At 36.6% G+C, this 288,358-nt stretch overlaps 1 protein-coding gene across 4 annotated transcripts; it reads left to right on the plus strand.

Annotated features, from left to right (window-relative positions):
• Window positions 1-74,464: 74,464 nt before the first annotated feature.
• SPOCK3 (SPARC (osteonectin), cwcv and kazal like domains proteoglycan 3) lies at window positions 74,465-236,223 on the plus strand (the record flags this gene model as incomplete). Of its 4 annotated transcripts, none has more annotated exons than XM_084204345.1 (8): window positions 74,465-74,533; window positions 74,696-74,872; window positions 190,687-190,801; window positions 217,531-217,650; window positions 227,021-227,242; window positions 233,694-233,756; window positions 234,902-235,039; window positions 236,054-236,223. In XM_084204345.1, the coding sequence occupies exons 2-8, from the start codon at window positions 74,696-74,698 to the stop codon at window positions 236,221-236,223; spliced, it is 1,005 nt and encodes a 334-aa protein (XP_084060471.1). In that variant the 5' UTR covers window positions 74,465-74,533. The 4 variants fall into 4 exon arrangements, with proteins under 4 accessions (XP_084060471.1, XP_084060472.1, XP_084060469.1 ...); XM_084204346.1 differs by lacking the exon at window positions 74,465-74,533 and adding an exon at window positions 172,827-172,953 and having other exon boundaries at window positions 74,811-74,872; XM_084204343.1 differs by lacking the exons at window positions 74,465-74,533; window positions 74,696-74,872 and adding exons at window positions 147,382-147,479; window positions 172,827-172,953.
• Window positions 236,224-288,358: the final 52,135 nt, after the last annotated feature.

Below are 288,358 nucleotides of genomic sequence, written 5' to 3' on the forward strand. Positions count from 1 at the left end.
TTTTCAAGTAGGCGTTTGATACAGGACAAGTAGCTGTATTACAGACAAGGGTAGAAAGCAAAAAAACAATCATATCTCTCAAGAGAGATAAAATTATATTAGTCTCTGTGATAAACAGGTAATTCTTAGAAATCAGCTATTGAAGTTACATCTGCTCTTGGGAAACCTGATCAGCAGGTATTGTACACAGCAGGTAGGGCATGTTCTCACAGCACTGAGCGAAATTACAACAGCCATCCTTACACCTGTAAAACACATAGCATGCCTGACTTATTTTTAAACTTATGATTTGCTTTTCTTTAAATGTCAGACACTGTGTGCTTCTGTGCTAACATACAGTCTGTACCAGCAAACTATTTTAGGGGCAAGTACTACTTGCCTCACATGAACTATCACACTGATAGTCCTGAACAATTGTTCACTTAGAAAAGAAGATTTGCTGCCTCTCCTTGTCTGTTCTTTTAACTTCATAATTGCTTGACTGTAAGAGAAAAGGAGAAAGGAAAGCAATGTCTCTTCAATAGAAACACATTTGTTTGCTTGCTTGATGGAAAACCAGTGTGTATAACTGGTAATTAAAAAAAGATTGTATACTGAAATTGACAGAGTAATATCTCCCTTTTGGGCTTTGATTTTCAGTTTCTTGTCCTTTCATTTGCTGTTTGGGATAATGAAGCAGTCACTAACTGAAGACAGAGACATCCATTTTAAGGCACTGGAAGCATTTCACAATTCAGCTTGAGTGAGGTAACTGTCTGATGCTGAGGCTTAGGGATGGTTTAATGTATGTGCAGAATTTGAAGCTCACTGCTTTCTTCCGTCAACATTAGCATTCTCAAAACTTGATTGAGTTGGGAAATGTATGGGAACTGGTTTGGTAGGGGTTTTGGGGTGGGTTTTGTTTTTGTTTGTTTGGTTGGTTGGTTGTTTTCTCTCATAAAAATATTACCTTTACCTTTCTCACTTAGGTCAGAATAATATGCGTCCATCTGAAATTATCATGTGGATGAGTTGGAGTATTTGAGTTCATAAAATACTTGCATTTTTAAGTGATAGAACCAATTTTCCTGTTTAACCATGGTGTACAGAGCTTGTGAAAAAATAATTCTTTACACTGAGAACACTGACATTGAAATTTATGTGAGAAAGGGGCCTGGGTAATCTGCATGCCCAGACAGCACCTGCAGACCAGGAGTCACAGGTTTGCCTGCATAGCAGGGAGGTGTCTGTCTCCCAGCAGCTCTGGGAAAGACTCACCTTTTTAGCTGGGAGCATGGGTGGAGCAGGGCACTGTTTGCCAGCTGGGTGACACCAGTAAGGGGCTCTGGATGTGTCTCTGCCCTCACAGGGTTGTGCATGTGCCACAGCAGCCCCAGCATGAGCTCTTTGCCAGGACTTGGCAGTGAATCTCCTTGACTTGCAAAGAATAGTGGTAAACCTGAGCAGCAGTGTAGTGCTAAATAACTTCATCAAAATCAGAGTGCCCAGCTGGTCATGCTCACTAAGTACCTGAAGTTGTGAAGTTTTAGTGGGATGCTTAATTAATGCCTATGCTACTTCTGAAAACAACAGGTAAACAGGTACTATGTACTGTGTATATCTGAAAATGACCATTAATCAGTGGCCAGTTTACCTTCCTCTTATGAACAAGTAGGGATTCACAGCCTTGTTTGGGAGTGTGTGCCCTCATTCCCTGCAGAGCAAAGTCCCTTCTCCTGCAGCTCTGCTTGTATCTGCTCCTCAAAGGTCCGCTGGGCTGATGGGGGACCCCTTTAAACACTACAGAGCTGGTACTTAAATAATATTCAAATGAACCCCATTCCACCTCCACACTACTGTTGTAGCAGGTCTGCTTTCCAAAGCAGTGCAGGCTTTCATGTCTTTCTCTGAAGGAATAAATCTGAGGCTTCATTCACATGAAAAAATCTCAGTATGATTTATTTACAGGTTAAGGGCCCAAGCACATCCCTATAAATAATGCTTCAGCTTTTTTTTTTCCTGTGTGAACTTTCCATTTTTGTGTCTCCTAAGGCCTTTGGGTTATTATCACAGTGAATATCGCTGCATTTTATGTACCATGTAGGAAATGACAAGTTGTTTTCCTTCAACCTAAAGAGCTAGCACCTAAATCTAGTCTGTGTAGTACTGATATTTGAAATCCTTTCTTCTATTAATTCCTACCATGATTCTATTTCTTTCCAAAGTAGATACCACTCATCCATCTGCTTTGATATGTATTTCAAGATGCTGCAAGTAGTCCAAATAAAAACTGTTAGGTTAGACAGGTTTGTTTCCAATATGATTATGGTCATATAAAATAAAGAGAAATTGAACAGTTTTTAAATTACAAGTATTAGTGTGGTTTACTAAAAGTCTAGCTTTGACACATTGTACTCCCTGCTACAAAATATTATTAATCTTCACACAGATTATGCATTAATCTTCATTAGCTACTAACTATAACTAAATAATTATTTTAACTGAAATAAGAGCTACAAGTCTGAAACCAGAACATTAACAAAATTGCAGAACAAAACCAGAGTCATGTAAAACTTTCAATTTATTTGAAAATGGGCTTCCATAAGGAGATCATACTTTGGCATTGATTTTATTGTTGAAATCAGTAAAAGTATGTATTTTAAAATGTCTTTCTGATATTTTAATATCTGACGCTTTTAGCCTAGTGTGTGAGAATAAAATACAATTACAAATTTCTTACTGGGCTACCAGATGATCTCTTGGTGAAATGACCCCAAGGTCAAAGATATAACAGGCTACTTGCTGCTTTTTATGATGTTTTTACTGGAACTGTTTTTATTAGAGTTATAGTGGATGCTGTTATGTGTCTAGTGAGTCAGGGCCTTGGGACATTTATGCCACCTGTCATCCCCTTGTAACAGCTTTGATCTTGCATGCACTGGTTGAAAAAATTATTGTGCCATTTTTCAGTTTCAGCCTGCAGTGGTTTAACACAGCTACTGACACTTTTTCACAATATGAGTTGATACAGACAAGCATTTTTGAAGAAAGCCCCAAGGCTAACAATAATATTTATATCTTCTGCCATTCATGGAAAAGCAGAGCCAATAAAGCAGGCAAAGGAACTGGTATGTGTTCCCTTTTGCTCATTAATGTTTCAGCTGATTCTGTGGGTGTTCTGTGGAAGAGTGGTTGCTTTCATTTTCTCATGAAAAGAAAATGCTATATTTCTTATTCAAGTCTATTGCCTTTAAGATTCCTCTTTAAGATTTTTCTTGAAGGATGTTGTTCATCTCCTTTGCACAGAGAGATGCAAAACACAGAAATATATGTGTATTGAACAATGCTGGATTGGTCTTGAAAAAACAGATGCACTGCAGAAACAGAGTGTGACAAATGCAGATGGAGAAACAGAGCGCCTGGCACAACAGGAAGTGCCTACAGCCTTCCAGGCTGCATATCTGTTTGAAGGAGGAGGGGAAGGGTTTTCAGAAAGGCAAATCTCTCCTTTCTGTGGTTGCATGTAAAAGTTATACTTCTCATCCTGAAGGTCTGTCTTTGACTCCCCTGATACAATGAATATCCAGCTCCCACTGCTCTTTTCGCTGGCTGATTTGTAACGTGCTTCTGATCTCTCCCAGTGCCCCATCACTGTGAGGTGCTGTGTATCCCTCTCACATTACCAGAAATTTTAAGAGTGCATTTCTTCTGAGTTCTTCCTCAGGTGCTTAAGCCTCACATCACTTTCCCTTCTTTAATTATTACTCAATCTCAGAAAGCTTATAAAAGGACTTACGATCCTAAAGTAGAATGTAGAACAGAAATAGAATTTGGGTTGCAATATTCCATGTTGAACCTGTTGGTATCTGTTTGGGTGGTTTAACAAAATAAACCCTTTTCTGCCTCTTTTAGTCTTTACTACAGTCAAAATATAACTTCAGAACCACAATTTTGCAGCACGGTGGTAGCAAAAAACTGTGACATAGAGATGGGGCTGATGTTTCACTCTAGCATCTGCTAGAGAAACAGAAAGATTTATGGTCCTGAAATAAAATTATCCTTTCTGCCACTGAAGAATTGAGAGCAGCAGTCAGGGATGTCTGTGCAGGTGCATGGGAGCAGAGCCATGGCACTTTTCTGTTCAGCCCATTTGGATTTGTAATAACCAATCCAATAAGGTCCTGTATTGAATGATGCAAGTTGCTGGGGTTTTTTTTGTTTAGTTGGTTTGGGTTTTTTTTAAGGTAATTAATTTAAAAAGAGCCAAGGAAGATCATTCTGTTCACCCACTCACATTTGTTTATAAAAATATCACACATGCCTTTAGACCCAAAGCAATCAAGAAGATTTTAAATGAAAAATGTCCTTGACAGAATAGGTAATAAATAAATTATCCTTTTAAGAGAGAAAACATGGGTTTGTAGAAAAAATTGGACTGATTAGGACTGATTTGGAAAATATTTCTTAATTGAATCCAAGAGAGAATCTAATCTGCGTCTGGGATGGAATTTGTATGTAAATTACCTTGATATAGGCCAATATAAAGAAAATTAATTTTTATCAGTTTACAGTACCAAAGTATGTAAAGTAGCAAAATAAATGTCATTGTTTGTATTGTGAGTACAAAATGCACATAGGGGATTTGTATGTATTGTTTGACATGCATCATACACATGCTCACATATGTGGTACTTATATTTTAATACTGGTTTTATGGATGTTCAATTTCAAATTATGAGGACCAAATCTGCTAGAAAGAAGTCCATAGAATAATCCATAAGAAAAAATTCCAAAGTGTTGATGAATACATTTAAATTATTTTTTTCATTTTCATCTTTTAAAGTGCCATTGTGTGAAGAAAAGTTTGGATTAGGTTGATTACCATTTCTTAGAAACTAGTCACAAAATCCAGGATAATTCCATGACAGTGTGGGCACCTGGCTGTCATACTTAAATAGGATTCTGCATTAGAAAGTTGAGTTCTAATGGTGAGTTAGATATTCAGCGGGCTGAATAATGTTTGAAAGTGATTTTACTTGAAAATCATTGATAGTATAAGAAATAATAATGGATTTCATTAAAATGCTAAAAATGTATTGATGTGAATCTGGAGCCCATATGGAGCAGCAGCATTCCAGCTGTTTTCCTTTGTGCCTAATTTCGTGTTGGTCAGTGAAGCCAGTGTTTCTCACCAGCTCCATACATTGCACCCACCTGTTCTTTGCCACTGTTTCTCTGTCATCCAAATCATCCTAAATGATGTGAAACAATAAAGTACTACTGAAATGTCAGGGGCCAGATAGAAAAATCGGGTAATCAGTCAAAGTTGAGACACACTGAAAATTCACAGGAAGATGAGAATAATACATAGGAAGATCAGGGTGACCTTAAAACAGCATTAATAGAAATGGAATGAAATGTTCTAGTACAAGGTCAGGTGCTTAAGAGCTGCTAATAAAAAATCTACTGTAAATTAAAAATGAGTGATAAAGACAGAGATGCAGTTAATAATAGAATCTCTATGTAATAGAGCTTTGAGAAAGACAAAAGCCCTCCTAGAATGTGTAAGTTCAGAGACAGAGGAAGTATTTGTGCTTTTGTAAAAGGTTTTGGTGAAATCGTGGCCATATTCCAAAACTACTAGCATACTTTCATGGGTATAATTCAATAACTTTCTGGTTAAAGAAAAAACAAAAAACCCAGCAAAAACAAATCCCTTTGTCCTAATTCAAAAGAGCAATGTATTACATGTTTGTTTTTATAAGGGAAAATTAAATGACAGCCTGATGACTTCATAGTCTTCTTTCTTTATGGCAGGTGCCTCTCCTAACATTTTTATAGCCACAGCCCTCCTACCATTTTTATTGCCACAGCTACAGACTACAATTCCTCATCCAGTCCCATCTGATTCAAGTCATTTGCTATGTTAAATATGTACTTGAAAATAGTCACACATTATGGATTATAAAATAGTGAGCTTTTAAAGTGAAAATTTCACGAAAGAGCCTGTGGGATGATGGGGACAACAGAGGACATACCTTTGGGGCAGGACTGAAAGATCTTTTATCAGTTTATGCTAAAGAAACTTTCCAGTCTGACCATTCATGAGACCCTCTGGCAGTCACACAGGACAGTGCTTTCCCTCAAAGTCCTGTTGGTGCCTTCAGCTGGGTAAGCAGATTAACACAGAAAGCTACTACTTAAGATAAAAGGTAAAGAAAACTTTAACAATAACAGTAATGGGCCTGAGTAAACATACTTTCTATTCTAAGAAAAAAGAAGTATAAATACTGTAGGAGTTATATTCTGGAACAGCCTTGAAACAGGAGCAATGGAGAAGGAAGCCCTCAAAACTAACTGGTCTTCTTTGATTAGTTTAAAATGGGATTAATTATGTATTTTTTTTATCATAGCAGGAGACTGGGCTTGATGGCCCTTGAGGGAGTTTCCAGTTTTTAGCCTTTTAGTTTTTTTTGGATTACAAAATCCATTTTTTTTCTTTGCCAGACACCAACTTTTCAGTTTTTATTTACCTTTTCCTAGTTTCAGTTTGGAAAGCAACACTCAGTTCTCTTAGCACTGACACAGACTTTCTTGTGAGTTAATAAAGGACCAGTTGTTTTTAATATAGCAAAACCTACTTGATTAAATTGGGTACTATGTGTTATTTGTATGTCAGCCCCAGTGCGAGTTAACCCAAGCACTTAGAACGTTATATAGACTTTTTCTGTTCAGAAACTGCTAAGTGTTTTACCAGGAGTAATTAAACTCACAGGAGTTCAGTGACCTATTGACCTCATGCAATGATAGCTATCAAGTCAATGACAGTGCTCCAGTTCTCTAATTCTACAAGTTAGTAAATTTGTTTCCACTCACTAGAAGATAACAACATAGGCCTATTTTTATTGTCTTGTATTGTATGTAATACTATTGTATACAGTAAGTTTCTGTGAAGAAAAATATAAATACAGCTTTACTTCATAATATTGGAGAAATACTGTCTCATGATGCAAGAATGAGAAGTTTACACAGACTTAATTTGTAAAAAAGTTCATTCCCTGTATCTTTATCTCAGTTTTAGAGTTATTGATTATCCTTAGAATATACTACTTGGCTGAAAAAAAGTTATAAATAAAAATAGAGACTTTTAAAATGCTGGCAGTAATGAAAGAGCAATGTTGCATCATTTGTCTCTTTGCATCATTGGATGTTGACACAGCCTCATTAATTTTTCCTCAGCTGACATTTCCAGAACTAAACACTTGATTAATTACAGTTCATGTCCCAGAAATATTGGTGGTACACGTATCTCTCATACATCCCAGTATCTAGACAGATAAGTACAAAAAATGGTACAAGTGCAAATGTGGTGGATTGCCTAGAGAAATATGTGGTGTCTGCTTTCTTTGTCAATCCTTTGAACAATGGAGTGTTAAAGAAGTTGTATGAGAACTGTGTTCACCTGAGTTGTACTGAAATTCTGGAGAGTTGTGAATGATGAATAAATAATTTTTTTCTTGTAGAGGCATGTGCCCTTACTATAGGGTGTCATGCTGAGTGGCTGAAAGTGAGATAGCGGGGACATGATGTCATAGTGATACACTTTGGGATTGAAAAAAAACAACCAAGCCCAAAGAAAACACAGAAATTTGAGATCAAAAACATGACTTGTGAAAGTGAGTCTTTTTCTAGTGTGCAGGTGTTGTGCTAGGCCATTTCAAATGAAGTCATAATTAAACCAACCATTGAAAAAGGTACTTTGGGAAGCACTAGCAAGGAGGGAGACTTACATTGCAGACTTGTGCTGAAAATGCCTGCGCTACAGGGGGCATCTGCCACCTGCACTGACCCATCTGGGTAGTTGCAAGTAATCAAACTTCCAGTGGGTTAAATAAGAAGTAGGCATCATTCTTGATACCATTTTCAAAAGTACAAGTGTTTTTTTCAAATGTCAATGCAAATAGAATCTTGCTTTCAATTGTGCTTAAAGTTGTGTTATGTACAGCATGAAATAGTGTAAGCCAGGGAAATGTGATTAAAAAATATGTGAAATATGTGTTCTCTTAGGTGATAAAACCATGTCATCTCTGCCTTGCCTTCTTCCACCATCCAGGAAGGATGTTATAGTAAAATTTCATGCAGATTATTTTTGATATAGTCAGATATTATGTCTATCCATCGAGGGAATTGGAAAAAGATGCTTGTATCACTAATTTGTTATGTCCCATATATTCCTTACAGTTCAGTACCTAAAGAGGATAGCCTAGCACTAAGCACAAAAAGATCCAAAAATCTTTTCTATTTCTAACCCATTCTATATCTATTATTCATCTAACTCCGAAAGTTTCCCAGTATTTCTGTACAACAAAAGAGCTTGATTATTGTCAATCAAATATCTTAGGTCAGGTACAGGAAGAAATCTAGCCATTAAGTACAGTGCAAGCTGCAAAATTCATCTAGGAAGCAAGAAAATTTATTTTTTACTGCTGTATTTTTTCTAAGTTTGGGCTTATTTGAAATGAAATCCATAAATTCTCTTTCACTCAGGATAAAATCGTGACTTCTGTGTTGATATAATAATTGTTTAGGAAGTTTGTCACATCATTTCAGACGTGATAAGGAATGAGAACAATAATGATAGGTGTTTACATATATTGAACAAGTATAACTGAAGCAGTAAAGAAGACTGTTGCCTCGTTATGGAATGAATATATCTTGATGGCTCTCTTTGAGAAAACTGAAGAATGCAGTTGTAATTTGTCATGAAAGCTGCATCTGTTAGAAAGCAGCAAATTTATTGCCAGAAAGTGATAGTACAGTAAAACGCATAGAGCAACCTTTTCTCCCAGTAAAATACCTGTTCAAGGCCTGAAGCTGTGGCTTCTGTCAAACTCAACCAGTCTGCCCTGTAGCTATCTGTAACATTCCCAGGGAAGATTGAGTTTCAAGTTGTAATTCAAGTGGCATTCAAATTCTCATGAATCTGTGTATTAAACTCTCTTGTCTGGCTTTTGTGTGTGTGCTGTCTTGCAAAGAAAACCATGGCTCCATTTTTAATTGTCTGCCTTCCCAAAATGCTGTCAGGCTAAGGCATATTATCTTATATATCATCCATGAAGAGTTCAAGATTAATTAGCCTTTCACCCATTTTAAAGGTATCATCTATATCCTGGAGGCAGAGTATGGTGTTTGGCAGCCTCTTCAATCACTTCAAATTCCTTTCTGTGTACTGTATAAATAATCTGTGGAAAAATTACCCTGTTCTGTGAATAGAATAGCTAGAGGAGGCATATTCTGTGCAACTCCACACTCTGAATCTATACAGATTACCTCTTTAAACGTTATATGAAGGATTATGAATATTTTTCATGTGTTCTATAATCCTACAGCAAATCTGACGTATAAGAATTCATTCTGTGATTTTAGAGCCTCATGCATTTTTTATTTCCCTAGTAAATGTTATTAAGTGCACACAGAAAAAATGGGAGAGCAGATGATAATCAGTTTCAGTGACGATATTTGTATGCCTTACCTATATGAAGATTATTAGCTACTGTCATAAGCAGATTTAATAACCTGCTCGTTTACTTCCTGAGATTCCTGCTTATTAGTCCAATTTCTTGTGAATTTAAATATCTGCCCAATATCCATGAGTATGAAAATATGCTGTCTGCCGTAATGGCTGTGTCTGCAGTCTGAAGGTACACAGAACACTTTTTCTAATGACTGCAGTTTTGTCTATAGCTTGTTTGTGATGTTGGGATTTTACCTCCCTTAACAGCCAACAATGAACAGGGAGCAAAATGGAGACATGCTCTTTTCCTGTGTAATGCACTGTGAACTGGCATCTTATTATCTCTCTGCACACTGGAGTAAGTGCTATTATTGGGCTTGGCTGTTTACATTAAATATTGGTGACCACTGCCTGAGGGCAAAATCCCCAGTAAAAGGCTCAAAGATTAGAAAAAATCTGGAGCAAAATGCTGAAAGGAAGAAAACTGTGACTATCTACAGAAGTGTTTTAAGTCCAGTGATTCTGGGAGAAGTCTTTACCAAAAAGATGCATTTTACAGCCCCATCTGACACCATTAAGGGTTGGATTTAACCTCATTCCTGTCATGGCCATTATGTGGGCAGATTTTCAGCCAGGACATGCTCTGGTCCCAGCGTCTGTGAGTCAGCTGGTTGTTGCTGCCTGACAATACTGCAGCTGATAGAATCTAAGCTGTCACTTATAAATAAATAAGCAGGCTTCCTACGTTACAAAACCAGCATTCATAATGTGAGCTGATGTACCACTTTCTCAATAAACTGCCCTTGTGCAAAATTCTTGAGAGCCAAACAGTAGAATAATTTTAAGTACGAGATTAATTACCCTATCTTCCAATATTGCTCTTACTTCAAAGTTATTTAAACAAGCTATACTCTTATGCACAAAAAATGTGATTTTTTTCTAAATGACTTGTACATTAGCCAAAATGTCTTGGCCCAGTAAGGGCATGGAATACATGACCTAGTGCATATTCTCTATTCTTAATGGCTAAGAACTACCTTTGTTGGAATCACTAGGAAGAACAGAACTTACTTCTTTGTTACTTTGCTTCCATATTTTTGGTTAAACCATACGTAGATTCTTCTCTGAGGTCAATATAAAACCAGCCAAAATCCAATATTTTTCTGTCATTCTCTAATATAAATTGTTTTACTTAATTTCCATTATATTTGGACTTCTTTTCTCCTGTGATTCAATCAATACAATTTTTGTTGAAGTGAGATCAGAAGGCAGTGTCTGAATATTTTTTTACATGTAAATGAGTTTTGAGCCCCCCTGCCTTTTTTAATATCCATTTTAAAGATGAGATTGTGAAATATCTTGGAACTTTATATAATGACATTGATATATTCAAGACAATACTTTTCTTTGCATTGATGCAAATATTATAAAGCTGTCTTAAAGTTGTGGGTGAGAGAAAAGCTTGAAACCTTTTGAGAATATACCAAGAAATAAAGGAGACACTTAGATTAATAAGTGTCAGGTATACAAGGATACATACCTTCCATCCTGGATTGGATTATCTTTAGAACTCCTGATGAAAACTCACTGAGGGGAAAACATGAAATTTACCTACATCCACTGTGGAGATTGCAGCCTTTGACTTAGTGGGTCCATGCATTTCCACTGTGTCTCTTATGCTCCCAGCAAGCTGAGATAACAGGTACCTCTGGTAGGATTACTCAACCTGCAGTTTGTAGCTCTCAGTTTTCCTGAATATTTCTGCTGTAAGTGTGAGAATGTCAGTGTACCAGGGCGAGAGCAGCAGAAGGTCATCTCATTGCACAGTGCACACCTCTCACCTCAGGGGAATATAAAATGCAGTCACTGTGTGGATTTTGGATGTTTTCCACAAAACTGCCAGAAGAAGGCCATGGCCTTTAATGATCACCAGCATCTATGCTCAATTGAGTGTGACTAGATGAAACAAGAATTCAAACTGAGTCTATTCAGTAAATTGTCTGCTGATTAAGATGTAGCTCAGTGAGAGTAAAATGGTCCCATGAGAACAAACTTCTCTTGAAAAAGCAAGTGGAAAACCTGATTTGAGGTTAGGAAGTGTTTTCTGGACAGGCTATGATGCAGAATTCTCATAAAGATGGAAGGGAGAGTGATAACAAAATGCTTCCTTACTGTTATTATTTTTGAGAAAGAAAAACTCACATCACTTGATAATACAAAAATAAAACCCCAACTCTTAGTTTCTTGCTCTTTCTGTGCAAACATATTCTGTATAATCTGCACATAGAACTCATGAAAATTCCCATGACTCATGTTGCTCAGACTTTCAATATTCCTTTTGTGAGATATTTCAGATTAGCAACTGGCACCTTGAGTTGAATTAAAGAGCAGCCTTCAAGTCACACACTCAGCATTGCTAACTTTGCTAGGCACCTTATTGGGTGAGAATTGGCAGAATTTCCCTTAATTTCTACCTTTCTGTTGTTCTTATTCTATGTTGGATAGTAAAATATTAGAAAACATAGCAGGGAATAAAAGAAAAAAGAGCCACAGGAGGAGAGTTTATTATATAGCACAGGAAAATTCCCCTAAGATACAATCTCTTTTTACGCAGAGAGAAAAATGATGTCTGCCTAAAACAGAATAGTGCATTCAAGCCTTTGCAAACCACTCTGCTTCCTCACAGACTGGGAAAGGGCCTCAGAAAAGGATGAGCTTTTGGGGTGATGATGATCTACTCTGCAGTTCCTTCCACACAGAGAAAATTCTTAGACCCAGTCATTTCCCTCATCTTCACCCCAAATTAGAGGTGTTTAGGAGAGACCCTGTTTGACATGAACAATGTCATAAAAATACCAATGGTATTTTTACTTTTCTAGCCAAAATATTGCCAGCAGTATTGTAGATTAACTTAATGTAAATTTTTATCTGACCATTCCAATTCTTATTTGAGTATGGATGATTCTGTGTAAAAATTAGAATTCTATCTGCCTTTTTTTTTTTTTTTTTTGTAGTGAGCATATTGTAAATGTGTAACTGTCTGCCCTGAAGTATGCAATAGACAAATGCAGACAGAGCATAGGTAATGAGGATGGTTTGTCATAGCCTTATAGTCTTCAGGGGCCCAGTATAAATCAAGGCTTAACTCATCCCAGGGGGCTCGTAATTTTTAGAGTTTAGTTTTATTTTCCATTTGTATTCTGATAACAAGTCATATTTATTATGATCTTACTAATGGCGTGTCTTCACTCAAGTATTAAAGAATATATAATTCACAGGTGACTAGAATGGAAAATAAATAGGCCCTGAAGAATATCATCCCTATATCATTACTCAAACCATTTTAATGAAAAAATGTGCATTTTGATGAGACAAATAAAAAGAATGCAAATTAAGACAGGGAAATTGAAAATTTACAGTACACAAACAATATTTGCATACAGGCTACCAACTTATAGGTGATTTACATTTCTTTCAGAAATTAAACTACAGCAGAAAAATTGCTCAGTTTTTTTCATACAGTTAATTACCTAGCCATACAGCAAGTGTTTTTTATTATTATATTAAGTCATATAAAGGTTGTCTGCTACACAAGTGACATATCATATATTCGGATTCAACCCAGTTTTAAATCATGGTTAAACTGCACAGTGGATGCCAGTTGAAACTGTATCAAGAGCTTTAATTTAGAAAATGTACTTTTGGAAGACTAAATACCTGAACTGGAAAGAGATGACCAACTAGTTGCCTAGCCAGCACTAGAGCTTCAGAGGAAAGGAATAGGACTTTGTACATAAAGTCAATTATCCTTCCATATTTGGTTTATAATAGCCTAAGTCCCAAAGCAGCAGATTCCGTACTGCTCTGCAAAGTTCAGCAATAATCTTGGCAATGCTGGAATGTCCTGTAAAAATTACTGTGGAGCCATTAAGTTACAATACTCAGATGGTGCACAGCCAGTTTTTCTTTCAGTTGCACTCTGCTCCAATTGATTATGTACACTCTAGGGTTGGATCAAGTTTAAACCTGCAAACTTTAAAAATTTGATTATAAAAGCTGTATTATTCCCATGCTTCACTCAAATTTCTGAAAATGGCAGTTCCAATTTTTTGGGTTCCAGGGCTGAGACTCTGAGATGTTTCACCCTAAGCTAATGTTAGTAGGAGAAAGAAAGTTGTGAAACTACTACTACAACTACTAATATTACAACTACTACTACTACTGCTGCTTTTACTATTACTTACAAAATGGAGTGCATTTTTTTACATTATATAACTCAAAACTTTTCTAGAAATGTTTATCTGTCTGTAACCTGTTCATACTGCCAGGTTTTTTTTTCCTAGTGGAAGAGATCATTGCCATGGTATGAAACTTTTTAATACAAATTCCTTCTAAAATAAAACATGCAATATTGGATGAGAAGCATTTCTAATTACTCAGCAGCTCCTATCAACTTTCTATGAAGAGTGCTGAATGTTACTCTTTCTTCATGCCAGTAGGCTGAAGTGTCTTTCTAAACAAAAATAATGATTTTTGGATTAAAAAAAAAGTTTTTCTGAGATTCAGGCATATTTATATCCATAATATAATTAGTCTAATGGGCTGTCATTTATGTTGCTAACATTCTTAATATATGTTTGAAAGAGCTGGAATTTCCTCAGCAGTGCAAATATTTCTTTTATCATGGTGAGAGTTTACATGAAAAGCAAATTATATGAAGTCAGTAAATTTCATCCATTCTAAAAATTCAGAAAAGGCTTTCTGATTCACAACTCAATTTGTACTTTTATATGGTGAAATAAATGCATAAGATTGAACATGGAGATATATTTTTTAAAGTACACTTTTTGTAGTTTTTCACAGTTCTTCTTGTTTTTGCAGGCAGAGTTAAATGGCCTTTCTTGTAGGCAGGACACACAGAGTATATTTTAAATCTCATAATATATAATTCCCAGGGGCATAAAAGGCATTCAGTTGTAATACACTATCCCGGTTATCATCTGCTTTAAAGGACTATCAAAACCTGATATAACTGCATCTTGGAAATATTTGTTCATATTTTTCTAGATATTCTTGTCTACCATGCTCACACACATTTCTTGCTCACTTTGACCAAATATTTATTCAACTGAATCTCTTAAATTTACAGAACACATTCATTGAATCAGTTTATCTGGCAGTGCTCTTGGCAAACCTGAGGCCTTACCATGAGCATTGTGTTAGACCAAAACTGGGCAGGAGTTGAGTGAATAGCCATGAGATATATGTAGAACTGTCAGGTTACAGGAATTTACATTCATTTGTCCTCACTCATAAAATTCTGTTATTTGTTCCTGTAGTTTTCTTTTTCTTTTGCCCATTCTGCTCATTTTTCTTGATTTTTTAATGGTGAAATTATCCTTACCACTGTAATGTTTTTTAAAAGTTTATATTTTATACTATTACAGTGAAGTTTCTGAGTTTACCAAGTAGAATGTTATACAAATACAAAAACAAATACCCAAAGTAATTTTTAGGTACGTTAAACCAAGAAAAACTCACCCGTACCAAAAAAATAAGGGTCTTTTGCCATTAATGACTCATGGAGTTATTTATTATAATTAAGCAGAATCAGTGTATTGATTTTTATGCTAATTAGTTCCGCTGGATAAGATCCTTTCTGTCAGGTGATTGTCATGCTCTTAGTGGAGGCGCCATATCTATTGGAAGCACTACACAGGAAGGTCATGGCAGAAGAAATTGCAGCTAAATTACCAGGGTTAGAGATAAGCTTCCGCTTTTCAGTTTTAGTCTTTTTGCATATCTAAATCAGAGACTCCCCTAATTGAATGTCTTAACCTTGCTAGCCAAGGTTTGCTGTTACTGAGGCTCTTCATGCTTTAAATCTGTGAATCACTCGCAGTGACGGAGCACCGTGCCACCCTCTAGGAATATTTCAAGTGGAAGACACCAAAATGTCACAGCTGAACTCCAGAAGACTGAGACATGACTTTAGTGTCTCTTCAGCTCCTCTTTATCATGTTGACTGCATGGGTTAGGTGACTAGGATGGCTGGGGGGAAGTAGGACATGCACCTTTGTGGGTGACCTGTCTTTGCTCCAAAGTGAGAGGCTTTTGCCTGCCCTGCCAGGGGGAAGCCCCTGTTACCTCACCTGAGCGTGGCTCCAGTGAGCCTTACACTGGTGGAGCACATCAGCAATGGAATGGTATGGAGTGTGTTTTGTTTGCTTTCCTTCCCTGGCTCTTACCCTCTGAAGAGTAACATCTCCATATGTACACCCCATGGAGCTTAATAACTGAGCAAAACTCGAGACAGCTTAAACATAGGGTGAAAAGGAATCATGTTTTTAATGGTGTATGGGGTTGGAAAAAGTCTGATTGTGGATATTCTTGTATGTAACACAGTGAGTAGGGATCAGAAAAGATCTTCTGGGTTGGGAGGTCTCTGTTCTTCTAGTGAAGGATTGTTCTTCATAAAACATTTTTAAAAATACATTCTTGCTTTGTTTGGTCAGGAGTCTCAAGCAGTAGGAATCAAAGAGAAATAGCATTTGAAAGGCTATTTGGCAACTTGTTTTTTATGAGTCAGAAAGCTTTTTTTAATATTGTTTTTAACTTTCTCCTCTCTTAATATTATTTGGTGCATCATACAAAATTTTTTTCATACTGTGTTATACATGACCACATCCTCCTGTAGATACTCCACAGGATCTTTCCTCCTAAGCATCAGCTATTGTCAGAGATTCACAGCCAAGGGTTCTCTTTGCCATAGCAGGGACTCAATACTCTGTCTTCCTTAACCTCATTTGGAAAAGATCATTTTAAAAGGTGAGTGGCTAGGTCAGGTTCCTTTATTCTTCCATCTTTACTTTCATTTCTAAAGGTGAAATTTGGTTTCCCATACACATTAGTGTCTAGTGACATTTTAGATATATTGAAGCATCCTGCCTGCCTTCCAGTCACCACTGCAAAGTAGTGTGGGTATCCCCTGCCCTATTTACTTACTCTGTATGGGTCATTGTCCCCCAGGGATGTATCAGAGAAGAATAGGTAGCTAAATAGCAACCAAAATGTCTGCACTAGACATGGACAAGCAAATTTAGACCATGATGCAGCACATTTCAAATTTACTCCTGAAATAGTGTTAAGGACAATGATTCAGAAGTATCCTTTTAGAGCAATAGCTGATGATAACCCATAAACACTGAGTAAGTATGTTAATTCAGCTGTCAAACTGGCTGGGAAAAAGGAAAAAGCACTAAATGTGGGCATGTAGACTAAGCATGCCCTGCCCCCCTGCTCCCCCTCTTCCGCTCTCCCCACCCCAATTCCTATGGGTCAGTTTTGAGTCTCCTTTCAAGTGCAAAATTTAGTGATTTCTGTTATCCATCTATGGATTATAATTCACTTCATAATTACTATTAATGACAAGTGTTAGCATTCATTTGAGTAAGTTCAGGTAAAGACAGTATTTGAAGAAGTAGCATGACAATTGATAATAGCATTAAAACCTAAATTAAAAAAAAATTCTGAAATTAACCTGTATCTTGTAGGAAATCATGTAAGACAACTGGAATGACCAAAATAGTACTCTTTAGTTCAATATGGAATTAAAAGCATGAGTTCCAGTAAAAGCGTTCATGCTAAATTATATTAATATATCAATTTTACCCCCTGTGGTAATTCTTTTGTTGTTCTGCAACTCATACCAAATCATTAATTTGATATAAAATACTGCTGATGGGGAAAAATAAGAAAAGATGTCCCTGCACTATTGAATAGTAGGATCAACACTTTTTCCATTTTTGCTGTAAATTTGACAGCTATGTCTTTGCAAAAGCCAAACTAATAAGGTCAAAGTAAAACACCTGTAAAAAGAAAACTGCTGGTCCAGCGATGTTTCATGGTGCTGACACAAAATATGAGGTACCTCTTCAGCTTGCTTAGTGCACATATAATTTTCTATTGATACTGATATTAGTTTGTTACCCTTTTTTTAGTGATACTGCACTTCTCATATTTTAGCTGCATTTAGTTTTGATGGTAACCAACAATATGCTTTATATATGTAGGATTTTATAAGGATCTATTTTTCTGTTCAAAACCATTGTCTATTTTTAAACTTTTCACTGAAGCAACTTATTTCTTCTAATATTTTTTCTACTAATATTTTTAACAGTTGGCATAGTAAGACCTATCTATCCATTGAGAAATGCCAGCAATAATCTACAATAATACAAATATTTTTTATTATTTGCTCTAGGATCTATTAGTGTCTCCCTCAAAACATAAAAGGCTAAAAATTCCCTGTACTGAACGAGTTGAATAAATTGATTTCTGGCAATAACAACTTTGTAATAAAAGGACTTATCACTTCAGAACATGGTAAGTAAACAAACTATTGAAATACTCTTGTACAATATTTTTATTGTATTAAAGTATCATTGAATTAAAACATCCACTGCTTTCTTCAAGATTTGAACTTTAGTCTCTTGGTTTTTTGTTTTTGTTTTTTGGTTTGGTTTGGTTGGGTGGGATTGTTTTGTTTTGGTTTGGTTTTTTTCTCAAATTAATAGTCTTTTTAATTTTCTTGATGGTATACTGAGAAGGTTATTGAAAGCCTATTAAAAAATGATGTTCATAATGCTGTTGAACAGCTAAAATAGCCCTGATCTTGTGACAGACACATGCAGTACAAAACATAAGTAAAATATTGCTGCCAGTGTTTAAGGAAATGGGAAATACGTCAGCCAAACATATATAAAGCACGGACAAAGGTTATGCAGTAATTCTACACTGTTCCTTGAAAGACAAATTCAATGACAGCTGAAAAATCCGTGTGATTCACTTGTTTCCACTGCAGCTGTAGTCCCAGGGACAGCACTTTTCAGACCCTTGTGGGCAACTTCATTAGCAAAGGAGCAAGCAGCTGGTTAGAGTGTCTGGGGTCCAGAGTGGTGCCTGTTAACAAGAAGAGCTTAAATGGGTACGGGAGCGGTCCCTGGCTGCGCTTCTGTTCCCATCTCGGGGCATTAACCGGTGATGCTGGCAGAGCAAAGGGAGCTGTGGTTAAAGCACAGCTTCCCAATGTCCAGGTTTTACTTACTGTGCACCTGTCTCATTGCAGTGTGTGGGTAACTTTGGGAATGGGTCACAGACCTCTTTTCTGGAGGTGGGTTGAACCATAGGACTTTGTGAAGTTAGTCAATACTTTTCTTCTTTCAAGATCATGCAGAAAAGGTTAAGTGGTGTACTGAAACCATGGTGAAAGTTAGTTGCTTAAAAAAAACAGGTGCATGTTTTGTAATTTCTCAAACATATCCTTTTGCCTGAAAGACAAATCAATCTACTGCAATAAAAGCACTGGGGAATGGCAATAATACAGTTATTTTAAAGGGAAAAGGATTGTGAAAATTGGCTCAGATGGATAAAAAACGTATTTCAAGACATGAACTTATCTAATTAGTCATATGTTCTCTTTTTATAATTATTTGAATGGCTGTCTTTTGTGGATCCGTTGAAGCTTAAACTCTGCTGGAAAAAGTTACATCCTGAAAAATTTTGGATGACTAGTCCACATAATAAATGCCTGGATAATCCAAAAGAGAGATGTGTTCCTCTACAGCGCTCCACAGAAACCTGCTTCTGAACTATTACAATGTAAATTGCCTGCCGGATTTCTAGCTTAATATGTGACGTCTTTATTGAGCACACAAAAACATAAGAATTAGACTCCAAGAAGTGAGTACTCTTTTTTAAATTGAAATCCCCCAAATAATTACAATATAACTTCCACTCCAATTAATATTTTTCTCTTCTATTCCAATTAAGTAAAATCAAACTCAGTTTTTTTCACTTTGCAGTCTGTGCACTTCCCCAGGGAAGCATCGTCTTTACAGCAACTGAAAACAACTGTTATGATTAAATGTGTCTGTCATTCTACCTTTCAAGGATGAAGCCTTAGATTATTCTCTCCAAGCTCATAATTACCTTAAATTTTCTCATTAACATCATATCTGGGCCCAGTACTAAAGCATGTACCAGAGTACTAGACTGTGCTCTGGTGAAAAATTCTACTCATCATCAAAATGGGCTAAGAATCTGCTCAGTGCTTTGCCAAACACCAGCACATTGCTTTCTGAACAAAATGGTCAATCTGATGATGTTTGTACTGAGAAAGGGCAAAAAATGAGAAGAGTTGACTTCAAGGTCCTAACTTCAAGGTTGAATTCATGGTCCTAACATTCTCTATAAAATGCACACATGGAATGCTGGATATGTTTTGCAATGCACTCTTGTTCTATATGTCTGAATGCCTGAAGTTTGTCAGCTGGAGCTGACAAACTGAAAAATGTAGTCTGGTCTTCTTTCCTGTCAAGCACCTGCTTCCATAAGTATTTGGTACTTTATTTTTATGAAACTCAAAATATACAGAAATATTTTGCCTTAGACTCTTGTACGTCAGAAAAGATGTACAATGATTCTAGCAGAGTAAGATTAGCTTGTCTTTAAAGGACTTCATCTCACTGATTGTTGCAACCTTCAAACTGTGTTTTGGAAGGCTTGTTGATCTTGGCTTAAGACTCAGCTTGCATTCCTGATTTGCCACACAGGCCAAGAAGGCAAGGATCTGGTGGCTGCTCTGAACATGTAGACTCATTGGTGGGAAGCAAAGGTTTTTACTAAGATAGGGGTTCAATGAAAGGCAGACACCCTACTGACCTGATTTTAGTATGTATGCACCCTTTATCATGCTTGTATTTTGAAAATGATCATTATATAAAAAATATTATAGATTTGAAGTAAATGCGTAGACTATTTTCAAAAAGTCTGTTAGATGTAGGTTCTTTTTCCACAATATTATTCTCCCATGCAATACTCTGATCTGTCTGTTTGTTTTCTGTTCAGCTGATAGAACATTCCCCATGTTCCAGAAACATAACAAATACTTCATATTGATAGTCACACTTTTATTGCTTGTACATGAGGTTTTATAGCTTTTGGCCAAATTATCCCCTTGCTTACACTGAAGACAAACTTTAGTCTTTAAATTTGTATGAACTAGATATGAAAACCCGTAAATGCTTCTTAGTGATTTTTTTTTCCCCTAATAGCAGAGTAAGAGTTCATTTTTTTTTCTATCATGTTTGTGGGAGATACCATAGCCATTAGCATGTTTTGGAAGAGCATACAGTGATATTCAATAAAGTAATACAGAAGGCGTATCTCCAAATTTGTCTTCCAGAGTTCTGAAACGGCTGTGCCTCAGCCACTCCCCTTGCACAATTCATTGAAACAACATGGCACTCGTATTTTTGACTTTTGAAAAAGCATTATTTATGGTGAATTATATTTATCACTAAGTCAATGTATTTTTCAATACATTTTCAGCTTTTCAATATCTTTTCCTGTTCTGAGATAATTCTCTTTACACTTGAATGTATGTAGTTCACATTGGTAGTAAGTTCTTTGCCATGGGCCACATGCTTAGCTGAAAGATGATATTCTTAAAATAGAGAGAGATGTAAAATCCACATCAACTCTGTAATAATTTCTTTAAGCTTAGTGATGGCACAAGGAGAGAAATACTGACAAATAAAGCATGTAAATAGAAAGTGTTTGTATTTTTATTGTAACTGGAAAAACTTACATCAGGAGTGAAACATGAGGAGTGAGCTGTCTGTAATGGCTGGAGTTTTTACCACCACTAGCTTCAAGTAGTCAGGAAGCCAGGAGCTAATGGATTAAAAGCATCATGTGCTCTGAACAGAGTCACTTCCAAAGATGCTTTTGAAAGTCCTGCTCTACTTCATGATGTCAGTTGTATAACAGCAATGCACTCAAGCATATTTTTCATTAAAAAATAACTATTCTGAACTCCTTAATTTGCCATGTGTTCATTAAAAAAGAATAAACTGTACAACTGTACAAAATATTGTACAAGACATTCTTGAATGAAAAAATAAATGTTTTTTAAAGTGAGCTGAAACTGTCTGTAACTGCAGCCAAAGGACACGATTGTCACCTGCCAATTCACACTTGCCACAGGTGAAGTTTAGGGACCCTGAATGTAGTTGACAAGACATATGAGCTAAAAGCAAACTGTGCGTGATGCAGGGTTCAAACCCATGGCAGATCTCAGCCATGGTAGATCTGCTGCCTGACAAGATCTTGCTTGTCTCATTTGGGCTACAGGAACAGGCAGCATAAATCTTCTTCACCTGTCCCAGTGCCAGAGCGAAGCAAGCTGTCTGAAATTCAGGTTAAGGAAGTCTGAGCCTTGGAGCTTGACAGCTAAGGGAGAAACTCAGGGCACGTACTCAGCTTGGGGGACACTGTTTCTCATGATAGTGGACCTTTCTGGCAGTCTGCTGTGAACATTAAAGAACAATGTTGGAAAATACTCTTTTGTTCCAACTCTACTTCCTCAGATTCGTTCACAAGAGAACCCCAGTCTTCCTAGTCAAATAACTAAAGCAGTAGATCAGAGAAATTTGCCTGTTACGCTTAAAAAACCTAAACATAGTGAAATGAGTTGGTTTCTTCCTAAGCTGGTTATAGGTGTTATGTAGAATCTTGGTTGTATTTTTATGTAATTATCTCATAGAGGCCTGCCTGGGAACAAAAGGGGAATTCAGAAAAGATGTTTGCTTTTCATTTCCTGATTTTTCACATCAGAGGACTCAGTTTTAAAATTAATTTAAAATTTTAAAAAGACTACAACTTTGTTCAAAATATATTATCATTTCATTATGACAGCTGATGGACTTAGTGCCCTTTGATGACAGTTATTAAAAATTATTTTATACAACACCTGCAAAAAATACCACTGTGTTTCTGAACACTTACTCAGTGCCTTGTTTACTGTCCCTTCCCTTGAGTACTACAAACCATAATGACAGATTTTCCTCTTAGAAATCATTCATCATTGCCCTGAGCTTATCAAGATGAGTTAGGCTATGCCCTGCTCTTCTATAATGGCATTCATATTTTTAAAGCCAAAGATTCCACAAAGATAAGTCTCTTGCAGGTAGAGAAGTTTGATCAGGTTCTTTGAAATATTTAAAATCATTCCTTAATTAATATATAAACTCTAGAAAGACCAATTTTATAATTTCTAAGGGCTACTAAAGAAAACAAGAGTTTAATGTTTCTTGTTACTTTCTTTTAGAATGGCATAGTAAGTAAATCTCAATTATCCATACTATGTAATGACAATAGGTAAAATATGCCCTTTTAGCTGCTTTTTGGTCTTTGAATTTTATACCAAATTGATTTTCATATTTATGTTGAATCTAGAGATAACACGACAAATCAAAATTCTGTGGAAGAGATGACCATAGATGATAAAGTGTACTAAAAATAATGTAATTGTTCATTGAGGATGTTTGGGCATGGAGGCAGTGTATAGGCAGCCCCTATAACAGTGATGGCCATGCAGGGCTCCATCTTATTGCTGAGCGTTCAGCTGGGGGGACACCAGAATCCACTTCACCCGAGGCCTCTCCCGTGACAAATCTGTCCACATCCTGGATGTGAATGGGGTGGGCAGCTTTGCCCTGTTCGTGTGAGGTCTCAGACCCACAGACTGAAGTTTTGGTTCTCTGAGTGAAACAAAACAGGCTGGCTGGGATTTCCAGTGGGTATCAGCATTAATAAACAGCATGCATCTTGCTTCTTATATAACCTGTATTAGGCAATTAGGCTGGAAATCAGAAAATCAGGTAAACTTATTTGGTAAAGAAAAATATCTAAGAACCTGAAACAGTTACTCCTGGGTTTCAAAAACATAAATAGCTTGATGGGAACAGCAGCAGCTGTTGTGCCTGGGGTCATTCCAAGCAAGAGGAGCCATTCCTGGGGAAGGGACAACACGTCAACAGCCAATAGGTTACTCTCAGGTCTAGACTGGGCCTTACTTTCTATCTCCACCAGAAAATAAAATAATCCCAGATTACTGTGAGCACACTAGATAAGGCTCTCCAATTATAGTTTTAATTGCATCTGGGTGCCATGTTGCATTCCATTGCGTGAAAATCTTCCTGCTTCTCTGACAGATGTGAATTCATTCAGCTTGAAAACCCTTCAGAGTCTGGGGTATGTAAGTTCATGGCAGGCATTGCTCTTGCTCCAGATGGCTGCAGCTTCAGGTTTGTAGCATTTTTTAGGAGTTCTTTTTTGAGTTCTTCAGATATGCCTCCACATTTTTGAGAACATATGGTAATACAGAACAATGACGTCAGCCAGAAGGCAGAACCCCTCAGTACCCCCGACCCCAAAACACTTCATTTTCCATTATTTATTTAAACATAAAATAATGGAACTGAAGAACCTGACAGGATGATTTTGAAAGAGTGCAAATAGAATGAATGGAATTTGAAAATATAGCATGTGAAGCAGACAGGAGAGAATTGAGAGTGTTACAGAAAAAGTAGTATATTAATCTATTTTCTAGTAGTTTTTTCTGCAGATGCCATTTTTCCTATGGGAATAAAGTAAATGAATGATCAAAACCACCATGGTCTTTTAAAAGTGGAATTTAAAGATAATTCTATGATTATCTCCATTAAGGTGTTTATAAATACAGATGATAGAACTAATAATCTGTACAGTCTACATCATATCCAAACCCTTTAGCCTTTAACATACTGTAGCACTAATATTCCTGTCCTGTCAAGTTTGAAAATGTGATTTTGCCATGTAACATGTGAGAAACTGAGGCAGAGAAAGGGGGAACCCTGCAGAAGGACAAAAATGTTGTCAGTTACAGGTACAACACTGAAGCTGGTAGAGATGGATTAAGTATACTCTTACAAGGCTGAGATTAAAAAGTAAAGGAATATTTCTTTTAAAGAGTGTCTGGAGGCAGCAGGGCTTATATATTTTCAGTGCAAGATTTTGAGAAAGAAATTACTCAGCTAGGTGTCTCAAAAATGCATTCCGACTAATGGGAATGTGTCCCATTTATCCAATGTAAATTCCTCCTATTTTCATCTTTCCCTTTCTGAGCTACAATAGGATAAACCCCACTAGTGACCCTGCATTTACTGGCTCCAGGGAGTTTTGGTGCTCTGCATAAAGTTTTTCACCATTTAATGATATAATTTGGCTTACATTTATACCTTACCCTTTTCCTCTTTACCTACAGGAATTGTATTAGCTCTTTTGTACATATCCACAAAAACAGACTTTAGGTGGTTTCAGGTAAGGCAGGAGACCCTTAGCTAATCAGAATTATTTTTGCCATGCTGATTCTTTCTTCCTGCTCAGCTTCATCTATCTAACTAGGGAGTTTTTAAGGTTTTTACTCCTGAATTTGGTCTGGAGATATATGCTTTACTTAAGATCTTCAGGTTAAAAAAATAAAAATACATGCAATATTAATACTTTGTTCATAGAAGCACAGAATCACAAAATGGTAAGTCCAGAAGGGACCACTGGATGTCTTCTAGTCCAATCTCCCTGCACAGGGAGTCTGGCTCCTCCTCAAAATTTTTTCTCATTGGGTGCTTGTTGGACTCACACAAACAAGTCCATGTCTTACTTCTACTCAGAAGCCCAGAACTGGACTCAGCACTTGAGATGTGGACTCATATTTACCAAGAAGAGAGGAAGAATCATCTGACAGGAAGGATCCTTATACAGCTGGGGACTCTTTTTGCTTCAAGATTGTACTGCCATCTTCTACTGCTCTTCCCCTGGACACTGAGGCCCTTCTTAGGAAAGCTGCTTTCCAGCTGGTGAGCCGCCAGGATGTACAGATGCTTCAGGATATTGCCCTCTGTGTGCAGAGCCCTGCATTTCTTCTTGAACTGCATGGTGTTCCCCTCAGCCACCCTCTGGCTTGTCCAGGCCCTCTGAAAGATGGCACAACTATCTGGTGTACCAGCTATTCCTTCCTGTTTTGTGTCCTCTGTGAAAGTGCTAAGGCTGCTCCTGTCCCACTGTCCAAGTCATCAGTGAGGATATTTAACAGCTTTGGGCCCATTAGTGAGCCCTGAGATGCAGCACTCAGGACTTGCCTTCATCTGGACCAAGGCCCCAGTAAAATTGTGGTAAGCAACATCCACAGCTCTCCTCTCATCCACCATCCATCCATTAGGTTGGTCAAGTGTGATTTCCCCTTCCTGAGTTGACTATTCTACTAAAGGGTGACTATTCTTGTATCAAAACTTGACAGACAATAATAATTAATTTTTCCAGGGTTCTGTATTTTGTTGAAGATATTACCAGACAATAGCTACAACAATATGGGCAAGAAGAAGGAACAGAAGAATACAGATACTTTTCAATCAGGGCCTCAGTATTCATTTTGAAATGTCATTACCAAAATTAAACAACACAATTATCTCAAATAGCTGTGCTCTGTAGAGCCATCACTTTGGACATATTTTAGTTTGGGGGCAATCTGTCAGGCATGACCACGGTTCTCTCAGCAAATGTTATGGTTATAGTTCATAACAACTTGAAAAGCAAAGAGGAAAATTGATGTGGTTGATTGTTGCAGAGGTAATGTTAAGCACTTGGCTGGGCTGCCTAAATTAGGAGTCGCTCTATCCTTTGTGTCTAGAGAGAAAAGAGAAAAATAAGCATCTTCAGAAGGTATTTTTGATCCTAGGCAAACTGTGTTGCTTCCTTTGAAGCCTTTCTGTCAGCAGATGATAAGAGGCATGAATGATCTCCACATGGAGGTGAAGTTCTCAAAAGCCTAGAGGCAGCAAGGAGAAAATAAAGCCTCTGTTCAAATGAGAGACATGAGTGTTAAAAGTGTTTTACATGCAGCTTTAGCCACTTCATTGCCACATCCCACTGCCTCATGGGCCCACAGACATCCTCATGTGCTCAGTAAGGCTTTACTGTGCTGTGTGCTGGGATGGCTGTGTGAAACCTCAGTGACCCCAGAGTGTCTCTGTACAAGCCTGCAGCAGAGCTGGCTGCAGAACTAGAGGGGAGGGGGACTCAAAGCTTGCAGGGGGAAAGCAGCATCAGTTAGGGCCCCCCAGAAAAAACTCCTGCTTCTCTAGGAGTGCTGAATTGGGAAAGAGCATGTTCATTAAGGGTGGGAAAAATGGAACCACTTTAAAGAAATAGAACGCACGAGAGAGTCTGTAACAGAAGATTTACTTTCTACCTATTGAGCTGTCCATTGGATATCCATTTGAATCCAAAGAAAATTTGCATTCAGTGTCTTCTACTTTGCCACTCTTCTACTTTCTCTGCCTTATAATTGACTAATTAGCAGCTCCAAGATTTTAACAGTATATAGCAGGTGGAACCAATACAACCTCAAGACCTCAAACACCACACTTCTCCTTGGAATATACAGAATACTTTAATTTCTTTATCAATAACTGGGGAATTTATTCTAACTTGAAATTTAGACAACAAGTTTTTATAGGTTTAATGTTTTTTATAAACTCTCAAACAGATATAGATTGTGGTGATGTCCTTTCCTGTTCACATGGAGAACAGATATTTGTTTTTAGAATGTCTGGGTTATATAATATACAGTACATGACTGGCAAGTGCTGTACAAAAATAAGTCAATGAAAGATTTATGTCATAGACATAGATACTAGGTCATTCACTAGTTTTCATGAGATGGATGAATAAATTAATTTTTTGTTATGGAAATCCACTTAGACCACATTCCTCAGAAAGGGACCCATCTCGGTCTCCTATACAGGCACATTTCTCTAAGATATGAGACAAATTGTGGTTTAGGCTTAGCCAACCCAGTAAAACCTTTCTTTTTGCCTATGCCTACAGATTCTATAGCTCAGCTTCATCCTTATGAATTTTAAAATTTTAACCAAGATGATTAAGTTGAGAAAGAGAGTGTTCTCTGTTCCTTCTGTACACTTTGGTGAGGCAGCAAGAGGCCCTCAGGGAGTGACTGACTCCCACAGAGGCAGGTGATGTTGGTGCTCCTTTGATGACAGAGTCTGGATAGCTACACTCAGCTCAAGGCACTTAATTAGGTGTGGGTTGGAAATTATTAGCTAAGTGCTAATTGATTAATAGGGATTACTAATGTAAATTTACAGGCTGTATACTCCTTCCTGTGTCATATCATGATTTCAGTGGGAGTATCCTTGGGCTAGGATAACTCATGGTTTGGGCTGAGGACCCTGGCAGCAGCTTTCAGTTCTTCTGGCTCAGGTATTATTTCTTGCCTTCGTTGGTTTTTGTTTGTTTGTTTGTGGGTTCTTCATTTGTTTTTTATTTTTCTGAGAATTCTTTGACTACTGAAGACAAAATGGTGAGGTAGGTGAATAGGCCTACTTGTGACTAAAGCTATTATTTTTTCTTGTTTTCTTCAATTGTTTCTATAACTCAAAAGATGTGTGCTGACAAGCCTGTTCACACAGAGGGACTCTCTCTACATCCTATAAATCAATGTCTAAACTTGGGAAAGGGTAACATTTCAGGTACATTCTTCTTTCTAGCTTCCTTCACTGGCCCCTTCAGACAACTTCCTAGTAAAATTTTATAGGATGTAGGAAATGAACCATAAACTTAATTTTGAGTAAAAAAGAAGGAAAAATAATTGAAATTACACAGAGCTCTTGCCCAGGGCTGTAGTGTCCCTTTTGGCAATGTGGCAATGATGGAAGAGCAGTACTGAGCTGCCTTACTCTCCCACCTCTCAGTTTCTTTGAGCAGCTGTGGACATGGGCAAAAGGACAGATGTGGCAGGTCATACATATCCTGTGTGTCACCAGAACACGGTCTCAGTTTTAAATCAATGAAGTAATCTGAGGTCCTTATTCCCTTCCTACAGGACTGAAAGAGCCAAAGTAAGGGGTTTGGTCATGCCAGATGTATTGCTTGATACCACACCAAAGAGAAACACTAGTGCAAATAATTTGTTGCTGGTTTAATGGTACAGAATACTGAGTTCTTGCTTCTAAGATAAAAAACCCAAAAGGGCTTGGTTGTGTCCAAATCTTGACTCCTGCTCTTTAAATCATTGAGCTGTTCAAGTCACTGCCTCTTTGCTATTTCTTGTAATTATCTAGGTTTATGTTGGGTAAGATTTCTGGAAACAAGCTCACTTTGAATCTGTGGATTTTTTAGTCAAATTTTGCAGCTTTTACAGTGCCTAAAGTTACTGTTTCTAAGAGCAACCTATTCTCTCCTCACTTTTTTTCAAAAATCCGTCTTTCCCCAGTTGTTTAACCATAAATGTGGGTGGTGGGAGAATCTCATTTCAGCTTGCTTTGCCAATGCATTGCTTTGAATTTTTAATGATGGCAGCTAAATAATAAACACTCCCCAAAGGTAACAAAATCGCAGTAACATTCTAATGACTTCTCTGTAGTCTGCTTTGGAAACAAACATCTGTGAAAGATGATTTCCTTTAATGCTGCCTGATGGAGATGACCTTTTGAGTTATCACAAAAACAATGCTTTAACCACCTGCAGAGGAAGAAAAGGCAGATATCTACATGGTAAATATTTTAACTACTGCAGGGAAAAATATTTTAAAAAATAGGTAAATCATCAAATTACATAATAGTTGGAAATCAGGCACTAGGAATTTCTCCAAAGTTATATTGTTACAGTTTCTGTTCATGCTTAGTAGGTTATAACAACACAAAGGAATAACTCAAAAAGTACCAAATACGTATGTTTTTGAATAGGCACACACAGTATTTCACCTGCAAATTGGGAGAGAAAAACTTTAAAATATTATATTAAATATTAAATATAAAGTTACCAAGACACTGGTAAGATGTGCAGAGTAATGAATGCAGTACAGACTAAAGGAATCTGTGCCAGAGTAGCTCCAGGGTAGCAGCTGGAAGTACACTCAGTGGTGGTGATATGGGCTGATGCAAACTAGCAAATGCCTTCTGAAAAATTTCCTAAGTTGAAATGGGAAGCAGAGTTTACAGGAAACTTCTATAAAACCAATTGGAGTTTGAGAACAGTGGCCCATTAAACTTTGAGTATATGAGAGTGTCATTTTTTTAAGGGGAAAAAAATTCAAAAGATTTCATTTTATGTCTGTATATATTTTTAATAAAATCCAGTTATATTTGCATGTAGGCAACATTATGCTGACATATCAATATAATTCTACATCATATTCATAGAACTCTAGGCAGTTTGAAGGGACCTCTAAGATCACCTAGTCCCAACTCCCTCTCCAATGGGCAGTGACACCTCTTACCATCCGAGGTTGCTCAGGGCCTTACCCAATCTGGCCTTGAAAAATATATTTACGCAAAATGCCAGGGGAAGAAACACTAATTATTCACTTTATTTTGAAATTTAATTTTAATTTTCTATTAAATTATAGTTATAATTGTCTATCTTTGATGTTTGGTTTGGTTTTTTGGTCTTTTTTTGGTTTTTTTTTGTTCAGTGAAAAAGTTTGTACCCCCAGAAATGTGTTTCTTCCAACATTAGTTGGGGACATTGGTTAATTTGGCCTTGAAAACAGGATGAGCCATAAGTAAAGCCTCAAAACACATTGAGGTACCAGAATTTTTTGGGAAATCTCTCCATTCTTGGCCTTGCTGATGCTGTCAGAAGGGACTGAGTCACAGAATGTGGCTCAATGTATATCTTTGCCTCTTGGGTTTTTTTGTTTGTTTTGGGTTGTGGCGTTTTTTTTTGTGTTGTGTGTTTGGGTTTTTCCTCCTCTTTATTTCCCATTCAGATGGGACTGGTTCTTAGTGAAGAGATGTAACAATCTTTAAAGTGTCAGTGATGTTTTCTTGTTTGGTTAGGTTTTTCCCTATTAGCATATAGATTTGACTTTGACAAAGTCATCTTTAATACTTAAGGGACTATATTCTTAATACTTAAGGGACTATATTCTCAACACAACAAAATGTGGAGAGAATACCTGTGATTATCAAGAATAAAAATAAATAAGTAATTTAAAGGGTTGAAAAAGTATCTTTATTTTTCCCAGACATTGATTTAATGACTGGAAAAGAGGTAAAATTGATTTTTTTTTCAGAGAAAAGCAATTATCAAAGTTGGTTAACTGTTAACTGCTGGATTTAATAAACCTTAAATGATCCAGACAGAAGATAAATCATTAAAGTCAACATTTAATTATAGAGGCTGGGCATTTCTGGTAGGACTTCATGCAAAATATCCTCTCAGTACAAATAGTGTAAATCCATTTCTTTCTATGCTGCAAGATTTTGACAATGGTTTCCTTAGACTCAGTGTAGGTAGATTAATGTTAGTGGATTTTTTGTAAGTATTTTCTTGAGATCTTTTTTCCTATCTCATCATTCAATCTGAGATTAAATAATCTTGTCTACAGTTTTCCTGGCATGAGATTTTACCAGTTTACAGTTCCTTGAGAACTGTTTTTTCAGCTGAGTTCACGGATACGTTTTTTCTGATACTCATGCAGCCCATTTAGATCTTGGCTCTGCAGGGAATGCATGCTACAAGCTCAGCCATCTTCTCACATAAACTGTTCTAAGTTTTGAGAGATTATTTCTGGAATTTCGTGGACCTGTTCTCAGAAAAGAAATAACCCTCTTTTTCCCAAGTTTTGAGGAATGAATACTTTATGCTTCTTGAATTTCAGCTTGAGTTTCCTTGGAAGTGTTCTGGGTGGGTAAATAAGAGAAGTTTCCTTTCAAGAGCCTAAAATGAAATAATTTAAGATCACTGGTATCTGTAGGTACTTGTTAATCCTGGACTAGAGACATTCCTTGCTTATGGGTAGCTTATGTTTGTGAGAAGACTTTGAGGTTAAGATGAAATGTATTACTTTGAGCTGCCAGAAATGAAGAGTTGCAGCTAATGTCAGAGGAATTTTAGAAAATAAAAATTTAAAGTGCACCACATTATGTGGCAAATAATTGAAGCATGCTCTCAGCTTCTACCTTAATCATAAGACTAATAAAATTCAATTATCAGTTATCAGAGGCAAGAATGTGTGAAGTATCTTCTTTAGGGATCAATCTAAATTTTAATGAAGGATTACATTTGGGACTTTGAAAACAATATAAAGCTCTGTCTGTTGGTCTACAGTGAGAAAAATCATGAGGGCTGAAATATTGATGATTCAAGGATTTGGGTGTTTAAGCAGTTTGTCTATGCTGAGATTGTTTTATAAGACCTTCATTAAAATTCTGTTTGAGCAGCTGAAGGAGAGAAATAGCATTGTTAAATCCATTTTCTTGTAGTAGGACTATTATATTATGATCCACCTAAATTCTAATTAAAGCATTTAACCTGTTTATGTCTGGGACATAGGCCCATATCCACAAAGCTATTTGAGAACCTAATTCTTATTTGACCACCTAATTGTTACTGATTTTGGGGGACTGGACTTGCCAGAATGAAAGTTAAGTGCCAAAATACCTTGGAATAGCTGATCAGGAATGCTTTTCTCCAGAGCTGTAGCTTAGGTTTTGCAGGTACCTATTTCTAATTTTTTGTCAAACTAGGCAATACCTTTCTAACCTTTTCAATTCAAACAACACGTACCCGCAAATTACAGTCTGACACAGTTAAACAGGAAGGCTTTTATCACTTATTCTTGTCTACATTGCTGCAGAAATATAAAAGCTAGACATTTATGTAAGCAAAGAATGCCTTGCCAGTGCATTTCTTCAATATGCTTTGACTTTGTAGTTGTTAATGCTCTCTCTCTCAAATGTTGATGCCAACAGCTAAATGAAGATGTTGTGAATAAGCAGGGGATTTTTCTTAACTGGAAGTGCAATATTCATCCAGCAGAGCCACCTGATTTCTTCATATCTTTATGTTTATGTAGCTATACTCACTTTCGTGTAATTGGGCTGCTACTATTAGAAGAAACCATTCAGACTTTATTAAACATATTTGTAAACCTAATTTTTATTAAATATGTGACATCTGCATTTTTGTCTGCTGGGTTCTGCCTTCCTACCTGAAACAGTCAAAACCAGACACATTATCCATCTGTCATTTTTCATAATCTAGACTGCCTCAAAAAGGAACAATGCATTTATATTTTCTAATGAAAAGAAAGCCTCTGAATTCCTACTAGTAGACACAAATGATTATCTTTCTATTTGCCAGGCTTGGATTGTCAGACATTAAATTTTTTAACAGCCACTTCCACTGAATTATTGATGCTCTCGCTATTTAGAAAATGGATCACATCACTAGAGTAATTAGCACCCTGCCACTTCTGGCTATCGTATTTAATGTGTCACAAGAGAAGGCTGTGTTGAACTATTTCTTTTTGAGTGCATGACTAGCATTGTTTCTCATCCATTGCCCTGTTGCATATCATCCAACTGGTGTAGACAGATGGTCTTCCATAGGGTAAGGATCCAACATGCATATGTGGCTCCCATCTTGTATAAGTATACGTGCTTCCTGTTGGAATTTAATGACACAGATTTTTCCTCAGGAATAATTTTTACATGCAAAACAGAATGGATGCCTTCTGAAATTGCTGAAGTTGCAATGAAGACAGTAATTGAGGTGTGTGCAAATTCATACAACAGAGTGTTATCCCTTATATATAGGATAACTCACTTCAGGGCAACTAAATATTTAGAAATAATGATGATTAGTAGATTTTAAATCTTTCAAATGAATTTAAAAAAATGCTGATTTGAACATTATATTCAACAAATATTCACTTTGTGAAGAAGTATCTACAGATTCAGAAGAAGAAAAAATCTCAAGGCCATCAACATAAGTACAGGCTATTGAAATCTCATCAGAGTAAAAGTTCCTTGCCATCATTTTCTATCCTTTTGCAAAATTAAGATGCAGCATTCGTGGTTTTGCTTTCTTCTTGATTTATACACATCTATGCACTTTGGAATTTGTTATGTTAGTCATCTGTTTCTTCCCAAGAGCCTGCTAGAAATGACTGAAAACAGAACTAAATGTGTATCAGCAAAGTAATTTTTATCAGGCCAGTAATTTAAAAACATACTGCCTGTTACTTAGAAATATAAATTTTAGAGCATATATGGAACTGCATATTTGCCTGGGTTATTGTGTACTTAACTGAGCACTCAATTATTCTCTGAATTCAATGTATATCAATACCTGATCCTTGAGAAAGCAGTAATAATAATGGAGGTACTTAAGAAAATAAGAAGGTGGAAAAAAAAAATCTCATAGAACTCATGCTTATCCGAGTTTTTTTAAAAATCAGTATGTACCTAAACAAGAGACTGCAGAAAGAGAAACTGGCCTCATTCAGGTATCTAAATGGACAAGGGCACTGATCAGCATAATTAGATGCTTAACTGGACATGCTAGTCTATGGACTTGAATGTGTAACTATGATACACAGTATTGAAAGGTAAGTACTGAAAGTGTTCTGTTTCAAAGGGCTTTGTTTTCTGGTTTCAGGCTATTTATATTGCTGAAGAATGTAGATTGTGTAACAAGGACAATAGGGGCAAGAAAACCCAGATGCAAACAAGAATCTTCCACAGAATAAATAAAACAAAAGCTGAAACATTAAAATGAAAACTAAGCAATTATAAACAGAATAAATATAATGACCTCCTGGCACTTAAGATAATTTATTCTCAGTGATAGACATGCATTTAAATTGTGTCCTGCAATTGGAAAGTGAAATTGTGTCCTTATTTCCAAGTTTAAGTGGATTTTTCTTGACGAAATTATAGAAGCTGAAGAAATGGAAGTTTTCCCTCTTGACATCTAGCACATTTGGGGTGGAAGAACTGCCAGGCAATTTCTGTGATCACCTGGCAGGAGTCTCTAATTTGAGTGCATTAAGCCTTAGGATGCATTTCATGCATTAATGGAGGATAGAATCATAGAATCACTTAGGTTGGAAAGGACCTCTAAGAATATCAAGTCCAACCATTAACCCAGCCCTGCCATGCCCACCCCAAACCATGGCTTTAAGTGCCTTGTCTCCCTGTCTTCTAGACACAGACAGGGACGGTGACTCTACCACGTGGCAGCCTGTTCCAGTACTTGATTGCCCTTTCAATGAAAAAAATCTTTCCTAATATCTGATCTAAACCTCTGGAACAGCTTGAGGCCCTTTCCTCTTCTGTCACTTCTTGTCTGGGAGAAGAAACTGAGCCCCACCTGGCCACACCTTTCTTTCAGGCAGTGTTGAGAGCAATGAGGTCTCCCCAGAGCCTCCTTTAATCCAGGCTAAACATCCCCAGCTCCCTCAGCTGCTCCTCATGGAACTTGTGCTCCAGACCCTCCACCAGCTCCTTTGTCACTCCAGCAGCTCAATGTGTTTCCTGTAGTGCACTGGCCCCAGTACTCGAGGTGCAGCCTCACCAGTGCTGAGTGAAAAAAACAGGGAAAAGCCCTGCCCAGGTCCTGCGGGCCGCACTGCTGCTGACATGGCCAGGGTGCTGCTGGCTTCCTTTGCCACCTGGGCACAGCTGGCTCATGTTCAGCCACTGCCAACCAGCACCCCAGGCCCTTTTCCTCTGGGCAGCTTCCCAGTCACTGTCCCAGCCTGTAGGGCTGCATAGGGTTGTTGGGATCCAAGGGCATGGCCCAGCCTTTTCTTCATTCACCAAATGGGTCACTTTATCATAAAGGAGATGAGATTAGTCAAGGATTTACCGCTCTTCATCTCAGCTTCCTGAGTCTATTTTGCTGTTGAGCTGTCTCTATGTTGGAAGGGAAGCTGATGCTGTGCCACAAGCAAAGGCACACAGAAAAGTGGCAGAGGTTGTTGTCCCTTCCCTGCCTGCTGCTGCAGTGGAATGGTGACAGCTTTGTTTCTTCAGTGCAGCACTGGGATTTGCTTCAATATGTGAAGGGTCTGCCAGATTTTCTGTATGCCCAAGCGATCATGATTTCCTATAAACACCTATATCTCTGCAGAGCTCTTTACCAGTGTTGGATGTTGTATAGCCTCCTTTTCAGTGCTGTAGAAATACATTGTATATCGTTACCTCTACCTGAAAGTATAGTAATTTGTGATTTGCTCTTATTTTCACTGGGAACAGGGCAAAGGGAGGTACTGGTACCAGTAATACAAGCTACAAAAAAGCCAGCAAAGAACATGTGTTAGTGACTAAGGCAGTGCTGAAATGAGAGCACACCACTCACCTATGGGCTTTGCTGCTGGCAGGCTGAGCTGCTTGCTGTGCATTGGAGAGCTGATGCACTGCTCTAGAAAGGAGATGTGAGTCCTTGCCAGACTGCTCAGCTTACTTTAATGCTGATGAAGGAGGCTTTGATGTCAGGCTGGATTTCAAGGCCTGAGAACAAGGTAGCAGATGTGTTGGACTGGTGAGCTTGATGAGCCTATGCAAGCTTGTGTGTTTTCAGTAGAAGGTTGCTCCTGGGGATGTGAAAAGCTCCTCCAAGGAGGCTGCTTCCATATAGGTGTCCTAAATTAGGGTGGTGTCATTGCCCCAGGGGGAATTGTATTCTGATGCAAGTGAGTTTATGGGCTGTGAAGCACTTATAGTAGAAAAGCAGAATATTTGATTTCTATGCAGAATGGAAAACAAGTGGTAAACTGTACATACACTGGCTGGTATCAGAGAGACAGAGAGCCTGAGATATTTGAATTGGACAAGTCACTTGGCTATTTCGTCTTTCTCCCTTTCCTATTGTTCTTGCACATACACTCTTTCATTTTTACTAAATTGTCCTCAGCAGACCAAATTCTGTTTCTACACCATGCTAAAAGACTCACTGTGTTGGATCCCTTGTGCTTCCTGATTCTGCAGCTGAACCTCTTGCTTGCTGACTCTCTTCTCTCTGCTGACTGCAGAGAAAAGCTTGCATTTTGTTGTGGACTCAATTTCTGGATTAGGATCTGAAAGTTTTCCTTTTGTTCCAGAAGTTATCGTCTTGGCTACAAAACTAGAAAATGTTTGATCCTTCCCACAAGGTGTGTTTTACTTTTCACCTTTGTTTCAGAGTTCACAATTCAAAGCTGAAGTTCTTCTCCAGTAGCAAACTTCAGTAAGAAAGAAAAAAGGAGTTGAAATGTAATGTCTCTAAACTTAATGGCCTGCACCCCTGCAGTTAGCACTGGCAGGCTGATAGCACTGCAGTGGAATCTCTGATCAGTGGAGATTGCAGGACAGGAGTGGCTCTCTGAGTTGTCAGTTGCTACGTGCATATCTTGGCTTGCATTCCAAATTGTGTACTACCAGTACTTGCATACCTTTTAAAATTAAGTCTGTAGCAGAAAAGAACTGCTATTATGGTCTCAGAATACAAATTGGGAAGTTCTATCAGCAAAAAAGGAGCATGTGCGGGTGCTAAAAATTGCTTGAATTATGTTGAGTTTATATTGTTTTTTGTGTAATTAACTTGGATGTACTTCAAAGAACAATTGTGGTTTACAAATCCTTTTTTCCTAAGTACAGCCAAATAATCATGAACAAAAGATGTGTAGGAAAAAATAATTAAAAAATCACTCTGTCGCTTTCAAAAGTAATTATGTACACTGAGAAAAAAACAAAAGATGTTGCAGACTAATAATTGCATTTAATATTTTCATTGATCTTAGATAGCTGCAATTGTCCAGAAGACTACTTAACATCTCTTTCTATTAGGATTATAAAATTCATGTAACATTGTGGTTTTACTCACCTAATGTCAATAGAGATACAAGAGTCTTGTATCTCTCTGCTGTAGAAATCTTGCTGTAGTATTTGACCTAAATAATTACATTGCACTGTCTCATGGAAATAACAATAAAGAAAAAAGTACTTTGGTGACTCAGGACTTCCTTCTCATTGACTTTCAAAAATACACAGGCGTCTACGAGTCTTTCTGAGTCATACAGAAAGTTGAACATCAAGACAGAATTTAGACAGACTTCAAGCCCATACTTCTGTTTAAAAAGTCCAATTTAGCAGTCATCTTCTCCTAAAACTCAGTACCTCCTACTTATCTGATCTGGCATTTGCACAGCCTCTTGCTTGATACAGCCATGCAGTTGCCCCAGTCTGACCATGTGACACTTTGCCAAGCTTTGCAGAGATCTAGAAATTAGGACAAGAGATGCTTTAGTCCTTTGGAAGACTTTTCTGGCACTTCTGCTCTAGGGATGCCCTATAACTAGGCCTGAAACACTGGCTGGGCATGGCAGCCTTTTTATTTAATTTTCTTTTCACTGTCAGACAGCTAAGCTGCCTCTGGGAGAGCACCTCAGGGTAGAAGCTTCAGATGCCTTCTGTGGTTTCTAATGGTGAAGGAGCAATGGGAAGGTGCTAAAATAGTGGCTTCCAATCTGCAAATCCATGTAGTAAATTTAGCCTATTATTTGGAGTCAGTTCACAATGTAGAACTATTCCTCAGAAAACAAAACAAAGAAAAAACAAAAAAAACCCAAAAAAACAAAAAACAAAACAAAAAAAAAAAAAAAAACAAAAAAACCAAACAAAACAAAATATCAAAACCTGAAAAACAATTTATTTGCCTGAATGTCTCTGCTCTATAGACTTGATCCTGAATTTAGATTTTTGGTTAGTTTTAAGTGCCTCATCTCTTTTACATTGCAGTGAGATATAAAGTATTTAGGGATAAATAGAGGCTCTCTAACAGGACATCTAAATCCTACATGTAAGGAATCAAACCAGTATATTGGGGTTCTGAGAAACTCTTTATTTGTTAAAGCATCATTCTGAGCTTGTAAATAGAGGACTAGAAAGACTATGAACAGCCTGCAACATTAAAAGATGGCTTCCATGTGTACCTGCAGTCATGCTTAGGAGTCTAACCTGCAGCTTTGCCTGTGTTCTCTCAGACTGCAGACACAAACCTATGAAGATTTCATACCCTGAAATAATGTTTAGTAGGTAATACAGACTCCCTGCAAAACAAAATGAAAATAATGATTTTGTTTTTCTCTTTGGTAAACTTCCTGTGAAATAATGAGGGTAAAATGTGTGTTTTCTGTGGTAGGCTGCCAGGAAGGTAATGAAAAGATCTGACTATATAAAGCTGCTCAATTATTTCTGGATTTTGTGCACTGTACTTCTGCACCCATATGTTTATTGTTTTACATGGCTTATGTTCAAATGAAAACTATGTACGTGTGTGCTAATATGCTCTACCTGGGGAATTCCAGTACAGAAACTAATTATTTCTTCAAACTGACACCATGCACAATTGATGCTGATGGGTGATGAGATTATAATTTTCTTGTAGTTAAACTGATTGAAAAAGTAGTGTTGTCTGTTAGTGGGTAAGGGCAGCTTGACACCGTAATTGAGTGATGGCCATAAACTCATTGTCATGTGGAGTTGTGTTGTTACCTGTTCACAATAAGAACCTATTGGACTTGAAGTTCATAGCAACTGGTTTTGCTTTTTAAGGTGCTGCCAAGAAGATGGATACAAATTCTGGTTGTACTAACATGACCATTTCCAGGCAATCATGGTAAAACTGTTTCAGGGCTTGTCCATGTGGAAGCCAGGTCTGACATAGCACCAGAGCTTCTTCCTTTATGGCTTTGATTACAAGTGGGGCCCCAATAGCAGTGGTGTGAGGGACAGAGAGTAGAGTATTTAGGATATGTTATCACCATGAACAGTCATAGATTTATTTCTTTTTGCATTGAGAATGGATGGGGACAAGGGAAAAAAGAGACCCTGAAAAAAGACCATCTGGACATCTATTTTATCCTGATATAAGATTCATTTTTCCTTCCTGTCCTCCATAGATCTGCTACTGTACTGGCTCTGTGACACATTTTTTTAGACCTTTGTATGTCTGGAAGATAATAGTGTTGCATTTGGTTTATTTACATATTTTGGATTCAAGGGGAAATCTCTGCCCCTTGGGAAAATGCAAGGATAGAGGATGAGGAGAAGATCATCAAAAAAATGTATTAGGAGGCAGACTGGCTTCTCTGAATTAGTTATGGCCTAACTTGAAGCCTTTTTAGAGAATTTAACTTTATTTCTAGAATTGTTAATGTCAAATACTTCAAAACGGTTACTGCCAGGATCATTTCAGGACCATTGTCATTTTGAGCATATGAGTGGCAATGACCTTAATGTGGTCACATACTGCTCCCTTAACCCCTCTAGGTCCCTAGACTTATTCAATGTGCAGAATGGGCTTTGGAATTAAAAGGTAGGAACCTTTTAACCTTACTGCTCAGTATATAGCACTCAAGTTTATCTAGTTTGTTATTCTAACCTTCTGAGAGATACAAAATTATTTTACTCATCTGCTTTTCTGTAAATCTTCACTATCTTATGCAAATGCATGAGCTAATTTTCATGAAACTGAGAAAATTGATATTATTCCATTAGTCCCATTTCCCAGATAGAAGACCTGGGACATAAAGTAGCATCAATATTGGAACAGAGTCAGGCTTTCTTCTTTGGAAAAGTTTGCATTGCAAACTTCATGCCTTGAAAGCACAGTTCTGATCAGCTTTAGACACAGTTGTGACTATTCAGTGGTGAATTCCAGTGTCTCAAGATGCATGTACATAAGTAGAAAATATATTGGTATCCAGCTGTGAAGCTTACTATCAATGGCTGTGGAAGCATGATATCGGCTTGAATCAGCAGTAGTGTGGCCAGCAGGATCAGGGCAGTGATTGTCCGCCTGAGCTCAGCCCTGGTGGGGCCACACCTCGAGTACTCTGTCCAGTTCTGGGCCCCTCACTGCAGGAAACACATTGAGGTGCTGGAGACTGTCCAGAAAAGGGCAACGGAGCTGGTGAAGGATCTGGAGCACAAGTCCTGTGAGGAGCAGCTGAGGCAGCTGGGGTTGTTTAGCCCAGAAAAAATGAGGTTTGGGGGAGATTTTATCGCTCTCTACAGCTGTCTGAAAGGAGGGATATTGTAGAGGAGTTGGTCTCTTCTCACAGCTAACAAGCGGCAGGACAAGAGTAAAGGGCCTCAAAGGAGGTTTAGATTGGATATTAGGAAACATTTCCTCACTGAAAGCATTGGAACAGACCAAGTGGTACAGTCACCATCCCTGGAGGTATTTAAGAGATGCATAGATATGGCACTTAGGGACATGCTTTTGTGGTGGCCTTGGGAGTTCTGGGTTAATGGTCAGACTTGATCTTAGAGGTATTTTTCAACCTAAAGACTCCTATGATTCTGTGACTCTATCCCAGCTCACATTAATGTGCTGCTGCACAGTTATATCTCTCTGCTTACAGGCAGAGCTCAGCAGATCTGCATTAGCATGGCATTCCCACGTTGTCTGCTTTGGTTAGCCTCAGTGGAGCCAGCACAGCGCTGTGCTGTGGACACAGGTCCTGTCAGATGTAGCAGTAGCATCCAGCTTAGCACTGTGCTATTTGTGTCCTTGTTCACAGGAGCAGCTTCTGCCTCTGAAACAGCCCTTGTATTTATTCACCATACATGTTCTGAATCCCCAAAACAATGTAATATCTGGTAGAAAACAGGTCCACCTGTTTATTTAAAGCTGGGTGGGGAAAACTAGTGCAAAATAAGGTCTTGGAAGATTTTACTTTTATGCATTTGTGCAAGGTACTTGGTTTGAAAAGCTTTACTTTATTCAGTGGGGTTTTTAGGAAAAAGCACTCCCAGGGAATTCTGATACCACTTGCCTGATTTATTCCATATTCTTATCTTCTTCTTCTTCTTCTTCTTGCAAAAATGTATTTACTCTGTTGCTTACTGTGGCAATGCCATCTTGCCCACGTTTTTTTTGCATGCATCATATGTGATCCTTCCTCTTGCCAAGCAGTTGCCCCCACTTCCTAACAAGCTATAGCAAATCAATTTCTCTAAATGGATGCAAAATGGCAGACCTTTCCAATGCATTTTAAAATAACCAATTTCTCTACTTTGACAATAATTTTAATTAAAGTGCCATACTTTTAAAAAAATATAGCACAAGCAGCGAGGTGTGTTTTGGTTTTGTGTTTGGTGGTTGGGTTAATTTATTATTCTTTGTTTGGTTTTGTTTTCATTCCAATTCATTTATTTGATCCTATAAACCCAGCTTTGGCAATTCAGGTGCAGCTCTGTTCATGGCTCTGACAACTCATCAGACACTAGGAGGACAGTGTACAGTCCTGGCAAACAACAGGGGTCAGATGAGGACTGAATCACTACTCACTCATTGCTTAACATCAGAAGGGAAGTAAATTCTCTCATTCTTACTCATGGGGTAGCTTGCATCTCACTTCCCCTAAATTTGTGTCAGCTTCACCTCTCCATCTGGGCTCAAAAATTATACTCTGTCTCTTGCAGAAGTCCCTTGCTTCACCTACAAAGTGCCTGGCATTCCCTCCCAGAGGAGTTCAGGACTCAGCAGGACACCTCCTTTGCTTCCTCATGAGGACGTGTGGCCTGGCCTGCAAACCAGTCACCAGCTTCTGTTTGCTTCAGCACTGCTCTTACCCTACAAGACAGTGCTGGGATCTTTTGTTATGCCTCCTTCTTGCCTTATTTTTTGTTAGGTGATATTCAGGCTTTGCTCTTATGAGATGCTTCTGAAAAACTAAAGTATGCAGTATTTCCACATGTCTGCTGTAATGTAAGGTCTTAAAAAATTTCCACAAATCACTTATGACATTTATCTCTCATATTCATGTTTGGTCTCTGTCAGAGCATGTTTTTCATTCAATGTGGAATATATTCTTTATACTAAATCTGATGTTAATATGTGCATAACTCTGTTCATCCTCCTTCGGTAGTGCTCAGCTACTTTATAAATACACGGAACCTCTTTTTGCACTGCAACTATGGCATTATCCTTCTAAGAATACTTTCTTAAAACTCTATCTTCTGTCATTTATGGGAGGGTGGATTTATGTTTTATACAAGGAGAATCTTAACATATGGGATGTGAGCTTGTGCTATTAAATGCCTCAAACCTCCATTTACTTCTCTGCCAAAGTAATAGTATGGAGAAATCAATACTGAAGGCTCAAGGCAACTGAGCTTTTCTCCCTCTGCGTTTTCTTCAAGCCAGACTGTGGTTTGTACATATCTGCTCTGCAGTCATTGAACTTCCAGAAGTCAGAAGTTTTGTTGCCCTAATCTACAGATCAGTGGATGCAGCAAAACCTTCTGGAATACCAGGGTAAGTAAGCTTATGCCATGACAGCACAGGACTTCTGGTTTTGCACTCTGCAAAAGATTACAAATCTTAGGGAGATTACAAATGCACATCTGTGGTGGTATTTCAGGTAGTGCTGGAAGGCTCATTCTCCAGAAAGTTTTTCCTGGTTGTGAATTACGAGGGTATCATGACACTTTTGTTTCAGATGGGGTAAAGCCACCAGAGTCTCTTCTATGGCTATTTTCTGAGTAGCTGTAATGTTCTAATATTTTTCAGGCTTTTGATTAGTGTGACAAAAAAACTTTCTTCATTTCCATCTTCATTTCCTTCCAGTCTCTCAGCGATGTATCGCTAGACAGAGTACTTTGTCTACTTTAATACATGACTAATCTTTTCAGACCCATTTCCATTGCTATCTGTGCACTACAATTGCTAACTGCATTATGCCATTCAATATGGTGTGCAGCAGTCCATCAATCCTCTTTCTTCATCTAAAGGCAGAAAATATATAGTAATTGCTTAATAAATCTGCCATTCCTTTATCTCAGTCTCCCAATTCCCCATTTGCATTTTTAGTACTTTTATCTTTAGGGCTTGCTGGTCATCTAACCAAGACAGGACGATAGCTAACTTTTATAGTACAGAAAGCAATAGGATTCTATGGTGAATTAATATTTTTTTTAATTAATAACAGATACTAAATCTTGATGGTATAGTTAATGTCATGCATAGTTCCAACCCCTGCAGAACCTGACTTGGGTACCTGGGATGAATAGTATTCTCTTCATTTGCCTCAGACTTGTAATGCAAAGAAGTTTCCTGCATTCTGGCACAAATAATTTGACAACAAATTCAGGGCTGAATTCCAGCAAGGTCAGCTTTTCCTCTATTCTTAGCAACTATTCTTTTCAAGAGGATTATTACTTTTTAAATTAAAATAGTGGCATATTATTGTTACAAGGAATTCTTTTTTGTTTCTTTCTGAGCAATGATAGGTGTGATCGTATTACTCTGCTATAGTATCAGAGATAACATGTTAGATGAAACTATTAATGATTTCAGGTTTTTATGCATAGGGTTATTTATGAATTGACAAGAATTGTTTGCCATTAAGAAATCTAAAATTTCTAGCTAAGAAAAGCAAAGGAAAAGCACCAAGGCTTTCAGTTAGTATGTTAACCACACTCATGTTTTTTACCTCATTCTGTGCTGCGCTGAAGCTTAAGAACACCCCATGCTTTAACTGAAGTTTAATTTTCTAATTGTTTCTCTTCTGAACTTTGGGCTGTGAGATAGGATGTGCAAGGAGGCACTTGTCACTGATCTTGCTTATATATGTACTTCTTGCCGTTTCTGAACAGGATCTACTGTTGTGCAAATATTCTGATTTGATAGTGAAAATTTTCAGCATTTAGAAAGCATGAACCTCTGCACACTCATAAAGCACTTCTCACCAGCAAAACAGCTTTTTGTAAACATCTTTGGCCCATCCCATCCCCTCTATTTTTCAGGCTTAGATCAGAAAGTGAAAGCAAGTTCAAGATCTTCGTCTTTATCTTGAGAGAACTCCATAAGTCTTCAGATATCTAAAAGATATTATGAAATATAGTTATGAAACTTAAAAAATTATGGCATAAAAGCTGCTTTGGAAAACTGGCATGATGCACCATCCTACCTAGGATTAAATCTCATTTCTGATGACAGTGAAACTCTTAAAGGCTCTGTTTGAGACAATGGACTAAACGGAATTTTGACAAATACAAGTCTCATGTCTCCTCTCTTTAAACTATGTTCTTGCTAGAATAAATACATAGCAATAGACAGAAATGAAGAAAAAATCCCCAAACCAAACATTTTTAAAAGCAAATTGGAGAAGTCACTAAGTCAAGACATTGATTGCCTGTGCTCTTGAGGGACTGCTAATAAATGGAAACACATGGCTGGTATTTAGTTATTTTGCCTAAATAAATACCCGGGAAATATTAAACGCAACCTTTGGAGGATTTCCATAGAACTGCCAAAATGTATTGCTGCTTGCTGCTATTACAACCTACATCAACATTCAGGAGCAATATAAAATCACTCATTTATTTTGAATTGAGTGCCAAAGCAAGAGGAATAAGCAATTTTGAAATAAGTAAGTACAATAATATGACACACAGCTCCGGCCTTACGCTTCAGGGAACCAAGGAGATTTTATTTCTGGGGGAGTAGAGGTACATAAGGGAGTATAAAGTGGAAGAATTACTGCTTTAATGTTTACATTTTCAACATAATGGGAAAAATAAAAAGAGAAAAACTTTTGTCGTTAAGCTGAACAAATATTTCTTCATGGAATCTTTCTACTGTAATTTTTTTCAGATGTAGAACGGACCAAATAGTGAGTATGGGACATGAATCAGGCTTCCTGTGGCACATGGTCCAGCACAAGTGGGGAGACTATCTCAAATTTTAAAAGAATATATTTTAATGCTGACAAATGAGCACAGCAAGAGACAGAACTGTGTTTTATATGGAAAAAAGACATAGTCTAAGACTGTAGATCTTAAAAAGTAGTTACAAGAGCACTTAACCTGGACTCACAATAGAATTCTTGTTTAAAGGTAGGATAGCCACATCCAGTTAATTTTCTGACTTTTAAAGAGCTACACATGTGTACTATAATCAGAGATCTTCCTGCAGGGAGATTCCTCTCTGTGTGTGAATATCTCTCTTTTCTCCCTCTTATAATGGAGAGAAAACCTCTCTCTTGTTCTTCAGTCTGCTTCTGATTCACCTAGGAATTTTCAATTCCTTTCAATTTTTCAAAGTATTCCATATTTAAAACTATTCTCATTGCTTCTATTGTTCTTGATTATTCAATTATACTTGAAATAATTGGTCTTTGTTGCCCTATTTTCTTTTAATTTCACCTTGGGTGAATTTCAGTTATCTTCTTTTCTTGTTCTCCTTGCAAGTTTTGATCCTATTTTCTTAGAATATTTTACATTTTTAAAAGATACTTATATTAAAAAAATAACTTCTTTTTTTGTTTGGTTTTTTTTGGTAGTGCTTTCCTTCTTGGATGTTTATATTGAGTGAAAGTGCTTTATTAAAGTATTCTCTAATATTAAATTCACCTGCTTTACTTTTTCCCATTTAGCATATAAGTTTATGGACAGCCTTTTTCCACATTGCCTTGTCAGGACACCAAAAGGATCAATCTCACTCCCTTTTAAAGTGGCAGAAATCCTTCTGATTTATCTAAGGGTGAGATTGAGGCTTCTTGCAAATATCCCTAGAAATGTCTTCCAAGTTCCTCATGTGCAGTTCTTCTCCCAAACTCTACCCCTACATTTTTCACAGGTCTCATGAAACATTTCTACAGACATTCAGCAGGATACATCATTCATCTAACAGGCAAAATGAACAGGGTAACTTCCCTGTATTTCTTATCCTCTATCATTCTTTACCTTTACAACTGACCTGCTTCCTGCCCTGCTTTACTCTACATATTTGATAAAATGTGCATTCTTGTATTTTTTGTTCCATTGGTTTGTACTTCAGTCAATCTTTGATATATTAGAGTGAGTAGGATGTGTGGAAAAAAGGGCATGTGTGGGGTTTTTGCCTTTTTTCTTTTAAATAATCAGTGTTTTCTAAATGTCTTCATGTAGGTAAAAAAGGAAGCCAGCCCTTGCTATCTGTGTAACACTTGAATATCAAGGCTTATACCTGTAGTTAAAGCCCAGATGACTTCACTAACTGAAATCTGTGAAGTCTGTTTTAAATGGCTATGCTTCTGCAATGATAATGTCAGTAAAAGCCTGGAACTGAGATAAATAAAACAAAAAATAAAGCTGAATAATTTCTTTTTCTGTCCTGTAACAATAAGATATTTCTGGGAAAAGAAAATTGTTTTGTGTCAGCAATGTATATGAAGTTGGCTTCTCTGTTCAGGAGAAAAAAAGACTGGAAGGCAGAAGGCAAAAGAATAAAGTAGTGTTTTGAATTATTTTTCTACATGACATGTCTCTGAGCCACTTAATTCTATATCTAAGTGGGGTTTTAAAAAAAAGAGACCCTCATAACAGAAACAAAACAATGAGCCAACTTGAGACTTGGATCATAAATGAATTCAGGGATTTCTACAGAAATTACCAGTATATATACTTAGAAAATCCATTGTGCAGGATGTATCTTCCTCTAGCTTGCTTTGGCTGATCAGCTACATGAATGCAAAATCTTTCAAGTGGAAGCTCAGTGGGGACTGAAGAGTGATGATCCTAGGGAAGTGCTAAACTTTAGCAGATCTCAGCAGAGCTCAGGTTTCAGCTGAGGAGTCAGGAGTTGTGGTGGTTGCAGGCTTGGAGCTGAGAGTGGGGGAAATTGATGTGAACTGTACTAAGCCACTGCAGATAATGACACACAGTGATCACAGCAAACTTTCAAGGAATTAATTTACTGGGTGGGAAGGGAATGCAGCAGTGAATGCATTCTCACTCTCTCTCTACCCTGCACCACACCCCTCTCTTTCTCCCCAGGCTCTCTTTCGTAGTGACCATAGGGGTACTATCATTATAAATAAACTTAAATTCTAATTTTGAAAAGAACTGTTTCTCCTGTGGCCTCAGAAAGGTTATTCCATGTTCACAATCTTATTGCTGGAACAGTAAGTTAATTTCTAAGGCATCAGGAAAAATGATATTTGGTATGGAGGTTCTCTGAAGGTCTGGGAACACCATTTCTCCAAGAGGGAATGATCCACTTGCCAACTAACTTCTCAGTGTCACCCTTGTAAAGTTTTTGCTTCTTGACAATGAACAGCAGCAGAAGGGTTCAGATCAGAAATGAAAAACCAACATCAATAAAATAGTCTAGCCTATAATGATGCAGAATAAATAAATATATATATAAATAGAATATATTATTTATATTTATTTAAGATATTAATTTTGAAACAAAACATCCATCTAGAATATCTTTGTTTTGTTTAGGCTGTTTTCAGTTTGGACAAATGGGAATCTGGAAATCACTTTACTGTTGCCAGTATGTATTACTATCTGTTTCTGGGTTTTATTATATTTCTTTTACAGCTGTGATTTGTGACCATTTGCATTTTTGCTGACAGGTACTAAGGGTAAGTCAATATTTATAAAGCACTTTTTCCTATGCCTTCCTTTTACTAGAGACTTTCCCAGTTGTAATGAGCTCTTTTTTTAGAAAGTGAAATACAATTTGGGTGCACATGCCAACAATAATTGTACTTGTCCAAAGAAACAGATAACATTATAACTGCCTGAAATTTAATCACAAGAAATGCGATAATTCATATGGGAAATAATGTTTTATCATTTCTTTCTTTCCATGTGGTTTAGAAAAGTTAAGGGGGAAAAAATTATTCTGTTTAGGCCAAGCATGCAGAATGGCATAGAAAGGCAATTTAATGCAAAGCTTTTCAGATGTGTTGGGGTTTCCTGCCAACAGAAATGTACCTGAGACTACAACAATAAAAACACCATATGAGAAGTTGGAAAAAAGTAATTATGTTTAATAGCTGTATAATATACTTTGTTTGATTTAATTTCAAGTTTTAAGGTTTCTCTTTTAAATTTTTGGCATTGCTGCTGGGAGCAAGTATAATGTAACATATATAATAACATTTCAGCTGTGAAATGTGAGATCTAGTTCTGTCATTCATGTAGCTGGGATAATTTATTACATCAGATTTGTTCCGTATCTGGGCCCAATTTTTTATACGAAAATCCACTGTTCTGCTTTACAATAACAACAATCAAATTACTTTCTAACACCATCAGCCCATTGCTCTAAAAGTGAAGAACAAAAAACCCCAGATTACAAACTCAACAAAACCAATCAAACAGTAAAACCCAGCTGATCAATCAAAAAGTTATTAACAAAAGATTTTCTCATTTTTGCATTTTTAATTATGTTTTCATACCAACCAAGATGTGTTCTTACCATATCGCTTGGAGAACCTCATAACCAGCATGAAGGTACATCTTTAAAGACAGACTTTAGATGTGTGAGCCTGGCTGGAGGGAAGAGCAGAGAGCTCGTGTGCTTGGTTACCCTACAGAAAGCCTAGACAGAGCTCCAGCAAGGGTCAGGCACATTGGCTGAGCTGTGAGTGAGCCTTGATTTGCATGGCAGCTCTTTCCAGCCAACATCTTTGTCATCTGTCATCTTCTGGTGGTATTTGGATAACTTTCAGGATCCCTGTTTACTGGAGGCATCTTGGTTAGCAGTACGGAGTGGCTGATTCACTTGAGATGTGTCTAAAAGCTTGGAAAGAATGGGTATTAGTACATTCATGACTCAAGTATGTATCTAGCCTTTGCAAGAATAGTCAGGATGAGGATTTTTACTCATTTGGACGTATATGTGTGTCTGTGTTTTTTGTTTGGTTTGTTTTTTGCCAGTGTTCTGCAAAGCAATAATCCCATTGCACAATCCAAATTAAATATAGAAGAAGAGCCAGTAAGTTGTTTATCATAGTGTTCCTCTCAGAGAAACAAAGAAAATGAATATGTTGTTTTGTCCTGGAATGATTTGCTTGAATTTGGTCAATGAGCAATAGGGGTAGTCCATGTGGGTTGAAACTGAGACTGCCTATTTTGCTTTATACATATTGAGTTGTCCTGCAAATGGGGAAACTTAGCAATTCAACAGTCCCTTGAAGTTTTTGTGATTGTGATGTTCCCTGCCTAGAATTGTAGTTCTGGAATGGAGTGTGGAAATGAATAGCAACAGGAGGTTTTAGTGAAAACAGGCCATGGCAAAGAAAAGCAGGAAGTTTAAAACGAAGATGATTATAAGTGCAGTTCAGACTAATGATTATATTTTCATCAAGGCTGACAGAGATTTCTTTGCCCTGCTAGGAAATTATCAACAGTTCAATGGCAGGAGATTCTTTGTACTCAGTACTTACTAATGTGTAAAGAAAATAAAATAGCCTGTAGGCTAAATCTTGGCATACTCTGCTATAAATTCTTGGTTGTTAAACACTAAAAAAACACAGAAAATTCAGAAAGAGATTTTTAAATTTTTTTTTATTGTTATATAAAAAATATGAACAGTTGTATATGAAAACAGTTTTACAAATTGATGAATTTGAGAATTGGTATGACCATACCACCATAGTTTATATTTCAAGAGAACTTTTTTAAGAGCAAATTTTCCTGCTTCAGAAAGAAGGTCACAAGTAGTATACAGTGACTTAGAGATGATATGATAATATATCCCAAAAGAATCCAGCAAATAATTCTGAAGAAACCAGCTATTTATATTGCAATCTCATGAAGCAAGACCTCTGGAGATGTAATCTACAAGTTTTGAGCTCTGTACAAGTACTAATCATCAGAAGAGCTCAACAGCTCTGTAATTTTTCTCTCTGTGGATTCCCATGGTATATTAGTAAGGTGATTCATGAAACAAGTCAGCTACAGATTTAGGATTTTAAATATGTAAGCTAAGAGAAAATATTTTAATAATTTTCCTCTGTATTTATATGTGGCTGTATTTACTATTAAATTTGAGGAGCATACACCGGGAGAACAGTATCTCCTATAAAATGCAGGCAATATGATTTATCACCAATAAATTTCACATTGTTGCAGAAGTTATATTACAATGTAGTTTTATGTAAAGCCAAAGTGAAACCTCCTTCAATCAAGCAAAAGTGCATAAAAAGTGAGTATAAAGATTAAGCTTTTGCCATTTTATCACACTTTGGATTCTATGACCTCATTTTTTAAAGAGGTGTCCACAGCGCTCTGTGATCTATTTTTATCATTATATCCAGTATTTAAGATACCACTAACTTTTACTTTGTCACATGGTTATTACTTTTTCCTTCATAATTTTTGCTTCTGGTGACTTCTGAAGTTTAGTTGCAAGTGATGCTTCTGATGTTATCACGCCGTTGGCAGTGTTGAACTTCTGTCGTGTTGGGTGTAGACACCAAGGGTGTAATAACACTTTATGAGAAAAAGAAGTTGAGGAATGTGTGTGTGTGATTTTTAAATGCATCACTTGCACCCTGAACTATGCCCTGTGCATTTTAAATAATGACACATTTCTAGCCAGCTGCTACAGAATATAAAGAAATTCACAAATGAAAGGATTGTTATTAGAAATTTCTCCTTCCATACCGAGATGAGAAAAAGCTTGCTGTTCCACCTGTTTCCCAGATGGTTTGGGAGAGCAAATAGGAACTGCTAGAGCTTAGGGAGGTATCAAAATTGATTTTTAAGCTATCTCGACAGTTTTAAAATACATCTAACTGGATCACTAGGAAACGAAATTAATTTGGGACATCAGTAAGTCCATTAAAATTTCTCTATCTATTACATAAAGCAACAGGGAGCAAGAGCATCTAATTTAGACCCACATATTTTAAATTCAGCAATAAAAAGTGAAAGACCGACTGTTTTTCCATTTCTAATGCCTGTTGGAAGTAGATAAAGGAGAGCTTCATGTGTTTTCCATCCATTTGTACTCCTTCCTCCTATTACCTCTAAGTTGCTTTAGTGCTTCAGGATACTGTGTTTCATTAAACAGTAGGTCTTCCCACTGTATAACTTCCTAAGGGGTTACACAGTGTTTTTCAGCCTCTTTCATAGGTGGACTGGAATAAATGCAGAGGGATCTCTCTCTGGAGAATAACAAACTCCTACATGGGAGAATGAACTTCTCCCCAGGGAACTGAAGTAGGTAAAGGAAGTGCAGCACTCGACAGGAACAACTGGCATATGGAACCTGGAGAAGTGAGGAAGGAGACTTGAAGCTGGTTGGCTTTGTGTATGAGGGTCAATAGAGTTTCTTTAACTTGCTTGATAAATAAAAATACAGTGTGTTTTTCTCATCCATGAAATAAAGCTCCTTCAAAGAAAGAGGGTGAAAAAAATCAAGGTGGGCATTTTAAGGAAGTGAGAGATGTGCATGTGAGGTCAGCCATCAGCTGTGGGTGTGTGCAGGCAGAGAAGGGAGACAGGGCTCTGCTCTCAGTTTTCCCTTCAGCACTGGGGAGATGCTGGATGTTACCTAAAGAAACTTTGTAGCCTGCACATCTCATGGGTAACCTTTGATGTCCTTGAATTACAGATGTTTAGAATAAAACCAGAGATCAAAGTATCCTTGTTCAATTTAAAAATTCAGAACTGAATCTCTTCCAATCTTGTATTAAGACTTTCACCTGTCCTTGATTGACTGAACAACTCTGATAAAAGAGAAGAATCTCTTAATTTTTGTTATTAATTCACATAGTAAAAACCAAATCACTTTCCAACTATGCAAAAATTAATCAAAGTAGTAAAAATAATTTTGGTAGAATAAACATTAATTGGGTAAATTATTAAAGAACTTGAAAATAAAATTTAAAATAATTGGAAAGTTAAATAATAAAAAAAAATCCCTGAAGAAATGAGGAAAAACTCATCTTTCAGGACTGTGGTTCAGAACATGTCCTTTCAGTGATGGAAAGTTCCAAGGAAGGTAAAACAAATTTTATGGCAATTTCTGGGATAAATTCTTTGCAAATCAGATAAACCCAGATGAAGAGCCATATGTAATTGTAATGAAACAAATGCATCAGTGCCTTCTAAGTGTTTAATGCTGGGATGAGCCACCTACCTCTACAGAGTGACAGAAGCAGTGCACAACATTGCAATGCCAACATGCTATGATGACAAGTGGCTGGTAATATCAGATACTGATTCTGAACAGGTCTTCTGAGTACAGCTGGGAAAAGTTTTGAGATCAGAACCATGTGAAATGTTCATGATATTTTAAAAGCAAAACAGGGCTCTTAGGTCTGCACTGACCCAGGAAAAGCAATGTTGATGTCCAGGTGACAGATATAGTGGGTTGTTCCATTCTCATGGACCATTTGCTAATGGCATATAATCTAATGACATACTCCTCTCTTCACGACACAGGGATCATTGTCCAAGATCATTGCCTCCCAGTTCAGCTATTTGGAGAAAACAAATTTTTTTGGTTTAAAATCGTCATGTCATATTTTGATCCTAATTACATGTATGTTTAAAGAGGGAAAAAAATAGAAAAAATGAGTTTGTTTGGTGCTTGGATAAGTATAGAAATATTTCAGTGTTCAACTTCAAGTGTTGAGCTACCAGAAATTCCGTTTTGTAACTTTGGCTCATCTTGCACATTATTCACAGTAACTCTCTACTTCAAGTATTTTTCCTTTTGATGTAGAAGGAAGTGGTGCAAGGCTATCTGATTCTTTCAGAGTGCTATTTTTCTTAGTTTCCCTTATCTATATTAACAGTTACATCTTCAAAGAACTTGAAGAAGAATGTGTCACTTGCTCATTCTGAACTCATCTTTGAACATGTTAGGTTTTGCAGTTTCCATTCATTACCAAAGCCATAGTTTCTTTTCTAAGAAATTCTTTAAAATTGATAGAAAACCTGCAGGATTATGTTATAATCTATCTTTGCACAGTCAATTGCATGACATTCTCTCCCTCATCTCCAATCCCTTTGCTGCACAAGTCTTGCTGAAGGAAATGCAAAAGATGAAATTCCTCAAATACGAGGAAGAACAATTTCCACTTGGAAGACACTTTTCTGATAATCTGTTGGTCTGATTTAATATCTCTGAAACTTCTCAAACTGTTCAGTAAAGTATGCTCTGCTCTGTGAAGTGTATTTCTGTGATCAAACTGTGCCGCTTTAAAACTTTTGTTGCCATCGAGTAGAAATCATTTTCGGTTTTACTCCCCCCAGCATGATATTCTAAGAATGACACAAATTAAAATTTAGAATTATATTTTCAGAGTGAACTTTCTGTTCGTGGTTTTTTTTTCCTGCTCTAACACCTTGCTTTTTCAGCAGTTGTTTAGTATTTATGGGAAATTAGATGTATCTCTGAAATGGCACCACTGCAGTAGTTGTGCCATTGTACTCAGCAGCACTGAGTACCTACATATGCACCATCCCCAGCACCATGCTCCAGCCTGGTAATTTGGATGGGAATAGATAAGCTCCTTTATTTTAAAAGCTAACAATTATTATTGGCTGCACACAAACTTCTTATGTTTTTATTTCAGACAAAGGGTTTCATAAGTCAGGGCTGTAATTTTGACATTACTGTGATGGTGATCAGTGATAAGGACCGGTGCCCCAGGTGACAACAGCATTTCAACATCTGTGAGCTGGCAGGAATTTTGTGTAGCTTTGTATGCATCCTTCTTTTTTTCTTCAGTTTATTCTAAATTCATAGAATAAAGGAAAAGGCTTCCTTTCATATTATCAGTGATGCTGGTTAAGTCACAAGTTTAACTCATGTCTAACTCATGACAAATACAATGTCTAATGGTAAAACACTTTTCTTTTTCCCCTTTAAGATACCTTTAATTGAATTTAAGGCATTTACTTAGGAATCATTCAGGCATAAATGATAACTTTAAACCTCTTCCTCTTTTCTTGGATTCCCTTGCCACCTCCAGAAGCATCTAACAACAGTAAAACTTTCTGTATCTTTCTCCACATCATTTAAGAGTCCCTTATCTCCTCCTAACATGCACAATAGCAAGAACTTATTCACTTAGAGAACTAAATAGGATTGTTGGTATCTTAGGCACACTCTCTTCTGTGCAAAGGCTCAGTTAACACCAGTGAGTCACAGAAACAGCAGAGAAGGGAAGAAGTCAATTTTGCCATGGCAAGAGGAGGTAGAAACCTGGTCACCAAGGAATCAGATCAGACACCAGACCAGGGGAATATCACTTCACAGGAACAGCTCCTGGTGTTCAGAACAATTTCATTTGTATACAGCTGTCTGCTAAAGTTAGAGAACAAATTTAGAGACTTCAGATAAAATCTATTTTAATTTAATTTTATAAATATCAGTGTCTTAAAAACTCTTAAAAATAAAAAATGCATTAAATTTTCAGTTTTTTCATTTGGCAATGCTAGAGCTTATGAATAGTTATTTAGAAGCTTAATTTCACAGCCTTGGATATAGATTTTTCTTTTCTTTCTTGAAGTAACCATCCCCTCCTCTTCTCCCCCACCTCAGTGTTGCCTTCCTTTGAGGATTTTTAAGATAAAGATGGCTTAAAGACGGATATTAACTGTGTATGAGTAAATTATTATTGACCATCATCATTGGTGCTGTGTGTTAGATGCTGTTAGATGATGTTTTAAAGGAGAGATTTGCTAATTTCAGACACTTAAAGTGGAGAGGTAGGACCAGAATGAGGTGGAATAAGAGATGTGATTTTTCTTTCAAATAGATCAGTTTAAAGGGCTGATTAAATGTGGATTCACTGTCTCAGTTCCACTTAGATGGAACTAGAACAGGAGGAACTAGTACAGTCATGTATGGAACTAGAATCAGGAGTCAAATGTCTTTTACACTCTTGGGAGAGTTTCTTTTTTGTTTCAGTAAAAGAAGTCACAAATAGAGAAAGATGAAGTAAAAAGAGAAGGAATAAGTTAAATATAAAATCTTTTTAATCAGTAAACACTATTATCTTTTTTTAATTGTTTCTGTTGTAAGAAAAGAACTAAAGCAAGGAAAAATAACCTGTTAAAAAGGAAAAAGAAACATAAAGTCAGCATATTGTGGCTTATAAAGAGCTGGTGCAGATAGGTGCACCAGCTATCTGTCCACGTTGGAAAGTCCTATACAATATCTCTTTTCAGTTATTGTATTTCCCAACTTTGTGATTAACATCCCTGTACAGAACATCATTCCACATCTATTTATTAAACAAAATTTTAGGATCAAATAGTTAGCTTGAATTCTACTATGAATGAAGAAAGATGAGAGTATTTACACTGCAAATCATAGTTATTTCCCTAGCTGCCTTCTAGTTCCTGGAAGGACAGTAAATTGCTTGGGATCTAGGCTGCCTCAGTGTCTTGAGTGCGCCAATTCAGACTGATTTACTGATCTCTCTGCTAGTTTGTTCTCTTTGGCTAAATATAATGTTTGCTTGCCTTGGTGAAAAATTTCACATGCTTACTCCTTCAGACTTTCAGGAAAAATTTCACATGCTTACTCCTTCAGACTGTAACCTACTCACCAGGTAACCCAAGAACTATCTCAAAATGAATTTTCCTGTTGTGCATCAGATAACAGTACTTGTTGTTTGTCATGCACAGCCTCTTCTGTGAAAAATCCATTTTGAATTGAGCTAATGGCCATTCAGCTGTGAAAAGAAATACAGCATAGAGCAATGGTAGAATTGATTGGACCATGGGATATCATCACAACCTGCATAACAATAAACCAAAAGGTTCAACAAGCAGCATGATTTAAAATCTGACCTACATTCACCACAACTTGGGAGAAAAAATCTGGGACAGTATAATCTTGCTATGAGAGAATACAATGAAACTTTTTTGAATAACTTTCTCAGGATATTTGGATTCTTTCCTAAGTGGTACTATTTCTCTACTCAGCTGTCCCATTTTTCATTTTAAGAGTTCATTTACCCAGAAATATTTTCACTTCTCTCTCTGATTTGTTTTAGCTGCAGGGAAGGCTTCTTCCTATGTCATTGTGCTCATTCTGAATGTTTCATTAGGTACTTCAAATACTCAACATGCAATAAACCTTTTCAAGGAGTGTATTGAAGAAAAAAACATTGATTAAACTTTTGTTGATTTCCTTTTGAATTCTGAATAATGGATCCTCTGCTTACTTTGTGATTCTCTTCAAGTGTTGCTTTACAGATTCTCTTTTGCTAACAAATCATATTTTAAGACTGACAAAGTACTCATATTCTTTAAATAGATCTTGTGAATGCTTGGAGCCCTTTCAGTGGGTCTTGTGCTGTTGGCTGGGTTTTTGTCATTCTAATTGGGTTTCTTTCATTTTAATAACTGAAATAAGTTTTGAATCTGAATTATGTCCTGCCTTTTTCCTTCATTGTCTCTTCTGAATTGATACAAGTTCCTAGAATAATTTGTATCTTGGATTTTACAGGCTTTCATAAGTCCCTTTTGTAATGTGTACACGTGAAGTATATGAATACATAGAGTACAATAAGAGATGCATCTTATAAAAAAGTACAGGTGAAATTAATGCTAAATATATATTTCATTTTGAAACTGAGTCTAGATAGTTTGTTTTGTAGGAATACAAGATCATTGCCAGGGGTGATTGAAGTCAGTAGAAAACACTGTCATTCAGGGACTAGTATTTTTTCCTATAATGTTTTAAAGGAATAAATATTTTTTAAACATTAAACTGCTTTTACCAAACCATAGTCTAAAAGACATATTGAGAATTAAATTTTGCTTTTCACAAGTATACTAAAACGTTTAGGATTTATAAAATATATGAAGTGCAGGAGGTTGTTGGCAACTCTAAACTGTTTTATTTTTACTGAAAAACTGCAAGACTTGAATAGCAGAATACAAAATAAAAGTATTGAATGTGATTTAAAGAATCAGCTGAACAAATCATGTACCTTGGAAGAACTTTCTTTAACTGACAGTGAATCAGTTTAAAAATGATGCCCACTAAAAATCACAATAAAAAAGTCCTCTCTTAAATAGAAGGTGTGTACATAGTGGCTACAGAAATGGAATTGATGACTTAGCTTCACTTGGTTTGTCTCTCTAGGAAGGGACTTTGTTTTGCCCAATATCAGCTCCTTTCTGTGTAAAACTTCAAATAAAGGGACAGAGAAGGAAGTAAAATACTTCCTTCTGTGTTTCATTTGAAAATATGGTATTAAAGAAAAAAAATAGAATTTTCTACGAGAAATAGGAACTTTGTACAAGGTTTAATGCACATTTAGACATTAATACAGTCTTTAAAGTATTTTATAAGGGATTTTTACTTCTGAAATCTAGATTCTAAAGAAACTAAATAAATGAGTAAATAAAATATACTTTTATGATAGCTTCTCCATCGATTTTCCATCAATATGCCCACAAATTGTATAAATATTTGATTCCTTTTTTCAGGACTAAATAGTGTAATGAACTAGTCTTTTTAGAAGAAATAATCACAGACTGGGCCATGAAAACCTCCTTTAGTAATAATGATCTTTAGTCAGAAATTAAATAGCCTTAGTGCTAAGACTTAGATTTAAATTACTTTTACCCTTACCTATCAGTTGTCTTTCAAAATACCACTGTGTATTAATTCCACAGCACTTTAATGGTATCACCCTACATTCTAATAAAACAATACTTTATGCTTTCTACCTCCATCTTAATCACATGAATGTGGAAAGTCTTCAAAGTAACTGATACTTCCAGTGAAAATGTGGTTGTTACCATGGAGATGAACTCAAGCTTTCCAGCTGCTATGCATCTAAAAGTAACTACTCACATAAACAACCCGCTAGACATGGAAGAACAAGAAAACCCCAAAGGGTGTGAGTGACCTAGCAGTGTATGTGAAGCCTTCTTTAACACACAACAGGCTGGAGAGAGAGCTAAACGAAAGAATTACATTGTCCAGCTTTTACCATATATTGTGTTTACCAAATTGTGATCAAGGAAATGCTCACATAGTTCTCAACTGTTTATTGGGGTTTTTTTTTGTTCTACCTGATGTGGTAAACCTCTGTGTGAAACAAATATACAAATACTACATTAAAAATATTAAGAAGTGTTATGGTATTATGAAACATGTGGAAATTAATAATTTTATATTGTGAAATATCACTGTTTTTATGATGAAAATTATTTTTTTTTCAAAATATATTTTGACCAGGAAAAGCATTCAGCATCGATTTTAGTAATGTTGCATGGAAAACCTGAGCATCTTTTCAATAGTATGCATATTTTGTATGTGCATTATTGACTTCAGATTGAGTTACAAATTTGAAACATCTAAATTTGTTTTGGACTGTGACTGTGTTTTGGACTCTGACTAAGTTTACATTGTTAATATGGATGTCATAATAAGTTTTGAAACATGAAATACTGACATTGGAGGAAGAAATTTGACTGAATTGGAAAATAGAACTGGCTAACCATGTTTGTGCTAGGTTTGAACCATTTCCAAATGGTGTAAGGAGAAAATGCAAATTGGCATTACATTTAAATAATAGTCATTGCTGAATGTAATGCTGTTTAACTCTCTCTTTCCAGCTGAGTGTTAATTTCTCCAGTTACAGTAACTAAAAGAATCAAATGTCTTATTTCTGCTAACAGCTTTCAGACTTCCCTTCTTCCATCTCCATCACACAGTCTCTTAAAGAAGACTTGCAAAGTCCTTGCCTTACTGATAGCTTTGCTGTCTCAAGCAATGATATACATGAGGCTATCTATGAAAGGAGAGACCACTCCTCTTTAATTGGATGGTGGAATTGGAATTCGTCCTGAAATGAAAGTTTTTCAGAGGAAAGAAATAATAATCAAACCAATGACAAAGAGGATGTAAAGAGAAGGACAAGAGATGAAATCATAAGTAATCCTCAAAAATGAAACAGTGTAACTTCCTCTAAGATTGCAAGGTATCTTTTTTCCCTTTTTTACAATCTTGATAATACCGTAGTTGACAGTCAGGAGCGAGAAACTCCTGGAGGCCAAGTCTTGCTGAAAATGACCTTACTGAGGGGCTAATGGAAAGAAAGCTAAAAATTCCCGTGGCGGATGAGCCCTTTTGGAGATTTACTGCTTTTCAATTCTGCTCAGTCAAATTTGGAATCTTCTGTTAAACCATAAGTCTTGATTAATGGAAAGTTTTCATGATCTTGTACTTCAGCACAAGCATGGTTTAATATTTCCTCAAAAGTCCTTAATTCACCTACTTTATTTCAAGAAAACTGTCTGAGAGAAGGTCTTATTGTTCTCGAACGATAATGCCCTTCAGAGCTTTGTTAATGTTCATTTGCAAGGAGTGTTTGTAAAGCTCAATCAATGAAGACTGCATTAGGTGAGGCACTGAAGGGATTAAGGGAACAGAGAGAAGTATGTATAGCACAGCTTATCTGGGAGGCAAAAAGCAGCTTAGTAGTGCTGATGTACTTTTTCCACTCTCCAGAAGTTGTTTGAGACCGATAGCTGTGGACAGAAGTTCAACAAGGGGCCAACAGTTTGCTGTGCCTGAGTGGAAAAACCCAGATCCACTCAACCTGATTGCATTACACGTGCCTTTCTAGAAGGTAAGCTGAGTCTGCTATGCACTGTTTCCCATATTGTGTTCTGGGAGGATGGAGCTTGCTATTTAACTGCTTAATACTGCATCCAGAATATGCAGAAGCTAAATTTAGCAATGCCAATTCGAACTCTTGGGTTTGGCTTGTTTGATGTTTTTTACTGTCAAGAAAGAAAAACATACAGGGGTAAAAATGAGTATCTTAAAAATAGTATTGCATTTTTAGACTCAGAGTCTATTTTGTGAACAATTTGATGGAATTTCTGAAAATGTTATACTCATTTCCAAAGGCAAAATTTAGAATATTTTGTGCAGCAAAAATAAATCGCACACTTGTAGTATGTTTTGCATTTTGTGACTGCTTTGAAGGAACATCTGTTCTGTGAGGACTATTCAAGCTTTTTAGATGTCCTATTAAAATCTTAGAGACTCTAAAGCATGCTATTCTTGAGCCAAAGAATGGGGTGAGTGAGGAAGGTCACATTACCTCTTTTAGCACCATGTTAGTGTCCAGGGGCACTCGGGAAAAGCATGTCCTGACAATAAAGTCACTGAATAGTGGGAAGAGGTATTACTTTCAGGAAAGTGATGGACAGGTAGATGCCTTCTGCCATTAAGATACACTTTCAAAAGTTGCATACCCTTCTGGCAGCCTGGAGGACAAAGTAAAGTGCTAATACAAGAAGAAAGGAAAGAAAGAGCTTTAGTCTGCCATTTTACATTTAAGCAAAATTTGTTATACTAACTGCTTTTGTGATAAAAGTCCATAGTTGAAAAAAAAAAACCCCAAAACCAAAAAAACAACGACGTACACAGTACAACAGAACACAGTATCTATAAACTTGCATTACCTCTGTTAAAGCCTATGCTCTTCAGCCTGGGAAAGACAAATAGGAATCCTAAAAGATCCCCAAGGTTCTAAAAAGTCTCCTGCAGTTACAGTCACATCTGTACAGGGAAATCCTGCCAGTAAACGGGTAACACCAGCAGGTGCTGATCTAGATGTTATATTTGATCTATCTCCTTGTAAAAAATGAAGGAAGAAATTCTGTCAGGAGATTTCTGTGCCTCCTGTACTGTCACCTAGTTTACTGTCGGGTAGAAACACTTCACCTGAAGAATTCAGGGTATTCTAATCCAAGGAGTCATAGTTCCTTTTCCTGTTGAAATCTTATCCCATATCTAGGCCTTTCCTCCCACAGTCCCCTGTGACTTCCCTCTGCCCTCGCTGTTCTCTCAAAGGTAGATCCTGTTTAGCTCAAAGTGTTCCCATCTCCATTGTAGAAACAATATATGTGATTTCTACAGCATTTCAGTTACTAAACCACTATGTATGATCTTTTACTAAACCACTATGTATGATCTTGGAAACAAGAAACTTGAAAGTAATGAACACCTGCAACTGTTTCAGGTTCTATCAGACACTTGGCAACTCGTTCTGCATCCTGTGAACTGGTGCTTCTAAATTTGTGGAAAACAGTTTGGCAGTATTAGGAAGTATTAGCAATATAATTAAATGTGTATGTGCAAATCATTCAAGTATGGAGCTTGCCTCATGAGACTCTTAAGGATGGATGCCCTACAGGATAGAGGGGAAACAGGCAACTCTGTACTGACCTGTGCCAGTGCCTGAGTGGTTTGAGCCAGGATGATTGTTGTGCAGATGGATGTGGTAATCACATATCCTCTAAACAGAGAGACATAGCTGTCCCAGGATTTTCTTGGGAAGCTGTGAGAAAGCTCAGAGAAAGAATTAAAACAATTATTATCTCTCTTTCTGTAACTGTTGTTTATAGATATGATTCTCCAGCGTGCACTATTCATAGTTCACCAATAGTGTAAGAGAAGATTCCTAAAGGCCAATCAGGTCTTAGGTCCACCATTGCTTCTATAAGAACTGTGTATTTCTAATACTAAAGAGCTTTTCCTGCCTTCTGATGATGGAGTCTCTGTATCACCTTTGTCTGTCCCGGATACCCCTTCGGTGACAGATGGAGATTCTGAGTCCTATGGAAAGGTGTTTCTAAACAATGCAGAAGACAAGAGCTAACACATCCCAAGACACCAGAACTGTGTTTATGGGTACATTCAACATGCCAATCCCTAATGCTGTTTGTGTGTACAAAGTATTTTTGAGAGTACAAGTGAAGCACTGGGAGATCTGGCTGATAGTAATACTGTCTTTGCGGATCTTGTCTGCTGTTCCAGAAATGGGGAATGTGACATTGTTATAAAGATTAAAATGTTAAGTAGAAAGAATAAATATAAATCTGCTTCTTCTAGGAAGCTGCTTCTTCAACAGCTAGACAGAAGTTTCACAAGCCTTTCATTTAGTGTGCTTGACTGAGGGTAACTTAAAAGAATGCCTTAGTGCCAGGCATCCCTCATATATTGTGATGCAGCTGTAGCAGAGTCAAAAATGGGTAATCATTGTAATTGTTGGCTGTACTTGGATCAAGCACACATAGTAAATGATTTGCAAAAGTCTATTTTAAATTAAAGTTCTGATGCAGTATATCATCAGACACAAGCAATAACATTGCCCAGACACATTACCAATAACAGTCAAAGCTTATGAAAAGTAGACTTACAAAAATTTAATGTTTTAAAAAATTTTCGGTGAGCTTTTTGCTTAACCTAATACTATATTTGAACTCAGCCCTGTTTTCTAAGTGACAGAGCTAGTGATCTGACTGTTGTCTCGATTTGGGTGGATGGCTTTGCTGCTTTGAAATATATTTCCTAGGCAGCTCAAGTGTAAACATTTCCAAAGATGTGGAGGTTTTGTGGGTGTCTTTGCAGAATTTGTCTTTGCTGCCTGAAAATGACAAACTATCCTGCTGAACCTCTCATTACATCTCCTGACTGGGCTACTTTGTCCGGGAAGCATTTCTTTTGATCTTGCCTCCTTTGCTATATGAAAATTATGACCTGTAGGTAAATTTTCCTATTGTATGAAAGTGCATTTATTATTAACAATGAATTTGATTTCCTTAAGTCTTTACCACTAAATATTATCTGTTGGAAATAGTATTAAAAAATGTTCAGTCATTTTCCATGAAACTGTCAGCAACATTAATAGAACATCTGATTATATGGGCTGTATATTTTCTTCATTAGCCTTCCTCTTGCCATATAATCTGGTTTACTTCCTACACCTACATAGATTTATTAATTTGTGACAGGCTTACACTTTGAAAGATTGTTACAATTCCTTGGTGTCCATGGAGCAATTGCAGATGCTTTCCAAGAACCTTAAGAAGATAAGCTGCTGTCACAGTGCTTTAATTCCAGCTCCTGTTGTCTTTTAAGGAAGCAGGGATTTGCAGGGAAGACTGTGGGACTTGGGTCTGTCCCCATGTTACTGCAGGGTGATAGCACTGCTTGCCTGTTTGCTGCTCTGCTGTAGCAGGAAAATGTCATGCTGAGAGGAAACACAGCTGGTTCTAGACACACATCTACACAGTGGACTTCTGGGGGCATTAAAATGCTGGTCACCACAAGAATCTGCTGCGTGGCTCTTACTGATACTCTTGCATTAGCTTTTTGAAGAACAGCAGTCCTAAAACATGTCTGCAGTCACACTGGGGTGCCAAAACACCTTAGGATAATTATAAAGGCATGGGTTCTGGTGTCTGCAAGCAAGGCTTCCAGGATCAAGAATTTTTGTAGGTATAACTAGTTGCAGCCTAAGGGAGAAACAGAAAAACAAATAATATCCAGTTTCTCTAAAAAAATATGAAGAAAATTAAATATTATATTTTTAAAACGAGGAATGGAAAGAGTTATTGCGAGGACGGTGAGCAAGTAGCAGAGCTGTAATTGCTCGGCTTTTATCCCCATCTCGACTGAGGTTCACTGGAATTAATGCGGGTCCCCGCCGCCACCGGGGGGCGATGCTCTCCCAAATTCTTCGGGAAAGAGGCGCAAATTTCACATTCCAGGCTATCTCGCCGAGATGTTGGCATGACCATGAGTCTATTTAAAGAATGTCAAATTGAGATGAAAAGTCAATGTCCTATAACTATTTGTAGGATCCACACTTTAAAAAGGATATTTGTCCTTTAATTTCAGTGTTTTAATTGACTTGAATTGAAAAATTAATTTTAATTGAATGTCAAATTGCATATATTGGCGTCTCTAAATTACTTCTTTATTGTCTAAACACTATGTTCCTATTCTCTCCTATTCTCTACCTAAGAAGGCAGATGGTTAGAAATTTCCAGGTCTTTGACCAGGCTCTGTGACAAAACTACATCATCCACAACTTGTTACAGTCTCCTCTGAGGTTTAGACATTTCTGGCCCACAGAGGCCAGGACTCAGAAACTTAGTCTTTGAAATACAGAAACTACAAATTGCAGCCAATTATGATAGAAACTACTTTTTAGTAGGTCACCTCAATTTTGAAAAACTTAAATCTTTCAAATTGGTTGGATAAAGTGTTAAATTTTGCTGTGTGAAAATGTCCACAGAATAAGCAGAATTAGCTTCTTAGAAGAGGAAATTATTTTGCACTAACACATTTTAACTGTTTACCTGGACTATTTGTTAATTGGAGTGCCATGGAACTAGAGTTCCTTTCCTATGCTCCTTGGGTTGTTTTCTGGTAGTTTGTGGTTTATTTTGTTTATTTTTATTTACTTTATATCTTTATTTTGTTTGGTTGTAGGGTTTCTGTTTGTTTGTTTGTTTGTTTCAGAACTTTTTTCCCCGATTTCTAATGTATTAAAGGTGACCCCAAAAAAATCAAAATAGAATGATCATGTGGAAATATATGTAGTTATTAGTTGTCCTGATTAAGACAAGCTGCCAATTGTGAAACACTGCTGCCAATTCAAAATGTCCAGTGCAATACAGAGAGATTAGGCTGGAAACTGCAATTATCTATAAATTAGTGCCAATCTACTCCCAATAGCTTCATCAGTCCTGGTAATCTGGAAGGCCAACACTTCTCAAGAGTGGTGCTGTTTGTTGTGGTCTTCTTGTTCCACATCTATTCTCCACTTCTGTGATAGACCATACAAATAATTATTAAGATAAAGTACAGCCAAAGCCATTAGCTGAAGAAAGTGAGAGAACAAGGGAGAGATGAAAAAAGATGAAAAGGAATAGGCAAAAGAGAAACTGTGTATCTGTATTCTGAAAATCACAGAAAAGGAAATTAATTGGAAAGAAGTGATTTTGAAAGACAGGAAGTGACAGAAAGATGAAAAAGGTATCGAAGGTTTCAATAAATGAAATTTCCCTGATGACTTGTGGCATTGTGAGATTTTTTTCTGGCAGTAAATTTTATACTTTCATATTTTAAAATTGGGTAGAAATGTACAGAGGCTCTTCTGAGTTATATTCAAAAAAATTCTATTTTTTTTGCAAGATTTATGATCAATTTAACTTACTTTTAAATTATACAGAAGGTTTAATGATTACAGCACATTCATAATAAGAAAAGAAACGTCATTTCAGAGACCCAGAGTTTATATGGAGGTTATTTGTAAAGAAATTGTACTTAATTGCATAGCCTCCTCTCACTTCTGACTGAATTGGTAACAAGGTAAGACATACAGCTTGTGTGATAGTGCCTACAGGCCCCAAACAAATTAACTTAATGGGCACAAATGTGTACTCCTGTCAAATTATGTATTTGATTAGGAATGGACTTGGCTGCAACTGTACATGTGGTTTTGCAGAAGAAAAATAAGCCAGTTAACCCATGTAATTCTGGAATGTCTTACACAGGTCTAGAAGCAGAGCCAAAGAATAGATGTGGTTTGTGATTGAACTGTAAAACTGAGATTCCTCTTCTGTTGTAGTACAGATTCCTGCAATGCTTGCACTGCTCCAGAACATCTATCATGTTAACTAAGCAGAGCTTGACTTTCATAGCAAAATTGTTTTGAATATGTGCAGTCCTCCAGATTAACATCAAGTTGGAGTGTTAATATGGAGGGTTGCAAGCTCCACAGAAGGATCTGGACTGGCTGGGTCAGTGAGCTGAGGCCAGTTGTCTGGGGTCCTGCACTTCAGCCACAACCCCATGGAGCCCTGCAGGCTTGGGAAGAGCAGCTGGAAAGCTGCCTGTTGGAAAAGGACCTGGGGTGCTGGTCTACCAGCAGTGTGCCCAGCTGGCCAAGAAGGCCAGTGATGTCCTGGCTTGTATCAGAAACAGCAGCATCAGATTGTATCAGCAGGACCATGGCAGTGCCTGTCCCCTGTACGTGGCACTGCTGATGCACACCAGAATCCTGTGCTCATTTCTGGGCCACTCACACAGAAAAGACACTGGGATGCTGGAGCAGGTCCAGAGAAGGGCAATGGAGATGGTGAAGGGTCTCCAGCACAGATCTTAGGAGGAGCAGCTGGGGTTATTGAGCCTGGAGAAGAGGACGCTCAGGGTAGGCTTCACTGCTCTCTACAGCTGCCTGAATGGAGGGTGTAGCCAGGCCAGTTGACAGGAAGAAACAGCTTCAAGCTGCACCAGGGGAGGTTTAGACTAGATATGAAGAAAAAATTCTTCATGGAAAGGGTTGTCAAGCACTGGGACAGGCTGCCCAGGGAAGTGGTTGAGCCACCATCCCTGGAAGTATTTAAGGCATGTAGATGTGGCACTTACAGCTGTGGTTTGGGATGGGTTTGTCAGTGCTGGGTAATGACTGAACTTGATGGTCTTAAATATCTTTTCTATCCTAAATGATTCTATGATTCTACAGTAAAGAGATGTTTTAGGTGGAGATGGCAAGATGAGTTCAACCAAACTCTAAGTAATGTCACTGTGTCTAGCTAGCTCTATAGGTTAATTAATCAGCCTACAGTTAGTCTGTAAAGTATTGCATGTAAACCTGTCATCACTATAAAATACAGGATACTTGTGAGGAAAGCCTTTGATCAGTTGCTGACAGAAGAAAGGGGCAAGATGGTTCTATTTAGATCAGCTTAGCTTTTGCTTTTGTGAAGACTTTTATGAAGACTTTGGCTCCTTTTAAAGTTGTAAAGACTTATATCTTTCGGAGACATGACATTAGGCCGAATTTGTAGCTACCCATCTTTGATGACTAAAAACATGAGCCTTGTTTCTTTTAATTCTCACGTTAAACATTTTGATAAAGGATAACTTTCTTCATAAAAGACACCTTATTGTGGACATTTTTAGATAATATTAGAATTATTCCGATTTTATTAAATCCTCTGTAACAGTCTCAATGGCAATTAATACATTAGAAGTGTCTAATATGTATGTGCTCTATTAAGAAGATAAAGCTTGATAGGATATTTGATATGCAGTAACCAGTATATATCCAATGTATGTCCAGTATATAATGACAAGATATGTTGCATCCAATTGCTTTGGACATCATGCATAAAACATTTTACAGGTAAACATTAGTTTTTTAATAAATAAGATTTTAAAAAAATCTAAATATGAACTAATATAAAGCAGAATGTTTCTGTATTAGGTAAATTGGAATAAATTCATTTAAGTATTTGAGTAAACCTTGCCATTTTGATTCGTGTTCTGGCAAAACAGAAAAAAACTAACCCCAGTTTTGCAGAAAAAAAACCACAAAAAAAAAACCCCAAAGAAAAGCAAAATCTTTTAACATGTTAAAAAACCCCCATGAAAACAGTGTCAAGGTTAGAAATTTATCATTAAATAATTTCCTTGCTTGCTACATTATGTATAGGCTACAGCTATTGTTAAGAGAAGCATTCAAGAATTTCAAGAACCCTGTCTCTTCAAAATAAGATGTAAGAGCAGACAATGGCTTGTGGTCAGGGAGAGTAAATATTGGGAGGGAGATTAATTAGCATGCCAAAAGGACTTTACTAAGATGAGGAGGCTACAATGGGGCTGAAAATCTCCAGCTGTGCAGAACCCTCAGGAAGGAGGAAAAAGTGGTAAATGAAGAATCAAAAAGGGTCCCCTACCTGTTTAATCAACAGCAATCATTAGCATAATTAATGCTTTTTCAAACTGTGTTGTAGAGACGTTTCTTAAAAGATGCTGGTGATCTCTAAATAGTAACTAAAAACTGGAGAGTATGTTTCAGAGAGAAAATTTAAAATAACCCCAAACTCTTCTGCTATGTAATATGCTTTTTCTTTCTTGTTATTTTCATTCTTATTCAAAAGAATGAAGAGCTAAAAGTTTCATTACATATTTCATCTTCAAGTTTTGTCTGCACTAGAATTACTTGCCCAGGTAGGTTATACAAGTGAATTTGCAATATTAGTCTTAAAACTTACTTTAGGCTTGAAAATACATCATGAAATAAGGGCACCCAAACCAAATATATCTTTCATGTCATACTATCACCCCTAGTACCTTTTGTTGAGCATAGCTCAAATTGTTCATCTATATTTCTGACCAACATATTTGAGCAAACAGGAAAATTTCAGTGGGTAAAAATAGGAGCAGTATCACATCCTCTTTTCTTATACTTATTTCTCACTTTTGCCTAAGAAATAAAAAGGATGTATAAGACCTTCTTCAATCATACTCTGGAAAACATAAACTATAGGGGGTATGAATTAGAAAACTGCTGACCTACTCCATAAACTTCTAGAATACTTAATTACAGAAAATGGCAAGAAAGGTGAGAAAGAAATTTAGATAAGTCAAAGCTCACAAAGGGTACCTATGTTCTACCCAGCTTCTGAATTGCTTCTATTGAGATTTTTTGGTGTGAGATGGTTAAAACACATCACCATCCATCACACAAATGTCAACTTGATGCCCAACATTGTTTGGTGTTTAAATAAAGCCAGATCTGAAAATGCAGCCACAGCTCTTGAAGCTGAGTACTTCTGTATAAGGAACACATAAAAGGGAGATGCTTAAACTAGGAGAACATCTTCTCAAGGAGATTGTGAATAACCCAGAAAGGTCTTAACAGGCATTGGTTTAGAAGCTCTATCAATCTTATGATGTAATGACTGTTTTGTTCACAGAAAATCTACTGCATACCGTGTTTGATTTGAGAGGGTGTGTCTGAGACTAGCACACAAGGAGACATTTGCCTTTTTCTGGAAGCTGTGATGTGTGCCAGGTAAAACTCCAGGATAGGAAAAGTTTCAGATATTTTATGATCTACTGAGAACAGTCAGATGAGAAGAGTTCCCAACTTATAATGAATAAACTGCATCTAAAAGAATTGATATGTAGAGATAGTAGATTGTCCTTGGCATCAAGACACTGCTTATTATTGTGTTGTAAATTTTTATTTTTGTAAATTTTTGTTCAATGGAAAAGAAAAGAATTAAGAAAGTAAAATAATTATGAAAAGAATTATGAACATTAGCAAATAGAAAAATTCATTGTATGCTTTTCCAGAGACATAAAATTAAATTTGTCAATGACAACTTAAAATGTCCATAGCCCAAGTGAAAAATTAAGATTTTGTCTCTAGACAAGGTATTTTTCTTGAATAGGCTGGATCAAATCTGAGTTCCTGAGTTTGGTTGGGGAGGTTCTTCACTTTGTATTATATAAAAAGCCAGATCTTTCTGTGTTTAACACATTTGGATGAAGAAGAAATTATCTTATTTTGAAGGTGTGAGTTCCAGGATTTATCTTTGTGAATTCCTGTTGCAGCTGCTGTGTGTGTTGGGGCTATATAGAACGCCAGAAAGATGCAGTGTCCAGCAGAGATGCCACACCATAAAGACATTTTCTGTTGCAGTTGTAGGCTTGTGAGGACTTTGCTTAGAGCTGTCTTGAGATGGCCTTCTGTCCCTGATCTTGGACAGGCCCACATAACTGTGTCTTGTTCTGAAGTGTATGTAAGCTGTCCATAAAAACAGATGGATGTGTCCTTAATGCTGACCATCTGAGCTACCATGCTCTCTGGATCTTTGTGGTTTCTGCCTTTTTGACAGTACTTGTGTTAGCAGAGATCCACAGGTGCTTAGCAATCTAATCAAATTCATGAAGAATGAGAAATATAGGCACCTTGGAGCATTTGGCCTCCAGGAAAAATATTAAGGATTGAATTGCAGTAATAGAAGAAGAATGGGAAAGCCATAGAAGACAAATACACTAAACCTTGAAGTCTGCAGTGGCCTGAAGTAGACAATGAAAGTTAAAGAATAATGAAATATGAATACCTCAAAGCAGTTCAAGACATGAGTAGCAAAAGTCAAGGAGAACTTGAGATGCAGCTAGCAAAAGACATCAAGGTTAATAAGAAATAATTGCAAACATAGTATTACTATAAAGAAGATTAAAGGAAAGGCTGAGGCCCATTGTGGAGGAAGAATGTGGTAAGGAGAGAAATGTAAGAAAAAGAAATTTAAAACCTATGCAGCAGTCATTAATGGCATGTAGTTGGTTAACTCAGTCATCACAGCAATGACAAGAAAAAGAAAGGGCTTAGATAAGACTTTGTCTATAACAAATCTATTTTGTAATTTTTTAAAAAAAGAGATTGTTTTAGTCATCTTATGAACTCTGCCCCAAATATTCACAGAATTGTTTGAAAGGGTCTCAGAATAGAGAATTGCTTTTGAGAAACTGTAGAGAACAAGCAGGTACCAGATGACTGTAAAAAACCAAAGCAAATTAAATGGTTTCTTTGAAAAAGGGACCTTCAAAAAAGTGGGTGAAAAAAGTCAGAAAAGGAAACTCCTGTCGTTCCACCTTCAATTTCTGGAAAATACAGGGACAGGTAATTCAGCACAGTATGTCTAAATGTCTGGAAGATACCAAAGACAACCAAGCCAAAATAATTTATGTTTATTAAGTAAATCCTCTGCTCTGTTCAATGGTGTTCTAGTATTCTAGACATTGACAATGGAAAAGCCTCATAGCCCAATTCAGTGGGATAATAAAATGATCAGAGATCTCAAAATCATGGTATAAGATTAAAAGAACAGGGTAAAAATATGGTAATAAACATATCATTGGGACCAAATACAGAGTGGGGTTACTACAGTTTCCAATATGGGAAAGACTGCTGATCGAGGAAAAGAGTAATTTGCTCTTCATGTTTTTGGTGAATAGGATTAACCATAAGTTATAAGTTTAAATTGCAGTAAGATCAACTTGTTCAGGTATTGGAAACCTCTTCTAAAATTAGTCTAGTAAAACCCACTGACACAGAGCAGTGTGGAGTTTTTGCCACTGACAGACTCCACCAATGGTGATTCTAGAAGTAGATTTGGATCAACATCTGCCAGCAGTGACAAGGAATATCTGGCTTTGCCCGTGGGCAGTAGGATACTTAGGTGTTCCCTTGGGATTCCCTTCAACATAAGTTTATTCAAATATAATAACACAGCCCTTGCAGTTAAAATAGTTTCAAAAAATGAACTCCATGCTTAATTACCTTAAGTGAACCTATCCTTCATTTGCAGGAAGTGAGTAAAGCCCTTTTGTGACAGTGTTCAGGGCATACATTTCCTTCCATTTCCTAATAACTTCTCAGCATGTCCCTTCTCTTCCATCAGTAACCTATGCATACAAACTTTTCTTCCAATACATAACTTCATGCATACATTACATAATTCCAACGCTCTTTCATATAGCACACAGATGTGTACACAAAATATGTATTTAAATGTGTACTCCTTCTTTTATTCTCTTTCCATCTTTTTCCTGGTGCAACAACCATATTACTCACACCACCATTGTAACTTGCAAGTATATTACCAGCTGCACCATCTTCATTGCTACCTCCTGTAGGATGCATCAACTACTCAGAGGGGAAGATACCTGAAAAGTTATTATTCTAAATTAGTAAGTCCTAATATTGAAATATTTGTTACTGAAAATTTGCAAAATAGATAGTACTTTTGGAATCGAGAAGAAATAATTTTTTTGCTAATAACAACAACGCTTCTTGAGTGGACAATGATGAAGAGCTAAGAGGCAGAGTTTCTAAACTCTCATTTCAAAATTATGTTCCTGTTACCATTAGTATTATTCACTTACCACTGCTGCTGTCACATCTTAAAGACGCTATCGGTAAACACGTCAGTATGTAACAATACATTTACATTTTCTGTAAGAAATGTATGTACATTTAAAATAAAGAATATTTCTCAAGGTGCATAGATTTAATCTTTGAAAAGAAGTGAAATTATTGAGGAAAACGAAAAGAAAACTTGTTAGTTTTGTATCTTCAAAATGCCATTTCAATTGAGTACCATTGTGTGCTTGAATAAATGGAATTACCAACTTGTGTAAAGTCCTTGATCAGAATGAGGCTCTTAAACCAATTATGTGGAGATCAGAGTGGTTAAAATTATAAGGAATACATTTAGAATTATTAAAGACTTCAAATAGCTTGGTTCAGGCAAAATTACATATAATTGATCATTAGCATGTGTTGTCAGTAGAAACTGCAGTGATAGGTGTTGAAGATCACTTTTTAGACAAATTGCAGTGAAACTTCTGTAAAACTGAAACCATAAGAGATTTCCCCTTTCTAAGGATTTTTACTGAATGTAAATCTTAGCCACTTTTATTCCTCTTCTCTAAGTATAGAAAGATGAACAATAACTTAAAAGTACTAATATTATCTGGATGAAATTGTCAAACAAAGATGAAGCAAACCAGAACAAAACTAGATCACATTCATCGCTGGGTAAGTGAAAACACAAATTCAGGAATTGGGATGCAGTTAAAAAAGTTTAAATAAGTAATTCTTAAAAAAAAAACCAAACTCAATACATTAGTCTTATCGAGAATTTTCTTCTTTGCCAAAGGGCAAAGCAATTTGTAGGAAATTAACATTAAGACTGACAAATACAAACTGGATTGTCAGAGAATGATTCTGTAAAGCACTGACTCTATAACCCACCCTGAGCATAACATGACTGTTTTATTGATTCTTATTTAGCCTCTGTGCAGTCCCTCTATCCCTTTGCTTTGAATTTTATGATTCATTTATTACAGAATATAATATCATTCTGGATAGGCAGCATTTTTAGAGTCAGGCACATAAATCCTAATCTGGCAATCATCCTCTCTGTCATACGAGTGACAGGATTTTCATTGATTTTAGTGGTACAAGTTTAGGAACAAAATGGCATGTACTATGTACTGTATGATGCAGGTTATTTGATTTAATTAATACTTTACCATCTCTCTGTAGTTACAGTTTATGACCAAAATCAAAACTTGCTAAAAGCAGTGGCAATCTCATAATCGCTTCTCTTTTTGCATGAAGTGGCACTTTTCTGCCATCAGAGAATCTCTTGATGGACTTGACCCTCGTACCAGGTCTGAAAGTAACTCATATTTTAACACAGAAAATACTTTCAGCAACTTCACTGAGAGTGTTGTGCACTTGATAAACTTGGCTACCTCGTGGTGGGTTAATCTTGGCTAACAGCCAAACGTTCACCCAGCAGCTCACACACAGCCCCTCTCCCCAGCAGGACAATATAGGAAGAATTGGACTGAGAGAGCTCATAGGTCAGTATAAAACCAGGAATACTCTTTATCGATTACTGTTGCAGATAAAACAAACTTGATTGGAAGAAGATTTATTGCCAGTTAAAATAAAATGAAACAGCTAGTTTGAGTAGTGCTAAAGGCGAAGACACACGTTAAAAGAACAACTTTTTTCCCTTCTTTTTCCAGGCTCCTCTTCATTCCAGACTCCTCTCTCCCTGACCAGCACAGAGAGAATTGAGGGCACGTACAGTCAGCATGTAACAATTTCTCTTTACTGTTCGTTCCTTCTCACACTTTTCCTCTGCTCTAGCATGGCTTTCCCATCGGCTGCAGTCCTTGCAGGAAATGAGCTCTGGTCTGGGCTTGCCACAATTTCTCTGGGTATATCCCTTTGCTCTGGCATGAGTCTTCCAGGGTCTGCAGTGCTCTGCCACGGAGAGCACCTTCTCATGCCCCTCTGGCCCCGGCGTTCCCTGCCATTTCTCACCGTTTCTTTCCTCCTTCCTCTCTCCGCACAGCGTTTTCTGCTCTTAGCGATGCTTTCTCGGAGGCACCGCCTGCTTTGCCGAACGCCTTAGCTGCGGCCGCAATGTGCCCGCTGCCAGGAGCCAGGTGTTCCCAAAAGGGGAGAGTCCCACACCTCTTCCCCCAGAGGCCGCCCCGTAGCCTCTGCCCCGCTCCCTCTGCCGAAACCTTGCAACACGCAGCTAATACAAACCTAAAAAGCAGAGCGTTACTCAAGTCTAGGGAATAAAGCTAACATTAAAAATTAGATTAAAGAGGTCAACAGGATGGCAAATAGAACTTAAATATGGAGGCAGGAATGCTGGATAGGTAGTTGAACTATTCCTGCCCCTTGCTCAATTCTAAATTAAATTTAACTAATTCAGGAAAGCAACCAAATGTCATTAAAGACTTGGAGTTAACCCACTCTTGCTTTTTTAAAAGACAAAAGCCAGAAAGAGAGGGAAGTGTGCACGATCCTTACAAAAGAGATAACACGGGCAGGCGACATCACAATGCGCCTCCATCAGCGACCAGAGGCGCCCCGCGAGCTTGTGTCTCTCCTCGTCCCGAAGGCGCGGGAAGTTCTGCCTGTGACCGTGAGTTTTGAAGGATCGTGTCCGCCTGGGGGTTTTCGCCGATCTAACTCGGGGTGCGAGGCGCCAGGGAAGCTGTAGCGAAGTTCCAGCTGCATCCACCCCAACCTGGAGGAGGAGGCGGCGGCACCGCGCGGCCGCTGCGGGGCCGGGCAGGGCTCGGCGGGGATGTGTCGGTGCCGGGGATGTGCCGGTGCCCGCGGATGTGCCGGTGCCCGCGGATGTGCCGATGCTGCCGGCCCCGTGCGGTTCCCGGTGGGAGCGGCGGGCGCGCGCCTCTCCCGGTGCGGCGCGCGGCGCGGCGCGGGGCGGGGGCGGGGCGGGGCGAGGGGCGGGCGGCGCGCGCGGCGCGGGAGCGGGGCGGACGGACGGGCGGCCGCAGACGGCGGCGCGTGCGGGGAGGGAGCGGGCGCGGGGCCGCCTTTCCGGCCGCGGCGAGGAGCGCGGGTGCGGGGCGCGCAGCAAGGTGACGGGCTGGGCAGCCTTCCCTTCCCCTTCCCCCGGGGCGCCGCTTTCAGGTGGGCGAGGGGGCCCGCCGCGGGCGGCTGTCCCGTCCCCCGCCGGCAGCCCCCGGCCGGGGTTGGGCTCCGCTGTGGGTAACCCCCTGCCCGTGTTTCCTCTCGCCCAGATGCTCACGGCAGCGGCAGCCTTGGTGTGCGTGTGTGCAGCAGCCTGGTGCAGCCCGGCGGCGGCGGCGGCGGCCGGGGGCAGACCGGACAGCGGCAATTTTCTGGACGATAAACAATGGCTCACGACCGTCTCCCAGTACGACAAGGAGGTCGGGCAGTGGAACAAATTCCGAGACGTAAGTTCAGCCCTTCCACCCTGCCAGTTGGCAGCCGCGCCCAGCCCGCTCCCGCTGGTTCCGTTCCTGCAGGGTGTAGGGCATCCCTTGGGCAGCGGGGGCTGGGGTACAGCCTCAACTTTCACCCTTCTCCCCGAATTTTAATTCTTAAGTAATTGCCTGCGGCGCCTCGGCGGGGAGGATGGGGGTCCCGCCGGGCAGTTCCCGGTGCGCTCCGCCGCCGAGCGGCCAGGACCGCCTGGCGTGCCCCGGGCCGTGCGGGGCACCCAGCCCGCACTTTGGGGGCCGCGGGGGCCGCTTCCCGCTCTGCGGGGGCCAGGCAGTGGAGGGGGAGAGCCGCGTTCGTCCTCCCGCTGCCCGCCCCGCTGCGGGAAGGGATGCCGTGGGGGGCGCGGGGCCGGGGTTGCCCCGCCGCCGCTCCGCCAGTGCCGTCCGGAACGAAGCCCTCTTCCCTCCCCGGGCACCTGGCAGCGGCGCCGGCCGGCACCGCCGCGTCTCGCCGTGCCCTGTCATTAGTGCCGGCAGGGAGGGCGGGGGAGAAGGGGCAGCGCTCACGGCCCGGGGTTGCGGTGTCGGGGGTGCGGGGCTTCGGCGCAGCGGTGCGCCGTGTCCGGAGCGCCGTGCCTGGAGCTCGGGAGCAGCAGCCCCAGCCTGACCCGAATCTCATCAGTTACGAAACCTGCCGCTGTAAGGTGGCTCTGTCCTCAGCGTGCTTTGCCTGTGCGCCTAGTTCGGGCTGTGTTTGCTGCAAGTTGAGTAAAACGCAACCTATTTTCGAAAGCCGTTCACATTTTTTTCAGTGGAACAGATTTTCTTTGAGCATGCAATATCCTGCGTCCCTTGGTGTCGCTTTTAAAAATCTGAATTCCAACCGTGCAAAATAATTTTCTCTTTTCTTTACTGTTTAACGTACTGGGTTTCGATTTGGTGTAAAGCATTGATTTGGTTTGCAACTTCAGAGGCAACAGGTTTCTTCTGGTTCTGCAGCTTGCTGGTGACTGCGGTTTGCTGTAGCAAACCGAAGTAAATGTCTCTAAGTAGTCTCTGATTTTTCTGAGACCTGGAGTGTCTTGTGATACATGCATTTTCTAGCTTTATATCTGTGGGATGCAAACTTGACTATTTATCTTAAGCTACTGGGAAAGAGCTGCTAGAGTTGTGGGAGAACTTATTTTCACAATAGTTCCTATTAAACAGCATAATTCTGGTGTTAGAGAGCACTTCCAGTCAGTAGTCGGATATTTTTGTTTGTCTTGACTATCTTAAAAAAAAAAGAGCTTAGGTTCATGTGAAACATACCAGTTCAGTATGCTGTGCATTGGGACCTGTGATTTTGGAAAAAAAACCAGAAAACCAACAAAAATCAGGTGCTAGAGAAATGTTCTAGGATTAAAGGCTGCTGCTAGAAAACTCCAAAATACATACATCAGTTATGTTTTGTAATTGGGCAAAGTCATTTATGTAAGGACTAACCTGCAAGGCTGAGGAAGCTAAGTGCTCTCTAATGCCCGTCTCCTGGGTGCCCACTGACGTGCACTGTAATATTGGATATTAGCCAGATAATTTATTCTGTGACAAGTAGGTGTCCCCAAGGGTTTTAAGAGTGACTGCTTTGAGGAATACTGCATACTGATTCTTCTGAGGCAATTTGCAAATATGCTGGCTTATTTTTACACTGTGTAAGTTTTATAAGGCTGGTGCTTCAGTGAAGTGTATGCTTTTATTTCTTGTGCAGCATGCTTATGTCCTATTGATTGGTATCCAGTCTGGAATATTTATTTAACATTACAAGGCTCTCCCTATAAAGTGTGGGTAGTTTTCAGTAATTCATGACATATAACTGTAAACTCCCCTCCAAAATTGTGTTAATCTACCTGTACAAGAATGCATTAGAAAAATATCTTGTAAGAACACTTATCAATTATCATACTTAAATATAACATGGTAGAGGAGCTTTACCATCCTGCATTTTATATAATTAGTAAATTTACTTGTGTGACTGTAATTTGTTGGTTTTGAAATTGTGATTAGCAGTGTGATTAGTGATTCCTAAGTGGCCTCCTGTTTAAGGAACAGGACAGCAGCATTTGAAACATGTAGGGGTAACTGGCTTGTAGAGTTAAAGTCAAGGTATGCAAGGCCTTGTGTTTGTAATTTAATTCTCTGGTCAGAGTAGGATATTTTTTGCAGGCTTTCAGTACCCTACAGATATAAGGGTGAGATGGAATTCTGGTGTGAAAAGAAGTATTTAAAGGCTTAACTTAAGACTTAACTGACAGGACTGATTAATGTGAAAGATAATGACCCTGACTTCTGGCTCATTGGCTCAGTTTCTTAAGAGTTTTAGATCACAGTGAGAAAAAACCTAGTCATTCAGAAAGGGAATCCTTACAGAACCTGCTAAACCAGGATATGATATTTTATTTATAAAAAGCCAAAAGCCAAGCCACCCCCAAACCTAGCTGTCTTAACATACTCTAAAATGTCATTTTTGTCACTAAGTGTTATTAATGTGTGATTACTAGCTAAGATCTTCTCAGTACTTTGTACAGGCAGAGCTGTAACTGACTCTTCATTTCTTTTGAAAGGTCTTGATCATTCTGACAAATCTGTTGGAAATAATGCAGTAGGTCTAGGCAAGAACTGTGCCTTAACATGTAACAGTGGGAAACTAGATGTATGTTAGAGGCTACTTACCTTCCCACTTCTTTTTCTTGAGCAAAAATTGAGAATGGTCTTGTTTCTAAATAGGAGACTTTCCATCTTAAAGATGGGGGAGATGGGACGTGTCAAATATCAACTCCTTTAAGTTGTATGTGCAAGTCAAACCATTTTGGGTTCTATACAAGGGTACATTTATTTTTTTCCCTGAAGTGTGGGGGAGGAAGACTTTTCAACCCCATCTTAGTGCTGCTGCAGTCCAGTTGCTGAGTAGCTGCAACTATTCACATCTGTCAGTAAAATAAGTCACAGGGTTGATGTGTTTGTTAAGGTTTTCCAAGCTGCCTGGTTAGGCTGCTTCAGCAGCCAGTGCTGTCAGGATGCTGGGAGGTTCTAGCCCATGGGAATGTATCCTTGGTTTATTTCAGTCTTGGGAACTGAGGCTTTTCAGTAGATGCTGTTAGGGGTATCTTCTGTATTCGTATTCTGTTATATTGATAATGCTCTGTGGTAATGGTTTTATCTATGATGATAGCACTAGACACTTCATAAATATATATACATATACTGCAGTTTGTCTGAAATAAAGGTTATTCCTTTTGAAAAATGTGATTGAGAAATGGCATTACGTTTATGTTCTCCTACTTTGAACATCCTAAATCTTATCTAGCAAACCTTCATTACTCATAATGCTGTAAATCTGTGGAGAAAAACAGAGTACTGGAATATAGCAATTATTTTATCTTTCTGATTATTTTCCAAATAGTGGTGGTGTTTTTAATCAGAGCAAAACACAGCAGCTTTGTCATTTAAAATAATTTTGTCTTTTTATATCTTTACAGTCAGTTGGACAAAATTGCATACAACTGTAGTTGTCTGTTGTATCACTATCTGAAAATCTTTCAGGCTTTTTTCAGAAGTTTTAATTTTAATTTCTTTAAAATACAATGAAGCAAGATTCTATAGTGTAACTCATTTTAGTAATTGATATTTGTAATGTGTCTTGTGCATTTGTATTCATTAAAAAGCCTGTATTTTATATGGTAAATTTTATTTGCTGCTGGAAGAGAGATGTTGGGTTTAAATTGCTTGTTCGTGATATATACCTTTTCAGAGGTCAAAATTTGATTGCTGTATTTTCAAATTTAAGCTGATAAATGAACTCCACAACTCAGCTGTGTCATAGTGTTGCTATAGAATAGTAGTGCTGGTTGATCATTGTAACCAGCTGCATCATACTATAGTGCTAGCTATCATGCCCCCATCTTAATGCAGTTATCAAGGGTGAAGAAAATAGAAGAAAATTGAACAGACCATAAAACCAATCAGCTAGGAAGATGAAGCTTGCACTGGTACTACTCCTTTTTTTCTCTGCTTTGCTGTGAGGTGTTCTCACATTGACCATTGAATGTATTGCCTTCTACGTGTGGCAAGATTGGGCAGCTTGTGTTGGCTTCCAAGAGGAGTCTTTTGGAAGTATTCAAAGATTATGTTTTTTCAACATTAGTGAAAGCTAAATCTCTGTGTTTGGAGATAAATTGAATATTAGGTCTCCATAGCAATTCAGTAATAGCTAGCATTAATTATTCCTTGTCTGTTTGGAGGTTTAAGGCTTCTCAAAAAGAAGCCTCAGTTAAGCTCCATGCCAACTGTTGTGAGCAGAACCTCTGTGTCAGGATCACAAATACATCTTTGTACAGCTGAGTAAGCCAAAGGCCCTTTTAGAAGGGATTCATCACAAATTCTTTGCACTTCATTGTGGGACTACCATGTAAGCATTTGGAAGGTTTTCATGCTTCCAGAGTTGAGTACCAGTAACTTTACTTGAGGAGGAGGAGGACTTCTGTTCAACAAGATTTTTGCAATAGACAAGAAGCCCTCATAGTTTATGGAGGATCCTAAATGTACTTTAGAGGAAGTCAGTATTTAGGACTGGATAGTGCAGCACTCATGGTCATTTTTTCTAACTCATCTTAGCTCATTAGTTGTAAAAAAAGTTTGGTGGTCTTATTTCTTCAGTACTTTTTATGGTCCAGGGAGGAAAACCTTATTATTGAGTACAGCAGCTCTTTTGCAACATACATATGTTATGATCATGACGTTAGGAGAAAATGGAATTGAAAACATGAAAGATGAGCTGCTTTTTATGTTGCCTTAAACCTAAGTTAAACCAAGATCTTGTAATAACATAAAGTTACTTTTGCAAATAGGGCTTTGAATCTTTTCCATGTGCCACTGTTAGCTGAAACTGGCATTTCAAAAGTAGTGTCAGTCCCTTTTTTTCCATGACTTACTTTGTATGATGAGTTTTATTAATATAGTGAAGGAGGAAAAATTTTGAAGCCTAGGAGGTCTGACAGAATAAGTATTTTGTACCTTCACCTGTAATTACTGCCTTTGAAATGGAGCTAATAAGGACTTGACTGCTCTTTTTTAAACTGTAAAATATGGGAAAGTGTTAGGAATTTGTATTAATTTTAATTAATTACAGAAATTTAAGAAGCTATTGAATTGTTCATAACTTCTAGATTGAATATAACAAATTGTAATGGGAAAAAGGAATGGAAATCTTAATTTTTCCTTTCTTCTGTGTTATAGACAAAGGCATCTAATTTTTATGTGCTTTTAATTCATTCTTGAGTATGGAGAATATGGATTCTTGTTTTCCTTCACAGGATTACTTTTCCTATGGTCTGCTTTTGCTGCCTGTTTCTAGCGCCAAATACTTTTTTTGTCTGAAAAGGCAGAGTGTGCTAATCTCAAACTATTGTTAACACTGAACTCTTAAATGTCTCTTGGAAGGCATTAACTTGGAAGCTCTTTATATAGCTGACGTTTAGAAGTTAAGTAAATGGTAATGTGCTTTTCCTTAGATTGCCCTCATAATCTAAAGTAAAGCTGATAACATTGTTTCATCTTATCTTTATCTCCTTTCTCCGAAGAATAATCTTTATTTTATATGCTGTAGGTTATTTAGTGGCTATGGATACCCAGTCTTCTCTTGTCTTTCCATTAAATCTTATTGGGATTGACTCTAGCCATCTGTGCTTATTATGGTGTAGTATATATAGCTTTGTAATACACAAATAGATGGTAACAGTAACAGGAACTGCATAGGCTTTGTTGGCTTTATACTCAGAAGGGAAAGATGCCTAAGAGGTTTTATAAGGGGTGGCAGAATGTAGAAAACAGTGGATTGAGCAGAATTGGAATATTTTTAGACTGATGCCATTAATCCTTTCTTCCTCTCTCCTCTGTTTCTATTAATTCGTGGTAATTGAAGCATTTGATGTAACTCTCTGCAGAAGAGAGAAGTAATAGCTTGGATTAGTACGTTTGCAAGTGTTGGCCAGTTTCTGAGTGCGACTCCTCTGACTGAGTTGAAGCAGTCCTGTGTTGTTTCTGTGTCATGTCCATGTTGTCATGACTCCTGGTGTGTCCATGTTGTCCCTGCACGCCCTCCCTTCCCTGCAAGATATGCTCGAGGAAAAAAGAAAATCTTTCAGCAGCTTTTTGGAACCCAGCTTTAGAGCAACTCCCGTGTATTCAAGCCTAAGGAAGCTTTTATTCTAACCACGGTATTTCTATCACTTTTTTATCAGGGTTGAAAAAGTACTTCAGTAAAATAGCTGTAGTTTTGTTTTGTGTTGTTTCTAATGTAGACTTTAAAATTTTTTGATATTGATTTTGGAATGGTGTTTCCCCTATTGCTTGTTGCTTTTCTATTATCCTATTTGTCTCAACTTGACATATTTTAATGTCTTAGTAACTATTGAACGTTTCCTTTTCTGCATCTCAAAATCCTACTATGCCTAATGCTAAAAATCTTGCCTGTTTGCTTTAGAAACAAATATTATGGAGGCAATGCTAGTAAATGCCAGCATAGGGGATTGTATTAAAAGTTTTTGGAATTTTCACATTTCTTGAAATTTTATTTCTGAAAGGTAAAAGTTATTGGCTTGTTATATCAGTGATCAGAGCTCCTCTGGGCATTCTTACCTTATTTGAACAATCTTTAGTTATTTGTTAGGTTTTTTTTTTATGATTTTCACTTCTACTTTCCCGTTTGACCCTGATAGATGACAGTAGGAAAAATTATGTAGGAATTAATGATGTACCTAAAAAGGTGGTACAGTTTAAGGTAGTAACCTTGGACAGGACACAAGGAGAGATAGAATGACATTATAACCCATGACAAAGCTTTTCACTTTATGATGAAGATGTGGTATCACTGCTCTGTTACTGTATTTGCAAGTGGCTGCTTTAACAGAACACATGGGAGAATGGGTTTAAAAGATTGAAATCATTCAAACTTTTTGGTACTTTACTACTTCCAGAAGGTTTTATTTTAATATGTTGTTATTAAAGACTATCCAGTGCTTGACATTTTGCTGCAGAAAGTCCTTATGAACTAACTTTTGAATTTTCTCATGTGATACATAATCATTGACTCAGAAGAGACTGTCAGTTTGCAGGTTGTTCAGTATTTCTCTAAAAAAGTCTGCAAGTCATCAAACAATTTTAGGTGGTGCACTTACACTGGGGCCTATATGCAACTGAAAACAAACTCCTTTGACATTTTTGAGCTTGCTCTTGATGATAAAATTCATTCCAGTTGTTAAATCTTTGTAGCATAACAGTGAGGAGTACAGAACTTACTCCTTGTTACATGCTACAGCATGTGAAAAATGATCTGTGTTCTACCAGCTATTCATTAAAGCAGCAGGAAGTTATTAATATGAAGAGTGTGGGGATCTATATTTAATGATGCATATATGTTTTGAGGATTTGGCAGGGCTTGTGTTGGTGACTGAAGCATCACTTTAGGAGAAAACTCAAGCAGTGATTCTTAGAAGTGAAATCAATAGATTGCTAGGTAAAGGAGCAGTGACAAGAATCCTCTGTATAATGTGGCCTTCCAGCCTTTTGCAACAGAGTAAGTTAACCACTTTAGTCAGATCAGAAAGTCCCTGTCAAGCTCTGGGAATTCTTTGTATTCATAAAGTTTAGGGCCAGAGTAGACCATTGGATCTGACAACATGCTTGCCTGTGTATAGTGGCTTGTTTACTTATATCCTTACAGATTATATTGCGCCCAAAAGTTCTACCTTGACAAAAGCATTTCAGATTTCAGCAAACTTTGTGTGCTACTGGCACAGATTAAGGTTTGCTCTCTAAGGCCTGCATTGTGAGGGAATTAATTAGCTGCAATATTCCCAGATGATCTAGGCAACAGATTTATGCTGTTTAGCAGAAGAATAAAGAAGACCACCGTTTAAATTCAGGTTGGTCTGATCTGGAAGTGTTTCCTTTTTGGCCCAAATATGAAATGACTGGAATAAGTGCTTGATTTTTCTTTTGCTAATTTGCTGTTTAAAAGGGCTTCTTCTCTAGCATCTTCATAGAATTTTCTTGTGCACGTTGTCAATAAAAGCCAACTGCTTTTATGTTTAAAAATCACAGTTGATGTTGGAACTTGAAGCAAGCCAATTCAAATCTTAAGGAAGATAGAGAAATGGCTTCAGAATTTTCATTAAGATAGTCACCAGGACACGTACTTTTAATCTGGTGTTCAAGTCTTTAAGCATATTAAGAAATAGGTAGGCAATCTTGTTTCCAACATCCAGGAGCAAAAAATGAATGGGAAGAGCTCCTACTTTACAAAGCCAGCCAAGGGCTGTCAGGTTGCTCACTGTAGTGCATATAGTGCACAATATTTAATATGTGAACTGGATTAAAGCATACTAACTACATAACTATTTTTCTAAATTGTACTCAATTGAGCATTTCTCTCTTAAACTCTTAACTGTTCAATTTTTCATACATGTGCTTATTTTTACAGGTGTATATATTTAACTTTAGTCAGGACTTCTTGGTAGGTAGTTACAAGGTCCTGTTTTGATGAACTCTGGTACTTGGGGCATGAGGGGACAGAATTTTTTTACACTATTAAGAAAAAGCCTCAATTATGTTAGAAAAAAAAGGCAATTGATTCCACCTGTGATATCCACTGGTATTCATGGGCTCCTCAGATGAAAATATCCTCTCAAAGCATGCAGGGATATATGCCCAAAACTGCCTTGTAGTTCCTGTAAGTAATGTCTTAGCCAATTTAAGTGTAACATGATTATGAATCATGAGATTTCTCGCTGAGATCTGCGGGTGTAGTCCCATAAGGATGGAGAGGGAGGGATATGCAGAAGTAGAATTAACCATGTAGATTTGTACTGAGTGAATAAGATTGACAAATAAAATCTCAAAACATTTCAATGTTTTTCATAAGTACTGAATGTGGATTTATAAACTGGGTTGGGTTCCACACAGTGGTAGAACTGTGGTTTGGACAAAAGCTACCATACCTTTCTGTCTTTGCATGCTTTTACATATGCTGAATGTTTACAATTCCTATCTTTCCTTTTTTCATTCCTGTGCAAAAATGATAGTTTCTTAGGGCATATGAAACTATCACTTTTTTACCTCCAAGCTTTCTAGATTTGGATTGTAGCACAGTCTGTAAGTAGAATTCTGACATTTTTGAGTAACATAACCCATTGGAGACAATGACATTTTTTCCCCCAGAAGGTTCTAAAGTACTGATATTAGAGAGTATTTGATGTCCAGCACATGGAAAAGTTGAGCTGCTTTGTTGAGTTGAGGTGGTTTTGTTTGTTTTTTTTTTTCCAATAAGTGAATGAGGCCATGTGTGTGGGAGGGCATACACATGCGTGTGCTAACTGGTACCTCAGATCAATAAAAATGTAAAATGATTTTACGCTGTCTCTCCCTCATTCTGAAGAGCAAAATACCTCAAAGAATATTAGAAGTATTTTCTAGGTCCAACTCCACCATGTCTGTAGTTTTATCTCACCATTTGATATCCCATTGACTGCAGATCATTTTTGGATATATCCTGAAGGTGACATGGGTTTAACAATGTTTGTGGTGTGCAGAATGAAATAATTCTGTATTCATGTCTCAGATTTGTGAGGCAGTTATATGCAATAGTTTCAGCTCACTGACTGGAATAACTACATCTTTTTTTACATTCCTATAAATACCACGTAAGAACAGGCAAGTATCTCTACAAACATATAGAGATTATCAAGAAAATGTTTGTTTGAACTCCAGCTTCTCCAAGAAAGGTGGGAGAAGTTATAAAAATAATACTTAAAGAAAATGTGAGAAATTATTCCATGAAGCAAAGCTGATGTTGATTCTAACAGTGCTTATCTGATTGTAAAATGTGATAGCATCCTACATAGTCAAGGTTTTAAAAAGATCCTTCTTGTCAAACAGTTACTCTTTTAGCTGGAAAGTAAGTGAATCTTGAACTTTTTTACAATTGGACTGTGGCTTTCCAGTTTGAGTGTAGTTGAATTGTTCAGCAGCATGAACGCTAGGAAATCTTTTTCCCAAAAATATTGTAAATGCTGTCAAACATTATTAATAATAAAGAGTTCATCTGGTTAGTAATATCTGTTTAGTGCTGCTTCTTCTACAGATAACTATGCTTTTTATTCTAATGCAGATAAAGGTTAGTAATTCGTACATGCTTAATTACCAGATACAATGATCCTGCTCTTGCTTTGTTATATCAGAAAGATGGTTTTTTTAAAATTACCCAAAAAATTACCAGTTGAAGCTAAAATTTCTATAGCTGTAAAATTTTTCACAGTATTTATACAACTGAGTTACGATATGTCAATGTGCATCGTTCATTTATACTGCAATAAAACAAATTAAAGCTTGAAAATGAAGTATTTTCAGATTTGACAAGTTAATTTTTCAGTTGTGTTAACTTAGGTGGCTGTAGCCAAACAGCTTGCTCATTAGACCAAAAAACATGCCAAGAGTAATCAAGCATAGGCATGAAACAAAAGACATTGTGATGTATTATTTTATGTCTTGTGTTGATCAAGAGATGTGGTTGATTGAAGGAAAATGAAGGAAAAGAGAGAAAATAATCTTCATAATGCTGAATTAATGATGATTTCGAATGGATGTGTAGTCAACCAACCCTATAATGTCTGAATTGTTAAAGGAAGTTGTTTAAATAGTGTATTTTTAAGGAGTTTCTCAGAAAGTGAAACATTTCTCCTCGGAGATTTAGGGTTGTTTTCTCCATTTTATCAAATCTTAGCAGTGGGTTTCTCTGGGATGGTGCTGTGTTAGACTGGATCAGAACCTGGTTTGCAGGGACTCTTGTCTAATGGAGGTCACTGAGGATATGTTCTGTGATGTTTGGGAGAGGTGGAACTTTGCCAGTCTGCTTATTTGAAATCATTATTTGACCATAAAGTCTGCAAAACAGGCTTCTGGATATATTTTGCACCTTTGAAAAGTGGAAAGAAACCAGACTTGAACTGGAAAACCAACTAAGTCATCCATCCAATAAGTCCTTTACATTAGAAAAACCTCTCTAGTGGTATAGAGTAGTGTAAATAACAAGATTATTGCGTGGGATTTTTTTCCTTTTATTTTTAATTTTGCTTTTATAGGTATATGAGAATTACAAGTCCGCTGGAATTTATGGAGTACAATGAAAACATTGTTTCTTTATTTTGTTAAGTTACCATAATTGAAAGGGGATTTTATTTTCCTTTTCAATAAATTATTTTCTTGAATAAGTTGTTATTCTACAGCTCATCCCCCCTGCCTCCCTTCAGCCATTTGCAAGGTGTAGGTACAAAAAAAATCTTTAAGTTTCACTGATCTGAATCAAAGTATTTCAATTTGGCTATTTAATCTTCTAGGATTTCTGTTTGTCTATTTAAAGTCTGTGTCTGATTGATTTGCTGCATTGCTTCATGGAAGTGTAGGTGCCTCTGAGCTGCCTTTACATGCCCAGCTCCTATCCTACAGTGAATTGCAGATTGTATGATCACTCTGCTTTCCCCTGCTGCTGAATCACATGTTGCACTGTGCAAAACAGCACAGAAAGTCAACTAAATTGGAGGGTGACAGTTATGAAGTAGAAATAAATAAAGTCAGACAAGCATTAAAAAAGCTGCACAGTGCATAGCAAGACAATATTTCTGAGGCAAGATTTTCATCCTCTATCAGAAAGGCCATTTATATAGATAATAATATTGTTATAAACTAAAGCTAAGTAACCTATTTTTTCAGAGGTATTGAAGCATCTGTTGCATGGCTTAATTCTGTGGAAAGTCACAGGGTTGATGGCAAAACAAAGTACTGGGGTGGATTTACACAGTAGCTGTTTTTTTCATCTGGTGCTAGAGTAGATTGATCATCTGGCATCGTTAATTCTTAGATGTCCCAGCTAAGGTACAAATCTGTAGGTAGAACAAGTCAAAACCAGGTTTAGGCAAGATATACTATTGTATAACTCGATTTTTAAAAGTTTTTATTTAATCTCTGTTCACATTATGGTATATCCTGCTCATTTCACTTGTCTTAAGTGAAGTTCTGTTATACCTATCTCAGATTTATTTTCTTAATAAATTACTCAATCATTTGATGTTCCTACCATTTGTATTTTCCCCATATCTTTATTCAGAAATCTGCAAAGCTGTTTGTTATTTCCCTCCTTGACTAGGCAACACAATGGATTGTTTGTGTGTAAATATTTTCGCTAAAATTGAAATATTTTGTCACTTTCCTTTTATGACATTCACCAGAAAATTAGAAATGAGGGTGGGATGAAATGGAAGTCAAAATTTTATTGCTCTTATATCAGCTGTAGGGATTTACAGCAATTATTTTATCCATGTGGAGATTTCTTTGATGCTGGTCACAGTGATAAATGTCCCTTTCTAGGGAACCTTTGCACCAGGTTCAAGTCCCTGGTCAGTCCCATAAACATCTCAAGTGTTAGTGTTACTTGGAGTCTCCAGGCAAGAACCAGTGATTTTTTGCTTTTTCTACACCAGTTTATTTTTATGTATTTGGTATGACAGAACTGGAAAAATGGATGAAGGAGCAATTTCTTCCTTTTTCAACCTGGTTCTGAATAACCAAGATCACTCCCATTTTAAACAGTTAAATGCATGAGACTATAAACTCTGAAACTGAAGGTCACCAGCACCAGCCATCCTTGGGGGCTGGAGTTAGTGAGCATGTAAACTGCCTGCCCTCCCTGCCCCTGGATGAGTGGAAAGCTGGGCAGTACAGTTGCATTGTATCAGAAATAGAACATCGTATCTAAAAACTCCAGTATCAATTCAGAATTCCGGATCTTATCACTTAGGCCATGAATTTGGAAGATTTTTTTCTCTTATTCTATTTTTTGTCCTTTCTGACAAGTAGACTGTATAAGTCTGGAAGTCTTCCTGCTTTCCTCCTTCAATTTCAAGTTTCTTTAAAAAGGATTTGAGTGAATGGTGTGTTTGCTGAAGTTAAATGTCTATAACAAGAATCTGTTTTATTTGTGAGTGCATTCTATGAAATTTGACTGTGACTCTTGAGATAATGCTTCCTTGCTTTTCAAAATACAGGTGCTTTCATATTTTTGTCATTTGGTGGGGGTTTACTTTCTGGTTTTATTATTCATTTAGAAGGAATTACGTAGCTAATTTTTATTATAAACCAGGGCAGTTTGGCACAGAAAATGTCCTGTACAAGTGTAGATTTTTTCACTGGGACAAAGGTTTAAGAAGTAATCAAGTTGTAGGGGATTAAAAAGAGGTTATGGGTTTTACTCCAATAGTGTAAAATTAGTTTAAGGACTTGTTACTGTTTTTGAGCTGTGTATTGCTGTTCTGAGTTATTTTTGGCTTGAGTTGTTAGGAACAGGTATTTGTAATGACTGGCTGCCAAGTAGATTTGTAGGACAGGGAAGAATTCTGAAAGCTTCAAACACTGTATTAGCTTTCTGAGAACAGTTTGTGTTAAAAAATAACATGAATATGAAAGAATTATTCCATATTGTCCTTTGATTTACTATTTCTCACCTAGTTCTTTTTCATTGCTCAATTTATGTTGTTTTCTCTCTATTTACTTTCTTGCTCATAGCAATTAAATCAGCATTCTTGGGAGAAAGCTTAAGAGCAATTTAGAGGGTTTGTGAAGAAAAATCCCTGGTTTATTATCATATGAGTATTATTTCATGATTTCTTCTGAGAATGGAGCAGCACAATTTGTGAGCAAATATTCAGCCAAAGGCATTTAAGTACCCATTCTTACCCTATGGATGTCTAGTTGCCCTCTATAGGCAGTCTACTGTGTGTTTGTTTGGAGCAGTGGAATTTATGTGATTCTTTTGCTAGATCAGATTCCAATTTCTAGGAGTCTGTATTTTACTGCACTAAAAACAGCTTGCTTATTTCCTTAAATCACTTAGTAACCTGATGAAAATAAGACTGAGTGCCAAGTCTTAAATTTCACAGCAACCATTACTGTTCAAACAGGTTAAGTGCATCGTGACATATCAGTGATGAAATGGTCAAGAATAATGATTTGCTAATATAGCATTGTAAAGGTTTTATTATAAAGATTCAATTTTCAAGTCCAGTACCATGGACCAATACTGGGATAGGTTGGTATCAGTCTTAGAGGGGATCTGACACTGGATTTCTCAGTTGAACCAAACTGACTGCAGTCATCCTAGTTAATCAGCACTGGGACTGATTTCTGCATACTGAATTTGAATGTCTCACATCTGGAGTGCTCTGTGTTCTATCCAGCAAAGAGTTTAGGTCTGTGGCTAATGTAAGCCTGTGAACAAGCTTCCTGTGAAATCACTTGTTGTAATTCCATTAAATAAGATTATTAATTTGTTTTGAGATTGTTACTGTCTGGCCAGTTTCTGTTTTTGCTGTTCATTCCAAAAGTGTGGGGTTGTTTTTTAAAAGAAGAAATGGTTGAATTGTTTTCTTTTCATAATGCCTTACTGGTGGGTTTGATATGACAATATTACTTGGACATTTCAGAAGGTTAAGATCTGCCACTTTGGAAAGATTAATTGTAGCACCAGTTACTTTGACAGCCTAATTCACATTTCATACACACATAAAAAGGAAATACGATAAACTGTTGAACTACTGTAGTGTCTGAAATGATTTGGTTCTTTTTTAAGAAAATGTTAAAACCACTGGATTTTTTGACCACTGAAACTTGCAACCTTCTTTCAAATAAAGTTTCTTATTACTGATGTAGTGTAAGTACCCAAAGCATAGAATTTGTGGAGGGATCTGCTGTGCAGGAGCAAAAAAATGTTAGTGTCAGGTGTGTGAAAACATGTAGATTAATTTTTAGGTTGTTATTTGCAGGTATAACTAGCCTGAGAAAACACTATCCTTTTCAATTTTTAAAAATTTATTCAAGAGGAATATACATCCAGAAACCCAAAATATTTTCAGTTGTTAACGTAGTTTATCTTATTTGGACATGTTTCAAAATTTTATGTTAAACAGTAAGTCTAAAAGTAAGATTGTGTTAGAATTTACGATGGTATTCAGTTTCTGCAGCTTCAGCTATGTATCCCATCTTTTCAGTGTACTCTTCTGTGCCTAAAATTTCTGTATTTCCTTTGTATCTGGACACAACCACTCACCCCTTCCTGTGACGTAGCTCTTTTTAAGTTAAACATTTCTGTAACACAAAAATCAACAGTTTATTTTGAACACTGGCCCACAGTACATGAATTATAGAACTTGCCTTTTTTGTTAACTTGTTCTTCTGCAGATGTGTTTTTATTGTAGGTCTTTCACAATAACTTGCTGAAGAATAAGCACTAACTAATCAAGAACAGCAGAAATCAAGAGCATGACCTCAATTTTTTTTATATCCTAGGGGAGCACTTACTATATGAAATGTAACTTGAATATCATGAACTATGGGCCAGGTGTCTTTTAGCAGCCAACTCCTGTAGTTTATGTGCTTGCATTCAGCTAGAGCTGCTACTCTGAAAACACTATTCTGAAATAGATTTGTATGTTTTCTGAGTATCTAGGGAAAGTTTTGTGTTGGTAAGAAATTGTTTCAGGTTCTGTAGGGCTATTGATGAATCCAGCAGAAGATGAAAGTAGCTTTAAAATTGAACACGTGTAGAAAGCACTCTGTTTCTAGATAGAAAATAGCCTTATCCAGTGGGATTTCTGTATTGCTTTCTTATAAAATGTGGAGTTTTTGATGTAAAATTAATTATTTTCAGCAGATCTGATGATTTTCACTAGAATGTTTGAAACTGTACACAGTCAATTTGTCTTCATTAAGGCTTTTTTTGTAGGAAATGAAGTTAGAGGAACATGGTATGGAAAGTTAGTTGCAAGCTCGTGGACTTGTAGTATTAACTGTTACACAGCACTATCTGTGAGGAAAAAAATATCACCAGAAGTGCTGTTTGTCTGTGAAAGGTTCTCATGGGTTGTAGTGAATTCAAGGTAGAACTCTGACCTAAGAACAAAAATGGTGTACTGTATCAGACTCTTGAAAAAAAACCCCTCTAAAACACCAGATGGAACGAAATGTGTGGTGTACTGCTCTGTGTGAGTGCTGTTAGGCACTTGCAGCTCTCACAGTTGTTTCACAATGCCACAGTTTATTTGTGGGCAGCGTGTTTCTCGGTGGTTTCTGTCTGTACCTTGCTGCCCCATAGCACTGATTTGGAACAAAAGTGTCATCCTGCAGTGTGGTTTGACAATGGGTGTCGTATTTCTTGATGGATTTTGATGATATGTAGAGATGTATGTCATTCTTAGCTTGTATTTTAAAAATGCCCAAATGAACCAAATGACTAAGCAACCAATGAAGCAGCAACTTGCTGTGTGTAATTAAGTTTTCTTGTAATTAAGTTTGCATTTGGATTTAGTTGCTTGGTGAATAATTCTTTAGCATACCTAGGCTATTTAAAGGGATGAAATAAATATGCTTAGTATTTTCTTTCTGGTTTTAAGACGTAATTTCATATACTTTACATCTTCATATATTTTACTGTTAGTTTTTGTTGGTCTGCTACAATGTTTTTCATATCTTTGTGTCTTGTGTTTACTTTCGTGTTGCTTTATTAGGTAACTAATGGAACAAAAGAAGCTGAGTGCTTCTCTGGGGGAAACAGGAAAATAAAATGTTGATATATATATACAACAAGCACTAGAAGGATATGCTCACTGATGTAAAAAATTATAGCAACGGTATGGCAATTTCTTCATAGCTGGATTTTTAAAGCCAATGTTAGGTGTTTTAGATTTATTTAGGAGCAAAAGAGCAGGGCAAATATGGGTCTGTTTGCAGGAGGAGCGGGTTTTTCATTTTTTATTGTGTGCATATATATGCACATGGTGGATTTTTTTGGTATAAAATTCCTTTGACTGTTAACTGTAGGTCTGAGACATTGATATTCTTCTCTCTTTTTAGACTGCAAGAAGAAAAAAGATGAGGCTGGATGCTCATTTTTTCACCTTCAGTAATTCTAATTACAGAGCTAAACTTGAGGAAAGGCTGGTGTAGGTTCTTTTCATTGTATACATTGCCACATATGATGTGGCATAAATTAAGTTTGTAGGAAAATTAAAAGCTTTTTTATTTGTTTGGTTTTATTGTTTTTTTTTTCTTTTTCTTGCAGTCAAAAGTTAGAAGTTTGCATTGTTTTGTTTTAAAAGGACTCTTGAAAAAATACTGACTTGTTAAGCTGTCATGTTTATAATTAAAGCTCTTGTCTCATGTAGAAATATTTCATTTGAGTTGTGAATACCATGAAGAGTTAAATCACTTTGTGATAAATCAACAGCATATTATCCTTGCTGTATCAATTATAGTGAGTAAAGAGAGAACCTTGGAATAAATTTTCTCTCCAAATGGAAATGGAAGTTCTTACTAAAACTATTCTTTGTTTAAAAAAAGTATTTGTCATCAGGGCATCTGTCGCTCCTATGGGTATTAATTTCTACTAAGTACTTTTTCTATCAGTGATGGAAATACATCTTTGAGTTTCGTGTTGAAGAGTTACAGAAACAGGTAATATTTTTCTGAAGTAAGAGTAATCTTTTAAATTGAGTCCTGATTACAAAATTACTATCAACAACTGGTATGTGTATATGATGATTAATGTAAAATAAGTAGTTATAGAGAGCAAATGCTTTAGCTGTTCCTTCTGGTATCTCCCTGTGGAGAGACTAAAGGTGCATCTAGGTGGCAAAATGCTCTCAGGAGATGCATTTAACAAGGGAGGCTATGGAGACAATAATAACAATAATATAGAAATAGCATAGCTCTAGTAATGCAGGGCAGTCAATAAGCAAGTTTATCTTATTTCTGAGCAATGCCTAAAAAAGCAATATATACTCACACTTCCAGTGATTTTGGTATTTGAATTTGGTGTGCAGAGGTGATTTGAATGAATCTGTGTGGTACTTTGAACAAAATATGTAGTTTTACATATTTGACGTAAATATGCACTTTTTTTTTGTAAAAGTGCTTAAGTGCCTTTGTATAAAGTAGCTTAATATGAACCTCATTTTTACCACCCTGAAGTGCAAACTTAATGCAGAACAGTTAGCCAGCTTGCTTGTAGGCAGGAGTTAGTCCATTGAGCTTATTTTTGAACAACAGCCACTAAACAATTGTATGTATTGCTGCTGCTTTCCAAAACCAAAAAAGGTTCAGTGGCAATGTTGTAAAAGTAGGTTGTTGGTGTGCAATTATTTGGAGGCAACTGAAAATCACTGCTGTTATTAAAAGCATTCCAAATATATTTAGCTTATTCATTGTTAAACCTGAAACTTGAAAAAATATTTCGGTTGTTGATGTCCTGTTTTTTTTTACTTGGTAACTAAATTTTAATTCAAATGAAACAGAAAAGAAAGTTTTTTAAAGAATGTATTTGACACATTTCAGATTTTTTTTTTCTTTCAGTAATGCTTTAGATCTCTCCAAAGGCTTATGAGTATCAGAGAAAGAGCCCATGCAGATCAGGGACTCTTTTTACTAATGCTATTCATAAATCAGCTACACTGCTACAGAAATTTTGGTATTTCAGCTGGGACTTAATTCAGGACCCCTAAAAGTTTAGAAGTGTCTATCTTTTGATTTTCAGAGTGCATTTTTTCTTTGACTCTTTTTATTTTATCAACTGAAATAGGTATGAGAAGAGGAAAGAGTCCTTAACTTGTGGGGGAAATTTAATTAGGCAATTTTTTGGCTGTGGTTAACCTCACTTCTTAGGTAAAGAATGAAGAGCAAGGAGAATGATTAAATTGAGAGAGGAAAATAAGTGTGCACGCACCAAAAACATTAAAATAGAAGGGAGAGATGGTTTTTTCCTTGTCTGTTTCTGACAGTGATTGGAGAGAGGACAAAACTTCATACTGAGTGAAAGCATTGTTTGAGATGTTCATATCCTCTGCTACGTATGCACATAATATTTAAGCAATTTGCCTGTTGAGCATCAACTTGGAGCAGCCTCTTCCTGTTGATGGGTTTTTTCAAGGTTCTCAAAGATAAAGCAGCATAAGGGAAATTGGCATGTGTTCAAATACTATTAGAGGTGTAATTTAATTTGCTTAAGGCTATTGCATCTCCCCTTTTCCTGTAAGGCTAGATGAGGAGCTCGACCCCAAAGTACCAAAATGAAAGATCACAGTTAGAAAAAAGCAGATGATTGAGATTGGATATTGTTATCACTGTTCCATGACACTTTAATGTTATAAGAGTATTTAAGGCAAGCTTAAGACTCCTCAAGTGTGTACATAATAGTCTTGGTAGGATTTCTGTTAAAATAGGAGGTATTAGTTAATATGAGAGTAGCCTATCTACTTTGTTAGCTGTGGTCCTGTACGTTAGACTCCGTTTTCCTTTTTTTTTGTGAACTGTCTGGAAATGGAGGAATTAGTAAGACTTTTAAGGCTTTTAAGCCTTTCAGCATTGATTAATGTGACAGCTGGAGAGAGAGAAATTTTGCTAAAGTTTTTCTCCTGAAAGGTCATCCCTTTTCCACCTAATTTGAGCTGTAATTAATAGGAAGAGTTGTTTAAAATGGATACTATACTTGTGTAAAAGGGCAAATCTGCTGAGTAAAAATTCTGCTTCCCAAGTGCCTGAGTTTCTTTCTCAGGAGGTGTTTCTTCACTTTTCCTCCTTGTAGAGCCTTTTAAAACTATACCTAGATTTCTTTCTCCCTCCATCAGAATCACTGAGAATACAGTCTAGGCAGGAGTAAATTGCTAGCATTATCATCAGAGGAATGAAAAGACTCCAAGCTCTAGATGGCCATGTTATTTTTGCTGACTGGCTGTTAGCATCTCTGCCTTAAATCATCATGTGGTGTGTGCAAGGTCTGGGCTCTGATCCTGTGCATCTCTAACCCCGGATCTTGGTCTGGAAGTGTGCACCTAAGTACAGCTGCAAATAGTAAATACTTGACTTACTTTGGTTATACCAAGATATGAATATTTGACCAATGTTTCTGTCTTTCCTGCTCTTGAATTTCTTTCCTGTCTCCCTCCCTATTTCTTGCATGATGATTTTTTTTTGGTCATTTACATGATCACACGTGGCAATGATCAGTTGGCAGAAATTTGTCGTGTCAAATTTTCCAGTGCTGAATAATTCTTGGTAGGATTGCTCTAGATAATTTCCACTGTAGATATCTATTACTCTATTACCCTACAATAATTTGTTGTCTTTTTCCATAGCTATGAATGTAGTCTTCATGGAGGAGTTTTGCTTTAATCTGAAGTCAATTACCTGGAAACTTTATGCATTATGTGCTAGGGTAAAAGAAAGTCCTGTGATAAGGCAAGAAAAGAGTTTAATTTTTTTTCAGAAAAGTTTTGGTAAAGAATAGAAGTGAAGAAAGAAAGCTGTCCTTTTCTATAGCCCATCATGACATCTGTCATTGTTCATGTCTTTGCCATTGGGATACAAATCCTTAAAAGCTGAGAAAAAGGAAAGAAACAGTTCAAGAGAAGTTTTGATAATAAGAATGCTGCTTTTCAACAATGTCAGGATATTGTGCAGATCCTCATGGATAGATACATGTATCACCTTAATAGTGGAAAAATTTTGAGAGATCTTCTTTGTATAATTTGCATATCTTTGTGTTAATTTTTCTGTTAAATTTATTACTGGGCAAGAAATAAAATTAGGAAAAAATTAGAAATAAAATTATGGCTTTTGTTGAACTAAGAAGAATATTCAGTGCTGGGACACTTACCTTGGTTCCTTAAACAACCAGGAATTTCTTTCCCCTTTTTATCCTTACCTGATTTCTGTCCTTACATTTCAACTATTTCTTTTTCAAGTCTTGTAAATTATGAATATTATTTTCACCAGCACCTGGGGCTAGACATTAATTTGTGTTTCCTAAGGAATAGAATGTAAATTAGATATTACCATGTTACAAGTTGAGATAATGAATTGTTTTGCCTAGAAAAATATCAACATTAAAGATTTTTCAACAGTTTTTTCAGAGAAAAAAACCTCAGCTGTAAATGTACTATTTTTGCTAGCTTGCAGAAATGGAGGTTGGATCAACTTCGATAGTAATGTATTGTTTCTTTTTGTGTGGAGTTGCTTAATATTCCACTCTAAAACTGCTACCTTGATTTAAAAGGCCACAGTATTGCAAATGGAAGGGATAAAAAGGTGCCAACAAAAAGCATTTTCCCTCTCCCATTCCTTCAGAAATAGCCATGTTTGGGAAAAAAAAAAGTTGTAGTTTTGGGTAAGTTTTGCAAATCAAGGAAAACTTGAGTGTTGTCCAGGTAAAGCACTGCTGGGTTTGTGTGTTGGATGATAATCAGGGTTTCTTTGCTGGGCCAGTAACTGCTGGGTGGTGAAATGGTTATTCACAGGTGAAGCTGGAACTCATCTTGCCTAACTGCAGTAGTGTAGAAGCTTAGCATAAGCGTGTTCTCTGCAGACTTACTTTATGTGGTAAGTGGAGACAGATGTCTGCTTTAACAGTTTTTTTTGTTGTGATTTTGTGTGTGACATATGATCCTTTCAAAGTGGTCACCTTTTTCTGTCAGGGAGGCTAATTGTCCTAGATGCTTTGTACAGGTGGAGCAGCTGATTTTGAATTGCTAAAATTAGGTACCAATAGTCTCTAATTTTAGGTGTTTTGTACAAGTTGACGGAAAGAATGTTCTTTGCTATTCTGTAAATTCAGCATGTGAAGAGTAAAACATTGAACCTGCATATGTGTACATTATTTTATTTTTACAGTGCAGCATTATACTGCTAAAAGAAGTTGGAAGCCTTTAACTCTGACATGTCTAGCTATTATGTAGTTACTAAAAATTAAAATATTTTGTATCAACATTCTTCTACTTCCAGTCATGTTTGAGGTTATTCCTAAAGAATAAAGTAGAGTTATCACCTACAGGAACTTTTCTGGATTTTTATTTTTCTGTCCCTTGGTGTTCAGTGAAATTGTTGGAGACTTGATATACTTTACAAGCAGTTAATACCTTTTAATGACCACAGCTATGTTAGAGAAGATACATTATATCCTTTTAATCTATTGTTTCTCATTTCTTTTCACAGAATTGTCTGACCTTCAGAATAGCTCGTTTAAACATGAAATATTGCAGTGTGTTTTATATATGGTGTAGCACTGATAAAGGGCACGACCTGAAATTCCTGGCAATATTTGGAGTACTTAAGTGTGCTGTGGGTTGCTCCTTGAAGGCTGTGCTGATTGATGCACTCTGGATATGAATGTCTCAGAACACGCTTTCCCTCGCCCCACGTGCACTGTGTTACAGTACTTTCTCTGAAGGAGGCATAGGCGTGTATATTGTCAAAAAAATCTGTTTTTGCAGTAGTGCTGCAGTCTGCAGAGTGGGTGTTGGTTTCTCCAGGGAGCTACAGCAAGAACATTCTTAGGTGTGCTGTAGTTTGTTAAGGAAGTGTAGCTTCGTAGCTGTGGATTGCTCTTCTGTCACTCAACTAACCACATCCATTTATATTCCATAGTCTCAGGGAGAACCTTCAAAAGGTGCTGATCAGAGTAATGAATTGAAGGACAGGTAGTAAATTCTGAAGAAGAAATGAAAACAGATAAGGCCAGAGTTTAAAAAAACCCCTTTACTTCATAAGTTATGTGAAAAGAATGCAAATATGAGGTAAAAATATACAGATGTATCCATGCACAGGAAAGCCAGAAAGGAGAAAAATCTGAAAACAAGAAAAAAAAAGGAGAAAAAATTGAAAACAAGAAGTGAAGTAAACAAAACAGCTTTGTGTATACTAGCTGCCATTCTCTGGTAGTCTAGGGATGCATTATATAGTATTTATGAAGCTCCTACTGTACATACAAAAAACCAATATTGTAAACCTGTAGGCTTTGCACTACAACTGTTTGTTTTTGAGTTAAAAAAAAGAGAATTCCACAGTGTGTTAAGCTACCTATGCAGAGTTAAAAGCTTGAGATTTTAGCCCAGAATGCCCCAAACATTGAAACAAGTAGATGTCGTGACTATTTCACCATGTTTTCTGATATGAAGCAGCTTTCACTGCAGATATTTTTTTTCTTGTCCTACATGGCCTTAGCCTGAGAGGCAGGGAGAGTTCAAAGTATGAGTTTTCTGAATGTAGAGTGTTAAGTAAGGGACTTAGTTTTTGAAAGGGGGGTAGGAATGAAGGCGGAGGCATCAGGCTAAGGATGGTTTTTGGTGGCTTATTAGCACCTGAAACATCCTAACTAAAAAGCATTCTTTCTCCTTTAGCCAAAATAGAAGAGAGATATGTGAGTAGTTCTTTTAGCAAACATTCAGTGATTTGAATTTATTTTTCTAGCTAGTCAAAAAGTCTTTTATTGTGGACTATAAGAATGCTTGTCTTTAGCTTATAAAATTAAAGTGATTTTGGGCAACAGGATATACTCAGGAAGATACTCTGGAAAGAAGAATCCAGAATAGACTGCATTATATGTAAAATGTAAAATAATTTTAAAAAGTAATTTGAGTGCATTAAATGGAAGCTTTGCTTAATGGAGTAAAGTGAGCAAAGAAATTTTGAACAGCTGGGAGTACGTGCTGGTTTAAATACACAGCTTTTATACATGCATGTGAATTCAAATCGGTGCTCTGTATTGCTCAGAGAAATTAAGATGTTAGTATGATCATCAGTGATTTTGTATTTAAAAGCAAAGGATAATTGGTACTGCACACTGCAGGAAAATCTAGGAGTTTGCTTTTTATTTCTTTAGTGTTTCTTATGGATGAATTTAGATATGGAAGGGTACCTTTGGTCACAGGCTTGCTAAGCTGCTGATGAGAGCTTTTGAACTAAAGTTGCTGGGAAAGGGGAGCTGCAGTCCATCCCCCTCTTAACACTTTGCTGCCAGAACTAGAGGAGAAGCCAGAGGCTGGAGAGGGTGTGCAGAGCAGCAGGAGAGGACCTCGAGGGTGGCACAAAGGAATCCAATCAGTAAGTCACCTTAATGGGAGCCCAGATTAAATGCCTCTATGCTAGTGCCTGTAGCATAGAATTAAAGAGTTAAATGTGTGCACACCTGAAGGGAGATGATCTTCTTGGCAGAGATGTTTTCTGTTAGCTCCTGTGGCTGGAGTGTTGGAATTAAAAGATACAGGCTTTAGGAAGACAGGCAGGGGAGATGGGGAAGGGGTGTTGCTTTCTGTGTCCGTGACCATCTGGAGTGCATGGAGCTCCCTTGGGGCAGATGAGGAGTTGACTGAGAGTTATGGGTCAGGATTAAAGGGAGGGCAGGGACAGGTGACTTTGTAGCTGAGGGGCTGCTACAGGGCTCCTGACCAGGAAGACCAAGGGGATGAGGTCCTCTATGGGCAAACAGGAGTGGCCTCCTTTTAACAAATTCAGGTTTGCCTGCAGGGCTTCAGCCTGTTGGAGGGACAGCACAGCAGGGCATAAGCATTTCAGGAGGTTCCTGGAGTTTGTTGATGACAACTTCCTTCTCCCAGAGAGGAAAGGGGCTCTGCTGAACCTTGTTCTAAACTACAAGGAGGATGTGATGGGGAATGTGAATCTGAAGGGCGGTGTTGGCTGCAGTGACCATAAAGTGGTGGAGTTGAGCAGCTATGGAGATGCACAGCAAGCTTGCTACTCTGAAATTTTACTTGCTACTCTGAAATTCTGAAATTCTTTCTACTCTGAAAAGGAGAGCAGAGCTGGCCCTCTTTAGGATGTGATTGGCAGAGTACCTTGGGATAAAGCTCTGGAGGGAAAAGGAACCTAAGAAAGCTGGTTAATACTCAAGGATCACATCTTTCAAGCTCAGGATGCATCCCAACAAACCAAAATTTGGGCAAAATCACCGAGAGGCCTGCATGGATGAACAGGCTGTTCCTTGGTAAACTCAAACACAAAAGGAAGCCTGCAGAGGGTGGATGCAGGGATAGTTAGCCTGTAAGGAAAACAGAAATTGTCTGAAGAGTCAGAGATCAGGTGAGGAAAACTGAAGTCCTGATAAATTTAAATCTGGCTAGGGACCTCAAGGGCAAGAGGAAAATCTATCACTGGTAAAAGAAAGGCTAGGGAAAGTGTGGCTGCTCTCAGGAAGGAGGCAGGGAACCAAGTCACACAGGATATGAAGAAAGCTGATCTACTCCACAACTTTCTTGACTCAGTCTTCACTGGCAAGTGTGGCAGTCCCACTGGCCTGAGTTGCAGGATGCAAAGGCAGACACTGGAAGACTTGAGAACCACCCACTGTAAAAGATCAGATATGAGACTATCTAAGGAAACTGAGGGTCCACAGGACCTGATGAGATACAACTGTGGGTCCTGTGGGAACCATCCAAAGAAGTGGCAAAGCCACTACCCATCATATTTGGAGAAGCTGTGGCAGTCTGGTGAAAGTTCTTTCTGGAAAAGGGGAAACATAGCCCTCATTTATGAAAGGGGTATAGGGAAGACCTTGGAAACGACAGGTCAGCCAGTCTTACCTAAATGTCCAGGAGAAGTTCCTGCTGGAAACTGCGTGATTGGTCACAGCCCAAATGGCCTTCTGTGATGGGATTACCATGTTGGTGGATACAGTCAGAGCAACTGATACCATCTTCTGAGAACTGTGAAGAGCATATGACACGTCCAACATCGTGATCTCTAAGCTGGAGAGACGTGGGTGTGGTGGTTGGATCACTAAGGGGATCAGGAATTCGCTGGATGGCTGCCCTGGAAGGGTTGTGGTCAACATCTGGATGTCCAAATGGAGAAGACTGGCATTCCTTGGGGGTTGGTGTTGGCACTGGTGCTGTTCAGCATCGTTGTTGTTGACATGGACAGTGGGATTGAGGGCACCTTCAGTAAGTTTGCCAACACCACCAAGCTGTGTGGTGTGATCATAATGCTGGAGGGAAGGGATGGCATCCGGAGGGACCTGGACAGGCTTGAGATATAGGCTTGTGTGAACCTCATGAATGAAGTTCAGCGAGGCTGAGTGCAAGGTCCTGCACCTGGGTTGGGGCAGCCACAAGCACAAGCACAGGCTGGGTGGGGAACGGACTGAGAGCACCCTGGGGAGGACTCGGTGTGTTGGTGGATGAGAAGCTCAACATGACCAACCCATCTAGGTGTACTTTCTGCCTGGACAGCCAGCCACATCCCAGGCTGCATCACAAGCATGGCCAGCAGATGGAGGAAGCTGATTCTCCTACTCTATTCTACCCCCATGATACTCCACCTGGGATGCTGCATAAAGGTCTGGGGCCCCCAGCACAAGAAGGACATGGATGAGAGGGAACAAGTCCAGAGAAGGGTTGTGGAAATGGCTGGGGTCTGAAGTGAATACAGGCTGAGGGAGTAGGAGTTGTTTAGTTTGGAGAACAGAAGGCTCTGGAGAGACCTTAGAGAAACCTTCCAGTACATAAAGGGGGCTGCAAAAGAGCAGGAGGGGAAGTTATTACAAGGGCCATGTAGTGATATGAGAATGGGGAAGGGCTTCAAAGTGAAAAGGAGGAGGTTTAGATGAGATGTTAACAATAAATCCTGTACTGTGAGGGTGGTGAGACACTGGAAAATGCTGCGGATGCCTTATCCATGGAAGTGTTCAATGCTAAGCTGGACAGGGCTTTGTGTAAGTCTACATAAAGGTTCTCCATCCGTGGCAGGAGAGTTAGACCCAGATGATCTTTAAGATCTCTTACATCCCAAAACATTCTATGCTTCTATGATATCTTCTACTTTTTTTTTTTTGAGTTTTTCAGCAACCTTTTCAAAATTCTGATTGTGATAGGAAGTCCTGATTCCTCAGTCTCTATGAGGTTCATTTAGCTTTGACACTCTTGCCAATTTGCTTTTTGATGCTCTTGAAGCTTCAGTTCTTTTGAATCAGTGTGAAGGAAGTTACAGGTAAGTTTAGTCCCATCTTCCTATTTTCTCCAGTGAAACTAGAAAAATGTGGTATTTGTATGGAGTCAGAAATTCTATTTTGTTTAAAACCAGTGCTGTTTCATTGCAGTGATTTAGAATTAATAGATTTAAGTTTTCCTTACAGAGAACAGTTTATCTACTAATGCCACATGGCAAAGTAGTTTTACAGTGCAGGAGCTTTTATTCTGAAGTCTGACTCCTTTTTTATTCAAATTGAATGTACCCTCAGGCTTTTGATTTGTGACTTCTCCTATATTAGGGTAGCCTGAAGATGAGCTCTCTAGTTCTTGGCAAGTTCTAAGCTCTTTTTTCAGAGTTTTTGCCATAAAGAGCTGTGACCATCTGGTGGTAGATGTCTTATTTTTTTCCTTCTGGAAGTGTACTTTTCCTTAGTGAACCTAAATATTCTCTAATCCCATTGAGAGTAAATAACTCTGTTCTGAAGAGCCCTGGCAATACTTTTTATCTGGATAGAATGCTCCTATTTTCTAACAGTGTCCTGGAAGAAAAGCTTACTTAATCAGTATTGTTAAGATGAACTCCATTTCTTCAGTTTCACTTTTGTATCTTCTGTCAGTGGCCAGTTTCTTATTCTAGGTTATTATAGATCTAGATTAATCTGACATTAATCTGACAAAAGATTGCTTTTGACTGTGTGTGTGGGTATGTGTTTTTTGTAAAATGTATATATGTTCAAAAAGAAAATGGTATTTTTTCCTACTTTATATTTTGAAAAACATCACAAAGTCCTATAGAACGGATGGGAAACAATACCACATTTCTTTGGGAAGGAAAGAATTAGACAGTTTCAAAAGGTTACTTATTAAAAAAAATATATTTTGATGCTACAATTAATGTGACTGGTGAAGAAACCTTGGATCAGAACTGCTATGCCCTGGATACAGGTTAGATCATCATATTACAGAATTGTGTGAAGAAAAGCCAGGCAGATATTCTGGGTCATTCCCCACTCTTCCCTTCCCATGAGTTTTTTACAGTAGCTTATATTGCTGGCAAGTGTCTAGCTTGTAATCCTTTTTACATGTATGAAAAATACACCTGGAGAGGGAAGGCTTTGTGTAACTTGTTATTCCCAAATCTGTTCTTTTATAACAAAAAGACTGTCCATTTACTCTGCCGTGTACTTAAGTATCAAAACTACTTAAGATAAAAAAGCAAAAGCTACAAAAGCATAATGCTGTCTTTTCAAAATGATAAAAAAGGCACTTCAGAGCAGCCAGTAATATTACAGGCTTTATCAGCATTGCATCAGTTCTTTCCTTCATAAATCTTAAAAATCTTTCTACATAAATCTTTCTACACAAATCAAATAGATATTTGACAAAAGTGATGTAAGGGAAAAGATGTTACAAAGCTCCAGGAGAGTTAAAATGACTGCAACTAAGGAAGGTAATTATTTCATCATTCCATCTGCAGTTCACTAATTCATCTAAAAAAACAATTATTGAGAAAGATTTTGTAATTTTGAGGCCATGCTCATTACAGGCTGTTTCAGTCTAAGTAGTTGGCTCAGGTGCAAGAATACCTCTTACTACCCAAGTCACTGGAATTTTTGGGGGGGTCGATTAAGCTTTTTTTCCCCCCTACTTAACTGCACATGGAAAGTCCCCCTTTACTTGGCTGTATTACATCGAATACACAAGAAGATATTTACAAATCTTGCTTTAGCTGGTAGGCAGTCACTAGAGGGTAATATATTCTCATCTCACTTTTGGTCTTTCCAAATCCTCAGGCAGCTGCCTCTGTGTGCATTTATTTAGCATGTGAGGCAGAATTGGCAGCTTTTTGAATGTTTGCAATCAGAATACTTTTGTTGGATGTTGCAATAATGGGGCTGCAGCATTGCCTGAAATCATCATTGGAATAAACTGGTAATGTCAACGCTGTTGGTAAATAAAGCCTGTATTTTCAGCAAACTCTTGAGTTCTTTTAAATTTTCATATACTTGAAACTCTTTGTGCAAAAGAAAGCCCCTTTGAGAATCTACCAGGCTAATTGCTTGCAAAGAAGGATGACATTAATCTTGGATTTGATGAGAAGTGTGTGGTTGAGGCATGTGGTTGTTTCAGACCCTTGCAATTTGGGGACAAGAAAATGGAAAGGAATTATTTTTAATGTAACTTGGTCTCCTGTTGCATACTGGTCAACTTGATGTGTTGCTGCTCAGAATTACAGAAAATTACATAGTCTCAAATAATGCTTCTCAGAATAGGTGTCTAAAACCAAAAACTGTGAAATTTTTAATGCGGTTTTTCTATTCAGCAGTCAGACCTGATCTGCAGAATCTGAAATGGCTTCTTATCTCATTTGACAACTTAGTAGCTACAGATTATTTTAAGTTTGTTCTGTTCTGCTGTGAGTTTTTTCATCCATCTCTTGCAAGAAATGTTCCCAAAGATTCTACTGAATCAAATTCTCTGCACTTCGAAGTGCATAGTGTTAACAATTTGCTTTTGAGCAGTAGTTGTCACTTACCTATACAGACAAATTCACAAGGGCCTTTGAGAAACTCCACTAATTTTTTTGGAGATTTTTATCCTCTGATTTATGAATTCTATTGGCTAAATCAGTTTGTTATTCTGTCCTTCAAAACTCTCTGTCCTCCATTTGCACCTTTTTATCTTTCCAGGATGAAAAAGTTACATTCTGTTTGTTTTTAAAATACCTTAAACCTGGCCAATGACTGGATCTGTACAAGTGGTTTGGTAGACACTCAGAGGTATGTAGCTGGAAACTAGAAGTAATACCAAGTTAACAGCTGCAGTTGTGTGTTAAAAATATACAAGGGCTTAGATGAAGAACTGTAAAAGTAGTTGTAACATACCGACTGCCTTCCAATGACTGATCCCAAAGTGCATCCTTGCCTAAACACAGCCAGCCCTGGAACTGGCCACCAGAGGGCAAACTAAATGTGCATGCTCCCCACTTCTATATGTTCTTGAAAACCAGCTTCAATTCTTCATGTCAATGATGTTAGATTTTTTTCCCTCTACGTTAATTGTAAATATTTTTAAAAGAAAATACTATTTTTCACTGAAGAGGTCATCTTGTCTTGGTTCATTGTGTAGTAACAATAACCTGAAAAACCACCTTTGAAACAGCATGCTTCGTAGGAATGATGTAAAACATCACCAGGCTAGTTTTACATCTTACTGCTGGATGGGTTTTGATGGCATGTGCAAGCAGAAGATCATCTGTGAGTCTTTTGCTTCTTTTCATGATCAGAAAGAGCATTAATCAGTATTGGGCTATTAAAGAGGCTCTTGTTTACAGTAGAAAGTCTTTAGTCATGTAAGTTTGGGAATAACTATCCTAAAGTCCATTTCCCTGATGCTGCAGACACTGACATTCTTCCTGTATGTTTCAAACACGAAAAAATTTTATTCTGTAACTCAAAGTAATTCCAGGAGTTTCCTTTTATATTTGCATAGAACTTTGTTATTTTCATTCCCTTTAAAGCAAACCACTTTACTGGACAAAATTGCATGAAAGTTTTGCTCAGACAGGTACTGAATTTGTTCTCAGTGTAGGTATGAAAGATGACGCATCTCAACGTTCATACAGTTTTAGGTCAGTAGAAATAGGGAAGATTTCTTTAGAAAATTATGTACAAAATTAAAATATAGAAAGAATAAATAAAACCATCTACTCTGAACTTCTCAACTGCATAACAAGCAGGGAATTGATTATAGTAATGAAATTTAGTAGCTTAAATTGATATTATCTTCTGTCATTGTGTACTGATGGATAGAGCTTAATTTTAATTTGTTTTTCTGTGAAAGAGTATCTTTCCTATTTGACATAAAGTTATGGCTGTCAGATAAAATAGTATATGTAATGAAATTCTATCTCGTTGGAAGGGAGTGGTATGAGGATTTAATTTGCTCTCAGTTTTCATGCTGATTTTAGAATGTAGGTGAGTGCATTTTCTTCTTGGTATTTGTCAATACTAAGCTATGATGTGGTGTGTTCCTGTTTAAATTTGGGCTTCTTGGCCATGGTTAGTTTTATTTTGTAAAAATTTCAATATGACCTGGGTCAAACCACTGTGAAGCTAGATATTACAGGATAGAAAGAAATGCTTTGGCATTTTAGGTTCTATATTGAGTAACCTTGATTTATAGAACTTGTGAGTTTATTAGTCCTCATGTCAAGACAATAATTAACATGGACTGTATGTTTATCATAACATTTTTCTGTTATTCTTTGTAAACTTTTATAAATTTATTTGTTGAGTTTTTCCTTTGGGATTCATGTGACTTTGTAGGAATTTTGGATTTGATTAATATAGAATTGGTCATTTTATAATTAGAGAACTTAATAGGTGGAGAACGATCCTGACAGAGTAAGTTTTGACAAGTTTTCAGTGGGTCTGCTTTGTAGTTGATATGTTTTAATATAATTTAAAATACGTTATATTTACAATATAATATTTCTGTAATGTCTGGCAGAGGAAGATTTTGAACCTCTACATCTGTATTCAGTAACAAGAGTTGTAGTAAAGGACGATTTTCATTAGTGGCAGTTTGATATATTTTCCACAACATGTTGGCCATATCAATTGTATTTCACAAAGGTTTTCTCTTGAAAGATTGAGTTGGGTGGGTAAGATGAACTTGTCATTGTGTGATGGCAGGTCCCTGAGTCATTAAAAAAATTGAAGAAAACACAAAAAAGACTAGAAACTGTCTTAAAGCAGGAAAGTGGCAAATTTCAAATACTTATTTGTGTCTCCTCTCTATGGTGGATGAAACAGCTTTAAGATTCATTTGATGCATTTAATGCTTTTCAATTAAAACACAGCATGTAAAGAGTCAAAATCCTCTCTGTTGCTTTGGTAAATCTGTATGCGTAATAAAGTATATTTTTGTTCCTTTTTTTTCCCAAATACTCCATATTCAGTATTTATTTTTTATTAAAATAAGATGTTTGAAGCTTAAAAAAAAAAAATTGGGGGAATGTTCTTTCAGAATATGTAAGAAAGGGCTTTGAAGTTCCCATGTACCAGGCAGCCTTTCATTATGGAAAAGAATTGATGACATTACAATTGGAACAATAGTCTGCATTGATTTTCATAACATCATTATAATAATGTGGGGGATAATTTTATAATACCTTAGTACAAATCTGGTTATTTCAAGAAAAAAAAAATCAATTCCTACTGTAGTACAATTTCATATTTAAAACTCAAATGGTGTTTCTGGCCACTGAAGGAGGCATACTTGTGGTCTTACACGAGACTCTTTCCTGACTGAATATTAAAATATTAATTTTCAAATTAATTTAGAAATTGGGTTTTTTTGGCATTTCTACAAACTCCTGTCCAGCTTGAACTTTTATCTGTACTATTAATGAACATTTATTTTCCCTTTCTTCTCCCTCAGACATCATCTACCTGCTCATGCACTTGAATAAATGCAGGGATATCTACTCCAAATGACTCCTAGAGGGGAAAAGTTTTTTTTAAAAGTGACTGTAAAAATAGGAACTTGATGTATTTATTAGTGTATTACGTACATTTCTCCAATAGGATGTAGTGAACAGCTCTGAAGGAGGTGATTCATGACTCATCAAATGAATTATTGAAACAAATTGATTCCCCAGAAATGTTGTGTTCAAACAGTAACAGAGGGTTTTCTAGATACATCAGAAAAACTGACTTAGATGGCTTTCCTTTCTCTGCCTTTTTTGTTCCAAATAAAAATTTTTGCTGCCTCTGCATGACATGAGTGAAATTCAAGGATGGAACATAGGAAAGAAAAAATGACTTTTTAATAATTGTGTTCCTTATGAACTTCAAAACTGGCTCAGATACCTTGTTGACAACTTGAACCTTAATGACATAGAATGCATGGTTGCTTTGTTTTCTCTTACAACTAATCTTGTTTTTCTATCATTATGAACGTGTTGTATATTTAACTACGTGATCCTGCATTTTTGAAGGCAGTTTTGCTTGTTTATTTAACAAACTGTCTTACTTTCAAGGTTCTTTTTATTATTATTGTTTTAGTAATGTGCACTTAGTGAATTATAGACTGCACCTTAATGAAGTAATTATTGAGGGAAGAACAGTCTGCATCCACTGTATAATTGTCTTTTGCTGGGTAATGCAATCAAATTTGTAGTTACACTCATTCAGCTTTTTGTGTCTCTTCTCTAGGGTCTTTTAAGTGGATTGTACTAAAAATAAACCAGTTGGCATCTTTGATAGTGTAAATACTGTGGGGATTTAAAGCTTAAGATCTTTTAGAGGAAAAAACCCCAATGTCTTCATTGATAGATTCACAGATGCCTGTTGCTTTTTATCATGCTGGCTATTAGCAGTCTGCTTTGTAGTTCTTCCACGTTTGAATTAAATCTGGAGTTTTTCAGGAGTCAGTTATGATCTGGTCTTCTAATAAAAGATCTGGTCTTCTTATTTAGACTTTATCTTCCTGAAAAATCATGTCTGAAGTAACTGTATCAATGTCTCTGGAACGTTTTCTACAGATGTACCACAGTTGACAGAAGAAACAAGATCAGTTTTTCTTTAAGTTATACAGGAATAAGGCTGTTTGGAACCAATATGTTCAATCCATATATCAAACATTAGCTATATCTGTAACATTTAGATTGGGGCAAGATCACATGCAAATGTCTATATTTTAGCTCTCTCCTTCAATATTTCTGTCATAATCAAATTAGCTTTAAGGAATAGGTAAAGTGTATGGCATATATGACACTATTTGAACATAGCTATCCTGTTGGGCTTAAGCTGTATGTCCTGCTCATGTATTTATAGCTTTGTATGAAATGTGTTTGAAACATACAAGCTTTGCTTGCAGAAGGGAAGCCAGTGATGCACTGCTGTAGAGATGTTAAGCTAGCCATTGGCTTGCCCTTTGTGTTCTTTCTTGCTCTTGTTTTGTCTAGTCTTCTTTTTTTAGCATAAAAATCTGGAGAAAACAAAAAATTGTACACGGTCAGCAACACAATTATCCTAAAAATCAAGTCTCATACATCTGTAGTAATGACTTTAAATGAAATATGTGAGGGAAAATAAAGCAAGTTGAGCTCAGTGTCTCTAGTTCAGCAGCTTATGTATGATAGTTGGCAAAAACGAGCAACCAAAATAGCAGATAAAAGCATCAACGTAGTTATAGAGCCTTCTTCTTTTAAAAAAAAAATCTCTGAAAATCTGTACTGCTACAGTATCTTCATATATTTCTGTAGTGTGCTATAACTGCTCCCCTTTTTGTGTTCTGCTTTGCCATTTATGGCTGTAGTTGCAGCTTTGAGTGCAAATTACTGTTCTTTTAGTGGGATAATGGTTTTACTTTGTATTCCAGACCTTGTCCTATATGGATATTTAAAAATTAGGAGCAGCATTCTATTTAACTGAAATACATGAGCCATGTATAATCTGTGTTTCCATAGAATTTAACCAGGAGCTGACTTGGCCTTCTGGTTAAAATAGATTTTAAGGTACTTCTGAGTCAAAAGGATTTCACCAGCTATGACTACATCCTTTGGCTTCTACTTTAACGAGGAACAAAAATTATCTTGGATATTTTTGACTTTGATTTTCAACAGTTAACCAACACACATTTGCACCCAATAGTGAAGTAAAAATATATTTAGGTTTGTACTTTGGTCTTAATATAAAGTTACTACTGCTGTCTTTAAGCTTGACCATATTTTTTTTTTTTTCTTTCTTAATCAGATATTTTGGATTCCCTAGCACTGGATTTGTACCTGTGTCTGTCACTGGTCCCTTTTCCTACTTCTGAAAACTTAAGAAAAGATTGGTGTTCTTTTCTCTAACACTAAAGGATTTTTTAACTATTATGAGTGGCTGTGGGATTGCAGCTATTTGGAAAACAGTGATATTCCTAAGAAGTCTCAGTTGTCACTTATATTGCTGGTTTGCATTTTGTTGTGTACTGATAAAATAATGCTAGCGTTTCTTATCAAGCTACAATCAATTCTGCAGTTCTTTTTGTTCTTTCCCTCAGGTTAAAAGCTGCTTTAGTTTGTTAGATGCAGTGCTTACACATTAGGAGGTACTGCAGTACTTACAAACAGTGAAGATGTTTTAGTTTTATCAGTGTTGTTTCCTCATCAGATTATCAGATAAGAAGAAAGATAAACCAGCAATTTACTGGAGAATTTGTTAACTGAGTACTTAGCTCTTCATGCTGTACCTTCATATGATTCTTGTGTAGTCTGTCCTCTACTCTTTGGCCCTCCCTAAAGAACAATGTTATGGTGCATATTTCAGAGTGAACTTGATAGTCACATCGAATTTAGCTCTCATTAGGCACTGTCATGGTACTTTACTTGCCACCTTGTTCTGTGTGGAAATTTATCTTAAGCAAAAAACTGAATTGTGGTAGTCATGACTAAATTTAGAGCTTGTGGGCTATATTTAGGCATTTTTTATAAGGTAGTCTCTTCTGTACCTTCTCTTGGCATCAGATTTAACTAGAATGAACTGATGTATTGCTGCTACAAAAACCAGGAGAGACATAGAGCAATTCAGGTTAGAAAGACAAATGAGTATCTCCAGAAACACATTCTGACTTGGGTTAGTCCGTTTTGTTCAAAGGCAAATTGTACACTTTCATCACAAGTATTTGAGATAGAATCACTTCGTATCGTGATCTACATTTCTAAGCAGCTAAGTATTACTTGTTTTATTCACAAATACTGTTCTTCAAAAAATTAACATCAATGAAAATACAATGTTCTGAAAATTAAAGCAACAGTCAGTACAGAGAGGAAGGAGAAAGACTAAGCTACAAAAGTGATTGTTAAAGGACTTGCTGAATTCATTTTAGAGGGCTCTACAATACTGAGGCCATTGAAAAAAACCTTAGTAGATATTATGGGCCCCCAGTGATCATATAGTACAATTGTGAGTTGCTGAAATGTGGACAATTTGTGGATAGAAATCTTAATGGTGCCTTGTGTTTTGGAATACAGATCACCTGCAGAGCTGCAAAACTAATATTCTACATTTTTATCCTTTGGTTTTCCTATCTCTCTGAAGAGGATTTATATAAATGAAACAAAACTATGGCACACAGTTTTCAGTAACTCCCATGTAATTTGCAGGATGAGCATGTGAAGTGTATTTGTGGAATGGGATCATTAATTCTGGTTTTATATTGTGTTTAGGTTTAATGTGGACATAACAGAATCTGATGTTATGGAACTGTCTTATAGATAATGATCTAAAATATAGATATAATTTGGCAGATGGTGATGGCAAAATGGAATGTGCAGGCACGTGCCAGAGCTTTGCCACTCTTCAGTGAGCATATGGATTTTTCCGGTTAATCATATTCTGATACACTTTTATCATCTAGTGAAAAATGTTTGCATTGTGGGTATATATTTCAGTCCAGAATGCTACATTTATACAAAAGAGTGAGGTCGTCTCAAAGCTTGGTCACTGAAGTAAACTGCTTCTTTACTTAGATAGCAGAGTCAGTCACCTTTAACATTATGAAGTTTATTTGAGGTCTTCAGAGCTTATGTGGGTCTCTTGCCAGTGTGTAATCTTTAAAGGAAGCATCAAGTATTCTGTACTTGAACCTTATACTGCTAAAAGTTCAGGAAGAGCCAATTTCTCTCTGACTGTTTGAATATTGCAAATAGCTACTTGCAATTTCCATCTTTCAATTTCAAAGTTATCATGTGGTTGTAGACTGGAGATCATTGGGTTTTCTCTCCATTCTAAGTGTCATTATTCTTTGCCTTTGAAAAACCTGTTTGATTGTGGTGTCTTTTAAAATAATTTTTCCCCTCCCTACTTTTATCTATCTTTGTACAGGAGACAAATGATTGTAGGAAAAAGGCTTTTTCATACATGTATCACATTTTTTGTCACCCCAGGTAACTGAGCTTGTGCACCATACACACTATGCATGTAGTAACCTATGTGTGATATCATGGTAACATCAAAAGGCTTAAAACAGGAAGAAGTTAGTTTGTGATCTGATCCATTTTTTATGTATGCTAGATTTGGGATTACAGATATTTTAATTTAGATGCAGGCTATACTTTATTGTTTAGATTTCAACTAAATAAAACGTCTTCATAAGTATTGTTTGGAAGAAAATGTGTATTGTGCTTACCCAAGCATTAATTAATGACCTGTATTTTAAATGGGCAGGCTGATGATGTGCGCTGGTAGCAGTACATGGATACTTTGGATTTGCAGCTTCCAAATACGGACTTGGAGAATGGAGCAGGACATGCTGCTGTTTGAGAGTCCATTCCAGCCAGACTCAGTACAGCCTGCTGCCAGTTCCTACTTGCATGGCTTCTATCTTTGAGTACTTTTATTCTGTCTTGCTGGAGTTCTGCCTCCTCCTTGCTTCTCCCATGTTTGCTTTCACTGCTATCCTGCTATGAAGCCTGTCTCTTGTGAGAGACAAGACATTCACAAAATTTGTCTTTGCTCTGTCTATAAGAGCACTTTCCAAACTTTGATTTGCTGCTCTAATCATGCATTGTTCATAAATTGTGGAAGTCAGAGGTAGCTGCTTCTCCCAGACTCCCATTTTGCTTCTAATTTAGAAGCGGTACGTGATGAATTAGTGCTGAAGTACTCCCCCACATGTATGCCTCTCTTCAGGACAATTACACACTTCATCAGTGTAGACTGAGTTGAGTGCCTAGTCTTCTGTCCTACTCAGTTTGCATTACTTTTTTTTTTTCTTTTTTCTTCTTTTAGTCTGTTTTCTGTCTTTTTAGCCCCAACAGCTGCAGTCAAGGCAGATAACCTATTAATTCTGTATGTATTTAAACAGATGTATAAAACTTGTTTTTTGATAAGCTTATATAGTTTAATCTTATTATAACTTGTTATAATAAGTAAACTTATTATAGTTTAATCTTTTAAAATTATTGTTGTCCTTGCCCTGATTCAAAATCAGTAATTGATTTGGCAAACAGACAAGACAAAGGATGACTCAGACATTTTAGAATCCTGATGAGACTATCAAAGAAATGCTATGAGGTATGGTATTTCTTAATGGAAATGTGCTGAATACTTTAAATTGTTGACTTGAGAAGGGTTGGCTTAACTCTTCATAGGGTTTTAAAATTATGGTGTTGGGTAAGGTATGTATGATGACTTTCAGTTATAATGAGTTTGGTTTATTTAAGAGATGAATATCAACATGCAGCATGGTACTATCAGATGTTCACACTCATTATTGCACATCAGGAGTATTGGAGGGGACTTTTGTTTTTTGGTGCACTTGGCAGATTCTTGCTTTACAAAAACTTTGATGTTACAGAAATTGTGCTACAAAATTTTGCTGTAGTTAATAACATTGCAGAGTTGTGTGCCTGAACAGCTTTGAGAATTGATACTTTCCAGGTATTTATGTATTAAGGGTGCTATGTGCCCTGGTTCTTTACCAGGGATCCTGTTAAAACTGCAATATTGAAGGCTTTATCCTTTTTCATTGTTAGCTGCATTTCTTGTGTCACTGTTGATTGATTTAGTTTTTAGTTTCTGTTTGTCAGTGAACTGAAAACACTGGACACCTAAGACTTTCGTTTATAACATTCATTACGATACAATGCTGTTTAGATTATGTTTAAGCATTCTTTTGCATTTTCTCTCTCTTGTCACTTGGTTGTAACCTTGTGGGATAATTCCGTGGAATAAAGCAGAGAGCGCAAAACAGTGGAAACTTCTAATTAATTTTGAATGGTGTTTCTTCTGTAAGTAGTCCAGTTAGTATACATTCAGAATTCAGGTAATGAGCTACAGGACATTACCATTACTAATAGGAACCAGCTGACTAAAAAGATAGTCAAATCATATGTTAGCAACTATTGGAAAATAATAGAAAACAAATCAGAAGATGTGGTTTAGTTCCTGTATAATTCTGGGAGGCACATTGTCATTCCCCCTCTTCTCACCCCTCAAGATATGTGATAGAATCAGAGTAAGTATTAAAGAGAGGGAAATAAGTGATAGAGGGTATCAAAAAGTAGATTTTAGTTTAAAAAAAACCACCTTAATATTTGAGGACTCTGATAGGGAGAAGGAATTGTAATGAGAGGAAGTTGCTTTGCTTTCTTTCTCTGAGGACCTCTGTGTGTGTTTATTGATCAGTCCATATATCTTCAATAACAGACTGCAGCTGTCTGCTCTTGGCTCCAGCTGGAGATGGAGATTGGGGTGGATGTTCCATGTGGCAGGGTTGGTGGCATACATTCTAACACCAGGAACATTTGTGTCAGTGGAAGTATTTAAATGCACAGGAAGCCTAGTGGAATGAATACAAGATGGATTCACTTGACATTTTAAGCTGAGGACAGTAGAATACTTTTAACAAAGAAAATGGAAAAGTCTGTGTACCAGAAGTAATGGAAACATTGGTGGGTTCTCAGTCTTGTGGGTGACCATGAATTTTGAGAGCAGAAAAGAGGTGCTGCTCATTGAATTTAGCTCAATGTCATTGAATTTCACTTTCACAGGAGAAACAGATAGGGTCACAAGGAAATTGAAAAATTTATTACCCACAGCTTATGCCAGTCCTTGCAAAAATACAAGCTAGGTGAATCTTTTATTTAGTCTACCTTCAAAACCAATACTAGTGACCAAAAAGAGCTCTGAAAAATAGGTGGTGATTTCATGTTTTTGAAATGTATTGCTAAAATGATTATTTTATAATAACAGTCATGGTCTGTGGACACATTATTTGCTTCCAGTGCATTAAAGACAAAAATCATATATAGTTTATTATGTAATTATCCTTGGTACTGGATGACAATCAAAACGGTAATTAAAAATCAAAATTCACCTCAGCAAAAAAATAGAAACAAAACGAAGGAAAAAAACGAAACATGTCATGATTTTTTTAACCTTTTGTTGTCTTTACTTTCTCTGCTTCTGGTTTTCCTACTTTTGTCTGAGTTTAAAAAAAAAATCTGCAGATCAGTAAGCACAACCAGCACCTGTGTTAAGGAACTGGGATTTATCAGTTCTATTCTGAGTAGTTCCAGTCTCCCATATTTATCTCTGTACATATTAATCACTATTCTATGAATAGAACTATTGTGGTAGGTTTTATTAATTGAGATAGGCTGGAGCCATAAGTATGGAATATCACTACTGCAGCACTTTTCTTTGAGGAGCTGCTGAAAAACCCGCCAGCTGGTGACTGGTGTAGATAAGGAGGACTTGTTCTGTGATTGTAGATGTCTTTGTCCTTATCATTGAGATCTCAGCATCTTTCAGGAATTTCATAATATGGCACAAGTAGTGCTTGAGATGTGATTTTTAAACTTTATTTCACTAAGTGAGGTTTTAAACTTTGTTTTTGCAGTACTTACTTTTTTTTTTTTTTAGTTTCTGATGATGATTATCTTTTTCTTTTCTGGTAAGGTATGGCCAGACAGTATGGCCATATTGCATTTCAGAAAGGGAGCCAGCAGTGCCTTTAAAATTCTGCTGCTGTTACTTATTTTACAAGATATTAAAGATGGACCAAAACAGAAATAATCTGGTGGAACAGTCTTCTAGGACACATTCTGCACCACAAAAACAACCTGAGCAATGAGCATTGAAGCTCATTGCATGGAAGGACTGGTACTTGGCATATTATATAAGTTTCCTAAATATTAATTTCTTCCTGGTATACTTATTGACAATAGATGCAGTAACAGAATGAATAATTGGCTTTGTCAGACATTTTGTACAAAATATTCAAAGGAAATTTTAGCTAAGCCTTAAGGTGCTTCAAGCTTTCAGATTTACAGTACACTTTCAGATTCACAACTGAATTGACAGAAGAGAAATTGGCTGGCAGAAAGGAGTTGAACATGTGAGGTGTAAAATTGCTTTGTTTTGGAGTCATTTCAGTGATGCCATTTTTTAAAGTAATTTTTTTCCCCTTTTGATTTGCTTTGCTCTGTTTAGATTGAATGAGCTTGGGCCATAATTTCTCCTTTATTTCTCAAATGCTCTTGGAGGATTTTGTGGAAATAATAAGCTGTGAATCTTGTACTATTTTGTCATGTTGATTCATATCTGCATGGTGGTGTATGTAAGAGAGCTGATGCTTAAATTTGTCTTCTTGTAATGGAGATGATTTGGGTGTGGAGTATTTAGGACTGGTCAATCAATTATTTAGAATCAGGGATTGGAAGAGGTTGGAAAAGATCTTTAAGATCATCAAGTCTAACTGTAAAAGTATTACTGTTGAATTATTCTGATACTTCTCTAGTAAAGCCAGAATAAAGATGGTCTGAGTCAGATCAGAGGAGTTTTCAGTATGCATTTTTATGGTATGAGCAAAGATAATACCCCAACAACTCCGTGTAAATAAGTAGTATCATGTTTATAAAGTCATATTTTCTTTTAAAATTGCTTAGGGCTATCCATGTTGTTTATAAAGTACCCTCAGTTAGGGAAAAGAATAAACAAACCCAAAAATGAGTACTGAAAATTATGAAGATGTAAGTAGCAGTAGCATATTGAAGATAATACCATTGAAGTGCCTAGAGTTAGGAAAAAGCTCATGAATAAAAAACAACTACCAAAAGTAATGAGATTCCAGGTGGTAAAACAGGATATCTTCTTCTATGTAGTGAATGATATATTGACATAAAAGAAATATCAGCCTTTCCTATTGAAACTAAACAAAAAAAGACATGTATTTAGCAAGGATACAATGGATAGTATGGCAAGAACTTGGTATGGTATATAAAGGCATTTTGCAGTGAGCTCTGTATTAGTAGCAGCACCCTTAGCAATACTATTTTGACTACTTGGAGTACAAGGATTGATACTGCTGGGTTTTTTTAAAATCTTGTTTAATGTAATTGAGTATTTTCACTAAGAGATATGCCTGACTCTGCTAGTACTTTTGGCCTTAATTGTTCTTTGCAGTGAATATAGGCAACTGGTGACTTTGGAACATCTGTGGCAATTTTGTCTTGTCAGGTATTTCTAATAATGTCAAGTTTCTTTTTTTTTAACTTGATGGTCTCCACTTTTCCATATACTGTTCCTGTAATATTGTAAGATGACCCACAGAAGCAAAGATCCTTGATTATAAATGTAAGGTCAGAAAAAGCAGTATTTACTTACTCTAATGTCCTGTGTTACATAGGCCAAGTAATTTCACTGCCAAGCTCTGGAAAAAACCCAGATTCCTTAATACTCTCAATCTGATGTACAGATATCAGACTGATCCTTAGAATATGAAAGTGAAGAAATCAAGCATTCAGAAATGATACTTAAAATTTCAGCCTGATGCATTGACTGGTCCTGTTGTTGCTACACAGTATGATACAGCCTTGTACCTGCATGCTCGTGTCTTGCACCTCTTAGGTGGAAGGGATTTTCTATGAGCCATGCTTGACTTCAAGGGCAAAGGACTTATGAATCATTATGCTTGTGTTTCACTTGTGTTTCAAAGTGCAGAACCAGTAGTGAGGGCGCAGAACTACAGGAAGAAAAACGAAGGTAAAATTAGTTTATAATTCAAATTATGTGTACTGAAACATTATCTCTTGTTTTTGTGTTTATTTTTAAATATTCAAGTTTTCTAACTTGAAGAAAGTAATAATATTGAGTGTAACATCAAATAAAGTTACTAAAGGTAAATTTTTTGCACAAAACCAGCTATTAAATATTTAATGAAATAGAAGTGATGGATCGATGCTGTAGCATTGTCATGTCTAATGGAACATACACTGTAGAGAATACCTGAAGAGAATGTTACACTTAGAAGCCTGACGACTGTTATCCAAAGACTTCTTTAAGGGAGGTCCCACATAGGTTTTCTATCTGTGAAACTCAGAGAAAAGTTGCATATCCCCCAGATTGAGCACACCATAAATCGGTTTAAGTCCTTAAACTTGATTCTACTTTAAAGTATAACTCAACTGCTTAATCTGTAATGTTTTTCTGCAGAATAAACTGCAGAGATTACGTGTAAAGTTTCAATTAAGCTTTTTTCCTGCAAGCTGCCGTGGTAAATTAAAGAATTAAAATCCCAAGTGAACGTGTCCCTGAGCAGCCTGCTGTGGTTTACCCTGCTTTGAATCATGGGTGAAATTAAAAATATTCAGTTGTTCATGCCAACTTGAACTTCTCTTTCTCTGATCCTGTAAAATGCAGATGCTGATAGCTCCCTGAATTAACAGGTGAAGCTGGTAGTTATTGTTTTCAAGTTCATGTCTTCAAGTAGGCTGTTGATAAGCTCTAGGATGTCTTCTCTGTTTAGGGGTTGGTAGTTTTTGAGTGCATCTTTTTTTGGATGTTTTTGTTGTTTTCTGTGGTGTTTTGTTTTGTTTTGTTATGCTTTTTAAGGCATTTTGATTTGTCCCAGTTACCAGTCTAGCACACAGCTTTTTGGTAGTATTCTATTGCAACTTCAGTGTCACCAGAGCAGCTGCGTGCTACATGTACATGCACACATATTAAAAAATATATGAGCCAACTCTTAAAGTTGTTTCGTATTGTCCTAAATAATTTTTGTTTGTAAAGAGTAAGAAAATAGAGTTTTGGGTTCTGTCCAGTATTTCCTTCTTGTAGACCTGAATATTAAGTTTCTTCTTTGTCTATTTCTTGTGACAATTCTGTTTCTCTGTTTAGTAGTTTAATGTGAGCAGTTGCTTAAGTGGGTGCCTTAACTTATTTATTCTGCTTCATTTTCATATTCCTCAATTTTTCAGGAAAAGATATTTTTCATTTAAATATAATGTTCACAAGCTAAAATGCAGATTATTTAAAAAAATAAAACGTTACATGATCTACATAGAGGCACATATTCCTGTTAGTAATGTTGCTTATACATGTATGTGTGTATCTGTGTACCTCATAACAAAACTGTCAGATCTGTCATATTTTACTGTGGCATTAAGTAAACAGTTTGAAAGAAAAGCTTATTTGTTTAAGTGTAATGAATATGTGTATGGACTTTGGTAGGTAGTTCTGAAACAGGATTTATTTCAGTAGACTTCTGGAAAATAATTGGTTTGGTATCTTGCAAGCAGGTAGATAAGAGCAATTTCTTGGATTTGTACATGGTAAGCCATCACACTGTTTAGTAAACCAGTAGTTTTCACTGGCCACTTTAGACACAGTCTCTACTTTATAGTGAAAACCAAAACAAAGCATACTATTAGAAAATTGATATTTTATTCCAAAAATGTGTTGCTTATTTATAGTGTAAGTACTTCAGTGCTTTAGTGAAGGTTTCTCTCTTGATGATGGCAATAATATAGAGTGGAATTCTTTGTATTTGCATTTTATGTGTGACAACTCTGTGAAAAGTGCTTGTCTGTATTCAGACGTCTGTAAACATTCCAGGACTAGTCTTAATATTTCTGTATAGGTGTGAAAGCTGCAGTGAGGCTAATGATAAGTGTAGTGGGAGGATAGGTGTTGAAAAGCACTTTGCCCTTGTACCTGCTTTAAAATCTGGAACTGAACTCCAGCTCTGAGATAATAATATTGTTAATATCAGCCAAAGCTATTCAAACAGTAAATCTTCATGCAGATATGCATCCAAATTGGAAGGTCAGGATTGTTTCTTTCTCCTCCTTCACTGTAAAGCAAAACAAATAAGGTCCAGTCTCTCATTCTCTGTGTTGAAAACTTAAAGATGACTTAGTGTAAAGGGACCTGGGGTAAAAAGCCAAAAGAATTTTGACAATATGGGAGTTTGTTGGACAGGATATTATTAAGTTGAAACATGTTGTTTGCCACTTTGAGAGGAGGCGCAGAACTGGGATCTGGACGGTGACAAGAGAGCCCAAGTTTGCAAATGGGTGCAGCCATTGATCCTGATATAGCTGTAAGCAGCACTGTCAAGCCAGAAAGAACATGGAAATACATGGTTTTCTTTACTGAATAGACTTCATCATAAAAAGGCAATCAAAACCCAAAATTAAAAAAAAATCAAAATGTATTGAGTAGAGATTTGAAATAAATAGTTGGCATTGTAGAACAGTTCTTGTAATTTTGGTCTTAATGATTAAGTATTATCCTGCTGACGTATATTATATAGTAGTATGTAGTTCTTAAAATAAAAAAGATTTCTATGTATTTCATAGTCTGATAGGATAGTTTAGGCTCAGAGACCTTTTAAAGGTCTTCAGGCCAAACCTCCTGCAGTGAGCAGGGACGTCTTCAACCAGTCCAGGTTGCTCAGAGTCCCATCCAACCTGGCTTTGAACGTTTTCAGACAGGGCATCTGCCACCTCTCTGGGCCACCTGTTCCTGTGTCTCACTACCCTCATGGAAAAACATTTCTTCCTTGTATCTAGTCTGTGTTAGTGTTCTTAACAGTTTAAAACCATTAACCCTTGTCTTATCACTACAGACATATTTGGTGTGCTTCTGTTCTTTTATAGGTCATTTTATTATTATTATGTAAGCATGTCAGCTGTCATACAAAACATCACACATTAAATACTTTAATAGAAAAAAATTTGGGTTGTAATCTTCTCACAAGTGTTGTGTGTGGCTGAAAATAAGGCTTGTCAATGCAGATGCACTGTAATAACTTGGAATTTGGCAGGATATTCATAGGCTCAGCTCCAGTATTCAATCTATGCTGTAGAAGAATAGCTGACTTGGCTATATTCTAGGCCCTGACAGGCAAAAAATAGATCTATGGGGGTTGGTGTGTTTGGGGGGTTTTTGTTTGTTTGGTTGGTTAGTTGCTTTTTGTTTTGTTTTATTTTTTATTTTAGCTATATGTAGAGGGTAAAGAATTGATTTTTTAGGTTGTGATCCTCATTTATGTGCTACAGATATTTTTTAATCCCAGGCTTGGAAATTTGTTGTAATACCATGTATCTAGTGCATTACAATAAGAAAGCATGGACTTACTTGATTTTGCCTTTGTCTCTCACGAAATGTTTAGAATGTCCTTGGAAAGTTTTTGCATGAGAGCAGGGGGAGAAAATAAGCTTAAACTGTGAAGACTAAGATGGATTTTTTTCTGCTTTCAACCGTCCTTTGTGGTAGCTCAGAGAAGGTAGAGCCAGGCTGTTCTCTTTACTGATGGGCAGGGATGGGATTTAGAGGTGAAGGACATGTTGCAACATGAAAACCCTAATTAAGTGATATAAAAGCAACTTCTTGTGAGAGTAGACAAAGAGTGGAATGGGTTGCCCAGACCAGGAGGTGGAATCTCTGTTCCGAGAGATACTCAAAGTTTGACTGGGCATGACTGTGCAATCTTTTGTAATTGGACATGCTTTAGGCAGTGCTTGAGACTAGAGGACTTCCAGAGGTTGTTTACAACCTAGATTTATTTTATGATTATATGGAAAATTAGCATTAAATAAGAGACTTTGCTATACTTAAGAAACACTATGGAGTTTTTAAGACATTGTTCACTAAACAGTTTGTGACAGTATTTTGTGTAATTTCTGAATGTAAATTGCAAGCTTTAAGTATTAGATCTGTTACTGTTCTGTTGAGGGAGTTTACAACATGTTCAATTCTTTGTTAAGCCAGAATGTGCAACTAACTATCCATTATTTGCTAACTTGTTTAATTAGCAGGGTAGAGGAAATACTTGAGGGAGAATGATACAATAAATAAGTAATTTTCTTTTCAGATGTAACACAAATGATACACAATTACAGAAGTTAAATTGCAGAACATGTTTGAGAAAAATCATGTGTATTTATGTGTACCTTACCACAAACACATAGATCTGTGCACTGGTTTACAGATCTAGAAGTTGTTGCTAAGTGCCACTACCAGACTAGAAAAATTGCTTTCTAGTCTAGTTAAAAAGAATATAGAATGGAATGGTAGGCAATTTTTTTGTATTTTACAAATGTAGTCTCCTTTTCTTTGTGGTTGTCTTACTGTCTCCCTTTATCTGTGTGCACAGTAATTTCCGTATCTCATAGGAGTAAATAAATCTGTTCCTGTGTTGATCATAATAGCAAAGAATAGACTAATTCTACCTCCTTTCTTTTATCAGTAGGATTTTGTTTGAATTACTCAGCAGGGCAGCTTAGAGACATATTTCTCCTCTGAGCCTTTTAAATGTTTTAGCACTGATGCTGCTGAAGCAACTCTTTATTTTTTGAAACTGTTTTAAATTTCACTTCATAGTGACAAGACAGGGTGCTGGAGGAAAATGCAATCTCAGGCCAGTGAGGCTGGTGCAGTGCTATCCACTTTTGGATCTAGTAGCGTTGTTGGAGCTTCTCTGCTAAAATCTGAGAGAGGTGCTCTAGTAGAGGATTTAAAAATGTAATTTGTTCAAAGCCACCATTGTTTCCCTACAGTATTTCAAGGTCCATAGAGAAAGCTGGACTCTGAACGCAGAGGCTTGGCATAAGGATTCAGATCCCAACTGGCCTCTCAGTCCAAAGCAGACAGGTTCTCTCAGGTATTTAAGAGGGAAGATTTTTGTTTCAATGCAGTTGGTCATAGCTGTTGACCTGGAAACATTTTGTTTTTTTGCTTCTATCACCAAAGCAAACTACACCTGATCCTGAAAAAAATATGACTAGCTGAGGGTGGGAACTCAATCTGTCTTCAAAGTATCACTGAGAAGAAATGAACTAAAATGTTAATGTCCTCAAGTGCTCTTTTGGGCCATTGTTTTTCTTTTGAGCAGAAGGAAGGTGGTACATATAGGCCATAAGAAATAAGCTGTGATTGCAGTTTATGTACAAAGTCTGTTATTACTGACCATTTCCATTGACTGAAAAAGGGAGTTGGCATATGGTCTTAAATGTTAGCTGTAGTTCTTGTTATTGTTGAATTCACTGCAAAGATTTGGTATGTTGCTTTATTTTTGTAACTTGCACATTGACAGCCATGACATTCTGCTGCTGCTTGTTTGTCACTGTAACTAAGACAACTCGACATGAAGAGTTTGTAGGTAAACACACAGTAAGGGCACTAAGGATTTGATCCCTGGTCTTGGTATGTAACTTCTTTATTGCACAACTTACATGACAGTAAGGCAATGATACGTGCAGTATTTTAGAGATTAGCTTTATGATAGATCAGGATTTTCTAAATTGTCATTAGCACTGTTGAGCTGTCATTCTCTCTAAGTGTAGCAGTTTTCACTACCAAAGTGCTTCTGGTTTGAGTTGCTGTACACTTGATAGCTGCAAAACCCGTGCTCTTTACACAACAAATTGGAAGCAAATATTAACGTCAACATTTCGAGCAACTGTCAGCCAAAGAGGACATGCAGACAGAAAGTCTGATTCTCCTTCCACTTATATATTGTACTTCTTTCAGGATCAACATAGAATTAAATTAACAGAATAGTTATCCATGATGTTTTCTTTGTAATCTCATTTCCCTATTTGGAAACGGGAGGTCTCAGATGGTTTTTCCAGGTCAGTTTCCTCTGTGCCAAGCTTTACTTGGGCAGGGAATCTACTGGCAGATACATATAGAGCCTTGCTGAATTTGACATGCCATATTTAATAAACTTTGTTTAGAAAATAATTTCTGTGGCAACATCACTGTAACATGGAAAAAAGAGAATGTGCATGATTAGTGATAGGAGTATTTTTTAGTATTGGTCTTTTAATAAGGCAGGTTATGCTACTTGGTATTTCCTCATGAAGTGGGTTCTGAATACTCTGGGTCACACAAAAAGTAGTGGCAAGTAATTTCACCCTCTTCCAGCTACTAAAAGATCAGTAATTATTTTTAGTGTTTGAGTTTAGGACAGTTTGCAAAATTCAACAACAGGCAGGCTAGATATACTCAACAAATCATTGTAATTAGTTGTATGTCAAAGTCTCTTTTTTGCATACTTTAAGTGTAATTTTTTTTTTTCTTCTTATAGTGATTAAAATAATGGTGAAGCCTGGCCCTGAGGTGAGAAAAATATTTAGAAAAGCCTTAATGGGATTATGTGGATTTTGGGTCAAGTCTGTGGGGAGATGTTCCTGAAATCTAGGCTTAGAAAATTGATATAATAAAATGGAAAATGAGGTGAGATGATTTTCACTGGATTTTTTTTTTTTTTGATAGCATAAGGCTATGGAGGTTCTTACAGGAATGTAGACTGGGGTTTAGAACTACTATAAAAAGAACATTTAATTTGATCTTCTATCATTTTAGCTCAGTTTAGGCTTTTAACAAAGATAAGTCTCATTAAAGTACTACAGAAAATTTCTGAACAAAAAAGACAATAGCTTTTTGTGAGAAGGTATAGAGAGTTCTGTGTTTTGTCATCCTTAGTATAGAGCAGTGCATCAGGGCTTAACTCAGAAACTAAGAGTGAAAGAAGAATTAGGAGGAGGCTGAAGTTCACAAATTGCCTTCTATTTGGAAAGTTCCCAAAATAAATTGCACTGTATGTTGTACGAATGATTAACATTTTGCAACATTGAAATTAATCTCATTTTGCGGCAGGATACAGCAGATTTTTAGTGCTCAGCAATAAAATTCTATTTTAAGGCAAATTGAAGACTCTCACTGTTTTTGAAGCCCAGGGAAAACTCAAGAATGCAGAATGCAATTTCCTAATTGGATACCAAAAGAGCTCATATTCCTTTTTGGGGTGTGGGGAGAGTTGTGTCAGTTGTAATTGCAGCTGCTAAGAATTTAGCCCAAGTAAAATACTCAAGTCTTTGGTGTTAAGTCCCTCAGAAGCAAAAATGCTTCTGACAGCACAGTCCTTTCTAAATACACTGCTGCTCTGTGAGTTCAGCAGGGACTTGGTGTGTCATGTACTGAAGCATCAGCAGGGTTTCCTGCAGCCAGTGGGATTACCCTTTGTCACTCATCCTGGCAAGGTCTGAATCTGCTGGGTTTGAAATTAAAGTCCATAAGACCTGAAGGACTGAGATAACAGAAGGCTCTTGTAGATGGGAAAGGAGCTAGGGGTGTAGTAAGGTTGTGGAAGTAGCACGATGCCATTTCTTTGGCTGTTAAATAATAATTTGTCTTGGTCGTGGTATTTTATTGGAATAGTTCACAGATATTTGGTATTGGCAGTTCTCAGTTAAGATCCAAACATTGTGAAAAACATAGCTTTCTAATTTTGATGTGTGTAAACTAGTCCTTTAGTCAAATCAGTGAAAGCAAGTTAAATTCAAACATTTACCTTGTCTAAAAGTATTTCTGCTGATGTCCTTGAGATCTGGAGAAGCCCTAAAGACTGAAATAAGCAAAACATAACTTTTAAAGAAAAAAAAAGTGAAAAATTTTAAGAAAAAATTCAAATGATAGAGACTAAGAGTAGGTGATTAGTTAATAAAATTTGGAGACAATGATAGAGTCCATTAGTGCACATTATAAGATGCTGCTGCAGCAGGGATACCAGCCAAGAGATTTTTTTCTTTCAAAAGTTTCTGGTCTTTAATTTAGGGTAATTTGTCCTTCATCAGTTCCCAACACAGGTAATGAGACTTTCCTTACTCATGCTTGGTCTTTGCTGACATCTCTTACCGTAGACTTTTGTCCCATCCTGTTTCATGTTCAGCATGTCTGCTGTCCGAGGATCTTACACCAATGCTCTGGAAACCATTTAGGAATGGGCTGCTTCTTGATCCTTGCTTTGCTCTTCAATAAGGGTGCATTGCAGGGCATCTTACAGCACCACATGCTGACATTGATTGGAGTTTTCATGTCAAGCAGGAACTACATAATATAGTGCATGTGAAAACATATTTCAGAATAATGCATCACTAAGATCTACAAGAAATGGGTCAATTACTTTGAGATAAATTTAGATTGCATGTGAGAATAATTCCTTCAAGAGATTCAGCACTTGATGATATACTTTTTTGTTATCCTGTGTGAATTAATTAAAAGACTTGCGCTGGTATTTCTAAACTTCCATTTGTGCTTGAAATCCTGTAGATTACTTTACTGATCTTTTGAAGGCTTTTATTTATTCTTTAGGCTTCATCAGTAAAACTTGCTGCTTTAGAGTCTGAGAAATAATATTGTCTTATGGAGCACTGCATATTGAACTGTTGTTTTTCTGAAGAGCTGCTGTTGTTCATGATGAGAATGAAGCCAGTCTTTGCTCTTAACAAAAATAAGAATAATGATTTTATTGTCTTTAGAACCAATGGAAGATAACAATTTTGGAGGAGAATTGTTCTTCAGTGATTTCTCTCAGGAAGTCTATTCTGATGCAGCAGGTTTGACAGACAGCATTTAGTGATTTAAAACAGTCATAAAAAACACACAGTACTGAAATGTGGTTTTGTACATATTGTCACCTCTACCCAATAAAGATGTTAAGGATGATGGTAAAGGTAGCATCTCTGTATATATTTAGGAGAAAGAGAAACCCTCAGTTTCTTTTCCTGGCTTGCTGAACTAAGATGTATGTAAATAAGCAGATGATGCCTGGTACATTTACATGCCTAAGAGAAGAGCACTGTAGGAGCTGACTTAGAGAAACTTCTTCAGAACTATTCCCAAACATTTGGACTAAAACTAGGGCTAGATCAGCTTCTCTGAAAAACAAAGGATCAGGAGGGCAAAGCAAATGTGTCATATACGCAGATTTCATGCTGTATCTGGGAAGATATAGAAATATGTCACATACACAGATTTCGTGCTGTATCTGCTATATAGGGGAAGCTGAACCAGCTCTGAACCCCTTTTGCTGCTGCTGCCCTGCAGTTAGGAAGCCTACAGCTGCAGTTTGAAAGACAGAGGAAGGCACTGTTTCTCAGCTATTTTATGGCTTCTGCAGATGCACAGTAAGTAGGGTGTTTTGACTCATGTTTTTCTGTAACATATCCTGATTTTCTTGGTATTTTTAATACAAGCTAATGAATTAAGATGCAGAGTATCCTAGGTAGTATTTACATAATGTGGGAGTTTCATATATGTTTTTCACCATACATGGTTAAGATATCAAAAGAACCTTAACTCTCCATAACACAAGCATAGTGGCTAGAGTGAGGAAACAAAACATCCATGATCTATTTAAAATTAATTTACTTTTAATTGGCATTCTTAAACTTCGCTGTCAGTAGGATTCAGCCTAAACTTCTTGTCTTGTTTATCCACCTGGTATCACCATCATACATTTTACTTGAAACTGTTGCAACTCTCTTGCCTTAACTTTAGTGCAGCTTTTGTCAAGGGAGGAAATAATTGGAATATGCAGTGTTGTCAACATTTTTGCTACTTAGTATTTGCAGATACGATAATAAAGATGTCACAAGACAGGCCTTTCTTAAGGGATGAGGAAAAAACACTTAATCATGGACGTGCTAGAACTGGTGTTTGAAAAATGGGAACATGAGAAAGCTTTTCAGGACAGCAGCCTCTCTTGGTTTGTCTGAGAAATACTGTAGTGTTACATTAATCTCCATTCATATAAGCAGAGCTTTTCTTGGAAAGGAAGTATCGGATTAGGGGAAGTTCAGAATAGGTAAGTAATACAGCAATATTGTAAATTTTAGCCTTAAATTTAAATATAGGTTGAATCAGAACAAATCTTACAATTTTTTCCTACAAAGACTGGCATGTTTTTTAAAATAAAATAAGAAGTACATTCTTAAGGAGATACAGGAATTTCGGCTACTAAAGCCTAAATTTCTTCTGAAGCACATGGGACATTTGGCTTGCAAATATTTTTCAAAGAAATAAACCCTGACTTGGTTCTGTTTAAAGAAACAGAGTAAGATATGCCAGTGAAATCCCTTTAATCTGCAGAGTAACCATTTCTTTTTTGGTAAAACAGCTGATCTTTTCCAAATGTACCTAATTATTAAGGCAAATTCAAAAGTATATTGCTTGCTTAAATAAGTATTTTCCCAAATCAGTAAAAAATACCATTACTGCAGTAAATCACCTATCACCCTGAAATGTGTATGTGTTTCTTCTGTCTTGTTCTTCAATTTGCTAAATTTGTGATTTTCTAATGTTGGCAAGAAGTGTGGGAATTTCTTTGTGTCCTACCAAGATGACTGGGTTGCTTAAATATAGTTCTCTTTTTCTTACCATCCTTATTTTCTCTTGTCTTTTTACTTCTTCTCTTATTGACGTTTAACTGCACGACATCCTATTTAAATTCTTTAATTGGAGATAGGAATGATTTTCTTAATATCTGTGTAGCACTCTTGTACTGAGACCAGCAATTTTAACTATTTCCCTCTGTTAAGTTGCATGCATGTTGTATATGTGTTGTTTTCCCTCCATCCCATTTTCTGTTGACACATCTGTTCTTTTTGCTTTGTAATGACAATAGCACTGTAATTCCTCTCTCATAATGTTTTGAATTCCTTAATTTCTTCAATTTTTGGACTGTTTTCATAGAGTGTTCTTTGTCTCCATGGCAGTGAGGGGTAGGCTAGAGCATTGTCCTGAGCCTTAGCATGAGAGACTTCTTTTCTCCTCTGCTGGGAGAAACATACCAAAATCCTGTCCATGCAACTGGCATGATGTAGCAGATCTCATGATTGTCTTTGTAATTCATTTTCTCCAGGTTGGAAAACAAACAAGCAAACAAAAGCAATGTCATCAAAGGTATAGTGTCTGTGTTTTTAAGTGATTCTAGGAAATGCTAAAAAGCCATAAATTTTCACCTTCCTGAAAAAAAATTGGTGACTAGCACTTTTTTCCCCCCTCCGTATCTCATCAGAAATGGTTGAAAAAATGTTTTTCAAAAATGGTGTGAGAACCAAGGCCTTTTCAAATCCTTTTAGACATTTAACAGACTTTTAAAACCTAGACTGTTCCTGTCCTTGTGCCCTCCCTGTGTCCTTCACATCTTACAGGGCTTCTGTCCTGAATATGACAAGTTTGCATTGCTGCATAACACAAAAATAAAAAAGGCTGGTGGAGGGAGAAAGAAGAGTTTGAAAAGACAAATTACATGAGCTCCTGTCATTTGTGGGGTAGTGCAGCATTTGATACAGGGGGTGCACACACCCCCCATTGTCTCCTTGTGCACAAAAGTGTAACTTCATTGTACAAACCTCTCTGGCTGGTCATTGGTGGGCATCTGAACTGAATATTTCTTTCTTGGCTTTTATCTTTTAAGATGTTAGCTTTTTTTTCCAGTTTCCAGAGATCTCCTTTTTTTTTTATAGACACAGACAATAGTCTCACAATCATATTGCCATTCTCTTTCAACATACCATGGCAGATTCCCTCCAGCCCCACATATGTGATCTGAGCTCCCTGTATAGTCTCTTTCTGTTTTCTGTTTTGCTCTTGGCTGTCTGTGGGACTGTATGCAGAGGATCATGGAGTAAGTTTTGTCCTTGTTGTCTTGGGCTGGTGCATTAGTGATATCTGTGGTATCTGAGGAAATGGAACAGCAAGAGGTGTACGAAATGCCTGAGCAGGCATATGAAAGTCCCACCGATAGTCTTTTACCTCACGTATATCATCTATTTTCATTTCTTTTCTCCTATTGTCTAGCAAATATATTTGAAGGCCTTCTTCACAAGTTGAATTTTGAAAGCATAATAGGAGAATGATCAGAACTTTTTATATTTGTAGGGAAAAGATGGTCCATTATTTCTTTTATCTGTGATGAGACTTACAAGATGTACTTTTAAAGAAACAATGTTTTAAATTTTACTGGTATTTAGAAGCTTCTAGTGTTTGTGCTTTGATATTAATTCCTTCCTTTTCAAAATGTTTTTCAGTATTTTTTCGTATTTCTGAATATATGCTTTAGTGAGCATGTGGTATTTCTTGACAAGTGATTTCAAATACTGTGCCATTCAAACTTGCTGTTAGTAATGCTGCTAGTACCAAAGAGACAGCATCCCACAGAAATCTTACTGAATGGGGGCTGTGCAGCAGAGAGGGCTGAAAAGTGGTGGCTCCCAGCCCAGCTTCATCAATGGTGCTAGAAACACGAGGCAAAGGAAGGGAGCAGGATGAACATTAGATGTGGGGAGCTGAGTGCCAGAGTCACTGGAAGCAGCTATTGATTCCAATTGTGCTTTGCCAGCCCCATGAATGCTGGCCTCAGGGGTGGCAGGGGCTGGAGCTGGGGAGGAAGCTGACATCAGGCTCCCTGCAGGCTGGCACGGAGCAGCAAGCCAGCATCCTTTCACCTGCCAGCGCTGCACCCCGCTCCTGGGGGCTGCCTGCCAGACAAGCAGAAAGGGGTTTTGCAGCAAGGCTTCGTCTTGTCTGCAGGTGATTATGTCTTTCTCTGCCAGAGGAGCAGTGCTTATGTTACCTCTGGGGTGGTTCAGTATTTCGGATTTTTTCTTGTGTTGGTTCTTTGAGTTATTAACTGATAGTTATCTTGGCTCCTTGATTCTCAGAAGTATTGATGCGAAGGGCTATTGCCTTTGTATCTGAGTACTTTGAGCAATGAACTTCTGGAGGTTTTGGCTAAACTAATTATGTTTCTAATGGGAGACCTACTGCAGTCAAAGCTGGCAGAAGTCTCCCTTTTGCTAGTGTGTAAATATCTTCTGGGCTTGTTTTCTTTAATTTCTCAAGTGTAATAAACGTGATTTTTAAAATTTTTTTTTAAACTGATGCATTCAAGAATGCTGCCTGCTCTGTGCAGTTCTTAAATGTGGCTTTATGGGAAGCAAAACAGGCTTTTTAGCTCCAGAGAAGGGAGATCCTGTTGAGAAGAAAGTACTGAGCCAAGAAATGTGCTATATGCAAAGTCCCTCCCCTCCTGGAACTAGTTTTGTTCCTAGTTCTACTGCAGACCTGTGGCTATGTGACATTACATAAGGTCTGACAGATCAAGCAACTTACTACAGGCATCTGGGACAATTGGTAAAAAATGTGCTAAGGAGCACAAGGTCCATGCTGGCTTCTTGCCTTCACGGGTGTTCTGGGATATGTGAGATGCTGTGAGAGTAAGTAGTGTTCTGGGGAGTGCAGTATCTGCCTTGTTCTCATGTGTGCACCATCCTGCATTCAGCGGGTAAACTGACACTCCACATTTGTACAGCAGAGTGCTCACACGGCTTACGATAGATCAGATGTCTGTGCACTTCAGCAGAGATGGAAACCAGCATCTGATAGGCAAGTGAGGAGCCACATGCTGCTGAACAGCATGTCTGCATCCTGGATGAGAATTCCAGACTGGCTCAGGTTTCAGGTTGAGGAGTTTTCTAATACATGAGCATAATGTATTTTCCTGGTGCAATTTATAGTCCCTCCGTTATGGTTTATGTTTTGGGGTAGTACTCTCATTAGATGTATCTTAGTTACTCTGTGTTTGCTGTCTGTGAACCTTATGTATTTAAGGAAGCTACAGTATTTAGGACTGGTGGATTTCCCATATGATGGCAGCTTTGTTGTTGTCTCATACTTTTATTCCTGTAACAGTTCTCCATGTGACCAGCAATTTAAGGCTTTGTAGGATGATGACAATCTCACTGTCATTAGACAAAGGTCCTGGAGCAAAATTTCTGCACGTTTCATGCTTTCTTTTTCTGGCACTGGAAAGAGGTTGGTGCAGAGGTATCAGATGACAAGTCCACCCCAGCCCTTTCAGTGAGACTTAGGATACAAATATCTGTTACAGCCACTGGTGAGGTTTGGGGCAGATGAGTCAAATCCTCTGCTATTGGAGGGGTGAAAAGATGTGAGGGGGAGATACTTGGGGAGCTCAAGTTTGCTGCAGAAGTGAGCTTGAGACAAGGGGAGAGCTGTGATGTGGGACAGTTGGCTGAACTGAGTTGGCTTGTTGAAGTGGAGTCTGAAAATAGCACAGCTACCAAAAAGCAAAGACCTAGCCTAAAAGAGGTAAAGAGCTTTCGTGTTGGATGAGAAGCAGATGTGTGTACTTGAGATGCAGATAGAAGAATTGGAATGGAAAGCCCATTAAGGACTCCTTGAAATTAAAAAGAGTGAAATACTCAATAGGAAAACAGCTAATGGCAGTGAGGAAAAAATAATCTGAATCTAATACTGTCGATTTTAAGTTTTTAGGGAGCATGGGCAGCCAGAAAAACTTTTGCTTCTAAAATTGTCAAATGCAATTCTATGTCCCTCTATATATTGAAGTATGCAAGTCTTCTTTGTTAAAAACAAACCACCCCCTCTGTAGGAATAGGGAGGCCAGCAGTAAAATGTACTTTTTGCATTATGGTAAGTCATATAAATCTGAGTGGAATTTTATATGGGCAGAATTAAATTTGCTGTTCAACAGGAAATTCCTGCTGTTCAGGAAATCATGTCTTTCCTGCTTTGGCAACTATTAGAAGTATTGTTTCTTGAAAAGTTATTATAAATTAAGAGCGACATTGCGCAGACTTCTAAAATTGGTAGTTTGTAAGTCACATAAATAACAATATCCCTGTGCTGCAGCAGTGAAATTGTATTTTAATAAAATATAAAGATAATTATAAGTTCAGAAAACTGCTTCAGTTTTAGTGGTTTCTCTGGTACAAATCAGCTTTTATTTTAATATATTAGCTTTTACTGTGTAGGTCATACTAGCACTAAAATGTTGAGTACAAAACAAGGGCTGTTTTCTTTGTCCAATTTTTCAGGTCAACCTTGGTCTGAAAATATTTTGTGAGGAAACTTCCTTCCTCTCCTATGGAAACCTGCTGTTCTCTGAGTCACTCATCAACCATGTATTGCTATGTTCTTTAGAATATAGATTTCTGTTCAAGTGATGGCAGCATCTACAGAAAATGTTGCAGAGGAGAGATCGCTTAAATAATGTAATAAATGTGCTATTTATTGTTTGATGTTTTTTCCATTGAGCTTTTTTCTCTCTTACCATACTTAAATGTGTATTTTTAAAAAACTTATGTAATAACTCATTTTTAACAATAAGAGAATACATATAGAAGAATATTGAAGTCCAAAAAGAAGCAATAAAAATGTTCGAGGCAGAATATATTTTTTCCTATTTTGTAATATCTTTTCTTATTAAACTGCTGCTTTGGTTCTTTTTATAGATTTTTCCAGGAAAAAAATAGTTATTAGTCTCAAATTGCATATATAACTGCAACATGAGCTTAAGTTCTTAGAAACACTTCATCACTATGACCCTGAATGAGTGTAATGCTTAAATATGCATAATTTTGGGGCATGGATATTAAACTCATTGAAATCCATCATCCATGGCTATTAGAAGAGCTTTGTGTCTTTCAAAGAGACACTTGAAAGAAATCCTGAAATTTCACATAGTTTCAAGTAGAGAAGTAAGGATGAATTTTCTGTTTAAAATGTATGAATACCATTAGCTGGAAAATGTTGAAAAAGGGGTATGGTTACTGTTGCAAATCTGTGACTTTATTCTGCTTACTTTTACAACTTTGCCTTTAACATTCTCAGGACAAAGGCCAGGAAAACCCTGAAGAAATTCAGAAGACTTTGGCTCTGTCTTGACCCTGACTTTTGCATTTATAGATTGCTACTTTACCTAGAGATGCTGTGATGCTACCCAGCCTTCACTGTAAACTGTGTATTCCTTCATTCTGTATTTATATTGAAATTATGAAAATAAGGTTTTGTATGTTATATTATGATCTTGATTACATTCTGCAGAGGATTTTGAACATTATTGTAGTCAAACTTACTGACTGAAGATCAGGAGAGGTCTGAATATAAGAGGAAGCCAGGCTTTTATGCAGAAGGTTAAACAGCCTCAGGAGTATTTGTAAAATTGTGAAGCTATAATTTATTGAAGCATTTTCTTTACTTAATCTGACAATTGGTTGTCAATTTTTATTGTTTATAGAGGCACATAGGGATTTCGTTTGACGTATCCAATAGTGAATTTTATTTAAGTAGGAGCTGATTGGAAAAATTAATTCTTTAGGAAAATCAGTATAGGTACATGTGGCTTATGGGTATTTATATTTTGGATTTATAATAGAAAATTCCATGTAAACCATTCAAATCATACTAAAAAGAACAAAGCCATAGACACAACCTACAAAGACCACAGAGGGGTAGGCATATTGGGGAGAAGAATACAGAACAAAATACTGTTGTGTTGTGTATAGATCCATAGTGCTGCTTCGTTTTGAATGCTCTGCACAATTCTGGTTGCCAAGAAAGCAGACTTGGAAAAGATTCACTGAGGGGAAACAAGAAAGGTAGGGATCTGCTTTGTAGACAGAAGTCTGTCAGCAAGACTTCTAGCAATGCCTGAGGGATATTATCTTTGGGGTCTGTGAAGTTGTCTGCAGTATAGAGATGAACAAGAACTGATTTCTCTTCTGGGTGGTTTCAGGCCAACTTGAGAACATATAATTTATGCAAGCCCCACTTGTACATCCTTCCCTAAGCAAAATGCAGTGTGCTTTGTCTTAGAGGGGATATTTGTCACACTGAGGATGACTTCTCTTTTGTTCTAATAGCTGAATGTTCTAGATGCTCTAATTTTTCACTATTTTTATAATAACAACCCAATTCCATGCATGGGCTCATTGTGAATGAACATTGTTGATTTAGTAGACATAGAATCTATCACTTTGATGTTTTTAAGTTTTGTCACTGTGGTGGAGCTCCTGGAACAGAATTGCCTTAAAGCTGCTTCAGACCTGTTCAGAACACCACTGTAGGAATAACATCATGATAACTATTAGGAGGAATATTTGAAAAATACCATCATAATTGTAATTTCTGCTTACTTCTTGTGTGTTTAAAAAAAACACATATGCCTGTGTGTATTTTATTCCTTTAAAAATATAGTAATTAAAAAGGCAAATCATATATACTGATTTGTAGATTGTTAATCTGTGCAGCACCAGAGTAAAGGACTGGTTAAGTATTGGTAGAGAAATACAGTTCTATTTTGCACTTCCAGATTCTGCTCAGTTCTTTGTCTTTCCAAGCACAAATTTTCATAACAACATTTTTACTAATAAAACATAATCAGCCAAATACAGTTTAGGCTGCAACCACTTTTTTTCTCTTTTCTTTTGGGGTCAAAACCCAATGAGTGTTCTGTACTTGCAAAGATGTATTTGATGCTTGATAATTTTTGACTTCTGACTGTGTGGCTCTGTATGAGATTTCCATTTTCTCAGCAGTTAAAATTTGTGTAAATTGATGGTTTTTTACAGTGATCTTTTAACAAGTGGGATGGAACTGCTGGATTTGACAGTACACCCGCTGCATTTTGTTAAGCTTAATATATGCAGACTTTAAATGTGTGGTACAGTCTTTTAAATATTTTGTTCTAGAGAATAGTTAGTTGGATTAAGACATAGTAATAAACAATTCCAGACATTTTTCTGTGATACCTGTGATCTGAGATGTGCAGATAAATCTATTGTCTTGGCTATGAATTCTTAATTTATTATCAAATTTCTCATACTGTTGAAAACAATTAATTTAATTAGGTTTTCCTTCTTGGAATTAAAGCCTAATATAGCTGATGACGTAATGAGGAAGATATTTTATGTTTATAAAGATGATTTGTAGAAAATAGAGCTAATTAGACTGACTAAATGAAAGATCATACTGACGTGGTTAAAACTACATTGAAAATTATTTTTCTAAAATTCATTTATTGTTTAAAATATCTGTATTTTATTGATGATGACTTTGAAGCTTTACTTTTGAAAAACCATGCGTTGAAAATGTAGATAAGTTTTCAATAACTTTGAAGTTAAAGTACAGGAAAACTACTGTAACATTTTAAAAACAGTGCTAGAAACATTACCTGTGTGAGTACTGTAAGAAATTTTCTATTTTAAATGCTATTAAGTAAAATTTTTGAATAGCATTTTTACTATGATTGTTGCAAATGGCCTCTGAATTACACTGTTTTATTCTGTATGAGTAATTTGTCCCATTATGATAACTGTAATCTTTTTCTCTCCTTTTTTATTTTATTTTGCTGCTTGCCTTTTCTAGGAAGTAGAGGTTGGTATGCTTCTTCTGTCTTTTATGATACTGTGAGCTTTTCATGGATTCCTTATATTTTTACTAAATTTAGGTTGTTTCTCCCCCTCCAGGATGATTATTTTCGTACATGGAGTCCGGGTAAACCATTTGATCAAGGTAAGATTCTGCTCCTAGGTACTTGTGTGGCATAAAATTTAGGTAATTATATTTGTGCTCCTGTTCTAGAATACTAACAGAATTCTGTTATTTTGTGTAATTTTCTCTGTCTTCAGATAATTGATTTAAAGAGGACCAGAAATTCAGCCTAATCATCATTTTATGTCTGTGATTTTTTCAAACATAATTGATTAGAGAGAGATGGGAGTATTAGAAACCTCCAAAGTAGCTTAAAGTTTCTCTTGGAAAAACACGAGGTTTGGAAGATTTTGGCTTTTTTGTATATTCATGCTAAGAACTTGGGCATTTTCAGTAGGACACCTGATGAAAAACAGTCTTGCAGTCTAATACTTGTCTTTTGCAGTCAAGAAAAAAAATTATTAAGATTTTGAATGTCTCTTTATTTCCATTGGATAAAAGATGATCTAGAAAAACAATTTTGGGAGTCTGTCATGTTCAAGTGATCTATCTTGAGGCAAAATGCAGCTGGAGCATTGGGAATGCTGCAATACAGCAGTTTTAGGCAGAGAATACTATGAGCAAATGCAGCAAACATTCCCATTACACATTCCCTCCCCAGGCATTGGAACTTAATACTTACTGTCAATATAATCCCCCTCATGTATGTTGTTTCAAAGTGTATTGCTGCCATTTTAAAACTGCTGAGGATATTGGTGCCTTTTTTTTAATTGCTCTGAGAAATGCTTCAGGGGCTTTGTCTTGTCTGGTAGTACCAGTGGCATAAATGTAATGAGGACGTGGTGCAGGGATTCGTAGACCAGAGACTAAGAGAAGAATATGTTGTGAAGATAGTGTTTATTCAGTTTCAAGAACTTCCTCCACAATGTATACTTGCTGTAATATTTAAAAAAAATGTGGTTGAAGGAACTGGGAGTTGTACATATGATAAAAACAATGAATGTCTTACATGTAAGCCTTCCAGTCCCTAAAGGGCTCTGCGTCAAAGCTGGAGAGAAGGGACATTTTACAAGGACATGTGATAGGAAGAGAGGCAAAGGCCTTAAGCAGGGCAAAGCTGGGTTTAAATTAGATATTAGGAAGAAATTCCTTACTGTAAGATGGAGTGAGGCACTGGAACAAGTTGCCCAGAGAGACTCTGAACTTCCCAACCCTGGAGGTGTTCGAGACTAGGCTGGGTGGGGCTCTGAGTAACATGGTCTAGTAGAAGGTTCTCTGCCAGCAGTGAACAGGGGCGTTGGAACCAGATGATCTTTAAGATCCCTTCCAACCTTAACTATTTCGTGTTTCTATGAATATGTTTTAATTCATTCTTCCCTATTTCAGCACATTTTAAAACGCCTTCTTATGTTGATGTGTTAAAGTATGTCAAAATTGCTCATGTACACAGATCTGTGTAATTCTGTTTATATTAATAAGAGCTTCTATATGGAAATATATCTCCAAACATACCAGGAGGGTAGCCCTTACTATGAAAATGTATAATAGTATTTATTCCTGGGCCACAAAATCTATTTTGAAAGATAGAAAAATACTGTGATTTGCATTGCAATCCACCAAAACAATTTCTTAAAGCAACATCTGGCATTTGTTTGAGGAAGAGGACTTGCTCCCATTGAGCTATTGTTGGCTTCTATCTTTATAAGATAGAAAAAACATACTTAAATGTTCTGACTGTATATTTTATATGTGTGCCTATGTGTATAAACCTCTAAATGTTTTTGCATTTCTATAAATACCACAATGTAACTTGTTCATAAACATTTATGTGGGGCATGTATTACTGTTGGAACAAATATAGCATATTTTGTTCCTGCTAAAAGGCAGGTTTTGCTCTTTCAGTGGTTTTAGAAAGCAAGTAGGATGTTTTGTGTTTAGGACTAAAGTTGACTACTTTTAGTAGCTTTTTAGTAGCTATTATGCACATACAATATTTTCTGACACATTTTCTTCATGCACAACTTTTACATCAGATGAAAATATACAGCATACTTCTGGTACATTTTATTTTTAGACTACAGATGTTAGCAGAGCTTGGAGGGTGTAACTATTGAATGAAATTGCATACACGAAGACACTGGTGTAATTTGGTGAAGTGGAAAAGATGTTTTCCTTTGCTCAATAGAAATACCTTGGAGGAAAAGTGGAGTATATTCATGTAATTGAAAAAATGCAGCATGACATTTTCTGTGGAGGTTGAAGACCCTGAAGGTATGGTTGGTTCATAGATGTACTTATGAAATGTCTTGTAGACCATTCCATTGAATTATTTTTGGCCTTTGTAGTATCAGGTTATATTAGATGTCTGTTTACAGCAGGAATTTTGTAGATTGTACAACAAAACCAGATTTTGAAACTATTTTACTTATATTAGTTTTATGTTTGCCTTTTAGCTCTGTATTTCATCTACCTAGTTCTGTAATAATTTGGGTAACTAAGGATATCCAAATATATGCAAACACCATAATTTGCAAATACATTTCTCTACTGTGAACTGAAATAATTTAGAGTCATATTCAATAAAATAATTTGCTTCCCTCATTTTCAAGCCCTGGGAAGTCATGAGGGAGTTTAATGAAGATCCATTAGTTGAAGACTGAAAACAGTCATGTGGAATTAACTATGCTGCATTTGATATGTGCTCTCATGATCTAGTTTTTGTAGTAGAACTATTGATGTTTCTAAACTAGAAATACATATCCATCACTTTCAAGATAAGTTGCAGTGCTTTGCAATTTAAATGTATAGTTCTTTAAAATGTCTCAGATAAAGAAATAATGGTGTCTTTGTGGGAGGACACTATGAATTTCAAAAAGAGCAGAACTGAAAAGCTTTTTAAAATATTTCATGCTGATTTACTACTAAGACTAAGCTATATTTAATCTGGTGAACAGTTCCCAGCTTCAGGTATTTAGGTATGTTTAGGAATTCTGCTCACTAATGAAGTGCACTAAATCCTATGTTAAACAGATTCCCACTGCTTTATGATGCTATCAGCTAGCCCTTGCCTGGAAAGATCTCTTGAAGATGTCTGAGGAACACTTCATGGTGCTTTTTCTTAATTATCTGATGCTGTGTTTAGATTATTCTTTTATCATTTCTCTTCTATCAGTTTATCTATTGTGGTAACATCACAAAAGTGTCTTGTCCTGTACAATTCACAGACTCGGCTCCTAGCTCAGGTTTACTGGATAGTACACATCTGCTTCTCTGGTTAAAGCTTGCAAATTTTACAGTATTTATTTCTGTGGGATCATTGAATGGATTCTAAATTTAATAGCTATTTTCAAAAGAGTCTGCAGGAAGGATTTTTATTGAGGCTACACTGAGCCCATAATAAGGGATTTTGGTTGCCTTCAGTAGCAGTCTAAGCCCTTATTTCCTGCTGTCCTGACATCTTTGCTTTATGCCCTGATGTTAGGTCTAGAGTCACCATGTCGAGGGTTATTATAAGATAAAGTAAGAGGTGGGTTTTTCTGTTTGTTTGTCTTTAACATGGCCAAACCCTGGATTCGTGTGTCTGTTCAGACCCACAGAAAAGTGGGAATGTCTTTGCAGGGTGATGGTGACTGTCCAGAGCTACAGCACCAGAGCTTCTTGAGCTGGCAGCATGCTGAGAAAAGGGTGTATGGAACTTTCTTTGCAGTTAAAGACCTGCTAAAATTAATCCTGCAAATCTCTCACTTAAGAAGTCCAGCTTCTCTCTACTGTGCTGGCATGTCCCAAATAATGGTCAAGTCCTTGAGCACTGCGTACCTGAAAATATGTTGGTGTGGGACTGCTTCTTCTTTACAGGCTCACTTAGAGGCCTAATTTGCTTATATTTGCTGCAAAAATTCAATATGGAGGCATGTAAAGCAGCTAGCAGAGGTAGGTATTAAGAGCATGAAATTAGAAATAACGTTACAATTTAATGGTGAGGGAAAAAGAAATAGTTTAAAAAATCCCTTAAAAAGAAACAAACAGTAAGCAAAGACTGTAAAGAAGAAAAATGAGCTGTACATAGTTTTACTTGAATAGAAGAATGAAACCTGAAATATTAGAAGTTGCCTTTTTGACCTATTTAACTTCTTGTATTTAAAAACCTGTTAGTCTTTAAAATTGCAAATATAAAGAAAGTTAAGATGTACTCTTTGCACAATTTATTTTATGTGGAGGTTATCATTCAATTTTACCACAATTTTACCGTTTCCTGGTCATTTTTGGTATTCCAGGCTTCTTCAAAATGCAGATATATTTATATTTATGATGTGTTAGATTCTTCGTATGAATAGTCTACTGGATTCTGGTTTAGTTGGTTTAAAAAATTTAAAAGCTGAACTTGATTACAGTAAAATGAAATTGATTAAAATTCCCTATGTAACTTCAGAATACATAGTGAAGTACAAGATATTAGAGTTCTCCAAGAGACAAAAATAGAATAATTAAGCGTGAAAAAGGTAATTGAGTCCAACCTTTAACCCAGCCCTTCCAAGCCCATCACTAAACCATGTTGCTGAGTGCCACATCTACACATTTTTTAACTACCTCCAGGGACAGTGGCTCAGCTGCTTCCCTGGGCAGTGCTTTCATGGAAAAAACTTTTCCCTGCTATCCAATCAAAAACTTCCCTGGTGCAACTTGAGACCTTTTCCTTTTTGTCCTATCACTCCTTGGCTGGGAGAAAAGACCAACTCCCACCTCAATAGAGTCTCCTTTTAGGGAGTTGGAAAGGGTGATAAGGTCTCCCCTGAGCTTTCTTTTCTCCAGGCTAAGCAACCCAGCTCCTTCAGATGTTCCTTATCAGATCTGTGATCCAGACCCTTCCCCAGATCTGTTGCCCTTTTCTGGACAAGCTCCAGCACCTCAATATAGAGAGGACCCCAAAACTAAACTCAGCATTTGAGGCCAGGCTTCACCAGCGCTGTATCTTATAGCTTGTAGTTTGGCAAGAATAATCACCTTGGCAAGTGAGACAGTAGGTGGGAGAATTTTCAGGAAGATGCATTTCTGCTCTTACAGGTCTGCAGATGTTTCTTTGCCCTTGTTGCCCTATTTGAAGAGCCCAGAAGAGAGTTCTAACACAGCCAGCATGTTTCTAAATTATGATTTAGTGTGTTTAGGAAAGGATAATATAATGCTTCACTGTTTACTGGTGATGTATTACTATTGTGAATGTCCAAGTAGTCTTAAGGTGTTCTTTCTTTTCTGCCAAATCAAGAGAGTGAACATTTTGATATAAAAATAAAAAACTAAAATGCTTTAATAAAGCTGTTGAAGAAAGTATGTTTACTAAAAAGCTGTTGTTAAAAAGTATGCCAGGGAAGTGTGTACTTGCATTTCTCCTTGTCTTAGTGGGTTTGGATATCTTTGCAGAACATTTGAGAGTTCCTTATTATTTATAGAAGAAGCCTAATATAATTGTCCTAATTTTGTTGTCACTTACACCAGTTTGAGCCCAAAATAGCTATGTTTTTCAGCAATTTAAACAAACAGGATCATTTCTGAATTGTCACAGATAATGTTAAGGGGGGCATTTGACTCTATGTGGAATTTCTCATTTACATCTCTTTTTGAGCTATGTGTAACCTATTCTCTTGTAAACTTTCAAGTAATACCCAAAAGACAAAACACAATAAAAGGGGAATGTTTTTGAAGCAGTGATCATAGATATTTGTGAGGGGGAGAATTTCTTATAATTTAGTCACGGCACAAGTGGCTTAAAAAGTGTGATTCAGTGAAGATGATTGTTTTTAAAGAGAGAAAGAATGTGTGAAGTATTTGAAATTTTGAAAAAGAGATGAAGCTTTAGTGGGTTCATTCCAGAGGAAGAACAGAGACTGGCTGATTAAATTTTACTTTTTTAGCACTTATTTTAACTTATATTGTCAGTACCTAAAATACCATGTTATGAATCAGTGTAGTGGCATTTTCATGTCCGTTTTAGAAAAACTTCATTTGCAGCAGTGAGCAGAATAGAAATATGCAGTACTTTATGTCAGATGGTTATAACCAGTGTCAGGTGGTTATAAATTGGTATTAGATGTTTCTTTGTTTATCAGAACTTTTGTGTAGCATAACTACAACCTTGCAGGGCAGCTAGAGACCCAGTGCTGATGTCCCAGAGCTTACTAATCTAGAACATTAGGAACAGTTTACAGAAGCCTGATAGAGACTTTACACAATTGTCCTTGAGTCATCACTATGGAGAATTCTGAGCACTCTTGAGAGGAGAATTTCTTGTGTAGAAGCTACCTCCATACACACAGCCACCTTAATTATTGAAGCACTTGCTCATAAGTTAGAAACTAGGCTACACAACCAATGATGCTCAGGGATTTGAATCTAAACTTTTAATTACTTCTTTGGCCACCTACAGCCTTCTTACTGAAGCTGTAGATTCATGTGTCCAGATGGAGCTAGTGTTCAGGAAGATTGCTCTTGTGAACATCCAGCTGTAGTTAGCCATTCTGCTTTTTATGCTATGTAGTGAATCTTACATGGCAAATGCAGTCTTTCGGAAAAGAAACAAAAATCTGAGATTCTTCTTTTTCAGAACATTCTTATCAAGTTACTGAGGTAGGTTATTTCTTGTTTATTCTCTCATTTTTTAAATAAATTTCAGATTTCTAGCTGCACAGTGATTAATTTTCATAAAGATAAAAGATGCTGATTCTCAGTAGATATGTTGCATAGTAAGATGGGCTTTTCTTGTTATGAATCCACAGCAATGCAGATTCAAACAACCTGTGACTGAGGAGGGTCTATATGTGCACGTGCAAATTTTGAATGCTGATCCCTGTACAATTTAGGCAAAAGACAACCATTAACACTATTAATTTTAATTAAACATTTATCTGGGCTGCGTTAGCTGGCAATAACAACTGAGTGTTTATGTACTCTGCCTTGCTGTCCTCCCTACTGTTACTGGAAATTGTGGTGCTGGGATACTGCAATTATTTAGACCTACAACACTTATCAGTGAGAAATCCTGCTATGGCAGGTGAGAAATTGTCATCTTTAAAAATGGAGAAGTAAAGATACTCATGGTCTTCAGGTACCTGCAGGAATTGTGTGATTTATCAAAGGAGGCAATATCAGTTATTCCCTCCTATGGCTCTGTCTGCCTTTAGGTTATAACCTAGGCATTTGACCTGATTATTAATATTTTACTTAGAACTTTTAGATAATATAATTTTTTTTTCTTCCTGCATTGTCAAATATGAAACCTTTGCAAAGAAGTCAAGACTTGCCTTCTAAAGTAGTGGGGTGCACAAAACATGGCTGAAGTTTTGGTAAATGCAAACAAAATATGTAGTTGCTTCTATTTTGCCCATCAGAAATGAACCAGAACATTGGAGGAAAAAATGGACTTTAAGTCTGAAAACTTTGTCCTTAATCTTTTTTAACCTTTCATTTTACTTGGGAGTGGAAAGTAAGGAACATGTTAGAATGCGCTCAAATGATTGTGGAATAATGATAATTTCCTCTGGTTTCTGCCAAAGTGCTACAATTAATAATATTCTTATGTTATGGTTTGCTAGCCTTTATTTCCTATTATATTCCCTATAAAAACGATGTTCTGACTAATGTCAGTTTTGGGGAGTGACAGCTGTGAACTAGCTTACAGAAGGGATGATGGGAAGCTTTTCTTAATTGCTTTCCTAAATTTGAATTATAAATAAATAGATCTATTAGTAATAATTGATTCAAGTTTTCAGATATTAATTGCTTCCTTACCATGTGAGAAGAACTAATCCATACTAATCTATAAAAGTCAGCAGAAGCTCCTAATGGCAGAGCGACTCACTTGTAATTTAAAATGTAAGTTCTTAGAGAAATAGTAGATGATAAAATCCATTTTATACTTTAGATATGCTTTTTGTGACTGTGATATTTTTCTGCTTGTTGAAATTTAAGTAACATGACATTTCATGGTATTGTAGCCATGGACAAATGTAAAGTAGGCATGCAGACAAATAACCTATAGCAAGTACACTGAATATTAGAAGCTGTGTAAAGCTGAACGTTATCAAGTTGTTCAAGCTCATATCAGCCCTGCATCTTTAGAAGCTGATTGTATGTGACATTGTAGGAAGTCAGCTGATACAGTATTAAAGAGATTTCTGACAAGACTTGCATAAACATATTTCTTATGTCTAGATTTTCCTCTCTGTAGTGCAAACCTTTACCTGTTTTCAGTAGCAGCATAATTGTGCTGTACAACTGATGTTTTCACTTCATTTATGGGGGTGTGGGGAGGGGAAGGCTCTAATTTTCATAAATATGATATTTTAGTAAATGTTAAGTGGATAAAAGCTTGGATTGCTGCCTGATCATGTTGAAGACAATAGCTGCAAGGAATGCATCAGTCTCACTTGGGGATTTTGACAATTGTGATGATTTTGGTGTGAATATTGTACTTTATCAAAGCTGCTTATTTTGGCAGGAATGGAAAGAAACATGCAGTGTTTTCTGTGCAAGTGTGCATACTCTGAATGAGGTAGGGGGTGCCAGGAATGTTTTGTAAGGGATTAGCTAGGAGATGGACTGAAGAAGCAAAGACTTAGTGCCATGTATTTCTTGATATAAATGAGTTAGTTACATGCTTAGGGGAAAGCTATGACACTTTTCCTGAAATAGCTGTGTGCATTTCCATAGTAAAGATATTAAGGATGATTCCTTGTAGAGACCAGACAGACACATAGTCAGATGTGTCCCTGCATTGTAAGGGGGACTACAGCTCTTCCCCAGCAGCTTCCTTCCAATCCTGGTTTTGAAAACTGTTTTTCTTGTGGTTTAGCCTTTATTTCTCACGAAAATTGTTCATTTGTCGGTTCCAAGTATCAAACAAAACAGGCTCAAGAGAAAGGTAAGCCATTTCCATGCTTATTTAAATATCTAATTCTTTTTAGTCTTTCAAAGCTGGCAAAATTAGTAATGCAATCTGATTTGGATGCTATGTACTTTATAGTGTAGGATTGACTAGAGCATCTAGTGTTCAAAGAGAAAAAAGAGGAAGACCTCTTGGTCTTCCTAGTGGTTTTCATGATTTCTAGCAGAATTTCTTTCTGTGTTCTTTCTTGTTTTATCCTCTGGCATGTTGTTAGTCCAGGCAGACATTTACCCTTCAGTCAGTTCAATTTTCACATTCCGAAAACCTGCGCTTTTTTATCAGTTATTTATCTGATCTCTCCATGGCTGTGGATATACACTCTTCTCTAACTTCTGCATCAGTAAAACTTAGTTCAGTAACTAAGAAAATTTCATGAAAAAGTACTGGGAAAAGTGAGGTCATGTGTCACACGTAGGGCGAGGAAAAAACACTTCTACAGGGAGCTCATAGCTGACAGAGAACAAGTTCAGTAGGTCATGGAGTGATAATGTGAGTTTGTGTCAGTGACAAGACTGTGAGTGTTGAACAGGCTTTTGAATATAGAAATAGTCTAGTGATTTTGGCACCCATGGCTCTGCTGGCTTGCCCACCTTGCTTAGTGAGTCTGTACCTCACCTGAAGTGATCAAGGGTTACATACGGGGTATGATAACCACTGAGTCAACAAATAGCAAAAGGTGATATTACTTATATCAGTAAATACTGAAAGTCCTGGTTTCCATTTGATACCCATCTTCATGTTGTCATAAAGACCAAGTGGGAAATTACTATATCTTTCTTGTAAAATTGGGTTCTGCCTGTAATGTAACATACTGCCAAAACCATATTTTATGGCTAGCTAAATTTGATAGAATTGTTCAAAAATATCTTCACAGTCCAATTGAGTTACTATTTCAGTGGGAATGGTAACACGATCTCCTCTATTCATCCTTTTTCTGGAACCTGTTTCCTACTTGGTATTAAACTCAGAATCCTTATATGATTCCAGATTTCTGTTACTTATGGTTATTTCATTAACCTATTCTATTTTACAGAAGAGTTATCTGAAGATAGGCAATATTCCAGTATTGCTACCTTAGTGTCTCCATCAGGGAACATTCTGGGAAGAGGTACTTGGACCAGTACCTTAAATGATTACTAGTGGCTGGCATTACATTCTGCCTGACTTCAGGCAGAGAAAATATTTTAAATGGAATCTAAAATCTAAAGTAAATTGGAGAAGGATATGCTCTCCTTAATTTTGACTCCACTCTCTAACCCTAGTTCAGTAATTTTTTTTTGGCTACAGTTGCTTCCCATTTGTATAGAATTGTTGTAATCCGATTTATTCTGGATTGTGCGTGGTGGTTTTATGGCTAGTTTGCCATAGAAATAAAAATGTGTGGAAGAAGTATACCTCTTTTCATATGTCTTTTGCTGCAGTTAACAAAATACTTCTTTTCTGTCTGCATTGAGTTATTATTATACCAATGGTTCCATCTCTTTACTGCTTTGATGATAGTATGATCTATTTGTTTTTGCACAGCTGAATGTATTATTAAAAAAACACCTGAAAAAGTCACTGCTCAGACTATATTTAATCACACTTAGCACTACAACATCATGCATCAAAACTGCAACTAATGATCAGCTTGGTTCTTGTTTTCTGGGTACATGCATGGTTAGGAGGCTTAAGTAAATATCCTCGGTCAGGTCACACAGAGATGTGGTTAAAAGATTACTTTAGATTGTGAAGAACAGAAGAAACATAAACTTTCTTTCAGAAAATATGTAGGCGAATGTATGCTGTCAGGCACATAGTGTGGTTGTTGGGAATGTCCTGGGCAGGGCCAAGAGCTGGACTCGATGGTTCTGGTGGGTCCCTTCCAACTCAGAATATTCTGTGATGCTGTGCTTTTTTATAGGCAGATGCAAGAAATGGGGAAAGAGCATTTCTGAAACACAACTGTATACTGCACAGTAATATGCTAATGTGAGGAAGAACACAGGAAAATTGAATTCCAGTAGTTCATAGCTTTCTTGATTAAAAAAAGGATACCAGTAGGGGTGAAAAAACCAGTTTTGGAATAGTTAGATTACTTGAAAGGACACCATGAAGACTGGAGAAGGGAGAAGTTGATTGTCTCTTGAGAGTGCTTAAATTGGAAGATGTTTTTCAATATTATAGCCATGTAGGCATGGCTACTCCAGAAAGATGCAAATTTAGTGGAAAGCAACAAACAGCATTATTTGGCTTTTCCAGTATTATATCCAGAGATCACTGTTTGTAGCTGGAATTCTACTCCAAAAATGAGTATGGATTATGACTAAAGGACCAGCTAAAAACAACAAAGCAAAAAAAAACCCAAACCACAAAGCAGAAATAACAACCTAGAAGGAGGTAGAATTTATGTTTAAAGATGGAGTCACACAAATCACTCACCTGTGTATTTTAGTTTACTAAATGTCATCTGAGTAATAATTTCTTAGTAAATTCAGTGCTATTGTTCACCCCTTAATGTTTAGTTGGAAGAGCCCAGGTGTGTCATAGTAAGCACTTAAGGGAAACGGCTTTCACGGTGGCAATACCATGATTTGGAGATTGCAGTCAGAGTGGCAATTGTTAAAAGAGTATAGCAGGGGGTACTTACCCACCCACAACAGCTGTATTTTTTCCTGGTTCCTGTCAGTCCAGCACTGTACAAGCAGCAGGCCAACCCCCTCCACATACAGGGTGGGTTTTATGTGTGGTGTTTCTCACCTTAATCTCATATTCTAGATAACTGTTAACAACTTTCTAAAACTATTTTCAGCTTTAGATCCGGCTAAAGATCCGTGTTTGAAGATGAAATGTAGTCGCCACAAAGTCTGTGTTGCACAGGATCAACAAACTGCAGTGTGCATTAGTCATCGAAGGCTTACGCACAGGTAAATACTTCAAAAGTTAATCCTGTAGACATTCTTGTAGTGTTCATGACTTGTAAACCATAAATCCATTTTAATTAGTTTAATTACTTAACAACATGTGAGCAGAGTAGAAGTGGATTTTAGAAGTCATTATGTCTATATAATTTGATTATAATGTTTACTACTTGATTCTTCTAAGCTAGAATATTAAAGTATACATACTTAAATATCGCAACCTGCTGGCACAAATGCATTTAGGGAAATACCCACTGTGCCAGTACTAAATGAATAAAATTATTGTCATAGTGTCCTACTGCTGTACAGTACTTTGACATCATCACTTCTTATATGAAGCTAGAGAACTCAGAACTGCCTGCTGGAGTGTAGATAACAGCCTGGTGCAGTGTAAGTTGTTTGAGATTAGTGGGAGTTTTTTCCTCTCTTCTTTTTCTCTTCTTCTGTGCATTCTGATATTCTCTGCATGCTGGACTGGTTAGATGTGAGGAGAAAATATATAACAAATTCATGTGTTTTTGTGGCTTTATCTGAGGCAGAAATATGAATATGTAGGACCTGAACCACACACTTAGCTGACTGTTGTGCACTAAGGAGATGGAGTCGAATTGCAGTTTTGACTTTGCATTGTTCTTTTTTTCACACTTCATTAGGGGAAACAGGACACAGCAGAATGGCTAGATTTCAATAAATTGATTTAAATAAGTGTCTGTTAAAGTGCTTTGCTCAGTAGGGGCTGTAAAGAGCTTCCTTGTGTGTTGGAAGAGGATCATTTCAAGTACAGTTTTATGAATGATACAAAGAACGTTCTTCTGAGTGTCTCGTTATGTTAAATACATCCATCTGGAGCTTTTCAAACAAGCAAGATAGTACATAGTGAAAGGGAAAGTTTAAACTGTTCTTGATCTGCAGCTGTACTTAATTAACAAAAGAACAGTATTTGTGGAGTTACACTGTTTATATTAAACAATCTCAGTGTACAGCTAGACATTTTAGTTTGATAAGGTGATGTATATGGTGCAAGAATTATTATCAGACAAAGGTAGGTTGCGTGCTTTCAACTTCCTGTGAAGTGTTGGGAATGTATGAGTGCTAACTGTGAAGAAACAATATAATAATTCAAAATTTCTAAGAGGTATGTCATGGAAAACAATGCAAATAATGACATTTTCTAGTTAAGTATACTTACAACAGGTGATGACTGAAAACTCTTTTAGAATAGATGAAGATGCCTACTCTTGAATTAAGAAACTTTTTGACATCAGCCTTCATCCCTGTATTATTCCTCCCACAGTTTTTAGTACTCTTTTAGAAAGGTAATATTTTAAAAGACAAAACTTGCCTGAATATAATGCAGTCAATAATGGGAAACTTTGGAATGGCAGAAACTTGATGATTGTAAAAAGCACTGTAAATCTAGTCTTGTAAGGTAGATGAGGCAATTTTTTACCTATCTGTACTGAGCCAGGGCAGGGTTTTCCCAAGCTTAGATCTCCCTATTCCCCCAGATTACCACATACAAGGAGAAATCATTTGCTTTGTGCTTGCTTTCTAAAAAGGTTTTCCTTCATGCAGTTTCTGACCTTTTTGTAACATGGTGGGATTGGAGTATGAGTATCATAAACACAAGGAGACGACTGCTGGGTCTCTTTACCATGACTGATTTTCTTTGCCCAACATGTTATTCCTTCACTTGTATCTACAGTTTGCATACTGGTAATCAGTAGGGCCATCTGTTTCTCAGAGCTCCCAAAGGACTAATACACTCTGTATGGGTCTTGGTAAAAATTAGATGAGAAAACATAACTTGACAGTTGACGATATAACCTATCTACCAGTATCCATTTTTAATATTTCATTTGTGTGTAATCTGCTGTGAATAAACATTTACAAAATTTTCACCCCAGCAATCCTTCCTTTTTGCTTAGTTTGTGTGCATGCACATGTGGTGTTCTGCTATGATCGGATAATATGAACAATTAAAAAAGGCAGTTGAGGATGTTTTCTGAAAAAAAATAGTCTAGACCTTTTTCATGAATTGTTGGGAACTCTTCATAAAGAACTTGCTCATAGATTTTAATTTGGACGTATTAGCTGTATAGATCCATAGAAGTTCCAGAGATTTTTCCCAAGACTCTTGCACAGGAAAAGTATTTTAAAGTATGTGAATTGATACAGTGGCAAAGATGATCCCCAAGAGACTGTCAGGGAAGAGGAGACTTTGCACACTTCCAAGATAAATAAAATGTTTATGGGCACCTTTGGACTACCTGCAGGGAAAGAGGCATGAAATACAGTTACAGCTGAATAGATTTTTCTGTAGTGTCATCTAACTGAAAGGCTCTGATTTATAGTTGAATTCTCTATTACTAGAAACAGCATTCCCAAGCAGCCCTATTAACTAGTTCATAAATTTCTGCTAATAAATTCTGTTACTTTCTTTAGGTAAAAGCATAGAGAAGTTGCTAATCAGTGAAGACTGATAATTGTATCAAATTGAGGACTCAATACTTTCTTTCATTGTTTGTAACAAACTGACTTGCAGAAAAAACAGGTAGGCATAGACATTGTTATTCAGTCCCTGCTGTCCTAGGTGTTCTTCTCTGTACAGTGCAATCTCCAAACTATTGTAGCCCAGTTTGGATTACTGAGAGCCCTTCAGCCCCACACAGTGAAGCATGGGTGGATATCCCAGCCACCTGCAAGGCTGGTAGTGACATCATATTACAAGGTCCCAATAGGATTAAATAATGTGACAGCACGCACACTTTAGTGATTATTCTACCTGTGCTTTTAGAAGTGTTAACATTTCTATTAGATTGGGGCTCTCAGCACTGTGATCTTACTGTAGTGTGCTTGCATTTATATGGTTTCAAAACCAGCTACTGTGTCTTACTGTCCTTTTCATGGAGTTGTGGGTCAGGCAAGCCTATGGTTTTGTTCTTTCCTCAGTTTCCATGGCAGCTGAGATCATGGTCTCCCCTCAGTCTCTTCTCATGGCTCATTTCCTTTTCTGGTAGACTGCCAAGATGGCAAGTCCTGTCCTAGCACACTCCTGCAGGGCCACAGCACAAGAGCTTCCTTTATGTGCTGTCCCAGAAAGACTGAATAGCATTTGACAGAAAGATGAAATAGGTGTTGTAGATCATTGGTCATGAGAATAGTTGGAAGTACCAGGACTTTGAAAACACAGGGATATGCTTAAAGGAGCAAGGTTTTTGTTGGTAGCAGGTAACAGCATTTGCATCTCCGCTGGCTTTAACTGTGTTGGAAACTGTGTTCTGTGTGCTGCACACTTAGCTCTCTGCTGGGAAAGAAAGATAATGTACTCGAGGGGAAAATATAAATGTTGTTCACATTATTCCCATGTGGATCGCTGTGGAAAGGGAGTATCTGCCAGCACTACAATGCATCGTAAACTGGTAATTCAAACTATGGTGTAAAATAGGATTTTCATTGATTCATTGAAATTTGGGAATTTGTCATTAACTTTTCCTTTTGGCTGAATGGTGTTTTCCCATCCCATTGTGCTTTCCAGTTTATCTTTGTTGGTTAAGTAAAAGGACTTTATGGGGAAAAAAACCTGTAAAGGGTGTCTATATGAAATAATGAAATGCTTTGGAGTATACCTTATTGTGTTACAAATACCACTTGCAGAATATTAAATACAGTATTGCTTATCTTGGGATCTGTTTATGTCAGCGTCATGGTGACGGGCAGGATGTTCGTCACACTGAGAGAAATCATCTACTCATTTTAGTTTCCAATCTCTTCGCTCTCAGGAGATTTAGCTATTTGCATCTGCGGTCCTAAGAATCTCTAGCAACTGTGAGTTCACCCCAGTGAGCTTGGGGAAGAGGAAAGAAGTTATGTGAGTGTTCTGCCGGAAGACATTTGGGCAGGAATAAAAAGGATGAGTCAGAGGACAGGGCTGTAGGTGGTAATGGACATTTCCTAATGCCCACAATGGTATGTGTGCTTTTTGTGTGATTAGCGCAGCAGGTGGTGGAGATAAATCCTCGATTTTCCATATACTTCTTGTTGCCACTTTGAGTGAGGAAAGAAAGGATATGTGCAGACACCGTGACATACAGGATCTCATTACGGCCATGCAAGCTGGTAACTAACCAGGCTCAGAAAACTGGAAAAGTTAGTCAAGCAGTGACCTATCCTAGATTTACAGGTCCTAAAGAATAGTGTGTTAATTTTCTTTTAGATTTGAAAGGGACAATTATTATATTGACACATACTGTAATTTTCATTAAGACTGACATTCTGTGAATAATAGGCTGCAGTACTAAACTAAGCAGTGTATAGGTGAAGTTCTAAGCCAGTAGGTTATCTGCAGATAAAGAGAGAAAAACTTGGAAAAATGGGTAAGGGTTGCTACCCAGCAGAGAATTTTAATGTAAGCGTACCAGTCAACATGGGGCAGTGCCCGTGGTTTCAGGAGAATTACTTTTATCGGAATCCTTTTTGTACTCCATGTTTGTAAAAAATATTTCAACTTACCACCTAAAGGTTAAAGAAAGAAGAGGCGGTATGGGCTCTTCTTCAAATGTTTCTCTTTGATTTGTCTCAATCAGCTACAGGAGACAATTTATAAAGGAGATTAATTCAGTTAAGACCTAGTTATTGTACAGCCCATTCCAGGATATGACTGCTTACAGCTGGAAACCAGTGAAGACTCTCTTAACATGATTACTTAAAGTTCTGAAAATTAGGAAATTGCAAAACAGTTCCGGGCCAAAAATCACGTTTCAAGTAAATCCCAGTGTCTTTGATATATTAGAACCTAGTGACTAATATTGTACTTAATCATTGATCCTAGTGGACTCTGATTAAAAACCAGTCTCTTTTTCTTCTTCCATAAGTAGAAGAAAAGTACTGTGTAAAATTGATTTGATGCATTTAATCAATCAATGCTTGGAGGCATTAAATTATTTAGTGCATTGAAGGTGTGTGCAGTCTTTCTAGGCAGATGTAGATCTGTCTCTTTTATGAATTCCCCACAAGACATGATGCCCCCTGCCCCCACTGTGCAGGTCCTGCTATGCTCTTTTGAGTTTGTTTATGGGAATTGTGCAGATCGGCTCCCTGCTTTGGCAGAAGTAGATTGCATTTGTCTCTGCCATAGCATGTTAACATGGAATAACAATGTTTAAAGACCTGACAGTGCTTACTTGTGTAGTGATATCGAACTCCATATTTCTTTGGATTTTTTACCTTCTCCAATCGTTTATTCTTGGGTTTCAGAGTAGGAAGAAGTAATAACTGGTTTCCAGTAAATATTAACTAAGCCACAGATTCTGGTGATACTTACAATTCTAGAAAAACCACCTTACTGCATTTTATTAAAGGTTTAGGTGGGACTGGCAACCTTGTCATGGTAAAAATATTTCAGTTCCAGATGTTGATCACCTGGAAAATAACGAGTCCACCAGTCATGAATTGAGAGTCACAATAAAAAAGCATTTCTCTAAGTTAAAAGTAAGAAATAAAAAATTTTAGAGGCTCTTTTTCTCTTGGAGCTCCACAAGACAGATTCCAGAGAAGTGTGCAGACTGGATATCTGTAAGGTAGAGATGAGCAATATAGGAGGCCTAATGATACAGAATTCACTCTCTAGGAATTAGTGACTCTAAAGAGTTCTGTGAAATGAAGATAGATTTAGTGACAGTTGTTCCCTGTCCCAAGCCTATGTGGAGTAGGACCTGAAATTAGGGATTATTAAAAATTCTGTCATATTTCTGCCTATGGGTGCAGTCTTCAAGGTAGGACAGTTTCACTATTAAAGTGTATTAAAGAGTGTCACTTCATTACAGGCTCATGGAAGCTGATAGTGGTAAAGATGTTGCATCACCTAATGCAGTTTATTAAGGTAGAGGGGTTGGATAGCTTCATAGATTTTGTGGTGGCATTTGATCTTGTTACAACTTCCTTCAGGGTTTTGGTTTACCTGACATTTTGAGGTGTTCATTTGGTTCAAGTAATTGTTCATCTTGACCATTATCTTACCTTGGACTCTGTCCTCTTCCAGTTTTCTGAAGAATATGGAAAATCAGTCTGAATGCATTTTATATGAGGTAGATTATCAGAAGACCTTCCCTGTATTTAGTCACCTTCATATTTTAACTTGAGGAAAATGTTCCATCTCAGCTTGGAAGTGATGAGTGTTGAGCCTTGCAGCATATGACGTGGATTAGCCTGGGTGATGTGACAGAAGCTCAGAGTAACACTGTGAAAAAGCCAAAACCTCTTCTGTTTCTATTCATGTGGGTACTGCATGGCTGAGATTATGCTCCCAAGCAGAAAAAGTGAAGAAGTCAAATTTGTGAGAGGCTTATTTGTGAGAAAAATTCACCCACATATATAGTGCATACGTGTATATACATATGTGCAAATACATATATAGGAGTAAGTACACATGCATATGTATCCTTTTTGTTCATATTGTATGGATACATGTATCCCAGATTTCCAAAGCATCATACTTTTGAACCGGAGGTATTCTGCCCATCTCCCGTCCTTTGCAACAAAGGAAAGAGAGATTTTAATTTAGACTTGTTGCCACTAAATTTCTGATTAAAAAAAGAAAAAAGGATGTAATTGCAAATCTCTAGTTGTATTAAGTAGTCTGAGCAGTTTTGAAAGCAAATCTATTAGGGTTGATATGGAAGATTTTCTCATTTGGTTAGGAAAAAAGGAAAAGAAGCAGAGAAGAAGGAACAGTATAGCTTTGTAGCTTCCCTGTCATTTTAGACGCTGCAAAGTTTTATTATTAGAAAAAAACCAAACCAACAAAACAAACTAGCTCTATGAAAACTGAAGGAAAACAAAGGACTTGCTTTGGGCAGATTTTGTGAAAGTTGCAAACACCACTATTTAGGATGTCATCATTTCACATTATAATGCTGCTGAAGAAGGCCAGCTGGTGCAGTTAACTCCCTTATTGGAAATTTTAGTCTGATTCATTACTGTGATTTGTAGTTGTACACAGAAACACTTAATCATTCTTATCCTCCAAGCTCTATTGAATCTACTGAAGGCTTTCTGGTTCTTTGCATAATTTGTGCTGCCAGTCTGCCAGCTTGGCAGTGTTTCAAGCTTGCTGCATTATCTGTGTTTGTTTGCATAGGAAGTGATGCTGCACGTAGGCTGAATTTACAGTAATTCTTTTGTAATAGGCTAATGAGCAACACTACTTCATTCACAATACTAACATTATATAGCTTTGATTAGACCAATTATTGTGTAACTATGCCATTGTGATCATACTTGCACTCTGCAAAGTACTGAAAAGAAAATTTGCTTAGCCGTAGCTTCATTGAATTTGCTGAGAAAATAATTTGGACTTTATGTGCTTAAAAGAGGTGAAAATTTGAATATGTTGGAGATTTTTATATGCTATGCAATTTAATTTATTAAAGGGAGAAAATGAAGCTTCTTATTTTATTCTCCATTTCATTGCATTGGGGAGGAAAGAAGGCGACTGAGACTGTGTGTCACGCGTTCTGCATGTGCTGTGGGGGCCTGTTAATTCCTTGGTGAGCTCGTGTTCCCTCCAGTCGTGTTAGTGGGAGTTGTGGGTACACAGCTAGAGGAAAACAGGATCCTCTCGTGGAATTCCTTCTCTCTGTCCATGGAGCTTTTGCTAACACTAGTGGAAGACTTCTGGTCGATTGCATTGTATATTGCAGCATCAATGTTGTCTGTATAAGCATTACTATTTATTAAGGCTGTTACTCAACCATAAAGTATTTATACTTCTTGCTCTCCAGCTTCAAAACTCAAAAATTGCTGTCCTTATAGAAAAAAAAAACTTATCCAACTCCTGGTCATCTCAAATTTTGCCTATAAAATCAAAAATGCTAATTTTTTAATGTTTAGGGTTTGGGGGTTTTATTTAGTATGTGAAACAGACTTGAAATAAAAGAGACCTAAACAGAGGCTTTGTGTTCTATTTATTAGCAGGACAGGAGTTGTCCACTATACTTTCCCCATTCAAAAATCCATGATAGGATTTTGTTAAGGAAAATGTGGAGCTCTAAGCTAGACAAAATCATACGGACTTCAGTCAATTTAGTAAGTCCTGGGCCTACTCATTTTCTACCTGCTCCTGCAAGGTTTGCTCAGATTCTCATTTGTCTGTAGGAGTGAGAGGGTGCACTGCGTAATCAGTGCGCATGGTGATTTTTTTTTTTTTTTTTGATCAAGAGAGTTCTACTGAGAAATTCTACAATGAGATTATAAACTAGGATTGGATTTTTTTTTCAGGAAAATGGATTTCTGCTCGCTTTGTTTCTTTGTCTTGCTGTTGGTGGCTGGAGGCACGCTCAGTTGTACCATCTCCTAAGAAGCAGTCAGTTAGAAAACTTCTGTTCATAAACTAGATAACAGGAAAGAATGTGACTAGGAAATCTGACTATCTAAAAAAGCTTTGATGGTGGAGTATACAGTTTTTACTAGTACTGGGGGATGTTAATGTACTGTCCTATTTGTAAAAATGGTGTGTCAGCTTTTGTTGTGTTGCTTTAAAATGGTCTTTTTCCTTACAGTATTCCTGAGAATCTACTTTAAAGATGACATTTTTAAAAGCAATATTAGGAAGAATGATGAAGACAGTGGTTTAAATGACTTCTCTACCCTTAACTATGAAGTTGTGATTACAGTCCAGAGCAATGACTCACTGTGTACAACTGTAAACACTGAAATGATACAAAATTATAAGAATCAAATCTTTGACTATTCCTTTATTAAAAAAGGTAGGCAAAGTGAATTGAGGAACAGTTCAATGCCCCTTCCTAAAAATACCTGTTAAGCTTGTAATATGTTTTTATGATGCTTTAAAAATTAGCTGTCAGAATCAGTTTTCAGTGTACTTTATTAGAAAATATTATCAATTCTAAAATAGCTGATGCAAACATTTGTAATCAGTTAATGCTTAATTTGGAGTTTCTTCGTGGCTTGTGTGTTCAGGGATTTGGTTTTTTTTGTTTGTTTGTTTTCCAGCATTACTGAAATACTCTAATACTGGGTAATGGAACACAGTAGAATTTCAGGATGATTGTATATGAAGAGCTCTTTTACAGGTTTAAAAAAATTATTTTGGTTATAATGAGGTGCTTTTATTGCTATCTAGCATCAGTTCTTATGCATTTCATTTTATGCAAAAGTTATTGTTCAGAAGTTGTGTGTATAGGCTCTGAATACATCTGTTGTTTTGCTTATGTACCAGTGGTGGGAAAAGGATGGTGTGTGAAACCAAGTAGGAGTATTGTTCAGGGAATAGAAATCATTTTACTAATTTCCATTTATGTAACACAATACATTTAAGGTTTCCAATGTTGAGAAATACATTAAATGTAGTAGCTGGTGTTTGTCATCATTGAGTGATGTGCATATATTGCTACTTCACAGCAAATTGTATTACTGCTTTTGGGAAACAAAGCTCAGCATGCTAAAGGCATGTCAGGAGTCTCAAAATATTCCTGTATGTTACATGGTCAATTATATAACGGGGTTTTGTGTCTGCCAGCATTTTGATCTTTTGTTTAAAATTGAATGGCAAAACCCTTTTCACGTGTCCAGATTGTCTGAAACAGGTTTGCTTTACAAAATGCTGTTGTCTGCTACAGAATAGAAATATTTTAAGTAGGTGTGTGGCTTTTTTCACAGACTACTTTATCTTTTATATTAGATACTTATTACCCAAAAAAGTTTTTTTTTTTTTTTCATTTTATGCCAAAATCTGTATACGGGGATGCTTACACCACACAAAAACTTTTTAAGAAAAAAGCCTATGCATTTTCTGTATTAGTAGTAGCAATAATAATAGTAATAATAATAATAATGAAAAATTCTTACAATCACAATACAGTTAAGGCTGGATTTAAAGCATCCTGAATCTGTGGGATCCACTGCCCAATTCAGGCACTATCTATCCAGTGGTTTCAAGAGTTGTTTTGGGTTTATTGTACATGCACACAGACTATGATGTGTGGCACTGTAGATGCTGTGTCAGAAATCTCAAAGAAATACTCAAATTCTGTCTAAACAGAACTCCTGAGGGAGGCAAAGAAGAGATTACACCTGAGGAAACCTGTACTCAGAGTAGCTGTGACTCCAGCGTGTTCTGGTTCAATTCCTTTGAGGGATGCTTCTTTCAAATAAAGACCTTCAATGGTACATTTAAACATTGAAGCTCAAGTACACTTTGGGGGTGAAATTTATATAAGTATTTTATAATGGTAGAGTGTGTTTTTTTACAAGACTGCAAAAGCACAAAGCATTCAGAATGTATCCTAATTTTTTAGACTGAGTGTTGCCTGAAGTTGTGGATGCAATAGAAACAGTGCTTACAGTATATCACTTTCCCAATAGACACAGACTTGCAATTCCAGACTGCTCCATAAAGCAACAAAAAGCAAACTAACAAAACCACCCCAAACCAAACTAACAAAATTACACAGAAAAAGAAGCATCAATTCTCTCCTGTGTGCAGGACAACTTTTCTCCACTAACTAATGGGGTAGAAAGGTTAAGAGACTGCTGACCTGCTTCACAGCACCTGTGGATCAAGACATCCAAAGCTATCATCTTGGAGAATATGTATTCATCAATACTTAACTTTTTCACTGTGATTTAAAATTATTTAGTCCCAAGTGTTTTTGAGCATGACTCTGTATGAGACATAATTTTTCTGTTCTGCTTTCTAATTATTATTCGTTCTTCCTTAATTGTAGATTATTTTAGTTCAGAGTCTAAAATAATAACTGTTGTAAAATACAACTTTTTGAATCTTAGAAATAATGCCTCTGGGAAAGATGTTTCATAGAGAAATATACCTATGTGGGCTTTTTCTTGTCAGAGGGTTTCATATGTGTCAACGTTTAAGATAATTATTGTAATTTGGGGATTACTTCATTTCTTGATCAGCTGAAGATCTGGGCACTTAAATGTTTCTGAAAACATTTGCACATCTTGAAGAATGCATTCCCCTAGCCTTTGCCTTCACTATTTGCACATTTATTGCCAATGAATGTTTGTAGTACAAAGATTTGCATACTTATGAAAGCTGAAGTTTTGATCCCTAAATTCAACACAAATTATGTTCCATGCTTTTTCTGTTGGGTTTTCTTTCTAAAGATAACCCCAGACATCATCTCCTCTTTAACCCCAAACTCATTGGTGCAACGAAAAAGCAAATAAGAGAAAAAATTGTCTGAGAGGAGATTTAAGCTGGGGAGTAGGGTCATAAGACTACAGGAAAGTGATATCTTGAGGTTATCAGTGATTGATTTTGCCTATTTGGAGTATGCTACTAGAGTCTCTAAAAGGTAAGAAGGTACAGCCAAGAGCCTCTGAATGCTCTTAGATATCATAAAACAAACATTCATGCTGGGTAGTAGGAGGGAAGGCCTTGCTATTCCCTTATTCACTATTAGAGTGAATGCTGGAGACCTTTATACTATTGAGCTTTCTACCCATACAGTTCTTCCACAGAGAACTCACAATAGTAGCACTTTTAGGATAACTGCAGCTTTTTTTTGTACACATTTGAGATGTCTAGAAAACTGAATTTCTTTCATATTCTAGATGTACACTGATATCTAGAAGTTATATGACATCTTATAACCATTTACGTCAAAGTACAAATGCTGGAGGGTTTTACCTACACTGAAATATTTTTGTCATGCTCTAATTCACCTCTCCTATCTTCAAATTGGAAAACAAGGTAATTTCTGATAGGATCAGTGATTGTTTATATATTCAACTGAGAAGAAAACTAAAAGGGTCATTATGAAGAACTTGGAAAACTTATGCAGCTGCAGTAGTTATAAAAGCAAACAAAACAATGGAAATTTGTAAAGAATGGAGAAGAGGATAGTCTGTAAATGTTAAGAAATCATTTTGAGTAAGATCTCACAATTTATTTAATAGTCCTGTTATCTATGGCCACCTTGATAAATGACACATACCAGGAATAGAAACATTTCTGAGCTGTTGAAAATAGGATCAAAGACCTAAAGAGACATCTGGATGAAGACACTGGAAAATGGGCACTTCACTTAGCACTAACTTAGTAAGAATAACTATGACAAGATTTTATTTCTGTGATCATTGCTCAGTTACTTTAATTTTCTCTCATAATGAAGGAAAGGGGAGACTACATGAGGCAGCAGATTCCAAACACATTTGAAGAACCTGTTTAATTTTGAAAGACACTACTGCCACAGAGCTCTTGGTCCTCATTGTGGTTAAAAGGAAGGTTGAGAAATGTGTGTGTAAAGAGCTAGAGCAATGCTCTAAGCTGGCATGAAGGTAAGACAGTTGATTTTTCTGGCATGTGGCAAACCTGTTCTTCACAATAGAGTTGTAAGTTTTGCCTCTGGTCACTTTACTCCTAAGGTCCTTTTATCTGTTCCTTTTAGCTGTTCCTTTCCATCTTTCCAGCTGCTTTTTACAAGGAGGTTCTCTATTTGATCAGCAGACTGGATACAAGTCCAATTAGAGTCCACAATTTGCTGTCTTACCAAAGTAATTTAGATATCAAAAGACAGTTATTTATATATGCCTGAACCTATAAAGACTGCAATAAAATTAAAAGTTGAGCTAAATTATGAAGTAGGAAAGGAAAAATGCCACTGGAAGAAGTACACTGTCTGCTCTCAGGATTTTTTAAATAAAAAAAGAATCCTTCTTTTCTGCAAACAGATGTTTTCCCAGGAAAATTATGAAATTCTTTTTTTTGCCCCACAGTGGGGACAGAAAGTACCTATTTCCATTTTTCATCTCTCAATAGATTATTTTTTCCTTTTTCCATGTAACCGCAGCATTTTTATCACTCTTACTGCATTGCGACTTTGGGATTTCAAAGCTGAATTTGTGGTTGGTTTTCTAAAGCAAAGTATTTGGAAGCCTGTTCAGCTGTGAGGCTGAGTGGTGAATTTTTTGTTTTGCAGAGTCACGACTTTGCGGATGAAATTAGGCAGCTGAATCGGGATCAATATTGTGTGATGGTATGCAGAGTACCAGGGGTGTCCAGCTGAGGAACCAGCAAGGGCCCCAGTTGTATGAAAATGTAGACCCTCTAGGAATAATTAAGCAGAGGATAAGGTGAAGTCTTAGGTATCTGATTTTTCAGGTTTTCTGAACAGTTGGAAATAGTTTTTGAAATGCTCAGAGAATTTTCCAAATTTTATGTGCTGCAGAACAGACACCAAAGAAGAGCCCTAAAAGTTGAACCGCAGTTCCCTTTGTGTTACCATCCCAGAATATTGATTATTGCTGTTCTGCCTTTTGTAACATGCTTTTGTTTATTTCAGAGTTTCTTTTTTATCATTTTTGTTGTAGTTTTGTTTACTGTTTTTCTCTCTCTTCAAATAACTCTTCTTCATTTTTCTATATTACTTTTCTTCATTACACTACTTCGTGTTTTCACTCAGCATGGCTTATTATTTATGCAATCATATCCAGTAAGAGGTGCTTTATGGAGGCTTGAATGGAAAAGAAACAGATTATGTATTATCCTGTAGGTACCATTTTATGGGACCCACATTAGAGTAATTGAGAAAGGAAGAAAGAAAAAGTAAAGAAGATTCTATACTGCTGATGTTTATGAGCATTAATAGAAAAGGAAAAGTTACTAAAATTGGAACATTACTGACTTCCTAGTGGCAGAGAAAGAAGTTATGTCCAGTTGTTTGCCTATCAGATTATTTTATGGAATCAAGTTGTGTTTGTTTTTTCTTACAGGCATAAGAAACAGACATATTTATGCCAACATAAATAATAAAAGAGAGCTTATGTCATGCTAGGCTAAATAATGTGAAATAACATCACAATAGTTATTAAAACTACTTTTGGCAGTATTATTGACAATTTTTTTTCATTGATCTTCTGGCACACGTATTTCATCATGGATATGTCTGTTTTGTATTAAATTTCCATCTGTAAAATGATCTATTTATATGTGTGAAATATCAGACTAGAAAACCTTACACTTTAAATCTCTCTGATTTTCTTGCCTTGAGCAATAGCACAAATAATCTTTTATGTTTTAAAAATACCTTCATTTATAGGTGGCAATGAAAGTAGCAAAGTTTTGTTTTTAGTTGTTTGGTATATTTCCAATACAGCAATAACTGTACCTATCTCTGTGGCTATAATATGTCTATGACAAAAGCAGATTAATAAGTAAAACAAACCATATATTATTTAAAATTTGAATATTTTCAAGCTGTAAAAATCATCACTTGCAATATATAAAAGAAGCTAATCTGCTTCCTGATTGAGAAGGGAACCTTTTCCCCAGTGAGAGTCACTGTCGATGATCCTTGGATATACTCAGATGTTAAAGAGTACTACAAATTAAAACCAGCATTTAGGGAACATCAGTATTGTGGCAAAATATGGTCAAGGTTTGAAGAACAAGGGCAAACACAAGCAATAGGCAGCCACAATGGAGACTGTGCAGGTGTTGCTTTTTCTTCTAGTGCATTTAGCTGGTGCAGTGCTTTGTTGAACTAGATTTTATGTATTATAAGAGTTTTGCCCTCTTCTCCCATGAAGTTTATCTAAGCAGACTTTGATACTCATTCAGTGAATTTCTGCATATTTGGCAGTTTGGGTGACCTCAGTGAACAGAGCTGTTGCACAGTGAGTGTGTAATAGAACTGGTACTCATTGATGGTTTGGACTTACTGTGTCATGCATGGATGTCATTGCCTAGGCAGGCTCTGCCCTAAGCTAGCTGTGTGAGAGATCTGAGGAGAAGCACTCCCAACCTGAACTTAGCCTTCAGTGGTAAGCAAGGAGAAAAAATAAAAAGGAAAAGTTTTATGTTCTTTCAATATAAAAGAATATCAATAGAATGAGTTAGTATATTGCAGATGGCTAATTGTTCGACAACCTATTTTTGCTCTTTTATCATCTTATTATGCACTTGTTGCTATATGTTTTATCTGAGCAGACCTCTACATGATGAAAGCTTGTCAGCTTTATCTTCCCATTTTCTGATGTTATCAGACATAATTCTTAAACTCATAAGACATCATGCTGGCAGAAAACATAATATCAAGCTGAAAAGCCTTTCTGTCTCTTTTTTGTTTGTTTTTTCTCCTTTCCTCTCCCTCTGCAGGGGTGAGAAAATCAGTGCTGATAGGTGCTCTTCCATCTATCTAAGGAGCACTTGGAAGATTGCAGTACAGTAAGCTGACAGTTGTCTACATGATCTAAAGGAACTCTCTCTTTCAGAGACATGCCATAGCTATTAACCAGTGCCAGAATACAGAACTTTTATGAGGTACTGATTCACAGACATAGATATTTCTCTTAAAAACTCATGAACTGTAAAACAGAGCTCTTTTAGCACCTGATTAACAACACCATCTAAAAACATCACAGCCTTTGTCAGAAGTGACCTAGAGTAAACACAATAGCAAAACTAGTTTGAGATAGTAGCTCTTTAGTTTTAATTTAAATACCATATAGATGGTACTTGCAATCCTGAGCACCATTGCATAACAATTTTCTGTCACTTTGTGCTGTATCTTACAATCTGTTACCACAGACGTGTTATTATCTTTATGTTTTTGAAATTATTTTGGCTGTAGAATTAAGGGCAAAAAATCCTAGCACTAGAATTATCAAGACAGCTGGCCTATTTCAAGCCTGGTTCGTAGAATGGTTTGGGTTGGAAGGAACCTTAAAATCAGGTAGTAAACCCCCCCTGCAATGGACAGAAACATCTTCCACTAGAGCAGGTTTGTTAAAGCCCCCTTCAGCCTAGCCTTGAACTCCTCCAGGGAAGGCCATCCACAACTTCTCTAGGCAGCCTGTTCCAGTGCCTCACCACCCTCACAGTGAGGAATTTCTTTCTGTATCTGGTCTAAACCTAACTTCTTTCAGTGTAAAGACATTACCACTTGTCCTGTTCCTACATGCCCCTGTATTGCTCCTCAGCACCAGGCAGTTGATAATACACAGAGAGGTGTATTATGTCTATCTGTGGTTTTCTTGTTTAGCAGAATTATTCTTGATTTAGATAGAGTATGAGTCCAGTTCAAAGTTGTTTAATGTAAATGGGTGTCCAGGGTAGGTAGAATTATCCCTCACAGTGCCTGTAATATAGCAGTTTAAAGTAAAAAAGCCCACTTTTACTGTTTAAGCAAATGAGTTGTGGTACTTTTGGAGGAGGGGAGAACAATAAATTAAACCTGGCAGGTTTAAGAAGCTGAGCTGTAGGTGGTGGATGCAGCATCAACCACACAGATGGACACACTGATGAATGGAGTTAAATACTGTACATTAAAAGCTGAAGCAGGAGTTGGGTAGCAGGGAAGTATCACTTGCTCCAAAGCTGTGGTAAAGAGCAAAGAACATTTGTTAAAATTGATGGCTGCAAGGTTTTGTGCCGTACTATGAAGCCACCCTGAGTAACTAATGCAATTAAGGGATATTCAGATCCCTGAACATGAATAATTTGAATGTATTCTTTGTAGAAGTGGCTTATTATTACACCTCACAGGTGTAAGGAAAAGCTCAGAATTGTTAAATAGATTCTGGAGAGACCTATAGTTATGTATGTCCCTGCATAGGTTTTTCAATTTTGGTTCAAAGTATGTTTCTTTAGTTGCCTTCTATATTTACTCTTCAGATAGAAAAAAACCCCAAACATATTCTTTTGAAATTGATCAATGACTGATATTTTCTACCTGTAATCCTACCTAAAGAGTTTAGTATAAGGATAAATTTAAGTCATTGACAGAGCAGATATATGTTGATAATATTAAAGGAAGAAAATGGAAATCCTTCTTTCAGATATTGATTGCTGTGATGCTTGTAAATGGGTTTTTCTTCCTTCTTTTCTGTCTTTATTTTTAAGCAGACACTGTGACTGATCCTGGATGAGGGAAGAAAGAGCTGCGAGCGTGGGCAGCAGGGGTGCAACTTGCACTTGCCAGGCAATGAGAAAGATAGATTGAATGGGAATTACTCTGCAGGGGTCTGAATCTGATGAGTGGAATGTCAATTTATTCTTATAGTGGTGAAAGAACATTTTTGTGGCAGCCGGTGTTTTGAGCCAATAGGAAAAGTAGCTATTTTCTAGTGAAAATTTTTCTGTAATTATGTTCAACATAGAATAGTGAGTGTTTTAGAAGTAGACATCCTCATAGTAATATTAATCAAAATATTGTTACTATTTGTCTACTTTGGGTTGTAGAAGTGATTATTAGTTATTTGACTGTTTAATTTATTTCAATTTGGTTTTTATGTTTAAATTATTTTTATTCCCTCATTTTTTATGAAGCAGAAGCATTAAGCTACTCTCTAATGAAAACTGTGCCTTTAAGTGGACTGTAAAATGAAGGTAACAGAAAGCATCATATTATGCAAAACAGATTCTGAATTAATAACTTTGAATTCTCTCTCAATTATAGATATATAATCATTGAAGAAGTTAAACCATTACCCTACCTTGCTGTTTTGCAATTGCTAAACATGCTGATACATAGGAACCCCATTTAAGTGATTATAATCAAATGAAATTATTACACTTTTATTACTACTAAAGAATTTTGGATTCCCTGTTCAGCAAACTACTAAGTTTGCTGAACAGGGAATCCAAAATTATTACATTTCTATTACTACTAGGGAATTTTGGATTCCCTGTTCAGCAAACTACTAAGAATTTAACATGTGAAACCATACTCTGGTTGTTAGACATATTTCTTAAAATTACGTCTATTGACTAAAGAGAACAATTTGCTGTATTAAAAGAAAGGTTTCTGCCATATTAAACAATGTGTAAAAGAAGAAAGAGTTTACTTTTGCTTCTGTGTTATCTGTTTTAGAAAACATTGAAAAATGTCTGCTTTCCTTTGGAACACAAATTGATGTCTTTTTCCAGTACAAGTATTACATACTGAATATATTTATATTCAAAGAGGTAAACACTGCAAGGCAGAGTACACACACAAAATGTATATAATATTCTATCTTTGCAAAGTAGAAAATGATAGGTTTGAAATGTGTTCAGTAATTCTTTTGGCTTTGTAAAATGAAAGCAGTTCTGGGAAAAGGTAATAAATATCTCTAAGAAATTATTAAAACACTGCATTACTACAAGGTCAGGCACCTAGATTAGCATAAAAAGCACTTATGAAAGACATTTGCATATCTTGGTGATCAAAAGGTGAAGTCTGAGTTCATAAGTTAATATACACTATTAAAAATCTTTCTAAAATAATACATAATTGCTTTACCAAAGTGGGGGGCGTGTGTGTATGAATCTCAATTTCTTTTTTAATATTGCTTATTTATATGTTATATCAACTAAAATGTGTATTAAATTTTTTGAGGCTTCAGTTCTGGAATGACTTAAAATTGTGAGCATCCCATGTAGTCACTGAAGCTATTGAAATCTTTGCAACTTTCTTTCCCTCAGTTTGATTTGTGAAAAATGTAAATATTGATTATTAGTGAGATATGTCATAGATTGTATAAGACTTTATAGATGAAAATAAAGCCTTTTATATATCTTTCATTTTATTTTAATGACACTTAAGTAACTTTGTAAGTTAGGAGATTCTTAGTTTCTTACCATCCATTGAATGAGTAAAAATGCATATATCCACTGAAAGGAAAGAAGTCATATTTAGGTCAGTTCTTATATGAACTACAGGAAGTCCTCTAAAAGATTGAATTAGGAAAAACAGTAGGTGAGTTGATAAGCTTAAAAATTATGAAGTCAATGGTAATTTTGTATGATCTCTAATATGTGAAAGCAGTATCTAGTAAAGGAAGCATCTTTATCATTCAAATGATGATACATTTTCATACAGTATCAAAACAATTGAAAGACCTTTCTCTGTAGCTTTAGTGTTCTCCAGCTCCTACATTGGAGGCCAAAATAGCTGTGCTGAAGAGCCAAATTAGACATCCTGTGATAGGTGGATCATTCTGCCATGTGTAAACATCTGCTTCATCCAAGGTTTCCTTCCAGCCTATGCTTAACTTGTGAAGCTATTTTTGTAATCTTTGCTTTCTGGACCACTTTATTAAAGTAGTTTCTACAGGGCACAAAGGCTCTGTAGGCAGCATAGATGCTACCTAAAAGTAAAAAATTATTTATTGTCCTCTGGGCACAATATTTAGCTAGGACTAATTTGCTATTAGACTCTATTGATGATGCTCTCCACCTCTTTCCAGATCCTCAGTGGGTTTTTGCTGTCCACACAGTTCAAGTGTAACGTGTTGACTTCCATGGGTCATTGAAATGGACTGATCCTCAGTATTGTTTAAACTTCTGTCTCTGGTTTTGCTTTTATGATTTTATGACTCTTCATATTTGTGATTTGTTTTCCTACCACTCCTGACTGACCTTGTTCAACAATCTTTGTTCTGTCTGCAGTTTCACCTTTCTTACATTGCATAGTTCCACACTACTTAATTTCTGATACTTCTTCCTCATAATTTTGTAGTTTTCTCAGTAGTGTGTGCCAAGGTTATTCACCTATGCCATATTAAAACCTCAGTCCTTAGGAGGAAGGAAGGCTAACTCACTCCTGGGATTTGTAAAGTAGGTAAGAGTAAAAGGCAAAACATTCACAGAAGTCATACTGCAAATGAAAGTGCTTGGTAAAAATGGTAAATGCTAATTTGTTTAGTAGTCTTATTATCTAGGTATTGTTTATACAAATGTGCCTTGCTTGTTTTTCTTGGTGTAATTTTATCGATCTGCTAATTTTAACCGGTATTGTGATAGAGTTATTACAGATGGTAAGGGTCAACTTGCACCTCTGTCTTTAGAAAAAATCTGAGTGCATGGTTTCTGTGACAGAAAACAAGGTCTGTTATATACAGGATTGCTTTCCACATCTCTGGCATTTGCTAATCAAAATCTGCTTCAGCTATACGGATCTGATCATTTCTAGTTAAATGTATAGGAAATGCATGGAACCATGTCAGATCTGTAGTAGGCATATCCATAAATAATGTTGGACAGGAAATTCCACCTGAATGGGTCCCGGTAAGCTTGCAGATGACACCAAGCTGTGTGGTGCTGTTGACACGCCTTGAGGACTGGGTGCCATCCAGAGGGTCCTGGACAAACTCCAGAAGTGGGCCCATGGGAATCTCATGAGATTTAACAAGGCCAAGTGCACCTGGGTCAGGGGAACCCTCGAAATCAATGCAGGCAGGGGGATGGACAGATGGAGAGCAGCCCTGCCCAGAAGGATTTGGGGATGCTGGGCATGAGCTGGCAATGTGCACTCTCAGCCCAGAAATCCAGCTGTGTCCTGGGCTGCATCCAAAGCAGCATGGCCAGTGGTTGAGGGAGGTGATTCTCTTCCTTCACTCCATTCTTGTTGGATCCCACATGTAGGGCTACATCCAGCTGTGGGGCCTCCAACATAAGAAGGATGTGGATGGGATGGAGCAGATTCAGAGGAGGGCTGCAAAGACAGTCGGAGGGCTGGAGCACCTCTCTGGTAGAGACAGGCTGAGAGAGGTGGGAGTTTTTCAGCCCAGAGAAGAGAAGGCTTCCTTCTCTGGGGAGACCCTAGAGGGGCCTGCAAGAGGTCTGGAGAGGGTCTTTCTACGAGGGCTTTTAGTGAGGGGACTGAAAAATAGTAGGTTTAGATTATTTACTAGCAAAGAATTGTGAGGGTAGTGAGGCACTGGAACAGGTTGCCACAACAGAGCAGTTGTGGATATTCCATCTCTGACAATGTTCAAGGCCAGCCTGGATGGGGCTCTGAGCAACCTGCTGTAGGTAAGGTGTCCCTGGCCATTGCAGGGGGATTGGAATCAAATAATCTTTAAGGTTCGTTCTTTCAAACCTAAAACGTTCTATGATCCTATGATTTCTGTCTTGGGGTGCAGTCTTTGTATTTTTGGCTTATGAAAATAGTACATTTGCTGACTCATTCAGACTACACTAAGATTGGTCCTCAATAAATGCAAATGTCTTACCAACTATGTTAATTTGTAAATTGCTAAAATTGCTAAAATATGTTTTATTTTGATTTCCACATTAATCTTACTAATTTTTGTTCTATTTATCTCAGTTTAATTCAGTTGTTGTTGGTTTATTCAGATGGATTTTTCTTCTATTTGTTAGGAGTAGTGCAAGGTAAAGAAACAAGTGAAAATAATATAGTCAAAAAGACTGGCAGTAATGAATTGAGAGGTTTTTGACATTTGAAAGAAACATCTTAGTAGTATATTGACAGCTATGGTTTTCTTCCAAGAGGCTTCAACATGAAAAGGCAGCTTAGAAGGAAATTCAGGCAACTCTAAAGAAAGCAATTTAGATTTTATGATACAAGTGATTTTTCTGATTATGTTAATCTTACCCAGACTGATTGTGTCCCCCAAAGGCCATGGCAAAACATAATCAGGCAGACTCTCTAAATTGGGATGACTCTAAAATCTCCTAAAGATGCAAATGTAGTTATCAGAAGAGAATTGCAAGAGTTCTTTCAAAGATTAGTTTTCTGTAACTCAGAATTTTTCCACCAGTTTTGGAAAAAATGTGTTTGAAGATTATTAAGTTTCACTATAAAATAACATTTTTCAATTGAATTTGGCACTCATGCATTATATAAATATTGCCAAAGAGTTGCTTGAAGCTAAATTTTAAACAGGTTACATTAAGTATGCTCAAAGTATTTGCAGGCACAATCACTGTGTATACAGGAAGGTAAGTTTATGTATGCAAACAGGTACATAGGCTAGACTAATTGGGCAGATTGGCTAATTATGTTTCTAGGCAGGCATGCACAGTTTGGTGTATGCAAATTAATGCAATCAGAAGCATTGCTGGTAAATTAGGCCCTAATATTTAATTTTACCCTTTGGGTGTCAACAATATCAGATAAGGTGGAGCTTACATTCAGTAATAGTTATTTTGTTATGAGACAGGTACCAAAGCCTTTTCAGGAAATTTTTGGTGGAAGAGGTTGACTTTCTCATGGCATCATATATTTAATGTGACAACAGACTAACAAGTGCAAGAACATTTATAGTGATTGCAGTAGAATTGCAAAATTAAATGACAAAATTTTATTAGCTGTAAGTTGCAGTGATCAGGGTCTTCTTCTTGCATATTGAATTATAATAAATACAAGGAACAAAATAGTGATTTATTCAAGTGAAATAACTGCCTTGTTTGCTATTTTTTTTCATGTAGTAACATTTTAAAATGTAAATATATATTGCTTTATCTACATAGCTCACGTAAGTAATAACCAGTTATATATGTTATAATTTTGTACCTATTTCAGGATATTGTTGGCATACATCAATGATCATATCTTGAGATAATTTTATCATAACAGTAGTTTCTCAGTTATTTCCATGTCAATAGTTTATGTGTGTGACCATTGGCTAGCTGTAAAAAACATAACTCCCAACACCTGGTTAAAAGGAATAGTCAACAGAAACAAATCTGATGTAATTAAATAATGATGAAAGGAAAAGTTTAAGTACATAAGTACTTAAATGCATTATTCAGGTATTTTATGAAATGGGTGTATCTACCATAACTAGCATTAAAAATATTTTTAATTGACTTTTCATATTTGCCTGTAAGTGACTGACAGTCAAAAACAGCTCTTCAGTAGCTTTGATAATGCAGTCCACTTTCAGCATCATTGTGCTAAAGCTTTAAATAGATATCCATACAAACCATTCCCATGACCATGCCTCTGGATTGATACCTTCAAAGTATCATTTTTTATCATTTCTTTATCATTGTGCCTTTCATTACAATTTTTGAAAAATACAGATTTTTCTGTTGTTTACAAAAATATTATTAGTTATATAGAAGCCAGTTTTGGTAACAGTGATCTGCTGAAGGTCTCAGAGGAGTTCTGTGTAAAAGAGGAAATTTGACACTCTTCAGCTTCAATGAGTGCCCTGGGACAGTTTGCATTTAAAAGCCTAACAAAGCAGAGTTTAGTTGAGGAAGGTAATTTATTTGACTATATCAAATATTTTCTGTTTTCTTCGTGCCTCTCTGCTCATCACAGATCTGCAATTTCTGCCTTCTGAGCTTGTTCTAGTTTCCATTGTCCTTGCAATCCCTTCTGAGACACCTCTTTTCCTTCAGGTGATTTTACTTCTCTTCATCTAAAAGGAGGGCTTTTTTTCCCTTTTTCTGTCTTTTCTTGTCTTCATCAAGAGCATGCACAAGTGTGTGATATATATACAAAAAGACTAAGCACCACTAGTCCTTTCTTTAATTTATTTTAGGCATCTACACCAAGTCCCCTTGTGTGTTGCACAAATTCTGCTTCCAGTCTGTTTTTTGCTGACGTCAATGAGCTTCTCTCTGTTGATGTCTGGAACTTCTGCAATTTCTTTGTACAGCTTCTACAATTTATTTGTATTTTAAAGTTACTGTATCTCTGATAAACAGAAATTGCATCAGGTTGATAGTTGGGATACTGGTCCTGTCAGTAGCCTCAGGCTACTGGGACACTTCTGGATAATTGTGAACTATAAAAGTAACAAGAAGTTAGAGAAAGATGCAGCCATCTGTATAATCTAATGATGCTGGATCTCATGTGGATGATTGGAAAGCTCTCAGTCAAGTGAAAGGAGCAGCAATAGTCTAATGATTACTATGTATTGTACATAATCAAAGACACAGTTTGGGGTTTTTTTTCTATAATAGAAACGAGATGATTTTTGCTTTGTCTTCAAATTGTGCAACTCATCAGAAAGGATTGTTACTTGTTAATTAAGGTGGTACATTAGAATTGTTTCCTTTTTAGCGCTTCCTGGTAGGCATAAAAACTTCCTGCATTGATATTTTATTATTCATTATGCTACATAGATATGAAGCTATTTCTGGCTTTTTCAATAGTAACTGACACCTTCTGTGTACAGCATCTCAGCTTCTTGTTTACACTGTAAAAAATCTGTGCAGTTCAAAATTTCTTTACACAGCATAAGCTGAATGCAAACACCTATGATTCCTGCAATTTTTTCTTTGTTTTTGTTTGTTTGTTTTTTTTTTTTTTGTTGTTGTTGTTGTTTTGTTTTGTTTTTTGTCTAAAAGACCACATTTATAGCTAAAATTATTCACATAAGCATTGGTATGGCTTGGAAAAGGGCTTTTAGTTTTTGTCATCACCAGTTTACTGTTAGGTATGTGCTTTTAGCCTTTCACTCTGCTGATTATAAAACTAGAGGATGAGCAGTTTATTTTCTCATATTTCTTTTTATTACTCCAGACAAGTTCTTCTCAAACAGTGATTCATTACTAGCAAGACAGTTGTTGATTATCTGTAAGTGAAAGAGTTCTCTGAGAGTTCTGGTCCATGAAAGAATATTTGATTTGAGATTTTATTTTTGAATATTTGTGTGTGTCCTGATAAGTCAGTTCTTTATTCTAAGTGTAATCAATTTTAGGTTCCTCATTAAGATCCCAAAGAAAAAAAAACCAAAAACAGTATAAAAACCATGCGCTGTTGTTTATCTTTTTTTTATTTAAAAGTAGTAACTTCTTCATGTATTTTAAGGTCATAAAGGAGCTGTTTCATGATACAGTGGCTGCTAAATGCTTTCATAGTTGAAAAAAAAAATGGAAAAATTAATGGATAAAAATTAATTGAAAGCTACAGAGAAAAAGCATGTTTGTCTGAAGATGGCCATATACCACAAACTGAAAGCTATAAAAGTATTGTGAAGAAGCATCAGTAAGTTTATTCTGAGCCAGCATAGCCTCTTCCTAAGTTGAAATAATCCATCTAGCTCTGTGTATGTTTATATGATTGTGTAGATTGATTCTATGCTCCAGTGGATTAACTTGTTCCTTTCCCTTTGGACTATATATTGAGTGTTGACTGAATTTTGCAAATTACAGACAGTGAAAGACATGTTCAAAGAGGGGTAAACAGTATGACCCCCTCCCTGTTTCTCTAGAAGTATTTATGATTCAGCTCTCTAAAACCTAAATGCTGCCTCCTAAAATACCAGTATTGATACAATAGTTCTATTCATACTGTTCAATAACAAAAAGAGTGTCACAAAATTCCGACATCTTTCACTGATCAATAAATGTAACAGTCCCCAAAGCATCATCTAAATCACCTTTTTCTACTCATATGTCTTAGAAAGTGAAATAACATGCAGGCATCAAGTATCAGTACAGTGAGTAAAGTACAAAGATGAAGAAGTTTATGCCAAAGACATTGGCAGCCCTTTATGTATAAGAAAACTTTATGGTTCAAATTATGTATGGCTTACTGTTTGTAAAGGCTCATTAAAATACCCTGAATATGTTCTATTTTCAATACTGCTTATCAGAATTACATACTTTTTGTTTACTTACAGTATGAAAGAGGCTGGTTTAGGCCATAAACAGTGGAGGGGTGGTCCCATTTCATCAAACTGCAAGCAGTGTCCAGTAGTTTATACCAATCCTGTTTGTGGATCAGATGGTCACACATATTCTTCTCAGGTAAGAATTGAATAAAGAACTAAATTAATCTTTCATTGTTCTGGTCAATTCCAGCTCTTGGAAAATAAAATAATGTATTGTAACACAAACTATTTATTTGATATTTTTTTGCTTTGGCTTAAGTATGTGTTACAGAATGCAACCTGCAAGAATTCCAGTATTTTGCATGATGTAAAAGCAAAATGGTAGCAAACCCTAAGCAGCATAAACCAGTAATACCTGGAGCAGCAGAGTGTAGGAGTGCTCCACAATGTAACAGAGCACATTGAGTGCTCTGCTGTGTGACAAAACACCATGGCCAGGTTTTGAGTAACCAAAAAGTGTTGGGTGTCCCCAGCTGGGGGTAGAATAGGGACCTGGTAAGTCAGATTTTCCAGCTGAGCATTGAAGGTATGCTACAAATTCTAGGCACTTAGACATGTATGTAACATACCCAGAAAAAAGGAGTAATAATGCAAGGGATTGTTGAATGTCTTTCCTTGCAACAGTGTATTATGAGTTTTAAGATCATAATCAAATCTTCCTTTTCTAGTCTCCTGTCTTTTCTCTCATATATATTTAGAGATAAAATAATAATTTTAAACGTTGCCATCAGTTTATCCAGTCTTGTTTGGATGAAATATTTTATGCTGCTGATGCTGAAGTCCAAAAATCCTGGGACTGCATTATTACAGTGCAGAGGTGAAATTGTGACATGGAGGGACTTCATAATGCTGAAAATAGATTAATTTATTTAGCATCATTCATTAAAACTTTGAGCAGAAGACTGCTCAGTCAATATTTACAACTGAGTCCTGTTTAATAGAAAAAAGTCTTGATAAACCCATTTTTCTCAGAAACAGAATGTAGTTCAGTAGTGTGAAAGGAATTAGTGTATTCTGTCTTACTGACAGTGTGTCCTTACACTAACACATTGTTTCATTAGTAGATAATATCCAGTGCTTCAAGAGAAGTATAATAATAGATTAAATGGATGGAGATGTAAAAGCTCTGTGTTTGTTACTTACGAAGAAAAAAATCCATATTGCATTTTAAGCAAAGTACTTTAAGGATATTTCCTAGTATCTAAAGGCTTTTAGAGTTTCCATAATTTTTTGTTTGTTTTTTACATAATCACAAATTAGTCACATCTGAAGTTTACACATCTGTAGTCACTTGTAAAGTTTACAAAAAAGAATTCGTTTCCAGGAGGGACTGGACGTTGGATTGAGCACCAAGTGTCTTCTCCTAGGATATTTTATTCTTGATAATCTAAAACCATCAGAATTAACAAGTATTTCCTAAGCCCTGACAATGCTTAGGCTCTTATCCTAAATGTTGTATTAGAAAATGTTTTTCCTACTAACTTGAATATTTAATTATAGGGATTTGGTGTAGAACCCTAATTTTCCTTTACAGAAAGCACTTAAAAATTTTCTAATGCATACACCAACTTATCCGAGGCCCTACAAATGAATTCTGGACACTTTGGCACAGCTAAAAAATGCTTCCTTTCATTGACACTATGACTTTAATTTAGGAATTTGAAAGTATTCTGATTTTCATTAACTGTAATCTCTTGCTTATGTTTTTTTATGAGCTAAAAGTGTGCTGGCATCTTACTAGACATTAGGTGATGCTGTCATTTAGTATTTACTTTGCCTTGCCATTCAAAGGTTCAGGCAGTCTTTAAGTCTCAAGTCCAGGCTGCACACAGATATAATACAGTTGGTAGTCTCTACAATTTTGCAATTTAAACAGATGGGGTAGAGAAGTTAATATAGTTAATACTGGATGAGCAACTTTTTTATTTTTTGAATACTGTATACCTCATTTATTGCAATCTCTCCCTATGTTCTTTCTGATGTATTACAAAGATCACCCCACTTTACCCTCATTGCTTGTTTCCTATTTTACCATATAGGAATGCTGTGCTTTAAATAGCTCTGTAGGTAGAAGTGACCTTTCTGGCCTCTTATGGTCTGGTCTGGAGTAGATGTACAAAAGTCTATAAATATTGATGAGATGCAGATATTTTTAAATCAGTTCATGTGTTAAAGGTGCAGCTGTTTTAAAGGAATGATGAGGAATGAGTGGATTAAATGGGCACACTGTGCTCCCATTCCAGTGCCTTGTCAGTGCAGCAGTACCTGTTATCCAACCTCAACATCCCTTGCATGCAAACAATGCAGAAGTAACACACCATCAGAGATTTTTTGGGTTGTACTTTTTTCTTCCACTGCCTTGTAATGGTAGATTTCAAATCTCAGTTTACAGAAGACAAATGCTAAAAACTTTCATTGCTACAGAATATCTGTATTAGTCTATAAATATTTATTTTTATTTCTTGTCAGTGATATGAGGCTTTTGTATTCTGTGCTACCAGTTGAATCAAAACAGAGGTCCTTGACAGGTTATTTCAAGAGCAATGTTTTTAAAAATTGACTAAAGACAAATATTTGTGTTTCTGTACTCCAGGCAAAGTTTGTTTCATTATGTCATCACACTCCAGTAGGAGTTTATACAGCACTTTTCTTGTATTTAGAAAGCATTCATCAATGACTCTGGAAAATTGTACAATGCATTTTCAGAAAATAAGTCATTAAGTAGTAATAGTATTGTAGAACACAGCCAGACAGCTGGCATTTGTCAGATGGGTGCTCTTTTGGGAGTATATCCTTGCTTTTTAGGATAAGTCCATGAAATGCTTGAATTAAGTTATGTAACTACAGCTATTTCATGCGTGTATTTTGCTTTGGAAAGCAAGCAAGCAAAAAAGATGATATATGGATTATCTAGAGAGAAAAGTTATCTCCTAAATTGAGCTTTTCCAGAGTCAGGTAAGGATATTTTGTTTCCCTTTCATTTTTGCAGTCTGGGTTAGGTTTACTGTTTCCTCAGCTCACAGCTACTCTCATGAAGTCAGTGTAAAAGAAAAGTGGTAGATGTAAGATATTTGTTACTAGCAATACGACAATGTTGAAACAAAAATATTACATGTTGAAATTTTGAGTAATCAAAGTGAACATGAATCATTGTGCTGGAAGAAATTCAGTCTAAAGAGATCCTGCCATTGCCTTGGCACAGTGGTGGTACAATTTTTACTTAATGGTCTTTAAATAATACTGCATGTGTTCTACAGGTGGTGTGTTTTTACCTTCTGCATTTCTCTAAACTTTGGAACTTGAAAGTGCAGTATTCATTTTTACAGGAATTTTTAGGAACTCTCAGGCAGTGCTGCCTCATGAGGCTCTCGTACCCCTATGTACTTGACATTCTCCATGGAAAACACAGCCTGCTTGTAGCTTCATCTTTCCTGGGAATAACAGGGAAATGAAAGGACATGAAGTGCAGCTCAGAGGGGTTGTTTTGAGGCAGCAACCCAGCTGCTGCCCTTCTTTCACCCAGGGAGGCAGCTCACTGCTGTGCAGCACACTCTGTAAAGCTGGTGTAACTGGGATGAGATGGTGATGCTCAGGCTTGGGTGCTCCTGTTGGAACAATTCTCCCATACTGCACTGTATTGTAGCTGAACTTTCAGAAAATGGCTAAGAGGGGGAAAAAAATACAGTCATGCAGAGGAATCTTCTTTTGAGTGGATTTTGCATATTTTGATTTCAGTTCTGGTGTTTGGTATAACACGCTGAAGTTTTCTCTCTTAAGTTGAATGCAGTTGAAAACTAGTCCCACTTCAGCAAAATCTAACCTTAAATAAGATAAATGAACAGTGCTTGCAGTATTTTGAAAACACAGCAGAAATAACTTAATCTTTAAATTATGCCCATTGCCCCATGGTTCTATGCCAGAATCACTTTGGCAGTTCTATTGTTCGCAACAATTTGCTTAAGATGGCTTCACATTGATAGGGAATTTTTTATGAAATATATTTTCTCCTACCTATGAAAGCTTCACGTTATTGATGACAACCTTGTATGTATAAATAACAATAATAATTATGTTTTTCAAAAGTAATGGCTCCAAACATGCTTCTCAGACTAAGATGCAAACTGTACAGAAAAGTAGTCAGAAAAGTAGTCAGAAAAGAGGATAAAAATCTTGAAAGACTCCACAGATAGACAGGTATGTGGATTTAGATCTTTTTAATATTCAAATACTTTCTTCAGTCTCCCAAATTACAATTCCTTTCTATGAGGAGGCTTGAAGGAGTTGGGGATAAAATTGCATTGTGGGAAGGAGTGAGTTTAATATTCCATTCAATTTTTGTCTATCGTTTTGCATGAATCTGAAACAGATTTTTATTCTCAGGGCATCCCATATTTAACATTTTTCTTTTTAAAAGCATTGCTATCTTTATTCTTTTCAGGTATTTTTAGCATTTTAACTTAATAATCTGTATCTCTTAGCAGTGTGTTACAGCTTGTTGGGAAGAAACATAAAAAAATATGTATTGGCATTTTAAATCTTTCTTGTTATTTTAAGGACTGTGATTTTATATAACTTAAATTGATTTAAATGTATTAATTAGTGTATTGTGAGCTTTCAAGTTACATGCCTGAGCTGCTGACAGTTCTTTTCTGCTTCAGGAGAGATTGCTAGAAACAGAATTACTATTACAAAATAGATGTTTTGTATTAGTAAAAAAAGTATTTTTCACAAGCCTGATTCAATGTATGTCAGTCTTTCTTCTTAAATTGGGCTAATCCACTATGCCTTTCCATTTTTATCTGCCTTGTTACTAAGCAATCTGCTGTAGTCTTAACTGTCAGTTGAAATGTAGCCAAAAATATTAAGGTTTTAAATTGTTGCCTGCCACCTTTAGTGATAAAATAATGTAATCTCTCTGCAATAAATTGTTTGAGAGCATACAGGTTCATTTATTTTGCAGCTGCAAGAAGCAGCTTCTTCCAGGTGTTCTACCAGCAGTGATGTGTTTCTTGAGTTAAAGTAAATTCTGTCAAAAGGGGCATCTCAAAATCAAGATTGGTGTCTCTTGCCCAGACAACACCCAGCCAAAATCTCCCCTTTGTAAGTGGAAAAGTTTAAAAACTTCTACAGACCAAATCTGGGTCGTACTGTTACAATGAACTTGTGGCTGAGGTACACTGGCAAATAAAAAATGGTGCTGGTAAATGGGGGAGGGGAAAAACCAACCCCCCAAAAAATGCCTATAAACCATGGGCAGCCCTTCTTCTGCCCCATTCTCTCCCACTAAGGAGCCCCACAAGCAATGAAAACCCTGTAACAAACTTTTCTTGAATGAGGCTGATGAATAGACAGTGGTAAAAATAAAATGTGTCATGCTTGATTGATCCTGGAGTAGAATTTGGGTCTTTACAGAAATAGTTGAAACTGGTTGTTTATTGTTTAAATGCTTAAAAAAGGCAAACAATAAAAAAAGAAGGAAATGAAATTGGCTGCAGCTGGAAAGTCAGACATGGGTGGGTTCTGCCAGTAAGGCCTGAAATTTTATCTGGAACCTTTATATTGATAGGATGTGGTATTAAATAAAAAAGGCAGAGAAATATCATAAGGCTGACTAATGTTATATAATCCAGATTTTCAAATAGGGTGATGTACTAAAAATTCCAAGTTATATCAAATTACACATAACTGATTTCCTCTTTATCTACTGCATTGAAAATAAATAGCTGCTAAGGCAGTAGAGAAAGAAGACAATAGCTTAGATAACAAAATGCTTTACAGAAACTTTAATATTTTGAAATTCTGATCAATTCAGTATTTCTCAGACTAGGATGATGTATTTATACGGGCAGGAATTGAATTTGATTCCCTTTTTCATTTCCAGAATCTCATGTTTGTTTATTATATTGAATTTGCATTAAGAGATACCTAAACTTTAATACTTCAATAAAAACAAAAAGAAAAGATGCAACTTTATGGACTGGAAGATATTTTCCAAAGACTTCATCTATATAATTCCTTTAAGTGGAGGTCCACCTTGGAATGGATGAGCTGCTGACCAAGAGCTTAAGGGTCAGGACTAAAGGGAGACAGGGACAGGTGACATTAAAATGGGGGACTGCTACAGGCAGCAGGAAACACAAGTGAATGAGAGCTTCAGCAGACAGATGGGAGCAGAGCAGAATCACTTTTACAGGCCCTGGCCCTCATGGGGGGCTTCAGCTGCCCTGCTGGAGGGACAACAACGCATAAACATTGCAGGAGGTCCCTGGAATGAGTTCATGAGAAATTAGTTCTCCAAGTGATGGAGGAGCCAAGCAAGGGGACCTGCAAGACAGCTGGAGAGAGACTTTCTGCAAGTGCAGGTAGTGATGGGATAAGGGAGAATGGTTTTAAACAGACCACGAGAAGATTATGGTTATATATCAGGAAGAAATTCTTTACTGTATAGGTGATGAGTCACTAGCACAGCTTTCCCAGAGATAAGCTCCCCATCCCTGGAAGTATTCAAGGCCAGCTTGGAAGGGGCTTTGGGAAAAAAGCAGATTTATTTGCCCATGGCAGGAGAGCCTGAACTAGATGATCTCTAAGGTTCTTTCCAACCCTCACACATGGATTCAAACTGTGACTCTGTGTTTTTTTTAATGGTTTTGTGTTTTTTTCTAGAATAGTAAGCATCTAGGCTGCAAGGAAAAATCAGTAAAAGAATAGGACAAACATGTAAGTGAAAGTATCAGTGTTTATTAAAGAACTCTCATGTCACAGCAAAAGGATACAGAAACAAAAATCCAAATGTAAATTTGTGTAACCGTCAAATGTGACAGCCAGTAAAACAAGAGAAGTCACGCTTCTGGAAGTGGAGATTATAGTTAAAGATTCAGATTTCTTAAACTTTAGATTGCATTAGAGACAAATACTTACGTGGAGAACAGTCTTTTCTCTGGGAGGTTCAACCATCAGAAGTTAATCTTTTGAAAATGGCATTGAAAATGTCGTGACTGGAATTACGACTGAAATAACCGGAATCATTTTGGCACAGCAATTCTTTTCCAGAAAAATGCGTCCACATCAGAAATGCATAGGAGCTGAACACAGGAGCTTGCATAGTTAGCCTTGTGGAGCAGAAACCTATTCTGTAAAGAAACCAACAGAGAGAAGTGTCTGGGGTGTTGAGACAATTAATAGTGTTCTTATGATTTGTAGTTGCTTGAAACATTAAGGCACTGAGAAAATAGTGTAGAAGTTTGAGATGAGCTGTGTCAGTTGCAAGAAGGAGATCAAGGGAAACAATTGCCTCAGATTTACCAAATGGAATCCATTAAAGCATAGGGTTTCAGTGGAGTAGAAAATAAGGATGGTAATAATTCAAGAGATAGGTGGGTTTAGAGTATTTTTATGATCTTGGGAGGCTACTGTTTAGGCATTTATTTCTAAAAAAATTGAAAAGAAGCTTTTAATAAGTGGAGAGAATGGTTAGAGGTGACATGAAGTGAAAGAACATTGACTTGGAAACAGATTTTGAGAGTTTATAGTAACAATCTATGATAAGAATGGCGTTAAAGAAGTTGAGATGGAAACAAGCAAATGGCAAATGAGAAATGGCTCAGATCTTGGTCCAGTAAAAGCTGCAAAAAAAGTGAAAATTGCTAGAAAAAATGTAATTATTCAAAGTAAAATCTTTAAAACATATAATTAAATTTATTAATGAAACGGAAAAGTGTTTAGCTTCTAAAAATATATTCTTACACAATGTTCATGCAGGTCTCATTTGCATTTGGAAAAAAGCTGAAATACTGTGTAATTTAGGTTTCAGACACCATAACAGAGATTTAGACCAGCAATGCTATAGTGCTATAAACTAATTGTGTTGGTCTGGAGAAAAAGAGAAACTTCAGTCCTTTTTTTTGTCAGATTTCAATGAGGAAAAATATCTGTAATGTTAAAGAATCTTCTTCCAAGTCTCACGTTTTAGGTTTGTTTTTTTTTTTTAATTTGTAATTCCTGCAAGCTCACAATGAAATATTATAAATGTGAGCCAATTGCTACATGGATATTTCATGGAAAAACAATTCAGACATATGACTGAGTATCAGAGGTAAGTCCTCTGCATCATAGCAATGTGTCAACAACAGCAAAAAAAAGTAACATCCTAGGCCACCATGGATTTACTGGAAAAGAAAAATAACCACTGATAGAGCAAAATTTGTCACTCTGGCTCTTCATGCAAAACATAACGTATGAAAACCTGGCTTTGTGTTTTCCTGGTTTTAATCCATATGTGTTTCTCACAGAACAATGAAAATTTTTGCATGTTTTAGAAATCAAGTACTGACAGCGCAGAGGGGAAAGATTTAGGCACAGTTCTGTGTGTCTCTGTAAAAGATATATCTCTTTAAATTCAGGAAGAGACAGTCCTGCTTTGGAGTGTTAATTCCCACTTGTACAACACAGTGTTTCTCTCCTGACAGAGTGAAAACTAGTATGAATGTGGAATTTCATCAATATTTTTGTCACTGATAGCACATGGAGCCTTGTATTTTTGGACTGTTTAATAAATTAAATCTAACTCTTGGAGTTCAAATGAATATTAGCATACATTTTTAGGTGAGCAAAAAAGCAGAGAGCTGTACAGGCAATATGCTGATAAGGAAACTGAGAGTGCCTAGGTGTTTCACCTACTTGTAACCAACTATATTAGATTTTATTTTTCCTTTTTCTTTATTTCTCTTTTTCCCCCCCTTTTTTTCTTCCTTTTTCACCACAGTTGACAAAGAATTGTTTAAAAGTCTTTGAAACTTTGATGGGATAACTCAGAATGGACTGTCTAGGTCTGTGCATGTTGTTTTTAGTACTTGTATTATTTTTGCTGTAATTGAAATTAATGAACATGCTCTTTAGATACTATTTTAGCTCAGATACAACTTTATAAATATTTCAACTTAGATATAATTGGATGAATTGAACTTGTTTAATTAGCAATGCAATCAGCCAGCATGGCTTAGGAAGTCATATTACATTAAAAATACAGTGATAATGCATACTAATAAGGAATAAGCAAATTGTTTTAACAAAAGATTCCACACTTTAAGAGCCCATTTGTGTCTTGTTATAAGGTTTTACAGCTTTGCCATTACTTCCATTTTACTATTGCCATTATTCAGAAATTTGCATGCCAGATGAAAATCAGTGAAGGGCTTTACTAGCTGATTTTTGAAGCAATGTAGTCAGCTGTTTTTAACATGGTTGTGTAGGAGAATGAAATTATTTTGTTCACCTTTAAAAATGGGTGAATATCTTCTTTGAATTTTAATTTTCAAATTTGTAGTGGGAACTTGAAAATGTAAAGTTATTTTTATCTGAGCAACATTTATTTTTCTGTGCCTCAATAAAATTTCTCCAAATTGCAAAATACTGAATGCCAGCAATGGGATGCACCAAGGATTTTGCGTAGACACAGTGTTGAGTCACATTCTGTGCATCTCTGGCTTGGGTGGGATAAATTTGATGGAGAAGTTTGAAACAAGGAGTCTGATGAAGTGCTGAGGTTTGGACTATACAGGCAAGACCTCTGAATAAGAGCCAAAATTTGAGTATATGCTTGAATATATCAGAAAGAGATTTATATTTTTGGGTTAAGCATGCTTACAAGAAGCTTTTCGTAAATTTTCAGACTGCATCAATGTTTGTTTTTTGCAATAAGTCAAGGCATGGTATAATCTATAACATGGTTATATATTTTTACTCCTTTAGTGAATAAGTTTTTAAAACCTGGTATTTTTTAAATTTAAAAATATCTTCTTTTCACAATTTATTGTATTCAAGGAATATTGAAATACTAATTAGGAGTCGAGTAAATATATTACATTTTTTTACACAAATAGTAAAACCATTATTATTAATTGTTCTTAATTTAATAGAAATAGTGTATTTCAAGTAGGGATTTACCATTAGTTAAGCTTTGTGTTCTTACTTGATGGTATAAAATATTAGTTAGCCTGTTTGCAATATGTATAAAATAAGATAGGGTAGTATATATTTTCCAAACTGAGTAGGTGTCTAAGAATTCAGACAGCTGATTTTAAAAGCAGATAAGTTCTTCGAAGGATTTGCAGAAGCTCCTAAGCATCATATGTCTCTAACAGCCTCTAAGTCTCTAAGTAGGAAAGCAAAGTAGGTGCCTAATTTAAATAATCCCAGTAGGCATCTATTGGCATATTTCTGTGATTTAATATGGGTTCCTGGGTGTATGAAAAAGATTGACTGTCTAGTTGACCTGATTTCAATGATTTCAAGCTTTAAATTCTATACTGTTGCACTGCAGAGCATTGAAGGAAACAGAGACAAGAGTTAAGGTGGATGGGAAGAAAACTGTGCATACAGATTTTCATTTTGTCATGAAAATAGTGTTCCCTAATATGTAGCTTCATAAAAAAATGTATCATCACTTGTCTTTTAACCACAAAATATTTTCTTTGCTCAGAGTCTTGGTTCAATAGACATATTTCTTGGTTTTTTTCTGATCAAAATGCTACTTGCATGTCTTTATGACTGATATATTCAACAGTTGTTTTCATTTTAAATAGCAGTCCTTATTTGCTAAAAAGCTTTTTATCCAAACTTGTATTTTTATGTGAGAAATGAACATGCTTAGCAGGTTACTGATGGGACAAAAAGGCATTTGTGGATCTGGGTGATGCTTCATGAATAGACTTGCACATTAGTTTTTCCCTTCTTAAGCTTGAATTTGTTGAAAATGTGGACTCTTGGCAGTATGCCTAGCTGCATTTGGCTTGAAATTCTTTACCTTCTCGGCTGCTTTTTGTAAAGAAAATCCAAATTACTTACAATTTTCCAGATTAGGTTTACCACATCATTAACTTTGGCCAGATTTTCACTTTCATTTTAAGCCAGCCTAAAGTGATTGCCTGAAGCAATCCTTTACTTCTCTCCCATGTTCTGTCTCAGCTAATAGTCTGTGTTGAACTGGAACATACCTGATCAACACTCGCCCTCCCCACCCTGCCCCTGTGCATGGTGACAGGAAACACCAACTGAGTTAAAAAAAGATACTTTCTTTACATATTTGACTAAGATTCAAATCTGAGGGCATAATTTCACATAACATTTTGCACCGAATACAGCAGAGGCAAATTTTGTGCTGGGGAACGCATGTAAGCTTTGTGAAATAGGAATAAAGTTTGAAAATGGGGAAGGTGATTAAGAAAACAGCATGAAGATAAGTTGAAAGCACACAGTATTGAGTAATCAGAGATTTTCTGTTCAGCTGTCAGAGATACCAGCTTCTAACAAGAGAGAGAAAACATCTGTAATGATGCATGAATGTGGAGCTCTGTGAGAAAGATTTCTCCCTGGGAAACATACAATGATGCTGGGGAAAATGTATCTGAGGTACTCTAGCAAAACCTCTGAAAAAAGAGATCCCCTTGATTGCATCATCCTGTATGATGATGATTTGAATTGTTGATCAGCTAGAAAATATACAGGAAAGAAAGAGCTGTGAGCATGTTTTGGTGGGAACATATAGACTTGAAAGGATATTCTGAATAAACCCAGCAATTGTATTTGTAGCATATGAATTGATAATTATCAGGGGGAATCTGAATTTAATTTTGTGTGTATTTTTTCTTAGAACTGGATATCATGTCCTGTTTGATTTTTAAATGTACAAAAGCATCAGGGACTTCTACAGAGCTGTTGTTGAGATAAGGTACACTTAAAGGTGATCACCTTCCAAAGATGAGACACTCTACAGTTGCATAAATATTAACTATTGGTTGTCTAAAAAGTAATTTGCTAAATGCTCATTATTAAATATGATGGTTTTATAAAGTTTTTCTGTAAGTATCAGCACCTCAGCAGATGAAAATATCTGAAAGACTCTTAACACTGAATTCACACTTTGTCCAATATTACAGATATGCTCTAGTTTAGAGAAGGGTGTTTATGTATCTGGCCAGACTTCAGTCTTTCAGTGTGAAGGGCTTGAAGCACATAATGGACACAGAAGTCACTGGACATCTAGATGGATATCCTGACATCTAATTTCTGCTGACTTTTGTGCTGTAAGGGTGTACCAGATCTGCTTCCAGCTGCCCAGGGTGTGTGCAGATGGAAAAGAGGGATTGGAGGGGAGTGTCTGCAGATTGTACCTCAAGGCTTCTGTTCGTGATCTTCTGTTCTTCACTTGCCAGAGAAGTCACAGGTGTCCTCATTGCTTAGTCTGAGTTAGTTTTATTTACAAGCCACTAGAAATTCCTGGCAAGACAGTACTGTTGTGGGAAAATGTTATCTTGCAGTGAGTTTGAAGTATTCTCAAAAAGGAATCCGAGAATTAAGTCTGTGAGAAAAAGCAGATTGATAAAGTTATTGGAAATGCTGGAGTCAATGCTGCACAAGGACTTTATCTTTCTTTTTGGGTAGATTTATAATGCAGTTCTAATTCTATTGCTTTCTTCCAGAGGGCTCTTCACTCACTTAACACACAGTGGACAGTCCTCCCTTTGATCTTATCAGGAAATTGTTGTCAGTACACACTTATGTCTTTCATTATATGGCAGACAGTTAAACTAAATTTCTCATCTACTTCAATATGTCTTTATTCCCTGTACATTTTGAGAAGTCTGCAAATAGCAACTAATTTACAGCTGTCTCACACACTGTCCCTCTGTGTGATATGTCTTCTTACAGATAGATGATGGTTCTGCAGATGAAAGCAAATAAATTATATGTGAAATGTGGATATCCAATTTAAGGATTTTTTGTTCATATTTCATGTTGCAAAGCATGTATATATTTAAGTAATTTTTGTTTTAGTTTATCAAAAATACTTACCATGTCCCCAGATGATATATCAGGTTTTCAAGAGCTCAGGAGAGCAAAAATGCACTCAGTACCAAACAGGATTTTGCTAAAATTATCTAGGATCAATAGACCAGCATAAGCCTTACTTTTTTTTCCCTTTTGTACCATCTCTCTAGTTTATTCATTGCACTTCTTTAAAGCACTGCTCCAAATGAACAAGATTTATGCAAGCAATAATCTTTAGACACTGGTTCATTCCTGGAGCGGGTCTGTGCTGTGCTTCCCAGCAGAATCAGCTTGATGCCATCTGATCCCCCCATGTTCTCAAAGCAAGAAAAGCTACACAGGTGGAATTCCTGATGGATTTATCTAAGCCTGGTTTTAAAGACAATTATTAAGATTCAAAAAGCTTCTCCAATGATTTAAGATGTCACTACTCTTTTTAAAAAGTCTGCCTAGTATCTAATTTATTACCTCTCTGCAGCAGTTCAAGACAATTATTTCTTGTAACTTCCATTGTGGTATTTTTTTCAGGTACCTTTCAGATGTCTTTTGCCTATTTGACAGCTGTTTTGTGAGTTGTCTTTTCTTAAGACCCAGTCCTTCAGCCTCTTTCTGGTCACTATTTTCTAGGTTTCTCATTATTCCTGTTACTCCTTTTTCATTTAATTCCTGTTGTGTTTGAAACCTTGTCACAATGCTTCCAGAGCTATGTGAAATTATCTTACATGTTTTCTAGGTTGCACTAACATTTATATATCCTGGTATAATGTTTTTAAACACCATTCAGTTGTTCTTAATGATCACTAGACTCCTATTTTTCCTTTAAAATGGATGTCTAGACAGTTGCTCCAGCTTGTTGTTAATATCTTGATTATTTTGTCTATGTAGAACATAGGAGTTTTCTGTATTGAATTACATTATATTTAGCCTATATTAATATTAATTTTTGTCTATTTCTATCTTCAAGACTCTTCTGTGTTTGATAGGATATCCTTTAGCTTATCTTCCAAACCTCTAGAATCATAGAGTAACCTGAGTTGGAAGGGACCCACAAGAATTCTTGTGTCCAACTCCTGTCCTGCAGTAGACAGCCCCAAGAGTCCCTTGTGTCTGAGAGCCTTGCACTCTGCCAAGCTTGGTGCTGTGACCACTTCCCTGGGGAGCCTGTTCCAGTGCCCAGCCACTCTCTGGGTGAAGAACCTTGTCCTAAAATACAACCTAAACGTCCCCTAACCCAGGCCAGTCCCTTGAGTCCGGTCACCACAGAGGAGAGATCAGTGCCTGCCCATCCTTTTTCCCTCGTGGGGAAGCTGTAGGCTGCAGGGAGGTCTCTCCTCAGTCTCCTCTTCCCCAGGCTGAACAGACCAAGTGACTTCAGCCACTCCTCAAGACCCTTCACCATCTTTGTGGTTCTCCTTTGGAGGCTCTCTAATGGCTTTATATCTTTTTTATGCTGTGGCACCCAAAACTGCCCCCAGCACTCGAGGTGAGGCTGCCCCAGAGCAGAGCAGAGCAGGACCATCCTCTCCCTTGCCCGGCTGGCCGTGCTGTGCCTGATTGACTTGCCACGGATCAGGATTCCCCAGTTTCCTTTCCATGGCACTGCTTTTCAGCATCTCATCACCCAGTTCAGCTGTATCCATCCAGGGTTGCCCCATTCTAGGTGCAGGATCTGGTACTTTCCTTGGTTGATCTTCATACAGTTGGTGACTGCCCACCCCTCTTATTTGCCCAGGTCTCACTGCAGGACCTCTCTGCCTTGGAGGGAGACAACACCTCCCAATTTAATATCATTGGCAAACTCACCTCATATACTTTTAAGTCTTGCATCCAGGTTGTTTATGAGGACCTTGAAGAGCACTGGCCCTGCAGTGGAGCTGTGTAGAGCCCCAGTAGTAACTGGTTACCAGCCTGATGTTCCCCTAATGCTATCCCATTTACCCTGCAGTGCTTTGTGTCCAACCCATGAGCCAGGTGCTCACATGTTGCATGATTTATCCTGCTGTCTGCTGGACATTTTGCCTACAAGGACACTGTGAGAGGCAGTATTGAAAGCATTACTGAAATCCAAAAAGATATCAACTGGCTTCCCTTGGTCAGCTAGGGGATAACTTGGCTGTAGAAGGAAATTGTCAAGTTGGACCTCATTAAGCTGTCCTGGATGTAACCAATGATTGCATTGTCCTTCATATGTCATCCTGTAACTCCTAGAATAATCTTCTCCATAATTATACCAGGCATAGAAGTGGGCCTGGGTCAGTATTTGCCAGGTTCCTCTTAGTTTTCTGGATTCCCAAGACCACTGAAAAGTCATGGAGAGAGATGGGGTTAGGAAATCAAGTTGAGTACTATCCTGGCGTGAATCCCTTCCCACCACCTCTCCTTTTTGACCACTATTTCTCATTGTGTCCTCATAGCCTGCATGTCAGTGATCTCTTTTTCTGTGGAGTTTTTCAGGTGTGTTGCTTGCTCTTCTACCAGTTTAAGAGTAACACTGAAGGAAGTGTGACCCACCTTTATTTAACTGAGCTATCTTTACAGTATCCTAGTGCACTGTTAATTTGGGGAATGATGTCTGGAGGTTTGAACCAGAGATCTGTTCCTGGTGTCATTAGCTGCTAATAGGAAATTGTTAGAACAGCCTTGATTCATTTTCAGCTTGTGCAAGCACCATGATGTTGCTTTGTTTCTGAAAACAATGAATATATCTCTGCTGCCTGCCTGTCCTTAAAAGGAGTTCAGTGAGGGTAAAATTTTATCATACCTGTGAACGGGAATACTGATTTGGAAGTGTTGTGTCACTCAGTATCTCATGTATCTCTGCCTGTGCCAGGTGTTGAGCATTAAATTTTTAGTGTTTAAAAGGATGGTGTTGCAAATAGGACTGAGTAGACAACTTCAAAGAAAAAAAAAAAAAAGACTAAACTTGCAACTCTTGATGCTAGCTGAAGCACCTATGAAGTATTTACTAGTCTCTTCAGCAACATTCAAGTGAATCAAAGTTAGGAGCATTGGAATCTGTAAAAAAATAATCTCTCAAGATTATAATAAATAATATATTAAATAATCTCTCAAGAAAGGATTAAAGACATCTTCAGAAATGAAACAAAAGTATTGCTTTTCTTTTTTCTTGTCATACTCTGTTTCTCAGTAAATCAGACATGGAATGGGTTTATATGTAAAATATTAAGTGGCAGTCTCACCAAGGGGAGTAATCAAAAGCCTAAAGCACAACTATCTGTAGGTTTAAATCTTTAAACTACTAAGTTTGAATAATAAAAACTCTCAGATCTTAGAAATAGAAAGACATCTCCTCTTAGCAGGCATGAGTATTAAATTTGAGTGATAATCCATTCCACAAACTCCAAATACTGGTTGGAGCATTAAAATATGAATTGGGTCATGTACTTTCTGGAGAGAGGGCTGGTAGGAATCAGCCAGGATAATTGAGATAGAAAAAGTATTCAGTTGTTTCAAAATCAGCACGGGAAGGTGTTTGCTTTGCTTCCATTTTCTAGTCCTTTGTGAGATACTAGTGCTATATAGCTTTCAACTGGAACAGTTTTGTTGGGGTTTTTGGGGGAGATTTTAAAGGTTCTGTTAGTGTCATTTTCCTTTAACCATACATTTTTGGCAAAAAGTGACACATTCAGAACTGAAGTACAATAATGACTTTATTGAAGTACAGACAATTTGAGGTAATTATTTCTGTCTTTTTAGTACTGGCAATAGTGCAAAAATGTACTGTTTTGATGCAGTGATGCACTTCAGGTTATGTGAGCAATAGAACTGCATGAGAGCGTGACAAGACCAGGAGTCTGACTGCTTAAAAAGTTGATAAAGTTCTGTAAAGTCACAGTGCTTATATCTACATACTAGTGGAAACCAGCAGTCTTTCAAGAGCCTCCTTGATTCTTTCATAGCTACAGCGCTCCCACCCCTTACATATTTTTAGGAGAGAGAGAAACTTTGACTTTAGCATTCTCTGGAAATCCTGAGACTCACATAATGGAACTGCATTACAGTGAAGTTATGTACCCCAACAAAATATGAGTCAGGGAATAAAAGAGACAAATTCTGGTGAGATTGTTCTGAAGTGTTGTGATGCACAGAAAACACTTCATATTTTTATTTGTTACTTGAACTGCTTTTCTGACTCATATGCTTCTGTGTCCTTTACCTATTTAATGAGACATCTGGCATCTTTTGTTCAAGGATGAAGTGTTTTCCATAACAATCTTTCTTCTTTTGCTTTGGAAAAAAGCTCTTTGTAGATGCTTCCCCTCTCTTTGTTTCTTGTTTATGTTTTTCCTGATAATACATTTACAAAACATCCCAGAGTAAGATCTCTATGCAAAGAACTATTTTCTTGGAAGAAAAAGTAAGAGTGACAATGTTTACAATGATACTATTTTCTCAGTATGTGTTTTTTAACTACATTATTTTTATATGCTTGAAAGAACAATTTTGTTTCCCAGATATAGTTAGCTTTTGTGTGGTTTCTGGGTTGGAACTGTAAGTACACAGATCAAAACCTCACAAATGAATCTGTTTCTGTATCAGAAAAGATAGTCACTATGCAGAATTACATTAGGCACAGCTTTTTGTTTTATTCTTCAAAGCGTTTTACCACGACACTGTCTTCTTAGAGATAGAAATTCAGTGATAAATTCTATGAAAATTGACTGTTTATTGCTTCCTAGCAATAATGAATATTGTTGCTGTGTTTGTTTGCTCATTGAATACAGATAAAACCAATGTGGTCTGCTTCCATTTAACATGGATATTCAAATCAGTCTCACACCACAAGTGCCTTCATGTTTGAATTGAGTCTTGAAACTGCAGCCAGGCTAGGAACCAAAAACTTTGTACCTTTCTTGAATCTAGTTTTTGTTACAAAAGTAGCATATACTGCTGAAGACTTTTCTTTACACCTGTACGAAAAGATTTAAGCATTTCATGAGAGATTGCTTCAAATTTCTTGGAAGTATATATATTTTTAATAATATACGTTTATGTTAATGCTACTCATTCTGTCTCCCTGCAGTGCAAATTAGACTATCAAGCCTGTGTCTCAGGAAAACAAATTTCAGTGAAATGTGAAGGACGTTGCCCTTGCCCTTCTGACAAATCCACAAATGCAGGCAGAAATGACAGGAGAGGTGAGTGATGGTAATTTGTGTGATATTTTTAATACTCCAGAAGGAAGGAAGATTTTACACATGGAATATTAGTTATCAGAAACACTCATTCTTTTATAAAACTAGATGTATTTTCTTCAAGGTTGTTTCTTTGCCAAGGATTTTGAAATTGTACCTATAGTAAAATACCATGGTATTTTTCAAATGATGTATGAGTTACTGCTGTTCTTTTTTTTCCTTTGCTACTTAATACTCTGTGAGATGCTTTATGTATTTATGAGAAGAAATCAATTCCTTGTTCCTCTGTGTTTTCAGCTGAATATTCAAGAAAACAGAGTGTGGTAGGAAGGAAGGAAACTTAGAAGTCCTTGTTTCTGGTCCTAGGAGCAAGCAGTTGAGCTGTAGAACTGTTAGCAATGGCTGTATTATGTAAGGGAGTTCATTTGAAAAGTGCTTGATAGGAGTAAATCAGCTTTTCTTTTGGATCACCAATGAGATGATGCTGCTAGAAAATGAAGCTGCTTTGCAGTGCCTCTTAGGAGGCAGTGTAGGTGCAGCTGGAACAAACGGGAGAGGAAAATCGGTGGCTGAGCATGTTTGTATTTCAGTGGCTCCCAGGTGATTGCGGGAGGTGGCTGTTGAACAGAACATGATACTGTCTTTGGTGCCTCTGAACAGACAGTGCTCAGGAGGTTTTAGGCTACTGTGGACCTGAATCTGTCAAGAAAAGCATGACTGGAGGCCTGCATTTTCAAAATTTGTTTGGACTGTTCTCTGTTCGATGCACCTTTTTGTTCTGTCTGTAGAGTAACACTTTTGAAGAGTAAAATACATTGAAAATACAGAAGAATTTGTTTTTGAGGATGATAGTTTTTTTCCTGTAGTAACCTATAACAAAAGAAACAGATATTGCATTCCTGCCTTAACAATGACATTTCATTATTTGAAGCACTATTCCAGATTTATTGGGCAGGATAGTCTAACTTTCCATTATAAGCTGTAGCCACTGCCAAAACTATAATTTTTTTTCCTAGTTTAAAGAACAAATTAATGTTCTTTTAACAATGAATGAAGATGACCACTGTAAAGATTAAACTGTGTGCAGGCATACAAGTAAATTAAAAAACTGCTCTGAAACACTTCTTTAGGTCCTTTTTTTCATCCTTGGCAATATAATTGATTGTGTAATTAAAAATAATTGAATATATGTAATTAAATGCTCCTTGTGCTGTAACCCCTCTGCAAAATGATAGTCATTACATTTTTTTAAAGCATTAATTTACAATTTCATGAAGTATCTTGAAAATAAATAGATAAATATGTCATCTTCTTGCATTGTTAAACAAAATGAAAAGTACTGGAAGACCCAGCATCATGTGGCTACTGTGGCCCCTTTGATATCTACGCAGTGAGTGTAACCTTAATGTGCATCCTCTAGCAATAATTTCTGTATCTCCAGGATGGATATGGGAATATTTGCTTAACAGTGGGCATGATGTGAAATTAGGATAATGAGGTGAAAAACATCTCTGTGAGTAGTAGGCCTACCATTCTCCAGTGTTACTCTTTTAATATGCTATCATTGCCCTTAGTTTTTACCAAAATAAGACCAGCATTCTCTCTGCTGGAAGCTGTTTCACCTGATGCAGTTATCTTTTTGTATATGCTTTCAAGCATATTTATTTTTCATATTCCTGTGCTAGAACACTGAAAAAAATCTAGAGACAATTTTTTTTTTTTTTTGCTTCAAAAACTGGATTTTTTTTAAATTAAAAATGAACTCTTCTTGATGATTTAAGTTGCCAGGGAGTCAAGATTACTTGTGCCTAGTTATGTAAGAGAAAAGGAAAAAGGGTCTCATGGGTATAGGAATTAACACTAATCCTGTCCTGACAGATTGTCAGAGCAAGCAAAACACAGGGCTTCTCCAAATTCTATGAAATTTGTTAATATATTTTCTTTACAAGGCCAAAAGCCAGGAAAATAGAGAAACATGAAAGTGAGCTGAGCATCATTAGTGAAATTTCAGCTTTTATTGTGACAGAATAAAAAATTTCTTACAACAGAAGTTCTTCTAACAACAGTTACAAGAATACAATTTTTGTCTTTAAATGGTGCTCTGTAAAATGTTGTTGCAGTTGGACTTGGTGATCTTGGAGATATTTTCCAAAGTAAATGTTGCTGTGATTCCATGATTTTAAGCTGTGTACATGTATGTCAGTTGCTTACAAATTTGATGAAGCCAAACAGGCAAAATAAGGTTCCTGTTGCTTTTTCAGGGATAACTTAAGTAAGGGCTTCCTAAAATACACCCCCTACCTAGGTTGTTTGGGACAATTGCTTATCTTTTCAGATTGAAATTGCTGCTTTTTTGATATTTCTGGAGAGCATACTATGTCTATGAACTTTCCCAAAATAGTCTTGGTGTGGATCCCAATACTCCTTTGGGAAACAAAACTAAACCACTATTCAGAAAACCAGATTTTCTTCTTAAAATGTATATGAACTTGATAATGAAACCATAGGGTCCTTTTAGATGGAAGTGAACTAATCTAATCTTTGATGAATGCATGAGGCAGGTGAGGGGATCTAGGTTTTTGTGAAGGCTGTCTCATTTTAATGATACCTTTAGAAACATTGCATCCAACTGATGCTCAAAGTCTCTTAGGTCAAATCCATATATGAAAGGGCTAAGAACTTGAATTGGATCTAGATGTGTAAGTTGTTAAGAAAAACAAAAGTTACAAAAAAAAAAAACAAAAAACAAACCAATGAAATCCCACCAAAAAAAAGAAAACAAAAAAAACCCCACAGTAAAATAAAAATATTTACCATCTTTGGTTTGATTGTCATTTAGATAAAGCAATGGGTATCATATAAACTATAAACTACAGTAGGTACTCCAGCAATTTTTTTTAAAGAGACAGAAAAGACAAGCTTAGGGTTACAAGTTTGTCCCGAGAGAGGGACATCTGCAGAGCATTAGAGGCAGTACTAGAGGAACACAAAGTTAGAAGTGAATGAATATGGGGAGTACAGGAGAGAGGGAGGGCTTTGGAAGTTGTGTGGAAGCCCAATGAGAAGGTAAAGCAGAATGGATGGGAAGCAGTAGCACTTGTGACAGGGGTGTTAAAGAGATACGTGAGGAAGCATCTTGTTTTCCAAGCCTAGCCATTGCCTCGTGTCCTGCTTTTGCCCCAGTCTCCTTTTCAAGTATGTGCCAGGATTTGGGGTACCCAGGTCATACTGACTTGCACAGCTTTGAGTGAAAGGATTTCATTGAGTCAGAATTTGCAGATCTTGATTTTCCTAAGCACTTCTGAGGCTTTTTTCGGTGGCTATGTGAAACCAGAAGCCAGGAAGGATTCTATGCACTGCGCATTTTTACAAAACTGAGGAATCTTTTGGCCCCTTGGCAGTGTCTGGGCACAATTTTTTCTTTCAAATAGTGATCATGGTCCTTTTGCTCTGAGATGTAGCGAGCCCTGTCACTTGCAGTCTTGCTCTTCACTCTGATGGGTAAGAAAAAATGCACACGAGTCAAAGTGTGGTCAATGAAGACCACAGGCATTTCTGCAGAAATTTTGTCAGCAGATGAGTGTATGGCTGACAGCTGTTAGCTATGGTTAAAGAAATTCAAAGGTATCTAAGAAGAGCATCCATTGTCAGTTATCTCAAATTTGCTGTACTCCAGAGTGCACATATTGGGAAAGTTTAATGATTCTTAAAATTAGAAATCTTGGCAGAGTGCTTTGTTTTATTTCCCTGTCAAACTGCACTAACATTCTGACAAAAGTGTGCAGTGACATGCCCAGGATCCTGGTCTCCCAGACAGTCTATTTCAGAGATTTGGCTGATGTGTAGTACAGCACCCTTCTCAATTATGCCTTTGGATACCTTTACCACAGAAATAAGTCTCTGTTTCTGCCCTGACATAGAGTCAAGATTCAGCTGGGACATGCAGTCATACCCAAAACCTCAGGGCCAATTGAAGGCCCTGCAGTTTAAACAGCAAAAGCTGTATCATTGTTGGTAAAATACTGAATATGCATTTTTATTAGCTTTTGAAATAGAAGAATTCAGTCTCAATAATTTTTGAATTAATCTCTAATAAATCCTGTGCTAAGAGCTCACTTGATATTTTCACTAAAATAAGTGATTCAGGCTTATATTCATGGAAGAAAAAAAAAGGCTTTCTTTCAGCATCTAAGGAGGACTATGTAGGTAACAAGGAAGCTCTTACAAATGTCATACTCTTTGACTCTAAGCTTTTGCCAGAAGGAGGTGAAAAGGCAATGTTGCACGCTCAAAGTATTTTCAGTCTGAAAGACTTTAATCACAGAATATGAATGCCCTCTCAGCTGCACCCTGTTTTATACCAAATACTGCCAAATTGTTAATTGCTTTGTAGAGATGGGGATAAATAACAGTGGGATTAAAGACACTGTGGATACTGGTTTGTTCTGTGTGGATCAGTGCTCGAAAAACAAATAGAGGGACAAACAACCAAGCAACACTCTCCCAAATCCTCTGATTTAATTTGCATAGCATCACCTTTTCAATACATGACCTCTACTACTCTTCGTATAGTACAGGTATAGATGCCAAAACAGAGCTTTTGTTTTGTTTACATTCAGAGAGAACACTGACTGGTTTCCAAACGTCACAAATAAAGAGATTGAGGGCCAAAATTACCACTTGTGTAACTCCTTTATCCCTACTTTGTATTTCTGCCTTTCAATGACAGATACTGCTGTTTTGTAATCCCCTATTTCTCTTTTGAAAAGGTAACTACAGGACATTAATAGAATAAAAATCCATTTTCAAACCAACATGTACTAGGCCAATTAGGCCTGATATTATCAGTGACCTGTTATGTTATCTTGCTGTTTGACCTTTATTTACAAATATGGTAGTATGTTTTAAATTTTTTTAAAAATATCTAATTGTAGCATTTAATTTCACACTGTCATGCTTGTTACAGAAAATTAAGTGACCAGCCTATAAAAAGAAGCACAAAGGGAAAAGTGCTGGTTCTCATCACAGGCAAGCTGCTCTCATTTATCTTTCTCTCTCAGAGGGATATGCACAATAAATGGAAGGAGGTGGTCTTGGTAGTCTGGGAGTATAGGTGGTAGCAACATTTATTATATGTGAGTTAAATTTGTACTGGGTAATTGTCAGCTTTCCAGTTTACTGTTCTTCTTAGCCATATAGTTATATTCAGTAAGTTGTTTTTTTTAAATGTAATTCCTACTACAGTTCTATGAAATGCAACAATAAAATAAATTCTCTTTGCTATTTTAGTTGCTTAATTTTCATTAATTATATTAATTTTCATAAATTTTGCTAATCTTTCTCAATATAGTCTTTAGATGAAGCCTGAAATGCCTGAGCATAATGATAAGTGATATCAGTGGCAGCACTCAAATCCAGGAGTTTGTCTTATCTGTACTGATATACACTGCTTGAGGTTGGTGTCATTGTGGGCTCACAACAAAAATTGAATCTGGGCTAATACTTCTGCTCATGCCTTTACTGCTGGCATCAGCATGAATCATGCTATTGGCTTAAATGTGAATTGGCTATAACACTGTGACTCAGTTTCCTTGTTAGAGGAAAATGCATTATCCACTGGTAAGCCTTCTTACTCTGCTGATGTTTCTGAACACTATTTTATTTTTATTTCTGAAACCTTTTGATTTTAAAGGTGCTGTGAAACTGAAAGGTATTATTGTATATACATTGTAGTTGTTCAGAGGGTATTGACTTACAAGTAAATGTTCATTTTTCTTTTATTGCCTTTTTTACTGGAATACATAGATTTACTTTTCAATCTTAATGCTATTCATCTTAAAACTGTATTTATCCAACTGTCCAAGGTACTGTTTTTCATCTTTTTTACTTTGTTACACACATTTACAGTAATGCTGAGCTGTAAGTATACATTATGTATAATTTGAACATAAAGTGAAAATTGATTCATTGTGTCTTTTTATGCTTTGATATTTGGTTAGCCTAATTCATTAAGAATGTCCTTTTTTTCTCTGTTGTATGTAAGGTGAATGATAGACCATTTTTTACTTGATCTTTAATAAGAAGTACTATTGTTTTACCAGATTTTTGAGATTTACTAGGTATTTTATAAATGGTAGGTTATTTCTGAGATAGCAGAATAATAATCTTTGTAACAATTCATTTGTATTTGTAAATTTTTTCCATAGGTATGATATAAAACGAATTTGCTAGCACAAAAATACTGTGGTACTGTATTTGTAAAAGGCATTTATTTAGGATTCATTACTGCATTTGTGTAATAACAGAAACTCAGTGGAGCTGATTTTATTGGTTGTTTCTTCAGTGCTAAGATAAAGGAAGGAAGGAAGGAATTTTTGCTTTTTCTTTCTATTCTTACAGGGAGTAGAATATTTGAGAACAAGCATTAGAAGTATGTGTTGTGCAGAAAAGAAGTGATATCACAAATGCAGATAGATCAATAAGGCAGGGACATTCTAGTAAAAGAATACTATTAATTCAGATCAGAGTGGAGCTGATAGTGCAAAAAAAAAGTGAAAAGGCAGAATGTGCTTGAGCAGTCATTTCTAGTTTTGATATTGTCTGCAATTAAGTCATAATTGCAGAGTGAATTAAAATTTGGTTGAGCTTGACTGTTACAAGGAAGAAGTGAAGGATTAAGGGAAGGTTCCCTGTTCCATAATAATACTGTAAAAAAGGCTAGAGTGCATATGCTGTGTTTATGAAAATAATCCCTGTAGAACTGCAGAACATACTCAAGAATGCTTTGAAGAACATTTTATTGTTTCCAGGATGAAGTGCAATACTGAGAAAGGATTGTTAGCTGAGTGCTTGCAGTCAGTATTGCAGAGAGCTGTGACCCTAAAGGGAAGATGGGAACATTACATGCCCGTCACTGGAAGCAGCTCTTTGTTCACAGTTCCCAAGCATCTTTGCAACAGCAATCTTCTCTAGAACCACCTTGTCTTTGCTCTTCATTTGGCCTGTTTATTTCCAAAGCATTCCAGTTTTTATAGCTGCTTTCAGAAGCTTTTGAGTACTCAAATTTATACAGTTTTGTCAAATCCTGGTATGTATGTCACATCCACAAATTTGCTTTTAAATGGAAAATTCCTAAGATCTCAATACTGTGGAAAGCAGTTCTGTCCTACTGTGGTGGACTGCACTTGAAAAATTTGCTCCTCATGTTTCTTATTACAAGTGAGTGTTGAAGTGGCAGATCTGGTCTTGTGTTAAAAAAACTGTTGTGTAATGCAGTTTTTGATTTCTGAAAGAATGTCAGTGTTGCATCTCTGCTGACTGTGTGAGTCCTTTTTATCACAGCACAGGAGGGCATGCCTGTCCTGTGCAAGCTGTGGCTTAGAAAACAGGGGTGCACGTTTGAGGAGCTGGGCACAGCATGGCACTCCTTGTCCATCCTGTGTGCAGGGAGCAATTCAGGGGGAATTTCCCAAGCTCCATCTCAAAGCTAGCTGGTTCACTATAAACATGTGGGGGTGAGCTTACACACATGGGGTGAATGCTTGGAATGTGTCGCTTTTTTTGTAATCCTTGATTGCCGTGGGGTTGTTCCAACACTCAGGGCCATTTATACACTGGTTATTTTAGGTAAAGACTCATTATGTACAAGATGAATAATCAGTCATTCAGAGTTGTATTCTTATGAAGTGTTCATATACTTTTCACAGGGGAAAAGATTGTTCTAGAGGAGGTTGCTTTAAAATGATTTATTATGAAAATTTTGATTAGCTTGATTGATTACTACTTTTCCTCTTGTGTTTTAGTAGGAGAGGAAGCCCCAGTTAACCCAATGGTGAATATTTCTTTAGAGGCAAAAACGTTATTTACAGTGTATCAGCCTGTGCTTTTGTGTGTGTTCCTGCAATTTTAACACAGGCAAGCTGTGTTGATGAAAGAAGATAATTAATGCTGTTTTCATTTTAGGTTTTATAATCATTAATGTTGACTTATATCTTGAAACAATTAATGGAAAAATTCAGTTCTAGAATCCCCAAAACATGCAGATTATTTGGAAGGTTTAGTCTGTGTAGCACAACAAACTTTATTATAGTTACTTATGAGAGCATGTTTTTTTAGGATATATTCATTATTTTCTTTTGCACTTCACCAACCAGCTTCCATGGATTATAAAGTGGAAGCTTAAATATAGTCCAAACCATTAAAATGGTGCTGCATTAGATTATTATGGCTATAATTGCCTTAATTATGTAAATGAAGGGGCCTTGCCAATCTTATGGTACATTAAAGGCTTTACAAGTGTGTCACAGTAGTTGTATTGAGAATAAATAACCAAAGAGATGCAGATCATATGCTAAGTATCTGGACCAGCATTATCTTTCTGTTCGTGCAATGTACAAATAAGCTGAGGATGCCTTTATGTTTGTATCTCATTTACTGATGTGTTGGTATTATTTTTTACTGATACTATTTTTATACCATCAATATGAAGTAATACTTGAAAGACTTTAGTTACTCAACAGGGGAAGGTAACTGCTAGAAAAATCAGGTGTATTTGTAAATCAGGTAGTTACTTTAAATTGCTTAATTTGCTCCTCCTTCTTATTTTTTGAAGATAAAGCATGTGATGCTAATTGCATAACCTAATTCTGAATTATTTTTCTGTAAGTATGTCAGTGTATTGACAGTGAAGCTGCTTGAGGTCCTGAGGAAGCTCAGGAATGGACTGATGATGGTTCAGTAGTGTTCTGAAGGTGGAGCAAGAAGATTCATGAAGTCCTCTTCAAGTAGGATGTAAACTGAGTGGTATTTAAAGAACATGTGATAACCTTTTGGCAACCACTTCTCAATAATATTAATTGAGCCTTTAATACTTCAATATCCTACTTACTTTAGTACTTCAACTGCTATCTGTGCTCCCTGTTAAATAGATGCAGTATCACTTTTCTGAAGTGACTGTTCTAATAGCTGACAGAATTTTAGTATTTTCTTTAAAATATCAAAGTCCTTTAGAAGACAGGGATTGAAATGTCTGTCTTTGGCAGCTATTGCTGATGTTTCTACTACTGATGCTCTGAAATTGACAGAAATTCATTAATGTACTGGTGATATGGTAGCCCTTACAAGTTTTATTTTTTTCTTAACATGCATGTTGTATCTCATTTATTCTTTGAAGCTCACCTCTGTTGCAGTAACTAGTTTCTACTTGAGCTAATTTTAAGCAAATATTTTAGTAACTTATTATTCTAAGGAAAATTTACTTGGGTACCAGCATATCTTTGCTTGGTTACACAGTATCCTCTTTCTTTCAATAGTAAATACACAATCAGTTCTTGCACATAAAAGTAGAAGTTTCCTCTAAAAAAAAATATTTCTTACCCCTCCTGAGCATACAGACAGAAGAACAGAATTGGTTTACTGTTTCACTTTTGCTTTTCTTGCATAAATGCTTGACCATTCTTTCACAGTTGAGAGCCATTGTTCTTTTGGTCGGTGTAAAGTTTTGAGGCACTACTGGACATTTTGATGTGGTTGTGTGTATTCACTGATGCTCTGGAAATGTCTGTCTGTGCATTGAAGGTATGAGAACACCAAGGCCATGTTCACCTTGCTCACTTCTAGCTGTGATAATTTCTAAAAGTTTGAAATGATGGTGCAGTGTTAGAGAAAAAAATTAACAGTATTGGAAGAAAGTTATTTAACAATAACTCTGCAGGACAATTTTTATGTGCTTCTGAGTGTCTTTAAGCAAGGGAAAGATGTATTTTGAAAAGCCCTCCATTCTTATTTTGCATGCAAAATAGCTATCTTTTAGTCTTTATATAGGTTACTACAGCTTTACTCAGAGTCTTGGTAAGAATATGTACTAGTGTCAGCATGATCTAAATCTATTTCAAGTGATACATTTTCACACCTTGAATGTTTATACTGCCAAGAAGGCAGGTTTTGTATTTGTAGATACAGATTTATTTTGTATTCTTGATGAATCAGCATTATGAAAACATGTATTAATAAAATTATTAGATCAACACTTTGTCCCTCAAAGTATAGTAATTACCCAACTGTGTTGCTTTTTATCTGCATCACAAAATACAATACTAATTTTATTTTTTCTTGATATCTTTATTTTTTATCACAGATGCATATTACTTTGCATGTCAGAAATTCTCTAAATAAAACATTAAAGTCTTCATGGAAAATGAAAAACCCAACTTCCTTCCTGAAGGCACCATGATCCATGAAATTAGCTGTGGCATCTGTTTTAGCTGTTCTGCTGATACTGCAACATCAAGTGCTACAGCCACCTCACATGCAGGCATCAGCACTTGTTCAATTTTATCCAATTGTTAAGCTTTGGCTCATTAGCATGGTGGCACCTCTAAAACATAACTACCCCCTAAAATTAACTGGCTTTATATTGTGATTTGCTAGTACAGAGGTATGTCTATACTAGTAGAGATATGAAAAGAAGAGCAAAAAAATCTTCCTATTTACCATTTCTAAGAGTACAAGTCATAAGAAATCCTGGATTGATTAATCTTCAGTAATAATTCCCATCAATATTTTTGCAATATTTTTCCTCCTTTTAGTAGGGGTTTGTTAGAGTGCTGAGAACAGTAGTAGAGTACAGAACATTTTAAAAGAGTAGAGTACAGAACATTTTAAAAGAGAGCAATGAAGTCCATGTAAGTGGAAAGCAAGTAATTAAGACAGTTTTGTTCTGTTTGGTCTCTTCAGCAGGCTTGTCTCAAATTCACGTGTGGTTGAAGGTTTTAAGAAAGTTTACTATGTCTCATAGAAATCTGTTTTGGTTTTTTTCCTGGTTTTCTTTTCAGGTCAGTAGTTGAAGCTGATCAACCTCTGCAGTATTTCTGTATATACAGTTTAAGAGGATTAAAAGATACGTCAAAGATAGAGGTCACTAAATCTCTGGTATTATGTAGCTACCTTCTTTCTACAGGTTGAGCTTCAGAAAAGGAATAGAAAAAGTTTATAGTTTTAGCAAAGTGAACAAAACACTGCTGCGGCTCAGAAAAGCATAGAAAATAGTAATCCTCTCTGGTTTTGTGTTTCACCCTGTTTAAATCTATTAAAGAGAAAACAAGAGAGTTTGTGCATGCATATCCAAGTCAGTTGGGATGTTTCTGACCCTTTAATTGAGCATTGGATCATAACTAGACTTCATAGAAAGCAGGATACATAATAATAGGAAAGAAAATCGAGTTTAAAAGAAAATCACTACAGATTGGAATAATTTAAAAGAGTTGTCTACCAGCTTTAAACATTACTGATTGATAGCTTTAAAGTGTTTTTTTCTGAGTGAAAAGCCAACAATAGCCAACAGTATATAGTGTGTCAAGGCTAAAGGATGCAGACAAGTGTCAGAGACGAGCATCTGTGACAATTTACTGAAAGGAAAACTAGAGATTAATGCAGTTATTCACAAGGTTATTGTGTACACGTGTTTATTTCTTGATATTTCTAGAATTTCATTCACTAGGGTTAAAGGTAGATTTTGTAATGCAAGCACTGATTTCCCATGTCCACAGTTCATCCAGATGGTCCTTTAATTATTAGTGAGAGCTCTCACTGACAGTAAGGATTAGCAGCCTGCCCCTCTGTAGTGTTCATTTGTGGGCAGCATGAATCTCGTTGTGTAAGATGCAAGTCTGTCAGGATGTTTTTCCTGCATTGCATGGGGGGCTGTTAGAAGTTCATTGATGTCAGTAAGTGATGCCAGGGAACTGATTTCTTCAGCTCCTTGAAAGAGGTTCTCAGCAGTGGCAGGAATGTAGCACTCAGTACAGACTAAATACAGTAATTCAGCTTTTTGGCTGAAGCATATTTCCTTTCCAGAAAACATCCTAATTTTCTTACTTTGAGGAACTATATATTACTATTTTCTTTGTCTTTTCCCTCTCTCTAGTACCAATAGTACTTGGTACTATTTATGCACATACCATGTAACACTTCACTCTGCAAGTGATAAGTCTAAGGTATTGGTCCTTGTAAGTTAGGGTAGGAGAGTTAGAGTGAATGATAAGCAGTTAGTTACTCATTTATCTTCAATTGTTTCATTTGCTCTCTTAGTTTATTTGAAATTAATTCAGGTTTTTGCATAAGTGATACCCAGCATCATAAAGATTTTTCCTTTTTTCTTATAAATCTTGTTTCTAAATTCCTCCAATGTATTGGGAGAAATTTAAAAACAGTTGTTATGTAAGATCAGACTTTGATATGACAAAGGGGATTTGGCTTTTGATTTGTTCTATTTCTCTTCTCAAAACCTGAAACTAATTTAGAAATAAGCTTGGGGGTGGAGAACTTTGCTTAGTGTAAAAGGAGCAAGAAAGGAATATAAATTTTTCTCCAGATAACCTGTGCAACCAGCACAGAGAATCTGAATAAAGGTCCAGTAAATGAAGAATTAAATTATACCATCACTTGAATTGATTTTTGTTGAGATATTTGAAATTATCAGTAAAATACTCCTACTGCCAAACTTTTGCCCAGATACACACGAGTATTACAGAATCACAGGCTAGCAGAATGGTTGAGTTTGACAGTGACTTCTGGAGCTGCTCTTGCTCCCCCTCTCTGCTTAAAAAGGGCCAGCTAGAAGTTGCTCAAGACCATGGTTGAGAGGTTGCTGGGACAACTTTAAAAAGTCACTGAGGATGGACCCTCTGCAACCTCTCTGGAAAACTCACTCTCACAGCAAACTCTTTCCTCATGTTCAGCAGAAACCTCCTGTTTCAATTTGTGCCCATTGCTTCTTCCCTCATCACTGAGAACCACTGAAAGGAGCCTGGTTCTGTTTTTCTGCCCACCCTCCTGGTATTTATTCACATTTATAAGATCCCATTGTTTTCTTCTCCAGCAAAAATGGTCCAAGCGCTTTCGACATTTCATCCTATGAAATTCTTTTGATGCACAAAATGTAAAATGGAAAGGTTCACATTATAATTAGCTAACCAAAATTGTCTACCATAGTAGAAACTCATGAGTGGTTTTGTCACTTTCAGTGGCAGTTAGTGAGACAATTTTGGTTAGCTGTGAATACCTGTTAAAAAGTTTTTTAAATGGTTTGAGAACTATAGCACGTGTATGTATATTAAAGAATACTACACTTGCTAGTGTGCAAATGCATGCTTTTCTTTTTTAGCCAAAATATAGAGAAAGAAATAGAGTCTGATCTCATGCATTTGAGGAGCAAGTTGAGAAATGTATAGCTTAACATATAGCATGAAATATAGTCAAGAAAATGTGATTTGTAGCTCAAAATAGTTTTATCACAAAAAAATTATTTTTCATTTTAAAGTGGTGATGTAAATCCATAAATTTCCTAGCTAACCTTGTACAGTTTACAGGGATTGTAGATTTATATGCTAACTTACGTTAGGGGAAATCTCTTAGAACAAATATTGTTTGCCTATATTCACACAAAATGCAGATGTTGTAATACTTCATGTATATATATATATATATATATATATATATGTAAAAGAAGCACATTTTATATATATATATGAAGCACCTAGAACATTGAAACTATCCTGGAACTGAATCTGGTTTTTTGCAGGGTGACATCATAATGTACAAGATAGACTGAAAACTATGACCAGGAGTAGTAGTCTAGAAACCCAACATATCTTACAGAGCATGAACTCATGAAAACTGTTTGCAAACCATAAAGCCTGCAAAACAGCCTTTGCTTTCCATCTGCTTCAGGCACAGTGATGTAACGTTGAGTTCAATATGAAATAAGCATTCTAATGGGTAATGATTTATTCTTGACATTTGGACAAAGCGCACAAGGAGCCTTGGAAGTAATTTTTAAATTCCTAGCTATATATATTTATATGTAGAAGCAAGCTAAGTATACACTGCATAAAGATAAAATTGTACTGAATTTCATTACCACAGAGGTCATGGAATAATTGCACAAACTACTATTCCTTTTTTTTCTATTACTCTACCTCAAAGCAAGACTGGAAGACTGGAAGAATACCTCTTTTGCAGTTTAAGGACTTCCATAATGGAAATAGAAATGCATCTATCCATTAAGAAGGTGTTTGCAGATAGATTCATGGTGTTGGCATGCGTTCATTAAGCACCAGTCCAACAACCAGTCCATGTGTGCAGACTGCGCATGCTGCACAGGCTGGGAATCTGGTGTGTCCTGGAGGCTTGCCGCTTAATGACTCGAAACTTGTGTGGTACGCTCTTCTGGGAGAGCTGAACATCAAATGGTCTGGTCAGAACCTCTGCTCTTGTTCTATTAGAATCTGAGTTTCCTTTGGATGTCCAGGGTTTTGGGGTAAATGAAGGACAGCATTCTAAAAAGTCGAAATGTGGGAATGCTTTTCCTGCGTGATTGAGCAGTTTGTTCCAGTGTATCAAGTGCACATTCAGTCATTCTGTTGCATAAATCAAAATGGAATATACAGTCCTTATCAAGCATTATAAATGCCTATTAGTATTGTTTTAAGTGACAAGGAATTTCTTTTGCAATGGAAGCCAAACAGTAAGTGTGAAGACAAAGTACAACTGCCTGTTGTGGTCTTTACAGAGGTCTCCTTTTTTGCTATCAGTGTCTCAGTGTTAGCCTGCATTATTTCATTTTTTAAAACTCTGAATTTACTTTATCTGTGCAATATCAGGCCATATAAAAAGTGGACATTTTCCTGAAGACAATTTCCTTACTTCTTTCAATGCTATAAGAGAAAAGGGTTCTATGTGGACTCAAAAATTATGCATATCTGCATTTCTACTGGATAAACATAAATCAATTAATTTAGATTAAAATGTTAAGCATCTTACCTTTCTGAAAAAAAAGTTTTACATTGTATTTTCCAAAAAAATAATATCTATGATTTTCTCCAGGAAAAAAAATCATTCAGTAACAGTAGGATAATAATAAAGATATTTTGTAAGAAATACGTGCTGAGTAACAAATACTTTATTTCACAGGAAACTTTTCAACACCAAAGTTATTTAATGGGACACCTCGATTATATGGTGTACAGTGAAATACAAATAATGTGTGGTTCATTAGCTCTTGACATTTCAAAACATGAGGAACTAAAGAAAGAAACAGCCTAGAAAAGGGAAGAAGGTGAAAAAGGAAATGCAAAGAACTGCAAGGAGATGATGATTCTTTAATTACATCTTTGGCTCAGGAGCATAGTTTTGTGCTTGGCTGCCTTGTCTAGATAGAAGAGAGGAGAAAAACCCACTATTTTTTATGTTTATTTAGCCATATATTTATGTATTTATGTATATTCCTATCTTCTGCTGATGAGCTGACCTTTTTTGTGTGTGTCTAGTAAATGAGAAACAAATAAAATTTAGATACCTAATATACCTAGCTGACTACCTTTCAGGGGGATTTTGGAGACTTTGTGTGAATTGCTCCCCTGTGGGCCATTACCACTGCCTATATCCTCAGGAAGTTTCTTCTAATTGTCATCACTGTTGAGTGACTGAATAATTAGAGGAACTGTTGCCTGCATCTTCTTCACAGGTGATCGATATCAGTGTGCTGAAAATGTCATGGTTTCTGTTTTCTTGGTTATTAATTTCTTCTAAGAGACTTACCTAACACTCATGTTTGGACTTTAGGCAGTGACTGGACATTCAGTATTCACTTCATTTGTATTGGTCAGCTACTTGTTTATTTGGTCAGATATTTTACACAGCAGTGTCATGGTGGTAGCAGGAGTGGTTTTGAGTTCAGTGGGTGTTCACATTGATGCTATTTGGTCTCAGCTCCCTCATGGGGACTCATATAGAAATAAACAGTATTACTGAGTAGTGCTGGGTGCAACTCTAAATTGGGAGAGGAGTGGCAGGACAGCAGCCCTGTCAAGAGGGATCTGTGGGTTCTGGTCAGCAGCAGCTCAGTGTGGGTCAGCAGGGTGTGCCCTGGAACCCAGAGGGCAAAACCCCATTCTGGGGTGCACCAAGCACAGCACGAGCAGATAACTAACAGAGCTGACTGGCTGCAGGTCCCACTGCAACCCTGGGGGGCCTCACCCTGAGTGCTCTGTGCCCCACACATCAAGAAGGATGTGATGGTCCTTGAACGCCTCCAGAGGTGGGAAACAAAGCTGGTGACAGGGATAGAAACAATGTACTGTGAGGAGAGGATGGGAATTTCAGGCTTGTTGAGTTTGGAGAGGAGGAGGCTGAAGGATGACTTCATTGGTCTCTACAACTCCCTAAGGAGGTAGAAAGGGAGTGCTGAGCTCTTCTCCCTGGTATCCAGCGATGGGACACGTGGGAATGCTTCAGAGCTGCGCCACAGGAGGGTTAGACTGGACATTTGGAAGCATTTTGTTCCTGAGAAGGTGGTCAAACACCAGGACAACCTTCCTAGAGAGGTGATCGATGATCCTGTTGGTGTTTGAGAGGTGTTTTGGACAATGTCTTTAATAACATGTGTTAGGTTATGGTCAGCCCTGAACTGGTCAGCCAGCTGGACTACTGGAGGTCCCTTCCAAGTGAAATACTTTTCTAAGTGAGTAGAAATTATTTTAATTTTATTGCTAAGTTATGATTCTATTTAGGAGTCTTCCCACTTGCTTTTTTAATAGATTTATCCCAAATGCAGTATATATACCTTGAGGTGCAAACAGCAAAATTCAAAAATTTCATTTCTAATATCTGGAAGATAATAAATTATTTTATATGATTTTATATATTTTTTTCTTCTCAGCCTGTACAAAAAAATCAGGTTTTTTGCAAAGTTTGAAGCTTTAATGAGTTTTTGGTTTATTTCTATGTTCTAAGGCTTAAACAACAGTTTTGATACCATTTTAAATTGCAAATTCAATGCCTTTGGGTTTGGTGGGAAGTCTGTTCTTATTGTAACTTCCCTTATCACTTGGAAACATTAGGGTTTAATGTAATTTTTTTTTTTAGAAATTTTTTTACAGCTGAAGTTACTGGCTGATATCAAAATACTAGTTGAAGTTGTACTGAAGGTTTTTTATACGGAACATTAAACTACATTACTGTAATGGCAACTGCTAACCATACTGCATCATGTCCTGCAAAAATTTATTTAGTCTTGGTCATCAGCTCTGGGATCCCCAGCATGAAAAGGATGTGGACCTGCTGGAGTGAATCCAGAGAAGGGCCACAAAGATGCTCAGAAGGGCTGAGACCTACTGTTGTTCAGCCTGGAGAAGTGAAGGCTCTGGGGAGAGCTTATAGCAGCCTTCCAGTATCTGAAGAGGCTAAAAGAGAGCAGGATGCTAAAGGCCTTTTCCAGCTTGGCCTTGAACCCTTCAAGGTTGGAGCATCCACAACCTCCCTGGGCAACCAGTTCCAATATCTCATCACCCTCATGGAAAATAATTTCTTCCTGATGTCTAACCTAAATTTCCCCTCTTACAGTTTGTGCCCATTACTTGTTCTCCCACTACTACAGTGCCTGAAGAAAAGCTTCCCTGTAGGCTCTCTTGAGATGCTGGAAGGTTCATATGAGGTCTCCATACAACCATCTCTTCTCCAGGGGCTGAACAGCCCCAGCTCTCCCAGCCATCGTCATAGGAGAGCTGCTCCAGTCCTTGTTTACACCTCATGACCCTGCTCTAGACTGGCTCCAACAGCTCCATGGAGCTGGATGTGATACTCAGGTGGGATCTCACAGGATCAGAGTAGAGAGGGAGAATAATCCTCAAGTTGCTGGCCATACTCCTTTCAGTGCAGCCCAGGATTCCCTTGGCTTTCTGGGCTGTGGCTGCACACTGATGCTCATGTTGAGTTTTTCATTAACCACCACTCTGAATTCCTTCTCTGCAGCTCTCCTCTAAGTCCCTTCTCGCTCAGCTTGTGGGTGTGCCTGGGATTGCTGTGACACAAGACCTTGCACTTGGCCTTGTTGAACATCGTAAGGTTTGCGTGGGCCAACCTGTCAGGTGTGTCAAGGTCCCTGTGGCTGCCCTCCCTTCCCTCCAGCATCCTGACTGCAGCACACAGCCTGGTGTTGTCAGCTAACTTGCTGAAGGTGCACTTGATTCCACTCTTCGTGTCACCCACAAAGGTGTTGAACAGTATCAGCCCCACAATATAATTATTCTCTACATTTAATGATTTTTTAAAATTACACACTACATCCAGTCCTTTTAGACTTCCAGGTGTGGCTATAAATTATCAAAAAGACACTTTCTGCCATGTACAGTATGTTACAGGATTAAGTTATTTAGGATGTTATAGGATTATGTTTATTTTTCATCATATTTACTAACTCTGACTAATCTGTGAGCAGCCCTAGAAACTTAGAGACTTTTGTTTCTAAAACAGGAATTCAGTAAAAAATGAGACTAAACTAGTTGTTTTTCTCTGTAAGTTGATTGCATATTAAGAAATAATAGTAGTGTTGGTTCTTAAAGTAGAAATGTGTTGATGATGTCCTTTCAATTAACTAATTAATATATGCAAACAGCAGCAAGTAAATAAAATCTCAAGTCTCTTCAGGTACCCAAGCACTAGCCTTCAAATTGCAAATGTAAAACCAAGAGGAAGTTTTGAGGTTTTATGCAGTAGCAATAAAGGTTTTTCATCTTCATTGAATTTAAAACTGGTACTGAGATCAGTGACAAAACTCCCACTAAAAGGAACTAGGGTTTCTGTTTGTTTAATGAAATAAGAGCCGAGGAGAAACTCTTAAACTTGGACCTGTTACACTGCAAGGTAATTTTTTTGGTGGTGGTGCTTGCTGTTGAGTCCAGTAATCTCTGCACACATTTGCTGTGCTTCAGCTTCACCTTGCTAAATGTGAATTTGCTGTTGTCTGAAAGTCACTGAGGAGCACTATCAACATCTTGAAAGCGATGCAATGAGCCATGCAGACAGGAAAGCAACAAATTCTTGAGCTCAGTGCAGTGGTAACAAAACATGGGGTTTGACCACAGTGAATTCACAGGTGGCTGTCAGGCTTGTATCTTTTAAAACTGCCTGAAAAGCCTAGTGATGCAGCAGGTCCTATGGAATAGAATAATCTGGCAGGACTCTGTAGAGCCGTGTTCATTTAGTGGTGATTGCTGTCAGAGAAATGAGGAACTTTTGTGTGACCATTCAGATTCAGGTATCCCTGCAATATGTTTCTCTGTAGGTATTGATGTGTTTAAAGAAATACAAAATACTTCTAAGAGCATGGCCCAAAAAGGGCAGAAGAGAAACATGCATGAAATTGAATTTCAGTAACAAAAGGAATAACAGCTAGAAAATGATGTTAAAAGTCTTTTGACAGAGAACAGAAGAATCTATGTGAGAAATAGACATAACTTTTCACTTTAAATGTTTCTTACTATTCTTACTAGGATGTCTTCAAAAACATTATCAATAGATATCATTATTTCTTCGAATAATTGTAGTACTGATTTTGTTTTTTCACTTTTAAGTCTTAGGTACTGATGCATTATTTTCAGAATCTTGCTGATGTCACTAACAATTTGAAGACTTCTACAGATTTTGTAAACAGTGCAAAACAGTGATGCCATTATTAGGACAGTAGTTTGAAAGTCTCAGATGCAGTGGTGAAGAGGCTCACAGTTGATAATACTTGGCAGTTCTTTTCAGCTGTAGGCAATGGTGCTGATAATCAGCACAACCAGTTAGTATAAACGCCTTTCATGCCTTATGATTAACAAGTGAAATTATAACTGAATAGATTACTACCTGGCATCTCTAATTGCCCCTACTCTTTTTGCCTTGAAATGTTCTTAATAACTATGTGTAAAAACAATGTACATTCTAATTATATAGATTTTGTCTAAAATGCAACACATTTTTTGTATGTATTTTTTTCAAAATGTCATATTTCTTTAAACAAAAAGGTTATCTTTTTCTTTTAATAGATTGCAAAATTTATTAAATGTAATTTTTCATTGTGAAAAATGTCAACAGAATTGTTTAAACGATCATCACTGTGTTGGTCAGTGTTAGCATTTCTTTCCTCTTCAAAGAACCAAGTAGTTGGTCTAGACAGCAGCAAATTGAGGGTGAAATTCTGGTTGTACTGAAGTCAGCAATAATTTTACTATGGATTTCAATAGGGTAAGGATTTTAAGAGGGCTTTGTTCTGTTCTGCATACTCATGGTGCTGATTTGTGCCTTCTGTGAGCGGCTCCTTTTGAAAACTTCCGTGCTTGCAAAGCCTCCACGCAGACAGCACTGCATGCAGGCAGCCAGCAGAAACACTAGGGCTGGAAAAGAACTTTCTGAAACCTGTCATGATAGCAAGACTGACCCCTCATGGTGTCTGGTTTGGATCTGATGTTGACTTATGTCACACTCTGTGTGTTAAAGGTTCTCTGCAGCATATATGAGGATCACTGTTGGTAATGCAAGATTTTTGGATTTAAAAATACATACATGAATAACCATATTAGAAATTAGCAAGGCTAAATAAATTCCTATCTGTATGAATATTCATATACAGCTCATAAAAATTCCCTGATCTACATCAGACATTCATGAACAATCCATTTAGTACTGAATGCATAGACAGCAAAACATAATTGCCCTTTGCTAACATATTTCATATATGCATTTGTAAACATTTTGGGTATTTGTGCCCTAACCATGTTTTTTTAAACTCATTAGTTTCTGAATTTCTCCTTACACTTTTGATTAGTGAATTTGTGTGGAGACACAGCTGCAGATTACATTTACTTAACCAGCATTCTAATTTCACTGAGGTGGTGGTAGTGTAGTAGAGTTTGCATCTCACTGCCTGTTGATTCTGGGCCAGGGGAATTGAGTTCTGCTGTTGCATTCCTATATAATGGATTAACTGTCATATGTTTCTTCAATAGTAGAGAAACAGTTTTTCTACCTCTATTGGCCTTACTTTAGGGAAGATACAAATAATTGACTAAATTGGAGTAATTCTTCCCTCTTGGTCCTCTCTGAAATGTCTACAGGCAACTGTGCTCTTTTAATGAACAATTTTATGAGATTGACAGCAATGTTAATGATTAAACATTCAAGAAAAACACACAAGCAAATGGCTAGAGTAAATACAAAGTGGTTTAAAGCATCAGATCACAATCTAAATATGAAAAAAGTAAATTGCTGCAATGCAGCCTCAGATCTGTTACACTTCAGAGGGATCCAGTATGATGTAAGATTCCTTTATGCCAGACACTTACAGAGCAGATTGTACTTAATTCCTGTTAAAAGGTGATTCTTCAGCCCATTGCTTAATTCTCCTGCCCTTCCATGACAGAGGAAAGGTGCAAACCAATAGATAGTCAAAATGAAGAGCAATAATTGTCTATCAGAACAGAAAGAAAGGTCCATCAGTCCCTTCTAGGTTCTGTGCATGGTTACTTGACGTAATACACTTTTTTGTCAGGACAGAATATTTATGATTTCAGAAAATGCCTAATTGGAAATGGTAAAATAATATATACATATTTTAAAATTTTCTTTATAAAGAACATTTTGTTCAGGGATCTTTTTACCTTTGTCTACTATGTTTCAAGGGATTGTGTGTCAAATGCAAGAAGTTTTTGCAGGTCTCTGTCAGTCGTGATCTTGAAGGGAAGAAAACGTCCAGGCTATGTCCTAGATCTGTGCAGTGCTTTCAGGAATCCTTAAAACTGAATTTTGAAAACTGCTGTACCTTTGGGTTATGGTTTCCTTAAAAGCTTTCACCACTAACGCATTTTTGGTCTGTCACTATTTGATACTTCCCATATCTTTTATTACACAAAATACTGGATTCAATTGAATATACAAAAATATTTGAAAATTATCTTGGAATATAGCATATTACAGTGGAACATCTCTTTGCTATCTTCTTTTGTCGTCTGTGTTCATAACTATGCAATTTACAGATTAATAGCATCATTTTCATCCTCAGAAATGAATAGTTTGGAATAGCAGAGATGAGAAATGATAGCCAACACTAAAGGTTAGCAGCACTTTGTAAAGGAAGCCATACACATTGGCTGTCCAGAAAATAAATTAGCAAATTCCACAATAGGTCTGTGAAACTTCTGAGAGACTAAAGAATCAGTATTGTCTTACTTAATTGCAATGTCTTTGTAAGTCCACATATTTTAAGTTGAAGACAGTAACTTGGCACGTAAATTGTGTGTGCTGTGGTTACTAGTATTTATCCTGCACTCAGAAATTATTATTATATTTAAATGTGAAGTCTTTAAAAACGGTGAGGACACAAAAAGATCAGATTTATTTCATGAAAATGTAATTTATTGAATTCATTTTGCATTTTGTGAAGCATTAATCATGTGCAGAATGTCTGTACGGAACATTAATTTGGGGCAGTAAGAATAAGCAGCTGCAGTTCCCTGATATGGTATCTGCAGAAATTGTATTAATTATCTCATAACATAGACTAACCAAAGGAGAAAATTCATTATGTTTAGTTAAATAGTAAGGAAATCAGAATGCTTTTATTTGTTAATTTCAAGGTATTATCTTTCTAAAATCATTGGCCCTAGAGGTAACAGATGGCTGATAAATAGCAGCTTATAGAAATAGAAATACATATATATGCATGAATTTTTTCAGTTTAGAGCCTTTTTTAAAAAAAACCAAACCAGTTCTAACCATACCTCTGGGATGGTAAAAAGATGACTGATATGACTGTCCCATCCTTTAGTTAACAGGTTTGGAGGGATTTTTGTCCTTCTGCCAAATTTATTGGGTTTTGCTAGCACATTTCTTTCTGCCATATGTTACTCTTCCCGTTTGTGACAGATGATGCAGAGCTAGAAGTGCTGCTCTATATTGCAGGAATTGTAAGTCACTTGCATGCAATTCTTAGACATTTAGAGTTGGCCACAAGGGTACTAGCCCTTTCTCTGGAGCCAGGAATTTTCAGTCCAAGTAACCAATTCCTCGGGGCTAAATTCAGAAGCCTCTGCAGCATGGCAGGGTACTTGCAGAGTACTGTCACTGAGTAGTTACATGTCCTGTGTAATGTTCCAGCTTACTCTAGTAGGTGATGTCTTTAAAGGCAGCACTGGCAGTTCCAGGGTTGCTGTATTTTCAGAAGAAGGTTTAAATGCCCGTGCTGGAACAGATGCTCGACATTTACTGTGCCGCCATGTCAAAGGGCACTGGGCTGCATGAGCATCAGCTGTGGACAGCTCCTAATAATCCTGCTTACAGCATGAGGAAATACTCTTATTTATTTTACATATATATATATATATATATATATATATATATATATATGATACTTTTCAGGGAGAACAGTATAGAGCTACAAAACAGTTGATAGTAGTTTCTTTCAAAGAGGGGTTGAGTTGCTCCTCAAACACTGAGGAACCCTGAATTGTATGATGGTCATAGGACATACATGACTGGACACTGCCCTGAGCAGCCTGATGTAATTAGACCTACTTTTAGCAGAGAGTAAGACTGAACTCCTTCTGGAGGTCCCTTTGAACATATTTTATAATTTGATTATGTGAATCAAACCGTATCATATTTTTTTTTTTTATTTCTATGCCTTTTTAAGTCATATGCAGTGATTCTAATATGTTGAAAAAGTTTGAATAGCAAGAAGTCTTGCTTCAGCACACACCGACTGATCAGTTGCCCATCTCACATGGAGTAATTACAAGGTGACTCTAAAACATTGTTGATATATATCCTGTCCTTCAAGTTTTCTAGATACTCTCTTTATATTTACTTCCTGGTTATTTTATTATATACATGAATTTATGAGTATAGTTCTGCCTGGTTGAATGAGATTGTGAGTGCTGAGGAAGATCATCTGCATAGTGTGCAGTGTGTTTCTTGTTTGTTTTTTTATCTAAATTTTTTTTTGATCTTTCACTTTGCAATACTGTTATATCAAAGAGTAGCTTTTGCTGTGTGCTCATTATGTCCATGTTCATTCAATACTTACTAAGCTACAGGTAATTTTTTCTGTGTCTGTATTTACACAAAATAGGAAGCACTATTAAAATAACTTACTTTCTCTTATGACAGGAAGCCAAGACTGTTTTAAATATGTTAGGGTATTCAGTACATTATGCTAGTGCTAAAACACCTTCTGCATGTCTTTACAGCTTTCAGTAGCACTATTTTTACTTCATTAATTAACTTGAGTTGAAAGGCACTTAAAGAACTCAGGGTGATACAGCATTTTCAAATATTTTACTTCCAATCTGTAAAGTATATTCAAATGCCAACACAAATCATAACATTTACTGTATGTGAAAACAGATTGAACAGTTGGTTCCACCTAACATTTAAATAATATTTATCATAAAGTTATATTTGGATTAAGTACCTATAAATTTTCTGATACCTTCATTTTTTTGCATAGCCATAGCTGTTAATTTTAGAAGACAATCTCATTGCTTGAAATGACAGCAGACTCCACTAACCTTTGAGCTAGTGACTTTGTATTACCTTGTACTAATTCTCTTAATGGCTACTAAAATTGATTGTAATAGCAGGATTGCCTTGCATTGGCATTATACAAAAACAGAATTACTTCTTGGCAGGCTCCTGAGTGGATTCATGTGTTTTAATATGCATTTTTTGATTACTGTCTAACCTTCTACAACCTTTACTGTCTGTCTTTCACCATTAAAGATTCATCTCCCAGTCTATCAGGTTAAATAATAGTCTGAATAGATCTGAATTACCTCATCTTGACCTATTTTAAATCAGTATGGACAAATTTGCACAATAATTTCACTACTCTGTATCTTTACAAGCTCTTCACTGGCATGAAAAGTTCCTAAACATTTTTTAGTATGTATCAACAAATTAATGCAATTTTTCATCATACAGTATTACCTCGAGCAAGCATGTTTCAATGGCAAGTAGCAGTCTGGTGAATGGATTTTTAGGTCTATCATCTCTGTTACAGAACAGGGAGTTGAACACGAATATGTTTTCTCATTCCTGATTGGCTTGGCCTTGGCCAGCAGTGGATCTGTCCTGGAGCCACCTGACATCACCTCTGCTGGACATGGAGGGAGCTTCTGGCAGCTTCTCAGAGAAGCCACCCCTGTAGCCTCCTGCACCAAAACCTGGCCATACAAACCCAATATACGGCTGTAATGGAAGGAGAAATTGAGGAGCAGAGTGTCCCCAGTTAACAGCTGATTCTTTGTGCTGACCTGTCAGCTGATTGCAAGAGTTGGTACAGGAAGGTGTCATCCCAGCAAACATAGCAATCCCACATGTTTGAATTACAATATGTAGTCTTGGATCAGGAAACCATTTTCGTCTGGTTGTTGTAGTACATTTTTTGGTATGCATGCCTATCATTGGTTTTTTTTTTTCCAGTTCCCTATAAATTATCAGCAAAGAAATAGTTCTGTTACACAATAGAGAAGCACAAATACAACATTTATAAAAACATCAGTCCATAACATATGCAAATGGATGGGTGCATGAATTGTACTTTAGTCTTTCATGGATAGAATCAAAGTATCAAGAGGGACTTCAGTAAAGAATAAATAATCCCATGCTTAGATGCATGCAGTTGTACAGGCATTGATAGTTGTTGACAAAAAGATATGTTTTTATCTTATTCCAAAATACAAATTGGAGTTTCATAGTGTTGTTCTATTTAATGAAGTGCTAAAAAAGTTAAGTCACTGAATGCGTTGGATTTCTGCACAATAAAGGAGAAGTAAGCAAACTGGAGATTTATTTTGAAGAGTGTCACTCTGAAGCTCTGACAACTTAGGTGTGAGCTCTTCAGGTTGTAGCTTATTTGGTTCCTGGCAGACCTGGAAAGTGACCCACTTTAGGAACGATAGCTATTGAGAATGGCAGTGGAAAGTATTTTGTTACCTGAGCAGGGATACATTTTTTGTCTTTTCTGCTCTTGTCATCTTCCAACACTGTTATTTCTTTTGTCTTCCCGAACAAATGGGAAGATGGAGTTCTGGGAGGGATATCTCCTTGCTTCAAGCATGCCCTTTCTTTGTCTTCTCAGTGAATAAGCCTCTTGACTGCACATCTCTCTCTGATACCTACTTCTGTTGGCTTCTGTACAAACTGCCAGTGCTTCACAGCACTTCAGCCACTCTGCTGCTAATCTGCTGCTCTTGGTGCTACAGATGCTCTCTTTGGTCTGGTGTGCTTTTTCTGCCTTTGCTATTCCTGGTGATAGAATCCATCCTTTCCATCACCAGGTGGCTGTAGAGTTGCCTGTACGTGCTCACAGGTTTGGCTTGTAAAACTCCATTCCAAGTATAAACTTCCATCATGTTGTTGAAACGCTTTTGCTGCCAATCCTATTTCCTCTTTTCCTCAGCATAGGAAAGCAGGCTGAGTGTTCATGATTATCTGCCTAAATTTCACCTCTGACCTCTTCTGGTAGGGCTTGGATTAGTACTGCCTTAATTAACATGGAAATTAAAAGACAAAAGGCTCTCATGGGTGTCAGCCTCATCTGCAGTAAGGTGTGAAAATACCTGTGCTACAACTGGTTATAGCAGTTTGCAAAGGAAGTTTTCTTTGGCATCTGTAATTTTATAATTCCTTTATACAGCAGGTATTTATTTCTCAGGCCCTTCATTGGGTTCTGAAGGCAGACCTAAGCAATGCAGCTGAATTAAGTGAATTTTAAAAGCTGTGGAACATATATGTTTGTATTATTATATGGGGTTTGGGTTTTGTGGAGGTTGGAGGATTTTTTTTTGCATAATTTGAAAAGTTCTATTTAGCACCCTGGAGAGAAACATTAAACAACTCTGCATTTTGTTTTTCAGTGTGCAGTGACCTGGAATTCAGGGAAGTTGCAAACAGATTGAGAGACTGGTTTAAGGCACTTCATGAAAGTGGAATTCAGAACAAGAAGACTAGGATTGTGCAGAGGCCTGAAAGAAGCAGTAAGTGATTTCTGCTTGTCTTATTTGATGTTTTCTTTGATCTTTTTCTGTTATTTTGTTTTTCCATTGCTATGACCTGCCATATTCTCGTGTGCTTTAAATAGACATGTGTACAAAACTGTAACTTTGGGCTTTTCTGGAGCTGATTTCCTATTTATGGCTTAGTACTAATACAAAATGTTCACTTCAGACTTTCAATATCATTTGGCAGGACAGTTATCACTCGCAATGCTTTAATTTGTGAATGTCACCAAAGTAAAAGAAATAAAATAAAGGAGCTTAAATTGTGTGTGACCCATCTTGGCTAGATGATGTCACTGTAGGTACTGGTACTGAAAAACAGATGGAAAAGAAGCTTGTAAATAAAAAGGAATTTTTAAGGTTACATTTGAAATTGGAAAAGACTCAGGAGTACTAATGAGATGGAAACAGTAGGGGCATAATTTGTTTTTAACCCCCTCAAATATTTAAATAGATTTTTTTTCTTGTGGAAAGTTGTTACATTTTAAAATGTAATCATCAAAGGGCTTATTTAGAATAGCAGTTGAAGTGTGCATTAATAGTTCCAAAAGTAAAGTCCTACTGTGAGGGGAGGCAAATGGGATTTCATAAGCTTTAAAACTCTAGCTTTTGTTAATAAGAAGGGCAAACTATGCAATCTTCCAGAGTATGTTTCACAGAACCTGGCCATCACTGGGTTCTTACATTATTTATTTTATTTTTAGCTTTTTAAATATTTGAGATTTTTTTTAGCTTTTGTTTGTTTTAATTTGTAACATTACTTTCTTTTTTTTTTCAAGAAATCCAGTGATTTCACTTAATTGGAAATGCCATTTCATTGTGTTGCTTTTTCACACTAAGAAAATGTGAATAATTCTGTAAAACAGAATGAATTAAAAGATGGTTCTGTCTTATCTGGGAACACTTTTCTTAAAATTGAGAAAAAATTTTCTCAGGTACAGTGGTAATACATTAGTGCCAGTTTTTATTGATTTAGAAAAAAATTGCATTTAAACCCATATATTTACAATTTACATTCTGGTGGGTGCCCATAACTGGCATGTGAACCACTTGTCATGCTGTAGTGAAAACAATAGAAATACAAATTTTGCAGTCCTTAAGTAAGAATTTATTGTATAGTGGAAAAAAAATGTATCTAATTATGAAGTTTAGTGCATTGCTCAGTTGAAGATAAACTACTGAAATATTGTGTAAGGTCCTGTTTCTTGCTGAATGCTTACTTTGAAATTTGGGCAATGATAAAGGAGCAACTGTAGTTGTATTATGTCCTGCATAAATAAAAAGTCAGTGTTTCAAGAAGTTTAACTCCGTAATGCAAGAAAGCGAAGTTCATAATTAATATTTTGAATACAGTGAGATGTAGTGCAAACACCAAATCCTCAAAGAGTGAGATTTTCCCTTTGCCTTTTTCCTTAGGCACACAGGTGGTTTTGACAAGACCTACAATCTCTGCTTGAAACAGACATTTGTACCATGATATGTATGTGGATATAATACAGTCATATTTATTATGTCACTGGTTTTTCTGCAAATTTTCACTTTATAATAGCAATCAAAGACTATATTTAGAGTTAAGATCCAAGATTTTAATATGTGAGGCTAAAAATGCAAGAATCTTACAGATTTTTGGACACTCAGTTTTGGAAGCCTTCAAAGTCATAAAGTTCTCTACTTTGGCATTGTACAGAATCTGCACATATTTTAGGAGGTACATGAAATTTAAGGTACAATTTAGATTGCATGCTATTCCACCATTTTTTAGAGAGAGAGAATCAAGTGTTGATTTGGATGGCTAAGAATAGTTTTTGCAAGGCTTTTTCATCAACATGTAAAAGATTACAGTCTCTGTGGAAAATTCTGTTTCCTGTATTACTGACTTTAAGTTACGTGTCAGCATCATTCTGTCATAAATGTTTGACTTAGGTTTTTATCACGGTACCAGAATTTGGAATGTTGAACTAACTATTAATTGATTACTGGTTCTAAACGGGATTGAAGTTTGATTATAGGCTTTGGGATGTTTATTTTCTTTTTATTAAAATAAAACAAATCAAGTTTTACAAAATGGTTACGTGTGAGGCATTCAGTTTGTCCTGTATTTTCTTCTTTCTCTTTTCAAAAAAAGAGATATTCAACAAATGCCTACATTGTTTCACATTTGAACAATAACTGTTCAGTGGGTCATGTTTCAGTACTATGGTCAGTTACTCAAATTGGATATAGCTAATTGTGAAAAAATACTGGGTTTAGATATTAGACATCCTATTTGTGCAGTTAAATCTAAACTGGGTTTAGATATTAAAAATCCTATTTGTGCAGTATTGACTCGATTTTATAAATAGCCAATATTTACATGTAAAAATTTGTAATAATTTGATGGGCTACTGCAGGGAGGCAGTCCATCTGTAGACGGGAAGCAATTGAATGAGTGTATGTTCAGAAGTAGGTTTTTTTCATTTGTAGATTTGGGGATGTACAAATTTTTTTAAAACTTGTTTCACTAGTGCTGTATGTTTTTCCTGTTGTGTAAATTTCTGTACTTCAAAATTTCTCATTTAAGACAGCAAAATACATACTGCATTATATGAGAAATGAACGTGTCTGTTGCTTAGAAGAAAATATTGTGGCACTATGTCCCTGTAAACACATAAAAACTCATGAAATATGACAACCCTTTAAGATGGTAATGTCCTTGCTAATACCATTTAAAAATTCTTAACACTGTTCTTGCAGAGCAAAGTTCTCAAGTAATGTCCCTCCATGTCTGTTTCCAAAGTCCAGGAGGTCCAAGACATCAGGCCTATTGGTGCCTAAGTGTATCAGGGCATCCAGCCATACTGATATTTTAGTATACCAGGGCTGTCCAGTCCCTATTTTGGAGTTGCCTGAAAGCCACAGCTACAAATAATACTTGCAAAGATCTTCTTATCATGTATAATGACTTTACACTTAGCACATGAGACTTGGTGGTCTGTGCAGAATAACAGCTGCAACAGAAAGCCACCTGAATGCAAGTTCCCCTTTCAGAGTCCTATCTAACAGATCCCTAGAGCTGTTCATTATCCTTGGGGAGTTAAAAATCTGTTTTGTGACCCTTCTTCCTAGGCTTTCCTGTATTCTTATCATGAAGTTCCTTCCTCACTGAAAAACCATTCTGCATTCAAAGAATCAGTTTGTGGCATCCTCTCTCATTATCACTTTGTATTTAGGTTTTTTTCATGTTTCAGTCACTCTGGTGGCATTGAGGATGGGGTATATTAAAAGACTTGAGCACAGTCCTTCTGACAAGTCAGATGTGGTGAAAGTTTATAGCGCCTGACAGGTGCTTTTTGGAGTTGCTCTAGTTATTAAATTATCCGCTTTGTTCCCTACAATCATTAGTATACCTAAACAAACCAAACAATAGTGTTCTGCTAGAGCCATCAATATGTTGTTAAAAAGTTAAAAATGTCAGGTGCCTACATTGCTGTGTTTTTACAAGAGTGAGGTAAAAGTGTCTCACTGACACTTTTTTCCAAAGCAGAATGTAACTGAGAGTAGGTTATTTCAAAAAATAATAGGGTATTATTTCCAAAATCTCTTTGGGTCCAGATGTGATCAAATGTAATACATCTGAAAGTATCATTAATATAGATGCTATAGATGCTACATGTACACCTAAATCTTTTCCTCAGGCCATTTATGGTCTAAATAAATGACACAAAGGGGAAAAACATATTTGACCCCCATACTACAATAATACCCCCATTATTTTTCACTTGTGGATCAGAATATGCAGAGTTAAAAAAATCATGTGAGATTTTATATAACTGTTTAAAGTCTATTAGAATATTCATTCTATTTCTATATCAATTTTGTGTGATAAAACACAAAATCAATGCATCATATGCAAAGAACACACAATACCATAGTCCCACAGATATTTCTGCTAACAGGCAGTCTATTTCTGAAGAATACTTGTGCACCTTGTCATGTTAGAAGATGAAAGACCGGAGACCAAAGGTAATAAATAGAGAATCTTCCTATGGTTTGGAAATAATATCGTGATTTGAAGTTAAATACACTAATAGTTTTAAAAATAACCTAAAAATCAATTCTGAAAGAAAATTCATTTTAAGTGGCTTTTCTGGAACTAGGATAGGAAGATATTATTACACTAAATTAACAAAATTACACAAAACAAAACAAACAAAATTATACAAAATTTTGGGAGGAAAAGGGTAATTTTATAAAGAAAAGTAAATAAGCAACTTCAGATTTTTGCTTGAAGATTTTCATTTCATTTTGACTATCCTAAATTCCTTATTGATGAAAAGACAAGCTAATACTATGCCATGATAAATTTTATTACTCTGGTCTTCACTGCCGAAGCATATTTGAATACCCTGAGATACAGACAGAACTCATGAGAACAATAGGGTTTTCCTTACACCCTAGAATAAGGAAGGAACTCCTAGAGCTGGAAAAAACTGTGGTTTTAAGCAGTATTTTTGGTGTCTTCAAAACACTGATGGCTTGAGAATTTGTCTAATTCCTGAGATTATTTCAAAAAATGTTCCATAACAACTCCTAAGTTGAACAGGCTGACAACCTGTATCATAGTTCTAGCTTGCTGGAAAGGAAAAGTTCTTCCAGTGAATTTCTGCATGCGTCAGGTTAGCTCATGCAAAGGCATCCTCAATGCAAGAATCTGGAAGAAGAAATCCAGCCTAGAATTAATTCTGAACAGGAATTTTAATGAATCCATCTCTACTTAAAACTAAGTCTCTAAATGAACCACATCAGGTGTTTCTGACTGAAATTGGTTTTGACTCAATCTTTTGTGCACAATTATCCTTATACACAGTGAAACAGGTGGGTCTTTATTATTTTGTTTTATTTTCCATTATCTGCTTTCTTCTAACAGTCATTCCTGTTAATGAAATGGTAAGTCTGGTGCCCAAATAACAAATTTCATCTGATCCATCAATCTATTAGGAAACTTATAGTTTCTAGGAATAGGATTCATGTTGCTTGCCCCCCGCACCTCCCCCACCAGCACTTCCATATAAAATTCTTTAGAACACTTACTGGAAGAGACTTCAGAATGCAAACTTTTACAGGGACATTGCAGTTGTACTTTATTTCTTTCTCTTGTACCTTTTGTTGTGACATGAGAGTCAGTGTTCCTAGGTTTATATACCTTTGGTACCTTCCCCATGTTCCCCAGGGTTGGGAGTTGCCTTTGGTGATTCTGATGGGTCCCTTCCAACACAGGATATTCTGGGATTCTGAATCCTGCCCTAACCTGGGCTCTCTCGTGCCTGTGTAAGCACAGTGTACAGGAATGTTTTGCAGCCTGAGACAGGGGACAGAGAGTGCCTGAATCTGTCTCCTGGCTCTTGTGGAGCCAGATGAGGCTCACCAAGATCACCACTTTTGTGATCAAGTACAAAAGCATTCACCTCTGCTTAGTCCTCTTTGTTTTAGTCTTTCCTGCTCTGCTCTGTCCTGATTGCATTAGGAAGGGAAACCTTTTCCCAGCTTGTGCACAGTAGGTCTCAGCTGTGAGATGCTGTTCTCTGAAGGTTTTCTACTAACCACAATACTACAGAAATCCATTAAGAAAGAAAACCTTGCATTGCAGCTTGCACACTGAACAGGTAAATTTCATGGTCTAGATGTCAGCCAGGAGTCTGGCAAAGAGCACACGTGTGTTTATTCACATGTGTGATTTGCCAGAGACTTTTATTGCTTCAGACAGCACACTGGTATTGGGGAAAACTGTGCATTTCTTGGCATATTAGATAAAAAATTTCTACATAATGCAATGTGTGAGCCCTGTGAGTGTATGCTGTTCTGATTTCCACATGGTTTCAGAAGCTGTCTTCCTCAATGTACAAGTTACTTATGCACTTAATGAGCAGGCAAATGACAGTTTTGCCTTGGAAAGCAGATAAGAGTTGAAATTCTCCCCAGAGAAATAACCAGAAAGAGGAGCATTTCTGTTAGTTCCTTTTGAGCAAATGTTTTGAATGCCCAGTATGTAAGCCATGGAAGATGGTTATATTTCTTAATAATTTTTCCTTTTGAATTGTTTGGACCAGGAAAAGTTCATGAGCTGGTACTTCATATTTTTTAGAGAGTGTTCAGAAATAGCTGCATAAAAGTTCACTTCATTATGGTATATGGAAATAGATTTTGAGTAAGTGGTTAAAATGAAAGAGAAAAACATCTTTCATAATTTAGTCATCTGAGCAGCAGCTTTTGCACTTCTAGGCATAATGTCCCGATACTTAATCATCAAGAATAAATTACTATCATTCAATTTTACTAATTATTCCTTGGTTTCTACTTATTGCTTTGTGTTACAACTGTGAAAAATGTGTAAAACCATCATTCTAGTTGGTGTTCCAAATGATAATATATGTAGCATGTGATTTGGGCAATAATTTCCTAGGTCTAGGTCACCGGGTGATTTTTTGGTTCTTAGTTCTGTATCAGCTGATGCCTTCACGTGTCAAGCCATGTTAGCAAATATTAAACTCTAGATATGAACTTCAAGGCTTTTCTGACACTTTTACCCAAGTTTATCACCTTCAAGATGTATTATTTCATCAATATTATAATAGAGGAAGCAAGTCATTGTTGAGAGAAAGTACTGATAATTTAAGTTAGGACAGTTCAGTAAAAGTTCCTTTAAAATGAGCCAAGAATTTTACCACAATAATCTTTAAAAGAGTTGATAATGTGTATATAGACCTGAAGTGATGATCTTTTTGTGGTGTAGTAGCTCTGGAAGAGGTGGAGTCCTCCATTTTATATCAAACAAAGCTGCTTCTATCTCTATCAGCACCTGACTGGTTTACCTCTGAAATACTTGAGCCATTTTTATTTATTTTATTTGTTTGAGCAAAACTAAAATTTTACCTAGATTTCAGACATTTCTCTATTGCAGTGTCTGATGGTTGTGGAAGACTTTGGCTTGATGAAACAAGACCAATGAAAACTAAGAAGAAATGTGATTTTTCTCTATTTACAACACTAAAAGTGTATATACTAGACAAGAGGAAGAACAAAAAACTAATAATAACAACAAATATACCTGGACTGAGAATGAGAATACTTCAGAGTTGAAGTCTAAAGAAAGAAACATAAATAACTTTCAAGATAAAACATAATCAGTTTTAGAAATTATTAAATCATACAGTTATTTAGTAGAAAGTTAGACCCCATGATTGACAGTGCTTTTTTCCTCCAGTATCTGGTGCTATTTAGCAGATAGGTTATGAGAGCTTTAATAAATGTAAGCTTTTCTTACATAAAATATTATTGTTTGAAGTAGGTTTATTAATTCTGGTGTTCCAAAATAATATATTTCTATCTTCTAGGGAGCGTATGTCATCAATATCAGAACTCATACTCTATATTTAAATAATCAGCTGTGGTTATGTTGAACTTTGACAGGATATATTGAAAATATTAGAACATAATAACTTTTCTGGTGCTATCCTGTTGGTATCAGTGATGTGTAATAAAATGTTCTGCCTTTTAATTATATTGCTGACTCCAATGCAATTTTTTTAATTTCAAGCTTTGTCCTTAGTTACGAAGCATGTAATAGAGAAGATGCTGGTGGGACATCACTTTTTAAAAATCTAAAAGCTATATAGAAAGAAGTGAGAAAAAAATAGAGGAAGGGAAGCAGAGGATGAGTTCCAGTCTAATGATAGTTAAGGAAATCAAGAAAAAGATAGGCAAAAAATCTTATGCAGTTGTACAATATTGTTCCAACCTTAATTTAGTGGTGCGTACAGATGTTTGAAAGGTTTCTGCTTTTTCTTAGTATAGTCTAATAAATACATAAAACTGTCTTCTAATATCCTACAATACAATTATTTTACAATGTGATCTTTTCCAGCATGAACCATAAATGCTAATTTTAAAATATTTTGTCAGCTGGAAAGTGATGACTCTTTCAATAAACTTAAGCTGGAATCTCCACATGCAGAGGTATTGTCTTTAATTACTTTGACCCACAAAGTTTATCCTTAGATACACCTTTAAAGTGGCTTTTATCTTAAATTCCCTTCTAGTTGGCATCTTACTAATTAAAATCATAGTTGCTCTATTTCTGCCCTGTCTATTAGAGTTGGGTGAGCTGGCCAGAGTGCTAAATTCAGAAAAAAATTGTGAGTGCAATAATAATTTCTCCTGTCATGCAGATACACAAAAGGCAGGATAGGTAGAAGTATGTTTCATGTGGACCTCTTTTGGTAACCAAGGTCATGAGGAGGATCTCTAGGTAAAAGCAGAATTAAGAGAGAATGTGTTAAGAGGCCTTCAGGAACAGAACCTTACAGGTAAATAATATTACACTGAACATTAATCCTTAGAAAAAAATGTTTTAAGTGGAGGAATCTTCCAGATTTTTCCTAATCAGAGACACCTTTTAAATAATTCTGATACCTTTTACAGATGAGGTTACATAAGACATTTATTCTATATCCCTATTCATTCAGTTGGGTCCTGTATCTCACTGCTCTTCATAACTCACAGAAAATAAGTTTTGTCCTGACGTTTTATCAGGGGCTGAAGAGGAAGGCAAAGAGATCTTTGGCTGAATGCTTAGTTATGTTTTTAAATTGTGTTAAACACATTAAAATGTCACAAACAGGGAATGGCATGCTTAAAATTTTTGCCATTTTTTGTCTTCTTTCTATCAAACAAAAAATTATAATTAATGCAACAGATCATCAGGGAACTAGAAAAAGTGAGATCACCCTGATCTCACTTAATCATAGTTAATTTATCATTTCTGGAGAAAGGGATTTTATGTGTTTGTCTGACTTGCACAGGGAGTTTTGATTCTATCAGCTTTCTTTTCCTTTCTGAAATGGTCATTCTCCCATAGAATAGGCATTTCCATATATAGATATATATCTAAAAGGACATCTAATGACTTCTAAATGCAATTACTGGATTAAACCTCTTTAGCAGTATAGAAGCACTTTTCTGATTCCTTATCACTATTTTTTTTCAGGAAATCATTATCTGTCATTTATTACTATACATAATGTGTGTGCTATATATATATAACATCTGACATGAAAACTCAAATTTCTAAATGTTTTGAGGCTGTGACTGTAGGATTGATTTTTTTTTTTAGCAGATTAATTTAGTGGCTTTAAAAGTGAATCTGACATATAATTTCTATGTGCATTTCAATAGCATATACTGTTTATTTATGGTATCTATGTACCACCAGAGCTATTTCCATGATACAGCATTCTTTTGTGGTGGCTGGGATCAGCAGCTGCTCCAGCTTTCCTCCTATATAATTTCTGATTATTTTTGTTTTGTCTCTTAGGATTTGATACCAGCATTTTACCAATTTGCAAAGACTCCCTGGGCTGGATGTTTAACAGGCTTGATACGAACTATGACCTATTGTTGGACCAGTCAGAACTTGGAAGCATTTACCTTGACAAGAACGAGCCGTGCACCAGGGCGTTCTTCAATTCTTGTGACACATACAAAGACAGTTTGATATCTAACAATGAGTGGTGCTACTGCTTCCAAAGACAGCAAGGTAAAAGATGAGATCAACCTGCATATGTATATGTCTGACCTTTTTGTTGGGGTTTGTCTTTTTTTAAACATATTAAGAAGATTACAGTGAATTGCAAGCTCTTAAATGCTGTGTAACGAATTTGTGTTGAGGTTTGTGACATATGTTGAATACCTAAAGTGAAGTAAAGAAACCCTAACAAACAAAATAGCCAAATGACTCAAGCTAAATAGGAAGGCTTGCTAGAAATTCAAGGATTCTACATAAATTGCAACACTGCCACTAATGTTTTTGCAGCTGTATTGTTCCTCATGCCAAAATTTAGTATGTATGTGGAGGGAAAGAGATGAAAATAAAGAACAGTTTACTGAAATTATTTCTTTCCCAGTTTCTTTGCCTACATTATAAAATAAACTTTTTTATTGCTAATGTAGAGTATCTTAATGTTCAGTGAGCCTAATAAAATAGCTGAATGAACATTATGGATAAAGTTATTTCCAGTCATTTAGACCTAAAACCACTTGACTTTTATTGCCTAATTGAATCTCTTGATAATGTCCTGATGTGATTTTGGTTAGACAAATAAACACAACCTCTAGGCATTATTTTCCTGTGGAATATATAACAATTTTAGACATAGATGAAGCATCTTGTAAATTATATATTCAAGCTAGTTGTAATGTATCAAGGAATTCACTCATTGAATAACCCCTGCATTTTCCTTACTAACATGAGGGAGTTTTTCCAAAGGATAAACAGCAACTAGGGTTCAAATTTCTACTGCTGAAAGAGGAGATAAAACTGATTTGGTGGAAAGTTTGCTAAGCTAATTCAGCCCTTTTGAAAGTTTTAGTATCAGCTTTTAATTCTCACTTGTACCCTTAAAAATCTCATGATAAATTCACATTAGCATTCAACATTTATGGTTTCATTCTGATTTCTGTAGAAATAAAGGTTTTTATCATGCTACATCTGCCAGTTGTAAATCTAAGTAAAAATAAAGCTGTACTTCTGTAGATAAATACTAAATAGCAGATATAAATACTAAATAGCAGATATCTTGTTTTTGGTAACTTTCTTATTAAAAGATTAACATTTAAACCTGCAAAACACCTTGTTTGTTTATAGTAGAACAATAACTTTTGTGTGATTTTTTATAAGCATGTATGTACTGCTACCAACACTAGTAAATTAACAATAACCCATCCCAGAAGTAATGTAGCTCTTAAAGAACATAACATATTGTTCATCTGTCTATAAAATAAAAACAAAAAAAACCAACCACCAAAATTTCAGCTTAATATACAAGTACCCTTAGTTTTTGTAGGGCAGTATAATCCTTTCCTATTGCCAGAGAAGTAGGGAAAATTATGTGGCCTACTATGGTCCAAGTTTTTCCCACCAATTTCATATAATGGCAAAACCAAAGCATTAAGAAAACCATTCCATAAATCAGTTTCAAGTAGTTTTGCATTTTCTTATGTAAGAAACATATTTTGTGGGTAATATTTGCTTGGTGTGCTGTTAGAACCTGAGGATGGTATTGTAAAGGCTGGTCTAAACACTAAGGAATTTTATTAATGGTACCCCAACAGATCCATCTTTCAATGACACATTCTACACAATACAGAACTCAACATTATCAAGCTTTTCTTCCCCTTTTTACCAATTTCCTCACTGTCTTGATATTGGTGTTGAGATGAGGTGCTGATTTCAAACAGATTAGGTAGTCTTTGATACCACAGTGTATTTGAGTATGTTGAGTAAAAAATCTGTCTGCTAAACATTGTATATGAAGAAAAATCTGAGTTTCAGCAACCCTTGCACATTAAACATGCACTTCATCCTTCAAAATTAACGTCATCAAAATCTGTATTCTCCATTTTTTGCTGTAAGAAGAAAAAAAATCTTATAGTCTTCTTTTGTCATCTCTTATTATTAACTGTTGCACAACTGTCTGAGCCCTACTTCCCTAGTGTATTAGTGACCCATTGAATTCTCTAATTGGCACTGTTATGCTGAAACGTGGAGTATGTTCCTGTCTGGTTGTGTTTTACTTGATGGAATGATCTAAATAAGGCCTTTAACTAAGCTTTTGCTATTAATAGCAAGGAGATGGAAAAGCCGAGAAATTCACCAGCTTCTTTCTCATGTTTATTAAAATAAGTTGATATTCACAGAATGCTTCAAGCCATGTAGAGCAGTTCTCTGTATTAATTGAGATTAGTGCTTTCTGGGCAGATCAGTGGTTTTACAGTACTCTTCTTGATTAAGGTTGTTCTAAAGGGAATACAAAATTTAGTCAATCATATGTATCATCCTGGGATAGCAATTTCATTGTGCTTTTTAGAAGTACATAGTGTTAGCTTGAGGTGTTACCTGAGAAGCCCTCGTGGTCTTGATCTTAGTTTTACCATGCAAGACTGTCAGCATTAGACAAGTACTCGAAACTCTTCTTCATTCTTTCTTTCTGCTTGATTACCCTACACTAGACCTATTACTGAACATTGCTAACAACTTCTAGTCAATACAGGCAACTTTTTTATGAATCCTGAGGTCAGATCTTTCTTGTGGAGAAGATGATCTTCCTGTAGTAGTTGTCTCACCTTGACTAATGGCTAAAAGGTACAGTCCAGTGATGCTTATTGCATTTTTCTTGCCCTTACTCTGCCTTAGATGTAGTTTAGTACTCCTGAGGTATATCCAAGGTATTAAAATGCATTTCTGCAATACATCAAAATCTGCACTGTGCCAGTGCACTTTGCAAGCCTTTCTGAATGCTTTGGCCACTATGGCTCTCTAGTTTTAACAATCCATGCAAGTGTTTCAGCACTCATCTTGAGAACTTGCTTCCTTAGTTGTTCAATGCTAACGTGACACTTCAGTGCTTACTTAAATGCTGAAATGCTGAGGCCTTTGCAACATTGGCCTTTTTATAGGCTGAATGTTTTTCTGCCAATAATTGATTGATTGCTGCAGCCTTGTTTTGTGGCATCACTGATTCAGAGTAGGAGAGTAGCCAATTTTCCTGAGAGTTTTAATGCTTAGCAGCAAAGTATTTCTTTACTACGGGCCTCTTCATGGGTCTATTAGTCCAGCACTTCTCTAGATGCATCTTTCTGTCTGTCATATCTGGAAGATACCTTCATCACTTTAAAAACAGTCCCTCTTATAGAAGAATGATAATTGTCATGATTTGTATTAGCCAATCTTAAGATTGCAAGGACTTCAAATATATTTATAGATAGTTACAAATGAAGATGTAAAATGCTTTTATCAAGATAAATGATGATCATAATTGAGATTCCCTGGCAGACTTCCTGAACTGTTGTATTGATGTTTGAGATCCCTGAAATACAAACCTTGGATATCCAACAATTATAATGCTTGATGCCAAGTACAGGCAAGATGTCACTGCAGCTTTATCTGCAGTAGACCACAATCCAGAATTTAGGGGCTCTGCCAAATATTATCTACTTGATTGGTGAAAAATCACTGTTTTGTTCTTGAGTAAGAAGGAGAACCTCTGAACGTTGGAGGCTCACTGTGTGAGTAATAGCTGTTTAAAACCTCTCTGTTAAAAATAATTGTCAAACCCACCAGTTTGACTCCAGTTGATCTGTCAATGTGCTATTTTGGTAAATCAAAGCTTAATTGTGCTAGCCTTGAAGACTTCTTGACATGACTGGATATTGGTGTCTCAAGGGCCGGCGTTAGTAGCGTTGGATACTCTGCTGTGCAGCAGGGCTCTGAGCACTGACAAACTGTGAATGGCTGGTGTTGTGTTCATGATTCACTCCTGGCCATGCACTGGGATTATCAGAAGGACAGTTCCTGCCACACCTGTGAAAGTAGATTAGGGATGAAGATGATTAGATACCTTATTTGTATTCAGATTTTCAGACAGACTGATGTCAGATTCATTGCTATTTCAACAGAAACTGCAACCCTGATTTTTTGTAAAAGATTTTTTTCTCCTCCCTGAAAAAAACTCTTTGGCTCAAGGAGTTGTCTAGTGATTGCTTTTTTATAAAAATAATTTCAGAAATCTAAAAAAAAAGCTTTACAAACTTAGGAGCTAACCTACAAATAAAGAGGGAGGCATTATGATTTGGGAAGAGAGGAAAAAGAATGTGCTGTGAGCCAAAAGGGATTGATTGAACTTCTAGCCTGCCATTCTCTTTGACAGTTTTAAGCACCAGAGTGATTTAGTATTGTTAAGAGTTTTTGCTGCTTTTGCACTAAGAATCAAAGCTTAAGTTTGAATCTTGAAAACTTAAGTTCTGAGAAGAGTGTTTTGGGTAAGTAACTCCCTCGTGTTGCCTTATTACCTCTTGGTTAATGGTATTCCTTTTTGTAATTATGCCACCAAAGATTTATAGCTATAAAAGAAGATTTTTTTTTTCTTTAGGCATCATCCATAATTTTTACATTTCCACAAGTTAGTGCTCATATGTGCATATCTATGTTCCTAATTTAGGATTATTTTTCATGGAAAAAAATGCATGTACTCTTCCTATTTAAATACTACTTCTTCATCGGCATATTTCCCATCTCTTTTGTAGGAGAGGAGACAATAGAATAGAAACAATCTGTGACATTACCCAACCATTAACCTTACCCTGCCAAATCCACCCTGTTCCGAGATCCTTAAAACCCATAATGTTTGTATGATAAATTACTGTCATGTATTAGATTAGTGGTAGTACAAAATACCTTTAGTTTAAGAAATAATTGGTCCTCTGAATGTTGTAGCATTAAGAGTTTAAATCATCAAATATTGGGAATGACAGAAACCTTAGTTTTGAAAGATAATGAAATAGTGAGCATGATCATTCTCAAAGTACTTCCTACAATGCAAAAAGTAAAACGTCATGTAGCCTCAAAAAAGTAGTTAAAGACTGAATTATTAAAATCCAATACCCATCCAGTGATGTCAAATCTCAGTGATTTTTCAAGAGCAAACAGAGAAATTGGTTCGTTGTCTGGAAAGACAACTCCTAAAACTTCTTCTGGCATTAAGACTTCTGTTGACTGTGTTTTGAAAGTGGAGCCTACTCTTAAGGCCTTCACTCTAAAAAGAATCATTATACATTTAGTGTGGAAAGCCAGGCCCACCAGAGTTGAGGCCACTGGAAACATTTATGAGCTTCTTTAAACGCATATGTAAATGTTATTTAAAATGTACAACCAAGAGAAATGAACAGCCTTCTGCCAGTAAGGGATTATTATTGTATGTTAGTTTTTATTTACATTCTTAGATAATAGCAAAGGTATGTTGAATAACTAGATTGTGCCAGCCAGAGGCTCTGTGTTCACCAGAACTGTATTTTTTATCCCCACTTCATCAGGCCTTTGTCACCAGAGTGCCCTACATAGTAACTGAGTTCTGGTCTTACATGTGCTTTGCATCAATGGGCTGGGCCAGTCTTACTCATCTTTAAACCAGCTCAGAGCACCTTTTTCTATTTGCATGGAGAAAAAGGGATCCTTGAGTTAAGTACATGGCCAAAATGTATTATAAGTTATCAGAGTCTGCTAAAATGGAAAATGCATTTAATATTCATGGAATGTAAGATTTTGTCTGGGAATGGTGCAAGCTAAAGATACCTGTGAGTAAACTCAGTAATTCTATTGCTGGGTCAGAATGAGAAATGCCCTGGTGCTAATAATGGTCTGATATGGTATGCTGTGCCAGTGTTCAGAGATTAATTAATGCTTTCCTGTCTTTGATTCTTTCATTTACTGAACAGTGATGTAAACACATTCACACCTTATTTTCTTCCCATTCATGGCGCATACTGCAACTTTTTTTATGAACAGTAAAAAATTAAATTATTCAGAAGTAGAATGAGCTGTAGCTGAATAATGGAAAACTGAATTTTAATGCATATTCTGCTTCTTAGAGCAGAAGTCTGGCCTCCATTTTTAAGTTAGTTTGCTGCACATGGGGCTTTGTACCTATGGGATCCAGTCTTAAATTGTTACCAAAGAATCACTGAATCTTGCAGACTTCAGTGAAGAAAAAGATCTTATTTTCTTAGTGTAGTATGTGAAATGCAAAATTGGAACATCAATTCTAAAAAGGACAAAGGGGAGGAAAGTAAAAGATCTGCCTGTTTTTATCTAATACATGAGGCAAGCTTCACAGTTGCAGAGATTTTTATAGACCAGTAAAGTAGGGTGTGATAAAGTGACTATTTTGGTCTAGCATTCCTTGATCCTCCAGACTAGTGACTAGATGCTCACTTGGAGATGAGTTAACTATGTGTTCTGCACAAATCCATGGTGGTGTGCAGATTCATAATCCTGAAGCTGTAGCAAGCTGTGGTAATTCTTTTATTTCAGATGTGTGTGTTTCATAAGATCAGTAGTTAGAGTGACCTTACAACATAGCAAACTGTGAAAATATCATCATGTGCTTTCTGTCCTAGATAATGTGTAACCTCTAACATTTTTTATGCCCTTTTAGACCCACCTTGCCAGACAGAACTCAGCAACATTCAGAAGCAGCAAGGAGGAAAGAAGCTCCTAGGTGAGCCATAGATCATTCTTTTGAAGGTTTTATTACTTACATAAATAACCCTAGTTAAACAGCAACACAAAATCAATATTAATCCAATAAAGATAGACCATAGTAAATCTCAGCAGCAAAATTTATGAAATTTTTGAAAGCTATTAAACTTGGTTTTATTACATTACCTACCAAAAGCTCTTACTTCTGTTTTATTACCCTGATAGAAGGTACATTTTTACAGTACAGAGGGGACAGCATAAGGTCCTCCTAAAGTAATATTTCTGCTGATCCTTTAACTGTTATATTCTGTAAGTAATTGAAATCTTTGTTGTGAATCAGTTTATACTGCATCAATGTTTCTGAAGTGTAAAGTCTTCATTTACCACTAGCCACTGTGTGAAAGCTGTGTAAAATAAAAGGCTTGGCCTGAAGCAATCAAAACTTTATTTCTCATAAGGATGATTTCTAACAAGAACTATGCACTTCAAATGCTTTCACATTAATATTTTGTTCATTGTGGTCTCCACTTGGTCCAAGTCATAAACAGTGGATTATTCAGCTGTAGGCCAGTCACTGCCTCACAAAATAAGCCCCTCTTGTACATATAAATGCAAATTTAGTATTAATTTTTTTACATTTTTTTCTATGGTGTTTTGCTACATTTGTCATCTGTGGTGGAATAATTAAATATTAGTGTGTGGTGGTTTGTAAAATACATATTAAACACAAATAACTCCTTGTAGTAGATAGTTTGTTAGTCAGGAAGTCTGGCCCTTACCATTCAAACTTGTTTGTACTCCACAGATGATAGAACTTCCCAGTCAGGAGTGGGTCCTACATTTGAGCCTTTTCACCAGAATACAGTGAAAATTCAGGGAGTAAGAAATTTGTATCACATGATCAACAAAAAAACTGAAGGAAAATTGCTCACTTTATCTCTTGAAACCAGTCCAAGACTGATATGTGATATTTTCCCTCCCACATTTGATCCGTTCAGTCCCTTTGAGTCAGCTGAATTTAGTACTGCTAAAGCAGTCAGTGTGGAGTCTGAAATGATGAAACAGGAAAAGGCAGTTGCTTTCCGCTATAATTGTGACATTGCCCAAGACACGGATTTTAACATACTTCTTCAACACTTCTATCTATATCTATCCGTTTTTCAGGGCAGTACATCCCCTTCTGTGATGAGGATGGGTATTACAAGCCAAGCCAGTGCCATGGAAGCCTAGGGCAGTGCTGGTGTGTGGACAGATATGGCAATGAGGTGTCAGGATCCAGGACAAACGGCGCAGCGGAATGCGGTAAGTTAAGAACCTTCTGTGGTGTTTGGTTGAGAGGTGCTATTCCCTTTGATTGCCAGCCAGGGTAGATTTCTTCAGTAAGAAGCGTGGGACCCAACTACATGGATTTTGATACAAAACCCAAAAAATTATAATTTGTTATCGTTGTTGCATTTTTTTTTTGGAACTCCTGTCACTGCGTCAACTATTAATAGACCCCTTACACATGCTTGGCATAGTGTGTGTAAACCCAGGAAAAATTAATTTTCTAGAGCAGCATTAGATAAATCCCATAATATTTCATGAAATTCCTTTGGGTAATCAGCATGCGAGTGAATTCGATTTGACTTTTTTTTTTCAGTTTATATTTGAGGAAATTGCCAAAGGTTTTTAGCACACTAAATCTTCCCTTATTTTTCCCTTCCCTACAGCATTGTGCAGCTTCTTCCAAGAATTCCCATATCACCTTTATTTGATGTCCCAGATATAAAAGATGAAAAAAAAAAAGTATTTTTCCTCTTTCTTTTAAAAAGAAGTCATTTATGGCTCCTTTTCACTTCTTCTCCAACAAAAGAGCATAGCCTGAAGCAGAGAGTAAATTGTACACAGTATTTGGGGTACAAGCTCAGGCCTATTGTCCAGCTGATCCAGGATCATTTCTAGATAAATGGAGAGTTTGGTATAGTTCAAGATGATACGTAAGAAGTGAACAATAGTCAGGGTATATTATCAGTAGTCCTTATTGCCATCTGTAAGTTGGACTTAATTTTTTTTAAATGTTCCTAGCACTCATTATAGTTCTACAAATCCATAACATTTGTCTCCTTTTGTTAACGCTGAGAAATTAATTCAATATTGAGGTGGATTTTTTATGACAAAACAATCTTCATATTATTTATATTTTATTTTTATGTAACACTCTGTAGTTGTCCTGAAAGTAAATATTCTGGTGTGCCTTTGTATGATTATGTAAAATATGCTATAAATATATAGTGTATCTTGTGAGTCTTTTCTATAACTGTCATACCTTTTTAGCTATCGATTTAGAGACTTCAGGTGATTTTGCCTCTGGTGATTTCCGTGAATGGGCAGACGATGAAGAGGATGAAGATGAAATAATGAACGACGAAGATGAAATTGAAGATGATGATGAAGATGAAGGGGATGATGACGATGATGATGATGATCATGAAGGATATATTTGATAATATTAGGAGGTCCCTATGTTGTACCTTTCTAAATTTCACAAGATGATATTTCATAAAATCCCTTTGCTCTCCAAGAACAAAAGGGTTCTAACAAATATGTATATTTTGTATGATTATTTCAAACATTGCAGCTGGAGTCATAGACTTTTTTTTGTTTAAATAAGAATAATTATATCATGTGCTTTTGAGTTTTTAAATTCCATTGCGCTGAAGAAAACACATTGGAATTCTAGCCTGAAGAAACAAATGTTATGTGCTACTGAAAATATATATATGTGCAAAACACACTAGAAAGTCAACCAGTCTCTTCAAAATTCTGCTGAAAAAATATTTGCCCTTACTTGGAACTGTGCATGTCCTCCTCAGAATGCATACTGTGACTTACCTTCAGTTCCGTCAGTGTTTTAGGCCCTGCAACTGTCCATTTAATGAATCGGAAATGTATTGCAGTATTGCAGTAGAAAAACATGGGTGCACAAGTAGCATCTCAACCAGCCTTTAATTAACCAAAGGTATGGAGAAAAATCAGGAGGGAAAACTGTAGCAAAGTCCTCCTTTGCATTTGTAGTTATGTTTTTTATTAGGAAATGGCTAGATTATTAAAAGGATTTTTCAAAAGCAGTAGCATGGACAAGCACCCGTTCTGTAATTCTAAAATCTTCTTGTCATTCCTTTTTTTGGTTTCATGTCAAGGTCATATAAGCTTTATCATTATTTACTTAATCAGTGCTTCACCCTTTGTGGTTTCTCTCTGTATTTCTCTCTAATCAGACTAGCATAAAATATTTACATCGGGAAAAAGATTTGCTTAAAGTTTATTACCTTTATACATTACTGTATTTCAGAGTATTGTCACTTGCCCCAAGGTAGTTTTTAATAAACGTATAATGATGCTTTTTATTTTCTTATTTCGGGAAATAGTTTTGCTCTTTATCTTAATTCATGTTGTTTTCTGTTACTAGTGCAGAAACTTATAGAACGTATTGTAAAGGTGCCTTGCAAAATAGAACTAGAGAGGTTTTAGCATGCATACCAGTATAGGATGTTAGGCAATAGCTAAGCACACCCAATTACCAAATTAATACCAGTATAGGTACTGCTGCTGGAATGAAGAAAATGGATTATTTTAATTTTTTTTCCTATTATTATGTAATTACCATGTGGTCTAGATTATACTTATTGTGTAGAGTAGCACTTAAGATTTGACTGTAGAGAAAATTACTTTAATTACTGTATTTATGTTAGCATGTTAATTAATTGTGTAGGCATTTTGGGACTCCACCATCTTCATTCATATCCTATCTGTTTCTTTCTGCCCACAATAAAATTGACATGACCTGTCTAATGTGTTACTGCAGGTTGTAAAATTTAAAAATGAGTCACTGATTTCCCATCATTAATAAAAGGAAAATCAGATTCTTATTTGAATTAATTTCTACACGGTAAATACTAAATCTAATGTTTATCTTATGTAATATTGAAAAGTATAATGCATTTTCTTTTTTACTGTTTCTGTATAGTTTGCAAATAAAAACTCTTGTAACCAACCTTTGGCCAGTATAGCCATCATTTTGACTTTTTAAATGGTCTGAAATTTAGAATCGAAGAATTCATGTTTCAGATACATTTTACCTATTAAAATATGTATTTATTTGAAAAAAGCCATTAGTGTTTTATTTTCATTAAAAATTTTGAATAGGGCAAAACACATAGGGAGCTTCTGATTTCCTGTAATTTCCCTGATTTTTCTATGGCTTTGTTATGTACTTTTATGACCCTGTCTTCATTTCATAGTAAAGAAAGAGAGCGAGACTTCTTTTCAAGCTTGATCATAATTTGTGGGGCATAGCTGTGTTATTTTCTTAAATAAAGACAGTTAAGAGTTTACCATTCTGATAGTGGGATTTTGTCAAAGAACAGTTTCTTATGACTGAAATTCACTGATATATAAACTGATTTTAAATAAAGAAGCTAAAGAAAAAGTGTTGTCATTCTTGGCTGATGCCGTAAGTACTGTTGTGGGGAATTTTTTTGCGTGTGACAAGTGGTTATTAGATGACAAACTGAAAATGCAGTTCATTAAAACTTGTGATACTGGAATTAAAGAGAATTCATAATGTGTTTTATCTAAAGGGATTACAGTATGAAGACCTTTCTAAAAACAACTGTCATGCAGAAGAGCCTGAAAGAAGTTTATATTCTTTCTTCCCTGAAAATTCCCCACTGAATTGAAAGAGGAGGAGTATAGATGCATTTTAGTCCCTGAGTATTAAAGCTACTTAGCATAAATTCAGAAGTGAGTCAAGATAGTAAAATTCACTTAAAGAACAGTGACAGTGCGGAATAATTTTGGGTTACTTTTGTGGTCCAAAACTAAAACAGCAACAACAAAAAATTCAATTGTTACATATTACTGAGGAAAAGCCAGAGAAGAGGCTGATACAGTGTAAATCTTCTCTTGAAAACAACCTTTTGTTTTGTAAAAGACAGGCAGCTGTCTATGGATTAATACTGTGGTGTTGGTTACCTTTCATGATACCAGAGGAACTGGAAACTACTTCACTGTGTGCTTCTTTCCTGCTTTAAAGAAATGCAGGAAATCAGGAGCAGCTAGAACAAATAAAGGCAAAGGCTGAAAATGTAAATGTACTGAATATCTAAACCATTCAGAAGCTTTTTCCTGCTTTCCATAAAATGCAAGAATTTGCACAGATGTCTGTCCTCATGACTACAGTCATGCAGAAAGCAGTTGGGAGCCCTTGACTATTTTTACAGTGTTGCTGTCATTTGTTGTTTTTTCTTGATCTTACAGTTCTACACATGTATTTATAGATAGGCAAAGATTGTGATGTACATTTGGAGATTTTCAGGCAGAGTGATTAATCCTTATGCTCTTCTGAGAATGTGTGGAATTATAAATCTCAGTTTCTTTGAAAAGTAAGGAATGTGATGCTCACTGTGATAAAATATTATTTAGTCCATGAAAGAAGTATTTTGGGTCAAGGCACAGATGTGCTTAGTTTAGAAGGAAAGGAATTAATGTCATTAGTTTGCTTATATGAAAATTTGATTATTGCACAAGACTGAGGAAGATGTATCATAATGATAGTAGGAAATTTTTTGCCTGTTTTGTGCACATGAACAAGAACTGGATTTCCCGTATTTTTACTCAAAAATTCCACTGCCCAGGTAGAATAATAAAAGTTTATCAGGATGTGGATTAGCTTTATGCTTCATAGGAAATTTAAAAGTATTTTTATTTACAGATTTTTCATGAAAGCAGTGAACGTATTTCTAATTACTAAAAGCTTTTAAAAATTGGATTTAAATAAAATGGTGACAGCACAAATTTATTTGAAATACTGTAATTCTTTTTACTTTTCGCTAATTTAAGTATATTGGTCGTAAATCATTCACAATTTCATTTCAGCGAGTGCAATGGACAATAAAGTAGTTTGTCAGCATATTCCTGTGTGAAGAGAGATTGGTATTGCATAAAGAAGAATCCAATGGATTGGAAGAATCTCTAGTTTAACCAGGTACCACTGGGTGAGTAGTTAAAACCAAGTTTTAAAAAATTCAGCCACCTCCTGAAGGCAAATACAATGCTGGATATGCTGAATTAAACCTCTTGTCACGATTGGATTTTTGTTAACACACTGCCTCTCTACTTGCTGTGCAGGAGGGGTACAGATTTCTAATTTGTTAATTCTTCCAGTCAAAAGGCATTGGAAATGACTCTGAAGTTAAGGAACCAGAGAAAAAATGGGAAACAGAGTTGCCTAGACTAAAAATTGAGACCACCACTTGAATTTTTCATTGTGTTTGCGATGCTAATTGAATCAAATCCTGAAAAAGAGACTTCTGCACAGTATGCGTCTACTTGAAGGTGAGTTTTACAAGTGAAATACTCTGCCTATTTTTAAAAAGAATTTCTATGCCATAGTATTAGTAATAGTGCAGGACATCTTACATTCTTTTTACCAGCTTTCCACAAAACTCCATAGAAAAATTTGATCCAAACTTCAGACAGGGACATGCACAAAGTTGGTGCTCATGCCTGAAACCATTTTTACCAAGGTGGTTGAAATTAATCAGTTAAAATCAAGATCAACAGAGAGGTCACCAAAAAAAAAAAAAAAAAAAAGATTAATACACATCCTTCCTACTCGGGTCATTATTCTGTTTGTCAGGCAGGTGTAGAAAGAGCTGGCTGTACCCAGCACAAGGCACTGAAGGATCTGCTCTAGAGGTCTTGTCATTGATGTCAAGTACACTTTTTTGGGAAGACTCCAATTCCTTTCCCTTTTTATAGTTTATTTACTTCACAGATTTAATATACTGACATGTTTCTGTGAGATTGTCTGCTGGTCTTTGGTCTCTGTGAAGAAGAGGAGACTGGATCTCTTCTGCTGGAAATGTGATGCTTCTGATTGATTCCATATGCCTGAGGGGGCTGGAGGGCCACAAGAAGATTTCTCGGGTCTGGGGTTTAAGAGAGTATTGGCTATTAAAATATGTTGGTTTTGTTTGAAAGCTAGCAAAGATTACTGAGTTTTTCACTTGCTTTAAAAAACACCTGGCAATAGCAATGTATAGGAAGAATCCAGTTTCCCAGTCACAATGCCATGATTAATTTTCCTTATTTCTTAAGAATAATGCACGCCTTTGAAAGTACACTGTGAGTCACATTTGATTGGTTGTTTGTATTATGCAAAAACGTCTTCAGTTTTATTATACTTCTGTAGTAAATTTTAATAATGTGCATTAGTTCCATTGTGCTGCAATAGTGTTAAGGAACTAAAACATGCTTTAACTCAAAATCTTTTGGGTGAAATTTCTATTTATTTTTTTTAGTGTAAGCATTCATTATTGAAATAAACAAAACTTAAGAGATGGTTTTACAGATGGCGCTAGTAAAATCCAAGCCAATTCACCCAAAGTAAAATATTACTGTAAAAACCATGCTCAGGCATGTTTGTTTTTTTTTTTTGTAGAAGGCATATATTTTAGTGTTGAGTATGAAATGGTTAAAAGTGGCTTAAGAATTCTTTCTGCTGTAACATCTGTGGCAGCTACCTGAACAAAACAAATGTATCTATAGGAAGTTCATGTATTTATTTTTTATGTGTTGGTAAGTTTTCATGTTTGCTTAGTGCGAAGAAGATTTGTGCATAGCAAAGATTTGTGTGTCTGTGCTGTGTCATCACTGTGATTAATGGATGTCACCAGTTTATAGGTTAGTGTAACTCAGAGTATGCACAATGTGAAATGGCATTGCAACAGCACAAGATGATGGTACCAGTCTGTATTTCTCCATGTGCAAGTGAACTTGTTTCGCTCAATTTCCCCACATGTTTGGAAACAGACTAGTTTCCAGTGAATGACAGAAATCAAATGTTGGGCAGGACTACTACCTTCAGCAGTAAGAACTCTAGGATCCATCCCTAGAAATCCTGCCAGAGTATAGAAAGGAGGTTCTTTTGAAGGCACAGCAGCTTCGAGTGCAAGATTTAAATAAGACTGATTACTCTTAATAATTTTGAAAAGAAGACCTACACATAGTTTAACTTTATGCCTTGAAAATGTACCTGAATATAATCTTTGCTCATGGGAAGACAATTCCTAGTTAAAAAAAAAAAAAAAAAAAAAAAAAAAAAAAAAAAAAAAAGAAACAAACCAAGATTATAATTCTGAAAGTAAGTCAAGTTCAAAGGAAAGGAGGGCAAGAGAAACATTAGAATGTGACAGCATGACAGCATTGGGATGGCATCTATGTATCTGAGGACCTGACTGATCCTGTCATTGAATTAAAAAGTCTGAGGATGCGAAGTTCATTGCTCATGGTGCTCTTTCCCCTCATAATTTCACCACATATGTTTTTATTAGGCTATGTAGCCTTCTAGCATATCTTCACATCAGAAATTACACATAAATGCTGAGATGAGTTCAGTTCCCACAGTGACATCTGTAGGAGTTGCACCATTAAGCAGCCCAGAAGCTGAGGACATTACTGACACATTGTCATTCCCCAGGAGTTTTATAGCAGGTGTTTGTCCAGATATACTTTAGTATATCCATTACAAATGCTTGTTTGACTCGGTACAAGGAAGTGCCCAGAGTTTTTGCTTATATAAATGGTAATTTTCTCAGATTCTGACATAAAAGTGGAATACCATTGACAGTAATATCTCTTGTCCATTAAGATAGCTTGATTTTCATGTGGTGGAAATGGTGTCACTATTTTATATCTCTGCAGAGTTACTTTAATTTGAATCAGCAATAATAGTATTGCCTTCTAAGTAAATTTCCTATATCAGTTTTGTAAAGATAAAAAAACATCAGTATTGACACAAGGGATGTCCTAAAGCCAAAGAGGTGATGAGTAGATCCCCTAATACAGTTCACTCCTATGATTCATAGACCTGATTTTCACCATGAGCACTAGTTGCCTGGTTAGCTGTTGACTGGCCATACATAGATTTCAGGTCTAATGAGAAAGTGAGTGAGAGAAGCTCTCTTTTTTCTCCCTTTCAAATCTATAACACATCTGTTTACTGTTAATTAGAGGTCAGTTTCCACTAAATTGCCTCCCATTCCACTGCTTCTTGAATACCATTACATAGCAATGGGGGGAAAAAAGGGCTAATAATCTTCAAGAGCAAGAATGAAATTTGAAATTGCACACAATGTCTATGATTTGCTGCTGTATGGAAACAGGTCCTTTTCTTTCTACGTGCAGACAGGAATCTTGCTGTGCAGCCCCCACGTCCTTTGAGTGAATGGTGCTGTCATGAGCAGGGCAGGGTTTTGGGAGCCTCTGCTGCCTGGCACAGCTGATCTCTGTGCTGTGACCTGGCTGCAGGGGATCCACAGGCTGTGTTTGCTCAAGGGGAACTGCATGAGCCTGCTCAAGGGCTCTGTGGTACTGCTGCTGCTCATGCTTGCCCGAGTGTGGTGGAAGAAAGGGAGAGATTTTTCCCTTTTGGCACAGTGAGGTTATACAGACCTGATAGTCCCACAGCAGTGGCCCCTCTGGTGCCGTATTTCATCTTCACAAAAGATACTTGCTCTGTCAGGTGTGTCAGCTTTCCATTTCTCCTGGTTGTACCAGCCCAAAATAGCTGGCTGTTTTTCTCTACCATTTAATCTATCTCAAAAAGAAATAAATACTCTGCTTGTGAGATTCATTTCTCTTTTTCTGAAGCACTCTTAGTCCAGCTCTTGTTAAAAAAAAATTTATTCTAAACAGGAGAAGAAAACAAGGCAGAAGTGTAAAAAAAGAGTAAACTGCTAACACAGAATTGTGGAAAAGAGCAACATACTGAGAGTGAGAAAGCCTCACACAACACTTGCTCCTCTTAACTTTAGCTAACTTACTTACTTTAGCTTTGTGACCTTTGTCTGCATCAATCTGTAGCCAAAATTTAATTTAAACATTTCTGGGATTTCACCAGCTCATGGAGCAAACATCTGTAAATTGCCAAAGCTATATTTTACCCATGGGAAGAATTCCAGTCACTCTCCCTTAAGACAGTGATTGCAATGGATAACTCTCAAATGTAAATTTTTTTTTGTTTTGAGTGTTTAATTCATGTGTTAATATGCTGCAGTATAATTTCTTCCATTCCCTTGAGTTCTGTAGGACCAATTTCACATGCCACAAAATATAATCATCAACTCAGTATAAGAATACCAGAGCAGCTAAGATGTGATGCATTGAAGCAAAGGAACTGATGTCCTCTGAGCTTTGCCTTTAGCCCATGGAAGACCATCACAGAGCTGGGATTTAGTAAAGGTGTGTTGCAGTGCTGTCCAGCAGGCACTACCTGGAAAAAGTAAAGAGAAATGTACAAATGCAAATGGAAACAAATGTAAATGATTATTGGTTATGATAATAGTTTCTCTTTTTTCCCCCTACGACATCATCTTCTTCAGGGTATTTGTAGTGCTAATCTAGCCCTTCCCTCTCAGTCTTACTGGACCAGATGCAGGTTTTAGACAAAGTACTGTCATTTCTTCTCTAAAATAGATTCAGAAGGTCAACACATGGATTACACAAACATGTAAACAAAAAGATCAGCCATTAATGACACCTGTGAGACTTCCCTTTTTTTTCAGAAAATTAATTTCTATTAATATGCTTTTAGGCATTGCTCAGGTTTATTGGTTCATTGGATGTGACTTCAAATTCTTCTAATTCAAACAATAAGGATATATGGTAGATGCTGACTTTCCTTATTGAAGCTGTTGAAAAGAACCAAACCAGAACTTTTGTAATACATTCCTCCTGATCTACAAGTTGGCCTTCAAGTGACATCTTCTTAGCAGGATCACAAAGCATTCAACACATGCTCTGAAGAATTGGCCTTGTCTACAAAAAGAGCAGGCATGACTTTCAATTGTATATCTTCTTACTTAGCTAAACAAATATCTTTTTCCCATTTTTAAGTGTGAAACTTTAAATGAAATGTGAAGTGGTGAGACTTCTTTTTCTTTGTGAAGAGCCTGATCATCGTTCTTCTACTCTCTTAAGCTACTATCTACTAAAAATTAGCACAGCTAGTAGGTGTCTGTTGCACAAATTAATTCTCCGTGCATCTACATCTGTTCTACAACTTCATTTTATCCTTTTTGTCACTAAATTCCACTCTTCTAGGAATTACAGCAGCAATCAGGAGGCTCCAAGGTTGTTCTTGGTCTCAGAGTTTCATATGCTCAATCAATTTCTTTAAGCAGAAGACTCTTCACATAAGATTTGTGTAGCAGCAGATGGCCTACTTCATATTCCTTGAGAATTAGCAATTCACTCAGAAAAGTTTGCACTATTCTTTTTCCTCTTATGCTACCTCTTTGCTGGCACACTTGTTTCTTTGGAATGTTCCTTGAAAGGAAGCTAACCTAGTGAAAATTTGTCAAATTCATTATAAAAATCCAAATAATCAAGTTGTATATCTTGCCATTGTTGACTTTTATTGTAAATTCATCAAAGGAAATGTCGTGATAGGCAAGAGCTCCTGAGGGGCTTATTACCCTTTACTTGTCAAACAGGACTGGGAAACCCGCATCTGGATCCTCAGGGAAAAAAATACTACGTGACTGATTGGCTGGAATTGGTAATCTGTGTAAAAGAATTGCACAGAATCCCAGAATGGGCCAGGTTGGAAGGGACCACAGGGGGTCATCTGGTCCAGCCTCCCTGCTCAAACAAGGTCATCTCAGAGCACATGGCACAGGTTGTGTCCAGATGGTTCTCCAGTGAGGGAGACCCCACACCCTCTCTGGACAATCTGCTCCAGTGCTCACTCACCTGCACAGTAAAAACATTTCTTGCTCATGTTCAGGTGGAACTTCCTGTGCATCAGTTTCTGCCCACTGCCTCTTGTCCCATTGCTTGATTTATCCTACTTTAGGATCTCATCTAGCAGCATTTTAAAAAAATTGATGAAAAAATAGTGAGCTTTCTTTCACCAAGGTTTTTGACATTAATAGCATTTGACTGACATAAAGGAGTCACTGATAATTTACTCTAACATGGTTGTGAAGAAAAAGACCTTTATAGCAATTCAAATGTAATTTTATTTTTTCATGAGAAATTATTTAACACTGCACTCCTGTTAGAACCTAGATTTTTATGTCAATCCTGGTTAAATGCTAATTTGAAAGTATTTGAAGTTCATTTATTTAATTTTTTTTTTAATACTGGGTAAGAAGTAATTCATGCCTTTTTAACTATGACAGTTTTAAGACTTTTTTATCTTTTCTTTCTCCCTCTTTTTTTTCCTTTTCTTTTTTTTTTTTTTTTTTCCCTAGAGGGTGAAATGTATACATACTAAATCTGTACCTTATAGTTACTTTAATTTAATTTAAAGCTGCACTTGCCACCACCTGCCAAATCCCATAATGGAAGTAGTATAATGCCATAGTGACTATGCTAGCAGTGTTGTAACTAACATGAATTTATTGTTAATGTTGCTAACACTAGGAAACAATGCAAATCTCACCTGGGAATCTTCTCATACGTTTTCCAGACCTAAAATTTTTTAAGAGCTGCCAAAATTCTTTCATCTCAGTCAATCCTCAGAATTTTCTCATTTGGCACTTGCCCATTTCAGATAAAGTACGTTTCCTCAGTGTGCACAGTGTGCATTTAGGGACAAGGCCAAGTTCAGATAGGGTCAAATCCCATTTATGTACCCGGAGGAACATTTCAGGGAAAGGAGACAGATCTTTCCCCAAAGCTTCCCCAGAATTAACTGTTTTTATTTAGCCCTTTCAGGCTCCTTATTTTCTATGAGGATTTATTTATAAGACCAAATGTGTCAATTTGTGAAAAAAAAGGATTCATGAAAGAGGAGGATTAGTACTGCCTTCAGATGTGCTCTTTTATATGCATTTTTCAGAAGCTGTTTCCTTTGATACAGGACTCTACCCATGAAATAATTTTAAAATTTCCATAAAGACATGTTTATTTGGGCTTTTTTCCCTTTTTGTGTCTTTCCTTTTTGTATTTACTTGTTGGCTTGAAGAGCAGCGGCCAAAGGTGTTTCACATGGTAGTGGTGATGTTTTACACTAGTTTGTTCTTAGGATTTGTTCTATTTTTAGCAGTCCACCAGAAATTAATGATTTGGCATGTAGATATTTAGAAAGATAGAGTCATTCCACAAAAGTGTCACTGTCTTCCTGAACTTTACAGATTCAGGTATTTTTAATGTGCAACGAAATATTTTAATGTACAACCAAAATTTATCATCTTCATTCTTGAGGGTAATGTCTGAAACTTTTCAATGTAATTAAAAGATTTCAATTTTATTGATATTGCAAGGTTAGGACCAGGGATATGATTAATGCTCTCTGTGAAAACAGTGTTTAATGAAAATTTTCAGCGGACAAAGTGTATTGTTATGGTTATTGCTTCAGACTAGAATTCAGTCTATGAAGAGTGGATTCCAGAAAAGTTGTGGTACTGACTACTCTTGGTTGAACACTGGATGACAGAACCAATGGAATATTACATGCATATGCTCGCCACACAAAAGGTAAGTTTAAACTTCTGCTTACAAAAGGGTGATCATAAATCCTCCACTGCAATACGCAAACAGAAAGGCCTTGTTTCTTAACAGAGAATTAAATAAAAATAAATAATTACAGTAAGTAAAGTTTTTATTATACAGTATATGTTCCAGATTTTGGTAAAATTTAGTTACATAATTTCCCATGTTGCTTTTAAAATGTGCAAAGTACTACACAAGTGTTCGTATATTAAATATGATATGTGTGCTATGCAATGACTTGGAAAAACCTATAAATGTTCTATTTGTATTTAAGTTTTTCTCCTGATCATATAGACCACTAATCTTCTTAAAATCTTGACCATCAGCAATCCTGACCCTAAAAACAATTTAAAAACACAACAAAATTTTTTAGCAAAAGTTTTAGATTTTTCTTCATTAGAAATTTAAAAAAGAAAAACAAACACAATTTATTTTCCTTTTTGCACAATTTTAAAGACAGCTTTATAATTTTTCTGGTGAACATAATTTTTCTGTAATGAATGGAGTGTTAGAATCTCCATCCTTGGAAGCATTCAAAAGCCATCTGGACACAGTCCGGGGCAACCTGTTGAAGGTGATCTGCTTGAACAGAAGGTTGTACAAGGTGATGTCCAGAGCTCCCTTCTGACCTCAACCATTCTGTATTTCTGTGAAACTGAAGTAAGAAAAACATCTTCTATTCACTGTTTGTCATTGATCTTAGAGGGATTTACAGAATCACAGAATCACTGGGTTGGAAAAGACCTTCAAGGTCATTGGGTCCAGCCCATGCCCCAACACCTGAACTAAACCATGGCACCAAGTGCCACATCCAGTCTTTTTTTAAACACATCCAGGGGTGGTGACTCCACCACCACCCCGGGTAAATCATTCCAGTACTTGATCACTCTTTCCATGAAAAACCTTTTCCTAATATCCAACCTGTATTTCCGCTGGTGCATCTTGAGGCTGTGTCCTCTGGTTCTGTCAGGTGCTGCCTGGCAAAAAGAGACCTGGCAAAGAGACCGACCCCCACCTGACTGCAGCCACCTTTTAGGGAGTGGTAGAGAGGGATAGGACACGTCAACCCTTCTTCCTCACCGGTTTCCTGTTAAAGAGGGCTGGAAAACAGCTTGCATTATTCAGGGCCCTCGTTATTTAAGTAGCGCTTACTGAAATGGAGCCAAGGTCTTTCTGCGCCATCCGTGTGCTGATGTGGTGCAGACCAGAATAACCAACTGTTTCATATGTAAAGCAGACACATGTTCCTATTTGATGAGAGTTTCTGCTGGCCCTTGGTGAATTCCAAATAATTTTTTTATTATTTTTCTGAAGAGAAGGGAGTTTTTGGGGACAGGATACAGGGAGAAGATGAGATTTATAGAAAGAAGTATGAATTGAAAGGCCAGAAGTTGATAGGAATATACTTACAAGACTTTCTCTCTCCCAAAAATAGAACTGTTTTGTATAACACATGCCATTTATTGTTTTTAACTCAAGAATGCAACCAAACTCTTGTCCTTGCCAAGGAGCACTACAGGATGTGGATCTCTGCTGTTCAACAAAACTTTATTCTAATTCATGATTTTTACTCAATTGGTGCTTTTTGTTGATCTAACTTTTTCTTCTTTTAGTAAAAAAATGTTGTGATGTTTTACTATTTCCATATTTGTGGAAGTTACTGCAAAGTTTTCCATGTCATTGTTTTGTGTCTATGCATTCTGTCTGCTAATGGTTTTAGCAATCAGTTTCTTTCTCCTGCTGCTTGATTTATTTCACTACCAATCTGACCTTAAAATAAATCTGGGATTAAAAGCTTCATTTAGTTTCACCATTCAGGAACAGATAGCCATAGTTTCATTGGACTACTCGTAAAAATAGTTTGGATTTCACCCGGAAATATTGAAGCAAATGTCACTAGGAAGCCCAGTCACAGGAGAAAGAATCCTCTCTTCATTTCTTACACACAAGGACACTCAATAGCAGTTTTTTAGCCAGTACAAATGAAACCACTAGAGAAATCTTTCGAGGATTTTTTTTCTGCTGTCTGTCTTTATTAGGTTGCTTAAATATTTATTGTATTTTAGCTGTATGGAAAGAAAGGTTATTGTGACTAATCAGTAAAAAGAATCAGGATTTGAGTAACTCCACACTTCTGACAGAAAAGGACATATTTTCTAGTGACTGCAGGGACTGGGGCTGGCAGCATGCTGTGAGATTTCTGATTAAGTGAGTAGTTACAATGTGGTGTGGCAGCTTAAGGATCAGAGAAACTCTTTTTGTATTATTTCCATGGAAAGGGATGATTGATGGGATACGAGATTTTTTTGTCCTATTCACTGCAAGTTTTTGTGATTCAGAAGCAAAACAGAAGTCTTTACCCAATTTGAAAATAATTCCTCATTGTCTGGTAAATAGTATTTTTTTCTGAGAAAGAACAGAAAAATGTCCTGAGTAAAAGTGAGTCTTGCCTTATTGTCTAAATTCTGTAGGATGCATTTAATAAATTCCTTGTAATATAAGTGATGCAGGTTGTGTTTCCTCTAAGGTCATGTTTCTTCACCTCAGATATTTGTAAGTGCTAATCTTGAACCTCAGTCTCCCCTATAGTATCTTGATGAGTTAACATTGGACAGGCAAGAAAGGAAATTTCTAAATCTTCTTACCATCCTGAAACAAAAAGTCCTTAATGGGTCTAGGAAACTTTCACTTGCTTTGCAGTAAAAAAAAAAAAAATTAATGACAACATGCAGAAAAACATTTTATCACTGAAGTCTTCACAGCCTTGCAAAGCTGAATTACCTGTCAAATCTAAGAAAAAAAGTCTAGCTAATCCCCTAAACACATAATAATTAGCAATTTCTCACATTTTTAGACCTGAATATCTGTGGAAAAAAAATTAAATGTCCTAAAAAGAGTTTAAAATAAAAACACTCTTCCTCTGTTGATTTGGATATGCCCTGTAATGAAGTTACTGGCAAATTACTCTATGTGGTGTCTAGAGCATATCTACAGAGAAGCAAGGAATATCTATTATAGGCAAATTTATATTCATTCTTGCTGTGACAAGGTGTCTGTGCTGTAAAATCAAATTAAAAATGGACATTAACATGTGGAATCCACATTTGTTACCACATGCCACTTCTGGAGTCCATGGGCAGTGTGTGTCCCTTCAGCTGTAGATCAGCACTGCAGTCCTGCTCAGCTGTCAACACCCGACAGAGTTCAGTGGCTTTTTCATCCCCCAGACTGTTCTGTTGCAGGGAGATGAAGGTGCTTGAATGGGAAGTTTCATCCTACTCCTCTTTGGAGCCAGTGGCAGGTTTAGAAAAGATTTTTTGTTCCAGGTATCCAACTTCTGCTAGTGAAAATATTCCAGGGATGCCAAGGGAAAAAAAGCTCTGTACTTAAGGGACTGCATCATGACGTGCAAGGACAGAAATGTGGGACAAGGGTGTAATGGCATATTTGTTTGTCTTGTGAAAAGTTTCAGATAGATTGGTCTAATTATAGTTAAATACTAAATGTGAGTGGGAAATCATTTGAATTCCCTGAGCCAGATGGTATAATTCATCTCTCATTTAAAGAACTTTGATATGAAAATTTTGAAAGGGTCTAATGCTTAATTTTACCACTTTTAATTCTATAGAAAGGTGGGAGAGCTGTGCATTGGCATGTGGGATTTTACAGTCTGGCTGTGTGAAATGAGAACTTGATCACAAAGAAGTGCCAGCATCTTGCTGTTATGTAATAAGCCAGACATGCTTTCCTGCTTGTGCACTTTTAGCTCTAGATGAAAACCACTAGGAAATCAAAATCTCTTAGCTGCTCTCTTTCCCAAATGTGCACATTTCTTTCTCATCTACCAGTCCTTCAGTTGCTGGGGAGTTGGACATTTCCCTTTAGCAGGCTGACTGGCCTTTCTTCCAATTGTTTAGTAGTGAATGAAGTTTGAAGCCCAGAGAGACCAAGGGATTAAATCTATTGTCTGAGGCTTGTTTTCCCCAAATGTGTGTCATGTACAAATGTGTTTATCTGGAAAAAACACCACTGGGGAAATGATTTTGTATTCTCTGTAGTTGTGAGGATTTTGAAAGGTTTACTAAGGCCATCATCAAAGAGATTCGTTGAAATGAGATTTCTGTGATTATCTGGTTTAACATTTGTTAACGTGAAATATATAACAGTGTTGTGGTTTAGGAATGGGATTCTCCAATTTAGTACTCCCACAGAAAAAAAAACATGCCCCACTCACCCTTGCCCCTCCAACTGGAAGAACAAAAGGCAAAGAGCACGGGTTGAGATAAGTACAATTTACTGGAAATAGCAATGAGATAAGAACACACACACTGTAACAGCAAAAATATTAATAACAAAAGTGTACAAAACAGATAAGTGATTCAGATGCAAGAATGTTCGCCGCAGAGCCTGTGACAATAAACAGTACCAGACATCTTCCTGTGCCACGTTTTTTGACCAGAAGGAACCTGTTCTCCTTGGAAGAAAGCAGATTTCCCTGTCCCTGGCATTGGGATAAGGTGGTATCCCTGTCCCAGCCCTGTTCCCTCCTAGCTACTGCAAAAGATTAACCCTGTCCTGGCTGGGAGCTGGGCAAGTAGGTACTAAACATACAATTAAAAAAAGATCATTTATTACCCTGACCTACTCTGTTTCCAGTCAGATGAAGACAATCTGTTATCTAAAAGAGATTGTTTATTCAGATACACATGCACTGAAGCAAAAAAGTCTTGGATGTTTTATGCATTCTTGTTCAGTTATTCTGACTCAAACTTTGGTAGTGAATATTTTCATGAACCTCAATCCTTGGCTTTTTAGGTAGTTTTCAAAGTGGAGTCACTTGTCAGCTTTAAATTTTTTGCTATTTTGGCACCTTTATAAACATGGAGAGACAATTTTACTGGAATTTTTTTTTCAAAATCATTACCCGACCTTGACATTTTTGGGCTTACCATGTAATAATTTCCCAATTTCTCAATTGGTCTCAATAAAAAGCTTTATAAACTTTTTTTTTTTTAGTGGAAATACTCCACACTCAGATTTACTGTGGAATTCAAGAAGACTGCTGCTTTTTGCTTAACTTTCTCCCGTGACAGATTTGCTAGGTAACTGCATTCTTAACATTCTGCTGTCTCAGCCTGACAGGCTTAGCACCTTTTCCTCTGAACTTCCTTAACTGCCAGTCTAGCATATTTCAGGATTAGATATTATACTCATTTTAAAGGCAAACTTATGATGATGTACTGGGAGAAATAGTTCTCAGAAGAACTGTCGGAGCTAGTGGTCATAAGAACTTATAGATCCCTTTAGTAGCAGGAAAGATGGCATCTATCTGAACGGAGCTGATGGGAATAAAAATGAATTTTGTGATGTGAATTCTGCAATAGTATTCAATAGCTGTTTCCTCTGAATCCATATTTTAGATCATTGATTTGTTACTTACAAGTATCTCTTACTATTGATTGTCCTGATCCTCAAGGGCTCTGCCTTGCCTCTAACTGTACCATTTCCTGGTGCGTATGTGAGTAGTACCTGGGAGGAAGGGCCTAAAGGAAAACAGGGAGGAATACACAGGTATGTCAAACTAAACCCTGGTGTTTTGTGGTCTCTGCCATTAAAAGTTACTGTATTGATGGCGCAAACTCTCTAAAAGTGTATTGTAGAGAAATGAAACACCAAAGTTACTGCCAGGCTAGCATTAACACTGTGACCTATCGTTAATGCTAGCTGAGGGGTAATTAATGAAAACAGAACATCTAGTAATGTTTTTTCACCAGCTTATGGACTTAAGTACGGAAAAACTTTGACAGTATCTGCCTTTTTTGTCATTATCATATTACCTTTCTATTTATTTTCTCATCTGGACATATTAAAGGGAGGGAGAATAAACATAGGCATTATTAAAATCTATCCATAACATAAAAAATGTGTGAACCCTTCAAGCCCAGTCTGTTTCTTCATCCATGGCTGGTGATCATGTAACTAGGTGAACTTCTCAACAAGCTCTTGCTAAACACCCTTGGTAAAGCTCCTTGTAACCATGCCATGCCATCAACGATGGGGACAAACATGCTCCTTCTCCATCACTAATGGCAAAATCGGGTGATAGTGACACTTTGCACTCTTGTGCCAAGTCAGAGCAGTCCTATCTATGCTGAGCCTGTACACAGCAGAGTTTCATCTGCTGTTTCTAGCTTGGTAGTGTTTTCATATGGTAAAGGCTTCTGGCTTTATATGGGAACTCAAAAAACAGGTTTATATGGAAGCCCAGGTACATCTTTCAGTTTTTGTTTGTCTGTTTGTTTTTGAGACGAGTATGGAACATCAGTGATTTTTCATATGTAGTTTTGAGTGCAGCCATGAAATAATGGGCTGAATGACTGTTTCTCTGAATTTGGTAACTATGGCAGCTGGGTATTTCCTACCGTTAAAATACATATTTTTATGTGCATTCACAAAAAAGAAGTTCTGCCTGTGTGCCTCTGGACAGTTGTTGTTGCCTTATTGAGCACAGGTCACGAACCGAGGACAAACGGGATGTCCTCGTGCAGTACCTCAGGTCTGAGCATAGCTCTACTTCATCTATTGTTTGCATTATTCTATTGTCTGACAGAGTGCCTTCAAGAAGCTTCTGAAGCGTCTGTGTGCACAGGAAGTTTTTATTTTTTTCTGTAAGCATAGGTGAAATATTTATAATAGTTGCTGGACTGTGCTATTCATTCCTCATCTATCTTCCTGAAATGAGATCTCAGCTGAAGGAAAAACACAAAAGAAGGGCTTATATGTGAGAGTGTCTGAACAAGGAACATGTTTTTCCTTCTGTTACTTTTTTTTTAATATTTGGTAGCACAAACACATAAGCTGTAAAGAATTGACAGCTGTGACAGCAGAATAGGGTGTTTGTTGAAGTTATTGATGCTGAAGATACATTCTCCTTCTTGTGAAGTTCAATAACACTTCTTAAATAGGATCAGTTTGAAAAATCCTTCACTGCAGAAAATGATATATCTGTGTGAAGGCTGAATTGAAACAGGTTAGAGTTTACATTTAACCCAAAATGAAAAAAACTTATTATATATATTTGGGCTCATGCAAGTAGATATGTGCTCAAAAGAGAGGTAATAGGAATTTCTGGAAAGCGCTCCCTTTTTTTGGCATATCAAAGGCTTGATTTGTGGTCAGCAGCTGACATCTCTTTCTCTTTCCTGGTATATCATAAGTAGCTTTTCCTGCTTTCATGTTAAGATTAGAAGATAATGCTGTAGGGTCAAAGCTTATTCTAACTTAAACTGCTGAAGTTAATGAGCAAAACTCTCCTCTGTCACATTAGCACACCTGCTGCCCTGAAGTGTGTTTCAGTGATGGAACTTACAAAACCACAGAATGTATTACTGTTTTGTTGGGTTTTTTTCTCTCAGCAGCATGGATGCATCTTTAGAAAAATCACTGAAAGTGACCCATGAGGTTATACAGGGTGTAAATTCAGCAGATAGTTTTTTTCACTGAAGTTGCCATAACACTTTTGAACTAACTTTCAGACAACTCAGCTTCTCATCATTCCGTTTTTTAAATAATGTAGCAGGCACAAAAAAAGTCCAAAGCAGTAGCTTACTGACATGGAAACAGAGACACAAAGACATTTGTATAAAAGATAGAAAATATTTTGTTTTCCTTGAACCCTGAGAGAATAAGCATACATTTTAAAAAGATTAACGTTTTGGAAAGAATTGCAGTAATATCTACATAAATTAATATTAAATTGTTTGCAGAAGTTTAAGAAAAGGGACTTGTTAATTTATACATCTAATAGCATCTTATTAAAAGAAAAGAGTTTTGAACCAACATTTTCTGAAATGGATTTTCAGTGGATTAGTCAAATATTCATTTCTGTGGAGGGAAATCTGAAGAATCGTGTTGATTGATAATGGTATGAATCTTTTAATAAAACATTTGTAAATTTTGGTGAAATTAGAAATTAGTTGGTAGGGACAACTGAAGTATATTTGGTAGAGACTCAAACAGCTGAGCATCTCTTATTTTACCTTTCATTAATTCTTTGCTGCTGGGGACCCATTTAAACTATTTAGGGGTTGGGGTTTTTTTCCTCTTATTCATTGGGGTCTTTTCCAAGAGAACTGAAATTCTGCAAATGACACAAAGACTGGCCGAGTCATAAACAATGAAGAAGGCAGGCCACAGTTCCCTTGTTAGTAACACCCAAGCTCCCTGAAATAGTTTTTATATAGGCAAAGATTCAGCCATGTATCTGGGTAGCAAATAAGGCTATCATGTAGAGTGTTAGCTCTTCTGTGTCAGGCAGAGGTTTTTCTGAAAAGGACTTGTGAAGACACTAATTGGTGTATCTCAGTTGCAGAATAATATTTCGGCCAACCATACATATGTTATAATATTTCATGTTTTTCCTACAAAGTATAAGCCACAAATCCCAGTATTGCTGCTCTTGAAGTTATAGGTTGACAAGTGGCTCTTGGGTTGGCTTACTTGGTGATGTTGTTTTTGTTGTTCCTTGTTGAAAATGAAGAGAAGTAGAAGAAAAAGGAAGGAGAAGAGGCCTCCAAGCAACATCCTGTATGGGAATCCCCATAAGCAGAGTGACCTCTGCACAGGGCTCATCAGAACATCACATACAGGGAACACCAGGTACCACAGGAGCTGTCGGACATGTTTGTCTCTACCTCAGAGAAGTTCAGGTGCTCTGTCCTGACAGCTCTGAGGGACTGTGATGGGATTGTGCCTTTTTTGGCAGGAGTCATTCCTATACTTTCTTGGAGATTGTATTGTCACTTCTACTTAAACCAATTCAATAGGGAGCACTTTAACTCTTGTTATTTGATTTATTGATGAAAGGTGTGTGAAGCAGAGCAATGCAGAGTCCTAAGGCAGGTGCAAAGGAGAGCTGAATTTCTGCAGAAACCAGGCCTTTTGCAACAGTTACACAGTTTTAAATCATAAAAAAAATAAAGCAAACAACCACCATACACCGCGATGTGAACAGCTGATGGTGGCATGACTTGTTTTTCCTCCTCTGATTCAGCAGAGTCACTTTCCCATAGTCCTTTTCTATTTAGCCGAACCAACAGGTCTGAGCCATGGTTTTACAAGGCCTTCCTCTTGTAAGGTTTCACCTATATGCAACAGAAAGGGAGTCTTAAATGAATTCTGGATGCATAAATTAATCTAGTTTGTGCTCTGTTGATATGGATTATTGCTTCATATCAGTAGGCATTTTTTAGATAATAGGTTGCAACAGAAAAATGAGGCATCTTTTCTTACCTGCTCTTAGGTACAAAAGCATTCATATTAAAGAGAGAAGACAAGAAAGGAGGGAGGAAAACAAAATTTGTATGCTTAGAATCCTGCTTTATTACTCTTTTTAAAAGACCTGTCCAATATGTGCCTTCTCTAAAATATTTTTATTCACCTTATGGCTTTTAAAATAATATATCAAATACATTGGTTCTGGAAATGGTTGAATACTAACAATGTTACCTTTGACTGTGCTAATATGAGTGAAGAAACTAAGTCAATGCAACCTAAATCAGAGAAATGAAGCAAACTATAACCTGCAGAGCACAGAATAATCAACATGTGGAAAAGGCAGTTAGTTCTGGAAAGCTGAAATGGATTCAGAAGACAATGAGACTATTTTCTTTAGAAGCAGAGCTCCGAAACAGTCTGATAACACACAAATGAGTGAATGTCAACATAAACAGAAAAAGAGAAATAATTTTACCCTGATGTTCTCACCCCCCGCCTCTAAAATTATTTGCAATCTGCAATGCAGTACATGCTTTGAGTAAGAAGTGATGGGGAGAGAAGGAAAAGAATAATTTGTTAACATCTTAAATTTGCACTGCAGTTTATAATATGCCTGCTGTCATATTTTACATGCAGAATCAATGGTCCCTGCAGGCTCAAGTTGCTGCACTTCTCTAGCAAAGCCAGCCTACCTTTCTTCAACTAGATGAGGCATGTAATTGGTGACGGGTTATATCACCAGCCATGGAACTTCCTGTTTGCAAATAGATCCTGAATTTTATTTATATTGCTGGCTCAATGCAGGTTGGTGTCTGAATGTCAGGACAAGGAGTTTCCTATGTTAGTTTCATATTTTTAACCTTTTGTATATAGGTATAAAAATAAAGGATACTTGGGAATGTCGACATCTCCTGGAATATTTCATAATGAAAAGGAGGCAAGAAAAAGATGTACTTTCAGTGCCTGAAATCTGAACAATCTAGTTAGGGATTTCCTCATTCAAAGTAAATCCAGCTGTATCATTAATTCAACTCCTTTTACAAGGGTTTGTTCATATCACTATGCAATGCTTGGGATTTATATCTTTCAGGTATTTGCTATATATACCCTTGAGAGCATTGCCAAGTGCAAACCTGCTTACCTGGGTGCCAGTTTCTTTCCAGTTTCGTCCTTCTCACCCTTACTTAATGATCATGGTTGTAGCTTGCAATTCTCTTCCACTTAGTATTTGTCTTGTATCTACAGGCCAGGAAATGCAGCACAGTGCTCCTGCTACTCTCAGAGCTGACACAACTTTGTTCATTTTGGCTAATCTGAGTGGGTCTTTCGCATCTTCAGACTAAAATTAAAACAACTATCAGTTATTTTTCAGAATTTGCATTTAGTATCTATGTCTCAATCACAGAATAAGTTTTTCCTGTGAATGAATCTATCAGGTTTTCTTAATGTGGAATCCTTTTATTACCGAGCTGTCTCAGTAATGCCAGTGTGTTTACTATAAAAGAGAATACTTCAAGATATTGAAAGAGAAAAGGAAGAAGAAAGCATACCCTGTAGCTACTTTCTGTATGGTAGCTTGGATGAGTTTTTTTTTATGATTAATTTTCTTAATATTTTGTTTTAATAATTCAAATAAGAGGCAAAGATAGCGGTGTGTCTGTAATTAGCATCCAGGAAAATAATTTTTTTTCTGATTAGTAGCTAATACATTGGTGACTCAAGCATGATGAAAAACAGCCCAGATGGCTATAGAATTTCCCTAAACCTAGATTACTTTGTTTTCTTGAGGGTGCTTAGTTTTTTGGGGTAGCCTTTGAAATTTGCCTTTCTGTTGAATTTCCACTGACCTTCAATGATACACTGTCCAACAGTTTTATAAAATGTTGGAGAGTAGCCTGAATGCAGAAGGAGAATTGAGGCAGAGAAAATAGGATCTATAAGGTCATAACAAGTTCATAATAAAATGAAAGCAAACCATGTCTATTCATCCTCAGCTTAAGGTTATCCTACTTTCCCTGGGAAAATATATCATGTCAAAATTTCTGTGAAACTTGGGAAAGGTTCCCTGTGGTGTTTCTGACACCACATTTCTGGCAAAGCAGTATAAGCTGCAGCAAATACTCTGTCACACAATATCTGTTTTCTGGTATCTCACTATCCATGTGTATTCCCTCCAACTTTCCTCCAGGTTATTAAAAATAGAGTTTTCTTTCCTTCCCATAAATGGTGGAAGTGACAGTAATACCCATTTGCCGCTGTGTTTTCCATCTGAATGTTTCTTTACTGCAACCAATGTGCCTTTTCTTTTAAACAAGGAAGCCCAGTTTATTTGTTAAACACTGTTCTTCCTTGGTTAAGGAATACAGTTTTAGTAAAACAAATACTGTTCTAAGAAATATTTACTAAAATATCCTGAATAATGCACCATTTTTGTTTTTGAAATATCCCATTGTTAAAGAGAGACTGGCTTAATCTCTAGAATCTTAAGTCTTTTATTTCTTTTATTTTCTTGGCACTGTAATAATTTGCCATTAAAGAATTTTGTTTAAAAAGATAACCAAAAAAACCAAAACCAAACCAAACCTAAAAAAAAAAAAAAAACAAACCAACAACAACAGCAAACAAAATTAAACCAAACCAAAAAAACCCCAAACAAACAAAAAAACCCCACACTTAACCAAAAACTTAACCAAACCCATAACTCAAGGGTATTTTTGTGTGCATTTTTAAGATTAATTTCTTGTCTTATTGAAGACAAAAGGTGTTTTGTCTTGTTACACAGAGAAAGGACTCAGGATCTTGAAAACCTGGTGTGTCCTTAGGGGGCTCATAATATATCCCAGCAATTTAACGTGACTGGATCCATTTTAGGAGGATGATCAGCATAAGCACAATAACATATTTTGAAGATACAATTTTGACTTGGTCAAGTTAGGAACTCTGTAGTGCCTGAGGAGTTAGAAATAATCTTTCTTGCTGTTATCTGTTTTACCAGTGAGTGATCTATATCTCTGTGTGCTTTATCTTTTTAGGTAGTTGTAGAAATCTCCCTTCTCACTGTGTATGACAATCTTTTTCTCTATTCTAGTCTTGCTGCTTTTGAGTGTTTAAACCTGGCAAGCAAGAGAGCTGACTTTTACCCTATTGGGTGGTTGGCCTTTCTGGCAAAGAAATTGAGGTTTATAACAGATTTTATGTGTATACTTTTGAACTGTGTGAGATAGCTCAAAATAATGTGTGATAGATACCGGGTACTGTAAAGGGTAAGGTTATGTTTCAGTGTATAGCAGCAACACTGATAATCACATTATCCTCTGTAAATTTGTATTTCTGCTGACATTTTGCCATTTGAAACTTTATTCATTTCCCTATGGTGTTTTGCATTTGTTTTATAAATGGCATGTGCACCAAGCAATGCCACGGTCTAGAAGAAAGGGAAAAAGTCTCTAATATTAAGCCCTAAAGGCATCTGTTCAGTAACCTGTATCTGAGAATAAGGCAACCATGCTGCCATCTGTTATGTTTTCTGTTTGATGGCTATTGCCCTCATTGTAGGTTATTGCAGGTCTCAAAGGGCTATGCTCACTTTGCCTTTGAGCCATTTTCAGGAGAATAAAAAATATTTTGCATTTTCTCCTGTCACTGCACAAGCTGTATTGAAAAGATTGCTTCAATTACGAGATCACTTATGTTATTTTTAAGGAGAATTGATTTTGTTTTCATGTAGTATAGATGAAATAGAACTCTCTAAGAGGCTTTTAAAATGTGATGTTGTTGCCTTGCATGACTTTGCATAATGGTATGACATTATTTACTATTTATTTCAGATATTTAGTCAAAAAAAACCTCTCTGAGCAACTCTTTGTCACCTGTACACAGCAAAAGGCAGGCCTTATTTAGAGCTGAATGTTAAAAACAAGAAAAATAACATGTATAGCAGGTGTTTGTTCTTTTCAGTCTTGTTGCAGCCACTAATGTGTCATGATCTTTGTCAGAGTAAGTCAGATGTTTTGTGAAGAAAAAAGCAACTCTCTTCTCTCACTATTTTCATGGCTCTGCTGAGTGTGAAAGGTGCAATGCACTGCTGTGATCCTTTTCAGATAGCAATTTCATTTCTTTGCCAAGACTAACAAACAGGTAAGTAGAAGCACACACACTTCACCTGCCAGTGCTTGCATTTAAACTGCAGCTTTTCTCTGAAGCAGAATTTTCCTCACTTTTCTGAGTGAAAAAAAATAAAAATTAACCATGAGACTGTAAGGATGAAACTTATTTTTGAGATAAGTAATAGTCCAGAATTTCAGAGGCCCTTTTTGACCCTTAGTTTGTGAAATGACAAATGAATAATAAAAATCTGTTCCTTATTTATTTTTTTTAAGATAACAAAATGAAAACCTCTCCAACATGAGTGGTTTGTTACAACTAGCCAATTTTAGGAGGGGCAAAATATTCCTAGATTAAATAATAACATTTAGAGAACCTGGGATAGGGGGGATCAGCCCCTTGGTTGATCACCCCTGAGTGAATTCCTAGAGCAGTGGCTGTAATTGGAAGCAAAATATTGTGACAGCCTTCAAAGCATCATTTAGCATGTTTTTATACACTAGAGCAGCTAGCGACAGAACAAGGGGGAATGGCTTAAAACTGAAAGACAGGAGGTTTAGACTGGATATTAGGAATAACTGCTTTACTGTGAGGGTGGTGAGGCACTGACACAGGTTACCAGTCCCTGGAAGATGTCAGGGCCATGTTGGGACTGCAGCCAGGTCTGGTGGAAGGTGTCCCTGTCCCCAGTGAGGGGGGTTGGAACCAGATGGTCTTTAAGGTCCCTTCCAATCCAGGCCATTCTATGATTCTGTGATGCCATTTAACAATTGTAAACAATTGTAAACAAACAAAAAAAAATTGCAATCAGCATCCCATAATGCATTTCATGTTTGCCCAGCTAGATACAGGAATTAAACTAGCAAATACATTTTGAGTAGCAGTTTACCAACAAGTAATATAGGCCATCTCCCTGCATGTTTTACCTTGTGGTCTCCTACCTGAAGAAATTAATGGTAAATATATGAAAACATTTCCTGTTTCTTTTTTTGTGTTTGTGTGAAAGAGATTGCAGCATCACTGGCGTTTCTTTAACCAAGATGTGCAGTGGCTGTGAGGTGAGCAATAGACGAGGTTAACCAATATCCTTCCAGATGGAACTCTTACCTCTCTCTCTTTCATCTGTTGTAAATGCTTTCCTGTAATTTAAAATTATATTTCAGGTTTCAGCTCAGAGGTTTTTGTATCCTGCAGAGCAAAGGAGAAGGCAAGCTTGTTTGCAGGGGGAGAGAAAGCAGATGACCTTGCAGCAGGTCTTGGGAAAGGGAAATAGAGGTGAAAGCGCCTGTTTGAGGTGGACCAGGCACCTGTGTGTTACCTGTTTAGTCCCTGGGAATTTGCTAGAGGAGAAATATGAAGTGCTGGGCATTTATTTAGATGTAGCATTGAGTTAGAGTGAACTTAGAGGCTGAACTCTTCTTGGCCAAAATGTGACAAACGTGGGCTAATCTTGAGAAAAAAAGATAAGAATTGGTTAATCTCTTGAACATCTGAAATATGGACTCAGCTTCTGAGATATTTCCCTGTATTTTCCCACAAACAATGGTACATTTGAATTCCAAATGCACCTTATCAAAGGGTTTAAGTGAATCTTAGTGTGTCAAACTTTTCTTCATGCTATTTGTAAATTTTTACATTTTGGTGTGAAGTTAAAAGGCAATAAACAGACATAACTATATATCCTTGTAATGTTGCAACATGCAAATTTTGAACTTTAGCCTCTTTCAGCTGCAGGAGTGGTTGTTGGGTGACCATTTCTTCTTCAGACACACAGGGTGAGGACAATGACTGCTCATAAAACAGCAGCCTGTTCTGTATGTATCTTTTTATCCTCCATGGCAATAGTTTCTCAATATGGAGTTAATGGATAGAAAAAGAATGTGAAATTTTAATGAGGGCAATTATTCTTTTCATTACTTCATTAGTGCTGATAGGTAACTTATGAAGTTTGTCCAAGGCTTAAGAGATGTATTATTACATAAAACAGGCCATTTTTTTCTAGATGTAGTGAAACACCTGTTTTAGAAGTGATGGTAAACACTTTGTAAATAACCCTGTCCACCTCCTCAAAGGGGGCACTTTGCAGAAAGCTGTCATTAGGAGTGGAGGCAGAAGACATCTGGAGAAACATATTGTGTTGCTCAGAGTAGTTTTTTTCGTATTCCATATGCAAAGGTAAGAGAACAAAAAATCCCTTGTCTCAATCACTGCATCAGTGCATAGGATTACAAAATGGAATTGAAAGTTGGAGGTTATAGTGAGTATAAGAGAAACAGCTGCTTTTAGACAGTGTTACGTATTTGGTTTGGGGTTTTTTTGCATTATACAAGTCTCTTGTTATCTTGTTCCATCTTGTTATTAAGTGAGGGATCCAGACTCATGGTGCAGTCTTTGGGAGGATGAGCAGAAATGCAGTGGGGAGTAAATTTCTATTCTTAAAAGGGCTTTTGCAGACTTTTTGCCTATTGGTCACCGAGGTTATGGCATAAAAAGAAAAATTTAAAATGTCAAAAAAAAAGGCAAAAGAGGAAGGGAAAAGGAGAATGTAACCATTCAATTTTAAAGCTGGTCTGTTGGTTTAGAGAGACTACTATTTAAATATTTAAAGCCTGCTAGTCTCTGGTACTTTACTGCTACACAGGCAAGCTCCTACTCTGTGAAGTACCTTATTTGCTTACCTCTCTTCTTTCAATGTGGCAGGAGCAGAGACCATGGCCCTAGAATATTTGGAAAAGCATTTATAAGGCTCCCTTTAGAATTACTGCCTACATTTGTTCATGGATGTGGGCTCCTGGAAACTGGTTCATGCTAAGTAACTGTGTGCACAATGTGTCCTATTTTTATATCTAAAAAATACAAGGTTATAAACTCATGAGTTTCAAAAGGTGAAGTTTCTGCTAGATACTGCAGTCAAGATAGAGCCCTTTATTACTATTTTAAAAAGACATAAGAAACAAAGCTTTTCTAAAAAAAAAAATTAAATTTTGACTTTTAAGAAATTAGACTGGAAGGCCTGTTTTTCTCTACTGCAGATACCTTTTCCCTTCTATTAAGAAAAGTCCATCTAAAAGGAGTGTTTTGAAAATTATGAAGGATAGTGCTAATCTGTTATGTGGTGTCTTTCAACTCCATGTTTGGTAAATAATTAGTTAAATAATTATAATTACCCATCTATTTATCCCTAAACTCATCTTTTGACACATTCAGTCTTCTTTAGCCTGTAACATTTTCTGCTAAGCCTGCTTGGGAATCACTTCATGTCATTTTCTTCTCTTTATCTTCTTCCTGTGCTTTCTACATTGTGTGGACATGTCCGAGAGGGAAGCAGTATGTCTGAGGAAATGACAAAGGCGTTTGCAAGGAGTGGGAAAAGAGACCCTGAAGAGTCTTTATGACTGTACCCCTCTAGGGTAGAGAGGGAAAGAGCTAGGTGCTTGTGCCTTCTGCTCCTTCTCCAAGTTTTTAAAAGAAACCTTTCCAGTAAGTCACTGCTCCTTCTGTGCTACAGAAGAGGAGGAAACTTTCCTCTGACAAGGGAGTGCTCAGGAACATTTGAAATGGTCTGTGGCAAGTTGTTTTATTAACAGCTCAGAAAGAATGAAGGTGGGGTGGTTATAGATACATGGGTGTGTGACAGTGCGTGGACTGTCAGCACTGCTGCGTAGTGTGCCCTGCAGTACCGGCTGCCAGGACTGTGACACCCCCAGAGTTACTGCCACATTTATTAACCAAACCATCTGTCACTGCAAGGTAAACCTGCGGATTTCTTTCCTGAGACAACAGACAGCTTCCAAAAACCAACAAGACCTGATTACTCAGTGTGACAAAGCCAACATACATGCTCCTGGGGACAGCATCTTATTTGATATGTTGAAGTATCACATACAGCGTTCAAAACACAGGAAAAAATAATTGGTCCTGCTCCAAGAAATGTTTGCTAAGTTAAAAGCTTTTCAAGCTGTTTCAGGTAGCAAAATAAAATCTTTCTCAAAGGAAGCTATTTTCTGCCCCAACATTGCCAAAAATTTCAGACGGAGTAGGTTCAAATCTCAAGAACTGAACATCCTGAATGTATCTGATATACCTGTTGATGTGACTAATACTGGATAGCATGTGTCTTTAAAAGCTGCTCTAGGGCTCTCAGCAGGCACTACCCATTATACCCATTTCAGGCATTTTAGAAGCAAATCAAAGATATCCATTAACAGTAGGTAGGGCATTTGGTGATCTGGCCAAATAGTGACAAGTCAGTGATAGTAAAGGATAATGTCATGTTGCTTTAAAACTGTTACATAATTCCTTATGAATTTCTTAAAAGAGTTTACTTATGTAGGAAAAGTAGTTACTAATTTAGACAACCAGCAAAATTAGGCTTTGAGCCCAACTTTTTCTTTGTACAAGACATTGTCAGAATTATCTCTTCTCTGTTCATATTCTGAACATTTTTTTTTCTTTTCTGCACAGTAACTGTTTGCCAGACAACTGAATTAAATAATTTCTAAATCTGACATACACTTCTGTGTAGCTATCCATTTATATACTTCTTTCTTACTCCTAGCTCTGTCAGTACTTGTTTACTCTGCTTTTCACCTCTTGCCTTTCCAAATTAACAAAGGAAGGAGGCAGCCTCTCTGCATTTCTGCATTTGCTCCCCTCCTCTGTTGGGGTGCTACATTCCCATTTTACAGTAGAAGGCTTGTCTTAGACATAAATAGGCACTGTGTGTGTGTGTGTGTGTATGTATGTATATATATATATATATATATACACACACACACACACACACATATACAATTCCTGGGATTCAATTCATCCCATAAAACTCACTAGCTACCCCCCTGTTGTGTAAGATAATGTTCTCAGGTCAGAAAACACAGCATCACACTCGGCCTGTTCTCCCATGCTTGGAGCATGGCACAGCAACTGATGGTGTCCTTGTTGTTACTAATCCTTACCTATATATAGGACAGAAAATAGAGAGAGAGAAAGAACAAGCTTATGAAATTAAATCTTTAATTAATATAGTGTAAGACAGTTAGATGTTGCCAGAACTGGAGGCATCACCGAGGGATAATGCAAAAATTTCCACTGAATTGTATATAAATGTAAAAATGAAGAAAAAAATGAAGATTCCGCATCAGTGAGTGTCTTCTTTTCAAAGTTAAGGAAAAGATTTTTGCCATTCTGGTTTAAGAGCTAGGAATTACCAAAGTATTCTTTGAAAGCAATCTATAAAATGTCATGTTGTTTGGACCATTCTTTTCCTTGCTTCCCTTGAGCTATATAAGGGCTCCATTCAGAACTTCTTTTCAGGCTTTCCTTTGAGGGTCTTAACAGATATAAGAAAAGTTGAATCTATATAAAAAAGTGACCCTTAGCTAGATTTTATGCCAGACATGTCATCATGTGTATCTGTATACATTATTTTTCTCTGCTTTATGTCCAGAGCACTTCTATGCCTTTAAATATCTATACTTCTATCATAGACAGTCCAGCAAAAGGACATTATATTTTATAATATAAATATTATCAATATGTATTATGTTTCAGGTGCAGACCTCATTCATTTTTGCATGTGAAAATTTTTCAATTTTAAATTATTGTTTCCAGCCCAGCAAGGCTTTGCCACCATGTGGGTGCTCCAGAGCTCTGAAATAACAGATTCATCAGCCAAAATTACATTGGCTTCTACTCAGGTTTCTGTGCCTTCTCCTGCACGATACAGAACTTTACAAATAAATGTCAGGAAAACCTTGTTGCTCAGAGGAGAGATTTAAAAGAAGTTTGTAGCTAATGGAGGGCAAAAGAATGCTTTTGTTCTAATACGAGGATAAAAATCAGCAAATAGTAGCAAGAAGACCTTGAATTTGGGACATTCCTTTGAGATGTTGAAAGAAATAATTTTTTATTATTGAGGATTCACCTTTCTCCACTCAGATGTTATTTTGAAATAGATACTGGTGTGGGGTTTTTTTCCTCACAGAAGCAGATTTACATGCAACTATTTTTTCCAAGAACTGAGTATGATTTTACATGTCCAAAATGATAGATGGTAGAGACACCATGATATAATACATGCATATATATATTTGAACAAATACCTGATGAAAACAAGAACAGTGCTACTGCTAAGATTGTGCTATTATTTCCTCTACTTTACTGCTGAGGCTTTTCTAAGTACTTCCTCATCTTGCTTCTCCATATGTTTCCCTTTTGCAACATTTAAGTAACACATGCCTTCAGAACAGTGATAGAGAAAATCTCTCTCAAAGGAGAACTGATGCTCAGATAGAAATAGTTTGAAATGGGGAGATTGTTTGGAGGCTAGAAAAGTGCTTGCTACGTCTCTTTACAGCTTCTCTGTGCAATACCTACACAAAGTGTGTAATAAAAGGGTCTTTTTTTCATGAGAAAGGATTTAATACTAAAAAAAAAAGTGATATTCTTGTGTAGAATGTCTTTAAAAATATTGCATCCCTGCACACATTTTATAAATAAAATGCATTCTAAATATTTCAATCACAATTCTTGCAGTAATTAGAACAGAAAGGTGTCTGTGATGCTTTCTTGGTCATTTTTTACAAATCCTTCTATTCTTGTTATTTGTTCAGTGACCATATTCTGAGGAAGTACATTCAGAAAGTGTTTGTTTCCTCAGTAATAACTCTCAAACTTAAGAAGCATTAAGTGCCACTAAAGTTTATTCAGAAACTCTTACTAGGAAGAATGAAAAAATAATTGTTTTGGCAAATGCATCTTTGTTGTAAGGTACTGAAAACTACTCCAAATCCCACTGAAATAGCTGGAAAGATTTTCATTGACTTCAGTGAATTTAGGATTGAGCCAATTAAAAGCTGATAGCCTCAAACTCTCTCCCCACTAGTAATAATACTTAATACCTATTACACTGGTAATTACCTCTGTTTCTCTGTTCTCTTTGCATTTCTCTAGATGTTGTGACAAGCCCATACTGTGTTTCTTTCCTCTGGCCCTGAGCTAGATTGCTACATGATTATGTGCTTTGACTGTGAGATACTATAGGTGATGTAGGAAAGCATTCAATCTCTTATTTATGTGAATGCCTTGAGGTTAATTCTCATTAATTAAAATTAATTTGCTGATATTTTTCTCAGTCCCATTATTGTAGCTCTGAAACCCACTAACAATTTTATGTATAAAAGTATTAATATAAACTGCTTTTTCCTGTTTTATTACTAGATTTTTTACCTTTACTTTTTCTTCTGCTCCATGAGGAAGAGATTACCTCATAATAAGACTTCATTGTTAGAAAGCAGAGATAAATTTTCAGCAATAATAATAAAAGCAGGAAAACATCGAGAATTCTTTTTCATTATAATAATATATTCCACTGTGTATGTTCACAGCCACTTTGTTTAATATGCTTAGTCACAAATAAGTTGGCTGAGCCAATTTTTTAAATAATTAATAAATTAAAAGTATTTTGATTGCCTGCTTTCTTTTGAGGCACACTATCCTTTCCTAGTGGTAGCATTAAGAGCTGACTGACCAATACAAAATTCTGGTCTGCTTTTTAGTTTGCATTTAGTCCTGCCTCAAAAAATAATTAAATGCTTAGCATGTAAAAAAAAATGAGATAAAGAATTATTTTTATTCAAACAATTTAGAAGCACAATAAATGGCAAATCCAAGCACAGCTTGAAATGGGAAGTAAAAGTTCTAATTTTTTTTTCCTCAAAGGATTTTTTTACTAAGTCAAGTAGGTAATCCAAAAAAAATTCAGATTCAGAAAACTTCTCACTGTTTCCTAAAGCACATTTTTGTAGGTAGGGGTGAAGTTTTCGTAGTATTTTTCCCTCTGCTGTACTGAAGCAAGTGATGCTCCACTTTAAGGGGCTCCACCAGGCTTTTGATGGACCACAACATGTGTACAAGCCATGTGTCTGAAGATTTTTCATTGTGTCAAAGCACAAAATTGTAGGTATTATTGTTACCAATGCTACTGGCATTACTGGTGTGAGTGCTACAGGTACTAATCAGTAAATAGAAAAGTTCCTTCAGTCTGAAGTATTCCATATGTTTACGGTTTTCTCTTTGCTTGGAGGACAGGGTGGAAAATCACCTATAATCCAATTAATATCCTGTGCTCAGATCCTTAACAAAATTTTCACTTATTTTCTCTAGTTCCCCACACCTTCCCACCACTTTTTCTCTCTTTTTTTCACTCTCAGTGGTCAGTAAGAAGCAGTGGGGCTTCCTCCCTTCCTCTTTTTCTGGTTACACTGTGGTAGCTGACTGGTGAGTAGCACAGTACAGAAATTTTTCATTTCCAAAAGTTAAAATTTCTGAATGTGGAAGGAAAATCTCTCCTCAAGGAAATGCCACTGGATCAGCAATGATCGTTCGCTACCTGATATTATCATCCAGCCTGCTCGTTCTAAGGAGGGCAGCAGGAAGAGAGGAAGATGTAAACATTTTGAACATTAATACAGAAAATAAATTCATTTGAGTCTTTGCATAGTTCTATTAAACCTTCAGTTTAACTAGAAACAAAGGAAATGCTAACATTTGCACTTATTGTTTCAACTCTGTACGGATTCATTAATCTTCTTTCAAACATTTACTTACTGAATGATTCAAACTGTTAAACATGCCCTCTTCTTACCAGCCAACTGAGTAAAGATTTTGTTTGAACACTTTTGAAATGCTGGTGATATTTTCTTCACTGGCATGCATACCCAGTCCAGAAGAGGCTTGGAGCTATAGAGCTTGTGAAACACACACTGCAGTAAGCAGGACATTTCAAAGGGAAGGCATGGGAAAGGTTTTTGAAGAATAATTTTCAGGCTGGTTTAAAAGAAAAGGTAACTTTGAAAAACCAGGAAAAAAAAAGTAATGTTGTCTTCAACAATCATTCAATAGAATGGGTTTTTTTTCTTTTTTTCTTAGAAAATCACTAGCTTGGCAAATTCAAAGTGTAACAAAAAACTTGGATGATTGCACAGTATAGTAAGAAATCTTGGAGGGGATTGCACAGTAAAACTGTGCCTGAAATGTGCTTCAGACACAGGGAAACCAGCAGTTTCCATAACTTGATTTCCTGGAGTGTGAGAGGGAAGAAAGTCGCTGCAGTACATGAGGGGAAAGATGAAAGGTTTGTTATTTTCAGATTTTCTATTCTTTTGATGTTCTGGCAGTAACCTGACAAGTCAAGGACCTGAATATTGCCAGAATGACCAACTCCCAGGTTCTTGTTCTTGTCATAGATAGGACATAGACTTTAGCAATAATTTTAAATCCTCATGGCATAAAAATTTTTGCAAGACGATTTTTCTCTGACCCAGTTAATTTTGCCTCTAGGAAATGTCAGGTATGCCTTCTAAAATGAGGCCACATTTCTAGCAAGTTTTATATACCACAAATTGAAGAAAAAATACTCCTACAGCCTGCATTATTTCCCCTTTTTTTGCAGGTTTGACAAAGAGCCAAAATACTAATAACCTCATTATTGATTAAGCTGCTATAATCACCATTGTATCAATCAGTTCTTAGCTTTCTAACTGATACTGAGCATTTCTTAATGCTAATACTGAAAATACTTTTAAGGCTACTTTGAAGGAGTATCATGTATCTTCAGCATAGTGACAAAAATCCCTTCTTGAAAACCAGTCCTAGCATCTGTGTATTTATTTGTAAGTGCATTGCCACAATACTTTCTTTGCTTTTCCTTTCACAAATCCATTTCAAAATCCTACTAAAATTTTAAACACAGAATTCTTCATAAGCATAAGCAAAACAAATGAAAGCCCTACTAAAATTTTAAACACAGAATTCTTCATAAGCATAAGCAAAACAAATGAAAGCAGCTGCATCTGAGTGGGAAGCATCAGGCTGTGAGTGCATAAACTCTGCTGGCTGAAGAAAAGGTGTTTTGATAATTAGAGGATTGCTTCTGATGGTGGCCCCTTTCAGCACCCACAGACTGGGTGGAATTCCAGACATTGCAGACATATCTCTGTGGCTGTCACAGTAAGGAGTCAAGTTTGCAATGGCAGTCACAAATGATGCAGATTCTTCTAAAGGGCAAAGTGTCAGTCCTGCTCCTACTAGAGCCAGTGAGACTTCACCAGACAAGTATTTTTGGAAACCCCATCCGTACCTTGCTGTCAATGTGAAATGCACATTTTGGAGTCTGTTTTGCTGCCACAAGAGACCTCTTGAGAGTGCAGAAGAAAACAGTAACCACAAGAAAAGAAAGTCTACAAAATTCAGTCTTGAAATAATGGCAAGCTAAAAATCAACACAGAAGACCCACTGCATAATGAGAAAAGAAGCAATTTAGAGGTGCTTTAAAATAAGAGTATTAAAAGAGAATCAATGTTACTATGACCTTCAGTGTAAAGCTCTTTGAGATACATCACCATGACCATTGCTTAGGTTTTGTCAGCAGCACTGTCACTTTAATCTCAGTTAATCAAGGCAAAGAAATACTTTCTTCCCCCTAAATGAACAGTTCCCTCCCACAGGCACCACAGAAGTGGATTTGCAGTCCTATTGGTAGGAGAACTCTGCTCAATAATAATTAAATGCTTTCAACCAAGTGCCAGGCAGCTCAGTGCCCAGTTCTCCCAGCTGCAGAGGTTACAAGTTACTGGAGCCAGGTAGAGGTATCCTGACTCTTAAGGAAAAGATCCCTGAAAGATGCAAGATAAATGCCACCAAAAAAGCAAGTACCAGCAATGGAATAGTGCTTACACAAATTTCTGCATGAGTCCATTAATCACATCAAGAGACACTTCCATCCTTAATGGCATTATAATGAGGAAAAGCTTAGTATTTAACTAACTTCAGAATTGATTGTGCTTGTGGAGAATTTTAATGTATTACTAATGCAGTACTAATTGCTGGAAATAGACATGTACAGGAACCAACAGAGATTTGATTATTTAGTTTCTATTTTTGGTAGCAAAAAGTTTTTAACTGCTATAGTAACAAAGCCAGAGCTTTGTTACTCCAGAACTCCAAGAAATATTAAACAAATATTTAACTAACAGTCCTTAATTTGTTGCTGCAGGATTTATGGGGTGATAAGAAGATACTGAATTAACATTATCTGGGTTTTGATGCTTCAGTAACTTGAATGAAGTCTCATGCTTTAAGCAGTGATCTTCAGTTTTCCCACTCTAATAAGATGCTGCAAGCAACATCACATGTTGCTTTTCCAGTCAGCTTAGGAGAAGACATAATTGTGGCAAGTGGGAGAAATGAGCAACCTGAGAGTGTCTGGGAGGCAAGGTAATGCCTGTGAGACATAATTTGGCAATCACATCCCTACACCCTGGCCATTGTATTGATGTGGTTTTGAACTGCTGCTTTGAATTAATTTGTTTTTGACACCAGCTTAAATAGTCTCTTGTCATCCATGGTGTGAAAAAACAGGAAAAGAGGAAGTTGGAAAAAGTTTTGACACTCCCTTTTCATTTATAAATCTGCTTAAAATGCCTGCAAATTAAAAAATATTTTGTCTGAAAATTCTGGAAAATAAATCAGTTAGGTAATCTAGAAAAGAGCTTGCTTTGATTTTTACTGTTTGATGTTTTCTGACAAGAATTAGTCATTGGCAAAGACCTAGTGCTGAATACATTGTGGACAATACTATGGGAAGTCCACGTACAAGGGAAGTCATATGTCTTTCTCTGTAAGAGAATGCCATTGCAGTTTAGTAAAAACATCTGGAACTGTATCAAAGGAAACTTCTTAATCACCACATTTCAGGTGATGGGGTTTTAATTTTTGTTTTGTTTTGGTGAGGCACAATAATGTGACATAGATCAAAGAACCGAAGGTTTCTTCTTAAGTAATCACAACCTTCTTGATATGGAAAAACAAGTTAGCCAACACATGTAAAAGGTGACATCTGGTAAATAAAGCTGCTTAAACCTCTTTTTTAAACCTCTTTTTGACTCAAAGCATCTAATTAATGAATGCTTCCCAAGGCATTATGTTTTTGGCCCTAATTAAATATCTATTACAGTTATACTTGCAGTATTTCTATGATCTTCATTATCTTTCAAATATTTTACAAAATTGCTCAGTGTGACAAACCATTTAAATAGTCATTTTCAAATAATATCAAAACATTCTAATGAACCTTAAAGTATTTCTAGTCCAAGAAATAAGTATGTTATACCTCATTAAAAAAACAAATATCTTCCTGTGTGTGTTGTTTTGTTGTTGGGATTTGTTTTTGGTTTGGTTATTTTTTTTTTTAATTTGCCCACAGTTTCCCAACAGCAAGGCCTTTTGGGCATGTGTTTAGATACTGTATTATTTTGTAGCATTTAGAATTAAGAGGAAAGAAAATGTTATGGCAGGACTACAAGGTGCAGTTGCCTATGACAAGAGCAGATTGAATTAAGAAGTCCCCTCACTTAGCTTGTGTTTTGATGTTCTGTTCCTTGCTACAACTTAACTAACATAGAATCCTGCATATAAAGACTGCACATGAAACTGTGTTGAACACATCATCTCTTTTTTCAGGGATACATGACTGGACTTGTTCATCATGGGAAGAAATATGTAGGGAGGCAGGTTGTATGGCTAATTCTCACTCCAATATTAAATGCAGAAACAGCTGGGATATGCACAGTGGAGATGGAAATTAGATCAGATATAGGATAGTTTGATATGCTTGTCTTTTAATTTGGCATAAAATTATTATATATGGAATAAAGAGCTCTGTGGAATATTTTGAGAGAATGCAAACAGAGAAACTTAATTCAAATTAAATGTAAAAGAACTTTTATGTAGGCTGTTCAGAAAATGTGATAGGTGAGATTCTTAAGAAAATGGTGCTGTCCTAGATCCCAACAATCTCATGGAGAACAAGTGTCAGATGTAAACATTAAAGGTAAAATAGATACAAGTTTAATATGTTAGTTTCCTAAATGAAAAAAAAAAAACATTTATTTATATTGAATTTGCTAAAACAAATATATTTTGCTCTAAAGATTATTATATTTTTTAAATTTTCTTTTGCTGGAAGCAATTCTCAAACCAATTTTTCTAAAGTGAGTGGAGGTTATAACACATATTGACAACTCAGAAACAGCAGGTATTTCAAAGTTTCTGAAAATCTGAATGCTTAAATCCTTCAAACTGAGCCCACTATTGCTCATGTGATGCAGTTGCTTCTGCCTGAATTCTGACAATATCTCCTCCAGCAAAATGGTCCTTTGCTGTGAGCAGAAAGATTTCCTTCAATCCACAAACCTTTGTGAGTGCTTGCTTTCAACATAAAAATATTTTTGGCCTACCTTTCCTAACTCTTCTGTTGTTTTTAGCATGAGATCCTGGAGTTGAGGTCACCTTCTGCCACATCACAGAGGGTTGTTCTCCTGCAGCTGAGACTCATTCCATTGAAGGTGGATGAAGCACGCATGAAGCAGAGCCAAATGTAAAGGTTTTGTGCTCTGCCTCCCCCATGATGCAGATAAATGCAGGCTTTTGTGTCTTAAGTGTTGTTGAGCCAGAACATTTCTCAACTGCCAAAATCACACAAAAAAATCAAAATTCACAACTGGCACAGCACTAAGTATGATATACAAACTAACATTTTCACGGTGTGCCATCAATTTTAAAGTCTATCTTTCTCAGTAAATCTCACATGGGGCAGGCTTTCTTGGATGAGAAATCACCAGCAATGTGGCTTTATTTATGGGATTGGTCACACACTATGTGTGCTATGGAAAGAAAAATATTAGCCATATTAGTTCATGCAGCACCATTTTTGATAATGTACATCATTTTAAATTCCCAGAGTAGGGTCCAGAAACAAATGTCCTCCATCACTTTTTCAAATCTGAAGCTTTATAAGCTTCATATTTACTTGTTAAATGTTAGGTTCCCCTCAGCTTTAAAAAGAAGGAGATGTGTGTACAGTTCAACTTGTTTTTAAAATAAATACATGATATTTTATTCTGGCAGTTTGCATACCTGGCTTGTCTGAATAATTCTTCACAAAAAAAATTGTACGGCAAGTTTTGTAGAATAAGGTTTTTTTCAGTCTCTTAAATAACTTTTTAACAAAAAGGTGGAACTAAACCTTGCTTTTAAAAGCTTGGGATGTAGAAAACCCAGAGAATGTTACAATGGAAATGACAAAATATTTTTTAGGTGCTAACGTTCTACTTGAAGGGGAGACAAACTCTATCTACATTTATAGAGGCTGTCCTAAGAAATGAGAAATCTTACTGTGTAGTTTATCACAGGACCTACTTTTCCAGAAGGAGATTCCATTCAGAAGACGGAATATCTATGAGGTACATGTATGCCATATCCTGAAGCTTGAAATTCCCCTGTGTTGCCCAGCTTGGAAAGGATGAATTTTATGGTGAGATAACAAGCAGAAAAGCCTGTGCCTATTTTATCTATGCACTATATAAACTATGAATTTTCATAAGTTAACATCAATATTCATCAGCTGGTTTAAGTCTACTGTATTTACCTGCAATAAAATATATTCTTGTCTCTATAGGGCTAAAATTAGCACTGCCTGTTTTTCTGGAACAGAGTCCTCAATATGTAATTTTTTTTTTTTTAATTTATACTTTAATATACATGAGGATTGTTTATTTTAAAAGGAATGCAAAGTGGATCTCTGGGTGCACTGTTCTGAGTCTGTGTGTCAGGGTAAGATTTTCAGTGGTCTAGTGCAGCAGTTGGTTACCAAGCAGTGCTGTGCTGAGTTGCAGATGATTCCTGTCTCTGTCTCTGCTTCTGCCATATGTTTGCTTTTCTCTCCAAGGGTATATCCATCAAAGGGGCTGACAAATGTATCTCAGAAAGGCCTTGGTTATGGTTTGGGCAGAAGCTTGGAGTAGCTGTGTCATGGGTGGCGTGGGAGATGCTGAGGTTGCCTTTAGAGCTGAATGAATACATCCAGGGATGAAGAGCATGAGATCTGCAATAACTGTCTTTCAGGGCATTGAATTTTCCTTTTCCTTTTCCTTTTCCTTTTCCTTCTCCTTCTCCTTCTCCTTCTCCTTCTCCTTCTCCTTCTCCTTCTCCTTCTCCTTCTCCTTCTCCTTCTCCTTCCCCTTCCCCTTCCCCTTCCCCTTCCCCTTCCCCTTCCCCTTCCCCTTCCCCTTCCCCTCTCCCTCTCCCTCTCCCTTTCCTTTTTTTGACTGTCTGTGCTGGTGAATGGGAGTCAATTCTAGGTGTTTTTTCATTACTGCAATTTCTAGATTGCAGAAAAACATATCAAGGTATTTGAATAGCAAAGGATGTAGTTAAAGGAAACACCACATCATTTTTCCTCAGCACAACAGGAAGTCAGCAGGGGGATATTCAGATTAATGCTTTGTGCAGAGTCTGTAGCATTGTGAAGTGCTAGCAGCTTCAAGTTGCATTTTTCTAGTTAGAAACTGTAACAACCAAAATTAAATAGAAATGCTTCTTGAAATATTTTTTTTTGCATCTTTTCCTTAAAAAGCACAATATTTTTTAAAGACAGTAATTATAAGAACTTGTGTTCTGTTGACTTTCATTCTTACAATTGAGAGCCCCAATGTGATCTAAAAGCAGGCTAGGAATTTATCACACACCTGCCTGTTTAGCCATTTAAAAAAAATCTGAACTTCGAACATAATGCTACATATATTTTATTTGGTATTGGGTTTTTGTGGTATTTTATTTGGTATTGGGTATTTGTTTTCCAATAGATAATGGGGGCCGTGGCTGTTTATTAATCGCATCAATGTTGTATATTTTAATTTTTTTAGTTTTACATTTTAAATATTATTTTGTAAAAGTTAGTTTTAAAAATTAATATTTTAATTTCAATTATTTTCTTCATAGGCATAAGTGCTTCATTAACATGACTCTTGTGGTAAGAAACATATAATTACATTTGACTCACCATATTTGGAACCTGTATCTCTTGATGACCCTCTTCAAGAGAAAGGAAATGTTCAGGGCATGAATAATAAAATATGTGCATTTTTTTGCATCACTTTTACTTGCTTTAATATAAGAGATATTTACTTCTTTTCCCATTTTCCATTAATTTTGATTTTGAGATCTCATGCTTACATCTCATGCCTGTACATACAAAAAGTCCATATAACTGGATGGCCTGAGATTATTCTCTAAGAAGGTTTTTACCATGGTTTGGACAAAAGGGGCCATTGCTCTCTCAGACTTGTGCAAGCTCCCTGGCAGAGACTTGGGACTTTGGCTCTGCTCTGGCAGACACTCTCTCTTCTACACAGGTGGTATTTCTGCAAAAATTGTGATAATTTCTGACAGGCCAACAGGCAAACAGAAAGTTACTTTTCCACCCTGGTATCATCTATTCTGATTGCATAAATCTATCTTACAAAAGAAATGGGAATAAGAGACAGATTTGGATCCTGAAGCTGCTGGCTGTAGTGTTTTGTTCTGTGGTTTGTACTATGATGCTTCAATCTACCATCTATCTGAAATTCAGAGGATGTTACATTGCATCTGATAGAGAAATATATATGAATTATTGCAGCAGAAGTCAAAATTTATGCTTTAATGTGATGCATATCATCAGATGATGATTTTTTTCCAATTCTGACATGTATATGGTGAGAAAAGTACAATTTTTCTCTCACTGAATTTCATGACTACTTCTAACTTAAGTGATAAACCTTTAAAATGATGCAAACAGATTTAGTAATACAGCTTCCACTTAACACTAATAGGACTTTTAAGGCTAATTTCCTGTGCATCAACTGGAAAATATGTCACTTAATATAATTTAAACAAGTATTTATAGCTTAATTATTCTCTACCATTAGACAAAATGCACCATTACATAATTCCATAACTTATTTTAATTATATCTTTGACTATGCCCTGGTAGGAGAAAACACTTTCAAAATGTTTTGAATCTCTGCAGCTATGATAAATCTGACCACCATGTGTGTACATAGTTTGGAAAGAAGCCCCAGAACCTCAAAGTGCAATGAAAACTTATCTGTTGAGCTGGAGAATTCTATTTTGAAAATTGTAATGGCAAACAAAATGAGAAAAGCTTCTGAAGAATATCGTGAATTTGAGCCTTCTGGAATCATATAGGAATAAACACCTGAAATTTTACTGCTGTGAGTAGCAGAAGAGAACAGACTTTGTATCTGAAACAATAGAACATGCCTGCTGCTTAGAAAAATCTACCCAGCTGAAGAAAATACCCTGCCCCTACTTTTAACCATGTTCAGAGTGTCTATCATGAGTGATCATTTCACAGTGTTTGAAATCTCAAAAATATAAACTTTGACAGTTGCAGTAAAAAAAAAGACAGGTAAAAATATAATTTTTTTTATTCTATCTTTTTCAGGGTATGTTTGATCAGCCAAAGTGAATTTGGAAGGAAATGGCAAACTTCCTTGAACTGAACTTCAGAATAAAAAAGGTAAAATGTTAACCTGCTGGGTGTATGTAAGACTGGAAAGTCCTGTAAATGACAGTGCAAAAGCAGCATGCAAGAATTCCCGGTTATTACACAGTGATTATACTTGCTGTAATATTGACTTCCAGAATTTGGTCACACCAGGGAAAAAAATCTGGATATTTCTGCAAGACTTGGGGAAAAAATGACCTTCCAGATGGCACATGGCATGAAGAGTGGTGTTAAGGGTACCAGGTAAACTTGGTATCTCTCTAGTACACAGACTAGAAGAGCATGTACATTAAAATAAACAGGGAATGGACAATTAAAACCTTACATGATAACACTGGCAGATCCACTATCATTCAGTGATTAAAATGCACAGAGTTGATTAATTTACTTTTTCTGTGCTTAAACATATTGTACTATAGCTACTTATTATGTTAGCAAGAAAGGAGATTAGCAAGATGAGTGATTGTTCTTGCTATTTTTAATAAGTATAATACTGCAGCAACCACTTCAATGATAAGTTGACCCTGCTTAAAATAATTGCAGTGTGGTAAAGGCATAAAAAAGTGTCAAGCATTTTTAGTGTCAGGTGCCTGTGCTTAAGAAGAAGAGCCCAGTAGTCATCTTGTATAAGTTTTCATGCCTTCATTTATGCTTGCTGAGAATCTGGCCTTTAAATGTAATCCTTTGATTTAAAATTTGATCAACTACCTTTTAAATTTGGGATTGGTTCCTTTTGCAAATCAATTCAGACTTATCTGAAACTAGATTATTAATTGTGGACACTCCAATGGTCTGATAGGAGAGTGTGACATCATGTAAATGGTCACACAATTTTAAATGCAGAAGCATACCTTTTTCTTCCTGAAAAAATAGCTTTGTGCTTCAAGGCTACAAGGAAGTTAATTAGCCCATTTTCTAGTGAGTAAGTCTGAATTAGAGCTTTCCATGTCATAAATCAGAAAGGGTTATGGAACTTCTTTGTGGTTTAGCACAGAAGTGGCAGAAGTTAACAGGGGGAAGATCAATGTGCCACACACTTCTTTCCTCTCTGTTATTAGAGGATGTGAATTAATGGCATTTACTATGATCAGTAGCTGTGGGTTAACTCTAAGCTTTACATAATCAGCTTCATGGATTTTCTTACCAAGACTTGCAAACTGAGAAGATTGTTTGTATTGGCACAGTTTTGCTCTGTGAACAGGTTATCACAGCAGTTTAGACCAACTCAAAGACCTCCTTTCCTCTGTAGGCTGTCTCTGTGGTGAAGTGCATAAGCTAATACTTTAGGAGGGATTATTTTCTTCTCAATCACAGGCATTTTCAAGTGCATTTTTAAGCTTTTCTTTTCAATGCATTGATTTAAAAATTCCAAAAGAACACTTTTTATAATTATCCCTGTCCTTAAGGAATCTCCTACTCCTTATAAATCAGCTCCACCTAGAAAAAGGAGATTTCACATGAACCGGTACCTAAACGTTGTTCCAGTATGGCTCAGACTGCTCAGTCATTTCTATCTTATGGCAACCTTTATCAGTGAAAACCATATTGTTTTAATATTTCTTTATTCATCATCACTTCTAAGCTCTCACAGAAAATGTCACTGGAACCAGATCCTATTTATTTTGGTCCAGTTCACCTTTTTCAACCCCAATCCTGCATTTCAGTTTTCTGCCTCATTACTTTAGTAGTGAGAGATCTACACGTATCATCACATCTCAGAAACTAATCTCACAATGCAAAAATATAACCATGAGAATTCTCAAAACCTGGGTTTTGGTGTCCACAGAGAACCAACACAAAGAGTATTAACAGGATGTACTAAACATTGCCATCAGAAGGGAATATTGCCTCCCTTAAGATTTGCAGGTATAAATTCAGATTTTAATTCGGTGGCTCAAAAATATTTCCTGCTACTGTTCCTTAAGACCTGTGAGCATTTAAGATGCTAAAGAAAGAAGTTTCAAGCAGTTTTCAAGTCTGATGGCTGGATATATTCTAAGACATGTATCCTAGTTAAGAAAGACATGTTGAGTTACAATATCTTCCTCCTCCTTTTTTCTAAACCTAATTGTATCTGAGGGACACTGTGATTTCTGCAGCTTTATATATCTTCCTCAAGCTTAATGAAAACACATCTGATGATATTATGAGGAAACAATATGCCATAAAAAGAGACCTAAAGGATCTCCACAAGAGTACAGGTAGAAGGATTAAGAAGTCCTCCACACCTCAGTTCAGCTCACCAACTGAAGGTAATTTTAGAATTTTGTTTTGATGCTTAAAATTTAGCTCACATTGGTTTTCTCTGAAGTGGGGAAAAAGCCTATTACAACTATGAGTAATTGGAGTGCCATCTGCTTGAGGGACATAAACTTACAATATAGCACAGACAGTTAATATGGATTGAAACACTGTCAAAGTTTTATGCCAAAAAAAATGGTTGAGACATTTTTTTCTGGCAGAACACTGGCTCTTGGTAATTTATCCTAATTTTCTATTTATACAAGAGCTGTAAGCATAAGCATACAAGATTAATGAAGGTTGATTTGACTGCCCTCTTGCTTCCTGTGCCTTCTACAGTATTATAAAGGTGGTGGATTGCTAATCAAGAGCCCTTGACACTTTGTCCAAACTCAGTGGTGAATTTCTCAGAAAAGATAATTACCTGCAATTCCAGTCATGATCTCTTTGACTAAGTCACAGCTAAACTATTTGTCTTTTCCACACATCTTCCTTACAAAATGAGACCATGCTTATAAATAACATTTCATTATACAGGGTACTCTTTCCTTCTTTCATAGCTCAATCTCTGACACTTCATCAGTAGATGTCATGAAACTATAGATGGCAATAGTTCACAATTACACTTGCCTTGTGTAACAAGTAGGACACTAGCCTGTTTTCTTCATCTTTTAAGGATATTTTCATGTGTTACACCAAAGGATTATATTGCATTATTGTGTACTATATACAGTGCACTCTGTATTGCACTTGCAGCTCAAGCTTATAGAACTCGACCATATCCACTGAACATATGTTCGCCTGAGCTTTACAAGAGTTTCATGGTACTAGAAGATCATGTCTCTTAAATGCCAACTATTCTGAAGCAGCATAATGCTGCTGTTTTATAAACTCCAGTATTTAAGCAACCCATTAACTGGATAAGCAATTACAGCCTCTTTCATTATCTATGACATCCTAGACACCTGTCAAAAGTTCAATAAAAGATCAGGACTGGAAGAAGACATTCAGAATTTAAGGACAAATAGGAAGAGGTTATAGGATACAGATAGTGGCAAAAGGAGATTATTGTACAGTGAGAAGATTTTTCTCCATAAATATAGACATTCAAATTACCATAGATGGGGTGGGACACAAAAAGAAAATTGCCTTGCTGTTACTTTATATCAAAGGTTGATATGCCTATAGAGGCTGCAAAGGTTTTTGTTCACAAAAGACATTTGCTATTACCTTTATTTCTCCTTGCTTTCCTGTTCTTTCCTTCCTAACTTGTCAGCTGCCCTGGTACCTAAAACACTGATTACATAGGTGCTATGAAAAGAGCTACTATTTCTGTTTAGACTTTCGAAACCATTTCAACAGAATGAATTAAAAATAAAATAGGTGAGTCAATAATAATTACATAATGTTTATTGCATTAAAAACTCTTAAAGGCAGGATGAAATAGTTTGACACTATTTCTAACTGATCTCCTTGCCTAACCTGTAAAGACTTCAGTTTAGTTACTTTAAGGCCATGCATTTGCTTCTCCCTGGTGATCTCTATTTGCACAGATTATTTCACAAGAGTAGAAACGTTCTCCTCCTCATTTATGCAGCATATCCTACTAAATAGACCTGATTCATGGTTACTGCTGTTACAAAACATACAATAATGGTAATAAATGGGGCCAGACAACTGCTCCAAAGGATTTTTTAAGATGCAACGACCATAAAGGTTAGATCAGGGATGATTGTAAGGACACTGAATAAGCCAGTGCATTGAGCTCCCTTTGCGTTCCAGGTTTCTTTGTCCCTGACAGTTTTTCACCTCTTTCCAAGACATTTCCATTTCACTGCAGCAGTCTTAGGACTTCTGCTCTTTAGTCTGTGCTCTGGGTTAGAAGACATACAGCAGCAGCCTGACTTCCTTCTTCCTGCACAACACAAGTGACAGTAGTTTATTTTTTTGTCTAACAGCTGAGAGCGATGGGTAACGTAAAAGTTAAACCTCAGGATGAGAATACATATAGCTGAATGAATCAATATAAGTTGATTTTTAAAAGCCATATAAATATATGTCCATGCATTCCTTTATGTGAGCTCACAAAAAAAATTGCTGTAGACAGCTGTACACACACAGACACTGTGTATTTAATTAAAATTATGAACATAAAATTAAAAAAACCCACACCTGTTCAGCCTATATAATCAACATTCTGTACTAGTATAAGAATGAAGGAGAAATATCCAAATTTTGTTGATCATCTCTCTTTTACATCTCACTTTTACAGTTTCTTCCACATTGCAAAACATATGTCTTCAAAGTCTGTATATTAGGCTTGGTGAAAAAGTAAAGAACAGCCTCAATATATTTTATTTCACTCCCTTATCCACTGGTTAATGTTCCTGTTGACTTTGATAAGCCTCAACATTTAAGAACCTCAGTGCTGAAGTAGCAGAAGAGCACAAGGACCATTTTTGCATCATCTCGGAGCACCATCTTCTGTTTTGGTTTGTTAGAGGCGATCTTTATTTATTTATTATGTTTTTAGTTTACAGAGTTTTTTACATGAAAAATGAAGACTCTTGCATTATATTTTAACTGAAAATATAGTCCAATCTTCTCTTAGTATAAGGCATAGATTACCATTTTCCTTGTAAGCAAGTAGTATTTACAAGGTTAAATGCTTGTTCTCTTTCCAAATTATACCCTTTTTTGCTTTTCTTTATTACTCTCTATGGCAGATTCCATTACACATCTCATCCTATTACTGCTTCATAGTCTTCATGCTGTTTAATCTTTATCTTTTTACTCTGCTTTTCATAAAATTTCCTGCTCTTATAATTTACTTCACTGTTCCATTCTTCATTTGCTTTCATATATTTCTATTTTGTTTTCCATTTTTTAACTTATTTAACACCTCTTTTGTTGTCTTCACCTCATTTTCTATCTTGCCATTGTCAGTCAAATTAAACACATCTTTATTTTCTATCAGTCATGCATTAGGAATGCATTTCTGATTTCTTCAGCTATTTTGTGAAATTCCATGACTTTTTTTGGGGGGTGGGGAGCAGTTCTCCAACAAGAATTTATATTTCAGCAACAAGTTCTGAAATGTTAGTTTAACATATGAGAATCCATGGATTGATTTTATTCCAATCCTTTCTATGTGTGAATCCAAGGTAATGTTACTGCTACCAATTTATTTTCAGATTCAGGAACATAGTGAAAATTGTCAGGAAAAGACATCCTTCTACAATCACAAACAGGAGATGCTTGGTAAAGAATATTGATGTCATCACTATGTATTCCCATAAAAAAGTCTAGGGAAAAGACTGAAGGCTACAAGGAAAGAGCAGGAAAGGTAAGGGTCCTTTCTTTTCCAGAAGCCCTTCAAAATTAGACATTACTACATAAGCATCACAGGGCTTTTGGGGTACTGGTCCATACCTTAACTACAAAAAAGAAAAAGAAATACCAGACATGCTTCTCCCAAAAACCTACAAAAATACCTTTCCATTTCTGCCTGAGTTCAGAAAGTTATTTCCTATCTGCAGATTTGCTGATCATTTTATCACTGAATGTTAGTGACTGCAGAACTCTTTGGTGATAATTTGCCTTTCAAAATTCATGTAGATAGAACCAAGGGTAAATAGGGGTATATGCCAACTTCTCATTTATTCGGTTCAGTAAAAATATGCTTTAAAAATTTACTGTAAAATGGTCACCTTTGTTTATCTTATTCAATTACTTTTCAGTCACCACTGAAAAACACCACCATCATTTGAATTTTCTGTATCAGAACCTGGTGTTACAATTTTTCAAGGAGATTAAGGCAATTTTAAAACTTATTCTTTAATTTTGAATTTGAATTGCAATGAGAAAACTTGCTTTTTTCCTGCACTGTAAAAAGGCTTTTTTAAAATTAAGTAAATGATAACTTGTTTAAAACTTTTTTAGTGTAAGACACCTCTAAATATGTGGCAAGTGACACCGAAAGTCCTTGAGGAATATATATTAAATTGGATTTACTGTACTAGAATGGCTTTGTTCTTGTTTAGCTTTGTACAAGCTGCAGCTGATGTTTTCTTTTACAATGAGCTTTGGGTTTCTCCAAAGGTCAAGAATAATCTTGCTCTTGAATGGAAGAAAAGAGAATGACATTTTGTTGTCCATAACTTAAAAATTCACTTCCTTACTTTTACTTTTTATAAAAAATGTTGGTATACTATTTACATGAGCACTTTCAATCTGTAATCACCAGTAAGGTTTATTGCCCTTGGCTTGGTTTCAGCAGAGGTGTATGGTATTCTTTTTATTTTCTTTTTTCATATACAATGACAGTTATGCTGTAGTGGGAAGAAGGTACAGCAGGAAAACTTTAATTTTTTAGGCATGCTTTTCATTCAGTAACAAACACAATTTCTGATTAATAGGAGAATGATCTGACAGTGATCTGGTGTCTAAGTCTTCCAGCCATACAGTATTACAAGCAATGTATTACAAAAATATGAAATTTAAAAAAAAATTAGTCAGAGAGGAATAAACATTTTGAGATTGGTTTTAGTTTCATGGTTAGACTGATCAAGAATGTGAGGAGCCCAGATTCATGGTAGCCTGAACAGAAAGGATGGGGTTTTTAACATGTCTTGGAGATGAACACTGAAAGAATAAAGATGCAGTATTTTCGGATTTTTGCATATTCTAACAATGAAAATTGAGATTAGACATGAGAGAAAATACTTCACAATGAGAGTGGTTAAACACTGGGTTAATTTTCTCAAAGAGGTTGTGGATTCTGCACACTGCAGCTTTTTCACTGCCTCAAGTCCTGAACAACCTTTGAAGTTAGCTCTACTAAGCAGAAGCTTGGACAAGATGACCTTGAGGGTTCCCCACCAGCCTAAACTATTATATTAATGTTGCACTAACATTCAAACTTTGCCCATAAACAGACTATGAGAAATCTAAAATCAAATTAATGTTCTTTCCAAATTAAAGGAGAGATCCATATTCAATTGAATGCCAGTGTGAAATCCACAATGTGCTTAAAGTCAGTTTCTTCATTTCTTGACCCTACATTACCCAAGTTACTATTGAATAAATGGAGCGGGAATTTTGTTGGGAACATCTGTTAATTGGGTCCTTTCTGCACCTAATTCCTTTTCAGTCAGTTGTTTTCTCCAGATTCCTCCTTTAGATACTTCATTTTCTTGCACTATCTATCAAGTCAGAGCACCTAAGCTGATACAAGAAATGCCACCCTGAGTCCAACCCCTGTTGGCAATTGGTAGCCCCACAAAATTCCTTGGGATCATCTGGTGGTCCCTGTTTGGTACACCAGGTTCTTGTTTCTCAGAATTTCTCTCATTTTATCTGTTTATTTTTTCTTGAAGCTCTGTGTCAGGGGATATATAAAAAAAAAGAAAAAAAACAACTGAGACACTCTAATTTTCCATCTATTGTCCTGGTGAGTTTGTTGCACCATGACTTGGAAAGAATGAGAACCCGTGTGCACTTGTACCATTAGAAACAATTATTCTGTGGTTTTTAGGGCAGCATCAGTCTTTTCATTTTCTAGCATTGATGCTGCTTGAAGAATCAAAGGTGGAATTCCAGGTTGCTTTTTGTTAATATGGAGGACTACTCCATTTACTTTCACTCTAAAGTAGTTGAGTGCAAGGTGAGTAGAGGTGAATGCATCTTTCCAGATGGTGTAAAGAGGCAGAATAACTGTCTTTGGACAGGTATTCCTGGACTCCTGGATGTCTGGAGCCAGCCCTGCTCTACTCTGCAAGTGCCCCACCTCATATACCCCGTGTTTTTGTCAGGTCTCATTAACACCAGCACAGGTCACCCAAATTCTCTCTCAGTTTCAGGGCCAGAGCTGACTTGCAACTACCCAGGTCCACTGGTGTGCACAGTACAACTGTCTGTCTGTCTGTCTGTCTGTCTGTCTGTCTGTCTGTCTGTCTGTCAGCAGCCACAGCACCACTGTTCCCCAGCAGAGCATGTGCATGGAGTGCCAAAGCACAGGCAGGAAACTGCTTTCCCAAGGCAGGGTCTCTCTTCCCAGAGCTGAGAGATGGAGATCCCAGTAACCAAGGGCTTGATCTTTCCTGTAGAAGTGAACCATTTGTTACCAAAAGAGTCTGCTGGGTGCAGTCTGGGGGGTCACAGTGGTGAGGCACATCTACCCATGCACTGCATCAGTGCCCCCTTGTTCATACAGGTACTGCCATTCTCTGGAGAACTGCAAGGATGTGTGAGGAAAGCCAGTCTAGTCCAAAGGTGCAGAAATAGAAATTCAGATAATTTATCATTCTTCTGCCTTGTGAAACTGCCCTCTCCTCAAGCTGTTGGTGGTAGAGTTAGCAGGGGGGAGAGGAAATAGACTGCCTGCTTTTCCCTAGGTTGATTTATGTCTGTTCACTGTAAACAAGACAGTATATATAATAGATGTGAGCTTTAATTAGGCTGTTGTACAATATGCAATTACAGCTACTAAGATGCCTTTCATGTCTGAACACATAAATGATTTCAGGACTGTTGATGAAACTTTGTAATGGAGTTAGCTGGTTTCCAAAATCTGCATTTATGTGTTTGTTTTTTTCATAATCAAGAATGCCTTCAAGTACCCTATAAAAGTTTGCTTATTACAAAGGTCTGGACAATACAGGTGATGATTTTGTTTCCATTTTAGAATTTTAAAAATAATTAGTAATTTCTGAGAAGCAATAAAAAAGCAAAATTTTCTCTGGCATATGTATGATGTAGGCTTTTATTTTCCAGTGTGTGGGAAGTTACATGATATGCTAGAGGTACCATTGAAATTATAAGAACAATTTACTCATACTCCATGCAACCATATAGTTGACTTGCTTTTGATAAGCAAAACAAAAATTATTCCTGTGTTTGTGATCTGTTAGCAAACTGCATGTCTTTGTTGTGTAGAATTCATATAGTTTTATATTCCTATTGGTCTTTGAACTCATGCTTCACTTGCAGCTGTTTCTTAGATTTTGTAGCCAAAAGAGATGTTCTGCACATAAGGAAGGTGATGAAAAAATATTTGCTGTAAGCCAAGAAGAAAATTGACTTGTTCTACATGAAACAACTAAGTAAATGAGCTTTTCCTCTTAACTCTTACTTCTTATCTGTTTTTTTTTTCTTTTTTTCTTCCCTTACAAATCACCATATGAAAGCCAGTGTAGAAAATGAGAGCAGAGTTAAAGACCATGACTGATTTTGTAGATAGCCCTTGTACAGCTGTGAGGAAAGGACTGTGGCTCAGGAAGACTTCTGTCTTTTCCTCCAGCACAGGGAGCTCAGCATAACCCAGCGCTGGCTCAGAGGCACCCAGCCTGTAAAGCCCCCAGTGCTCTGCTCCTGCAGCATCCAGGTTATACCTGAGTGCAGTACTTCATTAATCTGACTATGTCACTTGATTAGAGAGGACAGCACCAAAACAAACACTGAATTTCTGGGTTGTGCAGTCCATGACAAATGCAGCCAGGTTTCATTCATCGGCAGCCAGGGTTTGTTTCTGTCCTTAATGCGCAGCTGCTCGGAGCTGCACAAGCACCTGGAGGGGGACTGGTACATCCTACAGCACTCAAGCTGACCTCATGTGACCACCCATCTCTGCATCACATTTTTCAATACTTTCATGGGCTCAAGATAACTAATTTGCAGTGAATATGACTAGCTTGGGCTTTCAAGGGTGGTACGATAAATCCTGCACAGTGATGAAGAGATGAACCTTTTTCTGTGTGTGATGTGGCCTGGGAGCAGAGTGGTACCTTTGTCACACCACCCCTGCCCTGAGAAGCCCAGATGACCCAGACTGGCTCTGCACAGAACCAGCTCTGAGTCTTCCTATCCAGGGCATGATTAATCCACCTGGATTTGATTATAAATGGTTAATCCTCTTGGATAAACCACAGATGATGCGGACTGACTAAGCCCCTGCTGCATAAGAAATATTATTATTCATTGACTCTAATAGCAGCTCATGTGATCTAAAATAGAATGGTCTGTTTTGCCAGGAAAATAAACAACTAAAA

This window comes from Fringilla coelebs (assembly GCF_963513975.1).
Source record: "Fringilla coelebs genome assembly, chromosome: 4".
In the NCBI taxonomy this organism is placed as follows: domain Eukaryota; kingdom Metazoa; phylum Chordata; class Aves; order Passeriformes; family Fringillidae; genus Fringilla; species Fringilla coelebs.